This window comes from Lissotriton helveticus, chromosome 1_1 (assembly GCF_964261635.1).
Source record: "Lissotriton helveticus chromosome 1_1, aLisHel1.1, whole genome shotgun sequence".
NCBI lineage: Eukaryota > Metazoa > Chordata > Amphibia > Caudata > Salamandridae > Lissotriton > Lissotriton helveticus.
Window position 1 is genome coordinate 189,490,289 of NC_136057.1, and position 258,507 is coordinate 189,748,795.

The following is a 258,507-nucleotide window of genomic DNA, read 5'->3' on the forward strand; positions in this document are numbered from 1 at the left end:
TAATAATTGGATCTATTGAAACAGACAGAATAAAAACATATCAGGATGATGAGCTCATGTTCTTATGTAAAAGCATAACATGGAAGGCCAAAACAATGCATGATCAGCTAGAAGAGGTGGCAAGTGAATGTGGAATAGGATTTTCAAAAATAAAATCATTGCAGAAGACCTATCGAGTAGATTTTGCAGAAAGAGACATTGAGAACATGAATACTGCTGGGAGATTAGCACAAATAAAAGATTTGATTGTGCTGTTGCGAAAATGGGGAGATGTAAGTAAATGGAGGGTTAAGTGGGCAAAGAAGAAAGAAGAAACCAGTGATAAATCCACATTAGCTTTTCCAATTAGGGAAAAAGAGACAGTGGTAAATTAATTTCCCATGAGAGAGATACCTGGAGGAGGATATGAACATGTTCCTTGCAGCAGACAAGACATATTGTCATTCACAAATGATTTTCCTAGGTTGAGAGAGAAACCAGTGGAATGGTACAGACAGATAGACAGATTTGTAAAAGTGTCAAAAGTTTTATGGATTGATTTGGATGGACTATTTGACATAGTGGTGCCAGCAGACCTATGGACAGAATGCTAAACATCTGTAGATTGTCCAAGGGAAGAGTATCCCAGAGATAAAGTAACAGGAGCCCCATCACCAGATGTAATGCGAAAGTACGAACAAGTGATAGTATGGCTGAAAAATAAAATACCTCCAAAAGAAACTGATTGGGTGAAAATAGACAGGACCACACAAGAGCCGAAAGAAACTGTACATTCATTTTATGAAAGGTTGTTGTTAGTTTTCAAACAGTCTAGTGGTTATGAGGAACTGAATGAAAAGGACATGAGTCATTTCATATATAGATTTGTATACGGTTTGAGACCAGAAATTTCAGACATGATTAGACACATCATGATAGGATGGCATTCGAGCTCAGTAGATAAAGTACTGGGACAGGCAAAATATGGCAGTGAAGAAATTGATGCAAAACAGAAAAAGCTGAAAGAGAAAGCCATGTGGGCACAAGTGAAAGTAGCAGAACAGCAAGTGGCGCAAATGGAGTGTGAAAATACAGGGAATCAAGGTAGTTTTAAAGGTAAACCTAAATTAGTAGGGAATATTGATGAATTGAAAAAGAAATTTCCATGCTTCAATTGCGGCAAGTTAGGGCATTGCAAGAAAGAGTGTAAATGTACACCTAGACTAAATGGAGAAATCCGCAGGTGCAGTTTGAGGTAAATCAACAGCAACCGCAACAACAGCAGATAGCAAATCAGCAAAGTCAGGTGCCACAACCGCCACTGCCATACAGTGTAAACCAGCAGAGATACAGTGCAGAAACAGGATTCAGCGGAGGTGAACAGGTAAAAAGACCGCAAAGAGTGAATGCGTGTCCTCAGTATTGGTTACAAGAGGAGGATGGCAGTGAGCCGGATCAAAGTTTCTGACGGTGCCTGAGAGAGGAAGAAGAGTGTGTACTTGGAGCCTCTCTTGAGGTAGATCAGTCAGGTCCATTTGTGAGCGGAAAGGTGAATGATGTGGAAATAACCTTCCTAGAGGACACTGGTGCTACCCGTTTTACTGTTAGATCAGTGGAAGTTCAAAATCTTCCTCTCTCGGGAGTGACCATTTAAGTCGTAGGTGTAGCTAACAGACAGATAAAAACTCCCTTGACAAAACCAGTTGAAATAGAAATTGGAACTTTCAAAGATATACATCAATTTGTGGTGTGCGATAGTAGTCCTGTTAATTTGTTAGGTAGGGATATATTGTGCAAGATGAACTGTGCCATATACTGTTCACCGGATGGCATAGAATTGCAAACTCCAGATGAAGATATTTTGTATAAAATGACAATGCTCATGATTGAGACAGAGCAGGATAAGTTATTTCCTGTTTTTGATAAAGAAAAGATTCCTGTTGAGAGTCCATCGATTTCTAATCAGCTGCTAAAGAAATCATTAGAAAATGTGAGCATGCCTGGAGAGTCTGTGTTAGTACAATACATTGATGATCTTTTGATTGCATCAAAAACAAAGGATGCGTGTGTAATTGACACCGTAGCATTGCTGAATCATTTGGCAGAAAAGGGACATAAAGTGTCTCCATCAAAATTGCAGTTTTGTCCAATGAAGTACAATATCTAGGTCACAAGATTGCAAAAGGAATCAGACAAGTTACAATAGAAAGAATCAAAATGATACAAGCAATATGGTATAGCAGTGTCCTTGAGGTGTATAATCTGTGTAAGATAAGTAGTTTTATGAGGCAGAACCGTGACGAGAGTGCTACCTCCCTAGGGTTCTGTATCACCTCTGCTCAATCGTCGTCCTCTAGTATACCCAGCTCGGATTCCCACGTGTCCCGAAGGGGCCTCAGAGGATCAGGCATGCCGTTCAGAATTTTCTTGTTTACCAGGGAGTTGGCCTTATCAATCATAGGATCTAGTAGAATCATTGTCTTCTTCACTCTACCAATTGCTCACCTTTCGGAATGTGTCAACTAAGCGCATGTTTCAGTTGAATGTATCTAAACTGTTTTGTGGAGTCAGTCATATGGTACTCTTTCTTTAAGTCCTTAAAGTCGATCAGCTTGTGGCCCCTCCATACGTCTCCTAAGTAATCAATCCCCAACATTCCTCACTTGCAGAAACCCTTTAGGTCCACCCACTTCTTGTAGTAGGTCACTATCCCACAGAGAAGTCTTTTCCGTCAATTTCCCTTCCCAGCCCAGGAATGTTTTCGTCTCCCTCCATATACATATTGGTGTTTGTGTGTGTGTTGGCAGTACATTTCCAACCCGCCTTCGATAGAGTGCCGCTAGGTATCCCCAGTCGTCCCATAGAATAGTGATCAACCCTGTATGCTGGATCCATCCACCCCAAAAACACCTGCATGTTAATTAAGACCAGCTGTGCCCGCCAGTAGTATTTCCTGATGTCAGGGATTGCCAGTCCACAGTCATACACAACCCTCTCTCCAGTTTATGCAGGGCTATTCTAGAACTACCTCTGTCCCACAAAAGCGTCCGTATTTCATTGTCAACCTTGCACAAAAAGGCAGACAGTATTTTGCCAGGCACGTTCTGTAGGACGTATAGTAGTCTTTGGAAGCGCCATCATTTTAACCAAAGCAGCCCACCCCATCAAGGACAGTGGCAGTTGTCTCCAGTGTACCACATCCCTGCGCAGTCTATCCAATTGAGGAAATAAGTTATCCTCTAGAAGCTCGCTGTTCTTCTGTGAAATTATTATGCCCAGATACATGAATTTGTAATCACCAAGGTTTGTGCGCTGGACGGCAGAGCCGGCACATCTCCAGCCAGCACATAAAGGAGAGATTTGGCCCAATTTATCCGGTAGCCAGAGTATCCACCTTTTGCACAGTGCCCACATTATCCTGGTAATGCTGTTCCGTCCATCCACTCAATTTGTCTCTGACCTGTCTGTCTCTAAAAAGCCATCGGTCCATTTGGGCGGTAGTGTATTGTCTCTGGGGGGCCACAGCAGGTGTACATCCATAGGCAAGTGGTCCGATATCCCTCTTGCTTTATTTTTTATTTTTATTTATTTATTTATTTTTACTGGCTTGTATAGCGCTGGTCTCGACTCCCTAGGGAGCATCTCCGCGCTTTTGACATCCGCCACATTTGGAAAGGGAGCACGTATGCTGTCTATTGGCTGAAAAGAAAGGTCTTTAGCATTTTCCTGAATGGAAGATATTCTGTACACAGCCTTAGGGTGATGGGAAGGCTATTCCAAAGAGACGGTCCAGCTATAGAGAGAGCTTTGCTGCCCTGCCTTGCCTTTCTTGCTCTGGGCACTACTAGAAGGCCTTGTTCGCTAGAACGAAGTGGGCGTGGGGGTTTGTAAGGAACAAATTTGGTGGCCAGGTATGCCGGACCCATACCGTTGAGACTCTTGTGTATGGTACAGCCTACCTTGAATTTAGCCCTTTGTCTGATAGGCAGCCAATGAAGCTTTTCTAGAAGGGGTTTGGAAGGTGAACGGGGGGGTGCGTTTAAGACCAGACGGGCAGCCGTGTTCTGGACCACCTGTAGTCTTGCCATGGGTCACTCCCCTAAACCAATGAGCATCAGTATAGTGCATCATCAGGTAGTCCAAATGGGAGCAACCCCCATGTGGTGCTGATTAGAATGTATACTGCCTGGCTCCAGGGGTGTGTTCACTCCATAGATCAACCAGTCCAAGATCCTCCATGAAGGCTTGCAGAGGCTCCACACCAGGGGGCATATAATAAACAGAAGGCGATACATTATCGCCGATTTTATCGGTAGAAAACGGCCGATAAAATGGCAATAATGGGCTTGATAATATGCCCTTGAAAATTCCCATAGAAGCCCATGTTCTCGTTGTAGGAGAGTGGGGTCTGCAATCCCATGGCCACCCCAGATCTTTGCTTTTTGCTTCACTGATTTACGACTTTCCCTGGCTGTGGGCCTGCTAATCAGACCCACAGCCTAGCTGTTCTCTCTCTAAATTGACAGGCCTGTACCTTAGGTGCATTTACCAATTGGTACTGGGCCACCTTATCAGTCCCTATACAGTATACCTTAGGTATCCAGGGCATAGGTGTACCCAGGGCCTACCAGGGGCTGCAGCATGTATTATGCCACCCCTGGCTGGCCATCCAAAACTGACACAACTGGCTGCACGACAGCTGGGGCAAGGTGGTGTAATCACCCTTTGCTTTAGATATAGTATTCCTATATCTAACCCTAAAATGGACACATATATTCCTATCAGTCACTCCTATGGCAGGCCTTATCAATCCTGAAGGCAGAGTGCTTGGAATTATGTGAGATGGTGCTCTGGCATGAGCTGAGCCCGTTTGCAGCTTGCGGAACCAAGTCCTTATAGCTGTTCCATGATAACGCTATACCATATACTCTTAAGTGCATTATAATCCTCGCGGTTAAATGCTAACTTTGGCATAGCATTATCAAAACATGTCGAGTAAGGTGTCATACGAATTGGAATACTAACCCCTCGCCAATTCTGGCGACGGGGTTAGCATTCCACCCTTCTAGAGGGACACGACATGCATGTAACTGTAAACCCCAGTTAAAGTTAACTCAAGCCTCAGCATCACAAAATGGATGCTGGCACCACAGACACAAGTCTGACCTCCTGCTACTGGGAGTCCTTCCCGCGAGGGAGGCTCTGACAAAGGGTTTCCTGCCTTGGGAGGTGCTAGCACCACCCCAGACAGGATTTTGTGTATTAGGTAGGTTCAGGCTGAAAGGAATGAGACATGCCTGGGGCACACAAGGTGCCCTGTGCATACACCGGTTTCAACCAGTTGCTGGGGCACTCCAGCCCCAGCTCTGGCGGGAAACTGGACAAAGGATAGGGGATGTAACCACCCCTCTTCCTGGTCCCACCCAGGGGAGGGACCTAGTCGTAGTGCAGCCCCCTTTAGCCGAATAAAGGTAGGAGCTGGTCCCATTCCAAATTAGATTAATCTTGACAACCTTCCACGAAGAAACTCTTGACCTTCGACCTCCTGATCCATCAGAAGACTGAAGAATCTCCCCTATGGTCAGGGAGTGACCATCCTGCTTCGCAGGCACCATCAAGCTCCTGTGCGGTTTGCTGCAAAGTCCTTCCATCCTGGAATCCGACGACCCAGCTCGACAAGACCCGGACCTCCAGACCTCTCTGGCCTCTACCCACATCCACAGCACAGCTGAGACCCGTGGGTGCGACGAGTAACGTGGAGACGGCCATCTTGAAGAAACCTGCACAGCGCTTCCAGCACGACTCCTGAGAGTTCCTCAAGTGAGTGCATTGGGGACTGAGAAGCCCCACACCGACGCAGCTCCTGCACCAAAGACCAGCCCCCCAGCATCCCTGTGATATGCGTGGGGCCCTTTTGCCTGGTTGCTGCCCTTCCTGTTGTCTGGTCACTTGCCGGCTGGCTGGTGCCCTCTGAGACGACGACCCGAAGATTTCGACACTGCTAGTCTGGTCCCCCAGACTGGCCCTTGCTTCCTTGTGAAAGAGAAGCACCCCGGACCCTCCTGGTCCCCACAAGACGCCATCTTTGTTCCACCGCATGGCTTGCATTAGCCAAGGCCGGTTGCCCAGATCGACGATCCGACACCGCCGACAACAGCAGACTACGTGGGACAGCTCGTGCCTCCAGCCTGGTCGTGAAGAGCAGCTCCTGGTCCGCGCAGCAACAGAGAGAAGCAACCCTTCCATCACCTGACTGCGGCGACAGCATCTGGTTCCCTCCTGGTTCCAGCACCGTCACTGGCTAGTGACCAAGACTCTGTCCCCTTCCTTTTCAGGACTTCTGCCTGCCAGCAACTTCTTGTTTCAGGCATCACCGGGATCAACGCAGCAAACCCGACGCAACTTCAGCCCTATGAACCCGCAGCCTGTGGGTTAGGTAACTAAAGCTTCTAGGTGCTGAAGTCTGTGTCCACTATCCTAGTGTCCAGGTCCACTGTTGTTTTCCCTCCATCCAGCCGGGTTCATCCGGAATCCGTAACTTTGTAAACTGTAAGATCCATAGACGTTGGTACGCATCCAGCGTGAGAGTTCCCACTCTGCACGTGAGTCCCGTGGGCCTCCTGCTCCTTACTTACCTAGTTTGTAGCATAGTCCCAGCGATCCTCCAGCCTCTGGATCTCCTTACAGTATTTTCCTTCCTCGCATTCCATTGTTTTGAGTATATGGTTTGTCGTGCCCCTAAGGCACTTGTGTAAATATTGTGCGAACTCGTATTTCCTTTTTAGTATTGTCATGTGCTTAGTCCTCTGATCTCATAAAGAGTTCAGAGGTGTTGTTATAAATAAATAGACTGTTTATTTTTCATAACAACCTGTGTGGTGTCCTTTCATCTGGTATTCCAGGGGTTATATTGTGGTAAAACAGCTGGCTTCACATGCCAAAAGAGATTAGCCTAAAAGACTGCTTTTGTCCACGCTACTAGGATAGCTGGTCTATACAGTTGACTTTACAACCAATCACCATAAGGGTTGTATGGACTGATACAAGGTGATCACTAGAATTAGTGAGCATCATATATCAGGCCAACTTCTCACACTCGTGTGAACATGGGCTTCTATGGAAAATTCTCAAGGGCATATTATCAAGCCCATTATCGCCGACTTTTCCGTCATCTGCTATTCTGAGTTTTGTGGGAAATAGCATGGAATATTTGATACCCTTTGTGTGTAGGGCCTTCTTCACCTCCAGGAATCTCCAATGTTTCTATTGTAACCTCATGGTAAAGTTGGGGAAGAAAGTGATCAGGGCGCTCTCATATTTGAATGGTGGCGCACTCCAGACCGCCTGCAGGATTACATCCCTGTCACAATAGTTGAATATTCTCGTGATTATGGGGCGCGATTGAGCTCCTGGTCTCGGCTGAGTGTCCGGGACTCGATGGGCTTGCTCCACTGAGAAATACCTAGGTTGGAGCATCTTCTTTACAAGGTCTTCTACAAAGAGGTCCACGTCCGCCCCTTATGCTTTTTCTGGAACACCAATTTTGCATACATTATTGCAGCAGTAGCTCCCCTCCTGGACTTCCAACTTGACTGCCAATGTCCTAGTTGCCATTGTTAGCTCACTGGCCTGCTTTTTCAGAGTTTTTGTGTCTGCCACCAGGCCAGTCGTAATCCCCTCCTCCTCCTTCACAGGTGAGGGCACCAGTTATAGTTACTGTAGTGTGTTTACTGAGCCGAATACACTGTGTAGGAGGTGCACGTGTTGTAATAATTTGAAGGTGTTGTGTAAATTAAAAATTCAAGATTTAGGTTTGGTTTGTAGATAAAGAATAAATAAATGTATATTAATTTAAAGGCGGTGCATACATTATTAATTTAAGGTAAAACTATAACTTAAGACTTTGTTATGTTTGTGTAGTTTAAGTTTGATTTGTATAGAATGACTAAAGCTTTCCGAACTATAAAAAGGTCTACCCTTTGGTTTTTTCAATGAATTTCAGTGGTGTTTTATTTTTAACAAAAATATTGTTTCAAATCATACAGGTTTCCCGGAGGCGGAGCTTCCGGCTTGGGGGTGGAGCTTGCGACCCGGAGGCGGAGCTTCCGGCTCGGGGGCGGAGCTTATGGCTTGGAGGCGGAGCTTACATCTCGGAGGTGGGGATTTAGCCATGGCTGAAATCTCCACCTCTGGGCCGCAAGCTCCGCCTCTGGGCCACAAGCTCCGCCCCCAAGCCGGAAGCTCCACCTCCAGGCTGGAAACTCCGCCTCCGGGCTGGAATGCGGACGTAAAGTTAGTAGTCTTAAATCTATTCTGTGAATACCGAAAGTAGTAAGTTCATTCTGTGAATCCCGAAAGTAGTAAGTTCACTCTGTGAATCCCGAAAGTAGTAAGTGCATTCTGTGAATACCAAATAGTAGTTAGTTTAGGATTTAGTCTTCAGTTCATTCTGTGAATCGGGCCCATTGTGTGCTAGTCGGAGCCCTGAGGAAGCGCATATCACCCTCGTAAGTGGATGCTGATTGCGGAGGGTAAAGTGAGGTATGCGATACCCTGACCCAGCGTGAGACGAGGCGCGAAGGCGCGACGACGCGCCTACCTAGCAGGACGCTGTTGGTGGCGTGTGTCCCACGATCGAGGCTCGCTGGCGGGACCGGATCGGAGGTGTGGTGAGCGTGACGGGGCATCCATGCTCTGGAGTGCGCTCAGGTCCTTGGGAGCTTAGCTACGTGACCCAGACAGCATAAATCCGCCAAAGCAGCCTGAGAGTGAGGCATGAACCGCCATTGGCAGCCCCACCAATTAACCCACTGTGATGCATACTCCGCAGAGGAGCTGGACCTGCTCCCTGCTTGGCCCTACTATTTGAAGACACCTAGCTCCAAGTGTTGCTGCCTCTGCTGTGAACCCCTACTGCCACGGATGTTATGACTGCAACTTGCAGGCACGAGGTACTCCCCTGGCTTTTGGTAGTCTGGTGCCCACAATACTAGGTGGCTAGGAGCTCATATTGATCTGCTAGGGGAACGCCGACCTACGCGAGGCCCCAGGTGGAGAGATATTGGAGTGCCCACCGCAACAATGACACCCATGCTGGTGTACCGGGGGCCCTCGCAGTGTGTGTGTGTGTGTGTGCTGGGCTGCAATCCCTGTGCGAAGCTCAACAAAATGTGATTGACCACTAACCCTCCCTATTAGCATACACCAGCCACACCACGTGAAATTACTGGTTGTATCTTGTTGACCTATCCAGACAATGAATGCAACAGCACAAATAAGTTTAGCTCTGGGTGAGGCAACCAAACTTCAAGAATACCACCAACATCACCAAAATATGCTCCTCAAAAATACAAACCATAATACGCGGAAGTAGCAGAGCTAGACAGTGCGCTGATGCTCTGCTCTAGTCATTGGTTTGCATGACTAGTGATATAAAAGGTGTGAATCAGCTGGCATACTCAGATCATGAAAATTGAGATTTTCCAAGCCTCGGTGTCTGAAAGACTAGATTATATTAAAGAAACAGAGGCGAGTATTATGCTTTCTTTTCTTGCTTTAATAAACACAGCAGCCAAAAGAAAAAACTTCATTACCCAGAACACCCTGGGAAAGAGCTACTACATTACATCACAATAGTGTAGCCAATAAGACATTGAAAATAACAATAACTATCTTGGATGAGAGCAACAAGCCGCCCTCTTTTCTTGAGAGAGTCAATCAAGATGAAATTTAGAAAACAAAATTATAGCTTAACAGAAAGTTAATATCACAGTCACCAAATCCTTAGAGATGTCTATAAAGAAAAAAGATCCATGCCCTGAAATGCAGAAGTAGGTTGGGAAATCCATAAGGAGGAATCCAGAGGAGGCGATACTCCAGTCAAGCTAATTGGATGTAGCCGACCTTATTGAAGGCACAAGCACTGCAGCTAAAAGGGAGGGTTAATGAAACTGTGGTGGGATAATACTCACCTCAGTGTCTTTAATAAAATCTAACCTTTCAGACACCAAGGCTAGGAAAATCTCAATTTTATTACAAGACCGGAGGCTCATATTTTGCTTGTTCAAAGCAATGATGTAACGGAGTTAGACGGATGAGCAATTTGTTTACAATAAAAGTTTTCCGACGTATTAACGTTTTACCAATCTGCAGATCCGAGAATATCATGTAAACTTATCCATACCCGGAAAGCCCTAGAGGCCATATGCCCTCTGGCTGAATGGGCGCCAAAGGAATCAGTGGATATGCCAGCCAAGGGTATGACACGTCTAACCCAACGGGACAAAGTAGGAACAAAGACAGGCTTATGGGGTTCTTGAAAAGAAACAAGGAGATGGGAAGAGGAGAAACTTCTGAGATCTGTTACATACGTTTATAAACAATTACCAACACATAGTTTAGGTTAGGAGGGGAAAAAAGAATAATGGACTGACGATACATTAGATTTGGTACATCTGATAACTTGAAAATAATCTCCTAAGGAAGAATAATGGAGAGAGGATACATCTAGTGCTCTAACATCAGAGGCACGGTTGATAGACACCAAATACAAAAGAATAGTGAATTTTACTAATATATGTTTGAGGGATAAATCAGCCTCTGGCCATTAAATAAACAAACACAGTACCAGTAGTCTTCCATCCGCTCTGACATGTTCTGCAGAGATCGTCGATCTGTAGGTATTAATGGTGCTATAGACTTTCCCTTGTGAAGCCAAGAGGCTAGGAAATTAACTAACAAGGTTACATTGCCTGAAAGGGGATCTGAATTCGTGTCCAAACACCAGCTACACCAGACTTACCAAGCTGGCTTGTGCACTTTGGTTGCTCCCGGAGCCAAGAATTGTTGGACAAACCGGATAGGCTCCTCTGAAATCCTCCATACTATGAGGGTTAGGGAGCCCTCTAGAATGAGATTGTGATGAAGACCCCGAGGGTTGAGAAGTAAATCGAGGAATGGAAGAATCCACATCTGACACTAAGGTAAAATCTGGGACAGCAGAGGAAATCATTGTCCCGTTCCAAGCATCTAAGTAACTTAGCACCAGAGGAGTTCTTCCCTGGATTCTGAATCCAGTATTACTGGATCTGGGTAACCTAACACTTTGCACAGATGACAACGCATACTTTTAAAACGCATTTTTTACAACGCAACATCCATTACAACGCATTCCATTACAACGCATGCCATTACAACAAATTTTTAAAAACTACCTTTAAAACGCATTCCATTACATCGCATACTACCTTTACAACGCATACCATTACAACGCATAACATTACATTGCATGTAAGGTAAGTATTGGATAGTGTAGGGGTAAAAATTACTATTCTAACTCCAGGGGGTGCAACAGTAGGGTAAGTGTTGGATAGCGTAGGGGTAAAAATTACTATTCTAACTCCAGGGGGTGCAATAGAAGGGTAAGTGTTGGATAGTGTAGGGGTAACAATTACTATTCTAACTCCAGGGGGTGCAACAGTAGGGTAAGTGTTGGATAGTGTAAGGGTACTATGTGTTGTAATGCTAAGCGTTGTAATGGTATGCGTTGTAATAACTGCGTTGTAATGACATGCGTTGTAGTGGTATGCGTTGTAGTGTCATGCTTTGTAATGGTTGCTTGTAATGGCATGCATTGTAATGGATGTTGCGTTGTAAAAGTTTTGTTGTAATGGTAGTGCGTTGTAAAAGTTGTGTTGTAAAGGTTGTTTCCCCTCTGAAGGGCCCTGTAATGCAGAGGGTTAGGAAAAATGGCTTGAATGGAAGAAGCAAGAAGACCCACCAGACGAGCTAGCAATCTGAGAAAGCACAGAGGAAGAGACAAAGCGTGATGTATCTCCTTCTTTATTAGATTCACATTTTGATCAGGGAGTTGCAGAATTGACCGAGAAGTGTCTATGACAAACCCTAGAAATTCCAGGGGTTAGGATGGTACCAGAGAAGACATTTGAACATTTATTAGGAACCCTAGCCTTGATAAAAGATCTTGACAGAGATTTAGGTGACTAAGTCAGAAACAATTTCCCTTAGGATTATTTAAAGCATACTCACCACTTACATACGCTTCGACAAACACCACCAGCAATTGTAGCAGGAGCCAAAAGCTAATGTAAAAATGTTTTAATGAATGGATCCTTAATTAGGGTTCAAAAGTTAAATATACATTATAGATAATAAATCAAATGTCAACACAACTGTTAGAAATGGGGGTCTCTAGTTGGCAATGGCTAACCACTGTCCAAGTAAGGACCCGTCTTCCTAAGTCAGAGTAAGGGGGCTACACCCTTTGATAACCCCTGCTCAACCCTGTGGTAATGTAGCACGAGCAGACAGGCTTATCACAGAGGCAGTGTGTGAAGCATTTATGATCATACACAGTAACACAGTGAAGAACACTACAAAGGGATACCACACAAGTAGTTATAAAAAATAAGTATCTTTATATAGATTTATCACAAGACCAAAATCCACAAAAAGCCACAATACTGTAAAATAGAAATACTCTTAGAATGCTGCAAAAAAAGTTCAAAGTGTGCAAAAAGAGTTCAGTTGAAAGCAGTGGTCTCTGCGACCCTTCTACTCACAAAGTACCTGGATTGGCAGTGCAAATAAGCAAAATGTCGCAAGGAAACAGTAGCGTCAATTCTTTCCACGCGAGGCCGGTGATGCATCAAACCTTGCCGCGAGGAAGGAGGTGATGCGCCGATCTGCTGATGCGAGGAAAGGCGATGAGATGAACTTCTGCACGCGGGGTCGTTGATATGATGAATCCTTGCCGCCTGGGAGGAGACGATGCGACTGCCCGCTGTTGTGTGTTGCGAGCAGGTTTGGATGCAAAGAAAATTGTGCTCCGCTCGGGAGCGACGATCCTGGTGCCATGAAATAGAAATGGCGGCCGCGATGCGTCCACACTGCAGTGTCGTGATGCGCCGATCCCTGGGTTGCGACGCTCTTGATGCGGTGCGATGATCTTGGCGGCAGCAGCGCGATGATTCTCAATGGTGCTCTCAGCTGCAGCGGCCCGCAAATGTGCAGTGTGATGATTTCAGGATGCGAGCACTCAGCGGCAGCAGAGGGATTCCCAAAATGACGCTCTCTGCTGCAGCGGCTCGCAAACGTGCGTTAGCGGTGATTTCAGCCCGCGTTCTCTGCAGTAGAACTAGAGGCCTTGGAATTCTGAACAGGAGCCTTACCTGCAAATTGAAGACCTCGCTGGGAGGATTCAGAAGGCTGATGGTGAATTCTATTGTGCCTGAGACTTCGACAAGAGGCAAGCTCAATTCAAGCCCTTGGGTGTTGCTTCAGCAAGATTTGTGAAAGTTCTCTCCAAGTGTCACGCTTACCACGAGCGAGGCAGCTGCTAGGCGTGCGGTGAGCGCACAGACAGCGTTCGTCCGAGATGTAGGGAAAAACTACAGTTCTCAGGATTCCTGTTTCCGGGTAGGCGCGCGAACGTTTTGATGACGCGCCTACCCAGAATGCATGTATGCAGAGCAGTCGCGGCAATCGGTGCTGCAAATTCCATTTGATGGGACATTGGAACCAGATGAACCACGCTTAGAGAATCCTCAGAGTTACAAGACATTTGGCAGAAGGGCGGTAAGGGTGACTAAGTCACCGCTCAGGGGAGCATACTTGAATCTTCACGCAGTTGCGATTTGAAAACATTTTGCTCATATATACTTCAATCTTCACGCAGTTGCGATTTGGAAACATTTTGGCTCATATTTAAATAACTAGTCTCCTGCCCTAAACATTGCGATAGATTACCTATCTCCTAGGTATATTGATTTTGGTGCTTCACTTGGTACATACCTGATTCCTGGAAATATGTGTGTGTTCGAAGCTGTGATGAAACAGCTGAAAAGTGCTTGGCATGAAGTTAATGCCAGTATCAATTGACACATTGTGATGATGATGATGTATCGCTAACTACATTATATGCTCTTGTGATTTCTCTTCCTAGCAGGGGTTTGGTGTGAGTAATTCTACCCCCTCTGTGATGCAAGTATCTACAAGCATTGTGGTGGGTAAGGTGTGAGTGACAAGTTGTGTATTCACCTCGTGTTAGACCCTGAACATTGATTGTTGTTTCATTTATTTTGTATATGAAGACTTCATATTCGATATCCTCATCACGGAACTTGTTACCAGAATGCACGTATCTTTATTTTCCTTTACAGGTAGTTATTGCTCAGAATAGTATATATGTTTTCTGTTTGTATCTAAAGAGATATCATTGATTGTGTTTTATCTTTGTGTATTGTAGATCTCCCTCCCCGCTATCCCCATCCTTTCCTTCCCTCGCTTAATCATTCCTACCCTCTGCGCTGTTATAGCATGAGAGGGTGGAGCGATTGAGAGGTGTACCCATTTGAGCAACGCAGCAATCCTGGGAGTTTGAATAAAGACCTTGACACCAAGTCCTTTCCCCTCTTCTTCCAAGTCCACTGGTAACTATTGCAGGCCAACCCCAGAAACAGCACCCTGGCACAGGGGGCAGTCCAACTCCTGCTGATTCCTTGGTTACAGAGCCAGAGGTTCGTCTTGACATTCAGAAGTAATACCAACTGTAGGGGTTTCAGCACAGATATTTATACCCCAAAAGTCTTTGTTCAAAACAGTCACAAGTCACTGAACCCAGCCACAACCGGTACTGCTCAATCCTGGAGCACTTTGTTTACAAGGCTGCATCCTTCCTTTTAGAGGGGGTCTCCTATCAGACGCACAGCGGGAGGTGGAGCCAGCATTCACCTTGCCAGGCACAGCCCTGCGCAGATCAAAGGGTCACCCCTTCCCTCCTCCAAATGCAGATCTCTCTAATCAATCTAGGTCTGACTGAGCCTGCCCTGTCCCTCCAAAGCCAGACAGCCAATACACATAACAGCAGAGCACACTGGAAGGCTTAGGCAAGAAAATACCTACTTTCTAAAAGTGGTATTTTCAAACACAGAATGTTAAAATCAACTTCACTAAAAAATGTATTTTATCATTCTGAGTTCAGGCATACTAAACACAAATTTCTATCATGTTCCCTGAGTCAGTTAGGATTTTTAGGTGTAATAATCAAAACTGCCCATTCTGGCCTATGGAGAACAGGTAGCCTTGCAATAGTGAAAAACGAAAATGGCTGTAATTCACTATTAGGACATGCTACACATACCAAGACATGTCCTACCTTTCACATACAGTGCACCCTGCCATAGGGGTGACTCACATGATGCCAAGGGAAGGTTTAGGGACTGGGAAGTGGGTTCACTTCACAGTCAACATGGCAGCTCTGGACTGCACGCAGACCCTGCAATGGCAGGTCTGAGACACAATTTTCAAGCTGCTTCTGTGGGTGGCGCAATCAGCGCTGTAGGCCCACCAGCAGCATTTGCTCTTCCAGCCCTGGGCATGCACGGTGCACTCTACTAGGGACTAACAGGTAAATCAAATGAGCCAATTATGGGAATACCAATTCATATAGTTAATTTATCATAGGGAGCATTCGCGCTGTGGCACTGGATGGCAGTGGCATAACGCCCAGAACGTATAATACCAGCAAAAACAGAGGAGACAACAGCGAAAAATGGAAGGGAGACCCATGCCAATGGTGCCAGGTCTAACAACAACATACTACAATAATCCTCATCAAATTAAAAGAAACTGTGAGAATATAATTCATCACAAGATTCTGAACATATGAAGCACACCAAGTACATGAATCAACAAGCATTTACAATGCAACGGTTCCGCCTTTGCAAAAGTTAGAGCTATTGGCATTGTTAATGAATTTCTTTTTATTTATGTGTTGGTTTTCAAAACAGATAAATAAATGGCATTGTCATTTACATTGCCAATAGCTTAATCTCCTGCAAATGTGAGACCTATTGTACCCTACTGGACGAGCTCAGCAGACAGCAATTACTTGCAGACGAGTTCTATAACACAACAGTGACACTGCCAAATCCAGCGCTTCACAATAGAAACAGAAATGATATATGAGAAGATTAGGAGTGAACAAATTACAAAAGCAGACGTTAAGTTACGGTTGAGGCAAGTGGAGTGATGTGGCAGCCACCACGGCATCATATAGTGCAGGGGCAGTGTGATACTGGTGTTGGGGCACTGGCACCATGCAGTGCAGTGGGGGAAGCCCGTAAGCCACTAATGGTGAATGGGTTCTGGGATCACAGAGTAAAGGTGATACTGTAGTAATGGTGAAAGGACGCTGACACCATGCAGTGCGGGGGGACTTAATGTTTGCACAACAGATGCTGGCACTATACAGTGCTTAGGTAGTACAGTAACAGTGCAGGGGTTCTGCCACTACACAGTGCTGGGGAAGTCAATGCTTGTTTCAGGGTGCCGCAACGGATGGTGCACGGAGTCGGTGTAGGAGCATGCAGGGGTGTTGGAACCTACAGCCAAGGAGGAGTTAATTCTAGAGGACACTATACAAGGACGAGGGGTGGTGTGCACTATACATGCTGTGCCGAGGGAGGCGTAGTATTTGCACTATACAGTGCATGGGTGGTTGTAGTGGGTACACTGCACGCTGTGAAGAGTGGGACATTGTTTGGCAGTAGTGCGGGCACAGTGCGGAGTAGTGTAGACACAGTGCAGGGGGACGGACACCATACATAGCAGGAGAGGGCGTTAATGCCGGTGCAGAGACCGCTAGCCTCCCTGGTGAGACAGTGTCCGCGCGCAGGCGGCTCCCCTCGCGGGTCAGTGTGACGTGACGCAATCCCCTCCGGGTTAATAACTATTTACAGACTATGATGCCGTTTCATTGCCTGCATGCAATATTAAGAGCTCGCATCTCTCAGCTGAAAGGCCTCATATGCAGTCAAATCTATTCCACGGATCTCGGTGAGGTATTACAGACTACAACTGCCCTGGCGCTGCATTCCTGCGAATAAAACCAGCATATAAATCCTGCCGATTTCCAGGGCTACGAGTGAAACCCGATCCATGGAAAGGGAAGCCGAGGTGGCGGGATATAGAATTCCACGCCGGTTGGTTGCCTTACACACGCGGGGCTTTGGGAACGTGTACCCTGGGGGCATGTCGTGCATCCCAATGGGAATACGGGTGTATTCAATCTCTTCCAGATTCAATCAGGTCTTTGCAGCGACCCTCAGAAAATAAAAAGCCCTCGGCCTCTGCAGTGAGCACCGGCGCCAACTGAGCAGTGTTGTGCACCGAATACGGGGAGGGGTGTACTGCTTGGAATTGTGCACTGAATATGGAGGTGGGCTTACTGCTCAGGAGTGGGTAGACTGCTCAGGGTTGTGCAATGAACACTGGGGATTGGCTTTTAAGGAATCAGCAATGAGCGGGGTGGCGGTAGATGCCTGATCGGGACTGTGCATAGGAGCTGGGCGGGGGAAGGCAGGACAGCAAGCACGGACAAGGGGGGGGCAGGACAGCAGCAAGCACCCACGAAAAACAAGCACATGCAAAGCAAGGGGGGGGTGGGAACGGAGACACGGACAGCGGGAGGGGGGGCCCGTGAAGGCAGGACAGCAAGCACGAATAACAGGGGCAGGACAGCAGCAAGCAGTCACGAAAAACAAGCACATGCAAAGCAATGGAGGGGGGGTGGGAACGAAGACACGGACAGCGGGAGGGGGGGTGAGGGAAGGCAGGACAGCAAGCACGAATAACAAAGGGGGGGCAGGACAGCAGCAAGCACTCACCAGAGGACGACTTCTTCTGGTGGCGGTCGGGGCAAATGGTAAAATAAAAGGCTGCCCAAAAAAAAAAAAGTACCGCCCACCGCCGCAATGCCTACAAGGGGCGGAGAGGGAGAAAATCGCCAGAACGCCCACGAATCGCCTCGGACAATGACGGACAGATCTCACTTCCAATGGCTAGCCTCCATTTATGGAGCTAGCCAATGGAAGTGAGAGGCGGGACAAAGGCACATACTGTTCTCAAAAGATTTCGCCTGCGCGAACGCTGCTGCGCAGCGGATCGCCAGGCGAAACCTAAAAAAGCATAAAGGGATGCACATGCTTCTTATCCACCTATTGTGAAGGTCTGGCCTCTCCGGACCTGCTTTCTTATTGCCGGGCCTCGCATCTGCTGGTCCTCAATGAGTGGTAGTATGGCGACAGGGAGGACCAGGCGTACGCACTGGAACGCTACCTAATGGGAAATCATTCACTGTACACACTGCGGTACTCAGCGCGGCTCCGTAACATGCTCCCATCGGCCACACGGGTAGTGTTCATGGTATGGAGGCAGGCGCTGCAGTGCATGGGCTGGTGGAATGTCTTGACCCGGGAGACCCCACTATGGAACAATGAGCGACTGCCCCAACTGGTGACCCTGCCGGGGTTTTGGGGATGGGATGCCGTGGGCATCTCCACTCTGGGAGACGTATTGAGGGACACGACACTTAAGTCATTCCGCAATTTGCAGGAGGAGTTTCATATGCCCCAGACACAATTCTATCGCTACTTACAGCTGCATCATGCATTGTCCCCTAGTCTGCAGGGCCTGGAGTCGGTACCCGAATTTAGCCCCATCGAAGCAAAACTCTTTATGGGGGATCTGTCAGACAAAACGATCTCTTGCACTTATCGATCATTGGTCCAACACTGCTCCCCCACACTTCAGAAGCTCCGGGGGGACTGGGAGGCAGATGTGGGTGGGCTGGAGGAGGAGGATTGGATGGAGGCCCTGGCAGCTCCGCGGGGGGGGCGGCCATAGCAGCACGGCTCCGTCTAGTCCAGTTTAAATACCTCCACAGGGTCTACTGAACTGGGGCTCGCTTGTGGTGGGCAGGGAAGATTGCGTCCCCGGAGTGTCTCCGCTGTAGTCAGGCAGAGGGTATGTTTATCCACACGGTATGGCACTGCACATGGCTGCATCGTTTCTGGAGGGGGTGTTCGCATGTCTGTCTGAGGTCCTGGGCTGGGAGCTCACACGCACACCGCAGCTCGCGCTGCTCCATGTCATGGAAGGTGTGGGTGGCAACATCTATAAGCGGCATCTACCATGTCTGGGCCTCACGTTAGCTAAGCGGGATACCGCTAAGGCATGGAAGGCGACGAGGGCCCCCTCAGTGGCTGCCTCGAAAAATGGTCTAGATTTTTGCATGGGTCTAGAGCAACCTATATTTGTGGCCATGGGGTGCCCGCGCAAACACTACAAAATATGGCTGCGATGGGCGGAGTATGGTGGCCTCTGGCTGGAGCCCCCGGTGAAGGAGGAATCTCTGATACCAGAATGATGCGATTGAGCTGATGCAAGGGGAGAGAGGGAGGGAGCTGGGTGGGTGTGGGTGTTTGGACTTGGACATTTGGATCTTTTCCATAAGTTGAGGATGAGGCAGTGTGGGTTTAGTGCGATCGTTAGGGGGGAGTGGGATTGTGGGAGTTGGGGAACGGGTGTATTACTGGTTAATGCTCATATGAAATTTATGATTGCTCCTGTAAAAGTCAATTACTGTCATGAATCTACTTGGTTTGGTTTGGCAGATGACTCTGGGGTGCAGAGCTCTGCGTGACATATGTGAATTGACAAATAAAATATGTTTTCACAAAAAAAAAGCATAAAGGGTTCAACACTTATTGATGTTCTGTTGTTATTTTAGCAATGTGAACCCATTCGGCTTGGTGTTAAACACAAGTAGAGACGCGTTTTGGTGGTAAACTGTGGACCAACCACCTTCTTCAGGCTTAAAGATACGATACGGTGCCTCTCAACACTTTCATCAAAATTGATGATGAAGAATTATAAAAGGGGATTTATCACCTCCAAACAGTATATGTTCACTCTCATGGATTCCTCAGTCATAGATGGACTGGAAACGAGGAGGAACTCTCACTTCTATCCTTTGATAAGACCAATAGGTGTACAGCCACTGACGACTCTGGCTCAAGATAAGAATTATATTAAAAATGATCTCCGTTTTACTGTCACAAGACTTCTATTGCTAACCACTAGTCTTTGTCACAAAGCTGGTTGCAAGGACTCAACAGCCTCCTGGCGTGCTCCGGATGTTATTTGTTTGAAAAGAGATTTAGGTGAGGCAGAAGACAAGACTCGTCCTGAGCCATGATTAAGAAATCATCGAGATAGACAATGAGTCTTACACCCAGACTTCTGAAAAAGGCTACTACTGATTTGAGAATCTTGGCAAAACACGGAATGGTGAAGAGCGATCAAAAGGTAGAATGTTGAAATGGAAAAAGGACTGTCCCCACTGAAATTGAAGAAACCTCCAGTAAGATGGATGAACAGGAACTGTCAAGTAAGCGTCTTGGAGATTAGACGCATTAACCAATCGTCATGAAGATGTTGATCTCAGAGATGAAGAATGGTCTCCATCTTGAAATGATGGTATACCACGAAGTTGTTGAACACCTTTAGATTGATGACTGGATGATACTTCTTGTTCCTTTTGAGAACTAGGAAAATGGTTCTGAGGAAACCTGATGGATCGAAAGTTGTCTTTTTTTGTAGCCTGTTTTGAGAGAAGGGATTGCAATTCCTCTTGCACAAGGTGAAACAGATCCTGTGAGAAACGAAGAGGATGGGTAAGACGACACTACGTTGGAATCCGATATAGATCTGTGCAATAACCCTGAATAGTATGAATCACCCAAGGATCTGACGTTAGAGACAACCAAACATCTAGATAATACGCCAACCTGCCTCCTACGGGAGGATGGCCAAAATTGGAAGTCGTTAGAAACAAAAAAGGAGTACCACCAACGTGGAATCACCGATTCCTAATGGGGTGTGTGGTTGTACAAAAGTGAGAAATTCTACTTTTGTTAAGAAACCCCTCACTCACCACCTAGTGGTGACATGCTTCATCATCGGGGTCCACCCTAATGACCTAGCGTCATCAGGGTGTGCTACAACACCTGTTTACAGTGGAGCAGGTTGTGAGTGAAGGTGCATGAAAATAATAAGTGTGTTAAAAATTGTCCTGGTTTAACTTGGGAAAAATAAAACTTTATTTACAAGCAACTGGACAATGATAAAAACAATGGCGAGATAAGGTGAGGGTAATTATAAGCCCATGTATCTCTATGTGTGTCTGGTCTACATGTTTCAACCGTGAAGGTATAAATTAACCAGGTTTTCTTCAGGACCAAAAAACCAGGAGAGTGGATGGTCTGCGTCCCCTAAAAGACGCACCCGGTCCTACTCTCTGGGACCACAATTGGGCAAAAGTGTGCCTGTGGTGTAGGCTTGTACCATAATGGGTTAGCCTGGAAAGATCAAAATACCTGTAAAAGAAGGTGAAGACAAATGTCAGAAATTAAACTTCTACAAGCCTGTTACGTTGTGCAGTGCCTTATATTCGTGCCTGCATGCTGTCACTCCCATTAGAAAAAATGTTTGATTGCTTGGCGTCGCAAAAGTCAGAGCACAACAAGTTGCTGATTGTGCCTTTTCTCAGTGAGAGTATGTGGATGTGCCTGGCCGTAAATAGGCGGTAGATATTAACCACAACTTGCAAGCTTTACAATTATACGTGCTGCGTGGTAACTATATCTCTAAGCAACTCACGCGCAACTCATCATTTTTAAGTGGCGTGATAATATCTCGCATTCAAAATTGTGCGTGCGAGGTCATATCTTATAGATAGTGCATGTGCTGCCATACTTCACATACTCAACATAAAACAGACTCACTCACATTAATACATGTAGGACATACAAACAGTTGATAATATGAGGCTTACTCTCAATGGGGTATTTTTAGACATCATAGGGCAGGGAAAGGTTATCCTCACTATTAAACGTATTCTGAAACAAAAGATCGATAAATAGTTCCATGAATAGCGTTTTTAGGGAGACCGGCAAAGAGCTCTGAGCCGTGTCTGAAAAGCTCGTTACCGAGCTTAGTTGAAAATCGGTGCCCATTGAAGATCTGTGGGCTCGTCTGACAGGGTTTTTACTTACAGTTTGGATGCGAGGTATGTGGCAGGAAACCTACTTCCGTCCGCCGCCCTGCTACAGTGAGACCGGGAGCTCAGGAACTAAAATACGAGCGATGGGCTTCCGCGTGGGGCGGAGCTACGTGCCGGTCACGTGGGGAGTTGCTATGGGCGCCTCGGAGGCAGCTTCGAGTATGGAGGCTGCATAGGATCAAAAACTGGCTGCCTAGGACGGGGTTCGATCCTTGGTTGGGGAACCAAAATCCGGATACCCAGTTGGATGGCTGGAATACTAATGCAGTACTGTGTAATAAGGGGATATCTGCATTATACCTCGGCATGATTGGAGTTGTGAATACTAGTTCGTGAAATCACTACATTGAACTCAGATTATACATGGTCCTTCTTGACCCTATCATGCTGGGGGGTGATGATGGTGCCATTAGGTATAGTACTAGTAAATTACAGAGTAGGTTACACAGATTGGTTGTCGCTATTAGTAGGAAGTTAGAGGACACACAGTGGGGCTGGCTCAATTAAGTATTGATATTGAACGCCCGGATATGTTATTACAAACGTGTCCTGACTATCAATGACATGGTTGAAGTTAATGCCGTTCATTACCAGGATATTGAATTATTGGGTGAGTTACCCAGTTGGGTAAGCCCATAGAATGGCGCTATTAATGAAGATATGGATATGGCAGAGAGGAATACAGATTAGGTCTAGTTTATTTTAGTACTGATGCCCACAGGATATGGTCATTGAGGCCTGTTTTGTGGGTCGACAATCTGTATACCCAGCGTTGCTCTTTTTCGTATAAGAGCTGTTGTGTATTGGGTCCAGATGGGATATGTTCAATGATCGTCCATCTCATATCATTTGGTGTGTGGTGTGCTTCTAGAAAATGGTCTGTCAGTTTTGTCGCATTCTTCTTGCAGCGTATAGTGCTGCGGTGCTCACAAATGCGTTGCTTGACTTTGCGTGTAGTCATGCCCACGTAGGATTTTCCGCATGCACACTTAATCAGGTATACAACATTGGAACTGTTACAGTTCGTATGTGTCCGTTGTACCCAGACCTTTCCTTCCTCCAAATTCAGAGTCTTCGTGTTCTCTGTCAGGTGACACACACTGCAGTCCCCGCATTTGAAGTGTCCTGTTACTGGTGGGAGGTTCCACACCTCTGTGACACTTGGGTTCAGATTGGTTGGTTTCACTTTTGGTCTGGTATTGACTAGACTGTTTTTTAGACTGGGTGCCTTTTTATAGGAGAAGAGTGGTTTATCCCATTATAGCATGCCCGTATTCAATATTGACCAATGTTTATTGATACTCTTACTCACTTGGTTCGATATTGTGTTGTACGTGGTGACACAGGTGAGTGGCACTTGGTCATTGCGAACCATTCTGTCTTCTAGGAGCACGTCTCTAGGTTGATTCCTGGCTCTCTTTTGGCATTTCTCAATGATCTTAGAAGGGTACCCTCGTTGCTTGAGTTTGCTGGTTAGATCCTGTGCTTGGGCTTTATAGTCTGACAGTTTGCTGCAGTTTCTCCGTAACCTTAGATATTGCCCATAGGGCAGGTTTTCTCTGAGTGGGTGAGAATGGAAGCTTTCATATCTAAGGAGGTTGTTCTTGGCAGTCGGTTTGAAAAAGGTTTTCGATGTCAACCCATTCTCCTCCTTAGTGATTTCTATATCCAAGAAGACCATTTGTTTTTTGTCATAACAATGGGTGAATCTCAGATGTGGGTCACAGGTGTTGATCCATGTGATAAACTCATTGAGTGTTTCTTCTGGTCCTTGCCAGATGGCTAGGACGTCATCAATGTATCGTCGCCAAAACTTGATGTAATCAATGAAAGGGTTCGTCTCCGCCAGGATGAATTTCTCTTCAAATACATGGACGTATAGTCCGGCCACACTTGGGGCAAAAACACTGCCCATGGAGGTACCTCCGGTTTGGAGGAACAGTGAACCCTCGTACTCAAAATAGTTCCTTTTTAATGCAAGAGTGGCATATTGAAGGATAAATGATTTAGGTGTTTGATGCTCCCAGGTGTTCCCTTCCAGGGTTGTTTTGAGTACATTGATGGTGGCATCCTGTGGTATACTGGTGTATAAGCTTTCGATGTCAAAGCTGAGTAAGATGGTTTCATCATCAACTCTGATTTCATTGAGGAGTACCAACAGGTTTTTTGTGTCCTTCAAATATGTGGGTGTAGATTGTACAATAGATTTGAGGGAAAAGTCACAGAACCTTGAAAGTGGTTCTAACAGTGAACCAATCCCCGAAACGATTGGCCTGCCTGGAGGGGGGATTTTTCCTTTGTGCATTTTAGGCACAATATAGAAATACGGGATTTTACCTTCCGTCTTACTCAGGTAATCCGCTTCCTGTTTGGACATTTTTCCAGTTGCCTCTGCCGTCTCCACCAGTTGTAGAATTTCTGCTCTAAGGTCTTCTGTGGGATCCCTTGGTAGGGGTTGGTAATTCCTCACATCCCCTAGCAATCTCCTGCATTCTGTGTTGTAGTCAGTTTTATTCATTATAACCAGGCCACCTCCCTTGTCTGCTGGTTTGATTATGACAGTGTTGTCTGCTTTAAGTTTCAGGATGGCATCTTGTTCTGCCTTGCTATTGTTCTTGAATTGTTTAGTTACTCTCATTTGTTCGATGTCATTGAACACTGCCTGTTCAAACGTGTTGATCTCCACGGGAATGGTATGGGGTGGCGGTATGAATGTGGTCTTGATTCTCAGTCCCGTTTCATTGGGTTTCTCCTCTGTATCCTTGCTGGGATGTTTCTCAAAAAAAGCTTTTAATTTCAGTTTTCGGAAAAAAGTGGCCAGCTCGCAGTGAAGCTTGAATTTGTCTAGTCGTGTCGTTGGTACAAAGCCAAGGCCTTTGTTGAGGACTTTGGTTTCTATATCAGTGAGGGTTCTGGATGACAGGTTGGTCACTAGTTCCTCGTGTTGCTGGGGCCCGCTTTGTTCGTTCCCGCTCTGCTTCTGGTGTTGTTGCCCACTGGTTCCTCCTCCTCCCATTGGACGTTGTTCCCGGGTTTTTTTTCGACCTCTTCCGCGCCTGCCTCTGTTGGAAAAAGGAGGGCGGTATTGGTTTGGTTGGAAAAAGTGAGGTTGGAATGGTGGTTGCCATCCGTACATCGGGAATGGTTGGTCTGGTGCAAAAGGTGTAGGAAATGGAGGCTGGCTGTATTGTGGCCATTGGTAATGTCCTCTAAATCCACCTCTTTGTCTTTGTCTCGGATTGCTATTCCCAGAGCCGCCGCTGTTGTTTGAACTGTTGGAGGTGTTGCTAGAAGCATCCGAGTCAGGATCTGGTCCTGGTGTGGCTTTGTAATCCATATCCGAATAGGGGTATGCCTTCACGAATGAGAATCGTTTTAAGTCCTTTTGAAATTTCTGGACCTTCTGCTGGGTAAGGTTGTCCCTGTATTCGTTGATCTCCTTGTTTAGGTCATCAAGTTTCTTTTTGTATCCTGTTATACTGGCTTTTATTTGTGCTTCCGTAACTTGTATTTCTATCTGTATTTTTTCGGATAGACGTAGGGCAGTCTTGAGAATGAGCACTATCCAGTCATGCGTACAGTGCCATGCTATCCGGGCCCAGTCTCTTCTGAACTCCTGGTCGTCTAAAAAGATGCGTGGAGCGTTGGTGACCAGCAATCCCTTGGGTGCCATTTGGTTGGTCATGTATTCCTTGAGTATTGTGCCATGAAGTATGGTTCTGATCCGGTTTCTTTTCATCTCTGTTAATTTATCCCAGTCTGATGTTTGGGAGATTGTGTTGCTTATGTTTGCGTCTGCAAAAACCGCAAGGTTGCCCATGATAGAGTCTATTTCGTCTGTTGAATAAGTTAAGCCTTGGTTGTCTGCCATGATTAATCAGCGTGTCCTGTAGTTAAGTGGGCAGTAAGATAGGCAGTACTGCTGGGTATCAGCTCCCGCAGCTGTGCGCTGCCAGGACATGAAAAAACAGTAGGGAGAGCAAGGATTTCTGTTCACTTAGGTGTCTTCACCTTCTTTTACAGGTATTTTGATCTTTCCAGGCTAACCCATTATCGTACAAGCCTACACCACAGGCACACTTTTGCCCAATTGTGGTTCCAGAGAGTAGGACCGGGTGCGTCTTTTAGGGGACGCAGACCATCCACTCTCCTGGTTTTTTGGTCCTGAAGAAAACCTGGTTCATTTATACCTTCACGGTTGAAACATGTAGACCAGACACACATAGAGATACATGGGCTCATAATTACCCTCACCTTATCTCGCCATTGTTTTTAACATTGTCCAGTTGCTTGTAAATAAAGTTTTATTCTTCCCAAGTTAAACCAGGACAATTTTTAACACACTTATTATTTTTCATGCACCTTCACTCACAACCTGCTCCACTGTAAACAGGTGTTGTAGCACACCCTGATGACGCTAGGTCATTAGGGTGGACCCCGATGATGAAGCATGTCACCACTAGGTGGTGAGTGAGGGGTTTCTTAACAAAAGTAGAATTTCTCACTTTTGTACAATCGCACACCCCATTAGGAATCGGTGATTCCACGTTGGTGGTACTCCTTTTTTGTTTCTAACGATATACCCAGGGGTACAGGAGTACTCCCCGTTCACCTAAGTGAACAGAAATCCTGGCTCTCCCTACTTTTTTTTCAAAATTGGAAGTCCTTACCTGAGAAGTGATCTCCTTTGGCTCTGTATCCTCTTTTCCAGAATTCACAGGAACGATGGGGGGAGAAATGGGTTTTGTACTCCTGATAATATTCTTGCTGGGAGCCTTGATTATAGGAGCCTATGTGGAGGAATTGATCCCTGGAAGAATAGCATCCGGGAAAGCGACTCCAACCTCTGCCTTGCCAAAAACCAGAGAAAAGAGAAGATCTTCTTTAAAGAAAAACTAGGCTTGGTCAATGGTAGCAGAAGTGGAAACATATTTGCCCATTTCCATTATTAAGGAATCTTTAAACAAAAGGCCATTAGCCTGAGGTCCCTCTTATTTAGTGGCTAGGCTACTCAGCTTCGAATTTTTTTAGTAAAAGGGGTTTACGTCTTTCTTGTGAAATGTAAGCATTTGTATTGTCCAACATGCTTATGGCACGCTGAGCCCAATTAGACAGGGTGTCAGGGTCTATGTTATGTTATGTTATACTTTTTTTGTAAAGCGCACGTACACCAGATTGGTTTCATGGCGCTACTCTAAGGGTGCCGGTCCTGAGATGTTACTCGTATGCCTGTCTAAATAACCATGTTTTTAGAAGTCTTCGAAAACTCATGATGTCTGTGCAGGATCTGATTTCTAGAGGCAAAGAATTCCAGTCCCCACTCTCCCTCTGGAATTAAAAGTACAACCCGCTATTGGTCCTTTTAGGAAGGCATTAAAAACATGGCTTTTCGCAGAGGCCTATCTGTAAGTTGGTTTCCGGTACATATGCTTTATTTTATTTCTGTTAGGCGCCTTGAAGCCCATGGGCTAAGTCTGCGCAATACAAGATGTCCTTCCTTCCTTCCTTCCAGTATCTAGGGCCTGGTATGGCGAACCTTGTTCCACCAAAATGTTTCAGCTTGAAGGGGACCCACCAGGAGTTCTGTGGGGCAAGAGTATGGAAGCAAAACTGTTAGGGTCCCTTTGAGAACTAACAGTTTTGCTTCCATTCTCTTGCCCCACAGAACTCCTGGCGGGTCCCCTGTCTGTGCTCCATGAAGTAACTTTATCATTTGTCACAAGTAAGCAATCTTCCTCATGCCGCCGCATTTTTAAACTCACAGCTCTGCCTGAAATAAGCCTTACACTTGCTCATGCATGCTCGGTACCTGGGGCACTTTTGAAGGCTGTCAAGAATAACGATACTCTTGAGCCACTCCCTACCATGTCGGACAACTAGAGGTTGGGGGTGTTCTTTGCCTTCAATGAGAGGTGATGTACTTTAAATGTCTAACAGGTTGTAGGCATCGGCGTTTTGCATAACTAGCACGAGACAGCCGACCAGACCGCCACCTATTCTGAGTAATGTGGTTGTCCCTATGGGACATCCTGTTTTTAAACACACAATGCAGATGTTTTTGTAGCCACTCCATGAACGAGACTCTAACAAGGCAAGACTAGGATGCACCATCACTTCCTGTGTTTTCTTTCTTGCAGGTTACTACCGGTCTGAGAACTACTTGAAGACCGTTTCACGTGATAAAACCGTGAGTTTCATTAAATGCACAAGACCAGAGGTTAGGGTACGCCTTAGCGAGTGTATACCGCCATGGTCTCACTAGTTACAAGGTCCTGATGAAAGCTTAGCAGAACATGCATTAATACACAAGCAGAAACATGTCTACCAATTTTTTCACCTTTTGTTCCTAATCGGATCTCCCAGCCTCATTACCTAGCTGGCATAGATCCAAAACTTGTTTTTAGCTAGTAACCAAATCACCCAGAATAAATAATTCCTATGGTAGTATTTGGTTACTTTTTAAACTACACTACATCACCTTCACCAGCACAAAACAAAAACCTGCTCCGCTGCAATTGCAGGCGTTGTAGCACACCGGAACGGCATTCGGCCGATCCGGTGGGGACCCTATGATGAAGCATGTCATCAACCAGGTTGGTGAGTGAGGGTCCTTCTACAAACATTTGTGTGTTTCTTTTATAGCGCTTCAACTAGTCACTCTTTCGTTGGTATTGAGCATATTCTCTAGGGGGATCAGGAGTGTCTCTCTCCCTCACTCTCCTTTTGTTTTGAGTATTTTCCCGAAGAATCAGTCTTGCTGCCTGATTCTGTACCAGTTGAAGACGGTGGGTGAGATAAGCAGGAATGCTGAAGTATAGAGAATTGGTGTAATCTATATGGGATATCACCTTAGCAAGGACTGGCTGTATTTTTGCTTCCTGTGTCAGGAGCCTACTGATTTTCCTTATTTTTCTCAACTGGAAAAAGCACATTGAAAATACAGATCCTATTTGAGTTTTCATTGTGAGGTCATTATTAATTATGACCCCCAGTGTTTTGGCAGATATAGAAGGGGTAGGGGGCTGTCCCAGCTCTTTAGGCCAAAACCGGGGACTCCAAGGGTTTAAAGGACCTCCTGTTAGGCTCACTTTCGTCTTATCTGGATTTAACTTCAGATAGTTGCTGTTCATCCAGTCGCGGATGAACAGCATCATAGTCTGGAATTTATGGATGGATGTAGGAAAGTTACTAATCAAAAACACAAGTTGGAAATCATCCGCGTAATTAAAGGTGTGAACTTTCCTTTCTTTCAGGGTGTGAATCAGAGGGAGAAGGTATAAGTTGAACAAGTGGGGAGCCCTGAGGAACACCTCATGTAGTTCTCATCTTTGGGGTTGGGAACTGGCCTAGGCGGACCGCCTGAAATTGGTTCCCTAGAAAAGAGCCGATCCATTCAAGGGCTGAGCCTTGAATTCCTGCTTCCTTGACACGGTCGACCAAGATATTGTTATCAACCGTGTCAAATGCAGTGGAAAGGTCCAGTAGCACCAGGGCCTGCGGAGAGCCCCTATCAGCCTTCTATCAAAGCGTGTCCAATACTGTCAGTATAACTGACTCTGTGAAATGGGCTAGACGGACCCCTGCTGGATGTGCGTCCAGATAATCAGACCGCTCCAAAAAGGCAGATAGACTTCAGCCACATGGGCTTCAAGTAATTTGGCCAGGTAAGGTAACCATGAAATATGTCTTAAAAAAAAGAAACATAATCAGACACATGGTCAGAAGGGAACCACTCTGTGGCATTTGGGTGATGGATTAAAACAGGGTGGAACTTAGGTTTCCCTAAAGGATCTACAAGATCATTGGACACTGGGTTGGACATACCATCTGAAGGAGAAATGCTATGCCTTTTCTCCAGAGGCCCATTATCATAGTGGTCATCAATGACATTAAAAGTAGCCCTGTCATAATCCAAGTTGCCATCATCATCATCAAAAATCATTGGTTTAAGCCTGACCCGCGCTTGAGGGGCTGCGGCCTGGTGGGGCCTAGCGCCCGCCTTGCCTGCGGCCTTTGTTTGGGGCCGGGTCCCGCCTGGAGCGCTAGCCCGCGGTGGTTGGGGGGGTGGCATGGGGGCTCTCGCCGGTCCCCTCTGTTTGTGCCTCTCGTCCGTGGGGCGCGGGCTCCTGCACCCTTTGGACCGCTGTCGGGCCGGACCGGACAGCCCGCAGCCGCGTCCATCTGGCGTTGGAGGCCTCCGGTGCGGTTCCGGCTGCGGAGGCGCCGTGCCCCCCTGCTGTCAAGACGCTTCTCCCTCCTAGAGCCCCGGCCCTGTTTCGGAGAAATCCAAAGGTTTGGCGTGGCCCCACACTGGCGGTGCTGTGAAGCGCTGGACGACTTCCACCGACGTCTCTCTCCATCCTGCTGCCCGCCTCTGGGGACGATTGTTTACTGCCTGCTGCTGTTCCCGGCCTCCTGCTACTGCCTGCCCTGTGAGCGGCCGGTGCCTGCCGCTGGTGTCTGTCGCGGCCTGCCGCCTCCTGCCTTGACCCCCTGCTTTGGTGCTTCACCGGCCGTACTCTCGCCTGGAGTACTTTCATTCGTGGCTGGCCTCTTCTGCTCTGGGACCTCTCTTCTCCTTCAGGTGCCCCCTCCGTGGAGCTGGATGTGGAGCTGCCTGTAACTGCTTGCCCCTGCCGCCTTCGCCGGTTGTCACGCCTGCTGCTGCTTCCCTGCCAGGGTCCTGCCAGGTCCTTGGGGCCGGTGTCCTGGGTTCTGGGCCTCCTGTGGTCGGTGGGGTCCTTGACCTGGCCTGCTGACTCGGCCCCAAGCGGACAGTCATTGTGCCCTTACTTCTCATCTCATTCCCCGGTCCGTGGCCCCGGCAGGGGGAGCGGCTTGGTGGTGCGGCTGGCCATGCGTGGACGGCATTACTGGCCTGGCACATCTCCTACTTACCTGCTCGGTCGCACCTCATGATGAGGGTCGGCGTTCTGCTGGTGTGCTCGTCTCCCGGACGCCTGGCTCTCAGGTGGGATCCTCCTGCAATCCTCTTTCAATCCTTGGGCCTGATCATCTCCTCTTCACTAGTCGAGCTGCTCCGCCATGGGGAAGTCGGACCCCAAGCCGCCCAAGATAGCCTTTGAACTCCACAGGTCTTCCCGCCAGGATGGCGCGGGCTCGGAGGTAGTAGACTCCGCCGGGGCTACGGAAGCCCTCCCTGGCCGCGATGATGATCTTAAGGCTATAATGCTGGAGGTGAAGTCGGCCGTCACCGGGATCGCCTCTCAACTGGAGCAGCTCTCGGTCGTCTCTACGAAGGCCCGGGTGGACTCCCACGACAACAGGCTCCTTCATGTCGAAACTAGGATCTCTGATGCTGAGGATGCGGCCACTCAGGATAGACAGAAGCTGCTCCAGATGGACAAAATCCTAGCTGTCATCCGCGAGAAGAACGAAGACTTGGAGGCGCGCTCCCGTCGGAGCAACCTCCGCTTTACGGGCCTTTCGGAGTCCACCAATATCTCCAAGATGGAGGTCTTTATGGAGGACCTCCTCAGGGAACTCTTTGGGGATGTCCTTTTGTCTTTCTTCATGGTGGAGTGAGCGCACCATTCCCTGGGCCCGCGTCCCCATCCTGGTATGCCTCCACGCCCCATCGTGGCTAAAATTTTGAACTTTCGTGACCGAGATGCCATCCTCCGGGCCGCCAGGGACAGGGGCACCATCACACACCAAGGCAATACCCTCTCGTTCTATCCCGACTACACCATTTCTGTGCAGGCCGCGAGGAGAGAATTTCAGCGAGCCAAGCGACTCCTCCAGAAACATGAAGTATCTTACTACCTAGCATATCCGGCGAAGTTGAGGGTCTGCCAGGGCGCCAAGACGCTGATCTTCCCCGACCCGAGGGAGGCGCTCTCCTTTGCCAAACGCCTGGACAAAGAATCCAGAAACCCCCTCTCTGGTTCCTCACATGAAGCCACCAACCATCTGAGTGACAATGACTGACTGGCCTAGCCGGACGCAATTGTGTTTCCTTTGTAACTTGGTATCGACCACAGCCCACATGCCCGCCCAGGTTTTCTCCTTGTGTATTTTACGTTCTGCTGTCTGTGGGTGCCTCCATTATTGCGAATTGTATAATGCATATTTGTGCTTTTGTGCCGCTCTCCGGGGATGCCTTTACGTCACTTTCTCTCCTCTCCACAGTTGAACATTATTATTGCCTTTCTTTAGGTTTGCTGGGTAGGTGGGATGCACTGTTTGTATTTTATTCTTTTCAGGAGGCTGCTGTTAATTTTTAGCTTGGCCACTCTGCTTTATTGCAGGGGTGTTCGCCGAGCCCTGCCGTGCCCTACCTGGGATGATTCCCACTCCTTTGGCTTTGTTCCCCTGTCCAAGTTTTGGGTTCCCTGGGTGGGGTGGGGTGTATTCTCAGCCTGATTGGTGGGTTGGAGTGGGTGGTGGGGGGTGGGACGCAGGGGGGTCAATTGATTGTTCTGCTGTTTGCGGACCTAGGTCTGCTATCGGGGGTAGGTGGGTGGGTGGCTGTGTTCTCCACACGAAGTGGTGGTTTTGTTGTATTGAAGTTTATTGATGCTCTGTGTCATTGCACGCTCCAACGCTAATGCTGCGCCATTTCTGAGCTTCTGCATCCCTGTGCTCTGTGACAAATGGGCTGCTCTTTTGAACCTGTTTAGCGATGTATACTCCTTTACAGGCACTGTGCTATGTCTAAAACTCTGTCTTATTGACTCTGTTATGTTATGTTAAAAAATATTTATAACGCGCAACGTTCACCGGGTAGGTTTCTTGGCGCTAGGGGGGACGGGCTCCTGATGAATCAGTGGCTCAGATTAAGGTAGGCTTGTTGAAAGAGCCAGGTTTTTAGTTGCTTTCTAAACTGGAAAAAGGTGCCGGTAGTGTGTATTGAAAGGGGAATAGAGTTCCAGAGTTGGGGGCAAGTGTCGAGAAACGAAGGCCTCCGTGTTTTATGCGCCTGGATGGTCAATAGGGATTGGCCAGCAGGTCGGAGAGTGCGGAGGGGAGTGTATTTCTTGAGCCTGTTGTAAATGAACTTTGGGCGGGCATCAGACAATGCCTTATATGTAATACAGCCAAGCTTAAAGGCACCATGTTGGCTCACAGGGAGCCAATGCAATTTCTTCAAAGAAGGTTTTATGTGCTGGCGGGTAGGGAGGTGCAAAATTAGTCTGGCCGCCTGGTTTTGAATGAGTTGCAGGCGCTGTGTTTGATATGCCGGGATGCCCACATAAAGGGAGTTGGCATAATCTAAACGAGATATTATGAGCGCTAAGATAACCAGGGTTAGCGCTTCTGAGGAAAGGAATCTTTTTATTCTTTTGATTTTCCGCAGAAGATAGAAGCAGACCGACACCACAGAGCTGATCTGAGATTGCATTGACAGACTTTTTACCGTTGGGGTGGAGACGGGCGGGGAGACCAAACAGTGGGGCCAAAAATTGGAGCTCCAGGGATTAGAGGCACCGCCTGTCAAAATTAGCTCCGTTTTGTCGGGGTTCAATTTCAACTGGTTCCGGCTCATCCAGTTGCTAATGTACGTCAGGACAGACTGCAGATTGACCTCCGAGGCAGTAGTGGGTTGTATGTTAAAAATGAGTTGCAGATCATCTGCATAGTTGAAAACCAATACATCCATGTCCTGTAGTGCACGAATCAAGGGTTGCAGATATAAATTAAATAAAAGAGGCGAAAGAGAAGAGCCCTGGGGGACTTCACTAAGAAATTTTCCTTTTGGTGAACAGAAATTGCCTAAATCGGACTGATTGAGATCTGTCCTACAAAAAGGATTGGATCCAACTTAATGCCAGTCCCCCTATGCCAGCCCTGCTGACACGGTCGATCAGGATGTTATGATCGACTGTGTCAAATGCAGCGGATAAGTCAAGGAGGATCAAAGCCTGGGGGGCATTTTGGTCTGCACCAGAACGTAGTTCGTCCATGACTGTCAAAATGACAGTCTCGGTCAAGTGGGCAGGCCTAAATCCCGCCTCATGGGGGTCCAGATAGGAGGATTCCTCAACAAAGGAGCTCAGGCAAGCAGTCACATGAGCCTCCAAGATCTTGCTCAGATAGGGCAAAAGGGATATCGGGCGATAATTACTCATCACACGAGGATCGGCACCAGGTTTCTTTAAGATGGCTAGAATCTCTGCACTTTTGAAAGACTCCGGTACAGTGCCATGGTTTATAGAAGCGTTAAGGAGAGATAAAGGCGGGGCAGGGCAGGCACTGAAAGCTAAACGCAAAATGTAAGGAGGTGCACAGTCAAGAGGGGATTCAGATTTAATTTTATCCATCAGCTTGAGAAAGGATTCTGTAGTGATGGGAGGAAAAAGATTTAGTGCTGCTAGGTTTTGACAAGATGGTAATGATTTTATCAAAAAAGTATTTGTTAAGCGAATCACATAAAGGTTGAGAATGGACAGGTTGGACAGAGACTCTCTCGCTACTGATCAGTTCATCCACGATCGAGAAAATCTCACGCGTTTTATTAGTGGATTTAAGAATTTTAGAAGAGATGTATTCAGTTTTACATGATAGGAAGGATGTTTTGTATTCTCCCAGAAGGGACAGGTACGTAGTCTTAAGTTCCGGCGTGTAGTGTCTTCTCCCTTTACGCTCAGCTTGTCTGAGACATAGTTTAAGATCTTTTAGAGTAGATGAGAACCATTTTTGAGCATCATGTGCTCTTTTCAGTTTGATGTTTTTCAAGGGGGCAAACATGTCACAAGCCGACTCCAACCAAGTTGTGAGATTATTTGATTGGGTGAGGACTCTGTTGCTAGGTGCTTCACTTTGGTCCAGACGGTCGCCCTCTACTGCTGCCGCATGCCCCTCTTCCTTTGTCAGCTGCTTCACGATGGCGCGTTTTTAGTGCCACCACTTCTCTTGCTCCTTGGTGCTCGAGCTCAATTTCCTTGGGTTGGATTTGGCTCCTGTTACATCCATTTATTCTGTTTCTTTAATTATATCGAATGTTGGTACATCTATGGGACTGGACTGGAATGTGGATTGTGGCATTCCAGATGAGCTGTTACTTGTGGCAACATCTAAGGGTCTTTTCCTTACAAATAAACTACTTAAAATTCACCTTGTTTCTATGACTCCACTTTGTAAAAGTGGCGACGAGGGAGAAAGTGACCCTTTTGACCCCTGAGATGTATTTCTGAACTCTACAAACAACGTTTTTTTTCAAGAAAAGGAAAAACAAGAAAAAAAATTCGGAAACTCGTCAAGTGTGGAAGCCGATTATTTGTGAAAAGTGTACCGGAAACTCATCACGTGTGGAAGCTGATTACTTGTGAAAAGTGTACCGGTAACTCATTGTGAGTAAACTGCTTTCCAACTAATTTTGTGAGTTTTGAACTATTCTAGCGCCTATTGAAAATTGCATGGAAGTCACTCGCTGTGTTCCTTTAAAAAAAACGTGCCGGTTGGTTGGTGCAGTACAGTGGATCTGTTTTCTGATTTTCGATCGGATTTTGTGTAATTTTGTGGACATTTGCAATGTTGCATTGCTACAAAGGACTGACCTGCATTTTTTAAATTTCGAGCGTTCGAGAGCATGTTCGCATCCTTCAAACTGATGGATTCTCGACACTCGTGAATGCAGCGGCGCCTTCTCATCCGAACGGCCATTGTTTTCAACGTTGTTCATTTAGGAAGCACGTCATCTTCCCAATGCACTCTGGATAATGCGCAGTGCATTCTGGGGCGCGTTTCCTAGCAACCATCCTCAAGCAACTAAATAAAAAAAAACAACATCGCATTTTAACCGGATTTCTCGAATTGACCTTCTAAAAGCTTCCTTATTCATTCCTATATCGTATTTACAAACTGTATCTCATTTAATTAACATTATAACATTAACTTTCCTTTGAATTTCAACAAAAGACAACGGTGACTACCTTTCTTTTATTAGTTTATTAATTTCCTTCGCAATAACTCTTTTATTTTTGTTAATTCATTTTATTGTTAATATTTCTCATTTCTGTGGTTATTATGGAAACTAATACCATTTTGGCTCCTCCAAAATTTCTACAGGATCCTGGTATTCCTCCTATGGTGTGGGAGGATTGGCGAGAATCTTTTGAAACTTATTTGGAAGCCATTGGTGGGGAGGTTTTTCTATCTTCACGTAAATTAGCTTTACTAAAACACAGTCTTGGTGTTGAAGGTAAAAGTATTAAAAACCTTACCCATACATACAAGTAATACCATTTTATAAGTCAGTGAGGGTGGTGATGATGATGCTAGTGATGAGGAAGTTGTATTCGATAGTTCAAAAGTTGAATTATTTTCTTCTGATGAATATTTTGACGCATTAAAAGCATTAGAAGAACATTTCGGAAGAAAAACAAGCATTGTTGTGGAGAGACACACATTTTTTTCAAGAGCACAATTAGTTGGTGTAACAGTAGAACAATATGTTGCAGTGTTAAGAAGATTAGCTGCCACATGCAAATTTAAGGATTTACATGAAGAAATTATAAGGGATCAATTTATCAACAGAACTAGTAACGCTAAAATTCAAGAAAAATTGTTAGATCTAAAAGATCCATCTCTTCAGAAGACCATTAGTATTGCTAGAAGAGTTGAGAATAATTCTCGATATGTCAAGGAGTTAAGTAATGAACATAGTAAAGATCGCAAGTTTCCTGATAGTAAGGATTTAAGTGATGTGTGTGCTGTTGTTAATAACAAACCAATGTATTTTGATAACAAGTATAGTACCAAACGTGATGTCAAGGCTAAACCTTGAACATTTTCTAGTAATAATAAGAATACCATGTCACAAAGCAAATAATTTTCCAACAAAACACAGAATTTTAACAAACGGTTTTGTTTTAGGTGTGGGAATAGTAGACATGTTGCTGAAAATTCGTGGTGTCCTGCATCAAATGTCACGTGTTTCAAGTGCAACAAAACTGGGCATTTTGCTAAAATGTGCAGATCTGACAATCCAGGTGCATGGAAAAATTCTGTTAATTTAGTTGATCAGTCTACTTATTTAAGTAGTGATAGTGAAGTTGAAGTTATGGCAATCTGGAATAATGAGGTGAATGAAATATCCGAAGAAACTCAACCTCCTAAATGTGAAATTTTTGTCAACAATTGCAGTTTGTTCTTATGGGCAGACTCCTGTTCACCATATACTATAATTGATAAAAACATGTGGCAGTTGTGCGGCAAATCTGATCTTATATGTCCTGAAACTCCTGTGGGTTATTTAGGCATCAAATTACCTGTGATTGGATGTTTTGTTAGTGATATTGTTTTTAAAGGCAGAAATACACTGGGAACTGTTTATGTCGTAGAGAAGGGGAGAGCTTTGTTAGGGTGGAAGGAACAAAATAATTTGGGGATAATTCTTGATCCAAATCATCCTGATCAAGTTCTGTTAACTTCTAATTGGCATAAGAAAAATCCTGACCAAGTGTTGTTAACCCAGAGTGATGCAGGGTTTAAATGGCATAAAAAATGTCCTGAATTATTTAGTTCAAAATTAGAATGTCTTAAAAAGTTTGAACATCGAATTATCCTTAAACCTGATTGTATACCTGTTGTTCATAAAGTGCGCAATGTTCCTTTAGTGTTAAGATCACAGCTAAAGATAGAACTGGATAGATTATGTCAACAAAACATCATTGAGCCCATAGAGGCGTCTGATTGGCTTAGTCCAGTTGTTTTAGCGCGAAAACCTAATGGTAAATTGCGCATGTGTGTTGATTTAAGAGATTTGAACAAGAATATTTGGGTGGATCGTTACCCTTTACCCAAAATTAATGAAATGGTTGCATCGGTTAAAGATGCTGAGTATTTTTCATCGATTGATCTATCTAATGTGTACCATCAGATAAAATTACACCCAGAATCTCGTCATTTAACATCTTTTATAACTCCTGAAGGAGCTTTTCAGTTTTTAAGAATGCCTTTCGGTTTATCCTCTGCATCAGCTGTTTTTCAGAGAGTTATGTGCAGAATCCTTGATGGTATATCCAATATGTTAGTATTTCAAGACGATGTACTTGTATGGGGGAAAAGTAAAGTTGACCATGACAAAGTTTTAAATGATGTTTTGTGCAAACTTCAGTGTGCAGGTTTAACAGTTGCTGCTGAGAAATATAAGTTTGCCACTAACGAAATTGAATATCTTGGACATACCTTATCAGCAGAAGGTGTTAAACCTAAAAAAAAACCTTATTAGATGCAATTAAAAATGCTCCATCGCCATCTGACAAGGACCAACTGCGTTCCTTTTTAGGTCTGGCGGAGTATTACTCCAAATTTGTGTCCAATTTTGCTTCAAAAGTTTTTTGTTTAAGATTGTTAATGAAAAAAGGTACTACATTTTTGTGGAGTGCTGAGTGCCAATCGGTTTTTGAAGATGTTAAGAGGGACATCATAAATGCTGTTGCACTTAAACCTTTTGATCCCAACAAGAAGTCAGTCATTGTTGTGGACGCAAGTGCATATGGTTTGGGGGCTGATTTAATGCAAGGCACGGACAAGTTGGAATGGGTTGTGGCATTTGCTTCGCGTACATTGAAAGGTGCTGAACCCTCATACTCGGTCATAGAAAAAGAGGCACTAGCTTGTTTTTGGGGTGTAAATTATTTCAGGAATTATGTTTGGGGTACTAATTTTGAATTAAGAACTGATCATAAACCTCTTGTGGATATATTTTCAACTAAAGGTGCAGGCAGAGCTACCCCTAGAATTGCAAAATGGATTTACAAGTTGCAAGAGTATGATTTCTTGATGAAATATGTACCTGGCATTAAGAATGTCAATGCTGATTGTTTGTCTCGTCTTCCGGTCTGTGAAGAGGACATTGTAATGGATCTGGATGAAGATTGGTCAATAGCTACGGTGGATGAAGCTTGCAATGGTGCTATTGGTTTGGAGGAGTGGAAACAGGCCGTTCAGGAGGATGATGTATTAAAACAAGTGATTACACGGTTAGCTTCAGCGTGCAATCGTTTTTCGTGGAGTGATTGTGAATTATCTGAGTATAAGACGGTATGGTCAGAACTTTCTTATGATCCTGTAGTTGGTGTTGTTAGAAGAGCAGACAAACTTGTTGTTCCATCTGGTTTACGCAATAGATTATTAGATCTTATTCATGAGGGTCATTCAGGAATGTATGGTATGAAGAGAAGATGCAGGTGTGATTTCTGATGGCCTGGGATGGATAAAGATGTTGAAAGTTGCGTCAGGAACTGTACAGCATGTACTTGTAGTGATAAGTCTCATGTTTCTCAGGAATCAAGCATTAGTTCTGTTCCATTTCCGGACAAGCCGTGGCAAAAATTAGCTATGGATATTTGTGGTCCATTCAGCATTGGTAACATTGCTGGAAAATTTGCTATTGTTTTAATGGACTATTACAGTAAATGGCCTGACGTAGCATTTGTTAGAGAGATTAAAGCTTCTAATATAGTTAGTTTTTGAGAAGAGCTATTTCATAGAGAGGGATTTCCAGAGACAATTACTACTGATAATGGTCCACAATTTGTAGCTGGCGAGTTTCAAAGTTATTTACGTTTGTGTGGTGTAAAACATATTACCACTGCAGTTTATTGTCCAAGGGAAAACGGTATGGTAGAAAGATTCAACGGTGTATTGAAGGAATGCGTACAATTGGTGGTGGTTGAAGGTGCAGTTTGTAAAGTTGCTGTTAAAGATATGATTTGGAGCTATCGGAATACTCCACATTCTGCAACTTTAGTGTCCCCATTCAATCTTCTCAAGGGACGTTCTGCAGGTAATAAAGTAACTCCTGCATGGATGCTTAAAACTTTTTCTAGTCATATTTCCAATGAGTGTCTCAGTGATAGAATGAATGTTTATCAGCAGAAGTATGTGGACAGACACAACAATAAAATTAAGAAATGTGGGCAAAGTTTTCATGTCGGTGATTGGGTGAGATCCTCACGTTTTGGTTTGTCAAAGGATGGTTCTTCCAAATGGTCTCAGCCCAAAAAAATTCTGGAGGTAAGAGGGAATTGTGTGTTGTTAGATGATGGACGCAAATGGAATTTAGGAAATGTCGTTTTGTGCAATGATTTGGAACGTAACATCTGGTTGAACAGTCACAGTGATGTTTCTGTGCAATCGAATCCATGTACTGTTCCTTCTAAATCAACAGATGAATTTACAAGAAAGGTTTTTTCTGGTGAGGTTCAACCTAAGCCTTCTGTTTTTGTTAAAAAATGTGTTCCAAACACAAGAAGATTATCTGGACGGATTGTGGTGAAACCTGTTAAGCTCAATGACTACTTGTTATACTCTTGAATGTCCATTCTGGGCAGAGAGAGCCGAGCCCCCCGCTTCGGGGAGGGGGATCGCCCGGGGCGTACCATTGCTAATTTACTGCGCCTTCCGCGGGCTGCTTCTTACATCACCGCCCTCAGTGACGGGGGTCCAGATCGAACCATGTCCTCGGGGGAGATTAGAGCCCAGTTCGTCGCATTCTACTCCAGTCTCTACTCCACCGGTTCTCCACCCCCCCTCAGCGGAGTTTGAGCAATATTTTGAGTCTATTGCCCTGGTCTGGCTGGCGGATTATCATCGGAAATTCCTCGACGAGCCTTTTTGAGGGAAGAGATACTGGCGGCAATCAATGGCCTCCCGAGTGACAAGGCACCGGGCCTTGACGGCCTGGCCGCCTCCTTTTATAAAACATTTGCCGCCCTTCTGGTTCCGCATCTAGCCGTCATGTACAACGAATCCTTCGAAACGGGCACGCTCCCGCCGTCCCTTCGCGAGGCCTTGCTGACCCTCCTTTTCAAGCCTGATAGGCCTGCGGATTGGTGTGACTCCTACTGCCCCCTTTCCCTTATTAATATAGATAACAAGATCTTAGCTAAATTAATTGCCTCTCGCCTATTACTATTAATGCCCACCATTGCACTCCCGGATCAATCTGGCTTCATCCCTGGTAGGGCTACCTCCCACAATCTCCGAACCATTTTCTCCGTATTACATCAAATTAACCCTGAGCTCCCTACCATAGCGGCACTGCTAGACGCCACGAAGGCGTTTGACACCCTGGAGTGGTCCTTCCTATTCTATGTCCTGTCTCGAATGGACTTTAGTGCCCATTGTTTGCAGAACATTCGACTCCTATACACTGATCCTACGGCCCGGCTTCGTATAAATGGACTGGTGTCTGACCCCACTGCCATATCCCGTGGAACCAGGCAGGAGTGTCCACTATCGCCCATGCTTTTCGCTATTGCTATGGAACCCCTAGCCGCTCGGTTGCGGAGCACCACACCCATAGGGGTATTGTTTTTTCATCCCACTCCCTCTTGGTAGCTATGTATGCGGATGACGTTACTCTTTATGTTCGTCACACCCAGGACAACCTCAGCCCCCTGGTGCAGGAAGTTATCCGGTTCGGCGGGCTCTCTGGCATCCAGATTAACTGGAATAAGTGTGTTCTCTTTCCCTTGACCGATGCCGCACACCCGTTCGCTCCTGATTTTCCCTTGGAGTGGGCATTTGGTCCCACGCATTACTTGGGGATTTGGTTGAGCATGCACCTGGACGAGCTCTGGGGATCTAATCTGGGGATCTAATTTCCGCTGCGTGGTGGATTGGTTCGAGTCTAGGATCCCTCAGTGGTGCCGACTGCCGCTATCCCTGGCGGGTCGTGTTGCTATAGCCAAGATGGTGGTCCTCCCCAAATTCCTTTATCTATTTTCTAATATACCTATCCCCCTCACATCTTATTTCTTCCGTCGAGCCCCGGATTGCTTACGGCATTCTAACACTTCCTATGTCGGCGGGAGGGCTGGGCGCCCCGGATCTTAAACTCTACGCTCTCTGTGCTCAAGCAAGCTTTCTTCATTTTTGGCTGCATCCCACCCCTTACCAGCCCCACGTCGCGGTGGAATCGAATGTTACCTCCCCCTGGCCCCTGTCCACGGCCCTATTTGCTCCTGCGGTCCGGCCCCGGGCGGAGGTGAACACTGTGGAGACGCTGCGCTGGGCATGGTCACATCTGCGCCGCCTTGCAGGTCTTTCTCTTCTGTCTGCCAATGCCGTACCCATTGCTGACCCCCCGGATTTTCCACCCCTGCAGTCCTCTAGTATGTCTCGACATGCGGCGTCAAGGGGCCTTAAGACCGTAGCGGATCTGTACCCGGACGATTCCTTCTATTCCCTCCCGGAGTCTCCGTCCCTGATGGACACTCTCCTTTTCTATCAGCTGCGTGCCACCTGTCGGAAACTGCACCTGACTTTTCCACACCCTCCGCCAACCTTCCCGGCATTGGATTACATGTACACCTCAGCGTCCCCACGCAAACTTATCACCAGATTGTACGCCCTTACTTTGGTGGCTTCTCCTATCTCCTCGACACAGGTCCGCGACGCTTGGAGCGCGGATCTCGGCGTGGAGATTTCGGACGCCGATTGGCTTTATTGTTGCAACCAAACTACCAAACTTTCCCCGAACTATCGGCTTCCCTTGATTCATTTCAAGTTTTTACATAGGTTTTATCGCACTCTGGTGCCTCTTCACCGTTTGGGGCTTTGCCCAGAGGATTCCTACAGGCGTTGCTTGGCGCCAGCCGCGGACTTTGCTCATCGGTCCTGGCTCTGTCCTAAGGTGCAGGGATTCTGGGTAGAGGCCTGTTCCATTATCTCTGAAATTACAGGTGCAGCCGTACGTCCGGACCCCTCTTTGTCTTCTTGGTTTTGTGAAGCCTTGTCCCGATGCCTCCCGCCGGCTGGTCGCTATGCTCCTGGTGCTGGTGAGGTGCAGGATAGCTATGTGCTGGGGCCGTCATCCCGCTCCTGTGGTCGCGGCCTGGCTGGAGGATGCCTCCCGTTGTCAAACGCTCCTCTCTGAGTTTTGGGAGCTAATGCCTTCCAGATCACGGCCGGTTGATATTTGGGGCCCTCTGGTTGCCTATCTTTTTTCCCGCGCCCCTTCTGGCAGAGCTGCCTCCCCTGCACTCCCCACCGGCCCTGGGTCCACGGCGGCCGCTGCTGTGGACGACGCCTGATCGTCTTCTCAAATTCCGCCCTTTGGATGCGCTGCCAGCTGATCCCTCCCTGGGGTTGTCTCTCCCGCGCTCCCTGCCGGCCTCGAGTCGGCGGCGGCCGCTGCTGTGGCCGATGCCTGATCATCTTACCAAACCCCGCCCTATGTATGCGTTGCTTGTAGACCCCTCCCAGGGTTGCCTCCGACGTGCCCCCTGCCGGCCCCTGGCCCGTGGTGGCCGCTGGTGCTGGTCTCCGCCTGACCCCGACAGTCGTAGCCTTGACTGTCCCGGGGCCTTTGTCTTTGGGGTTCCTGCCCTTCTTGCTATCAGCCCGGGTGCTTTTCTTGTCAGGGAGCGCAGCACTGTCACGCCAATGTTTCAAGAATTGACTGCTGTCTATTCGCTATCTACTGTAATGGACATTGTTCTGTTAATCTGTGGTTTGCCGCCCTGCATGATGTAATGATATGGAGCTTTCTCTTGTACTGAGTTGTTGTACTGCATCTTCATTAAGAAAATGATAAAACATTTTATTTTTAAATGTGTATGTGAGCCTACCCATATGCTGTCCACACCAATACTTCCTGACTGAACTAAGATGGTCACAAAATCTAGCAGGAACCAACCAAAGGATAAGGCAACATTCCAGTGGCCTCCTGAACATGGTGTTCACTCATGTATTCAAAGGTCTGTGCAATGCTATCTTAACGGCCAGAAGGGCACCAGAGTGAAAGTCAGATGCCTTGCAATGGATATGACAGATGAGTAATAGGGAGTACAGGAATATAGGAACCCTATCTTAACTGTAACAATTGCTATCAACTGAAATTGGGAACCGGGATGTCGGATGACTTGCCTGGGATATAACAAATGGGTAAAAAGGAGTAAAAAAATATATACTTACTGTATCCATTGCTATCAACTAGAAAGGAATAGTAAGAGTACAATCATCCAGGGCATCCTCAGCCATATCTAATTTCATTTTCCCACAGGATTTCACTATTAAGACCTAAAGTACATGTTTGTAACATCAATACCCGGAACATGTCTCGCAATTTGCTTCCATTGCTTCCATCAGCTTAATCTGTGCCCCCTTGCCAACAATTTTTTCTATAATTAGCCATTTTATATTCTCTGGTGGATGTTCCTGTTCTGGGAAGTGTTTTACCATGGGGGCAGTTATAATCCTTTTTTTGAAAGTAGATCTGTATTCTGTCAAATGGATATAAAATCTCCGCTACATACTGCTTGGCCACAAGGGCATATAAGTATATAGATTACATTCTGTCTTTTGCAGTTTGTCATAGTACGCAAATTGATAGTATATCCATTATAGGTGTGGGTGTCCGTTTCTAAGACACTCTCAGAGACCAGGAATTGGCCGCATTTGAAATTGCCCTTGATGGGTGTTGGACCTGGCCCTTCTGGCAGGTTTATTAGCCAACCGATTACGTTTTGGACTCCTGTTTTTTACTTCCTTATTGCTGGTTTTAGGACTCAGGGCACTTTACTACTGCTAATCAGTGCTAATGTGAAAGTGCTCCCTGAGTAAATTGTATTAGTGATTGGTTTATTTAAGATTGGCATATTTAATTTACTAATTAGTCCCTAGTAATGTGCACCAGCTGTGCCCTCGGTCTGTAAATCAAATGTTACTAGCAGGCCTGCAGCACTGTTTGTGCCACTCACGAGTCGCTGTGCAAACATGTCTCAGACCTGCCATTGCAGTGCCTGTGTGTGCAGTTTTAAACTGCGATGGCGACTTAACAAGTGCATCCACTTGCCAGGCCCAAACCTTCCCTTAAAATAAATATAATTCACCCATAAGGTAGGCCCAAGACAGCCCCATGGGTAGGGTGTAGTGTACTGGGGTGTTTTAAATGTCCTAATATTGTTATACTGCTAATTGTATTTTTAAATATTACAAGGCCTATCTTTCCCATAGGGTAACCTGGGGATTGCTTAAAATATCTTTTAGGTGTAATTTCCAATTGGGAGCAGATAGAGATTTGGGGTCCGATTCACAAAAGTAATCAGAGACAAAATCCTAACTTTACAACTTTCGGTATTCACAAAAGGCATTTAGGAGTCTTAAAGTTAGGATTTCTAACTTCACTACTCCTAAATGCCTTTTGTGAATACCGAAAGTCGTAAAGTTAGGATTTTGTCTCAGTTTAGTAGTAGTAAAGTTAGGAATCCTAACTTCACTACTCCTAAATGCATTTTGTGAATACTAAAAGTCGTAAAGTTAGGATTTTGTCTCAGATTACTTTTAAGGATCAGGCCCTCGGAGTTTGGGATGTCTGAACTGACAATTTAAAAATCTATCTTTCGATGACTTTGATTTTTCAATTGCGTGTTTGAAAATGCTCTTTTAAAAGCAGCCATTTTCTTGTTTAACTATTCTGTGCCTCTGCCTGTCTGAACAATCCACGTCTGGGTTGACTGTTTGGCTCTTGTTCATGCACTCCAAACAGTCACACAAAGGGGGCTGAGGTGTGCCCTGCATGTCCTGATGGCCTATCACCAGGCGGATGGGCCTTCCAGAGCTAAAATGGTGGAAGGAGGTGTCACGGACACCTGAATAGGGCTGTCCCTGTCCTCACCCCCCTGTAGTGTGTCTGGAGCCAGGTCAGGGAAAGGCAGGGTCTTGTGCACTACAAAGACTTTCCTTTGAAGTTTGCCTACTTCAATGGCAGAAAGGGGTATTGGACTCCTGACACCATAACTTTGGAACACTTCTGGACTGAGGACTCTGCCAAGAAGAAGAGCTAGATTGCTGTCAGGAGGGACTGCCACTTGGTTCTGTCACTTTGTTTGTCGGCCTGCTGCTGGAGCTTCTGTCTTGGGCAGTGAAAGGATTGGACTTTGCTTTCTGTATCCTGCTATCCCTTTTCCTCAAGGGCTTGAGTAGACCTTGCCTCCTGTTAGAAGTCTCAGGGATATCAAAGACTTCATATGCATCTTGTTGCCAGCACTTGGACTCTACTGCGGTGAGCCCTGAGTTCACAGGAGGCGCCAAAACCAGTCCTGGGACTGTGGAACTGTGTGGTTGTGCTGGAACAGCAAAAAAAGCAATCCCAACACCGTTATTGATACCGCTGCCTGTACCTAAGCCGCGGTCATCGCTATTGAGGAGCACAATGCATGGACCACGACACCAGTGCTTCTGACCTCGATTTCACGGAGTTCGATCTGCAACGCGTGTGACTAGAAGTACATATCAACTTCTGCACTGACTTTCGACCCGATGCCAGCAATGCCTCACCTCCGCACTACATCGCAAGGTCCACAAGGCCTCTTCATTTCCAAAGTACTGTTTTGCGGGTCTTCCTGATGCCATATCTGGTCTGCACTCCCTTGAGGTCGGGCTGAACTGTTGGATTTGATGGTCACAACACTTTCATAGCCCCAGTTGGAGACATTGACTTCAAGGAACATTATTTGGAGTTTATTCTTGCAAAAAGCATACCTTTACTTGTGTATGTTGGATCTTTATCATTTTGGTCTTATTTTTTTCAGATAAATATTGGCTCTTTGTCTAAACTGGTGTGGACTCATTGTGTAGTATTTTCACTGTGTTACTTACTGTGTGTGTATGTACAAATGCTTTACACATTGCCTCTGACATAAGCCTGACTGCTCATGGCAGCATTAAGAGAATTGTATTTTTTTGTACATATGAATCCCTCATTACGGGCTTGAGGTTCAATGTATATTCTATGGCACTCGGCTTGTGGGGTCAGTGGTGATACTCATGTGGTGCTCCATGTTGCTCAGCATTAATTTCAGCTTCTGCACATAACGGTCGGTGTCTATGAGCACGATACCCCCTCCTTTGTCACTATTTTTTACTGAGACTTTCTTATTTTGAGACAAGGTACACAAATGTATCATTTTTGAAGATGGATTTCTAACAATATACTGTAAGGTTAGAAGGGGTATATTTCTTGTATTGTACAGTGTAGTAGTTTATTTATTCATTGATTAATTAAAACCATTACAAAAAACAAAAGTACAAATCATACACAACGACTGATTGAACATATATGGATACAGTGCATGAATAAAATTGTCAACAATTGATTAACATTTTCCAGTTAGGATTATAGTACAGCCTATATTTTCACAGTTTTGATATCAGTCTTCAAGATCAAAGTAAAGTGCCATGTGCTCACATAGCAAAAGCTAAAGTGCAATGTGCTAGCAACAAATATTCAAACAGCGGTAGAAAAAAAGAACAATTTACAGATTGTCTATAACTGTTGGCAGCCGGAATACAGCCGTATTTAAAAATCGATGCTAAAGTGACTTATGCTATCAAAAGAGAAATGAAAAGTGTGTTAGTGCAATAGGCTAGCAACTAATATTCAATTTCAGTTAGCAGCAGAGTAAGAGTACAATTTCACAGAATGTCTAAAACTCTAACCAGTAAAAATACAATAGTATTTTCAGAATCAATACTAAAGTGACTTGTGGTATCAGCAAAAAAGTGAAAGTTGCTTTGAGTTCTTCACCGGCAAAGCTAAAGTGCCTTATTCTAGCAACAAAAAATTATTATTTAATTTTTAAAATAATCTATAATGTGTGGCATCTTTCGGGGATAAAGTGCACATACTCCAATCAATCATAAGATAATAGACCTAATAAGCGGAACATTGCTATAAAAGTTCACTAAAAACATACAAATATTACACATTTTCAAGATAAATTAAAAAAGTGCCATAAAAATAGACCACAACTCCTAAAAACAGTAACATAATTATTTCACTGCCGTAACAAATTTAACATTTACTTTGGATGTCAACCTTACATAATTTCTTTTCCACTCTAAAAATGAATTGAACAAATTGATGTATGGTATAAACGTTGGGCCCGATTCACAGAATGAACTTAAGACTCAATCCTGATTCCTAAACTTACTACTATTATGGTATTCACAGGATGCACTTAGTACTTTTGGCATTCACAGAATGAACTTACTACTTTTGGTATTCACAGAAGTTAGGATTTTGTCTTAAGTCTGTCTTAAGTCTGTCTTAAGTCTGTCTTAAGTTTGTCTTAAGACAAATTTAAGACAAACTCCTAACTTCTGTGAATACCAAAAGTAGTAAGTGCATTCTGAGAATACCAAAATAGTAGTAAGTTTAGGATTGAGTCTTAAATTCATTCTGTGAATCGGGCCCGTAGACACCACTTAAGCAAAATATTAATGCCGATCTACAAGTTCTAACTCCCCTTTCTTTAAAAATAGGTTTTAAAATTGTCTTCCGTTTCCGCAACATTTTTGGGCATAGTGTTACCATGTGCATCAAAGTTTCATCATACTGCCCGCAAAGCCTACAAATATTTGATGACCATTTATACTCCCATTTAGGGGTTCCATCTTTGGTTGGGTATATTCCAAACCTTAATAACATAAATTATTTTTTAACTAAGGGTTTTTGATGAAAAAGTAAATAAGGTTGGACAACCATTTTCTCAAAAGAATTGGCAATAGAGCAAAAGTGTTTTTTTTTCTCAGCTTGTCTTTATCCAATATTTCTGACAACAGAGCAACGGTTGAATTAATTGATTTTTTATAAACCATGTTACTCCTCATTTCATCTTCCAAATTAGGACATTCAAAATTTAGGAGACACTCAGCTTAATAATACAGCCAGCTTCTAGAATATTAGCCTTTTAATATCTCGCGCCAGCACATATTTGCCAGCGTGCCCTCATCGGCTCGAGATAATGCCAATAATGTTTTTTAAAATGTAGCTTGACGAACCAAGAGCTGATTCCTTAAACCATATTCCAATCTTAAATTGCATGTGGAATCTGTCTAGGAATCCTAAAAACTGATTTATATGTCCTTGCCACTTTGCCCTCAAGCAATTTCGCATCCCTACCCTTGAAAATTATGGACCCGTAGTCCAGGGAGAGGATAAGTTTTGCTTTCATGACTTTCAGCAAATGATCATAATTGGGACATAATAACTTATCTCTCAGTTTTCGAAAAGTGAAGGCAAGTGAGGTATCTTTAGCCTCTAAGTTATTAAAATGCTGTCTAAATGTCAATCCATCATCAAATATGATTCCCAAATATTTATAAGCTTTTACACGGTCTATAGTCAAACCGTAAATATTCAAATCCTTAACCCCTAATTTACCTTTCCCTATTAACATTATTTTTGTTTTTTTACATTAATTGTTAAGCCATTATGAGTTACATATATATTAAATGAATGTATTAATCTTTTTAATCCTATCATAGTTTGGCTAAGTAAAATGGTATCATCAGCATACTGTAAGTATTTGATTTCTTTACCCATCACAGCAGGGGAGTGCGAGTTTACATCATTAAAATGGGCTGGGAGATCAGACATAAATAAATTAAAAAGGCAAGGAGCGAGCACACAACCCTGTTTTAAGCCGACATTTGTTTCAAGGCAACGGGTAATATGTCTACCATCGCCGATTTTGATCTGAACCCAAGTATTGGAGTACAATAATTTGATCATTTTTAAAAGAGTTTCTGATATACCCCAATTCATTAACTTAGTCCAAAGAATATTTCTGGGAACAGAATCAAAAGCGGCTTTTAAATCAATAAAACAGATGTACAATTTTTGTTTCCTACATTTTGCTCTTTCGCCTAGTAATGTCAATAAAATCAGATTAGTAAGAGTTGATTCTCCCTTCCTAAAACCTGTTTGAAAAATTGGAATCAATTCTTCTCTTCCCGCCCAAGACTCCAACTCCTCTAACAAACAACTTGCAAATATCTTCGCATCTACGTCTGTGAGGGTTATTAATCGATAATTTGCGGGGTTATCCTGGGGCCCACTTTTGTAGATCGGCTGTATAATACTTCCCTGCCATGATTTCGGGATACACCCTGATTTAAGAATGTCATTAAAAAGGAGCGTTAATAACTCTGGCCAATACATAATTTTAACTTTAAAAATAGCATTGGGGATTCCATTAGGGCCAGGTGCTCCATTCGACCTAATTTTAAGTAAAACTTTTTTAACTTTGTCCACCGACCATGACTCGGTATCAAGAGAGCCTAATGAATCACTAATACTGAGAGGGGCACACCCTTCTACTGGCTCCGTTATACAGTGATGATCAAGACGTTCAGACTCATCGGTCACTTGGCTTTGGGAAGTTGTTTTCACATTACTAAAAACATGTATCCAGCTTAATTCATCTATATTGGCACTATTACTTCTAAAATTTCCATTTTCTAAATTATTAATAATGCCCCAAAACAGTCGCAAGTCCTTACATTTACATGCAAAGTGAAGTTTTGCCCAAGTTTCTTCGTAATACAATTGTTTCGTATCGTAAGGGATGCTTATAGAGCGCACTGACACCATGGGTTTCCTGGCGCTGGTTGGAAGTAGAGGAGGCAGAGAAATTAACCAGATTGGGGAAAAAGCCAAGTTTTTAAAGATTTACGAAAAAGTGTCAGAGTTAGACATTTTAAGGGAGAGGGGGAAAGAGTTCCAGAGCTTGGGGGCCAGGTATGCAAATCTCCGGCCCCCGGATCTGCAGAGCTTATAAGAGGGAACAGTCAGGAAGTGAAGATGGGAAGATCTCAAATTGCGGGACGGGCAATAGGGTCGGATGAGAGATTTTACAAAGGTGGGACAGAGACCAGCCAAAGATTTGAAAGTGAGGCAGCCGATCTTGAAGGCTGCCCTAGAAGCAACAGGGAGCCAGTGGAGTTTGACGAGAAGGGGCTTGGCAGATTGCCACTTGGGGATCCCTAAGGCCAGTCTCGCCGCCTGATTTTGGACCACCTGTAGTCTGCCCACCGATGTTTTAGGCAGACCATGGTAGATCGAGTTGGAAAAATCCAGGCGGGAGAGGACGAGGGCCATGATGACCTGCAGGAGGGCATCAGGTGTCAAAAGATATGCCACTTTCCTGATCCTGCGCAGTTGGTAGATGCAGGACGAGACCACGGTCGCCACCTGCGGCCCTAGGGATAGGGCGGAGTCAATAGTGACCCCTAAGCTCTTCACCAAAGCCACAGGGGTGGGAGAAGGGCCCAATTCCACCGGCCAGAATTGGGGCCCCCAGAAAGTGGAGCTCCTACCAGGAAGGAGGAGCTCCGTCTTACCGGGGTTCAACTTTAGCTGGTTATGGCCCATCCACTGGAGAATATGGGACATAGCTGACTGAAAGTTGGAAATAGCAGAGGGGGAATTAAGAGAAAAGATAAGCTGCAGGTCGTCCGCGTAATTAAACACGGTGACGTCCCACAGCCTTAGAGAGAGAAGAAGGGGGCGAAGATAAAGATTGAAAAGAAGAGGAGACAGAGAAGAACCCTGGGGGACCCCACAGAGCAGATGCTCTCTAGGAGCCCTGAAAGCACCCAGGCTTAGGGTCTGAGACCTGCCCGTAAGGAAGGATCTGACCCAGGCCAAAGCCAGGCCCTGGATGCCAGCCTGCTCGACACGGCGGAGAAGGATGTTGTGATCCACCGTGTCGAATGCGGCTGACAGATCTAACAATACCAGGGCCTGGGGGGTGCCCCTGTCAACACCGTCCCTCAGGGCATCCAGCACGGCCAAGATCACTGTCTCCGTAGAGTGGCCGGGTCTGAAGCCAGCTTGGTTGACCTCGAGGAAGCTGGAGCTCTCGATAAACTGTGAGAGACAGGTGGTGACATGGGCTTCCAGGATTTTTGAAAAGAAAGGTAGAAGAGAGATGGGGCGGTAGTTTGCCGGAGCGGCGGGGTCAGCCCCCGGCTTCTTCAAAAGAGGCACCAACACGGCCTCCCTGAAGGAGCCCGGCACCGTCCCGGAAGAAAGGGAAGAATTTAGCAGGGGGAGGATACAGTCAGGTAGAGTATGACAGATGTCCCTCAGAATAGAGGGAGGGCAGCAGTCATCCGGGGATCCCGACTTGATGCGGGTGGCAAGGGTGGCCAAAGAGGTGGGGTCTAGGAGAGGGAATTGTGTAAAAGAAAAAGTGTTGTGGGGAGGGGGAACAGATCCAGCGCCAGGAGCCATAACAGGGATGGTGTCTTTGATCAGTGCGATTTTTTCAACGAAAAAAGTGCTGAGGGCATTACATGCTTCCTGTGTAGGGGCCTGAGTGGGAAGCGTCCTGGGGTCGGAGGTGAATTCATTAAGGATTTTAAAGATTTCCTTAGACTGGCCAGGGGCAGATGAGATTTTACCAGAGGCATAGGTTTTTTGGCAGCCAGAATAGCAAGTTTATACCCATTGCGGGCAGCCACGTAGGCGTCTCTGCTCACAGGGCTGTAGTCTCTCCTCCACTTGCGCTCAAGCTGGCGAAGTTCCAGATGGAGGGCTTTTAGGTGGGGGGTAAACCATTTGTGGGAGTTACTGTGCCGGGATTGGGGAAACTCAGTGAGGGGAGCAAAGATGTCACTGGCTGTAGTAAGCCAGTCTGCCACGAGGCTGTGGAGCTCGTCGATACCAGTGTCATTAGGTGGCAGAGGATAGGTTTGGGACAGGTGAACCAGTAATTTGGAGGGATCGACAGCCTTCCACTTGCGGGCCCTGCCATTCTCCCGTGGGGGGACCTTAATCTGGCCGACCGCTGAAAAGGTGGTATCGATCAGGCAATGGTCCGACCACACACAAGGTGTTATTAGTGGGCAAGAGGACGTGACTCCGTGGGTCCAAACATGGTCGAGGATGTGGCCACCCTTGTGGGTGGCAGACCTGACTAGTTGGTTAAAGTTCAGGTTTGAGAGACCCTCGAACAGTTCGGAAGCATGTGGGCCGGCGTCCACGTGTTGAAACCAGTAATTAAAGTCCCCAATGATGATGATACGGGGAGAGCAGGTAGCAATACTGGTTAGCTGATCGATGAAGGATGAGGAAAAGGACGGCATGGAATGGGGAGGACGGTATAGTAGCACGACAGTAACTGCGCCTACCTCGGTCCCCAGGCTAAGAACCAGGGTGTCTACATCCGGTAGAGTCATGGCCGCATAGGCAATAATCTTAAGATCCTTGCGTATTACCGCTGCCACCCCTCCCCCGGTGCGGCCCCCTGATCGGTTGTTGTTGATTAAAAAGTAATCAGGGGGTAACGCAGCCAGGATATCTGGGAGAGAGTCGTCTGTAAGCCAAGTCTCAGATAACAATAAGACGTCGGGGCTTTCAGACATAAGAAGATGCAGGATGTCGGTTTGGTGCTTGACCATCGAGCGGGTGTTCAGGTATAGGACCCGGATGGACGACTCGGGGGGAGCCGGGACGGTAAATGATGGTTTTGGAGCAAGCTTAGGGGTTGCAGTGCCTGCAATGCCAAGTGAGGTAATGCGGGCCCAGGTGTCGGAGGAGAGAGGGCAGGCCGAGGCGTGTAGGCGCCTGAGCGCGGAGGACGAGTAAAGATGGGAAGTGACAGCACTACTGGCCCCTGGGCCCGTCCGGCCGCGGACGGGCGCAGACGGGCTTAACTCAGGCGCAACTCCGGCGCGCCTTCGTCGCGCCCGCTGCGCTCGTCCGCTGCGCTGACACATGAGGGACCGTTAATGTAGGGGCGGAACTCGGGGGGTGTGGCGATGAGGTCACTCGCCTCGCCTGTGCAGCCCAGCCCAAGATGGCGCCCCCGGCCGTTGCGATCCCGCCGAGGCGCTCCGCACCCAGCCAGCCGGTGCTCTCAGGAGGAGTGAGCAGGTAAGCGTCCTGTAGTAGTGGGGATCCAGAAATGGTGTGTGGGACAGGTTGAAGGTTCGTGGTTTAAAAGCGCGCCTCTGCGCTGAATTCGGCAGAGCGCCGGTTAAAATGACAGTCGCCAAAGTCAATGGTTTGTCTGTTCTGCTGCCTTCTCAGCAACAGGCGTGGACCCCCTGCCACAGGGTCACCAGCCTGCAAGTGCCGAGAGATGGATTAGGCACTCCTATGTAGGGGCGGAACTCGGGGGGTGTGGCGATGAGGTCACTCGCCTCGCCTGTGCAGCCCAGCCCAAGATGGCGCCCCCGGCCGTTGCGATCCCGCCGAGGCGCTCCGCACCCAGCCAGCCGGTGCTCTCAGGAGGAGTGAGCAGGTAAGCGTCCTGTAGTGGTGGGGATCCAGAAATGGTGTGTGGGACAGGTTGAAGGTTCGTGGTTTAAAAGCGCGCCTCTGCGCTGAATTCGGCAGAGCGCCGGTTAAAATGACAGTCGCCAAAGTCAATGGTTTGTCTGTTCTGCTGCCTTCTCAGCAACAGGCGTGGACCCCCTGCCACAGGGTCACCAGCCTGCAAGTGCCGAGAGATGGATTAGGCACTCCTATGTAGGGGCGGAACTCGGGGGGTGTGGCGATGAGGTCACTCGCCTCGCCTGTGCAGCCCAGCCCAAGATGGCGCCCCCGGCCGTTGCGATCCCGCCGAGGCGCTCCGCACCCAGCCAGCCGGTGCTCTCAGGAGGAGTGAGCAGGTAAGCATCCTGTAGTAGTGGGGATCCAGAAATGGTGTGTGGGACAGGTTGAAGGTTCGTGGTTTAAAAGCGCGCCTCTGCGCTGAATTCGGCAGAGCGCCGGTTAAAATGACAGTCGCCAAAGTCAATGGTTTGTCTGTTCTGCTGCCTTCTCAGCAACAGGCGTGGACCCCCTGCCACAGGGTCACCAGCCTGCAAGTGCCGAGAGATGGATTAGGCACTCCTATGTAGGGGCGGAACTCGGGGGGTGTGGCGATGAGGTCACTCGCCTCGCCTGTGCAGCCCAGCCCAAGATGGCGCCCCCGGCCGTTGCGATCCCGCCGAGGCGCTCCGCACCCAGCCAGCCGGTGCTCTCAGGAGGAGTGAGCAGGTAAGCGTCCTGTAGTGGTGGGGATCCAGAAATGGTGTGTGGGACAGGTTGAAGGTTCGTGGTTTAAAAGCGCGCCTCTGCGCTGAATTCGGCAGAGCGCCGGTTAAAATGACAGTCGCCAAAGTCAATGGTTTGTCTGTTCTGCTGCCTTCTCAGCAACAGGCGTGGACCCCCTGCCACAGGGTCACCAGCCTGCAAGTGCCGAGAGATGGATTAGGCACTCCTATGTAGGGGCGGAACTCGGGGGGTGTGGCGATGAGGTCACTCGCCTCGCCTGTGCAGCCCAGCCCAAGATGGCGCCCCCGGCCGTTGCGATCCCGCCGAGGCGCTCCGCACCCAGCCAGCCGGTGCTCTCAGGAGGAGTGAGCAGGTAAGCGTCCTGTAGTAGTGGGGATCCAGAAATGGTGTGTGGGACAGGTTGAAGGTTCGTGGTTTAAAAGCGCGCCTCTGCGCTGAATTCGGCAGAGCGCCAGTTAAAATGACAGTCGCCAAAGTCAATGGTTTGTCTGTTCTGCTGCCTTCTCAGCAACAGGCGTGGACCCCCTGCCACAGGCCCTCCAAATTTCATTCTTATATCCCCTCTTTAAGTCTCTGATTTTAAGTGACATTAAAAAGTAGGATGTCCCATTTGCTTTTCTATACAATGATCTTATTGTTTTATTAAGAGATCGTTTCATGTATAATAAGCTGTAGGAAAACCAACCTGCGTCCTTTGGATTCAGAATTACACCTCCAGACGGTTTCCTATTAGGGAATTTATTCAATAGGGAATCACATAAGGAGGGCCAAAGAGCAACCATTGAGTTTCCTTCAGAGTAAGAGGCCTGGGCATCAAGAATTTAATACGAGACAAATTCAATAATGTCTTTCTCAGTTTTCTCAGTCCATATTAACCTTTTTAGATTAAAAGCGGCTGGGGCAGTTCTTAATATTCTGGCTTCTGGTAAATACTCGAAGGGAAAACTAATCGCGATAACTTGCGGATTATGGTCACTCTCAATCCTTGGAACAACCTCATAGTTTTGAACTAAATCTGAGAGTTTATCTGACAATATAGTCGATTATAGAAGGACTGTCAGTTTTATTAAATGTTGGAAAATGCTCTCTATCATGCAAAATCGATAGGTTAGATTTAATAAATTCACAATTAGACCATTGGGCTAAGAGATCTGATTGAATTTCCCACTTTTTATACGATACAAGATGAGTGTTAAAATCCCCCGAAATGATCATCTGTGAATCCCTATGATCATAATATAGCACGTTCACCATTTCCCATAACTGGATAAGTTGCGATGACCTGACCTTTTTTTTCGAACTTACATAAACATTTTAAAAAATCAACGATTGACTGGCTGATATTTTAACGCACGAATCCATTTGACTTGAAGATCAATCTCGTAATGATCAACATTAAGACTTAGAGAAACATATATAGAAAGACCCCCACTTGGTCGACCATAAGCGGCCTCCCTAGATGCCGCGATCAAGTATTCATAATAGCCGATAGTGAAGTACTGCACATATTTACATCCTCTATAAGGGAATTAAAACCATTTGTATTCCAAGAGCACATTTTAAACACAGTTGGTGTGTTATCTAGAATACCCCTACATCAATCAGTCTTTACTGAATTTTTTCTTGATAGAATAGACGGGAGCCAACTCCAATCTTCAACCGCCTCAGGAACCCCTTTTAATTCCTCACACACATGTGATCCTGGCTGACAGCTTTTAATTTTAATGCCACATAACCTGTTTAAGTCTGATGATGGGCCTAAGGCGCCTTTCAATACTCTAAATTGATTGATCTCAATTAATTTTGGAGCATCCTTCTTCACTATTGTACTGCATAACGATTTTATCGGTATTAATGGGGTCGGGTATTGCAGACCTCGAAGACTCCATACTTTAATCCCCCAGCTTTCAAAATTATTAGAATTCGCTAATATTTTTCTAACAATGTCGTCATTTAGCCAAGTTGTGATGGTTGTCTCCCTATTACCATCATCTATCTTAAACTCCACAAAATCCAGATCTTCAGATACCACATCCCGAAGATCTGGAGTTGCTTTTAGTAGTTTCAAAATATTCCCCCTATTCAAAATGTCATGGGTACCTCGAGTAGAGAATTGGGGACAAAAAACACTTTTCTTTTTCTATTGTACAGTGGAATAGCGTCCAGAAGAGTAGTGTAGAGTGGAGTACAGTAGAAAGACATACAGTGGAGTGGCATTGACTGCAGTGGTGTAGAGTTGAGTGGCATACAGTGGAACAGCATACAATGGAGTGCAGTAGCGTAGAGTGAAATGGCGTAGAGTGGAGTGATGTAGAGTCAAGTGGCGTAGAGAGGAGTGGTGTGGCGTGGAGTGGCGTAGAGTGGAGAGTGGAGTAGCGTACAATGGAATTGCATATAGTATAGAGCATTCAATAAAATAGCGTACAGTGGAGTAGCCTAGAGTGGAGGGGCGTACAGTGGGGTGCTGTACACGGGAGTGCCATAGAGTTGAGTGGAGTAAATTCGAATTGCATAGAGTGGAGTGGCGAATAGTGGAGTGGCGTAGCAATAAGTGTGTATATAGTGAAGTAGCATACAGTGGAATAGCGTACAGTGGAGTGGCATACAGTTGAGTGGGGTAGAGTGGTGTGGAATAGGGTTGAATACCGTAGAGTTCAGTCATGTAGACTGTAGTTGGGTACAGGGGAATAGCATATAGTGGAATGGCGTAGTGTGGAATAGGGTACAGTGGCGAGGTGAACAGTGGAGCGGCATAGAGTGTAGTGTGGTAGAGTGGAATAGGGTACGGTGGAGTAGCATTGAGTGCAATGGCATAGAGTGGAGTGATGAACAGCGGAGTGGCGTGGAGTGGAATAGCATATAGTGGATTTGCATACAGTGAAATATTGTAGAGTCGCATAGAGTGGAGTAGTATAGAGTCAAGTAGAGTGTTGGATAGAGTAGCAGCGTACAGCGGAGTATGGTACAGTGGCGTAGAGTGGGATAAAGTGTATTAGAGTGGCGTATAGTGGAGAGGAGTACACTGGAGTGGGATAGCATGTAGCGGAGAAAAGGGTCAGAGTGGAGTGTCGTGTTGTCGACTACAGTGGTGTGGAGTGCAGTAGAATGGAGTGGAGTGGTGTAGCATATAACTGAGTAAAGTCTCATAATTTGGTGTATCATGTTGTACAGTAAAGTGTAGTGATGTCTTATACAGGATTGGAAATTGATGTAGACAACTGCATACAGTTAAATAGTTAAATAGAGTTTTGTGGAGTGGCATACAATACCGTTTTGTAGCGTGTAGGTAGAGTGGACTGGCAGTGTTATAGAGTACAATGGCATACAGTGGCGTAGAGTAAAGTGGCATACAGTGGAGTAGAGTGGAATACTGTGTCAGAGTGGAGTAAAGTGGGATGCAGTGGCATACAACGAGATGCGTCGCATTGTGGACTAGAGGGGCATAAGCAGGAGTAGAGTGTTGTGCAGTGGCCTACTGTGGAATGTAGGGGTATAGACTGGAGTAAAGTGTCAGAGAGTGCCATACAGTGTAGTAGAATGTTGTTGCATACATTTCAGTAGTGTGTCAAACAGTGAAGTTGCATAGGAGTGGATTGTTGTACACTAGCGTAGAGTGAGGTAAAGTCTTGCACAGAGGAGTTAAGTAGGCGTGTAACGTCGTGTGGAGTAAAGTATAATAGAGTGTATGTGTGTGTTGTAGAGCAGAGTGATATGGAGTATAGTGGAATAGCGTAGGTAGAAAACTGTTATAAATTGGAGTTGGGCTTCGTATAGTAGAGTGGAATGCTGTGTCGTTAAGTATAGAAAAGGGTTGTATACTGGAATAGAGTTTTGTACAATGAGTATATAGGCATAGAGTTGAGAATAGAGTTGGACTGGGAGAGTATTGGTATAGAATGGAGTAGAGTGTCAAAGTGTAGTAGTCTTCTTTTATAGTGCTAAGTAGAGTAGAGGTGTGCCGTGCAGTGGAGTAGCATGAAGTGGAGTGGCAAAGAGTGGAGTAGCATACACTAAAATTGCGTAAAGTATCGTAGTATTCACTGAAATAGCGTAAAATGTTGTATCCTAGAGATAAGTGGCATACGCTGGGGTGCTGTAGAGTTGAGTGGCGTAAATTGGAATTGGGTACAGTGGAGTAACGTATAGTGACGTGGGATATAGTGAAGTAGCTTACAGTGGGGGCGCTAGGTGGAGCACTAGCAGATGGCCGCTCTATAGCGAGCTCCTGCCGCCTGGCGTAAATAATCCGATTAATTATCCTTCAACTGGCCCAGTTGGTGTAGTCTGGAACCCTCAATCGATGGCTGGCACTGCGCTGCACCTGTGGACCGAGTTTCGCGCACTTTGCTAGCTCGCTGACACGGGAACTGGCGAAGAAAGACGGCCCCACCGGACGGCGGTAATCCATGAGCTGCGAGGGCGGCCGCGATGGCTACTCTATGCCGGGGCTGCGGCGTGGCTTTCTGGGCCGCACTGTCCATACTCCCGGCCCGAGACTGCAGGGGCGGCGCAGGATCGCCTTTGGCGCTGCCCCGGACGGCTGCCTGACACCGAGGTGAGGCTGGTGGAGAGCTGCTTCCCTTGTGTGGTGGGAGCCGGAGGCACAGCGGGCCCTTGCTGGGGTTGCCGGACCGCATCAGCGTGACATCCGGGATCTGCGCCTTGGAGCCTACGGCACTAATATAGCGTACCTCTGTACAACACCCTGGATACCATGAGGAGGGGGTGAGTGAGTGCCTGTGCTCGCCGCAGACTTTGAGCTTCGTACTTGCCGTGGGTCACAATAAGACCACATCCCTCGCAGCGCTGCTGTTTGCCCAGCGAGTACCTGGGGGGAGCATTATGCCCCCCCCCCACCCATCTTTGAACCCGAGGGTAGCGTCGCGGAGGCGCGACTCACCGTGGCGGCCTGCTGTGAAGCTCAGTGGAAGGAGCGAGATCCTTGACGCCATTTTGGACCCTGGGTTGCGACATCCCTGTGTGGCGAGGCAGTGCTCCCTGGACGATATAGGGCACACGTGGCGCTCTCTACCCCTGACTGCGACCGTTGAGAGCCTGCAGGCATTCTTGAGTGCCCAGAGTGAGGGAGTGGCGGCAGCTTAGCGAGGAAGTCTCGACTTCTGCAGAGACTAGTGGTGTGCTCAGTTCCCTGATTCCATCCCTCCCCGATCTCTGTGAATAACCCCGCTGAACTTGAGCGCTGCTGGAGGACAAGCATAGAGATCATTGTCATAGCCGTCTGACAAAATGTGTAAGCCGGACACGCGCCAACCCAAGATTACTTTTCCGGCTGCTAAAAAAACGCCCCAGCCGAGCCAAAATGATCGGGAACACCCAGAACGGACTGTGGATGGTGCGGCGACGCCCGCCCCGACCTACGAAACACAGGACATCCTCAGAGAAGTTCGGCAAGGATTCGCCACTATTGTTGATAAAGTGGACAGGCTAACCTCTCGAATCGACGCAATTGCCCACAAGTTAGATGGGCATGATGAGAGGATTAAAGAAGCGGAAAGGCGCATCTCTGAGTCTGAGGACGTCACTACCGCTCACACGTCTCAACTGTCTCGTATGGAAAATCTGCTACGCTCCATTGCTGCGAAGAACGAGGACTTGGAAGCGCGCAGCCGGCACAATAACATTCGCCTTATTGGTATTCCGGAATCGACCAACACTGGACGTATGGAGGACCATGTAGAGAAGTTGCACCTGGAGGCCGGGGGGACTGACGACTTTTCTGCCCAATTTATTGTCGAGCGGGCTCACCACTCTCTTGCACCCCGGCCTAAACCCGGAGACACTTCACGTCCGATAATAGCGCGTCTTCTGAACTACAGAGATCGAGATGTGGCATTGCGGGCGGCGCGCAGTGGGCGGGAGCTGGTCTATAATGGAGTCACTTTTTCCATATATCCGGATTTCACTCCTATAGTGCAGGAGAAACGTCGTAAGTTCTTGGACGTCAAGGCTAAACTGCGAAAAGCACAGGTGGACTACGCGCTTCTGTACGTGGCGCGACTGCGGGTCACTCATCAGGGGAAGTAACGATTCTTTACGAAGCCACAGCAAGTGGGGGACTTTTTGAAACATCTGAAAAGATCAGCTAGATTTGAGGCGGATGCTGGTAATCCTCGAGATCCCCCACTTGCTGGAACACTAGTAAGACTCATGCATTATGTAACTTTGGGCGGGGTGTGATTTTGAGGTTGAACTATACTATGAGATGACATGCGAACTCTTCAGATTCTGAAGGACTGTAGTGCGATGTGCTTTCCACTGGATGTGTGTGATGGGAGGGCTAACTCCACGGTCCTTCTGCTATGAAGTCCTTTATTGTTAGAATATTTGCTCCCCGCCTACCCGAGATCCTTTACGGGGATGTTCTGATGATTTTGACCCTTTGTGCTTTCTATGAGGGGGTGCCTTGACGGCCCAGTGGGTGCCAAGTTATTTAACGCCTGGCGCCTCTGTCTGCCTACTTGAGGCCTCGGCTTCTGGCTGGCGAGACAGGGGTGAGGTCGTGTTGCTACCTGAGACGGCCCCCTAAGGGCATTACCCTGATCTGGTCCACTACATGAGATTAGTGAGACCCCAACCGTGGTTGTTCTACTTGTTGGGGGGATTGTGGGGGGGAGGTGTAAAGTACTGGCATGATTGGGATGCTTCAGTGGGCAGGGGGGGATTGAGAGTACGTGAATGTTGTACTGCATGGTTAGAGATGTTACTCCGTATACTTTGGGTTTTTAAGGCTGCACTTATTGAATGGTATTTTGCACTCTACATTGCACAGGGGACTTTCCCTTTGATCCTACACCCCGCACTCTCGTCTGGTTATGCTTGCTCAGATTTATCTCTAACGTACACAATGGCTCAATGGGGGACACCATTCAACGTTCTTACATGGAATGTCCTGGGGTTGGGGGATCCGCGCAAGAGGCGACAGATCCTTGCTTATTTGGACCAACACCACATACATATTGCGATGTTACAGGAAACCCATCTGAACCCGCTGCGGACCCCTACCTTTGCTTCCTGTTGGTCCACGCACAGAGTTTTTTCTTCTTATTCTACCTATGCCAGGGGTACTGCCATACTGATCAAGAATAATGTGCCTTTTGCTGTGGTAGGCTCCTTCAGTGACATACAGGGGAGGTTTTGCCTCACATGGGGACGACTAGGCCTCAACTTGGTGACGCTAGTATGCTGTTATGGCCCCAACACAGACTCCCCTGAATTTTTCTCTTCTCTGTGGGATAAAATAAGTGAAATTGGCTCTACCAATATTATTGGGGGGGGGATTTTAATGTCACCTATGACCCTGCTACTGATAGATCTAACCCTGCGCCGCACCACCGCACCAAAGCAGCCGCTGCGCTCCATGACATCATCTCTGATAACTCTCTGTTAGATGCATGGCGACACATCTATCCACACCGATGCGAGGGCACACACTTTACTGCTCATGCCGCCTCTTGGGCGCGACTAGACTTCTGGCTTTTATCTTGGGGTCTGGGCCCTCTGGTCACGGCAGCGCAACACTTAGGCAGGACATATTCCGATTACGCACCAGTCTTGCTCACTCTCTCCCCCTCGATCGTTGAGTGTCCGCGCAGCACATGGCGGCTGAATGCGTGTATGCTACTCGATGAGGTCTTCCGAGTGGAACTGGAGGATGGGATTAGAGAATTCTTTGAGGTCAACAAGGCATCCGAAAGGGGCGTGGAAACAATTTGGGAAGCATTCAAAGTTACCATTAGGGGGGTGTGCATATCTAAAGGAGCGGGAGTCTTAAAGAGTATCGCTTCCTCCCTTCGGAGACTAGAGCTAGAACTGCGTAGGCTTGACACTCTCCTAGCTAGCCGCCCAGACGGTGACACTCAGAGCAAATTTAGGGAGACACTGACGGAATACATGGCAGAGGCGGATAGGGAGGTACGTTTTTGGGGCAAGCACTGGGTGGCGCGTAGATATGGAGAAGGAGAGCGCCCTGGCAAAGCTCTTGCTGATGTGCTTAAAAAACCACGGCACTCCAACTATATAATTGACCTGGAACGATCAGATGGCACGAGATGTTGGGATACTACTACCATCCTAGATGAATTCACCAATCACTACGCCAACATGTATGCAAGTGTTGGTCAGCGGGACCTTGACCTAGATTCCTACCCAAGCGACGTAGCCTTAGGTTGGCTTAGCGATGCGGACCGAGAATTCTTAAGTGCCCCATTCGAACTTGAGGAGGTCCGGGATGCCATTATGGGCATGCAATCTGGGAAGGCCACTGGCCTGGACAGCATCCCTATTCAATTTTATAAAACCTACATTGACCTGATGGCACCTATCCTACGAGAAGTCTTCGAAGAATCCCTTGAGGTAGGGATCCTTCCGCCATCCATGAGAGAAGCGCTCATTATATCCCTCCTGAAACCTGACAAACCCTCTCACATGTGTGGCTCCTATCGCCCCCTTTCTTTGCTCAATAGCGACGCTAAGATACTGGCGAAACTTATTGCCAACAGGCTGACCTTACTACTCGGTTGCTTAACACTTCCGGATCAATCTGGGTTTGTCCCGGGACGATCCACATCTCAACCTACGTACGCTCTTTACCGTCCTGGACACTGTTTCCCTTGATCTACCTTTAGCGGCGGTCTTTCTCGATGCCACCAAGGCGTTCGATTCTGTTGAATGGGACTATCTATTCGGAGTCATGCAACGAATGGGCTTCCCCCCTCTATTTATTTCATGGATTAAGCTCCTATATTGTCAACCGGGCAACAGAGTACTGATCAATGGTCATATGTCCAAGTCTATCCCAATTGCCCGGGGTACCAGGCTGGGCTGTCCCCTGTCACCTCTCTTATTTGCGTTGGTCACTGAACCACTGGCGGCTAGACTACGGCAACGGCATAACGATATGGCTTTGCGATGCCAACTGCGGCAGATCCTTGTCTCAATGTATGCCGATGACATAACGCTCTATGTTCGCGATCCCAGCTCTAACCTCAATACGCTCCTCCGAGAGTTTGTTATCTTTGGCGGTATATCTGGAGTCCAGATTAATTGGGGAAAGTCATGCCTCTTCCCCCTTATGAGCTCAACGCTGCGATTCCCCTTGGATTACCCGCTCGAATGGTGTGATGACGAGTTCCGCTACCTGGGGATTGGTATTACTCAGAATAAAGAAGAACATATTAGGCTTAATTATAGTGTTGCACTCACTCGTATCACGGACAAGATATCCCGTTGGATAAGGCTCCCGCTGTCGCTAGCTGGCTGTGCCTCTTTGATCAAAATGGTCATACTTCCTCAACTACTCTACCTCTTCCTTAACATCCCGTACTATCCGGGACGCCACTTTTTTGCATTGTTAAAAACCAAATTGATTAGGTTGGTGTGGGGAGGGAAGCAGGCTCGACTGCAGTGGTCGATGCTCACCAGACCTTATGCTGCGGGTGGTTTTGCCATACCGGACCTGGAATTGTATTACATTAGCGCGCAGGCCCATTATCTATACTATTGGGTGCGACACCACCGATTTATGCCGCACATAGCGGCCGAACATTGGCTCGCGCACCCGATTCCAATAGAGGGGGTACTGTTTGCTGAAATTCTAGCCCGAGAGCGCACTCAGAATACTGTGAATGCAACGATCACTGCGTGGTGTCGCATTGCGACACTACTGGGAGCGGATTCTCTATATTCTCCGCTTCTGCCACTGGCCTATCACCCTACAATGCCGATCCTGCAGGAGACGATCTTTCATAAATTTAAGGAGAGAGCTGCTCTCCTCACTTGGGGGACACTGTACGAAGATGGTCAATTCCGAACCCTTGACTGCCTCTTTAGAAATCTTACCCGCACGCCGCTGGACAGCTTCTAATACCTACGTCTTCGACAGGGAATCCGAGCCTTGCATGTTGCTTTCCCAGCAGAACCCCCCACACTTGCTCCCCTCCACTTGCTCCTGCAACGCGAAACACCTAAAAAAACTAGTTTCATTATTGTACCGTGCTATTCAGGACCACCAAGTGAAACCGGCTCCACAAGCCCGGACACGATGGAGTGAGGAACTAGGAGTTGAGATCACTGATGACCAATGGGAGTTTTGTTGTCTACAGACTGAGCGCATAACAGCTTGTAGCAGACTGCGCATTATACACTATAAATACCTTCACAGGTTATATTACACACCGGCTAAAATGCACCGGTTTCGATTGCGGGACACAGACGCCTGTGATATGTGCCACGCAACCAACGCAGACATGTCGCACTTAGCTTAGAGCTGTCCGGAAGTCCGGACCTTCTGGGAGGAGGTCTTTGAAGCTCTGCATCCCATGACTCAGATACAATTAGACGTGACCCCCCTAGTAGCACTACTTGGTTATGTCCTGCCCATTCCACCGTCGTCTCGTAAATACATAGCATTAGCGTTATTAATGGCTAAAAGACGAGTGGTCTGTCGATGGGGCAGAGGGCGTGCGCCCAAATTTAAGGAATGGCTGGATGACATGACCTATTGTCAGGAACAATTATCCACTTATGCTGAACTACTGCCTACGTCATCTAGACCTCTAGACATTTGGTCACCTTTGACAGCTTATCTCTTGACCAGGGCTGTGGACACTGAAACGCCGAATTTGACTGATTGCCCCTAGTAATGATTACACACTTTCCACATGACACAACTGCGCTACTCTACATGCCTAGATGAGCCTAAGTGCCAACAAGCACGGATGCTGCTCTTGTTGAAATTGGTTCTTGGCCTCATGAGACGAGTGGGTGTCCCCCTGTCCTGGGGCCCGGTGGCTTCTTTCCCCTCCCCCACCCTCCTGTCCCCCCCCTCCCCGCAGGCTTATCCTTGGATGACTCCATTTGTATGCTTGACGGCATGACATTGTCTGAGAATGCAATACACACTGACAATCTGTTACACCCAGAGAATGTGCATGTACGCTTAGTGCTAGCTCTTATTTTACTGTTGCAAGTTACATTGCAGAGACCTTTTCACTGATTACTTGACGCGGCCGGCCCGTAGTGGTTGTAGGCGGCTTGCTGTGTATCTCGATGTCTGATTTACCTGTTTACCTTGATTTATTTTATATTGACAGCAGCCGGCCATTCAGTGGATGTAGGCTGAATCCCTGTGTTAGTTGTGTTATTAATAAATCTTTAAACTTAAAAAAAAAAGTAGCTTACAGTGGAATAGCATACAGTGGAGTGTGGTAGAGTGGAGTGGCATAGGGTGGAATAGCGTAGAGTATAGTGATGTAGAGTGAAGTTGCATTCAGGGGAATAGCGTATAGTGGAATGGCGCGGAATGGAATATGGTACAGTGGAATGGCATACAGTAGAATAGCGTACATTAGAATAGCAAAGAGTGGAGTGGCATAGAGTGTACTGTGCTAGAGTGGAATAGCATACAGTGGAGTAGCGTAGAGCACAGTCACGTAGAGTGGAGCGGTGTCCAGTGGAGTGAGGTACACTTTAGTGGCATACGGTACAGTAGCGTACATTGTAGTGGCGTAAAGTGGAATAGAATAGAGTGGATTTGTGTACAGTGGAGTGGTGCAGAGTGCAGTGGCAAGGAGTGGGTACAGTGGAGTAACACTTAGTGGAATACCGTACAGTGGAGTGTAAAAGGGTGAGTGGCATAGATCGGAGTGGTGTACAGTGGAGTGTCATAGAGTGGAGTCGGGTATAGTGAATTAGCGTACATTGAGATGGCATAGCATAGAGGTGAGAAAGCGGTTATAAATTGGAGTTACATCGCATACACTAGTGGAGTGTTGTGTTGTACAGTGTTGGAAACTGTAGTAGAGTGTTGTAGAATAGGGTGTATAAGCATAGAGTATAATAGGGTGGCATACAGTGTAGTAGAGTTTTGTAGAGTGGAGTTATATTGAGTGAAGGAAAGTATACTAGAGTGGCGTAGAGTGGAGTTCCATACAGTGGGATAGTATACACAAGAGTAGCGTATAGTGTAGTAGTGTAGAGGAGAGTGGCATATAATGGAGTAGCGTACAGTGAAGTGGCGTAAAGTGTAATAGTGCATAGTGCTGTAGAGTACTGTGGAGTGGTGTAGACTGAAGGGGCATACAGTTGAGTGGGGTAGACGGTATAGCATACAGTTGAGTGGCGTTCAATGGAATGATATCCAATGGAATAGTGTAGAATAGAGTAGTGTAGAGTGGAATGGGGTAGAGTGGAATTTCATACAGTGGAGTGGCGTGGAGTGGGGCCCGACGGACTTGCGTAGAATGCAGTGGCATATAGAGGAGTGGTGCAGAGTTGAGTAGCACATAGTGGAGTGCCATATAGTGGAATAACGTAGAGTGGCATACAGTCGAGTGGTGTAGAGTGGACAGTCAATACTGTGATCAGAGATTCCATGAAGCCCTCCATCAGTTGTCCTTTTTGGGCTGCTCCAAGGACATTTACTAGGAGATTCACGGCCCATACCTTTGGCACATACCTGTGTCTGGTCATCTGACCTTGCCAGACCCTTGCAGACCTTGCTCCTGTGCGCTGTAAGGCTCCCTGTCTGTTCTCCTGCTGCTTCTCTCCACTGTTGCTCTCTCACCTCTCTCACTCTTGCTCCACACATTCCATTTTCTGGTGCTTGTTTCTAGCCGCTGTTTCATTGCTAGTATCTTGCTTGTGTTTTTTCTTTGCTTTTTTTTTACTCTTTTATGTCTGCCTGGTTTTTAGTGTGTCTACCTCGCTGATTTGTTTATCTCGCTGCTTTGCCTTTATCTTTTGTGCTTGGTTTACAGCTGTGCACTTTTTGCTCTTCTCTCACTCATTTTACTGTTCCGTGCGCTCTTTTTCAGAATCCTTTTTCAAATCTTGCTCTTTTTGAACTCCTTATTTTCTCCATTTCCGCTCTTTCAACTCTTCTCTGTCCCTCTTTCGTCACACTTTCTCCTCTTTTTTCTTGCCCTTTAGATATCTTTTCCCGTTTGTGCCTCTCACACACTCTTTACCTTTTCCCACCTTCAGCCTGCTGTGTTATCTTTCTTGCACACTCTCCCAGCTCCACCCCCTGCTGTCCTCCCCCTCCTGGTCCTACCTAATGGCTGCCGCTGTGCCTGGACCCCTGGTCCTCCACTCTCCTCCACTTCCCCATCGCCACCCAACATGTGTTCAACAATCAAAGCTGCTTGCTGCATTGCTGCTGTGCAGCAGAACATCAAAGAGGCATTCTACCTTTGCCACCTGCTAGTTCTGTACTCTCCCCACCCACCTCACCACCCCGGCAATGAAAGCACCCTGCCCCCGACTCACTTACAAGCACACCTACCACACAGCAATCCACCCCATCATGCATATTCCTCAACACCCCCTCTCCCACCAAACGCACAACTGAAATCTGAGACTTGCTTCACGACCACCCACCAGAACTGCTCTTCCTCATGGAAACCTGCATACCCCAGACATTGCTTTGACTATTCCCCCTGGCTACAAGATTGCCAGACAGGAGAGACGACACATGCCCAGAGGCAAATTGCTAACATCTTCAATGATTCCATCCTTTGGACCTTCACCTCAGATATGACCTCTGGAAGCATGGAACACCTGACCTTCAAGCTCCAAATCACAGCCAACTTCAGCCTGAGCGACACTCTCCTCTACTCTGCACCAGAACAATGCACCAACTTTGGCAGCACAAAAGCAGACTCCATCACACCCCTCATCCTAAGTTATTGGGTACTCTCATCAAACAAGAGTCTGCAATGCATCCAAACTTTGAAACCATGGTAACAAGGTGAATAACTTTAAAACCTTACATCCGTGCGCTAAGAAACTCCATCTGCTTTCCAAGTGACCATGGTCGTCCAAGGATGTTTTCTTGCAGATTAACTAGTGCCCTCCTCAGTTGCAAAACTTACAGCCATTCGTCAATGCAAAACATCTCTGGCAAACAAATCTCTGAAGAAGGCTGGAAGCCCTGTAATCCTCTCACACATTAATAATTAACAAAACAAAAAAAAACAATGACATTTAAAAGATGACTCCTGCCTTCCCTTTTAAAATGAGTCCAAAGTACTGTCTCGCCGAGCGCTAAATCAGTGAATCGACCTTTGGAGTGATTGTCCTGTACTGAATTGTTACGCCACTGGTTTTTAGAGTTTTAGGCTACATTTTCATAGATTGTCTTTTTTTTATTTATTTACTAAAATTCCTTTTATTGTTCATCTAAATGACCACACATGTACATGACAATTTCAGCAAGGACAATTGGAGGCAAGAGGCGGTCCTGACAGGACATAAGAGTGGTGATGTAAGCATCCACAATCAGAGGTATACAATAACATAGGTATGGCTAATACATATGAATCTTATTGACCGACGACTTCTCATGGTGTGGGACACAGATTCAAAGAAAAACAGTTGTTTAGAAACGTAGGGAATAAAAACAAACATAATAAGTGCATGTCTTAATCTGTTGAAGAGCGGGTCTGGGTAGGGGTGGTTACATCTCTTAGCAGGAAAGAGTGTAGGGGTCTCGTTGACCTGACAGGTTTCCCTACATTAAGGGAGGGCATTGAAGGCAGCTTCATTCAAAGAACTGAAGTGTCTGGAGTTTTGTGGGGCTAAAACAGGTGAACTCTATATGCATAAGGTAGTGGATCAGGGCTTCCACAGATGCTGGAATTTGGTCTCTGTGCTAGATTACGGGATATCCGTCCTATTGCCAGAAGATGCCACACGCAGGTGAACCATTGGGCGATGGAGGGTGGCGCTACTTGTTTTCACATGATTGTTATGAGTTGTCACGCTGCTAAAAGTAAGTAGCTGATGAGTGTCTAGTCCGCATGGGTCATTGCGGCCAGAGTGGGGGGTCGAATGCCTAGGACAATTGTAGCATAGGAGAAGGGAGGTGGATACACTACGATGTCTTTAATATGGCCCAGCATCTCCTTCCAGTAAGTGGTAATCAATCTACAGGACCACAGGATATGGTAAAAGTCCCCCTCCACCTCCCCACAATGCCAGCAAAGAGAGGAAACATCAGAATAAATGGTGGAAAGATGGGCCAGTGTATAGTACCATTGGAACATCAATCTATATGCAGTTTCTCGAAGGGAGAGACTGTGGTAGGTTATGGGTATATCCCGCCACAGTGTCTCCCATTGTTTAGGTGTTATTTCTTCCTGAGTGGTGTTATGCCATGTGGAGTGATATGTATGAGTGTGCGCTGGTATATAGGGTTGCAGCACATATCTGTTAGATAATAATCCTTGTGAATTGTAATAGGCCCGCACTAGCTTTTCAAATAGGGTATGGGGACGGATAATCGCCGGATACAACGAGGGATGCTGTGCCCAATGTCGTAGCTGATAGTTTTGGAGTCGTGTGTTGTCTGGAAGTTGGAATTCCACCCTACATTCATCAAAAGTCTTCATGGCAGGCCCCGTAAAGACATCTTAAACCATTCTGAGAGTCTCCCTCGCTCCAACAGCAGAAGGCAATGGGCGCAAGCCCCGGGAGAAAGTCCGGGTAGCGATACATGTGTGGGGAGAAGGGAAAGTAGTTGGTCCTCTCTTAATGGCCACCTTGTCTGAGATCTCTAACACCGTCCTGGTACAGGTGGAAAAATATGCACTGCGCGGTCAAGCATGCTTGGGCAGCCAGGCAAGTTCCCACAGGGGCCTACACACCACAGGACGATCCATATGGAACCAGTGCTTCTCGCTTTCCCGACTCACCCACTCAGAAACATACTGCAGATGAGCCACCCAGTAGTACTCCAAGAGATTAGGACATGCTAAGCCGCCCCTATCTTGCAGCTACATCAGCAAGGAATGAGCTACTTGGGGTTGTAACCCATCCCATACAGAGGTTCGAATCTCACCTGCAGGATCAACGTAGGCAGCATCTGAAACAGGTAGAGGACCCTTAGGAGTACATTGAGTTTTATGACGTTTACAAGCCCCAAACCAGGAGATATGGAGGGGCTTCCACCTCTGAAAATCAGCCAAGATGAAGCAACGTAGAGGAGGCCAGTTGGCCTGAGACCAGGAAGTAAGCGTTTGGGTGATATTGAGGCCAAAGTATGTGATGGCATCAGGGGACCATTGAAAAGGAACTAAGCGCTGCAAAGGTGGTATGTCATGGGCAGGGCTGCTTAGATTAAGCACTGTTGACTTAGCCATATTGACCTTCGAGCCACAGACAGCCTCATAGGCCTGCAAAGATCAGGTTGAGAAAGTGTGAGGAGGAGATCATACTCTAACAGGTTTATCTTGGGTGTCTGCCTTTCACCATATCTGTACGCCAGATTGTGATAGCGAGGGGTTCAACAGCCAGGACAAAAGGTAATGGTGATAGCGGGCACCCCTGTTGTGTGCCCGACGGATAGATACAGGCCTCATGCTTTGTCCATTAACACTGACATTAGCCACGGGTGCCACATACGACGCCACAATTTTAGAGATTAAACCCGGCCTCAGCCCTATTTTAATCAGCACTGCTTGGAGGTAAGACCAATTCACCCTATCAAAGGCCTTCTCCGCATCGAGAGAGCGGAAGCATGCCGGAATGTCAAAAATGTCCACTAAGTGTGCTATGCTGCAGACAATGTCTGCACCGTGCCTATGGTGGATGAAGCCCACCTGATCCGGCATGATGAGGCCAGGGAGGTATGGTTCCACTCAAGTGGCTAGTATTTTGGTGAAAAAATTAGCATTCGTATTGAGTAGGGCTATACGGCAATTGGAGGAGCACAAGGCTCGGTCTTTACCCGCTTTGCGTATGAGAGATATCTCAGCAGCCGCCATCATGGGCGTAAGGCCCGTTTCCTGCGTGAAGGAATTAGAAAGTCACAATAAGTGGTCCTGACAGTGGGGAAAAAAGAGCCGATAGAAGAGAACCAGGGGCCTCATTTATGAGAAATGACGCATCACTGCGTGAAAGCAGCGATGAGTCACTTCTCAGTGCGCACTCCTTGCGACATTCCTGATGCGTCATATTTAATGTATGACGCATCATGTCGCAAGGAGTTACAGATACGTCATCTGTAAGCGCAAAAGTGACGCATTGCTGGAGTGTGTCACAAAAGTGACGCAACTCCAGCAATGCATCCTTTCACATGGGGCAAGCCCCATGTGAAAGGGCCTGCGTCAGTCTTACGCCTGCTGTGAGGCAGGCGCAAGATTTTGACGCAACAGCGTCCTAAAAGTGACGCAGTGAAATCTCATAGATTTCACTGCGTCACTTCTACGACCCTTCCTTGCGTCAATACGCCCCCCCTTGCATACATTATACCTGGCGCAGGTATAATGTGGCGCAGGGGTTTACAAAATGACACATCTACCTAGATGCGTCACTTTGTAAATATGGTGCAACAAGGTGCATTTTTTACGCCACTGGTGCCTCACAAAAAGTGAGGCACCGGCGGCGTAAAATTGACGCACAGCCTCATATATGAGGCTGTGAGTCCATCTGGCCCGGGCACCTTGACCAGAGAACGGGCCGTGACTATGGTACGCAGTTCTTCAGCGGTGATCGGCTCATCCAGAAGAGCAGCATTGCGCGGATGCAGTGGTTCCCATTCACAATCAGCTAAGTAGGAGTGAAGCAGCACGGAGGGTGGATCATCTCGGGAATACATTTGGTAGTAAGCATGAAAAGCCTCACGTTTGTCCCTTTCCGCTGTCACCCATCCCGCGTAGCCTGTCTGTATCTTAACAATGTGTGTCTTGTCACGTGCATGACGCAACCTGCGAACCAGGAGCCTGCCCACCTTGTCTACCCCCTTGTTGTATCGCTGTTGAGGAGCCAGGAGTCCCCGTTCCGTCTTACCAGTCTGGTGAGTTTGCAGTTGGCAACATAGCATGCCCAGCTGCCACTTTGTTGGGAGAGAGGAGGCGTTTTTTACCAAGTTCTATAACTGCTTAATTTCCGCCGCCGACAAGTTGGATTCCAGCAGTCTCGTCTCCCGACTCGCGCAATGGCTCTGGATGTAATTGTGCTCCTAATGGTGGTCTTAAACCCATCCCAGAGTGTGTAGAGGGGGGGTTCAGAGAGTGCGTTGAATGTAAAGTAGTCGGTAATCCCTCTATGTATTTTAGCTACATCCACTGGGTCGTGAAGGAGGTGTGGGGGCAGGCCAGTCACCCATGACAGCTCCAGATGTGAGTGGTCTGAAATAAAATTGTCAGAGAGCTCCACTGTGTTTAAGTGACAGAGGAGGGAAGGGGTGATGAAAGCATAGTATGCGGGAGTAGGAGGTATGTACACGTAAAATAATTGTCCAGTGTTTCCAGAAGTTTATAGCGGCAAACAATATTGAGGCCCCGGTCCTCTATATCCTGCTTTAAACGTGAGGTCATGGCCCCCGTATTCTGGGAAGTAGCCCCGCTTCCTTCTAGAGTGGGGTCCCATACAGATTAAAATCCCTGCACACTATAATGTCGCAGTCTACCCCCTCTAATTGTTCCCGCAGGATACATCGGCTATAAAAGTCCTCTGAAGTGTTCCGAGCATTGAGGTTGAGCGTTGTGAGTTTACGTTGCCCCCGACGAAAGTTTAACACCAAAAACTGACCCTCTTTGCTTTGGTCCTCGCTAGTAACTGAAGTGCAGAAACTCACCTTGCAAAGGATACCCACCCCAAGCGTTTTGAGATTTGTGTATGCCCAGTGATGCCAAGAGTATTTCAGATGTGCCATATGGTGGCGACCAGTCCCCATCAGGTGGGTCTCCTGTAGCAGGATGACATCTGGGTCGTGTTGTAGTACATAACTCCACGTTTACGTTTGTTTGGGGAGTTCAGACCCAGCACATTCAGAAATATCAACTTAAATTGTCCCAGAATACATATGGGGCCAGGCAGCGTGCGTAAAGTCTCCTATAGATGAGGAGGCAGAGTTACATGGGACGCATAGTGCAAACTAGGGAGGGATTCATCTCCACCCAGACTCTCCCCCAAGGAGGAGACAATAGGAGAAAGCTAGTGAGCCCCTTACGCTGATAGTCCACTAGGGGCACTGTGAAGGGAATGGCTATCAGGCAGACACCAGCACCACACCGGCCACCCCTGGAACCAGGGACAGCAGCCGTAACAACCATCCAACCAGCTGACAAAGGAATGCGACCTGTAAGAGAAAACATGTCATAACAAATGGTAATAACAGATCCAACAGGGTCCAACAGTGACTTAATCATCTTGCGAAGGGGGGCACCAAAATGCTCCAAACCTGCTAGAGGAGTCACCCTCCTGAAGAGAGAATATACAGGGGGCGGCATCAGATGAGGCAACAAGGCATAGACGTTCAGGGGACAGTGGGGCCCTCCAGAGGCCCAGCACCACTGGTATTAGGAAGAGGAAAGGACCAAGCAAAGTCAACTCACACATGCTGGTGCAGGATAGTGCAGGGCGGCATCTGAGCTCAAAGGGAACCTGTGGTCGAGTGAGCACCCCAGCCAATGCTGCAGAGATGACGGATAATATCACGCTTAGCCTCACAGAGGTCCATTTGGGCTTGATCTCCCTCCCAGGGGAATCCCAGGTTGGGGAGACATCATCCTTCTGAGAGTCTCCTACTTGCCATCAGGTCCATCACTGATTATCTGCCCTTCCGTAATGCGCTTAAAACCCACCTATTTGCCCAAGCCTTCTCCATCCAGTAATCTCCTGGCGCTCCTTCCATCTGACACTGTTAATCTCCCAGCGCCAGGAAGCCGCTTGGCCACAGTGCGCTTTACAAATATTTTCAACTTCAACTTCAGTCATCAGTGAGTCCCAGCAAATTCTTTGCCTCCGTTAGGGATCTTAGGGGCATATTACCAACCAATAGAGATAATTTTTGTCTCTAACTTGTTTAGAGACAAAAATTATCGCCGCACATCGGCTATTTTTATCGCAGATAAACCTTGCTATTAGCAAGGTTTATCGCAAACGCGATAAAAAACGGCCGCAATGCATGAATATCGCTGAAAAGTCAGTGATATTCATGCATTATCGAGCAAATGCTCTTAGCCATGTTATCCACCTCCCATTGGTTAACATGGCTAAGAACTGCTCAGGGCAGGTGTTAGCTTTTGGAGATATTCGCGCTTAGCGCGAATATCTCCAAAAGTTGGTAATAGGAGATAGCGATGTTAGCGACTGTTTCCAGTCGCTAACATCTTGGCACGCCCACTTTGCATGTCATTAGTGATAAATATCACTGACGTGCAAAGCGTGGCCCAAGATGGTCGTTATCTCCTATTAGCTGTCGCTAACTGGTGTTAGCGACAGCTTGGTAATGGGGAGATCATTTTATCTCCGCTTTCTTGGCTTTTAAAGCCAAAAAAGCGGAGATAAACCTCCTTGATAATATGCCCCTTAGTGAGCGCAGTTAACCTTCACATTAAAACAAAAGGGCAAAGGGGTGCCCCCATTGATCGGGGATCCCCAGGGCACATAGCTTGTCAGTGACAGGCTTGAAATCATGCCACTTTCTCAAGGTTATGGGGAGAGATCCTGGTAAAGTTGTACAACATATCCTCGAAACGTGAGTTCAGTTTTTTTCTCTAGATGCTCGTAATATTGCTTTTTTCTCTGTGAAGAAATGTACTTTGATCAGGATACCAGGAACTACATCTGTGTGTCCATTGGCAGCGGTCACCTATTGGGAACTATCAAGAGCAGGAGGAGAAGCATCATCGCCCCCACGGATCGCCTGCAGAAGTTCCGCTGTGAAGCCCATGATACCACGGCCCTTCACACCACTAGGCACCCAACAGATGTGGATAATGTTGCTGCAGCTTCTATTTTCTAAATCTTCCTGCTTGGTTTATAGATCGATATTCTGCTACTCCAGGGCTGTTACTTGCTGCCACAGCATCTACTGATCCTCAGATCTAGCTCAAGCTCACTTGCTCGCCAATTTCCGAGGAATCTATGATGAAATTCCGCAGCCTTTTTCCCCGCAGGGAATCACAACGCGGTTGTTACAACAACCGCGTTGTGATTACGCATACCATTACTCCACAAGTCGGAACAACGACTTGCGGAGGGGGGGCGCTGGAAGTTGGAATAGTATAATTTACTATTCCAACTCCAGTCTGTGCGGAAACTAGGGAAGGTGTTGGATTTTAAATCCAACACCTTCCCCCCACCCCTTCCGCAAGTTGTTGTTCCAACTTGCGGAGTAATGGTATGCGGAATCACAACGCGGTCGTTGTAACGACCGTGTTGTGATTTCCACGGGGAAAAAGATTCGGGATAAAAGTTGTTTACCATTTTAGTGACATCTCTCCGAATGTCACGGAGGCAGGATTTGAACTTGTCTTTGAGTGAGCTGATGTCGGTGTGGATTTCTTGCAAGAAGCGGTCCATATAGAGTAACAGGGGCTGAGGATGCAGCTTATGCCACTGGTGCCAGTGGGGGGCAGGGGAGGAGGCAGCGCTTCAGAGTCCGCCAGTGAAGCCTTACTCCAGATCACTGGATTGTCCTTTGCAGTTTTAGATCATGGCATAATGAGGCAGAGCGTCAGGTCCAGTACGAGGCTAGTGGGGCTATGAAGTTCACCTCGCTCCACTTCAGACTCTGGCTGTTTAAACCGTAACTGTCAGTGTCCCTGAGATGGGAGGTGCTGTGCGATACACAGGGCTCCTCAGGAAGAGATGGGAGGACAAGATCAATATCGGCCCTCAAAGAGGTCCTCACCACCACTAAGCCATTGGGTTACAAGTAAAAGAGCCCCATTCCAAGTTTGGGTGACTTCCTAGGGTCAGCTCGAACTGCAGCAGTTAAGGGTATGTTATCCTTCCCCCTTCAAGAGTTTGACACCGGCCACTGTACTAGTGATGTGTACTATCAATAAATTATTTTAAAAGGGCTGAGTAACCCCCAGTCATAATCACTCAACCCCCATGCTCCTCCATAACCAGGTCTGCCTGTCCTCTGTGATAGTGTAGAATAGGTTGCCTTTGTGAGAGAGTGTTCGGTGTTCACCATCAGCCGCCTAGAGGTGCTGCTGGAGAGTTTAAAATAGGTTGGGTTTGTGAGAGAGTGTTCACTCGCCAGCCATCTACAGGTGCTGCCGGAGAGAGTGTAAAATAGGGTGGATATGTGATGGGTCTACTGTTCACCACCAGTCACCTACAGGTGCTGCTAGAGAGTCTAGAATTGGTTAGGTTTGTGAGAAAGTGTTCAGTGTTCACTCGCCAGCTGTATACAGGTCCTACTGGGGAAGGAGTGAAATAGGTTTGGTTTGTGATGGGTCTATTGTTCCCTGCCACTCTTCTACAGGTCCTGCTGGATAGAGTGTAAAATAGGTTGGGTTTATTATGGGTCTACTGTTCACCACCAGTCTTCTACAGGTGCTCCGGGAGAGGGAGTAGAATAGGTTGGGTTTGTGAGAGAGTGTTTAGTGTTCACTCACCAGCCGTCTACAATTGCTGCTGGAGAAAGGGTAAAACAGGTTGGGTCTCTGAGAGTGTTCAATATTCACCCACCAGCCATCTATAGGTACTGCTGGAGATGGTGTAGAATAGGATGGGTTTGTAAGAAAGTGTTTAGTGTTCACGTGCCAGCTGTCTACAGGTGCTGCTAGAGAGAGTGTAAAATAGTTTGGGTTTAACAGGGAGAGAATCAAGGCATGGCTGACCTTTTTCACAAAGGGCCGTTGTCGGCAGATAAATGTACACACTATTGCTAGCAGTACTAACAGTGTCACACAGGGCTTGGCATCGCCCCACCTTTCCTTTGTAATGCTTTTATGTTTCCATTGCTTTTATGTTTTACATCACAAAAACTTGATTTACAAAGCTGTGTTGAATATACCCAGCTAGCAGCCCATCTGGACATGGTAGGAGGGGGCCTGATCCAGTCACGTATTGCGATCTGTGACGATGATTAAGTGTTGATAAACAAGTTTGACAGTGAAATCATCTGGCTTTGAGTCTTTGTGTCCTGCCCTGAAAGCTTTGACTAACCAATAATGTTGCATCGGGCCCCTCACACCTCCCCGATGAAGAAGACCCTAGACATACATTTCAGGCATTCTCTCCTCATAAATAAAAAAGAATCACAGAAGAGCTGACAAAAAGTGAGTGAAAGAATCAATCAAGATTTATTTCAAAATTAATGAACATTTCACAGAACTGATACAGTATTAATAGAGAAGAATAAGTCAATGACAAAAATGCATTTTAACATTAACCAATCAATTCATGAACACTGCTAGGAAACAAGGAACTGGTACATCAAAAGTATTTTATAAAAAAATACGTTATTGCAATCAATGTAGATCAAAAAAGTACTACGCAGAACAACTTACATACAAACACAAATGACACAACATAAAACTTTTGAATACTCTTTTATTGGTCCAGCAGCAGAGAAAGGAAGTGTTCATTTTAAAAGACCACAGAGATTCAACATAAATACTTTTGTTTTAAAAACAAGGTGTAAAATACAAAAAAAATATCTTCTATAAATGCAAAAAAACATAAGTCAGAGTTTGTCCAAATGGCACAATACAGTATGAAGGGACCCTTGCGAGGGTGGCAACTTAGGGACTACCAAGAGAACACTTGGCATGTCTGATCCACATTGCCATTAGGAACTTGGCCATGCAGAATACGAGATGTGTCTGTCTGCAGTATTCTGAACGCCTCCTTGTGCTTCCTGACTCCCAGGTTTCTGTAAAGTGGAACTATCCACTTAGCTCGAGACTGACTATACAGACAGCAACAAAATAATAAATGCTTAAGTGTCTCAGGTCCTCCTTGGCAACAAATACAGTTCTCATTCATCATGTACATTTATGTGTGCCACTATCTTTTAAAAGGTAGATATCCATACCTGAACTGTAAATATAGCTTCCTCGCTAGTGGAGGAAAAGTTTCACCAATAGCGCTCCCCAAAATTGGGGTCGGTTTGCAATCAATAAGCCAACAGAGAGTGATCCTTTGCAATTTTGTATATTGTCCATTAGAACACTACCCCAATAAACCGCTTTAAGACTGGACTTTGGATTTGGCACAAAGACTCCAGAAAGTCCCAATGTGTGTCAATGCTTAATCTCTATAAAAGAGCCTTAACAGTGCGGACGCTTGGGATCTTGCTTGCATATTTTGGTGACATTAGGTCACGAGGCCCACCCTATAAGACTCTAGAGCTGTAGTAGACCGTAGTCAATGCCAGAACATAAGCACTGTGAGCTCAATTTTTTGGGGGGCTTTGGGGGCTAAATCTAACTAAAGTGGAGTTAATGGGGCCCCATATCAACGCAACATATAAAACCATTCCTAGAGCTTTAACATTGTAGATCTCTAGCCTGTGAGCCACCCTTCTTGATATGGTTTTCCTATGCATTTTTGCTATGTTTACCATTTGTTGTACCAATGACAACTGTGCCCTTTACACCTGTGGAGTCCAGCAAAAGTTTCTTGCAAGTTTTATACCAAGATAGTCAAAGTCAAACTCAGCCACTACTTATAGAGGGATACATTCTACATCTAAAAATGATTATACGTTTCATCAACATTCAAAGATGCACAGACTAACTAAAAGGATTCCATACCTAACCACACCAATAGTTAAAGGAACACCAGACGCTCGTACCTGCTTTGCCACAGACACCAGTGAAGCCGTGAGGGCAACGGCGGATTAGCGGAGCTCTTACCGGGAGGCAGCCCGGACCGGACTTCACTACCCAGCAGGCGCTGGGGCAGCAGCGCGCCCGTGACGCCACACAAGCGCCCGGAGGCGCGAGTAAAAGGCTGACACCCCTCTCGCCCCGCGAGTCGCGCCCGCGGGAGAGCCCGCGGCGAAGCCTGGGCAAAGGGTGGACCCTCTGAGGCCCTCAGAGGTCAGCAGTGGTCGGGCGGGCCTCCCCTCTAACATCCCCTGTGAGAGGTGAGCATTCCAGCAAGTTCTTAAAATGGGTGATTGTAACGCCATTAGTAACATCACAGTTTTCGCCACTCAGGGCGCTGAAACCTCTGCATCTCTGATTACATCTTTCGAGACATTGATAGATACTGCATTCAATGAAATTCGCGAAACCGAGAGGAGGTTTTTTATGGGTTCACGTACTATTAACAGATCAAGATCAAGCGCAACAAGTGCAACTGGTAATCTAAGTGGTAACATGCACATAACCCCTGAAGTCATCGTGGTTAAACCACCCCATTCTGCTGCCTGTGTGCCCATTGTCCATGAAGATGAAAATACTATTGTGTATACTGCCCCAGTTGTAGCTCCTGACCCTACCTCATTACCATCAACTATTGAGGTCACTGGGATTACTAAGAACACAGGAGCTAAGCGTAAAAGGGGCCCAGCGAAACTGACATATAACAAAAGGAAGCAGCCCCCTAGGAGTGCCAATCAACCGACACCACAAAGTATGTGGAGCAGGGGTAAGAAACAGAAGCAAAAGCAATACATAGTATCCGTGCAGGACCAACCTCACCTGGATGACGTTGTAGTTATAAACAATGATGGTTCCAATCCAGTGTTTATTTCCACTCAAACCGAACTCCTCAATGTAAATGGCTACAACCCAAAATCAGAGGGGAATCTAATTGAGACCATCGCGGATACAATAAGTAAGCAACTTGAAGGTCAAATGATCAAACAATTTAATAATATTTTTAAAAGACTTGATAGACTGGAAAATTTAATCAAAAATGATGATGCCAAGAGAAAAGGTTCAGTTTGTTTGGATAAACTAAGAGGTGAACGCCTGCTAAAAGACTTGGAATCCACCACTCGTGCGTTAACTAGCGGCGATCATATTACAAATGGGGCCAGGGAACCTAAGGTTGCCACTAACTTACCCACGACTATAACATCTGTGGCGACTACAAGCGTAAGGGAAAGTAATCCCTCTGTTTCCTTGAATACATCTCCTTTGCCTCCTATTGTTGTCACTAGTGCCCTAAAAACTAATCCAAACAGTAACCCTGCTATAAGCACTACAACGCAGAAGACGCCCATAAATTCCAGCCAACGCCAACGTTACAATAAGACTCCTGACGAAGACACCAGGCCTTTTAAACATCAAGGCCCTGCCTTACATCTACCACCTGAGGCGTGTCCCTACGTCTTGGTTCTGGCTGGCATTCTACCCCTTAGGGAAGGGCAAGGACAATCGTGGGTCCAATTGCATAATAAATGTATCGACTGGCTAGCTAAGTACAAGGGGGTGGGTTATGATATTTCTAAAGAAATTATATCCACACGCCGAGTAACTTGGGTAGGTCCTCTGTTTAAAAATATTAACGGGGACTGCATTGTAGTTAACTTTAGGAACCCGGGCACTGCGAAATTTCTGTTGAACAAAAATTCTGCTCAACATGGCCCACCCACTGTGGTGACTCCTCTATCGTTAAATTACTTTTACCGTCCCCCACACAAAATGATGCAGCCACCACCTGTATTCCCTCTACATAACAGGTTCTCAATACTCTATGACCAGGGAACACTGGATTGACTGTCCCCTACTATTGTAGAACCTGTCCCTGTGAGTCCAGTTCTTGATCACACAGTGGGAACATCATCTGAGGCACCATTGCTAACATCTAAAACTTCTTTACTTGAAACATTATGTGAACAACAGGGGCTTTTTACAATCATACCCTCCCCAGGAATTGACCAGGGCCTTTGCTCGAAGCCAGATAAAAATTTGTCAATCCTTAGCTGGAACATTGCCGGCCTGAAGGCTAAAATGGAAATTACATCCTGGAAGGATTGGGTTAATTGCCACGACGTATTAATGTTCCAAGAAACTTGGTGTACCGATGATTTGTTACTTGAGGGGTACAGCTGTCATAATAGGATTGTTTTGGCCCCCCCTTTAGGGCGCCCTAGTGGGGGCTTATCTATCTGGGTCAAAATAGCTGCAGAAGTTAAAGTCGACACACTCCAAACCGATTCACCAAGCTTCATGGCATTATCATATACTCAAAAGACAAGGCTATGTCTGATCAATTTTTACAATAACGACTTTTTGTCCCAACCTAATTGTAATTTTATTGTTTTATTCGATTTTATCGACAGAATTATGGAGGGACAGAAATATGGGAAATTTGACGGCATCTGTCTAGGAGGGGATTTCAATGCCCATATACATTCTAGAAATCCCCCATGTAGGAGAGGCACAGAACTGTCAAATCTCCTTGCAACTAGAGATCTTGTAAATTGCATGGAGCACGCTGGCAGGGAAACCAGCGTTGCCCCTTTTCCAACTTTCATTGGCCATGGGAGTGGTACTACAATCGATTATGTATTTGTTTCACCTCCTGTTGCAAATGTTCTAACGAAGGCGGAAGTTGTCTGCAAAGTATATAGCGACCATTACCCTATCGTAATTCACCTATTACTTCCGAGGGGTAAGCGTACACAAAACAAAATAGGTGCAAGAAACTTGGAGGTTTCAACAGATAAATTGAGGGTAATTTGGAGGGGCGTGGATAATAGGGGAATCCTGGCAAACGTCATTAAAAAACACCCAGCTCTGATTGAAAACTGTCTTACTACTGATGTACATGGGGGTAATATAATTACATCATTTACTGAACTCTGCTCTGTTATAAAAAGTGAGATCTCCAAACCAGTTTTAAGGAAATCTGAGGAAACACCCAGATGGTTTGATGCTGCTTGTTCCAAGGCAAACAGGCAGTTGAGAGCCGCTCTAAAAGCAGAACCCAGGGATATTTCCCAAATAAGGTTACTCAGAGCAGAGTATAAATCTACCCTACGGTTCAGAACAAATGAACTGGTTAAGACCCACTGGGGTGCTTTGGCACGCTCGGCCGAATTGAAAGACACTACTGGGTTTTGGAGTGAGGTAAAGAAGCTAAGATCTTTAGGTTCAAATTTAACAGCAGTTAACTGTAACATTACTGGTCCTACGTGGGTTGAACATTTTGCTAAAATTTATGCCACACCAGACAACCCCTCTTTAACCTCCCTCCCTTTAAGCCCCCTTAACATCTCTGTGTCTGAGGTTGAGGATGCCATATCTGAAAGCGCCGGAAATAAAGCGCCTGGCCCCGATGGGCTCTCAATTGACCAGTTAAAATGTGAGCTTGACTTTTGGGCCCCATTGCTATGTAACGTTTTTAACAATCTAACGAATGAACAAATTCCAGAAACATGGTCTTGCAGTACAATAGTCCCCATTTTTAAAAAGGGTGATAGGTTGGATCCCGAGTGCTACCGCCCCATCTCGTTAATCGATAACACTTTGAAAGTTTTGGGGAGGGTTATCTTTAAAAGGATCAGAACCTGGGCGGATGAGAGTAAGATTCTACATCCCAGCCAGCTTGGTTTCCGTAGCAATGTTGGCACGGTGGAACAATGCCTGAACTTGAGTCTGATTATGGCAAAATATAACATTGCTAAAAAATCCCCTCTATATTTTGGTTTTATGGACTTAAGTTCTGCATTTGATTTTGTTAACCGTTCCCGCCTCTGGTCCACCCTTCTTAATTATGGTTTAGATGATTATTTGGTCCACTTTTTAGCTTTTTTGCACAGTGATTTAAGAGCACGAGTGCGTATTAACCAATTTGGCGAAGTCTCTGACGACATCAGGATTGGTAGGGGGGTCAGACAGGGGTGTGTGCTGGCCCCCCTCCTTTTTATTCTTTATATAAATAATCTGAGCTGCTGGTTGAGTACTTCCACACATGATGTCCCCCATGTAAATGGAGTCCCCATACCAACTCTCCTTTACGCTGACGATGCGGTCCTAATGGGCCGCACACCAAAGGCACTTCGTTCTTTAATTTCAGGCTTTGTCCATTTTATGGCAAACATTGGTCTGACCACTAATTTTAAAAAATCTTTAATCATGAGCTGTGGCCCTACAAAATATAAAATTTCTGAGATTAAATCAGGGTCAAATGTTCTGAAAAGTACTTGCACTTTTCCCTATCTGGGGCTGCTATTTTCGAATACTGGTTCGTGGCAACCACATGTATCTTACGCTAGGAATAAGTTGGGTAAAGCCATAAACTGTGTCACTTCTTTGAGACAACCCAACTATGCTGATGTGATTACACCACTAGTAAAGATTTACCAAACCCAATGCATCCCAACTGGTACTTATGGCGCCGAGGTTTGGGGTTATACAAATTGCACCCATATCCAAATCGAAGAAAATAGGTTCTGCCGGAAGGTGCTGGGTGGGGTTATTTGTTCCCCTCACTATATATGTCACAGTGAACTAAACATCTCATATATAGAAGACTTTGTAAAATCTAGACCAGCACTCTTCTGGCTAAAGATATGGATTAACCCGGCAGCCACCCTCACCCGTGACATAATCTTGGACTGTTTAAAGTGTGATAGGGCACACTGTATACCATGGCTAAAAGCTGTAAAAGATTGCCTTGATAGCGTAGGACATGGTTTTTTGTTTACATCACCCAGTTTAATAAATCGCACTCATAAAACTATTATTCATAGGGCACTATATCAGCTGTATAGAGAGGAGCGTGAGAGGAAGAACCTGTCAAAGTGTACTATCATAAAATACAAGGGTTATTTTGAACCTCACACTAAAAATCCAGGTCCCCCACATAGGTATTTATGTTTACACCTTGGCAGATGGAATAGGAGGTTATTGTTTCGCTTTCGAGATGGGAGTATAGTAAATTTACTAAACTTCCCTCTGGGCTACAACAAACATTTAGAAACCTTGTATTGCCCATGTAACCCTAATATGAAACAGAGCCTTATGCACTTTTTGTTTTTCTGTGGTTTTTATAAAAATCTCTCCGCTCATTATTTAATGCCCTATTGTAGAAAACATAATTTGTCTAGTTTTAGAACTGCACCGAGGTCTTTTTTATTACTGGGATCAGATGAAGTAATATTCAGAGTGAGTTGCTTCCTCAAAGCTGCCGTCCGTTCACGAGCCACTTTACACATTGATGTATAACATCCGCACATGTGCTCTTTATGCACTTTGTAATTTTATTATGTATATTTTTGCATTTTTGCACACTATTCATGTGGACCTATTAATGATGCTGATAACATTCATCCTTTTTAACTATGTTTTTAGAAATAATTTTTTCAATTGTGTAAAGGTTGTTGTTTTTAATAAGGAGGGATACTTTGTATGTTAATGTGAAATTGACTGACTGGCCTTTTGTCTTTTAGCCAGCTGACATATTACTGTACTGTATTGTTTTGATTGAATTTGTCGTACTTTTATGGATGTTTTTATTCCGAATAAAGATCTTTTGACTTGACTTGACTTGAATAGTTAAAGGAAAACTGCAGAAATATGCTACCAGCAGCATTCTCCAACCTATGGGTGGAATTCGTAGGCTAATTAAGTCACTTTTTGACATAAACTCTCTAGTTTCAGTTTGTTTCATACTTTTGGCTAATTACTACAGAACATCCGGATCATGTGAGGTTAGGAAGAAAGTTAGATTCTCAGACTAGGTTTCTTTAAACAAGTATTTTCATTTTACGGGCCTTAGTACATTGAAAATGTAGCTGAGCACATAACTGTTGGCAAATTGCCACCCGGTTATCCTTTAATCTGTTGCCTAGGTGTCAGCAAGTAGACGTCACAGAAATTGACGACCTCCCTATTATGTAAATTGCAGTGAAAGATAGGGACTGTTGCCTTGTTACTCAACCAAATTACTTTTAAATTAATTGGAACATCCCCAGTGCTTAGGTTGAGAAGTCAGTTCTTGGTGAATATCCACCAGGTCATATAGGGCAGGTAGCTAAGTCGCTACGAAGCTGTCTTTCTTTACTTGAATGTATTTGGTTCACAAAACCTTTCACAGCAAACGTGTAAAGGTGGACCGAGCTCTGGCTCGACAGATGTGCTACGTTCTTTCAAGCATTTAACAGCAACTAAAGGTGTAATTGGCAAGTACTGAAAGCGATCTCGTTCCAAACCAAACGTAGACATATTGCACCATCCTTTATCTCAAACCTGCTTTATAAACATTTTGACTATCCTCTGTTTTAAAGAGATCCAGGGGCATAGAAAGGTTTAACCATTCAAAAACCAAATACAATCATTATTATATCTCATTTCTTTGTGTCAAATATGTTGGTTCTCTAAAATTACCAAATGAGCTGGAACTGCCAAGCAAGGTCCTCCCTGGACTGGAAACAAGCAACCTGGGACCGGTTTCAGGGCATCACCCTTCAACAGCCAGGCTAGCTTTAATCCAGTGGTGTTATGAGCATGGGACTCACGTCTGGGTATACCCTTCCCACTTAGGGCGACATATGCCCAAAAAACAATTGATGCAAGGAATGCTGGACAAAGCAAACATTCACCCCCAGTCACAAGGATCTGGGTTAAATCCACCATTCCTTTGCTCAGCACACCACCCCAGTTTGGATTCAGCCATATGTAAATCAGTATTGACCTTGTTCGTTGTGGGAACAGACCAGCCCGAACTGCCACGCCAGGTCCTCTCTGCACCTGAAACAAGCGCTTCTTGGAGCAGAAGAGAAGTTCACGCTGCTGCCCCAGAAAAACTTGACCAAAGGCAGCGCGATCCTACCATGAATGGGTAACCCTCACTCATTTGGCCCAGGACAGATGTGTTCTGTTTACAGGGCAAAAGCCACTGTTTTTTTTTTTGTATAGAACTTTCCATGTAGGTTTTTCAGCAGGCACATTTTATTTATTTTTGCAGTTTATAAAGCGCGCAGCTACCCCCGACGGGGGTGTCCCGGTGCTGCGAACAACAAGCAACCAGAGGGGTTCAGCAAGGCCTAGATGTTGGAGAACAGCCAGGTTTTAAGTTTACTCCGGAACAACGATTCTGATGTAGTGAGCCTGAGGTCTAAAGGGAGGCCATTCCAGTACTTTGCCGGGGCCACAGCAAAAGCCCGACCCCCCATTCTAGAACGACGAAAACGAGGGGCACAAAGAAGACGGAGATGATTTGATCTGAGGGCTCGAAGAGAGTGGACAAGTTTGAGCCTACGTCTCAGGTAGGTAGGGCCAAGACCATTAAGGGCCCTGAAAGCAATAACCAAAGCTTTAAATTGTATGCGATAGGTCACCGTTAGCCAGTGCAGCTTAGCTAGATACAGTGTGATGGAATGGCGATATAGGATGTTACAGATTAGCCTGGCAGCGGCGTTCTGCACAGTCTGCAGCTGCTTATTCTGATAAGCCGGGGCTCCTACATACAAGCTGTTCGCATAGTCCAAATGGGAAGTAATTAAGGCATGAACGACGGTCCTCCGGGAATCAAGCGGGAGGAAAGGGAAGATTTTCTTGATCATACGGAGTTTACCGAACCAAGCTGCGGTGACTTTGTTAATTTGGGTTTTACAAGACAGGGCATTATTAAATTGATAACCCAGATTGCTAACGGTTTGGACTGGGACTGGTGGGGGATTTAATTCCGCAGGCCACCACAGCTTAGAGGGAAGCGGGGATTTTTGGTTAAAGAATAAGACCTCTTTCTTGTCCGTGTTGAGTTTCAAATTATTGGTGGTAATCCAGGAGGAGATGTTAACCAGGCAACGTCGAAAGTTGGACAAGTTGCCGTCAGAGTGGTCTCTAAATGAGAACACCAGCTGAGTGTCATCAGCATAAGAGATCACTCTGACACCCCAGGATTCCACCACTTCCGCCAAGGGAGCAAGATAGACATTAAAAAATAGGGGGCTGAGAGCCGAGCCCTGTGGGACCCCACATAGCAGTGGTTTCTCTAAGGATATATAGGGCCGGAGAAAAACCTGCTGAGATCTACCCCTCAAAAAGGATCTCACCCATGCCAGTGGCGTCCCCCCAATACCAATATCGCACAGACGGTCCAATAGGATGTCAAGCGACACGGTATCGAAAGCCGCGGATAGGTCGAGGAGGACCAACATGGCCTCCTCAACAACATCCACGCACTCCCGAATGGACTCCGACACCTCCAGTAATGCAGACTCAGTACTAAAACCTGGCCTAAAGCCGGATTGGGAATCATGTAGGAGTTGTATAGATTCCAAATATCCGGCGAGTTGCTCCTGCACAACTTTCACTAGGATTTTTGCTGGCTTAGGGAGGAGTGAAATAGGCCGATAATTACTGAAGAGTGACTGGTCAGCATCTGCCTTTTTAAGGATTGGAATCAGCATGGCCTGTTTCCATAAGGAGGGAAATACGCCAGAGAGTAGTGAGGAGTTCCAGATCTCAAGAAGCGGGTTGATCAACAGGAGGGCAAGACTGCCCAATATCTGTGCAGGAGCCGGGTCAAGGGGAGACCCAGATTTGGGATGTATGACATTACAACGCATGCTTTTACATCGTATGCTTTTACAACGCGGTTTTTACAACGCATACCATTACAACGCATAGTGCTTTGGGGCGCTGGATAGTGAATTGTTTAATTTACTATTCCAACTCCAGTCCCCGTGGATAGTAGGGAAGGTGTTGGATAGTACATTAAACCTATTCCCTATCCTAGAGCGCCCCCAGAGCAATGCGTTGTAATGGTTAGCGTTGTAAAAGTTGCGTCGTAAAGGCACTGCGTGATAAAAGTTGCGTTGTAAAGGTTGTTCACCCCAGATTTGCACCGGTGAAACAAAGTCAGCGCATATTCTGCAGTTAGGGTTTTAAATGAGACAAATGTTTCCTCATGAGTGGTGTTAAGGTCAGGCAGTAGGGGAGCCATATTCAGGTGAAATGAAGACAAAATACTGATGATTTTCTCATTAAAAAAATCCGAAAGACCATCTCAGAGGGTCTGACTAGGGGCAATCGGGCAGGCCAAAGCTGGGGGGTTAGAAAATTCCTTAACAATATTAAATAAGGCTTTTGACGAATTTTCAGCAGCCTTAATTTTCTCAACGAAGTGATCCTTCATCGTAGTGCGTTTAAGTTTGTGGAAGTTCTTAAGGGCAGTTCTATAAATAGTTTTGGGGGCCGGATCATATGACAGTCGCCAATAACGTTCCAATTTTTAACACCTGCTCCTTTCCTCACGTAATTCTGATGAGAACCATGGGGCAGATGGCTTAGATCTTAAAGAGGTTAATGGGAGCATAGGGGCAATTAGATCAATAGAGGTTGAACGAAACGTGTTGAAATGAGATACATCTAGGTTCAGATCATTAGAGGGCTGCCCTATAAGATTGGAAAAGATAGGTTCAAGGGCGTTACAAGTAACCTTGTGCCATTTTCTACCATGGTCCGTGACTTTAGATGGGACGCCAGGAGACCGTGGCATGGACAACTCAAAAGGGATCAAGTGGTGGTCAGACCAAGTGAGGGGTAGAGAAGGTAGAATAGTAAGGTCAGGGTGATTCGAAAATACAAGGTCAAGAGTGTGGCCTGCCGAGTGTGTAGGGCCTCGTACCAGCTGAGTAAGGTTAAGGCCGTGCATAGTATCCAGAAAATTACTAGCTCGTGAGCATGTGCCCACAACTACATGAAGATTAAAATCACCTAAAACGGTGAAATGGGGATGCTTTAGCTATAGATTCGCAATTGTGGCCAGAAACGCGGCGAGCGAGGAAGGTGAAACACCTGGGGGAATGTAGACCAGGACGCCTGAAAAGATGGCAGAGGATGCGTCCAAGATGGAGAAATACATCGCTTCCATGAGGCCATTGTTGGTAATTTTCCTGGTAGTGATTTTTAGATGGGATAATAGAATAACAGCGATCCCCCCACCCACTTTTGTACACTCTCGATTAATTCCCACAAGACGATAGCCAGGAGGAATGGCCAAATTGATATCAGGAATGGAAGAATTCTTAATCCACGCCTCTGTGAGAAGCAGGATGTCCCAAGTGTTTGTTGAAAGCAGTAGCCAGGTTTCACTGGTGTGGCGGGGAGAGAACGACAGTTCAACATACCGGCCGTGAAGGTCACCGTATGACTGGGTGACATAGAAAGAGTAACCTGTGCAATAGCACGTTTTCTGGGGGCTTCCAAGAAAAAAGCGCAGCATCTGCATTTGAAATGAGACAGTACAGGCCCCGAGAATTTGCAGCGTACAGTGGGGTTGCAGGCCCCGTAACTCATCTTCAACAGCTGAGACCTAGACCAGCAGCGCCGAGAGATGGAGGAGCAACCGGCAGCAGGGCTGGCGCTAGGCGCGGGACAGGCGCGGACGGGCGCAGACGGCCTTGCTTTAGGGGCGCCAGCGGCGCACCCGCTGCGCGTCGTGAAGGTCATGCAAATATATACACTAGCCCACTAACCCCTGACTCCACCCTCGTACCCGGAAGTGGGCAGAAACAGAGAGAACGCCCACACTACCCTCCACAGCAATCGGGCAGCGCCCGCGATGGACCGGGGTAGGGGGGAAAGAGATGGAGAAACAGGTAAGGCAATAGTAAATTTCAGAAAACGATTGCCACATTCAGGAGTATTCAACAAAGGTTAAAATCGTTTTTTAAAAACAAAGCACTGATCAAGCAGCTAGTGCGAAACCAACCTCATGGTAACGCTCGTCTGCTGCGGGTAGTGATGGTCATGCAATTATATACACTAGCCCGCTAAACCCTGACTCCACCCTCGTACCCGGAAGTGGGGAAAAACAGAGAGAATGCCCACACTACCCTCCACAACAATCGGGCAGCGCCTGCGGTGTACTGGGGTAGGGGGGAAAGAGATGGAGAACCAGGTAAGGCAATAGTAAATTTCAGAAAACAAGGGGCACATTCAGGAGTATTCAGCAAAGGTTAAAATCGTTTTTTGAAAACAAAGCACTGATCAAGCAGCTAGCGCGAAACCAACCTCATGGTAACGCGCGTCCGCTGCGCGTCGTGACGGTCATGCAATTATATACACTAGCCCGTTAACCCATGACTCCACCCTCGTACCCGGAAGTGGGGAAAACAGAGAGAACGCCCACACTACCCTCCACAACAATCGGGCAGCGCCTGCGGTGGACCGGGGTAGTGGGGAAAGAGATGGAGAACCAGGTAAGGCAATAGTAAATTTCAGAAAACGAGTGCCACATTCAGGAGTATTCAGCAAAGGTTAAAATCGTTTTTTAAAAACAAAGCACTGATCAAGCAGCTAGCGCAGAACCAACCTGTATAGCAATTGAAACATAATGCATGTCACCATGAGTAATATCTGAAGTTTCTTGTTGCGTGTTACACTAAGCAGTGTGTATTGTGCTCCTGCTCAGCCGTGCAGTCACTTATGTTACAGTTGCTGCAAGCAGCTGGATCTTCAGCAAGACAGAGTAGGCTGAACCCAGTAATTAAAGTGTGCTAAAGCACCGCATGGAAAAGGGGTGTGTTCGAGAGCCACTGAACACCAACGGTAAACAACTTAGAAAGAGCAGTGATGGCAGGCAGAATGAAGCCAGACATTGCCCCGGGTCCATGGACGCCACAGATGGGATAGAGATTGGCAACCCTGTAAACTGCGTGGTCTGTTTCTGCTGCCAGTTCCTCTGAATCGTGCTAAAAAAAGTTGAGCTCTCAGATACATGCTTTCCTTACCTCGAGCACATCAAATCTGAATGGCTGTGGTCTCACCCGGCTCTCAGCCTGGATGTTGGTTAAGTGGAGCCAGGGAATCAGCTGTTACCTATGGTTTCATCTTTAGTACCACTGACACTGCCCTTGCAACCCCTAGTTTCAGGTACTCATTAGGCAACACAGCCCTAGAATCTGTTTAATTTTGTACTTTACACTACATTCCATTCCCTTCGCCCTTTTGCTGCAAATAGGTTGTGTTGGGGTAAAGGTGTGACCATGGTTCACATGCCACGCGGACTGGAGTATGTGACGTCACCTTGGCTGCTTCTGAATTTTGTTGAATTAGTATCTTTGTGGAGTGGTTTCTAGTTGACTGGTCTGTGACAACATTCACTTTGGTTTAGTCTAACATCAACGAATCGCTATGTTATTTGACAAAACATTGACTTCCACATTAACTTCCTCAAATCTCACTCCTGTGGATTTTCCGACCGTGGTTTCTGGGTTTAATGTTACAGCCTGTTGTTTCTGAGTTTTGCTGCTGCTTTTATTGCTGTTACTGCTTCTAAGAGGTCTGATGTCTCCTTTCAATTAGATCTTTTTTTGTCCCCCTTCTGCCCGGTTGCCTCTCCCGCTCTTGCCTTCTTCCCATCTGTTTCATACCCCGGCCCCCTCCCCATGTCACCTACCTTTCTGCCCCCTCTTCGTCCTTCTGCTCAGTCTTGCCATCTCCCTTGGCCTACCTCTGTCTGCTACTGATCCCTTTCAAACGTTATATTTTCTCTCGCTCCTTCCAAACCTTGAGCCCTTCCGCATCCTAATCTTCCACATAGCCCTGATGTTTCCCCTCTTGAATCAGCTCTTTCCACAGCCTCCTTCCTACCTCGCCCCCTTCCCTGTCCCAACCACTTTTATTTTTCACTGTTTCTTGTTTTCTTCATTCCCCTTATGTCTACTCCTGCTCTTCCCTCTCTTTTGCTTTCCTATTTGCTTCTCTTTTCCTTCTTTCAGTCACTTTACCTCTCACCTCGACGGCTGCGATTCATGCTCCCAGTTCCATCTGTCCCTGCTACGTCACCACTTTCCTCGATGCAGCAGGCGATGCCACCCCTTACGCTCACAGATGGCTAAACAACATTAACATTGATGAAGCGCATCGCTCTCGTACATTACCAGCGAGGGCCGTGCGATGAGGGCAAGGGTATGTCCAACCTCTATCTTTACTATCTCTCTACACATCAGGTCTTCATCCATGACTTATTCACTAGGGTGTGGTCAGACCCTGCATACAGAGTGGAGCTCACACAGCTGGATTTCTCCCAGATTCAGAGCATGCTCTATGCAACTCCGAACCCCCTCTCATTGCCTACAGTGACCCGGGTGGTATTTCTGGCATGGAGATCGGCCATGCGTCACATGCAATGGGGTAATATACTTACACAGCATACTCCACTGTGGCTTGGCACCTGGTAAAGGGAAACAGCGTCCCTTAGTGGCTTTCGCCCCTGGGACTGTATTGGCATCACAAGGTTGGGGGATGTCTAGTCAGGGACTCATACACAGTCCTTTGATGAACTTCAGCAGACATACAACCTCATAAACTCCCAGTTTTACAAATATCTCTAGCTCAGACACACACTTGCCGCCCAATCTCTGCCACTGGACCCCCTGTCACAGACGGATGGCCTGGCTTCATCAGCGGTACTGCAGAGCTTCCCCCTAGTGTCCCCTCTCTGTACCTCTTTCAACTCACTATTCACGCACTTTGCCCTGGCTGAGAAGTCTGACATCCTTGCTATTCTCAAATCCCTCAAGTCAGGCTCTCCCTCTGACCCGTGCCCGGCCAGAGTACTGGCAGGGGTTGCAGATATTGTGTGCACTGAAGCTACGACCATTGTCAACTGGACACTTCAGTCGGCGACTGTACATGGGCAATGGAAGCAAGCTAAGCTTCTCCCTCTTCTCAAGAAACCGTTCGGCGGACCCCTCTGTACCAGCCAAATATCGCCAGATATTGTTACTCCCAGCACTGGCCAAAGTTTGCGAAAAGGTGGCTTTCCGCCAACTGGAAACCTTTGTGGAAACATCTGGGGCTCTGCATCCGGCCCAGTCAGGATTCAGAACATCTTACAGCACAGAGACAGCGCTGGTGGAGATGGCGGAGGCAATTAGGGAGTGCCTAGACGGGGGCGGCAAAGCGGCTCTGATTTTATTGGACCTCTCTGCCGCCTTTGACACGGTACCTCACCAGCTGCTCCTTGCCCGCCTCTCTGCCATTGGCATCTCTGGGGCAGCGTGGGCCTGGCTGAAATCTTTTTTTGATGCCCGCACTCAGCAGGTCTGGATGCCTCCTTTTTCATCCTCAGCCAGGGAGGTCTCGACTGGAGTCCCCCTGGGCTCGACTCTGAGCCCCTTGTTCTTTAATATCTATTTGACTCCATTGATCTCCCTGGCTGAAGAGCTGGGTGCTAAAATCATGGCTTATGCTGACGACACCCAGCATCTATTCACTTGGAATGGCTCCGACCTGTGCACGGGGGCCGCGCAGAGTTGCCTTGCCGCCGCTTTTACATGGCCGGCACAGGCCAAACTCAAGTGCAACGAGAGGAAATCTAAGATACTGTTGTATGGGCAATTTCCATTGCTTTTCACAGAAGCCTTGTGGCCCCCTGATTTCCCCCGCCCACTTTCTGAGGGTGGTCCGGCTAAGAACTTGGGAGTTTGGTTCGGGGAGGATCTCAGGTTCTCTGAACACATCAAGAGACTAACGGGTGTCTGTTTTCGTACACTCAAGTCGCTGAGTAGATTCTTCCCTATGCTCCCTCAGCCGGCGAAGGAAATGGTGGCACGGGCACTCATCCTGTCCCGTTTGGATTACGCCAATGCACTTTTTATTGGCATCCCGGGATACTTGGTGAATAAACTTCAACTGATCCAGAACGCGGTGGCTCTTGTTCAACATCTCTAAGAGATCCAGTATAAGGTCACACTTGCGTGACCTTCACTGGCTGCCCGTGGTCCAGCGGATGCAGTTTAAGGCCCTCACTTTAGCTCATAGAGCTCTGCATGACTCAGGACCCTCCTATATTAGGAAACGGGTGGCCTTTTACAACCCGCATCGATCCCTACGATCTGCTTCCCACCGTCTGATGGCCACTCCCCGCTTCCGCCGTTCTAGGATGGGTGGGCAGTCACTTTCGGTCAAGGAAGCTACTCTCTGGAACAGTCTTCCTGTTTCTCTGCGCCACACCCAGGACTTCTGTCGATTTAAGAAACTTCTCAAAACCCATCTTTTTAATCAGGTTATCTAATCTTTCTCCTTCCACCAGTCTGCAGTTCATATCGCGCCAGGACACTCATGAGTAATTGAGCGCGTTACAAGTCTCATATACCATAACATAACAGTTCAGTCCGCTGGAAGCCAAATTCCTGATGGGACATATGGGTAGAGGGGGATCTCACACATCTACCACACACTCATTTATTAATTCACCCGGGAAACTGGACCACCTTAGGAACCGGTGGGAGGAATGGGTGGGACCTGTGGAGGACAGAGACTGGAGGATGCATTAATAGACGCACAGGAACTTACAACCTTGGCCAGGCTGCACCTCATTCAAACTATCTCTGCTCTGTTTATCTCTCTCTGCACTGCCCGCATAGGGCTGGCCTACGACCCACCCCTCCCCAACCTCCCTACAATGTGACAAAGAACTGGCAGATGTTTACAACTTGATCTGGGCATGTGATGTCATACTTACCTACTGGACAGAGGCGCTCAGGGAGCTGTCTGGGGTTCTGGGCTGGGGGATTCCCATGGCACCCACACTGATTTTACTTGGGGTATTTGAGGGGACTGGGGGAACAAGGGCTGAGAGGTCCTTCTTGGTGGCTAATGCCTCATAATGGTTGGCTTGTAGACCATCTACTCTGGCCAAATGGAGGGCTGTTGTGAACTGGTGCGTACAGCAGTAGCGGGCAGTCTACGAAGCCTGTAGGTGTCCCCGGAAACATGCCAAGGTATGTGGGAAATGGCTTGGGTAGACTGTCTAAGCTGATGCACCATCACATTAGTATGATCCACATCATTCGTGTAATGTTCACTGTGCCAAATAAATTGCCCTACACTGACTTTTTATATTTTACATCACTCTATTGTACGTGACTTATTCAACTGTTTTAACACTGTTGTTGGTGTTCCAAACTGAATTTTTAAAAAAAAACGTATTCATCAAAGAACATTGACAAAGACTATAGCTCTCAAGTTGCAGAGAAATACTGGCTATGCCAATGCTTGCTTTTAGATATGTAGCCCTGCCTGTAGACATATTGGAATTAATATGCACTCAAACTGAGGGTATTTTAACACAATTACATACACCTATTTGAGCAGAATAAAGTGAGAGATCACAATCCTTGTGCCAATCATTTACACTCAATGACAACAAACATTCTCAAAATAATTCAGTGAACATTATACTCAGAATCTCAGCAGAGTTTGTCATGTAACAAACACCTACATCAGCACAGGTTACTTAATTACTCATATCCTGACCTAGTACAGGACTGCGTTAAGTTCCATTACAGTCAATTATACATTTAAAGTTAAGCTCCCATAGCACTATAGAATTATTATTCCCCAAAAGAACTCAGAATTCTCTTTTATAGCGCAATATTGTCCTACTCCGTACACCAGTGGAGTGGCTCCATAGACTGCATTTGCTTGAATTTTAGCACTGTATGTTCTTACAGGGGCTTTTTAGGAAAAGCCTTCGATACTATGAAATTCTGGAAATGATCTTTACATAAACACTTCGACAAAAATCCAGCCCTTAAATAACCTTAGCTTTATAACTGCTCACACTTACATGCTACTCGTAGTTTTCTGAGAAACTCATTGTACTCCTCTCCTTCATTCCACATCCATCAGAGACACCCTTGTTCTAGATGAAACACGATCTAACACCCAGTAAATAAAGTAGCAATAAATATGAACCTTAAGCAAGAATTGGGAAACCCAGAATGCCTCACCTGTACAGGAGCTATTGGTTTTGCCAAAATGTTGTGGTGGAGTGTCATAAAGTGGCGTATAGTGGAGTGTAATGGAGAGGTGTGTAGTGGGGTACAGTAGAGTACCTTTGCTCTTTAATGTTTATGTTTCAGAGTTGTCCTCTTTGATCAGATCTTTTGGCTTTTCCTCTACTTCTTATGAAGACGACACCCAAATAGTGGTGTCGGCCGCTAACAACACTGAAGTAACCATCTCTCAATTTCACAACTGCATGAGAGCAGTTAGTGGCTGGATGGGAAAGTATTGTCTCAAATTAAATGCAGAAAAAACTGAGGTGATACTCTTTGGTAATAATCCTTTATTCTGGAGCCGGGCATGCTGGCCAGCAGAGATGGAAATCCTCCCTATCCCTGCTCAAAAAGTAAAAAACTTAGGTATAATGATAGATGACAAACTGAGCTTTAATAAACACATTATCTCAGTTGTCTCGGCCAGTTTTAACACTCTGAGAATCATTAGAAATATCCTTCCTTTTAGCCCGTTGACCACCAGAAAAACTGTTGTTTCTTTATTAATCTTAGCAAATCTGGATTACTGTATTGGTCTTTTAGCCAAGCTTCAAAAACAACATATGAAGAAACCTCAGAGTGTACAGAATGCGGCAGCCAGGCTCATCTTCGACCTGCCTAAATTCCATTCAGTTTCATCCAACATTAAGGAACTACATTGGCTGACGGTAAATAACCACATTACATTCAAGGCATTATGCCTTACCTAAAAAGCCTTGCATGATCTAGGTCTCAGCTACCTTAAAAAATTCCTCATGGTAAATACCAAATAGAGATCTTTGATCTAAAAACACCCTAACAGTGTCCTGTCCCAGGTTTAAGAGACCTAAATGGGGAGACAGTTGTTTTACCACTGCAGCCCTGGCCTTAAGGAATAGTCTACCAATGAGCATTAAAGCAGCTCCCACACTGCTGAGCTTCAGGAAGCTAACAAAAACTTGGCTTTTTAACCTCTAGGTACCAAGTACCCTCACCTTACTGTCAATCAACCAGCGCCAAGACAACCATGGGTATTCGAGCGCTTCATAATCTTCTTAGCATAACATGACCTAACATAGAGTCGAGTGGCATGGAGAGAATTGAAGAGGAGTGTCATGGAGTAGTGTACAGTAGTGTGGGTGGAGTAGGCTGTCAGAGTGGAAGGGTGTAGAGTTGAGCGGCGTAGAGTGGAGCACAGTGAGAGAGTAGAATAAAGTGTCGTAGAGTAGAGAGGTATAGAGTATCGTGGAGTGGTGCAGAGTGGAGGGAGATAGAAGGCATTGCGTAGAGTGGAGAAGAGTGTTGTAGAGTAGAGTGGTGTACAGCAGTGTTACCAATAACATGGTTGGCTCAAGGTCTCTTATGAAGTACAAATGCCCAATTTGCAATTCGGTCATTCATAACCGAATAGCAAATTGGGTTTGCGAATCGGTATTAGAAAGCGGCGTGTTTAAGGCATCTCTTTTTAATAGCAACTTGCAGTGGTATGTGTGAATGTTTGTGACCGAAATAAGGTTGCAAAACACTCGCATTTTACTGCCAAATCCAGGATGGTGGTTACCCATTTACATGATTGGAACGGAGCCCCAAAGGACCCTTACCCCTTTGTGAATGTTGGGGAAAATATATTTTATGAACAGGCACTGGTCTGTGGGACTCCTAAAAAATGAAAAGAAAACTCTTCATTTTACATTTTGAAGCATATCCCGTTTTCCCTTAAGGAAAATGCGATGCATTTAAAAAAAAATTACTTTATTTAAAAGCAATCACAGACATGGTGGTCTGTTGCCTCCAGCAGACCACTCTTCCTGTGATTTTTGCTATTCACAATGGGTCGTAACCCAAAACTTACCTCATTAATTTTTATTGAGGTTCATCTATTCGCGGCCCACTGGGAATTGTTAAATGTGTTGAACTCACATTTGTACATCGCTGTCTGCAATTACCAATAGCGAATCGCTTGATTTCGCCATTAGGTAATTGCAAATCCTAGAATACATACATATTGCGCTAGATGCTTCAACTCCTGTGTCTCCTAGGATTTGAATGAATGATGATGGCAATGAGCATCATTTCTTCCACATCAAGGCTCCAGAGGTAAATGTCATGCACACACTGCAAGGATTAACCCACAGTACTATAGCCCGCATTTTTCTACTTTCACTTCTCTAGCTTTTCTACATTTACTTCTGGCTGCTGTCACAGAATCATCAAGCTTGCATAAAATGACCAAACACCACAACCGGCTATGAATATCTCCAGTGAGAGCTTTTAAAATCGGTTTGCATCTGTTGCTTTATCACTAATCTAAAAAATTAGCTGAAAATTCCTGTGTAAGTCCAAGCATTGTCAATAGTTTTGCTTTTCCAGGTAGCATGAGCAGGTGTCCTTTGATTTTCTTCATTAGAACTCTCTCACTGAATAAACACCACTGTGCTAGTTTCCCACATGTTTCCTGGTATTTCATACTTTTTCCTAGATGTAGGGAAACGGTCAACAGCAGGGAATAGACACTTTTATAATTCCCTTCTATTAGTGCAACCTTTTACCATCTGCTTTCTAACAGCTGGTATTTGAATGCCCCACATAATTTCAATGTTATCATTCTTTAGAATTCCTTCATCCAACAATAACTGCACTTTTTTGCTTGGGTGTATGTCCACAGATGAGTCAGTATTATTGTTGATGTACTTAAATTCTTAACAAATTTACTGCATGTGTATGTTTATTTCTATGTGTGTTCAGTGATGATGTGTGTTTGCTGATGGCTTTGTAGGGTTAAAAATTGACAAAAGATCTTCATACATTGACTGCAATGATATGGCTTTTCCCATGTGCGTTCGTTGATGTCTTTGTAGGTTTGATAATTGACTAAAGCTCTTCACACATTCAATGCAGTGATATGGCTTTTCCCCTATATGTGTTTTTTGATGGTCTTTTAGGTGTACTAATTGTCTAAACCTCTTCACACATTCACTGCAATGATAAGGCTTTTCCCCTGTGTGTGTTCGCTGATGTCTTTATAGGTCTGATGATTGACTAAAGCTCTTCACACATTCACTGCAATGATAAGGCTTTTCCCCTGTGTGTGTTCGCTGATGTTTTTGTAGGTCTGATGATCGACTAAAGCTCTTCACACATTCACTGCAATGATATGGCCTTTCCCCTGTGTGTGTTTACTGATGCCTTTGTAGGTATGATGATCGACTAAAGCTTTTCACACATTGACTGCAATGATATAGGTTTTCTCCTGTGTGTTCAGTGATATTTTTGTAGGTCTGATGATTGACTAAAGCTCTTCACACATTCACCGAAATTGTATGGTCTTTCCCCGGTATACGTTCTCTGATGGTGTTTTAGGCTTGATAAATGTATAAAGATCTTCTCACATTCACTGCACTTGAATGGTTTTTCACCTGTGTGTGTTCTCCTACGTAGTTTTTGGTCTGATAATCGACTAAACCTGTTCACACATATTTATATAGTTTTCCCCTGTGTGTTCGCTGATGTCTTTGTTGGTTTGAAAATTCACTAAATCTCTTCCTACAGTCACTGCAGTGATAGACTTTCCCCCTGTGTGTGTTCGCTGATGTCTTTGTAGGTCTGATGATCGACTAAAGCTCTTCACACATTCACTGCAATGATATAGGTTTTCCCCTGTGTGTGTTCGCTGATGTCTTTGTAGGTCTGATGATCGACTAAAGCTCTTCACACATTCACTGCAATGATATGGCCTTTCCCCTGTGTGTGTTCGCTGATGTTTTTGTAGGTCTGATGATCGACTAAAGCTTTTCACACATTCACAGCAGTGATATGGCTTTTCCTCTGTATGTGTACTTTGATGGTTTTTTAGGTGTGATAAATACCTAAACCTCTTCACACATTCACTGCAATGATATGGCCTTTCACCTGTGTGTGTTCGCTGATGCTGTTTTAGGCCAGATGATTGACTGAAGCTCTTCACACATTCACTGCAGTGATATGGCTTTTCCCCTGTGTGTGTTCGCTGATGCAGTTTTAGGTTAGATAATCGGCGAAAGCTCTTCACACATTCACTGCAGTGATATGGCTTTTCCCCTGTATGTGTACTTTGATGGTTTTTTAGGTGTGATAAATAACTAAACCTCTTCATACATTCACTGCACTGATGTGGCCTTTCCCCTGTGTGTGTTCGCTGTTGTCTTTGAAGGTCTAATGATTGACTGAAACTATTCACACTTTTAGTATAATTATATAGTTTTCCCCTGTGTGTTTGTTGATGTGTTCGTAGGTTTGATAAGTGACTAAAGCTCTTAACACATTCACTGCAGTGATATGGCTTTTCCCCTGTGTGTGTTTTCTCATGACTTCGTAGATCTGATAATCGACTAAAGCTCTTCACACATTCACTGCAATGATATAGGTCTTCTCCTGTGTGTGTTCGCTGATGTAATAGTAGGTCTGATGATCGACTAAAGCTCTTCACACATTCACTGCAGTGATGTCGCTTTTCTCCTGTGTGTGTTCGCTGATGGTCTTTTAGGTGTGATAAATAACTAAACCTCTTCACACATTCACTGCAATGATATGGCCTTTCCCCTGTGTGCGTTCGCTGATGTCTTTGTAGGTCTGATGATCGACTAAAGCTCTTCACACATTCACTGCAATGAAATAGGTCTTCTCCTGTGTGTGTTCGCTGATGTAATAGTAGGTCTGATGATTGACTAAAGCTCTTCACACATTCACTACAATAAAATCGTTTTTCCTCAGTAAGTGTTCTCTGATGGTGTTTTATGTCTGATAACTGACTAAAGCTCTTCACAGCTTCACTGCATTTGAATGGCTTTTCCCCTGTGTGTGTTCGCTGATGCTCTTTAAGGAGTGCAGATTTACCAAAGCTCTTTTCACATTCAGTGCATTTGAACAGTTTTTCTCCTCTGTGTATCTGCTGATGGTGTTTTAATATTGACGACAAAATAAAGGTCTTGCTGCACGTCGATACTTCTTTCTTGATTAGTGTCTCTGAGTCGGGTATGTATTTGTCTACATCCCATGACTGTGTTTCTTGATGAGCCAAAATCACCGATGAAGCACTTGTATTATTCTCACATTCCATGTCTGTGTGTGGCATTTTGCATATTTGCTTTCCGATTTAACAATAAATTGAAAAATTCACTAAATACTTGCCATACTCATAATGTGTGTAAGACTTCTTTGTGGATGAATATGTCTTTAAAATGGGTAAAGATATGGCACGCTTGCGGGTACAGATCCATCCTCCTTCTGGTTGGTGCAAAGTGGGACAGTACTCTGTATTTTAGATAGCAGAATGCCCCTTTCCTTTACCCTTCAGTTGTTTGGCTTCACTACATTGTGCTTTTCTCTGGTTGCTGTAGAATGGCCTGAAATAGTTTACAATACACATCTAGCACTGAATGGTGGTCTGATATCACTTTTGAAAGGAAAGCAGTGATGTAATCACATCATACCAATCGCGTGATTAAAGCTGATATTGCACATGTTTACCCAGGAAGTGGATTATCAGTGTTGTTATCATTTTTTAAAGGTCATTTCTTAGTTTTGTGGCGTGGAGGTGCAGAGCTCAGACTCGTGGAATCATTGAATTGCCCTTGATGCTTCTTACAGGATCTGTCAGTTTATGTTCTGGTTTGTCTGTCTCCGACTGCGCTTATGTTTTCCTGAATACTGGAGCTCAATATTTCGCACTGTGTTTTTGCAGAATTATCTTCATTATTCTTAAACATTTTATACATTCAAGGATTGTTTTCTGTCGGATGTAAAGAGATTTAAAATTACTTACATGGAAACATTATGGAATGTGCATACATAATTTTTATAAAATTAAAAATAATTTGTATTTAATTTTTAATACAAATCAAAAGCAGAATCAAACTGAGTAGACGGAGGAAATAAATGGGTGGAAAGGAACTAATAAGGTATAAGGATCATGGCTAATTCACAACGTCATTTAATGTAAACATCACAGCTATCATTGATTTTTTTTTTATAATCAATTTTATTGAAATTTTAAGAACAAGCAAATTCATTGGTAGCAAATCAGACATCACAGTTAAAATACATCTCCTCATAGACATCGACAAAGGTAAAGGAGGCCCCCCCTGAGTGGGTGCAGTAATCCTCAAACAACGCAATTGTATAATATGATTTGGGCCTTCACAGCGATATTAAACCAAACCATTTGCCCCACACTTTACCGAATAGTTCCGGACAACCCTGGGCCTCGAAGAGAGACTCCTCCTGTACCCCACACCAATCCACCCCCCTCATCCATTTCCACACCATTGGTGCCGCCGCCTGGGACCAGAGCGCTGCTATGTCCCTTTTCGCCACCGCCACAGCTGTCCCCAGGAAACGCTTGCCGGCCCTGGAGCCATCCAAACCATCGAACATCCCCAACAGCAAGCGACTTGGGCATGGGGAGCCTTCCACCCCAGGGCCTGCGTGAGCTCGAGTTCCACCCCCCTCCAGAACGGCGCCAGGGCCGGGCATTGCCACACCATGTGGTAGAAATCTGCTGGAGTGAAAGCACAACGCGCACACGCCGGGGAGGCTCTCATGCCGGCTCGGAAGAGACGTGCCGGAGTGAGGTATGCCGCGTTAAGGTAGTAAAGTTGGACCAGGCGTAACTTAGAGGATTTAGTCAGGGTTTTAGGTGCCATAAAGGCGTCTCACCAATACGCCTCTTCTAGAGGACCCATCCACCCCTCCTATCGCTCCCGAAACCGGTCCAGGGATGCAGGGCTGTTCTTCACCAGAGCCCGGTATATGCGGGACACCCCCCTTGCCCAGGTTCCCCATCATCACCTGAGCCTCCAGGGGGCTGAATTCCGGGAGAGAGGTGGGTATTGGGATGTGTGTGTGGAGAGCGTGTCGGAGTTGTAGGTATTTATAGAATTGGGAAGGAAGGAGGGCGTGCCGTTGTTGTAGGTCAGCAAAGAATCGAATGTGATCTCCCTCCCACACATCCCCAAGCAGCGAGACCCCCACAAGGTCCCAGCGGCAGATTGGTCCTGAGCTCCACCCGGTAAACTGGGTCGGACCAGCCGCCCGCAAACCAGTCGTGGATCACGATGAGCCTCGTGGCCAAGTAGTAGAGGTGGAGATTAGTAACTCCCATACGTCTGTTAAAGGGGGGAATACAACAGTGTGTCAGGGACAGTCGCGACCGCCAGACCCCCCCCCCCCACTGAAAACCGGGTGAGTGTGCCATCCAGTTCCCGGAACCAGTTACCTGGGAGGTGGATCGTGATATTCTGAAAAATGTAGAGATCTGGGAAGAATCATCATTTTAAAAAGAGCGCTCCTGCCCAGTGGGTTAAGGGGGAGGGACTGACAGTTCTTGAGGTCTGCCTTCAAGGGAGCAACGTTAAGGGCCCACTCAAGCTCGGGCAGGAGGGTGACCCACACGCCCAGGTATTTGAATGATTGCCTCTGGAGGGGACTCACTGCCTGCCAATCAAAACACGCCCAAGAGGGGTGTAGAGGGACCAGGGTTGATTTCGCTGGGTTAAGTCGGATCCCTGAGACCCGCTCAAACGCAGAGAGGGCCTCAAGGCATCTAGGGCCGGAATGGTCCAGATCCGCTGGGTAGAGCAGAACGTCATCTGCATATAGAGCAATCTCATCGACCTGTCTCAGATCCCAGGCCCCACCCCGGATGAGAGGGTCCTGACGGACCAGCGCCGCCAGGGGCTCCATAACCAGCTCAAATAACAGCGATGAGAGCGGGCAACCCTGACGGGTGCCTCTCCGGATCTGGAATGGTTCGGAAAGCTCACCATTAATGAGGACACGGGCCCTAGGGTTACTATAAAGAACCTTGATCAGGCGGCAGACAGGAAGACCAAAGCCCATCCTCTCCAGTACATCCTCCAGGTACCTCCAGTCCACCGTGTCAAAGGCTTTCTCGAAGTCGACGAGAAGCAATGCCAGATACGGGGACAGCCGATGACAGTGGGCCATGGCCAGGTGGAGGCGGTGAATACAGTGACGGGTGCCCCTGGGGGGCATAGACTCACATTGATCAGGATGGACCAATTCTTGCAGGAGGGGGCAGAGTCGCTGAGCTAACACAGTAGCGAAGATCTTGATCTCAGTGTTGATCAGCGAGATTGGGCGGTAGTCCGAGCAGTCGAGGGAGGGCGGCTGCGTCTTCGGAATGATCACAATGGTAGCCACATCGTATTCAGACGGTAAGGACCCCTCCTCAGCCACGTGGTGGAAGAGCTCCACCAAGTGGGGGACCAGGTCATCTTGGAAGGCGGCATAGTACTCCTGGGGGAACCCGTCAGGACCAGGCGTCCTGCCTGTGTTCAACAGGGAGATTGCCCCGTCAATTTCTCCCGGGGTGAAAGGGCTGTCCAAGTTATCAGCGGTTTCCCGGGGGAGACACGGCAGCTGGGTATCCGTCTCCTCCAACAGTCCAGCCAGGGAGGCACCGGGAGGGCGAGCGGAGTATTAGGCAGCATAATAGCTCGCAAAAGTTTGCGCAATGTCCGACGACGTCACCTGACGGGACCCTTGTTAGAAAGGCGATCCCGGGGGAGGCAGAAGATGTCTGACTGACCACCCCTAGGTCCACCACTCCGTTGAGAAGCAGCCGAGCGATATCGAGGGATCTGTAGAGTCTCGTAAAAGGGACGTGGTAGCGGGACAGTCTCAATATGGGTGCAGTAAGGGATACCCTGCGCACAGCTCTCAATCCTCGAGCCGGGGGGTTCCGAGAGGCCGAGCCGCGGCAGCAGGACTCGACAGGTGGTCGGTAACGGAGAGGAGGCCGCGGCTGCGCCAGAAGGCCTCGAGGTGGTTTCGGTGAGGATGGGCCGCGGCAGCGCCAGCAGGCTCTCAAGATGGTTCAGCAAAGGTGGGCCGCGGCAGCGCCAGCAGGCTCTCAAGATGGTTCAGCAAAGGTGGGCCGCGGCAGCTCCAGCAGGCTCCCAAGATGGTTCAGCAAAGGTGGGCCGCGGCAGCGCCAGCAGGCTCTCAGGGTATCTTCAGGTTACAGGAAAATGAGTTCTTCTGGTGTCGGCCGTGACAGCGTCAGCAGGGCTTTCCAGTCCAGGATACAACTGGCGTCCTACTCCGGGGCTGGCCCAGATATAGGACTGGGGTCCTTGGATGTCCGGACCCTCGCGCCTGGGGGCCAGAGGGGCCGGGATGATGTGTCCAGACACCCAGCAGGGGGGTGGAGCCAGCGCCCAGGGTGGCCGGAGGGCGATTGATACCAGGCGTCCGGGGGCGGCTGGAGGGCCATCGAAACTCCCCTTCCTCCGGGATCTGTCGAGTGGCCACTCGACCACCTGGGTGGATCTTGGTGCCTCGATGTCGGGGCTTCGCTGGGGCCTGGGCCGGGGCCGAGGCCACGTGTTCGTGACGTGGTGGGCCCAAGATGGAGTCGGGCGAGGCCTCGTGTTCAGGACATGATGGGCCCAAGATGGAGCCAGGCCGGTGGTGGTGGTCCGGGATGGTAACCGGACCGGCAGTGTTGGGGCGTGCAGGGTCGGGCAGAAGGGGCTGCCCAAGGCTCAGTGGAGGGCCGATGTCGTTCTGGGCCCGCCATGCGGGAGGGGTAGGACCACGCCATGAGGCCGGGTCCAACAACCCTGTGGCCGTCCGGATCTCCGGGAGGATACAGTTAGCTCTGGGGTAGGACACTAGGTTGTGAAGAAGTTTGCCATTTTTGTCCCCCTATCCATAAATACGTGCCATAGAGGAGCGCCAGAGCATTTTAGTGGACTCCAGGGAGATCCGCCGAATCTCTTCACGGACTAGTGCTAATTGTCTAGAGGAGTCATCACCACCGTTGGTCAGTTGGACATGTTTCAGCTGTACAGCCCGGGACTCCAGTTGCACCAGCTGGGCGGCCTGTTCCACGCGTTTCGCGTGGACCAGTCCTCTGGCCACACCCTGAACAACAGCCATGCCGGCCTCCCATAACGTCCCCTGTGAAGGAACCGATCTCATATTAATGGGAGGGACTTGCAGAAATCAGGCTTTCAGTCGCCAGGTCGCCCTTGGGCCCGCAACGGTGGACCCAAAACGGAGAGAGATAGGGGAGTGCTATGAGGTCCCTCTGGGCATAATATCCGCCCCAGACACCAGTTGGCAGTCCATGGCGGGCATTAGGACATCGTCTATAAGGGAGTGGGTATGGTCAGCGGCCGATGTATGGGTGTATTGCTCCCTACGGGGTTTCCACACCCTCCAGACGTCGCAGAGGCCAACAGCCGAAGAGCAGCCGGAGAGGCTCTTCGCAGAGGTCAACCGATGCGCCGATGGGGTTCCCGTTGCATCTCGAGAGGGCTGCAAGACGGCGTTAAAGTCACCCCCGACTACATTAAGGCCCTGAGGAAAGTGTGAGGGGTGGATGCCAGGAGCGCCGGGGAAACGCAAGTGCACAGGAGGTTCATGGGGTATCCATCAATCGTCACCGACAGAGCCACGTACGTCCCCTGCCCATCAGAGTAGGCTTTAGCCAAGGAAAATGGAACCCCGGGCAAAACTGAAGTGCCAGACCCGGTCAAACCCGTATCGGGCTAGGAAGTTGCATTATGAGCACAGAAGGTGCATCTCCTGGAGAAGCAGAACGTCAGGCATGTGGCGGTGGTACAGCTGTGCGCTTAATTCGGTCGAGAAGACCATTTACATTCCAGGAGAGGATGTGGAGAGGTCTGTTGAAAGTGTAGGACATGTAGAGAGGTGAGACATGAAAGGTGCGGATGCATGCGGGAGGCTGTGTTCGGTCTAAGGGGAGTCCCCACCCAGACCCGGGTCCTACAGACAAAGTTAGAGGAAGTAAAGATGTGTATGTCGACTGTGGAAGCATGAAATAACGTGCAGCTACCAATGTGAACGAATCGCAGCGGCCCATAGGCGGCTAAAAATAAACTGTTGGGAGACAACGGTCTCCTCCCCCTCCCTCGCCCCCCAACTCCCCCCACCCTACACTTCGAAAAGGGAAGCATCTGTCGCCCTAAATAATGCAAAACCCCCAGCACCCCACAAGGAGGCTAACAGCTAAACTAAAACGGTTAGCAGCAACAAGCGCAGGACATGGCTGAGTCGGACCTCCTTCCATGTATTCGGATGAAATGCTAACATCTAAAGCAAAGAATGACAGTCATGTGACGAATAGAATGCATTAATCCCGGCCTGCACTAAAGGTCAAGACCCCACCAGATCAGACACTAGAGCCCGGTAGAAACATGTTCTTGAGGTCAGGAGCAGTCACAATGATAGAAAGCACGAAGGTGGAACCTCGGGCGTTGCAAATGGTGTCGATCATGTCCCATCCTCCACACCAGATCCACGGATCACGGGGCTCCCAGACAGGTCAGAGTCTGACATGGCTCGTCTCAGAGTTTCACGGGGCCCTGGGACGCTGCCAGGTTGATCAAGGAGGAAAGCAGGTGGGGGAGGCGGATCCCCGCCTCTGGGTCTGCGCCTCCGGCGACCGGGAACCCCTGCTGGCAGCCGCTTCGCCTCCGGGACCCGGTCCGGCGCCGCTGGGGTTTCGGCACGACCAGGCTCGGCTGCTTCGGGGCCCTTCGGGTAGGAGAAAGGGCCGCCCCCGGCAGGAGCTGGCACTCCTCCGTGAGCCAGCTCCAGGCGGCCTGGGGGGAGTCAAAGAAGAATGTCTTACCCTGGAAGATCACTTTGAGCCGGGCTGGGAAGAGGAGCCCGTAGCCAAGGCCCATCGCCCTGAATTTTTGTTTGACTTCATCGTAGGATCGGCGTTGTGTTTGCACCTCCCGGGAGTAGTCCGGAAAGACCATGATTTTGGAGTTCTGGAAGTGTAGCGGCCCCAGCTCTCTGGCGGCCCAAGTATAGCGTCCCTGTCGCGGAAGTTGAAGATTCTAAGGATGATGGGACGAGCAGGGGCACCAGGCGGAGGTTTGGGAGCAAGAGAGCGATGGGCTTGCTCCACCGCGAACCAGGGGGAAAGTTTCTCTTTGGGCATCCAATGCAGATCCAGGTCTCAATAAAGGTGGCAGTACGGTCCTTCCCCACTCCCTCCGGAAAGCCCAGGAGGCGAAGGTTGTTTCGGCGCGCCCTATTTTCGGCATCTTTGACCTTACGGTGCAACTCCGAGGTCTGCGTCTGAAGACGGGTAACCTGGGACTTGAGGGTCCCCACGTCGTCCTCCACCGTGGAGATATGGGACTTTGCCTCCGAGATTCATGCCGTGGCCTTACGGAGGTCTTGGCAAATTAAGGCCATGTCCACCCGCACCTCACCTATCCTACTTTCTACAGAGGCCTGCGACGTGCTGATCGCCTGTAGTATGGTCGAGAGGTCACCCCCGGCGAGGCCCGGGACGGTCGACGGTCAGACACTTGGGCCCGGATCCGACGTCGTAAACTGCTCCATTGTAGTTTGGGTTGTGGGGGCGGGAGGTTGACAGCGCGAGACCTACCCATGACCACCAGGCAGGCCGAAAAGCATGATCAAGGGGGGGGAAAGGGGGGCCCCCAGCCGGTGACCCTGCCACCCGATATAGTGGCCGAACCCTCTTACCACACACCCGGACCCGGCCCGTCGGCACCACAGACACCCCAATCCACGGGACACGCTCAGCAGCTGCCAACGGCAATTACAGGCATTCTGGGGGAGGGAGGGGAGAAAAGGGGGAGGCGCCATCTGATGAGATGGCCGACTTACCTCCGCACCGGACCGCAGCGTGCTGCTCCGCTGTGAAGACGATGGAGAGTGCTGGGCAACCACCGTGGATCACCCGGGCCGTCCACCAGACTCTCAGGCCCCAGGGGAAGGGCGCACCGCGATCCAGTCGACCATGCCAAGATACGTAGCATACCGTCCCAGCCTCAGGATTCACCAGACATCCAGAGTCCACGTTAGTTACCCTCTTGAGATCTGCCAGTCTGCACACTCCTGATCCGCACTGCCAAGAGGGCTTCCACAGCCCAAGAGGGAAGGAAATCCTCGGGTGCTGCTCCCCTCAAACCAGCGCGGGACCACTGCTAACCAGCCGCCTCCCGCTCGATGGCCCACCCAGAGGGCGGCTCGCTCACCAGGGCAACACCGACGCTGAAGAGCTGGTAGGTCCCCCCGGGGGGGCGCACCGGCACGACTCAGGCAGCCCGGAACAGGCCCAGGGCAAACGGCCTGGCGCGGACCCTCAGTCGCAACTCACTCCATCATGGGCCCCACACCGCAGTCTTACCGCGACCAGGCGGGTCCACTCGTCTGGCCGGTGTCCGGCACTCCTGTGCCCACTCAGTCTAGCCCCAGCAACACCAGCTTTACGCTGCTCCCCGCAGCGCCTACAGCGGGTCTCCCACAGCGCCGGGCCGCCCGCAGGCCAGGCCTCCACCGTCCGCCGCGGCAGAGCTGGAGGTCGTCTCTGCATCGCCCTCAGCCCCGGGACCGGCCCGACAGCCTCACGCGACCGCCGCGACTCCAGGAGGCCGGCGTGCCACTCAGCAAATCCGGGCACCTCCGCAGCTCACAGGGTCCGCCCCCGTAGGTCCCCGGCTCCGCCAGTTCAGTCCAAACACCAACACGGCTCCGGCTTCTGGGTGGGAAGGGCGATCATCAGGATGTTCCGCCCGGCCCGCAGGACTCACAGGCCGCGCGAAGGAGAGCACCGGACCTCTAGGACGTGCTTCTCAGGTCCCGGGGCGACCATCGTGGGGGCCGCCATTTTGGGTGGCCAAGGCCGCGGGCGGAAAAGGACTCCACAGAGGCAGCAGAAACCCCGGGCGGCTCCTCAAAGACACCGGGGGACAGCAGGTAGTACGGGGAGCCACAGCAGGTAGGTGGGGGAGTCAGATGCAGGCTGGTAGCGGCAGATGCGAGGCGGATGACGGAGGGAGTCCGGAGCACTCTCAGAGTGCGACTGCCATCTTGAAGCCTCAAGCCACGCCCCCCAACAGCTATTATTGATAATGTCAACATTATACACTTACATCTTACATGTTGATAATGTCATATACTTAAATGCATAATGTATCACATTTAAGTGTTACAAATAACATATGACAACAGCAATATAGAGTCATTGATACACAACATCAGCCTACATCTGTCAGACTCCACTCTGCAGGATCCGGTTGTTGTACATATAACTCCACATCGTTCTGGGGTGGCTAAAGGAATAGGGGGAGGAACAGTAACCTGAATCTGGGAAGGGCCAGTAGAAAAAGGATTCTTTGATAACTGCTCAACCCTATCCTTAAGAGCAACCGCCTCAGCTTTGGACGAGGCCAATTCTTGTTGGACCAAAACCAGAGCCCTTAACACATCCTCCAAGGTGGCCATATGTACTCCAACCGGACCAGGCAGAATGCAATTCGTGGGTTCGTGATTCTGTCAGACTCCACTCTGCAGGATCCGGTTGTTGTACATATAACTCCACCTCCCGACCTCACCAACACGCTGGCACTAACAACACAGCGTGTTCGAGGGATAGGGCGAGGGAAAAAAGAAACAGAACAAGGAGGGGACGGAAGGGGACAGCAGGGAAGGGATGGCTGAAAGACAAGAAAACAAGTATACAGGTTATAAATGGTCACAGGGAAATCCTACTCTCGTTTCATTCTCTCTAAGTATATTAAGTGATTCACCTTTCCTGAAGAAGTGCACTCCACCTCCTCCCTGTATATGGAATATGAATAACCGCACCGCTAGTCCCTATGGAACATAAACACCAGTTACTCTCATATAACCCAGAGAACAGATGTTCAATTCTCTCTATTGGATTTGTACGTACCCCGCCTTGTGATAGTTCAATGCTCAAAAATAAACGTGTATATTTTCACCAACCAAAGTGTATCCAAATCAAAAGTCGGTCTCTTGAAAGACAAGTTCTTCCTTCATGAATGTACAAGTATAATCCTTAATGGATACGGCAAGACGTAGCTTCCTACTACAGTCTTCCGCTCTCAAACTAACAATCACCGTGTCCTCAATAAAGAATGCTCCAAACACGGCAGGGTGTAGGATTCCCCCACTACCTTCCGCTTTGGCAATTGACCCTGTAGACACTAGTGCCTTTCTTCGTAGCGGCAGTGAGCAGAAGGCTTGCCCCACTACACTCCGCTCTCCCTTTTTTAACACAACAAGAAATCCGCTGCAGGACACAGCCGCGCCTGTCGTACACTCAGTATTTCACTTGCAATCTAGGAAGAACTATTCAATACAATCCTAGCAACGCGTTAACTGTCACGCGTTGCTTAATTAACTCACAGTACTTGTGCCGAGCAGTCAAGGTCCGCTCTTCCTCCGTTAGGATTCCTCTCCTTCCAGCCACGATATTTGGCAGACAACAGGAACGCCAGGGGGAAACGAACAGGATGCACAACCCACGCGCTACTCGGTAGGACCCGAGTCAATCCAAAGTACTAAGCGCGTTTCCTCTTTCACTCGCGCTGGAAACGTTATGAAAGGGACAAAACCTCTCTCTGCAGAAAACAGGGAGAAGACGAGCAACAGCACACAACTAAAGGAAACCAAAAGCACTGCCGTTAACAAAATCACGAACAGAGTAGAAAGGACCCACCCAGCCTTTATAGGACCACGCCCCCCTCTCAGGACTTCTGGGAGTTGTAGTTCCTATATTTTAGGTAGGCGCCTTGGCAGATCCTGACAGTATGTCCCCGTCCCTAGCGCCTTCTAGGGCCAGGCTTAGCAGGGAATCTCCTGTGGAAAGAACGCACCGCAGCAGGAGCATGCACATCAGAACCGAGCTCCCAGGAATCATCTTCTGCGGTATACCCCTTCCATGACACCAGGTATTTAAGAACACCCCTGCACCACTTGGAGTCCCTAATGCTCCTCACCTCGTATTCCATACCCCCATCACATAACACCGGCGGAGGGGCCGCTCTGCGAGATGTTAGCGCAGGCTTCAGCAACTGTACATGAAACACTGGGTGTATGCGCAATGATCCTGGCAGTTTCAGTTTGTACGTCACGGGATTCACCTGTTTCACAATGGGATAAGGGCCGATGTACCTTGGGTGGAACACACTGCGCAACTTAAACTTGATGTTCTTTGTAGACAGCCAGACCTTATCGCCCACCACATACTGACGACTCTCTATCCTGCGGCGATCCTCCCACTTCTTGTATACCTCCTTTGCCTTGTTCAAATGCACCTGCACCCCCTTGTGTACCTTCCTCAACAGCAAGACCCTTTCTTTCACAGAAGGCTGGTCTTGGAGATCAGCGGTATGTCAACCGGCAAGGTCTTAGCATCAAAACCAAAATTAGCTTTGAAGGGTGACATCCCCGTAGAACTATGCCAAGCGTTATTGTAGGCCAGTTCCGCCATCCACAAAAGATCTACCCAGGATTCGTGTGCTTCTTTAGAGAAGCATCTCAAGTATTTCTTTAATGTCTGGTTCAGACGTTCTGTTTGCCCGTCTGTTTGGGGGTGGAAGCTGGTAGACAGATTGGACTCAATATTCAGGGCGCGACACCACATGCGCCAGAACCGTGCAATAAACTGCGGCCCCCTATCTGACACAATCACCCTGGGAATACCGTGCAAACGGACAACATTGCTGGCTAACAGTTGTGCCGTTTGACTGGCATTTGGAAGAGTTTTACAAGGGATAAAGTGTCCCATTTTGGTGAGGCTATCTACAACTACCAAAACGGCTGAAAAACCCTTATCCAACGGAAGACCAGACACGAAATCCAGACTAATATGCTGCCAAGGTTGACTGGGTGTAGGCATGGGAATAAGTTTCCCCGCTTTCTTAGTGGTTATTCCCTTGGCTCTAGCACAAATATCACAACGAGCCACCCACATAGTAACATCCTTAATCAGGGTAGCCCACCAGAAATGCCTTTGGATGGTATCGAGGGTTTTACGTATACCAGGATGTCCCGCCAGCTCTCCCTCATGACACCAGCCAAAAGCCTTCTTCTGAAAAGGTATCGAGGGCAAGAACAACTTATCCTGAAAGAAGGGCAACCCATCTCTCACCTTCCTCTCCACAAGGCCATGAGCCCATGACCTCCAGCCTCCAGGATACTGATGACTTCTCACGTCATCCAAAAAGGTCTCTGCTCTCACCACACATAAAACTTTCCCTGTAGGAATGATGGCCTGTTTCTCTTCCACACTTTCCTCTGGCATAGTTTGTCTGGATAAGGCATCAGCCTTTCTATTTTCAGACCCCGGGCGGAAAGTGACCACAAAGTTGTACTCTGCAAAAAAGAGCATCCATCTCATTTGCCTTTGTGTTAAATGTCTGGCAGATGACATAAATTGCAAGTTTCTATGGTCAGTGTATACTGTGATGGTATGAAGAGCCCCCCATAGATATTGCCTCCATTCTTGAAAAGCCCGCTTTATAGACAGCAATTCTTTTTCCGCTATCGTATAATTGAGTTCAGCCGAACTCAATTTCTTTGACAGAAAGGCCACTGGGTGCAACTGCCCTGTACCTACATCCCTCTGAGACAACACCGCCCCGATAGCTTCATCCGAAGCATCAGCCTCTACCACAAAGGGATGTTCTAGATTGGGATGGGACAGCACAGGGGCAGTAGTGAAAGAAGTCTTAAGGGTTTGGAAAGCTTCCCCTGCTGCAGAGTTCCACTCAAAAGGCACTCCCTTCCTTAAAAGCCTTGTAATGGGCACCGCCAGTAATGAGAAATGCAAGATAAAGCGACGATAGTAATTCGCGAAGCCCAGAAAACTCTGGACCTCTCTCACATTCTTCGGAACTGGCCAGTTTCGCACTGCCTCCACCTTGCGCTCAGACATTTGCAACCCCAAAGGACTGATCATCACCCCCAGGAATTCTACACTGTACACTCCAAACTCACATTTACTGAGTTTCACGAAGAGACTATGTTCTCTCAACTTAGCCAGTACCTTGCATACCTGCTCCACATGACTGCCTTCCTCCATAGAGTACACCAAGATGTCATCGATGTAAACAACTACGAACAAGTCGATGTATTCCTTCAGAACATCATTGATCAGGAATTGAAAAGCCGCAGGGGCATTGCACAGCCCAAACGGCATGACCAGATATTCGTATAGGCCATACCGCGTCTTGAATGCCGTCTTCCACTCATCCCCCTCACGAACCCTGACCAAGTGATAGGCACCTCGCAAGTCCAAGCGAGTATAGATCACAGCCTCCCTCACTTGATCAATCAAAACAGAGATGAGTGGGAGAGGGTACCGGTTACGGATGGTGTTTTTATTCAAGACGCGGTAGTCTACACATGCCCTCAAATCACCATTGGCTTTTGCTATAAAAAAAAGGGGAGAGGCTGCAGGGGAACGTGAAGGTCTTATAAATCCTATGCTCTCATAATGATCGATGTACTCCTTTAAATGGGCGGTTTCAGGGACAGACAAAGCATATACTCGACATGTAGGAATCACTGCCCCATCAACCAAATCAATCCGACAGTCATATGCCCTATGTGGCGGTAACTTCTCAGCTCTGCTTTCACTAAAGACATCCTGAAAGGCTTCGTAGTGTTTCGGAAGCACCACCTCCTTCTCGGCGGCGGTAGCCACCATAAACTGTAAGGCTAGCACTGCTACCGGGGAAGACACATAAGGCACCAGATGTTCCTTGCAAAACCCTGAAGAGAAATGCACTGTGCGTGATTTCCAGTCGATGGAAGGGTTATGGAAGGTGAACCAAGGCATCCCCAAAATAATTTCGTATTGTGGAGCATCGATTATATTCAACTCCACCTTTTCCACGTGTCTTCCTTCGGACACCTCAATAGACAATTCCACTTCTGCGGTTTTCTCAGTTATGAGACCTGATTTAATGGGCTGCCCATCGACTGCCAAAACCTCCTCTGGATTGCCTCTGGGTACCCTAGGTATCAACAAACGAGCCACCAACCCATTGTCTATAAAATTACCTGTGGCCCCTGAGTCCAGCATAACCATTACTTGATGGGATTTTTGCTCACACTCCAAGGTCATAGCTAGCACCAAGTGGGACTCAGTTTCCCCTATCCCAGATGAAGACAAGGATGTGAGTTTCCAGTCGGGGGTCTCTTCCGCCCTAGGCGAAGATCCCAACACTTCGTCAATCTCTCTAGCTGTATTGGAAACAGCCACCCGTTGGTTTTTGTTCCAAGTATTCGGAGTCTTGGGCTTAGAAGGGCACTCTCGTACATAGTGTCCTTTCTTCCCGCAATACATACAAAGGCCTTGTACTCTTCTACTTTCTCTTTCTGTTTTGGACAAAGGGGGTCTAATAGCTCCTATTTCCATAGGTTCTACCCCAGCTTCCGCGGTACCCATAGCCCTAGGAGGAAAATTCACATTACGGGCATATCCCCTGTCCCATTTTCTCCGATCCCCACTCCGCTCAGTCAGCCTACCATCCAACCTCAGTACCAAGTTCACCATGTCTACACAAGTAGTGGGCTGAGGGTCTATGTGTGCCACTGCGTCCTTCAATTCATCCCTCAAACCCTGATAAAACAAGGACATTCTTTTGCCCTCTGGCCATTCCGTTTCAGCTATTAAACGATTGAACGTGGTTAAATAAGTTATCAGATCACTCCTCCCCTGACGCAGGGATAGCAACTCTTTGTCAGCGCTAAAATTAGTGGCCCTTCTGTCAAAGACTTTTTCAAATTCTTCCCTGAACGCAGTCCAATTGGACAACATGGCATCATCTCTTTTTACCAGAGGGACTGCCCAATTGGCTGCGTCCCCCACCAAATAAGAGATAGCAAACGCAACCCTGGAGTGGTTCGTAGGAAATGAGGCTGGTTTACATGAGAAGTGGAGCATGATCTGAGTCATGAATGCTTGTGTTTTGCGTGGATCCCCCCCATATCGTTCTGGGGTGGCTAAAGGAATAGGGGGAGGAACAGTAACCTGAATCTGGGAAGGGCCAGTAGAAAAAGGATTCTTTGATAACTGCTCAACCCTATCCTTAAGAGCAACCGCCTCAGCTTTGGACGAGGCCAATTCTTGTTGGACCAAAACCAGAGCCCTTAACACATCCTCCAAGGTGGCCATATGTACTCCAACCGGACCAGGCAGAATGCAATTCGTGGGTTCGTGATTCTGTCAGACTCCACTCTGCAGGATCCGGTTGTTGTACATATAACTCCACCTCCCGACCTCACCAACACGCTGGCACTAACAACACAGCGTGTTCGAGGGATAGGGCGAGGGAAAAAAGAAACAGAACAAGGAGGGGACGGAAGGGGACAGCAGGGAAGGGATGGCTGAAAGACAAGAAAACAAGTATACAGGTTATAAATGGTCACAGGGAAATCCTACTCTCGTTTCATTCTCTCTAAGTATATTAAGTGATTCACCTTTCCTGAAGAAGTGCACTCCACCTCCTCCCTGTATATGGAATATGAATAACCGCACCGCTAGTCCCTATGGAACATAAACACCAGTTACTCTCATATAACCCAGAGAACAGATGTTCAATTCTCTCTATTGGATTTGTACGTACCCCGCCTTGTGATAGTTCAATGCTCAAAAATAAACGTGTATATTTTCACCAACCAAAGTGTATCCAAATCAAAAGTCGGTCTCTTGAAAGACAAGTTCTTCCTTCATGAATGTACAAGTATAATCCTTAATGGATACGGCAAGACGTAGCTTCCTACTACAGTCTTCCGCTCTCAAACTAACAATCACCGTGTCCTCAATAAAGAATGCTCCAAACACGGCAGGGTGTAGGATTCCCCCACTACCTTCCGCTTTGGCAATTGACCCTGTAGACACTAGTGCCTTTCTTCGTAGCGGCAGTGAGCAGAAGGCTTGCCCCACTACACTCCGCTCTCCCTTTTTTAACACAACAAGAAATCCGCTGCAGGACACAGCCGCGCCTGTCGTACACTCCGCAGTATTTCACTTGCAATCTAGGAAGAACTATTCAATACAATCCTAGCAACGCGTTAACTGTCACACGTTGCTTAATTAACTCACAGTACTTGTGCCGAGCAGTCAAGGTCCGCTCTTCCTCCGTTAGGATTCCTCTCCTTCCAGCCACGATATTTGGCAGACAACAGGAACGCCAGGGGGAAACGAACAGGATGCACAACCCACGCGCTACTCGGTAGGACCCGAGTCAATCCAAAGTACTAAGCGCGTTTCCTCTTTCACTCGCGCTGGAAACGTTATGAAAGGGACAAAACCTCTCTCTGCAGAAAACAGGGAGAAGACGAGCAACAGCACACAACTAAAGGAAACCAAAAGCACTGCCGTTAACAAAATCACGAACAGAGTAGAAAGGGCCCACCCAGCCTTTATAGGACCACGCCCCCCTCTCAGGACTTCTGGGAGTTGTAGTTCCTATATTTTAGGTAGGCGCCTTGGCAGATCCTGACAACATCAATTGTCTAGATTGATGGGTATAGATTGTAGTAACAAATGAAAAGGTATAGAAATAGGGCCTTCAGTTTATGGGGGTTTGTTGGTGGTGAAGTAGTTAAAAAAGGATTCCCATATAGCTCTGTGTTGTGATTTCCACGGGGAGTGTCGCAAAGCAATGCTATCAGCTACCAAGATATGTGATACCCAACTAAGACTGGCTTGAAAGGAAGCCTTCTGTGTAGTCTTCCAGTTAGAGGTGATCGTCTTAACTGCCGATGTCAGTAGAAGATCAAGTAGAAGGCAGTCGGCAGGACATCTGATGTTCGGGTCGAGGAAACCTTTAATGAGATATGAATTTTTTTTCTTAGGAGCTATATTAAATAGGTTTGAGATGAAGGAGAACCTTATCCCAAAAGGGACCTACTGATTTGCAGCTAAAAATGAGGTGAGCAAGATCTCTGTTTTCTTCATTGCAGTTCCAACAGACAGGGTTCTCAAAAGGTTTAGTGTGTGCAGGGGAGAAGGTGTCCCTAAAACTTTGTGAATTAGCCAGAATTTCGTTTGAGATAGGTCTGACGAGATCCTATGTGAGGTGACAGATTTCCATACGTTGACTAGTCGGTCTCAGATGAGGGTGTAGAAAAATGAGTATCCCAGTATTCTGTTTTTCTCGTATTCATTCTCAACTCCTTGGGTTGCATTAAGTGATATAATTTGGACACCTGATGGCCTAGTATGTTAAATTCATGAAGGAGTGTTGGCAGGTACGGTTCTCTATAATGATGTGTAGATTTGGTATTAGCCGTCTTTAGTTTCACAAAATTATAGAATTCTTGATCTATCTGATATTGGGTTTGTTAGTTCGAGAAAGTTAGAGACGAGTTTCTGGATCCTAGTTGTTGAGGAAAGAAGATGCCTCTGGTGATCCATGATTCCAAGTGTAAAGTCCGGCCATCATATGTGATGTTCAGCTTGTGCCAGAGAGAGGCTAAAGAGGAGAATTTACTATGGGAAGGTAGTTTTTTATCAAAGGTTAATAGGGCATTACTAGTATTTTTTAGAATATATTTAGAAGTGGTGATATGCTTGCAGTTGGTTGTAAGTAGAGTAACAGGGTCTTGTTTATGCAATAGGTTTCTTTCAACCTCTAGCCACATGGGGTTGTAGTTACCAGGTACTTGGAACCAGGAGGTACCTAGTTTAGCAGCTGTCTGCCAATCTCTAAAATTGGTTAAGTTGACACCACCCAGAATTTTGGGCAGGCACAGTTTTTTCAGGGATATTCTAGCTTTTTTACCTTACCAAATAAATTGTGTAATTAATTTCTCTTATTTATGATGGAAATCATCTGAGAGTAGTAAAGCAAGCATGTTGATTAAATAATTAATTATTTGTGTGATCATCATTTTTATTGTTTTTATATTCGGGTTGCCTTGTACGTCAAAAAGGAGAAGTTCAAGTGCCAACAGGAATAATGAAGGTAAAATTGGACTGCCTTGTCTGGTACCTATTTCTAATTTAAGTGGGTGTGACAGGGAACTGTTAGCGCAGATACGGGCACTTGGGTTGCTATATAAAGCCATAATCATTGTTATAAATCACTCTCCTAATTTGAAGGCTTAGAGGTATTTCCTCAGGAAAGATTCAGGATACTCTATCAAATGATTTTTCAGCATCAACTGCAATGTCAATAGAGGGCGATGTGGATGATTTTGCCTTGTCTAGAACATAGCATAGGAGGGTGGTGTTACCGTTGGACATATACATTTTTTTTTAAATCCGACTTTGTATATTACTTATTAACTGTAGTAGATAAAGGTTTAGGCGTCTGGAGACTATTTTTGCATATATTTTGCATTCTGGGTTTAAAAGGGAAATGGGTCTGCAATGTTAGGGAAGTGTAAGGGCCTTAACTTCTTTGGGTGTCATTATTATGTTGGCTTCCCCCGTGGTACCCGACACAGTTTCAGAGTTTGCAGAGTTTGGTTAAATAGATGTAACATAGTTGTTTGAAGTGACTGGGTGAATATTTTGTCAAATGTGGCTGTAAAGTCGTCCAGGCCAGGAGCCTGGTTTTCGTTGAGTACACCAATTTCTTTAGCGACTTCAGTCAGAGAGATTGGTTTTGATAAGGTCACTTTATTTTATACAGATAAAAGTGGTATATGTCGCTTGTTTAGGAATTTCCTACATTACTCCTGGTAGTTACTTGTTCTGTAGAATATAACTTCTCATTAAGTTTCCAAAAGGTGTCTAGGATTTTCTTCAGATCTCATTTTTGCTATCTTTGATTACCATTGTCTTTCTATGGTTCTGTTTGTGTTTAATGTATGAGGCCAACATTTTGCCTGCTTTATTGGCTTCACAAAGTTTGAGGTCTTTAAATTTATTAATCCACAGCAAGACCTTTGTTATAATCGTATTTTTCCTGTGTGAGTAGGGAGAGAGTAGTTTTATTTAGATTTTTAATGTTTGGTAATTCAAGCTGCTTGATTTCTTGTGCGGGGTTCTTTGTTTTATTATTTTTGCTTTCCTATCAATCGATGAGGCAGGTTCTTAGTGTAGCTTTGAGAGCATGCCATAAAGTTTGTATGTTTATACATGTTGAGGTGTTATCAACAATGAAATTTGATACAGTTTCTTCAAATGTCTTAATGTTGTCTGGATTTGCTATATTATCGTTATTAAAATGCCATATCCTAGTTGGGGTTTTAGGGTTTGTTCCGGCTAAAAGTGAATTAATGCAAGAATGGTCAGAGATTAGTCTTAACAATATATTTGTTTGGTTTATTAGATGGATATGCGACCCGGAAATGCGAATGTATTTAATTCTAGTTTAAGAGTTGTGCGGAGCAGAAAAGAAAGTGTAATATCTGGAGTCAGGATGTTGTAACCTCCAGGTATCTTTCAAGATCATATTTAGAGCACATTTCTTTTAGGATTTTGTGGGATTTAGGTGGATGGCAATTACAGGTGGATTGGTGGTCAAGGGTCGTGTCTAGTAGGAGACTGAAGTCACCACCCACAATTTCTTTGGAGGGTACATGACTAATCTTGTCTGTTATTTTATTCCTGAAGGAGGTATCATAGTTGTGCAGGATATATGTATGTTTGTGTGTGTGTGTGTGTGTGTATATATATATATATATATATATATATATATATATATATATATACACACACACAACATTCTATTTGGAATAACTTTTCTCCAAGAAAATGGCCTGCTCCGCTCCTTCCCTGAAAGTTTGGGGGTGATTCCTCAGGCGGGGGCCGAGAAAAAAAGGGGGGGGTCCCAAAAGGTGTTTTCCCCATGCAATTTTCCATAAGGACCTTTAGCCAGGGCTACAGCCCGAACGGCTGAACGGAATTACACCAAATTTGGCAGAAAGGTAGAGTTCGGTTCGCAGATTGTGCTTTTTGTTAAATGGTGTAAATCCGTTCAGTAGTTCCTGAGAAAAGCATAGCTATCTAGAGATGAAGTACAGCACGCGTACGGAAATCCGTACAATTACGAGCATGAGCTGCATGCTGATTGGATGTCAACTGTCTGTCAACACTCCAAACCAGGAAGTGTTGGCAGCCATCTTGTGCCTCGGTAGCACCGAGTCACAAGAAAACAGTAAAACAAATTTGAAAAATAAGGAAGTAGGGTAGAATCATGTTGACCATCTAGGCCTGCTCAGGGGGTCTCACATGGATGTTTAGGCGCAATTTCTTTTTTTTTTTTAAATTAAAAACCGCACTGTACGCGTATTGTACACGTACGCGGTGGAAAAGGAAAAAAAAACGAAGTTCGTTTTATTCCTAATTAGCTCCCCGGGGGGGGGGAGAGGGGTGCAGCAGTTGATGTGCTTGGTGCAGTAGCAGGTGGGTTGTCCTTCAACCTCTGTGTTGCAGCTCGAGCAACGTTGTTAGGGTGTAAGTTCTTTAAGTGTCGCTCCATATTTGCTGTGCTACAGGAGTATTTTTGAGAGGGATCACCCCTTGAAAGAGTTTGGAAAATTTTACAGGTTACTTTTGGAGCATTAACCTTTTTTGCCCTTCTGGAAAAGTAAAAAACTGCCAAATTAGATTTTCTTTCCTCTTTTTTGGAGTTTCTTTAGGAATGAAATATTCTTCTGAAGAATGGCTGGAAGATGAGTCCATTGCTGTTAATATGGTAAACTTTGTTCTATTTGACAAGATTCTCAGAATAGATGTTTCTTTTTAGAAAATCAAAGTAGAATTTTTAAAATGGGACGGAAGTTTCAACAGTTGTAATAGGAAGTGTTATGAACCAATGAAATTTCTTCTTTTAAAGTCACATGGCTTTGCGTACGGTTACGCTGTTATTAGGGTGTTCTTAGGATGCGAGTACGCATGACTTTTCACCGCGATTGGTGTAAATGCATTTAAAAGTAATGTAGGATTATTAAAACGTAAAAAAATGTTTTTCATAATTATCCTAGATAATGTGTTCTGTTAGTATGTTCAATAAATCCATAAATATATGTTTTTAAACAATTAAAAAATTTTGCGTCTTTGCGTACGGGGCGCCGTACATGACGTCACATTGAAGCTTTGATGCGACGCGTAATGTGAAAGCGTATTCGTAGCGTGTGGTAAGAATGATTAGCAGTACAAACTATGGTGCGATCACTCTTTCACTGTCAAATCAGAGCACAAGGCGCGCTATGAGAATGGTTAGAAGTGGTCACTCATTGGAAATCCGATTCAGCTGTGTGGCTTATCCACGGTATCATTACGAGACTTTTTAACCTGTTTAAGTGTGAGGTTTGCATGTAATACTATGGTATAGGCAGATATGGATGTTTAGGCAGCGCTTATCTCCATTAACCTTGGTTATTATCATTTACATATAGGTGTCTGAGGGAGGGAAAAGAAGTCTATGTGAATGTCGAGGATTGCAGTATAGCACCACATCACTCCTTAATTTGTTGACACATACAATTGCATGGCTCTTGTAATCAAGATGCGCCTAATTTGGTGTGAGTTTTGAAAGGCACTGCGACACCTGCTATCATACCAGATTGTTGTGCAATGTTACCAGGCATCGGTTACATGATTACGGTAACTGAGCGTGTTGTGGTTACTCCTCTGCATGGGAAGCTGGATGTTTCCATTTGGCCGTCGATTCCGACCTTGAAAGCAGAGTCAACCAAGTGAGCCGTATAAGAGCGCTATTGTCTCAAAAAGAGGTCGCTCTTACATCTCCTAGAGAAACATTTGTCCTTCATGTAGTAAACACTCGCACAGAAGTGTATGATTTATTAAATACAGACGAGCCTTTGTATTTTGGGGAGTTAATTCAGAGTATCTTTAATGCGTCCTTGACTACGGGGTTCTTACTTTTTTAAAGTTAGAAGCAGTGGTCTTGTGAGTTCTTTTTAAACTATAATTGGTGTCTTTTCGGCATTTTTTCATTCGATGTTTTCCAGCATCTTTGGTGGATTCCCCTTAATAGTCGCATTAGTTGCCGGTGTGCTTCTATTAATTTGTTTACATAAATATGGATGCACATCCTGCAGCACACGACAATATTTCTCAGCTGTTGCTGGTCCGCAACCGAATGCTTAGTTATTACGGAGCGCTGCCTCTGGCTACATTGAGTGCAGCTTATGGATTATTGTTTCCGTTCAGCCTGTGTTCCATTGCCTGAGCTGCGATTTCGACTGAGCCCTGGATTTGTGTCTCTGCAGTATGGTGTCTCCCAACGCGGATTATGACCAGCTGATGAGCCCCATAGAGGTTCATGACTTGCTCTGTTCTGGCGGCGGGATTATGGCCTTAGCAGCGATACATGGAATAATGGGACGTTGGAATGTTTTTGCAGCGGCGCATGACTTTTTGGCACGCAGTTACATTGAAGATGACCTGAGTTTTCCTCAGATGGTGATAGAGGCTCCGGTCGTTGAGGAACATGTATGTTCATTCTCACTATTGAATTGGATGGCTGAAATGTTTTCAGATGAGAACAATGACTTCCTCTTAGAGGATGTTGCTGCATACTGTGCTTATACGCTGTTGGATTAAGACTTTTGATTTTTCTACCTATTCTTTATTATTTAGTTACTGTTTTCTATCAAACAGCGAATAATTTTTTATGAAAAATTTGAACTTGAATCTGCTTTTCAGGCTTGGACTCTGCGTTCCTAGTTCGCCCACATGTATATCACGTGGGTCTATCGAGGGAGGGTGTTGTGGGTTGAGTCTTGCACTCACACCGTGTTAAGTTAGCATGGGTTCATTAGAAGCTTAAACGCGATTTTTGCTTTCCTGCTCTGCTTTGCACACTACACGCATTTTTGATATTGTTTAGAGAAGGCTGAGTATTTTGTTTCACATGAGAATAATTTGTCATGCTACATTTCTAGACTGCCTCGCTAGTTTAGTGCGTATAGTGAGAGCATGGAACATCAAGGTTATCTTGGATACTGTGTCTGTTATTTGGAATGATCGTCACACGTTCGACCTAAAACACATATGCAGGTGTGGCCACGTTTGATACTGGCGTGTTTAATAATGAATTGTGGAGGCATAATTAGACACAGTTGGAGAACATTGGTATCCTGACAGTTTGTGCAGAACTCAATGTGATCCACTACTGCTGAGTACCAGAGGTATGGGACCGTCCATGTAATCCTATGAGACCTTCTGTAGTTATAAACTAACCTGGTAGGTAGGGAGGGGGAAATGTAGGTATATTTTAAACCTGTTTCCCGTTAGTAATATAAGATGCTTTCTCACTTTGTATTTTATGGAATAGTTACAATGCTGACAACCTTGTTTCTGATAATATGTTTGGTTGTACCATCTAAGGTACTGTGCATGAGATTATGGCGTTAGAAATAAACATTTCAAACTTGCACGTGTCTTTATTTACTCCTTGTTTTGGAATGGTGTAAGATTATTACGAAAGAGTGGTCTTTTTATCTACCTTACTTGAGGTAATCTAAGTCGCATGTTCTGGGTTGACTAGTCATTGGTGTTTTTGCTATAGGACGAAGAACCAATGGGTCACTGATTGCTAGTCTGGTAGGGGGTTTGGGTACTAAGGTCGGTTTTGGTACACTGTAATTCACTGAGGTCCTAAGTCTTTATGCACAGTTCTGTGTAGGAGCAGAATTCCTGCAACAGTAGTTACAACAAAAAGGCTCGATAAAGGGCCTTGAGTTTGAATCAGAATATGATGCGTTTCGGCAATGTCATTGACGAAGGTGAATGCCGAAACGCGTCTGGACACCGTGAGCTACAATAAATCTTAAAGCTCGCTACCGTGAGTGCTGGTCTTTTGTGGTTGACACTACGAAAACTTGGAGCAGATATATATATATATATATATATATATATATATATATATTACCTACTGGCGGTCGCCAGTAGGTATATATAGTTAGGATTTTTTCTCTATGGGATTTTTGAAAATTCTATGTCTAATAACTTTGGCGTTTGTGGACGGAATTGGCTGAAATTTTCAGGAAAATGGAACATTTTGTTTCTGAGCAGCCCCTGAAAATTTGGGGGGGGGGGGTCGTCAAGGGGGGGCCGAGAAAAAAGGGGGTCCCAAAACGTGTTTTTGCCATGCAATTTTCCATAGGGCGGTTGGCCTCACTTTTAGCTCGAACGGCTGAATGGATTTCCACGAAACTTGGCAAAATTGTAGATATTGTTTGCCCGATGTGCCTTTGCTAGGTCTCAAGATATGTGGTCCTGTGAATTTTGAGTAAATTAGGTTTAAAAAAAGATATATATCTAGAGCCGCGCCCGGTACGCGTACCGGGGAGCGCTTCGGGCGCGCCACGCGACTTGCGCACGGCAAGCTGATTGGTTCTCGGGTGTCTGTAAACATTCGAAACAGTCCGCAGCGGCCGCCATCTTGTGTCTCGGTAGGATTGAGACACAAGATCATCAGTGATGTCATTTGAGATGTCATCAGTGATGTCATCAGTGATGTCACTGACCATGTCATGAATGATGTAATATGTGACATCATCAGCAGTGGATTGCGGGTGCGCGATATATAGTTAGTGCAACTAACTATATATGGAATATCAATGGTTTTGTGTGAGTAAAATAAGGTTTTGTAAATGCTAATTCCTAACTATATATGGTCTATAACCTATGGTTTTTTCAGTGAATTTTCAAGGTTTTGTAAATGCTAATTCCTAACTATATATGGTCTATAACCTATGGTTTTTTCAGTGAATATATATATATATATATATATATATATATATGACTCCTTCCAGGAAAGAAGCAGAGGCCACAAAGGGGATGACAGGAACCACTTTATTCGAAGCTGTGACTCATACATGGCGGATGCATTTCGGCATTGTAGCCTTCTTCAGCGCCTAGAGTCTGTAAGCAGGGTGTGGGCGAAAGATGGTGGTTAAACAATGTCCTGCCGCACACCGATAGGATTGCATCCGACCCCGCCTCCGAAGTGACCAATCTACTGCACCTGAAGATCTGAGGCTACAGCGGAAACTGCAGGTCCCAGAATGCAGTTCTTCGTAAAGGTGAGTGATGCGGGGGGGGGGAATCAGATGCCTGTTGCGGCTGGGGTATGTCATCTATAAATCCACATGTGTCCCACATGAAGCTTCTTTCAAGGTGCCCCCTCAAGTCCCCTATACCGCAAAACCTCCGAAGTGTAGGAAGGAAAATGACGGGGGCTCGCCCGAGTTTTCCAGCTCGCCCAACGTGGTGCACGAATGCCTCCAGCACCGCTAAACTCCGTCCGTCCAACTTCGAGGGTGGACCTGGAAAATTTCAGTAGCCTGAAGAGAAAAGATGCCGAAGCAGTTGCCAGTAAGTTCCAGGTCAGCTTGAGATGCGGGGGCCCCTGATGCGTGAAACTGGCAATCACGCTGAAAATGCAAAGGACTCCTTCCAGGAAAGAAGCAGAGGCAACAAAGGGGATGACAGGAACCACTTTATTCGAAGCTGTGACTCATACATGGCGGATGCATTTCGGCATTGTAGCCTTCTTCAGCGCCTAGAGTCTGTAAGCAGGGTGTGGGCGAAAGATGGTGGTTAAACAATGTCCTGCCGCACACCGATAGGATTGCATCCGACCCCGCCTCCGAAGTGACCAATCTACTGCACCTGAAGATCTGAGGCTACAGCGGAAACTGCAGGTCCCAGAATGCAGTTCTTCGTAAAGGTGAGTGATGCGGGGGGGGGGGGAATCAGATGCCTGTTGCGGCTGGGGTATGTCATCTATACATCCACATGTGTCCCGCATGAAGCTTCTTTCAAAGTGCCCCCTCAAGTCCCCTATACCGCAAAACCTCCGAAGTGTAGGAAGGAAAATGACGGGGGCTCGCCCGAGTTTTCCAGCTCGCCCAACGTGGTGCACGAATGCCTCCAGCACCGCTAAACTCCGTCTGTCCAACTTCGAGGGTGGACCTGGAAAATTTCAGTAGCCTGAAGAGAAAAGATGCCGAAGCAGTTGCCAGCAAGTTCCAGGTCAGCTTGAGATGCGGGGGCCCCTGATGCGTGAAACTGGCAATCACGCTGAAAATGCAAAGGACTCCTTCCAGGAAAGAAACAGAGGCCACAAAGGGGATGACAGGAACCACTTTATTCGAAGCTGTGACTCATACATGGCGGATGCATTTTGGCATTGTAGCCTTCTTCAGCGCCTAGAGTCTGTAAGCAGGGTGTGGGCGAAAGATGGTGGTTAAACAATGTCCTGCCGCACACCGATAGGATTGCATCCGACCCCGCCTCCGAATATATATATATACACATATTAATGATTCCCATCTTCGTAAGGTTGCTATGATCCATGTACCTTCTTCATCTATAGAGTATGATTCAACTGAGGTGTTGGAGTGTTTAGAGATTAAAATAATTACTCTTTTGTATTGCGACGGACCAATAGAATTCAGAAATACAATTATTTTTAAGAGTGATGGCTTCTTTGTCATTGATTTTCGTCTCCTGAGGGAGAATAATATCTCCTTTGGTTTTATACAGATAGCTTATTATTTTGCATCTTTTAACAGGATGGTTTAGTCCCTAGTCGTATTAATAAGTCGTAATATAAAATGAGAAGTAATTCTTAAACATTGCTGTTGAAACAGTTGTCTATGGAAATCCTGGAAGAGCTAGTGTCGATAAGAATAGTGTCTGTGATGTAAAATAGCTAAGGGTAGGAGACAAGCTAAAGGGCTATGGTCCTCCCATGTGAGTGGGTAGGAATAAATGGAGTTATTTACTAATGTTGTGAATGTGACGTATGTTGTGTAAATCAGGTGTTATAGTGTTAGAAATACAGTGAAATTAAAAAGAATAATGTGTGGATGTAAGTAATATGAAGAAAATAAAATATCAAAGCCCCCCGCTCCAAGCACTTGTTCCTTCCTCCCATCATCCTCCCCAGAACCATTGAACGCAGAGGAGGCGACAAAGTAGAGTGCTTATCCTCCAGCGCAGTCCAAACTATATATTGTAGATAGCAACTTGTTCAACGTTAAATTCGATAGAAAGACAATATGAGAAACATTTGATTTGCTTGACAGAATAAGGCTAACTGTGGATTAAGGCTAGCTATAGACATATATAGCTCTAAAGTTTTAACTAGATATGTAGTTACAAAACTCACAGAATAGGGTAGTGACGGGGAACTGGTCGCACCTCTTTTGTCCTGTGCAATTAAGTAAATGATAGGATTCCTTAAGTATTTCTCAGGGTGCTGTTTGGTAAATTTGCATCGCTCTACCCAAAATGCAATACCCACTCGAGCAATGGCTCTCATGTTACACACAAAACACTAGAGACCAACACACTCCTGCAAATTGTCTATAAGCAAATTTGTGATGTAGTCGTTATGAACTGAAGAAATGTTCCATACTGCAGACTCCAATGTTATTTGGATGATGTTTATATATTTTTTCAGATGATATAAACAACAGCTGACACATGTTTCATCACGAAAGTGACTTTTTCAAGACTGCAATGTATATATCTAAACATATCAGAGAAGAATTCATGATATTAAAGATAAGTGATTAAAACCGAATAATACAAAAATATCATCTTATTGTTCCATTTTTGTGAACAGTGCGCAGAACTGCAAGGAAAACCTGCACTAGGTGTAAAAATTAACAACCCGTTTTAAGAAGGGCTGGATTCAATATAATGCCCCTTGTGTACATAGAGATCAAGTCCAAAGATGAAGCAAATGTCATGCAATGTGTTACCATCCAAAGGTATGTGCAAACCATTAGCCAGGTGATGCAAGAGTGTGAACAAATAAAACAGAAACAGGAAGAAGGAGAGCCTACGTCCCTCATTTGACTAACCATAAAGTGCACTGGAAAGAGGAAAGTAAAGGCACCACACCTTCCATGTCTGCAAGGTTGTGGATAGAGAGACATAGAAAGATGAAAAAGTCATGTGCCACTGACCTAGAGCGTCAAAGTAAAGGTCGCTGGTCTAAAGGCAATCCAGTGGATAACTCCCAAAACAAACAGGAGCTGCTGATATGTAATACAAAGTAATAACGAAAATAATTAGAGGGCCCATCTACAAATAAGAGATTTCGTGAGAACAGTAACCACAAATACAAAGGAAAACTAACATGTAACATTAGCAATTGCGAAGTTCCATCGGTGGACCTTGTAAGGTTCTAGAAATCAAGACAAGTTATTAATTAGACATCTCCCCATCGATTAAATGTGGAACGAAACACCAATAAAAATCCATAAAAATATGGTGACTCACCAAAGGTTAACATAAGAAAGACCATATGTATTCTCCTCTTCTGGTGGAGCAAAGAAATGGTTTCTACATGCGAGTAGTATCCTCCTGTTGTCCACCTATTGACATGAACTGAGAAACAAGCTGTGATAGGCCCCCTAAACAGTAGATAACACATTAAGCAGTAAAATATTATAAATGAAGTATATAAATGGTTGATACAACCATAAGGCACCAACAAGAGTAGAAAGTGACCAATACAGGTTACCGGTATCATAAATTGTAGGCACAATTTCTATGCCAGGATAATGAATAGGAAAAACAATCAATTCAATGTTACATCATGTTACCAATAAAACAAATGCTATTGTACTCGTCAGATTGCTGCCAAGGTCGCAAGTTCATTTGTAGTCATGCACATAGAGAATCTCTGTGGCTGTTATCATCATAATCACATCCAGGGGGCCTAAATGTTACTTGATAACCCCCTAGGTCACTCAAGATTCATGCCTCAATAAATAACATGAATCAAAAATATGCTCATCAGATTGCAGTCAGGGTGCAAATAAATCATTCGCTATACATAAATAGAATATCATACCGTTTTCTCATCACATAGGGGTTGTCCGATTGTAACTAGATAAAAACCCTATGTTATTCGGGATACATAGCTCAATTAGCAACACAAATGGAAAAGGAGAGTAAAACAGTCCTTTAGGCAGCCGATGTACAAGAAGCCGGATAATATCCATAAGTGGCATTATAACGGCAAAGCTCGTCATATCCAAATGCTCAGAAAAAGCATACATTAAGGGTCAAAACCTTTACCTGTTAGTAGTAAAGGTGTCCTTCACGCGTCCAACACGTCAAAAGAGTCGATCCCCGGTGGCCATAGGGATCGCGTTTTGAATTCTTGTGTGATGTCAAAAAATCTAAATAGAAAAAGGACTCATGGAAATTCCAGGGCCACCCCGATTGTAGTGTCAGCAAGTGAGTCAGACATCTCAAGCAAAACAAGTGAAACCAGTGAACATGTCAAATTTTAGACCCGCTGGTTATGTGGCATCTTCCTCAACTTTTTTAGCAGAATTGGAGAGACTAAATTTCACGAAACAAATGGGTACAAAAAATAAGAAGAGGGGGGCGCAGCAAACTTAAGAGCAAGGATAACAGCAAGGTCTGTGTCCCGCAACCAAAAGAACTGACACCATTACAAAATTCCCCACTTGCTCTGTCACAACAAATAACAGGTGATAACAGTGTATCAGTTAATAACTTATCAATCAATTAATTATGGGTTTGTTAAGTGCGACTAATCACCCGTGAGGGTCTCAAGGCGCTGGGGAGGGTTGCAGGTTCCAGTCAATCAAGGAGGGGTCTGTCGAAAAGCCAGATTTTGAGGTTTCTTGTGAAGACGGGGAGTGATGTTGTCTGCCGGAGGTGGAGCGGTAGGGCGTTCCATGCACTGGCCGCGAAGAAGGAGCGGCCTCCTAATCTGGTCTTTCTGGAATGGGGAACCACAGTGTAGGAGAGCTGTACTGATCGTAGGGTTCTTTGGGGTGCTTGGAAGTTGATTCGGCTTTGTGTGTGTGGGTGAGGATCTTGAAGGTGATTCTTGCCTCGATGGGGAGCCAGTGGTGTGTGCGCAGGTTTTGGGAGATGTGGCAGTGTCGTGGTAAGTTGAGGACCAGTCTTGCTGCGGCATTCTGACTGTTTTTGTAGCTTGCGGGTGAGGTTTTTGTTTATTCCAGCATAGAGTGCGTTGCCGTAGTAGAGTCTGCTGGGGACAACTGCGTGGGTGACGTTTTTTCTGTGCTTGAGGATCTATTTGAAGGTCTTACGTAGGAGGCGGAGGATGTGGAAGCCGGAGGATGTGACTGAGTTGATTTGGTGGTCCATTTTGAGCTTGGAGTCTAGGATGATTCCAAGGTTGCGTGCATGGTCTGTGGGGGAGGGTGGGCTGCCGAGTGCAGTAGGCCACCAGGTGTCATTCCAGGTGTCGGGGTGTGGGCCCATTATGAGTACTTCTGTTTTGTAGGTGTTGAGTTGTAAGCAGCTGCTTTTTATTCATTTGGCGACGGCTTCCATGCCTTCTTGGAAGTTGTGTTTGGCTGCATTGGCTTTGTTGGACAGGGAGAGGATGAGTTGTGTGTCGTCTGCGTATGAAACAATGTTGAGTCCATAGGTTCTAACGATGGGGACGAGGGGAGCCATGGAGACATTGAAGAGCGTAGGGCTGAAAGAGGACCCCTGGGGGACTCCGCAGGTGGTTGGTGGGTCCGAGAGGAAAGGGGGGAGTCTGACAAGCTGCGTTCTGCCGGAGTGGAAGGAGTAGATCCAGTCGAGGGCCTTGTCCTGGACACTTGCACCATGAAGACCGCTTGTTAGGGTGCGGTGGGATACCGTGTTGAAGGCCGCTGAGAGGTCGAGGAGGATGAGGGCTACTGTTTCTCCTTTGTCCAGTAGGGAGAGGATGTCGTCTGGTGTGGGGAGGAGGCCGGTTTCTGTGCTGTGGTTTTTTCAGAAGCCAGATTCTGATGGGTGGAGGATGCTGTGTTCTTCGAAGAAGGTGGCGAGTTGGCTGTTGATGGCTTTCTCAATTACTTTTGCTGGGAACGGGTGCAGGGAGATGGGTCTGTAGTTTTTGAGGTCGGTGAAGTCCGCCGAGGGCTTCTTTAGGAGGGGGTTGGTCTCTGCGTGTTTCCAGTCGTCTGGGAAGGAGGCGTTCGCAAGGGAGCGGTTGATGGTGTGGCGAAGCATGGGTGCAATGGTGTCGGCGGCTCTATTGAAGATGTGGTGAGGCAGTGGTCCGTGGGGGCCCCAGAGTGGATTGAATTCATCGTCTTCAGCGTGTCTTCGGTGGTGAGGGTTGTCCAGCTGTCAATCGTTGGGTGGCGGTTCCGTGTGTTGGTTGTCTTCGTCGAAGATGTCGTAGATGTTCTTGATTTTGCGGTGGAAGAAGGTGCTGAGTTTGTTGCATAGGTCTTTTGACGGGGGATATGTCAGTGGACTCGCTGGCGGGTTGGGCGAATTCCTTGATGATGTTGAAGAGTTCTTTGCTGTTGAGTGTGTGTGTGGAGATTCTGTCTTCAATTGCAGCTTTCCTCGTGTTTCTGATGAGCTGGTGGTGAGCGGTGGTGGCGGCTTTGAAGTTGCTGTGGGCTTCTGTGGATTTGGAGTTCCTCCATGTCTTCCCGAGGCGGCGGCAGGTGTGCCTGGACTCTTGGAGTTCAGGGGTGAACCATCTGGCCTTCTTGGCGTGTGCGTTGTTGTTCTTCTTGAGAGGGGCTATGGTGCTGAGGCTATCGATGAGCCATCTGTGTAGAGTTCGGACGGCGGTGTTGGGGGCGTCGTCTTCCGCGGTGGTTGAGGTGGAGTTGCTGAGTGAGGAGGTGAGCTGGGCATCAGTTATTTTGGTCCAGTTTCTTCGTGGGAGCCGGTGCTGGTGTCTGTGGAGGGTGGGTGTTCTGAAAGTGAAGTGGATGCATCAATGGTCTGTCCATGGGAGTTCAGTAGTGTGGCTGAAAGTGATGGAGTTTCCTGTTGTGAAGAGAGGGTTGAGGGTGTGTCCCGCTGAGTGCGTGGGTTCGGTCACGATCTGGTGAAGTCCAATATTGTGGAGGTTGTCTAGGAGGGATGCTGTTTTGGGATTTAGTTGGTTGTCGAGGTGGAAGTTGAGGTCTCCTAGGAGGGTGTAGTTGGTGGATGCAATGGCATGGGGGGAGATGATGTCCGTGATGGAGTCGGTGAAAGGTCCGCGGGGTCCAGGGGGTCGGTAGATGAGGGTTCCCCGGAGGGTGGTGGCAGGGCTGGCCTGTATCTTGAAGTGCAGGTGTTCCATCAGGTCTGTGGGCTTGTCGGGGAGAGTGCTCAGGTGGAGGGTGGATTTGTGGACGATGGCGATAACTCCTCCCGGGCGGTTGGGGTGGTCTTTCCTGGAGATCTTGTATCCTTGGGGAATGGCGATGGCGATGTCCGGTCTCGAGGTTGTGTTGGTCCAGGTTTCTGTGAGGAATACTACGTCTGGGGTGGTGCTGTCGAGGAGGTCCCAGATTTTGGTGGCGTGTTTGTGGAGTGATCTGATGTTGAGGAGGATGCACTGCAGGGTTTTCGGTTTGGGTGTGTTCTTGCGGTCGGGTTGTGCTGGGTCCGTGTTCTTGGAGGTGCTGTAGGTCCATGGGTGTTGGCTGGTGATGTTAGCTTGCAGTTGTTGTTGTGGCCTGGGTTGAGTGCGTAGAGTGCTGCTGGGTCGTAGCGTTGGCGGGGAGGAGGTCCAGGGTTCCTGGCACTGGTCACGGTTAGGCGCAGATGGGCTTGCCTTCGGCGCACCAGCAGAGACCAGGAGTGCCGGACATCTGGGAGACGGGACCGGGGAGGGGAGCTGGATTGGGCCGGTCGCGCTGGTTGAGCTGGGGGCGGGGTCGTAGGGGCTGAAGCGACTGGGAAAACAGGAGGGAAAGAGAAATAAAGGAGGAATAAGGAGGAATAAAAGGAAATAGAAGTGGAATAAAGCAGAAAGGCATAGAAGCGCAGAAAAGCAGAGGAGTGCAGAAAATAGATCAAAGTGAGGGTAAAAACGAGTGAAAACGGAGAGGAAAGCAGAGAGAGAGAAAGGAGACAGAGGTCCACTGGACCACCAGGGATGAGGCGCAAGAAAACCTGCGGGTGGAGGAGGTACTCGAACCCCAACACTCGAGAGTGCAGGGGCTCGTGGGAGGCCTCACTTAATGATGGAGCTGCGAGTGTGGGCGAGCATTTACACTGAAAACACACTAGAACAAAGGGGTGAGAGGATCTAAACCCCCTTCGACCTTCCGCTCAGACTTTTATCACAAAAAGAAGGGGGGATTAAAAAATAAAACAAGAAAAGTAACTAAGAGTGAGTCAAGGAAAAAGCACCTTGCTTTTAAAACTGCCCTCACACACAGCAAGCTGTGTCATGCTTCATCATAGGGCTGCTAACACACTCCCCGTGTTTACCCAACACCGGAGGTGGAGCAATAGGGAGGGGGGCGAGAATACAACATACAGTGAAGAGTTAGTGAAAACTCAAAGGTGAGAAAATAGCCATTATCAGTGGAACTAAGAGCTGGTCCCAGGGGACCCTTATTACAATTTTAATATTAGGTCCACTGTCCAGGATTTAAAAGAAAAAATGTGGATGCTAAGTGGAGGAACTTATTATGAGACTCCACCTGCCCCACACTGCATAAGTGTCAACATGTTTCAGTCGGCAATCGACAGTGCCCTGGCATTCTTCAGGACTCTCACCTCTGTGAACCTGGGTGACACCCCTTACCCTTCTACCAATTCAGAAGTGAGTAAAGGGGAAAATCACCTTTCAAAAGAGCCGTTCGCTTTGTGTAGAGGAACCAAGATTATATTAGTGAAAAACTCGAAATGGGGGGGGGGGGAGGGAAACAGTTTCCTATTAGCACTCTTGCTTGCGAGGTAAACTGTTGGCAGACTCAATCGTCTCTCCAGATTATGAACTGTCACAGGAACAAACAAACATACTGTGTAAAGTTCAGAATGATTGCCCCACATCACATATCAATTTTGAAGGAGTACATGTGTATCTGTATACATTTGTGAGACATTTGAAATTAAAGAAGCATTTTGAAGAGCAGTTAGACTATGTTCCTCCAATGATTACTAGTTTATCGGAATGTAACATGACTATTAGGGATATTCAGATGTCCATCCAATCATCTCACTGGATGAAACTGATCATAGTCCTACCACAAAGTTGGATATTCCGTCTGATCTGGAGATATCCTCTAATCTCAATGTGGACAGTGGGCTCAAACCAAATTCGACCCTTCTACCGACACGATCTCAAGATAATCTGATAGATACATTTCATAAGGCAGTTATCCATGACCTGCATAAATTAGAGGCCAGGATACACACTAATTTCAGGCCGGTTAAGGGAATCTGGACAGACGAGAACGTCACACACTTAAAAGGGTCAAGAACACATCCACAAATGTGGTAAGGGAGGCGGATAAAGGGGGCAATGTGGTTGTTATGAATAACAGCGATTACTGGGCAAAAATAGACAGGCAGCTCTCTGACACCACGACCTACATAAAATTGACTAGTAATCCAAGAAAGGACACGAAGGGAAAGATTGAGCTAAAACTGAACTATTGGCGAGACCTGTGCCTAATCAACGATCTTGAGTATAAATACATGCACAATTTACATCCATGTGCGCCTTTTTGTATTTAAACTTTACCCAAAATCCACAAATACGATAAAGAACCCCCCAGGTAGGCCTATAATTTTTGGGATTGGCTAACAGGTGATTTACTGAGCCAATTGGAGGTTATCGAATGGTCAGAAACCTTTCATTTTGCAACGCTTGATGTAAACTCTTTATATACTAGCATCCCACTAGATAAAGGTTTATTGACGTTAACGGACACTCTCTTAACAAGAGACACTACACTCTTTGAACATACCATGATGATCCTGGACCTGACAAGTCTGGGTCTGGAAAAAAAAAATTCCTACATGGTAATGACTGGTACAAACAAGCACAAGGAGTGGCCATGGGATCAAAATTTTAGCCTTCATATGCAAATCTGTACAAGGTACACTTCGAAAAGGAACATCTTTGGTCCCAGCTGCTCCTCCCTCCCACCTCCCCTTCTTATGGCAGCCGTGTACAGCGGGTGCGCCACAGGCGCGCCTAAGGTAAGCCCGTCTGGGCCCGTACCGCGCCCAGCAACTGAACCCCTGGCCCTCGCGAACGCCACAATGACCACCTCCGCTACGATGCCAACGCCCTCCACACACTCAACACCAGACGAAGGCACACCTGCTTTCCGGCCGCCCCGATGCGACCCAAGGACCCTTCACCTGCCGAAACTACAGCTTCACCAGCAGCCGACCCACAAACCCACCCACAGTGAAAGATCTCAACCACCTCAGCTGCATTCTTCTTAACACCCGCTCTGCCTGCAAACACGCCGTTGAAATCTGGGACCTACTCGGCTCAACCTCGCTGGACGGAGACCTGGCTGAACCCCACCTCGGCATCCGACATCGCCATAGCCATCCCGGACGGCTACAAAATCACCCGCAGGGACCGCACCACTGGAGTAGGAGGAGGAATCACCATTGTTCACAGGAACACTCTCAGAGTCTCGACCAACACCGACGACACCCTCAGCACCGTCAAACATCTGCACTTCCAGATCCACACAGATCCCAACACCACCCCTAGAGGAACCCTTGTCTACAGACCCCCCGGACCCAGACCACAGTTCAGCGACTCCATCACAACTACGTCAGCACATATGCCCTCGCCTCCATAGACTACATCCTTCTCGGAAACCTGAACTTCCACCTCGAGAACAACAACGACATCAACTCCACCACCCTGATCACCAACCTTGCCAACCATGGACTCAGCGAACTCGTCACAACACCCACCCACACGCTTGACCCCATCTTCTCCGCATGCTCCCACGTCTCCTTCACCCACACCACCTTACTCCACTGGACCGACCATCGCTGCATCCACTTCACCTTCCGGAAACCCACCACGCACCACCGCACCCAACAGATCCTCCGCTGCTGCTGGAGCAAAGTCACCGAAGACCAGCTAACCACCACTCTCGCCCGGAGCCCATCCGCCAATCCCATCGACCTCGACACCGAAACCTCAGACAGTGGACAGACGACTGCGCCAAAGCCCTCGCCCTGATCAAGAAACCCTCCAACAGTCACACCAACAAGAAAGCCAGCTGGTTCATTGAAGACCTCCAGGCCTCCAAGCAAACCTGCCGAAAGTTAGAGAAGAAATGGCACCGTGAACGGACACCAGACAGCTACACAGCCCACAAGAATGCCACCAGCAGACACCATCACCTCATCAGAGCCGCCAAAAGGGCCTCCTTCAAAGACCGCCTAGACAACAACGCTCACAACAGCAAAGAGCTCTTCAACATCTTGAAGGAACTCTCCAACCTCAGGTGCAACACCAACAACATCCCACCCGCGCAAGACCTGTGAAACGCCCTCGCCACCTTTTTCCATCGCAAGATCGCAGACATCCACGACAGCTTCAACGTCACGACAGTCCCGACAACCACTGAGACCACCGCCCCATGGCCACCAACCGCACCAACACCCTGCTCTCCTGGACCAACATAGACAACACCATCAAAATCATGAACACCATCCACTCCGGTTCTCCGTCAGATCCATGCCCACACCACATCTTCAACAAAGCCAGCGCCACCAACGCACCCCATCTCCGGAAAGCCATCAACATCTCCTTCAAGACAGCAACCTTCCCGGAGAGCTGGAAGCATGCCGAAATCAACACCTTACTCAAAAATAACCAAGGCTGACCCCAAGGATCTCAAGAACTTCCGGCCAATCTCCCTGCTCCCGTTCCCAGGGCGAAGGTCATCGAGAAGACCGTCAACAGACAACTGACCTGTTACCTCGAGGAAAACAGCGTCCTGGACCCATCCCAGTCCGGGTTCCGAAACAACCACAGCACCGAAACTGCCCTCATCGCAGCCAAGGATGACATCTGGGCCCTGCTAGACAATGGATAAACCACGGCCCTAATTCTCCTGGACCTGTCAGTCACCTTCGACACGTTCTGCCACCGCACCCTGCGGACAAGCCTCCACGAAACTGGGATTCAAGAGAAGGCCCTGGACTGGACCACATCCTTCCTCTCCGGCAGAACCCAGAGCCTCCGCCTCCCCTCTTTCCGCTCCAAAGCCACTGAGATCCTCTGAGGAGTACCCCAGGGCTCGTCCCTCAGCCCAACACTGTTTAACATCTACATGGCACCGCTCGCCCATGTCGTCCGACTGTATGACCTCAACATCATCTCCTACGCCGCCGACACCCCGCTGATCCTTTCCCTCACCAAGGACCTCCACATCGCCAAAACCAACCTCCACAAAGTAATAAAAGCTGTCGCCAAGTGGATGAAGAACAGCCGATGAAAGATAAACTTGGACAAGACGGAAGTCCTCATACTCGGATCCACCCCCTCAGCCTGGGATGACTCCTGGTGGCTAACCGCACTGGGAATAGCTCCAACAGAAGCTGAAGACCTGGCTGTTCGAGCAGTAGCGGCACCCCCCCCCCCCCCAGCGCCTTGAGACCCTACGGGTAGGTAGCGCGCTATATAAGTGTCACTGATTGATTGATTGATTGAACACCCACCGACCACGCACGCAACCTAGGGTTCATCCTCAACTCTACCCTCTCCATGACTAAGCAGGTCAACGCCATCTCGTCCTCCTGCTTCAACACTCTCTGCATGCTCCGCAAGATCGACAGGTGGATCCCCACTGAAACAAGAAGAACAGTCACCCAGGCCCTTGTCAGCAGCAGGTTGGACTAGGGAAACGCCCTCTATGCAGGAGCCTCGGCCAAACTCCTGAAACTACTTCAACGCATCCAGAACGCCTCTGCACGCCCGATCCTCGACATTCCTCGCACAGCCACATCACACCCCACCTAAGAGACCTGCACTTGCTCCCCGTCAACAAGAGGATCACCTTCAAGCAACTCACCCACGCACACAAGGCACTCCACAACATCGGACCAGGGTACCTCAACAGACGACTCACCTTCCACACCCACAACCGCCAGCTCCGCTCTGCCAACCTGGCACTCGCCACAGTCCCCCGCATCCGAAGAGCAACCTCCGGAGGGAGATCGTTCTCCCGCCTTGCCGCTAAGACCTGGAACACCCTCCCTATCCCCCTACGTCAAGCCCAGGACCTGCTGACCTTCAGAAGACTCCTCAAGACCTGGCTATTTGAGCAGTAGCAGCAGTCGTTCCCCCTCCTCCAGCGCTTTGAGACCCTCATGGGTAGGTAGCGCGCTTTACAAATGTTCTGATTGATTGATTGATTAAGGGCCTGCCATCTATTACGGAGAACATCGTGTATTGGGGAATCTATATAGATGACATATTAGTCATCTGGACAGGTGATTTCGAACACTTGGAAACACTGTTCAAACATCTGAATGGCAATACATATAACCTATCCTTCGCATATAATGTCAATCCGAAACAGATAGAGTTTCTTGTTGTCACATTGTACACAGAAGGGACCAAAATAGCTAGTAAACTTTACAGGAAGCCAACGGCCTCTAACTCCGTTTTACACGCTGAAAGTGCGCACCCATCCTCCCAGATTAATGCCATCTCGAAGGGAGAAATTACACTCAGAAACTGCAGTGATGATAGAGTCTTCATGTCGGCGGTGGACAAGTTGGAGGATAGGTTAAAAAATAGTGGCTACTCTGACAGGACTCTGATCAGGGCCTGCAAGTGGATCCTCAACACCAAAACGGAGACACTGCTTAAGATGCACTCTAAAAAACAAAGAACTAAGCAACAACTAGCATTTGTAAATAGATACTGTGATCAGAGCCAGACCATATATAATATCCTAAAGAGACATTGGCACATGCTGGCCCTGGATAGCTCGTTGAGTAAACACATTCCAAAAAGACCACTAATAACGTACAGCAAGGCTAATACACTTAGGAATACTTTATGCCCCAGCCATGTTACATCTCAGACCAGCACCTCTGAGAACTCTTGGCTTCCGAGACCACCTAAGGGCTTTTGTCGTTTCACCAGATGCAATGTATGTCAATTTGCACTTGACAAGACTAAAGGCTTTCAGTATAACACAAAAAGATCCTATGCCATACAGAGTTTCATTAACTGCAACACCAAGTTTGTTATATACTGCATAAAATGGAAGTGCAAACCAATCTATATAGGTAGCACTATCAGACCGTTAAAGGAGGGCATACAGGAACACGTCAGGGCTATTAGGAATAATGTTCCAAACAAAGAAGAGAGTAAGGGAGTTCGTTCACCCAAAAGTGAACTAGAGACTTCTCCTATTCCCCTGGGAGGAGATATGGCAAAAACAAAGAGAGGAGTATCCACTATGATTTTGAAGAACAGACGTATCTGGAGGACCGGTTCTTGGCAAAAAGAAGGAAATTCATCCTTTTGATAGAAACCCCTCACTCACCACCTAGTGGTGACATGCTTCATCATCGGGGTCCACCTTGGCGTCCTAGCGACACCAAGGTGTGCTGCAACACCTGGACTACAGTGGAGCGGGTTGTGGCTGTAGGTGCAAAAAAATGTTAAAAATTGTCCTGGTTGTACTCAGAAAAAGTAGTTTTATTTTTAGAGCAACTGAACAATGTTTTAAAATTAATACTGGCGAGATCCTGGTAGGGAGGGTTACGACCAAGGGATCTCTATATGTGTTGAGTGGTCAACATGTTTCTACCATAAGGGCTATTGCCCGGTATTCGTCAGGACCAGAAAAAACAGGTGGACAGGGGGTGCGTGCTCCCTAAAAAGCACACCCGTCCTTGATCCCCTGTGTGCCTACTGGCAAAAATTGCCAGTGGTGAGTGCCGCTCAATAAAATAAGTGAGCTGGCGGGTAAAAAAGAGACTCAAATATGAGTGCTCTGCGCTTCAACGGGCAGGGCATAGGGTCAATGCCTGTATAATAACAAATTAGTTTCAGGCAGGTAAGATCAGAGTCGACCTACTCCTCGCGGCCACTAGCCGAGCAGTGGACGCGAGGAGTAGGTCGACTCTGATCTTACCTGCCTGAAACTAATTTGTTATTATACAGGCATTGACCCTACGCCCTGCCCGTTGAAGCGCAGAGCACTCATATTTGAGTCTCTTTTTTACCCGCCAGCTCACTTATTTTATTGAGCGGCACTCACCACTGGCAATTTTTGCCAGTAGGCACACAGGGGATCAAGGACGGGTGTGCTTTTTAGGGAGCACGCACCCCCTGTCCACCTGTTTTTTCTGGTCCTGACGAATACCGGGCAATAGCCCTTATGGTAGAAACATGTTGACCACTCAACACATATAGAGATCCCTTGGTCGTAACCCTCCCTACCAGGATCTCGCCAGTATTAATTTTAAAACATTGTTCAGTTGCTCTAAAAATAAAACTACTTTTTCTGAGTACAACCAGGACAATTTTTAACATTTTTTTGCACCTACAGCCACAACCCGCTCCACTGTAGTCCAGGTGTTGCAGCACACCTTGGTGTCGCTAGGACGCCAAGGTGGACCCCGATGATGAAGCATGTCACCACTAGGTGGTGAGTGAGGGGTTTCTATCAAAAGGATGAATTTCCTTCTTTTTGCCAAGAACCGGTCCTCCAGATACGTCTGTTCTTCAAAATCATAGTGGATACTCCTCTCTTTGTTTTTGCTATTAGGAATAATAACTTCAATTATCCACTGGTCACACATTATAACACAGCATATACAGGATCTGAAATAATTGACATCAAATTTCACGGACTAGCATGATGCCGACAATCCGAGGGGGGCAATAGGGTTCTAGCCCTCAGCAAAGTAGAAACAAAGTGGATTATCAGGTTACGGGCAGTGGGTCTGGGGCTCAACACGGATAATGAGCTACAGGTATTTCTCAGAGACTAACCATCTGCTACTTTCCACTGTTAACATGTAATGTGTCTCTATATGAACAGAACTACAGTATGTTTATCAGCTGCAACTATGCGCATTATGATCATTTTTGCCCTTTTTTAAATGTGTTTTGCATTGATTTCAGATGTTTGTAACTATGGGTAACCCATCGTGGAAACTTTACTACAGAGGTTTTAAATACAAGGTATGGGGAATATTGTTCTGGCACTATTCAGTGGAGAAGTTGTAAAACCCAATATGGATCCAGGGGAGTTAAACAACTATTGACCAATCTCAATATTACCAGCACCAGCAAAAATGCTGGAAAAAATGGTTCAATATTATTGAGAATGGTACAGCAAACAAATAATGGACGGAATGCTGACAATGCACACATTCTCCCCCAGTCAAAGGATCTGGGTTAAATCCATTGTTCTTTTGCCCACTACGCCACCCCAGTTTGGACCCAGACATATGCAAATCAGCCTTGACCCTGTGCCCCATGGGAACAGTCCAGACCGAACTGCCAGGCCAGGTCTTCCTTGGACAGTAAACAAGCATCCTGGGACTGGTTTCAGGGTATGTCACCCTTCTTCAGACAGGCTAGCTTGAATCCACTGGTACAGTGAGCAAGTGACCCACGTCTGTGCATACCCATCCCACTTAGGGCGAAAAGAGTTACAGCAAACAAATGATGGACAGGATGCTGACAATGCAAACATTCTCCCCCAGTCAAAAGATCGGAGTTAAATCCATTGTTCTTTTGCCCACTACGCCACCCCAGTTTGGACCCAGCCATATGCAAATCAGTCTTGACCTTTTGCCCCATGGGAACAGTCCAGACCGAACTGCCAGGCCATGTCCTCCCAGGACTGGAAACAAGCATCCTGGGACTGGTTTCAGGGTATGTCACCCTTCTTCAGCCAGGCTAGCTTCAATCCAGTGGCACAGTGAGCTAGGGACCCACGTCTGGGCATACCCATCCCACATGCTTCACAAGGTGGGGAGGGCATGTTATGCTCCTCACTTGTTTTTTGCACCTCACTGACCAGAGCGAACTGGATATTATCTATGGAATGTACAAACTCCGCCTTGAAGTTAAATTACATTGGCTTGGCCAGCCACTGTCTTGACCTTGACGCAGGCTGGTACGAGGCAGCCTGGTTTTCCAATGAGAAGGGGGCGAGGATTTCTAGAAGCTTTGTTTCATGTTAGAAATGGTATTAAAGCGAGGGGCCTCCGTGGGCTAGATGGAAGTTCACCACAGCATAGACATATTGCTGTGGACGGCAAAGGAGTTTGTGTCCTGACTGAACCCCTGTCGAGGCTGCAGTACCAGATTCCCCTCAGCTTTGGCTGGCAGGATAGTGCTGAAACAGTCAATGAAGTGTTCCTAAGCCAAACCTTTTCTTATTTCTTTCTATTCTTGCCACTCTTTTCTTATTCCTTTTCCATTCATCGCTGCATATATATATATATATATATATATATATATATATATATATATATATATATATATATATATATTGCATCCTATTTTTGATCGTTTTTTCCAATTATCCATTTGTTACTTGGGAGTCTGCCATGACTAATGCGTTCGGCCTGCCGTTGTTGAAGTAGTGTATTAATAAATGTATATGTGTTATATTCCATACATTTGGATTGGTATAATTATCTCGCCTTGGGGAAGTGCTGTGTTTTGCCTTGGTCCAGGGGAGGTTTTTGTTAGGATCTGTCCTTTTTGTGAAAAGCAGAGTCACAACATTTTGGCATGAGCGCTCACAGGATTCGAAAGGTTTGATTTAAGGGGAAGAAATATATATTTTCTAGAAAATCAAAGGTGGACTCCCAGATACCAATTGATATTCCCGGATGGGAAATGGCCCCATATGGGGTGCTTGCCCACGAGAGGGCTAATTGTGCTGGATTGAGTGAGAATTGGAGTGCCTGTTTGGCTGATGCTGAAGCAGCCCAAGTGGTCGACTGTTTGCAAAAAGTGCCTGTGAAAAAAGGAGAAGAACTCTCTACATTAGGAAGGAGGGGTTGGATTCTCCTAAATGCTTATAGAATTATGCATGAGAAGTATGTGCAGCCTCAAAGTGAGTGCGAGAAATTAGAGAAACAGTGTGTTGAAGCCAAGAATTCCCCTACATTGTAAACTTTAGCATAATAAATTATTGTTAGACAAAATGGAAACCTATCAGACAGTAGCTGAAAAACTGTAGTTCGTATTGCAAAGTATAAGTATAGGAACAGCAGAGGAAGGGTTAATAAGAAGAAAGTGCGCTTAGCAATTGCAAAGGTTGGAATTGACTGGGACTCTGAAACGTGGGATGGAAATATTTGGGATTCCTTGGAGTTCTCGGACTCCAGCGGAGAATGTGATAAAGTTGAAGAGTGTAACCATCCTGAGAAGCAGGGTGAATCAGTGGGACGCAAAGTGGTTTAAGCGCAATCCTTTTATCAGCGGAAAATACAGGGCAGCCCAAATTTCCCACAGGATGTTTTGATAAACAGTATGGAGGATTTTACTCAGCAGAAGATTAATAATATTTCAAACAGATTTCGGCAGACACCTGGAGAATCTCTACTTATGTGGATGGTTTGATTGTTTGATCTGGGTGCTGCTGGTGTGATGTTAGACCATGGAGAAGCAGTGAAATTCTGTACATTTATTTCAGATTCTACAGTGCAGGAGCAGTTTAGGAATTACAGTTACAATAATCAAATTAGCTTGTTGCAGTTGGCTGTGGTTGGATATAGTCATAAATACCCAAAAGAGTCAGATTGGCCAGCGAATGATAAACCTTGAGAGATTCTATATAGAGGCTTAAGGAGGAAGTGATGAAAACTTCTATCTTTCTGGATCACGCACAAAGGGTGATGAATTGGGTGTTAAATGCATCTGTGCGAAACAGGATAATTCTTACTGCCCCTCCTGCATACAAACAGGTGATGATGACTTTGCTAATCAATCAGACTGGTAATACCTTGGCGCAAGTGGTTAAGGCAGTTCATGAGTTAGGAGAATTGGGAGAATGTATGAAAACAGACCCCATGCTCTGTTTTTTTGCTCCTGGGACAACTACTCTGCTTACCAGTGCTCCTTCCTGGTCCTGACCTCTTTGCCCTGCTTCGCGAGTGCTCCCGCTGCCGCGTCCTCTACACCTACGGCTGCAGAGCGGAGGACTCGCTCCCCCAGCATCCTAGGCGGCGCAGCCCGATATCGTCATTTCAGCGCCCGGAGGCGCTTTAACCCCTTCGGGGCTGATGACGAGCTCAGCTCGTCATGGGCGTAACCTTCCCTACGCTGATGACGAGCTGAGCCCGTCACATAACGCGGGTTTTTTAAAAACGCAGCGCGCAGCGGGAAAACCGCTAGAACGCATGCGGTTAAAGAACGTGCAGCCCCGGTGGAAGCGGGCTCTGCTTTTTTGCTCCTGGGACAACTACTCTGCTTACCAGTGCTCCTTCCTGGTCCTGAACTCGCTGCCCTGCTTCGCGAATCCTCCCGCTGCCGCGTCCTCTATACCTGCGGCTGCCGAGCAGAGGACTCACTCCTCCAGCATCCTAGGCGGCGCAGCCCGATATCGTCATTTCAGCGCCCAGAGGCGCTTTAAAGAACGTGCAGCCCCGGTGGAAGCGGCCTCTGCTTTTTTGCTCCTGGGACAACTACTCTGCTTACCAGGGCTCCTTCCTGGTCCTGACCTCGCTGCCCTGCTTCGCGAGTCCTCCCGCTGCCGCGTCCTCTACACCTGCGGCTGCCGAGCGGAGGACTCGCTCCCCCAGCATCCTAGGCGGCGCAGCCCGATATCGTCATTTCAGCGCCCGGAGGCGCTTTAAAGAACGTGCAGCCCCCGCGTCGCCGGTACGCGCGCAGGACTCGCCGGGCGAAGCCCGGGCAAAGGGCGGGCAGTCTGCAGCAGTCCGAAGCATGCCGAGGCTGGGCTGGGCCACCCCCTTTGGCAGGACATATTACATTTTATAGAGTCATCCGCCTACCAGGTCAGTGATATTATCTGGACTTGTACCTATATCCATGTGGTAATTTGCGATCTGTTGCCTGCAGGGAGCCATTTACTATATACCTTCCCTGTGGGTGTATCTGAACAGGATGTATGACGTTACAACGCATGCTTTTACCACGCATGCTGTTACAACGCGGTTTTTACATCGCATACCATTACAACGCATAGCGCTTTTGGGTGCTGGATAGTGAATAGTTTAATTTACTATTCCAACTCCTGTCCCCGTGGACACTAGGGAAGGTTATTGGATAGTAAATTAACCTATTCCCTATCCTAGAGCGCCCCCCAGCGCAATGCGTTGTAATGGTTTGCGTTGTAATGACCGCGTTGTAATGGTAGTGCGTTGTAAAAGTTTCGTAGTAAGTGATGTTTCCCATCTGAACAACATCGACTATGGGGAAAAGCATACCGGTTGCACCCTGGCCAAATAACAAGCACAAAACATCTACAATCACTACCACCACCCCATTACCAAGCCTTACGGCAATAGACAAAATGTTACAGAAGACCATCGGTGTTGTGGCAACAGCCATAGAGAACACTGAAAGACGCTTTTCGCTCCCACCTATGCATTTAGATACTTCATCTGATTCTCTGCTTGCCGCATCATATACAGGGCTTCCTAGAGTAGAACCAAAGGAGAACTGTTTAATTCAGGATATGGTGCAATCAGAACATCTTCACACAGGAAGCAGGCTCTCAGCACACCCTACCATGCCGATGTCAAACATGAACTCGAGCCAAGACTCTCTTCAATTTTTAGTAGATGACTCGGTACAATTAGAGGGCATAGAAGCGTGCCCGAGCATTGACATGGCAAACTCGGATAAGGAAAGCAGTGTCAGAATACCAGTACGAACCAGGGGGCAAAAGGCTAAGAGTAAATTGAAACATAGAGTTATTGAACCAGTGACAAAAAAACAAAGGGGCAAAGGTGGGCGTAAGCTACAGAGCGGGGTCCTTGGCCCTGCAGGGCATAGAGGGGACAAGGGGGAGGGACAGTCTAATGATATAGATACCCAAACTTTAGAGGCCAGTGTAGTGTTGGGGAATGAAGGCTTTTGGGGAGGATGGAGACCCTGTTTTCTACTCTACTAGCAGCCCGTCCCGACGTTGTCTGGGAATGAATTGCTGCCGGCCAGTAGTATATTGTTTCGTAGGATTTCGTTTTGATAGCATTTCTTATCTGTGACAGGCTTGTGAAACGCTCCGATTTACAGTGCACTGCTGATGCACTTAAGAGTGCATGTTCAGTAGTGTGTGAACTCGAGTTTCCCTACTTTATTTTCCTTGCAATATTATATAGCGCGAACTCGACAACATGGCATGAGCACAATTTACATTACAGAAGAACACATTCATTTGTGGTAGGCACGGGGAGACAAAGCGATTTGCCTGGAATCACAGGATGTTGAGCTGATGCCGAGATTCGAAAGTAGCTCCCCATCTCTAAAGTTCGCAATTCTAGAACTTGTGGTGGGAGGTGTGTCTAAAAGTGTATGTTGGTGCTGGGCATCAATGAGAGAGACCTGTGCATTTTTCCAATCGGTGGTGAAAAAATATGAGTATGTTGCTGGAGATGTGGTCCGCCGTGCCACCAATGTACTTACGGGGGAGGGTAAACACCCATTATTCCGCAACTTTCTTTCCGCATACCATCACTCCGCATACTTTCATTACGAAAGTACCATGACTCCGCAATGCCATTATAACGCATGGTATTACATTTTATATGCTTTTACCACGCATACATTTACAACGAAATTCGTTGTAAATGCATGAATGGTAAAAGCATGTTTTTTTTTAAAATGTTTGGATAAGGCAAGTATGGGTATAGGGGTATACGTTTTGGGGTACTGAGGTATATGTTTTGGGGTGTTTGGGTATTTTAAGGGTTCAGATATAGTTTTGGGTTATGGGGTACAGGGGTATTTTTAGGGTTCAGGGCTAGGTGTGGGTTTTGGGGTATAGGGGTATTTTTAGGGTTCAGGGGTAGGTTTGTGTTTTGGGGTACAGGGGTATTTTTAGCGTGCAGTGCTAGGTTTGGGTTTGGGGATACAGGGGTATTTTAGGGTTCTGGGCTACGTTTGGGTTTTAGGGTACAGGGGTATTTTAGGTTATGGGGTGGTTTGGGTTTTGGGGTACAGGGGTATTTTTAGGGTTATGGGGTAGGTTTGGGTTTTGGGGTACAAGGGTATTTTAAGGGTTATGGGCTAGGTTTGGGTTTTGGGTACAGGGGTATTTTAGGTTATGGGGTGGTTTGGGTTTTGGGGTACAGGGGTATTTTTAGGGTTATGGGGTAGGTTTGCGTTTTGAGGTACAGGGGTATTTATAGTGTTCAGGGCTAGGTTTAGGTTTTGGGGTACAGGGGTATTTTTAGGGTTTAGGGATAGGTTTGGGTTTTGGGGTACAGGGTATATTTATAGGGTTAAGATGGGTTAGTGTTTAAGGGTGTTGGGGTATTTTATAGAGTAAGGGTGGGTTATGATTATGGGGTGCAGGGGTATTTAAAGTAGGGGTGGGCGGAATTGGCGCAAACTTAGTACAATAAATCCGCAATATTTCATTCCGTCAGATTTCCAATTATTAAAACAGAAACCTCATATATTCAAGGTAAAATAACAAGTATTTCTACATACTAAAATGCATATAGGCATTTCACAAAAGTAAAATTAGCTTCCAGCAAGCAGTGAGAGAGGTGATGATTTTGAGATCAAGCCCCTGCAAAGCATTATGGGACGAGATTAGCAGTGGGAAGTGAATATTATAGTATCCAAATAATTCTACAAAGAGCTGCAGTTCACCTCTTCGTCCCCAGTTGTCCCCATGAGGCAAATGCAATAGCATTTAAAATATTATACATCAAGCTACAGTTCACCTTGTGGTCCCTAGATGTCCCTGATGAGGCAAATGCAATAGCATTTAAAATATTACACATCAAGCTGCAGTTCACCTCGTCGTCCCTAGATGTCCCTGATGAGGCAAATGCAATAGCATTTAAAATATTACACATCAAGCTGCAGTTCACCTCGTCGTCCCTAGATGTCCCTGATGAGGCAAATGCCATAGCATTTAAAATATTATACATCAAGCTGCAGTTCACCTCGTCGCCCCAAGATGTCCCTGATGAGCAAAATTCAAAAACATTGAAACCCTTTCATGAATGCTAAAAATGATGCTAATCTTACCCCATAATGCTTTGCAGGGCCTTTTAGTTGTATTTTTGCCCATAACTGTGCTTGGGGTGGTTTTAAGTGAATGGGACCTCCACTGAATTCCTATTTAAAGGGAGCAGGAATGTATAGAACCTGGGAAGAAAAAACAACACTCGTGACGGAATGCCCCCAGCGATTGTCACACCCCCAGCACACACCCACAGCACAATGCAGACACGCCCACAAGGGACTACTTTGCTAGCACGGTTCTTTTACCTTTTAAATGTATATGGTGGGCGTCTGCATAGCCTATGTCCTTCTGCTGCAACTGCCCTTTCCAACGCTGTATTGGGTGTTGTGATTGGTGCTGTGGTTCCTGAGATTACCCGCCTCAAAGGTTTGGGCTCTCTCTTTATTATATTAGTATAGATTAGGGCCTATTAGTTTACAAATCTCTACCATTTAAAAGAGGCTGAGAGCGATAGAAGAACATGTAGCAAAACTGGGTACAAGGCTTAGTCCAATAAGTAAAACTAATACAGGTACAACTACTGGAACTAAGGCCAAAAACAATGTAGCCAACACAAAGACAAGTGCCCGTAATAATAAAGTTCCTGCCCCAATCCCTAGTACAAGTCAAAATTTAGTAAGTACTCAACCCCCAGCGAAACTAGAACCCAAATCCAATGCGACAAAGGTAATTAGTTCAGAAGGCACAAATCCAGCCACTGACAAAAGCAAAAGGGTACCTGCTGGACAAGCTAATAAGGAAGCCCAGAACCGTCCAGCAGACAAGGAGGACCAACCCCCAGTAACTAACGTGAGACAGGTCCCGGCCCGCATTAGCCTACCCCCAGAATGCAGGGCCTATGTTCCCAAATTGAGGAAGTACCAAGAGGAAAACCCCGCATGCCTTAAAAACAGAACCCTTCACTGGCTATCTGTAAATTGTAACTTTCCAATGGAAGAATCGGATCAAATCATTTTAACACAAAGAGTGGGATGGGTGGGCCTGTTAGGAAAAAAGTTTGATGGGGACTGTATAATCATAAACTTTAGATCCCCCCAATGGGCCCAGACTACGCTTGCCAATGCCCCATTGCCCTCATCCTGGGAGTTTAACACAACTCTGCTCTCCCTAGGTTACTTTTATAGGCACCTAATGGATCCAAATTTCAATTGCAGGAATAACCTTTCAATGCGTTATCAGGCCACATCTCCAACGTATCCATTGCTTCACTCATGTTTTCCTATCCCCCCCCAGCACAACCTAAGAGATAGGCCCAATTTAAGGTTTAACCAAAATATGCCCCGGAATGAGATGAGGTATATGTATAATATCCCAACGTACAATTGGTTTGAACAAGCTTTTTCAAACCTGGAAGATCAAGATTGACTGGGAAATAATAGGGGTAATACTAAATTACAGGTGGCAAGCGGAAAAGGGGAATACCCAGCATCTACTAAAGTTAAATCAGCTAAGGTAATAGAAGTGCATGACCATACTCCCTCATTTACAGTAACACAAGAGAATGTAAACCCAATAACGACAAAAGTGGAGTTAGTTATAGACAAAGGCGCTAGGAGTAAGCCAGTTAGTTCTCCTACCAGTAAGTCTGATCTGACAATCCTTAGCTGGAATGTTGCTGGGTTAGAACCAAGATTGTCAGATCCGCAATGGGTAGAGTTTTTGGATGGCAAAAGACATTATCTGGTTTCAGGAGACATGGGCTACAGGTAACCTATATATAGAGGGCTACCACTGCTTTAGTGTGACAGCACTCAAGCCTGACTTTGGTCGCGCAGTGGGTGGACTATTCATTGGGATTAAACTATCGGCTGGTGGCACTATTAAAGATTTATCAACTGAGAACCCAAATGTACAGGTTCTTGAATTCAAAAGACATACCCGGATTTATTTAATACATTTTTATAATAACGATTTTAACTCTGTCCCAAATAAGAATATCATAGGGCTCTCTAAGATTTTATTCAATTTGGAACAAAATTTAGACATAAATGAGGAGATAGGGATGCTCATTGGGGGGATTTCAATGCGAAAATTATAAAGAATCATCAGTCTGAGGGAAAAACTCAATTCGACCAAGCGGAGCGAAGGGGTTTAGAACTGGATAATGTGTTAACTGAGCATATCCTTAGTAATGCCCTGGAAGCAGGTCACATTTCTAGCACTCAGCATGCCCCTACATTTAGAGGCAGAGATTGTTTTTCAACCATGGATTTTATTTTTATGTCCCCTCACTTAATAGATCGTATAACAAAGTCAACAGTGTTGGAAACATCATTTGGAGACCATAATCCTCTTATTGTTACCCTACACTTAGGGCCAAGCCCTGTATATGCTAAATTAAATGGTGCAAGAGATATTACCCCTACGGGAGATGGCCTGCGACTGAAATGGAGGGGAGTAGACAGCGGGGCCATACTAGAAACCGTGAAAAAGGGACATTCCCATCTGATTAACTCTGGCTTATCTCCTGTTGGGAATTGTTTTAGGATAATTGCGGACTTTGGCAAATTGTGTTCTGTTATAAAAACCTGCCTATCAGTACCGTTGCCAAAGAAAGACAAAGACCCAAGGTGGTTCGATTCCGCATGTTCAGTAGCAAATAGGGCATTGCGTAGGGTATTATCCAATAAACCTAGATGTAGAGTAGAGGTAAATGCAGCTAGGAAAAATGACAAATCTAAAATTGCTGAGCGGAAAGCTGCATTACTGACGGAGCAGTGGGAGTCGCTGGTCGGAAGTGCAAACCAAAAGAGCAGTGGCCCCTTCTGGTCGGCCGTCAAGAAAATGCGAGATATGGGCAAACAATTAATATTAACCAGTTGCACCATAACCAGCAGTGCCTGTGAGGCCCACTTCTCTAAAATATATGCCACACCAATTGAGGAAACAATAAGTTTCGTTCCTGGGCAACTGTGTTGTTTGCAGATTGGTCTCCACGAGGTTGAAGTAGCCATCAGAGAGAGCCTTGGTAATAAGGCTCCTGGTCCTGATGGACTCCCAATAGATGTTATCAAGTTCAGCCCGGACCTATGGGCACCGATCTTACTTAATGTTTTTAATAGCTTGCCCTCAGTGCCTATGCCCAATACCTGGTCCACTAGTACAATAGTCCCAATTTTTAAAAAGGGCGATAGGTCAGACCCGGTCAATTATAGACCAATTTTGCTCCTAGACAATACCTTGAAAATCCTGGGGCGAGTCCTTTATAACAGGGTGTTGGAGTGGACAGAAGATTGCGAATTATTGGACCCCTGTCAGATGGGGTTTAGGAGCAGGGTGGGTACGGTGGAGCAATGTTTAAATTTGAAGCTGGTAATTGATAAGTATAACATTGCTCGATCGTCCCCTATTTATCTTGCATTTATGGAACTTTCATCTGATTTCGATCTAGTCAATAGATCTAAACTCTGGTCCATTCTTTTGGACCATGGACTAGATAAGGCTCTTGTTAATTTTTTGCCCTATCTCCATACTGACCTTAAAGCGCAGGTTAGGATTGGGATGGGTGGGGAAGTTTCTGGGGCTATTAAAGTAGGAAGAGGGGTTAGACAGGGGTGTGTTTTAGCACCCCTGCTTTTTATTATTTATATCAATGGGTTAGCTAAATCTTTAAAACAGGTGACCCCAGACGTGCCAATAATTCAGGGGCAACCATTACCGGTTCTTTTATACGCAGATGATGCGGTCCTAATGGGCCGCACACCTAATGCCCTCCGTTTACTTGTTAAAACTTTTGTTCAATATATGGAGGCTTTAGATCTGCGCGTGAATTTAAAAAAATCTTTTATTATGCAATGTGGCCCGGGGAAACGGAAGCTTAACACCATACATGTGGGGACAGATACATTAGAATCTGTGAGCACATTCCCGTATCTGGGGGTGGTTTTTGCTGCGAACGGCTCATGGAGTGGGCATTTGGCCCACGCCACGGGCAAGTTCTCAAACGCCATCAATTCCATCTTGAGCTTGCCACGCCCAAAGAAAATAGGTGCCACTAAAGCTATTTAAAAATGTTTAAGTTACAGTGCATACCAGTAGTTACATACGGGGCAGAGGTTTGGGGTTTGGGAAATAATCCTAGCATTCAACGAGAAGAAAACCGATTCTGCAGAAAAACCTTGGGTGCCCCAATCTCATCCTCCGAGTTTATTTGCCACAAGGAACTAAATATCCCGTATACATGTGATTTTATTAGGACTAGACCGGCTTTATTCTGGTTTAGGATCTGGAGGAATAACTCGGCTGCCCTAACACAGGATATTATAAAGGACTGTCTCAAATGTGAAAAGGGCTTAGCAATCCCTTGGCTTGCGAGAGTTTTAAAGACTCTGCGGGCTGTGGGCAGGGGAGATCTTTTTTCGGACCCATCCAGAATAGAGCCTAAAGATAAAAATGAGGTAAAATATGCATTATATGCACTATATAATTCGGAAAGAATGGGAAAGGAATCAGTATAATCATCAGTTGTGACCTATATGGGGAATGAATTGAATAGGCAACCACTTCCATCCTATCTCATTCTCCCCATGACTAACTGGGAAAGATCATTATTATTCCACCTAAGGGCGGGTTCTGTGAAATTTTTATTGGGCTTCCCTCTGGGTTATCTTCAGACATCACACTACAAGCCATGCCCGTGTGATGGGATAAGCACACAGAATGATTTGCATTTCCTATTCTTCTGTAAATTTTATTTAAAGTATATTAGATGGTTTTTATCACCATATTTTAGAAAACGAAGACCCCTCTCTTTGGGGGAGTCTTATTTAATGTTGCTTTCTTTGGATACAGACGAATTGATTTTTCGCACTAGCACTTTCCTGAGACTGATAACCTGTGTACGTAAAATGATGGAAAACCCCTGAAAATTTGATTTATGAGAGTTGTAACTAATTTTAAAAAATCACGATGACTGTAAATAGATTTGTATGGAGATTGGGACTGTTTTTATTGTATGTGCTTTTATGAATTTTATGAAATTCGAATAAAGGTCTTTTGAATTGAATTGAATTGACCCCAGACTCGTGCAGATAACAACAAGCTGTATAGGAGATATATATTTATGGCTCTGTTGAAAGATGGTGTGGAGAAAGAACAGATAGATGGAATAACTACCACAAGTATGTGGCAGATGTACCGAAAAAGAGGTCTAGATAAAAGCCATCGGAGGCAAAATACATCCGGCGTCTCAGCAGCTCGCGTCTGGCATTCTGCCTCCGATGGTGCCATATTGCCGTGTTTCGTGATACTAGGACTGAACCAGGACCCAAACAGTTGAAGTCTAACTTCGGACTCTCTGTCCTATGTGCCCGGATTTGATTCCACCTTAAACGCCTGTCCTGAGCGATTCGAAGTTACCACCATCAGATGTATCCCACTCTGTCTACTATCAATTGGAAGACGAGCAACAATTGATTTGGTTGCCTGCTCCCCCCCCCCCCACCCCGTCCTGATGAAGACCCCGAAGCAAGGGTACAACTAACTCCTGCGACAACTAGAGGGTCGAAACGTCGACAACTGCCTTTTGTTTATCAGCTTCACCCCATAAATTACAACATTAATGTATTATGTGGAGTATGATTTCGATCAAATGATGTATTGAACCTATGGTCTTTTGTTGGTTTATATTTCAATTGATATACAAGTGCGGTTTCGCCATTTGGTTGTTTTTACTGTCACTATTCCTTATTCACATCATCCCCACCTTATCACTCCCCCTTTCCCCTGGGGCACTGTACAGCCTTTGAATGTTCATTGAAAGATATGATATTTAACATATATCTACATTGTGAATAAATACAGTGTAGACCTATTTAATGTTTCCCCATCTTTATTAATTTGTGTAAAGTGATTGTTATTTGCTGGGACCCCTTTCTCTCAGTACTAGTCATTTTAGACATGTCAAGTTACCTGTAGGGTGGTTGTTTTCCTGTGGAAATGTAACCTACACTTACATCCCAGCAAATATCACAGGTGGACCATTTGCTTTTACTAGATTGAGTTTGGTGATGTTCCCGTTAGATCCATCATCTCATGCTCGGACTGTGAGAGAAGCTGTTCAGCTTACTGAACATTGTAACTCTGAATTGCATTTATTATTGTAATCTGAATACATTAGTTTAGCTGCTTCAAAGGTAGGAATTCCAGGATTAGCGATTTATAATGCTAGAGCTGTTAGTGAATTAGTGTGACTTATGGTTAAAAATATCACTTATACACCGATTGCTTTAACTGAGTTCTTGTTAGACGTGCAAAGGACACGAGAAGCAATTTTGCAAAATAGAGCTGCCATCGATTCCCTACTTTTGAAACATGATCATGGATGTTCTGATTTTGAGGGAATGTGTTGCTTTAACCTTTCTGATCATTCAAAATCAATTCAGTCCAACATTGATGCTTTGCATAAGTTAGCTAAAGAAGTCATGCAGAATGTCGAAAAGGGGTGGTTGAATTGGTTGTTTGGATGGTTACCAGATTTTGGTTTTCTTCGCTCTATTCTAGGTGGTATAGTTTTATTCTAGTTTCTTTATGTTGTTGTATTCAGTATGTGCCTAATCTGTTATCTATGCTCCGTCCCAGAGTAGTTTTTTTCAGACCAATATGTTATAGTAGCCATTGGTCAAGGGATGGACCATTATAAATCCTTGCTGTGTTATTTTTCAGATGGTGTTGGTCGATGGAATGTTATGAATGAGCTACTCTTGAGGTCAGGTACTTGAGGAAGACCACCACCATCACCATCTTAAACTGACTTTAGTGTGTTATTGTATTCTAGCCTTAATGTAGACTGATATATATATACACACCTGCCTAGTGAGAACAATTATGTAGAATAGTATCTTTTGATATAATCTCTTACCATTGACTTTGACATGGCCTCATGTCAATCTTGTTCTTTAACTTTGTCTTGCTTCACTGCAGTGCTTGCTATTGACTCTAACATAATCTTATGTCTTACTAATTTTGCTCTGCTTTAAGCTTCTATATGTGCATGACTGACTCCATTTTCTCGACTGTCGCCATTTTCTGTGCTTCACAAGGTGGAAAGGGCATGTTTTGGTCCTCACTTGTTTTTCGCACCTCACGGACCAGAGCGAACTGGATATTATCTATGGAATGTACAAACTCCGCCTCGAAGCCAAAATACAGAGGCTTGGCCAGCCACTGTCTTGACCTTGAAGCGGACTGGTATGAGCCAGCCTGGTTTTCCGATGAGAAGGGGCGAGGCTTTCTAGAAGCTTCGTTTCACGTTCGAAATGGTATTAAAGCTAGGGGCCTCCATGGGCTAGACGGAAGTTCACCACAGAATAGACGTATTGCTATGGACGGCGAAGGAATTTGTGTCCTGACTGAACCCCTGTTGAGGCTGCAGAACCGGACTTATCTCAGCTTGGGCTGGCAGGATGGTGCTGAAACAGTTGGTGAGGTGTTCCTAAGACAAACCTTTTCTTATTTTTTTTATTCTTGCCATTCTTTTCTTATTCCTTTTCCATTCATTGCTACATATATATATTACATCCTATTTTTGATAGTTTATTCCAATTATCCATTTGTTACTTGGGAATCCGCCATGACTAATGCGTTCGGTCTGCCGTTGTTGAAGTAGTGTATTAATAAATGTATAAGTGTTATATTCCATACGTTTGGATTGGTATTATTACCTTGGGGAGGTGCTGTGTTTTGCCTTGGTCCAGGGGAAGGTTATGGTTAGGATCTGTCCTTTTAGTGAAAAGCAGATTCACAACACACAGTGAGCAAGGGACCCGACTGGGCATACCCATCCCACTTACAGCCAAAAGTGTTACAGCAAACAAATGATGGACGGAATGCTGACAATGCAAACATTCTCCCCCAGTCAAAAGATCTGGGTTAAATCCATCGTTCTTTTGCCCACTACACCACCCCAGTTTGGACCCAGCCATATGCAAATCAGTCTTGACCCTGTGCCCTATGGGAACAGTCCAGACTGAACTGCCAGGCCAGGTCCTCCCTGGACCGGAAACAAGCATCCTGGGACCGGTTTCAGGGTATGTCACTCTTCTTCAGCCAGGCTAGCTTGAATCCAGTGGCACAGTGAGCAAGGGACCCATGTCTGGGCATACCCATACCACTTAGGGAGAAAAGTGTTACAGAAAATAAATGATGATCGGAATGCTGACAATACAAACATTCTCCCCAGTCAAAAGATCTGGGTTAAATCCATCGTTATTGAGAGCCATGATATTGTGCATGATACTCGGTCTGGTTTTAGGACGGGTTTCAGTACAGAGACTGCATTGCTGGGGGTCGTAGAGTCGACTAGAATGGCTGTAGACATCGGTTCTTCAGCTATGCTGGTGCTCCTGGACCTATCCGCAGCGTTCAACACGGTGGACCATCACATTTTGGTTCACCGGCTTCACGCAATTGGTATTGGAAGAGAGGTTCTCACCTGGCTGAAGTCTTTTCTTAAAACTCTTACGCAGAAGGTCGTTCTGCAACCCAACCAGTCGGAACCCAAAGATCTGTGGTGTGGGGTACCACAGGGGTCGGCTCTGAGCCCGCTTCTTTTTAATATATATCTGGCCCCTCTGTTCTTACTCATAGCTAAGTGGGAAGTGAAGGCGATATCATACGCCGACGACACCCAGCTCGTGTTTTCCTTTATAGACCAGTCAGTGGACTCCTTTAAGAGATTTAAGGGATGCCTGAGAGACATCGCCCAGTGGATGAACAACAAAAAACTGAAACTTAATGCAGAGAAAACTGAAGTGTTGTTCTTCAGCAAGGCTCTGTCATCTGCAGCGGGTCTTTGGTGGCCGGCTGAAATGGGCCTGTCACCTACTCTAGCAACTACGGCAAAAAACCTGGTAGTGAAAGGGGATTTAGATCTCTCTTTCACAGCCCAAATTCGGCAGGTGACTACCTTATGCTTCAATAAATTAAGAAACCTTAGATAATGTTTACAACTGCTGCCGGAGGACTGCTTTAGAGTCATTGTCCATGCCACAGTGACATCTAGGCTGGACTATGCCAATTTCCGCCACCTGTGTCTGCCCGCATACCTAATCAGAAGACTGCAGATGGTTCAGAATGTGGCTGTGAGATTGATTAGAAGTGTTCCGTTTCGTCAGCATATCTCTCCGCATATCAAACAGCTCCACTGCCTGCCGGTAGCAAGAAGAATTGAGTTTAAGACTTTAACTCTGGCATTTCAGACAATACATGGTAAATGCCCCAGCTACATTAAACACTGGTTCTGTCGCTACAAACAAAACCGCTCACTGAGGTCCAATTCTCAACATCTGCTATGCACCCTCGCTTTGTTAAAGCTTGCTTATCTTTCACAGTGGAGGCTTCGAAGCTTTGGAATTTCCTACCGAACTGCAATCGCCAAATCGATTCAGAGCCGCTGTTCAGGAAGTCCTTAAAAACCTTGCTTTTTGCCTAGGGTAGAGCTCTTTTGGCTTGCCCTTTTTCATCTAGTGTTCCGCCTACTGCTGTAGCGCCTGTACACCTCTGTTTGAGGTAGCTGTTCACGCTTTATAAATGGCTGTATTATTATAGGTTGAGGTAGGGAAGGGTCTATGTATTTGCACCATGGCTGTTCAATGCTGGAATGGTCACTTTCACTGAGAACTTACCTACCCTTTTGAAATCCCATTATTTCCCTGCTCCTCTCTTTTATTCACTAAACTGTTATACATCTCCCCTTGTTGTTTGCACTATTTTTGAGGGCGTTCCGTATTTTTTGGTACTTTAGCTTACCTTTACTTAATGGCTACCTGTGCTCTTAGACACTTTCCCACCCACTCTTTCTTCCATCTTGCACTGACATACAGCATCTCTCCTATGATTGGTATACGTTGTCTCCGTTATTACAGGATCTTTTTATGAACCTTTATTTAACTGAGTTGAATTACTTTTGGCTGTAAACCATGTTCGACAGGTTTGAATTTACCATCTCCTTTATCTATTTTTGAATGTTTTTTCACACAACATAACGTATTACTGTTTGTTGGTGAATACTGTGTGCTACAACATGCATGTTTCCTCCTTGAAGGATTCTTGTATTTATACACTTATATTGCGATTCCCTTTTCCACAAGTCTTTTCTATTTTGATTTTTTGACATCACACTAGTATTCAAAACGTGATCCCCATGGCTACCGGGGATCGACTCTTTTGACTTGCTGGACGCATGCCGGATGCCTTTACTACTTACAGAGGTAAAGGGTTTGACCCTTCAGGTATGGTTTCTCTGAGCATTTGGATTTGGCAGGCTTTGCCATTATCATGCCGCTTATGGATATTATCCGGCTTCTTGTACATCAGCGACCGGAAGGACTGTTTTTCTCTTCTTTTCCATTGGTGTTTTTGATTGAGATACGTATCGCGAGTAACGTAGGGTTTTTATCTGGTTACAATCAGACCCCCTAAGTGATAATAGCTACTGTATGCTATTCTATTTATGAGCAGCAATTGATTTTGTTGGACCCTGACTGCAATCTGACAAGCACATTTTTGATTTATGTTGTGTATTGAGGCACAAATCTTGAGTGACCTAGGGGGTTATAAGTAACATTTAGACCCCGTGATGTAATTATGAGGATAACAGCCACTGTTTTAGATTCTCTATATGCATGGCTACTAATGAACTTGCAACCTTTGCAGCATTTGTTTCATTGATAACTTGACGTAACATTGAATTGGTTGTTTTTCACATTACATTATCCTGGCATAGATATTGTGCCTACAGTTTATGATTCCGGTAACCTGCGTTGGGCACTTTCTACTATTGTTATTGCATTAGGGTTTTACCAATCGTTTATATACTTCAATCAGTATAATTCACTACTTAATGTGTTATCTACTGTTTAGGGGGCTTATCCAGGCTTGTTTCTCAATTCAGGTCCCTGGGTGGAGAGAAGGAGGACACTACTCACGTGTAGAAACCATTTATTTGCTCCACCACAAGAGGAGAATACCTATGTTCTTTCTTATTTTCCCTTTGGTGAGTCACAATATTTGTATGGATTTTTATGGGTGTTTCGTTCCACATTTAATCGATGGGGAAATGGCTAATTAATGGCTAATTATTAACAGACTGTGTTTGAATATTCCAACATTACATGTTAGTTTTCCTTTGTATTTGTGGTTACCGTTATCATGAAATCTCCTTTTTGTAGATGGGCCCTGTAATTATTATCGTTATTACTTTGTATTACATATCAGCAGCTCCTGTTTGTTTTGCGAGTTATCCTCTGGATCGCATTTAGATCAGCGACCTTTACTTTGACGCTCTAGGTCAGCGGGCACATGACTTTTTCATCCATTCTATGTCTCACTATTCACAACCTTGCAGACATGGAAGGTGTGGTGCCTTTACTTTCCTTTTTCTAGTGCACTTTATGGTAAGTCAAATGAGGGACCAAGGCTCTTCTTTCCATTTTATTTGTTCACAGTCTTGGATCACCTGGCTAATGGTTTGCACATACCTTTGGGGTGGCAACACATAGCATGACACTTGCTTCATATTTGGACTTGATCACTATATACACAAGGGGCATTATGTTAAATCTAGCCCTTCTTAAATCGGTTTGTTAATTATTACACCTAGCCCGGGTTTTTTCCTTGCCATTCTGCGTACTGTTCACAACAAGCAGGCCTGTTGACGCCGATTCCGGATCCAACACCGCCGACAGCGAGAGCCTGCGTGGGACAGCTCATGCCTCCATCCTGGTCGTCGAAGATACCTCCTGATCCACGTGGCTGCAGAGTCAAGCGTCCACTCTTCACCTGATCGCGACAACGACATCCGGTTCCTTCCTGGTTCCACTCCAGTCACTGGCTAGTGACTGTGAACATTGTCCCCTCTGCTTTCAGGTCTCCTTCTTCAACAATCCACCCTTGGATTGCACCGGACATCTTCCTCCTGGTCGCCTGCAGCATCTTTTCTTTCAGGCTCCATTGACTTCAACGCGAGAATCCGACGCACTTTGAACCCTATGCAACCGCGGCCCGTGGGTGAGGTAACAAGAGCATTTCGGTGCTCAAGGGTAGTTTAACTGTCCTAGTGTCCAGTTCCACAGTCGTTTTAGTCCTATCTAGTCAGGATTGTCCGTACTCACCTTTAACTTGAACTGTACTGTCCATAGACGTTGTTACGCATCTCGCGTGTGAGTTCACACTCTGCACACGCGTTCCGTGGGCCTCCTATTACTTACCTGGCGTTAGTGTAGCGTGGTCCCAACGATCCTACAGCCTCTGGACAGCTCCATTCCTTCTATTGACTTTCACATTCCACTTACTTAGTATATGGTTTGTCGTGCCCCTAGGGCACCATTGTGATTTCGTGCAACTTAACGTATATTTCCTAAGAGATTGTCATGTGCTTAGCCCTCTGACCTCATAAAGAGTTCAGAGGTGTTGTTATTAATAAATATACTGTTTATTTTCATAACAACCTGTGTGGTGTCCTTTCATCTGGTATTCAAGGGGTTATATTGTGGTAAAACAGCTGGCTTCACATGCCAAAAGAGTTTAGCCTAAAGACTGCTTTGTCCACGCTACCATTAGGATAGCTGGTCTATAAGGTTGACTTACAACCAATCACCATAAGGGTTGTTGTGACTGATGCAAGGTGATCACTAGAACTAGTGAGCATCATACATCAGGCCAACTTCTCACAAAGGCTATACAAGCAAGGAAGAAAGGGCAAGAAAGGACAAGCGGGCAATGTGCAGAATGTGATGGTCTGGCATAACGAGAGGCTCTGAAACAACCGTGTATTTTGCATTTCCAGCACAATATTTGCGGGTGCCACTGCACTGGGGAACACCAGAGTTTTAACAAAATGTCTAAAACATGGAAATTACTTATAATTTTATGTATCTTTTTTTCTAAACGTACGTAACTGCTAAAATTGTGTATTTTTAATGTTTGTATAACATTTCAAAGTCTCGTCATGGATAGTAAGAGCTATATAAATGCAATTTAAAGATAAGGATAACCATTAAAGAAATGGGGTAACCCAAACGGTACTGGACCTGGGTGTTACAACGATACTAAACAACAATGGTCCAAGTCCTCTATATTTCAATTGATTAATGAATCAAAATTCACAAGTACAGAGCATATACCTATTAATCAGCTCCACTCAATTAATGATAAACAAAAAAGTAGTAGGCAACAGCAATTATTTCCAAAAGCAGTATACAATACTTTTAATCTATTGTATTATATTCAAAGTTTACAAATCCATACACAATTATATGCATTATACTTTATACCTTGCCCCGTATAGAGCGTGCAGTAGAAAAAGGGTGTCAAAGAAAGTGAGCGTGATAAGAAAGGAAAGAAAATTCACACAAAGTTATAAAAAGGCATTTCAATATTTTCAAAAAACACACAGGATCCAGGCAACAATTCCCGGACCTGATGTAACCTAGCCACTTAACTTTAATCAGATCTCTCTCTATTATTGTCCCCAGACAAAGATGTAATTAATATCTGCACTAAAGCATGGAGAGGAAAAACATAGTGGTCTAGGTAAAAATTAAATGTCGACGTTTCGACTCGTCTTGTGGCTATGCGGTTAATGAAGCCTGGGCCATGCGAGTCTTCTTCAGGACTGTAACGGGGCAAACAGGGATCTAATTGGTAACCCCTTCTCGGGGATAAGTGGTCACGTTTCCCACTCCGATTGGATCAGTCAATGTATCTTAAAATGTTCCTGTTGTACGTACTGGTAAGAAACCAGAGTTCTCTTCAGTGGTCTAGAATTCTCCTATCACTGTAAGGTGTTCAATTCGTTATTCCAATTCTTGTCACCGTTATGCGTTTAATAATTCTAGGACCCCATCCTGAGTTATTGCGTGGACTAGAAGAACTTATGTATGGGAGTCCTCACGCCTATAGGATTTATAATTCTTCCTCTTCTTAGGGATGCATATCCTCCCACAGCGGGCGTAGCTGCCCAACACAAACAATTTCGAGCTGTCCGGTGGCGTTTAAGTCTAGAACCCAGAAGTTGCGACGACCAAAGTTGCTTGCAGTCAACCGGCGTTTAACCCGACATGCAGACCCTAAGATAAGGATAGGCATCTTTCCATTTTAATGTGGTGTGATTATACTGTTCTATGGTTCCATTAATTTATTGTGTTTTGCATTGATGTATTTACCTATCGTTTTTAGAGAGGCTTGCTAAGTAGTTAATCCTTCGGATAAAGTTAAAAGTGTTATATAGGGCAACGTCTTGGGTTTTCAGTGTGCACTCAGGTCTGTGAAGTTTTTTTTTTTAGTTTAAGTGTTTTTATTCGGGGACCTAAACAGACTGACAAGGAGAGGGAGAAAACACAACCATTTTGCCAATAGAGGGCCACAAACAGTTACCATAGCAATATCTCTATTTGGATAGCGTTAGGAAAGAGGGAATGGAACACAGGAGGCAAAAGGGAAACAGGAAAGAATAGGATAAAGAGTTGAAAGGGCAGGGACAGAGAAGGGGTAGGGAGTGATCAAAGAGAAGCAACCAGCCCCACGAAAAGTAATCTCAGTGAGTGTTGTTTGATGTAACGCCAGTCTTTTGCTTAATGCTTGATTTGAGCCGGTGGATGCAGGTGGGCCCACAGGCACCTATTTTTACGGACTGGCTCTTTTTTTCCTTCAACAAACTTTAATCCAAAGCAAGAGGGAGAAAAACACAAAAGGGCAAAATAAAGAGGAACAGAAATACGGGGAAAAAGGGACAAAGGGAGAAAGCAGGAATAAAATGAAAATGAACCTGTAAGAATGGGATAAAAAGGCAGCCAGTGTCTGGCAGTGGATTAAAGAGGCATGAGGTAGAAGCAAGACTACACACACAGCGCATGTTTTCGGCACCCTGGCCTTCCATAAAGGGAGAACTGGCTTCTCAACTGTACCTTAAGCCACTGGCCTTTTTTTCATTTATTTTTTATTTTATTAAATTAAACACTGCCCCAGTCTCTACATCATAACTTGAGTGACAAGGACCTGTTGCAGCGAGATCGCCTGCCAGAGAGACGAACACACAGTTACATAATGATCGGGGAGGGTCGTGTCCCATGACCTCACTCTAATGCTCAGCAAGTTTATGAGCTGCCTCCCCTGCAGTAACACAGAACAATGACACTGGAAATAAGCTACGAGGTACGGTACTTTTCAGGGGACATTGCTGCGGGCTCATTCCCCACGTGCTCAGCACGTCATCGCGATCGTGGTGAAAACAAAAGTGATAGCGATCGCGATGACGTGCTGAGCACGCGAGGGGTGCGTACAGCAATAATTGGAGAGGAGGCGCGAGTGTTTGTGCACGTAACCGCAACTGGTAGCCGGTGGGTAGCACTTTGAAAAGCCCCTTACTAAAGTCGAGCTAGCAGCGCATGCCCTACTCTAGGCTCGACCTAAAAACGGAATAAGATGATGAATTTTTTGTATTATTCGGTTTTAATCACTTATCTGATAATATCATGAATTGTTCTCTGATAAGTTGACATATATACATTGCAGCCCTGAAAAAGTCACTTTTGTGCCAGGACAAGTGTCGGCTGTTGCTTGTATCATCTGAAAAAATATATAAACATCATCTGAACAACATTGGAGTCTGCAGTGTGGAACATTTCTTCGGTTCATAACGACTACATAAAAAAATGGTGGATCTTACTGTTCATAGATTATTTGCAGGAGTGCGCTGGTCTCTAGTGTTTTTAGATATGTAGTTAGATGGGTTGTATTATAATAGTATTCATATATCCAAAGACATTATTAAATGCCACCCTCTAGCCAGATTCAATGGGGTGTAAGATTGAGCGTGGATAACTGCGTTTCCCAGTACACTAGAAGATACTTGTGTAGGAGAATAGGATCTGCTTACTATGGTTACCCCCACTTTTTGCTGGTGTTTCACTGTTTTCCTACTTTAGTCTGGCTGGGGCCCTGCTAACCAGGACCCCAGCCTAGCTGCTTCCTCCCTAAATTGATTGCATGTACATTAGGTACACTCCAGATTGGTTACTGGGCTACCCTTGTGAGTCCCTAGTATATGGTCCCTTAGGTACTAAGGGCATGTGTACCCCAGAGGCCTACCAGGGGTTGCGGTATGTATTATGCCACCCCTGGGAAGCCTTGCAAAATGGGTAAGGTGGTGCATGCACCTCTTACTAAGATATAGGTTACCTATATCTACCTTTAATCACTGACACATATAAACCTGTAAGTCACTCCCGTGGCAGGCCTTATCAATCCTAAAGGCAGAGTGCTTAGCTTTGTGTGAGAGGGTGCCCATGCATGAGCAGGACCCCTCTGCAGCTTTCGGAATCTATTCTCTGTAGCTGTTCTGTGATGCAGCCAGACCATATACTCTTAAGTCCATTTTAACCTCGCGGTTAACGATAAGTTAAGGAATGGCCACAAGGAAACATGTTGTGTTTGGTATCAAACACTTAGTAATCCTACCCCCCAGCCAGTACTGGCGGCGGGGGAAGAATTCCAGCCTTCTAGAGGGAGAGCTCTGCTCGGGGCACGCTTGGTGTCACTATGCATATCCAGGTTCAAACCAGTTGCAGGGGCACTGAGCCCCTGCTCTGGCGCGAAACTGGACAAAAGGAAAGGGGTGTAGCCACCCCCTCCCTGGATCCTCTCATAGGTGGGTCACCAGAGTAGGTCCAACCCTATATCTTAGTATAAGTATATTAACCCAATCCTTAGGACTTCAGATTACACCTGGACGAAACTCTGCAACATATAGCCTGGAACTTCGACATTCTACATCAACTAGAAGACGGAAGAATCTCCCTTGGTGTCAAGGAGTGACTCCCCTGTTCAAACAGGCACCAAAGAAGCTTCTTGCCTGTCTGCATTTCCAAGGCTCCTGCCGGATCCCGATGGATTTGCGACTCAGGACACGGACTTCCAGACTTCTCAGAGGCCGACACGAGATCCCAGCAAAGCTGAGACCCGCTGCCCTCACGAGTGACGTTGGACCGGAACTCCTGGACACTGTGCACATTTGCAAGTGCATCAAGCTTTCCCAAAGTTGTGCATTGGGCTATTTGTAGTCCAAGCCCTGAGCACCATTTGCACCAAAGATTGTGGGCCTACACTCCACGAGTGTTCCGTGGGCCCGCTTCTAGCATTTCCGCTCGAGGTCCCTTCCTGATCCCTGGTCCGCCGACTGGTGGGTCCCCACAAAGATAACTCTTCTGCTTCTTGGGCTTTCCTGGTTGCTCCAGAAGTGCCCTGACTCCCCTCCAAAGGGTGAGTCCCTCAGACCTTACTAGTCTGCACCGAATCCAATCTTTGCTTTCTGCCTGGGTTGCTGTTGCCAAGGCATGTTGGGTCCAATTCGGAAACCAAAACCGCAGCACTCGACATCCTTCGTGGGACAGCTCGAATCAAGCTCCTGGTCGTCCTCGGCGCCTCTAGGTCCTCATGGCTGAAGAGTCAAGCTTCACCTTCACCCAAGGGCCTTGGCCTAAACTGGTCCCTGTGCCCCAGGCACCCGCTGCCACTAATGGCCGATCTCAGTGACTTGAGCCAATTAGTTTTGTCCCCCACCAGTCTTGTGCTGTGTCCTTCGCAGCATTGGGATTGCTCAGGGCACAGTGTGGGCCACCCAACTGTGCTAGGCCTGGACCCGACACGACCCCAAGCCTCCTACGCTTCCCGTCACATCTTCTCCTCACCTGGACACCGACACCAGTGCTCAATCTGCTGCGCTCTCTTTATATCTGTGACTCCATCAGCAGGAGCCTCAGCCAGGTGAAATTTCACAAGCCTGGTTACAGCAGTCACCGCCAAGTCCGCTTGGGAACCTCCCAATGCAGGTAATGCAACACTGCCCCCTTAGGCGTGAGGTTGCAGCGCTCCTGCCACACAAGTTTGGCGCAGCTCAGGGGCCTCACCCTCCAAAGCGTCCGGGCAGCACCACATCCTCTGGTCTGTGGTGCAGAGAGGCACACCCCACCATTGGCAATCTCCTGCACCCCGGTGTAGTGGTGGCACGTGTTCTGCGATGCAGACCTCCCTACGTTAGTGCGCAGGAGAGCCTTTACAGATTACAGCTCCAAGGGGCACTACAAGATCTTCTCACACAGGTCTGCAACGTGTCTCCATGCGACCTGCCGGACTTCACCATCAGGTATGGGGCAATCGCTGATGCCTCAATGTCTACCCCCACGACCCAAAGGCATGGTCCTGACGTGGCCCGCCTCCACCTTCAGGCCGCAGCACCTCCGCCTCCCACTCAGGTTCTCAGGCGCAGGCCCAGCGAGTCCCCCAGGCCTCGGTTACTGTCCACGCTTCTAGCCTTCGTCAGCTTTGCATGTAATATTATAATAATGTTTGTTTGGATGGTGTTAATACTAATTATGCTTTATTTTATGTTTCCTAACAGTCCTACTAATGATTATGTGAAAACACTATCAGAAACATCAAGAGTCCTCAAACAGGATGCAGAAATAAAAATTAAAGAACTAAAAGGGAATGACGTCCACCAAGATAAATCTATTAATGACTTTTCGTTAAATGTTTTCACTAAATTTCTTTATGAGTACGTGGATACTGTGTATGCAAGAGATTATGTGTGCATGCAATTACCCATGTATGTGTCAGAAGGGGTGACTAATCACCACATTCCTTTAACATATGGAATTACATGTATGTAATGTACTAACACGTTTGTTCTATGGCAGGGAGCAGTTTCACTATATCTACTCCAATTATGATTTAGTCTTTTCAGAAGCTCCTATTAAGAAGAATATGAAAAGAGAGAGCAGTACAATGAATGTAGAGTATATGGGAGAATTCTTTCAGACTACTAAGTCTATGGATTCTGTACATAGAAATAACTGAACCTGTTGTCTACATAGTGTAGAAATAGAGTTTACAAATATTGGAGAAGATAGAAGACAAGAATTTAGGAGAAAGGCACTAGAGCAGAAAACGAATATACCTCTATGGGCTCATCGGGAGGGTAACGATAAGAAAGATGAGACATATGCTACAATGTTGGCATCACAAAGGAAAGCTTTGCTTATAAAACTAAAGACTGATTATAATAATAAGTTCATTGGTTCCAGTGAATGGGGGGGGGTTGGGAATTAAGAGATGGTACCTATCCAATTTATCCCGGAGTATATTATGTGTGTGGTAAAAATGCTTATTATAAATTGCCTCAACATTGGTATGATTGTTGTTATGTGGGTATTGTCTTTCCAAAAATATACGTGAATGAAAAACAAGGAACATGATTATGAACGTGATCAAAGTTAAATTATTTTTTCTTGTAGTATATGCAGTAAGAAAAGTTAAATGAAAAATTGGTGCATTTATTTTGTGAAAACATATCTACACTAGGCTTATGAAACCAATGAAAATAATGTTTTCTTTACATCGTTTCTTATGTACTTTCTGTTTATTCTTTAGAAGAAATGACACTATGGTTTCTTCATGTAGGCCCAAAACCTGTTAGTGAATTTTCCTATTGTAGGCCTAAAAGAATGTATTTTGTCCATCATTATTTCCAAAATGCTGATCTATTTGCTTTATGTTATCGCTAGAATTTCCCCTTCTACGCCTAACGTGTTTCTTTCAATTAAAGTTTGTACTGACTTTGTTGCAAACTAACTTGGAAGTGAGTGCGTGGATGTATAAAGAAACAGAAGGATTTCCTATTTATGAGGCAAATGATATAATGTATTCATCAAGAGAATTTTAGACGGAGAACAAAAGTTTTCCGGACGGTTTTTGGACTATAGAATGATCATACAACAATCACATCATGGACTCTAACCAACGAAAGAGTGTACATTTTGAAGAAATTACTTTTGGGGGTTGCAGTCATGAACATTTTGAGATATTACTACCTCGTGGGAAAAGGACAGAGCGCACGCTGATGTGGTTCTGTACGAGTTCTGAAGAGAGTGTGTGTGCATGCTGAAAAGCAGGCGACTGGCTATTTCCTTTGGGTGTGCATGCTGTCCGTCCAAAATTGTGACTTTCCAGGAAACAACTTTCCTGATTTACCTTTGCATTTCAACGGCTGGTGAAGTTGCATATGCTAATACCCTACAACTGGGGGGGTAGCTAAGCACCCGACTATTGCACGCTGTGCTTTAGTTCATTGAAATCTAGGTTTGTATGAAAATGTGATTTACATTTTGATATTTCAATGTGTAACTTTCTTTCTCTCTCACTTTCCCCTCACACCAGTTATTGATTACGATGTAATACTGCCTTGATTTGTGTCTTGCATTGTGATTTACCTGTACTAGAAGAAATAAGTTTGAAAGTTCTAATGTATTTTATTTTTGTGCATTGATCATTCATATGAAGTTTAGATTAACGTGCCTATATAAATATACTGAGTTTGTTTTTCTTTATATGAAGGAATTATTGACATGACATTTGCTTGACATTTGCTGTTAGACAGACATTTCTTTCATTATAGGTCCACATGGGGGAAATGTTTTCCGTCCCTATTAGCTCAACATAAAGCTCCATCGGAAGACCTCATGGAAATCTGAGAGGTTAGAGATTTTAATATGAGCCCAAACTCTTGGTTTTGGAAAATGCGCCTCTTTACATATATGGAGCCCTGATTCTGCATTTTGTCTTCCCCTCGGACACTGGCTGGTCACCCTGGGTGTTGGGGGAGGGCTTGGGGGGTTTGTTTACGGGTACCATTTTGCCCTGGCTGCTCCATTATGCATTCCATGTTTTTATATTCTTTTTATCATTGGTGGTGAAATTATAGGCTATTTTTGCCTCTAGAGGCAAAAAAGTGACGAGCAGACTAATGTGAGTTTTTTTTGCTTCTAAATTGTCCTTTTATCACTTTTCTTTAATTAGTGGCAACATTTTTATCGCCTTGACACTAGTGTTAGCGTCAGTTTTCACCGTCACAAGCAGATCTTATCGCCATGTGGCGACGTACTGTAAATACATCGGAACCATGGTGACAGTTCTCGGTGACAGGCGAGAGCAAGAAAATTGCAGCTAACTAACGCTAGTAAGCAGCAATTCTTGTAAATATACTCTTAAGTGTCTTAGAGGATCGAATGACTGCCTGAATGAGGTGCATCATTTAAATGTGTCTTTTCGGGTAGTACAAAGAGCGTTATATTTGCAGGGGGTGCTAATTGAAGTCAGTTTCTAAAGGTAAAAGTTCTCCAATTTTTATTCGATGTAGTAAAAGGAAGTAAGTCAAGGTGTCTCAATGAGACTGTTATGGTGATAATAGAGCAGTGAGTACAGTGGTAGTAAAGTAATGAGTAAACCACGTACATGGACATTGGTATCGAACTTAATGGGGTGTTGGTAACCACCTTCAATGGAATATCTGCTATGAATGGTGGATTTCAATCAGGATATAAACAACGATTGTAGGGCACACTTATCTATATTGTATGCGAAGTAGAGACTACAAACAACAATCAAGGTTGGTTGTACAGCGTAGAGATTATGAGGTGTATCATGTTTTTCTCTTGCTAGAGGTGGGTCTGGAGAAATACATTTCTTGTTCATAAATCCATACACAGATATTTAAATAACAGTTCTGTTGAACATGTCATATCTTATTTATTTCAGCGAAGGTGGTAATTTACTAGTGTTCAAACAGCAACTTAGTAAAAAAAATGGGCGCTCTTATACTAGTTACAGCTTTAGGTAGAAGCATATGGTCAAGATTTTAACAAAACAACAATTAGTCTTGGAGAAAGAGATGAATCATGATGACTTAAGACAACAGGGTGCACATTAGAATGTTGTGCCATACATTAAATATTATTGTTCACCGAGATGCCTGGCTTCATGGACTACTCCCACAATATTCTGCAGAGCAGAAGTTTATTGATTATACCTTCTTTGTCGTATTACTTTTCTCAAATATGTTTTAGCTATTTTTCGTTTGCCAGTATTATACACCGGGATGAAAGCTTCCCGGCTAGACCAAGAGTCTGAGTTGGGTTACAGACTGTTTAGGTCCCACCTCTAGCTTTAGTGCTTGTTGAGATAGCACGCTAGCCTTGTGGCCTAATAGTTGAAAGCTGTGGTGCATCTGATTAGCGAATGCACCAATGGTGTACCAAAGCCAAGCCTGTTAGCACCCTTTCACTCCTGAACCATTCTCAGCACCGGAAAAACTCTCTTAAAAACATCTCTTAAGTCAAATGGCACTGTCCATATTTCCTACACCTTTATGGCTCTCCAAGCTTTCAACCATCAAGGTAGGACCGGTTCTTATATTACTTCATTTGCACCTCACTTGCAATGTCCTGCAGTCAACATCCTTTTTCCAGGCCCAGCCTGTGAACAAGATTTCCCAAACACGTAATTCCCATGACTTTCATAGGACTCTCCTTCTAACGCTTTGCAATATCACCTGTCCAAACCAATGTGGCTACATTTAATGGAAAGATACAAAGGTGTGCTCATTCTTTCCACAAGATGGAAAATGCACCAGAACAGTGCACCCTGCACATACCACAAAGAAAGTGCTTTCTGCGACTCTAACATGTTAGGCAAGTACACAGTCCCTACACAGCATTTGAATAAACAAATGCCCACATGCTTAGCACTGCTTTTATAATACACAAAAAGCCTCAATAGGCACACTCTACAATGTCAAATAAAATTAATTCACAGTGTGAAAAGCACCGGAAAATGATCCAAAGCTTGATGCAGGCCACCACGTTTCTCTACTATCTCTACTGCTTCATACAGCAACACATTTTGCTGCCACTAAAGTGTTCTTCTTTTAAAAAGGTGCTATGCATGTGGTATTTGAACAGCACAAACCTAGCCAGAAAAACAGCGCTGCTCCCTATCAGGTCAAAGGCAGGCACAGAGTCAACGAGAGATAGGTGAGGCAGCAGGATAACGGTTTGTTACTGCATTGTGACTGAAGATCCTGTAACTAACACAATGTGTGTTAATTTCTGAGCAGCTTCTCTTCTATGACGAGGCGGAGATGGTGCAAACCAAGATCAGGCAGGAATAATACATTTACAGCCCAGCAGTATTGTGAGGTACAGAACTGGGTAATATGAAGCGGACTTACAATAACACACACTGAGCACCCCATTTCAGCCAATCTTTACTGTTTGTCTGAAGAATAGTGGAACAGGATAGAGTGTTAAATGCCAACCATAAAACGCCTTAACAGCTGGGGGTTTTCTGCCGCGGTGCGGGCCTTCTAAAGGGTGGGCGGGACTGCGTCGGCCGTTGGTCATGCGAAGCACTGGGGAGGGAGTGCTCGCGACGGCCAACGGCAGCAGGGAAGGGGTTAACATTTCGCCTGCTGCAATTAAATATTAATGAGATGCACATATACCTCTATCCAGCACTTGACTGTTTGAAAGAGATCAATGGAAAATTAGACCGGTGAGCAAAACATTGAAACGTTACCTAAAAGAGCAAATCCAAAAAGAGCGTTAGGAGAAGATAAATGGATATAAAAAATGGCAATAGGCTGAAACAAGGACAAAAACTCAACATTCTTTGGATAAGGACAAGCCTCATGAATGTTTACATAGAAAGAACAAGTCAAAAATGTCTTAACATTTTGTAAAACACTGAAAGAAAAAAACCACAATTTAGAAACCATAGAAACTGAATACCGAAAAGCTTACGTATTTTATTTTCAATGGGCATTCTTTGAGAAGAGGACTAACTGCATGCATGGGAGGATTAACCACTTCGATGCTAGTCCTTTTCCCCCCCTCTGCTAAGCCTTTTTTGGGCTATTTGGCGAACTTAGCGCTTTGGCCCCCATACCTTTTTGTCCACATAAAGCATCCACGCCAAATTTGTGTCCTTTTTTTCCAACAGCCTGGACATTGTAATGGTCCCCGGAGTTTGTGGATTACCCGAGAAATTAGCCAAAACACAGCTACATTTTGTTTTTTGAGGAAAAAAGTGCAGCAGAAGAAAGCATCTGTTTTTTCCCTGTAAATGATATCAATGAAGAGCCTGTGGTGCTAAAATCACCATCTTTCCAGCTTTCAGGAACAGGCAGACCTTTGTCTGAAAACCAACATTTGCTACACTGTTTTGGCATTTTAGTGGGACATGGCCTATTTTTCCTTTTTATTGAGGTACTGGGTTTTTAAGAACCGGCACAGAACCGGTAACCCAACGGTGCCAGGGGATCAACACCCAGAGACCTCGGGTTCTCCTGAGTCAGACCGACAGAAACTCAGAGTTTTCTAGGTGAAGTCAAAGATTAGTTTATTGGCTGCAACCAAGGTGACAGGGTCCTAGAAGTACAATACGAGTATATTCAGGAGACTGCACACTTTCACGAAGTTAGGCTTCTCTTCTTATACATAATATTCAGCCTTGGGCAAAACATTCCTTGGATTCGTGGTATTTCATTTATGGTTACTGATTACAAAAGAAAAGCAGAGTCATGATGACATGTACATATTTCACGTCGTGCTGCCCATAACAAATCATCCGGCAAGGCCCAACATTTCATCAGATATCGCTGGACCCCTAATAAAAATGGTCACCTCCCCATCATAAAGCAAATGAAGAAAAGGAGTGGAGAAAGATGTGAGCGAGATATGGCAGGTGTGCGCGCTGAAATGGTTTTATGGCTGGTTGAGCCTAGATGCTATCTTGCTCGGCCACTGGGAGGGAACTGACCTAACGAGTTCGGCCTGGGGCAATGGTTCTAACTTGTACTGGGGTCAGGGAGAAGTCGATTAAGGAGTATGTGTCCTTGTGGAATCAAATTCAACTGGATTAAGGCCTATGTAAAGGGCAACGTGCAGCTAAGGGTTTAGAAGGGTAATGACGATTTCGAGGTGAAATCGTCACTCGAATATGCCGAAAATACATGTACTTGATGTACTCGTCATTCTCGGTCTTTTGATACCAAATTCGTCCTATTACGACAAAGTTTTTATTCTCGGGTCCAGAACTTAATATGGATCCAGATTTTTCAGAACCACAGACCCTCCTTTTGCCCTTACATAGGCAATTAATCTATCCTCATGTTAATCTGAGTCCAGATCTATATTCCTAAAGTCATTGAGATGTTGCTGCAACATCATTCTAGTGCTGAGCTCATGTCTTGACACAGGCTTCCTTACACATGATGTAACACAGAGGCCACATATTGCAGGAGCACACTGTATGCATAGACAGAACAGGAAAAGAATGGCTAAGACCATCCCAATGACCATCAGAATTTTCCATCCCCAGGCAGATATCAGTCCCCAGAACCATCCCATTAACGACCAATCTCCTTTATCCACATGAATAGATTCGGAAATCTTATGTAGTTTGGAAATGGCCCCGTACACTGTCGGAGCATTATCTGGAATAAAAATGCAACAACTGGACTGGATCAATTTGCATACTCCACCTCGGTCCGCAAGTATTACATCCAAAGCGACCCGATTCTGAAGGGTCATCAGTCGATCCGACTGGAGCTCAGCAGTCAGGTTACTAAGGGCACCAGCAGTTTCAATCACGGTGGATTCAACTACCCTTGTCAATTGCCTTATGTTTCTGCTGTTAGCCATGGCTCCCCAGAACGGCAGAACACCCATTGCAAAGTCACCAAATTCTTGACCTGCAGTGTCTTCTTTACTCAAAACACCTCTAACTACCCTTGTCCGATGGTAATCCGCCGCTGCTGTGTAGGTGGGAGGTAACAGGAATGAAACAAAACATGAGCCCGAGAAGTCAGGGGGCAACCATGTATAGGCTCTATCATGGCAGATGAAATAAGTACCCTTAGCGGCTAAAAAGGCAGGGGAAGTCTGAGATCCAAAAACGTACGTTTCTGTACAGACACTCTTCCCTAGCTGAGCTCTGGGATTCCTACCAATACCTTGCAGACACAGGTGACCTTGATGGGGTACGATCCAGATAGGGGACGATCTCTTGGCTTGCTGTTTCTCACTTAATGTAGTGCCATATCCGGTCACATTCCAACCTACATATGCAAGTATCTCATCATCCGGGGTATCTTCGTAAGAAGTTACTTCCTTGATCATGTCAACTATACCCTTGACTAGGGCGCTAGTCTTGAGGTTCTCTTTTACAGAACGTAGGGGTTGGATTTCTCGTGCATATATGAACATTGTCCTATATGCCCATACTGACCCATTGCGACTAAATGGCAGGACCAAATAGGGGATACCTCTATCCGTGGTGTGGGGCATGAGACCACACACCCAACAGTTGGTTGTGTTCATTACAAGTTGGTGTTGGTGTAATAACTGAACGAAGGAGTTATTAATGAACTCTAATCTCCTATTTGATTCGTGGTCAGGCAAAGGGTGGAAAGAATGAGAGGAAACAGTAGGAGGAGGTATGGGTGATGTAGTGGGCGCAAATGTCACATGAAAAGAGAATAAAACATAGCTTATCAAAAAGACCATTACGCTAAATAGCATAAAAATACACATTATTATAAAAATTTTCTTCGTCATTGTTTTCAAAAGTCTCTGCTTAAAGTTCATTTGTTTGGCAGGCCTCTCCACATCAGGAAACTCCATCCTCTCTAAGGTGCTGCCCGCGGTGGTAGGTTGTTTCTGCTAAAGGATGCTTCCGTCAGTCTAGGGCAGCTCCCTTGGACCAACTGGAACCAGCGACCTATCGTCGTCAGCTGCACCCAAAAGTCTTTAATCAACCGCGACCCTAGCAGCGGAACCCGGATGGCGGTTCGAAAAAAAACAAAAATAAGCAAGTTACCTAGATGGGAGAATCTGCACTTTCAAAAATAGGATTTGGGGAAAAACACACATTTTTTATTAGTCCACAGGTTTCTCTCTCGGATCGTAAAATAAATCACTTTTACTTTAGTCTGTTTTTCTTGGTCGCAACTTGTAGCGTCTTTTCCCGGGTACTGTCTGGTCCAGAAATAGTAGCTCAGGTTCCACAAAGTTCAATTGTTCTGGTGGTGGCGCAGTGTCTTGAAAAATGTTCCCACTTTCACAATCAGGATTGGCTTCTCTTACACGTTCATCAGTTGTGCGTTTTGAGTCAGTGCCTCCTTTCCGGACCCATTGGTCATGTGGCAGAGGGAAGGGTATTTTTTTACAATGGATCCCGTGGACCCAATTGGTCTTCCCCTCCACCCTAACAGTCGACCTTGTAGACAGGAGGACGAGATGAGGCCCGGTCCATCTGGGCTGGTCGTTTCTTGTTCTTTGGAAGTTTCTGACAAGCACCCAGGAACCGGGGTCAATGGAGTGACCCGGTGTCTCAGAGACCGGAGGCAAGGTGTTGTGGACCTGTTGATATAAAACACGCAATTTAGCCGTCAATTCATACAAATAGTCAAGCAAAATGGGGTGTTGCAGCTCGCTAAACTTCGTGGGCCTAGGCACTCCCCATATGTTGGCTGGCCGACCAAAGATTATTTCATAGGGGCTGAGTTTCATTCGCGAATGCACAGTCATTCTGGTGGATAGGAGTGCTAGGGGTAGAGCGTCAGGCCATTTAAGACCTGTGCTCGCTTGGATTTTGGCCAATTTAAGTTTAAGCGTGCCATTGTAACATTCCACTAATCCAGCTGATTGGGGGTGATTTGCAGCGTGGAACTTCTGCCTAATGCCTCGCCCTTCACACACTCTTTTCATCACACAACCCACAAATTCACTTCCGTTGTCAGACCAGACCATTCTAGGCATTCCGAACCTGGGGAAGAACTCTTTCACAAGGGCTTTCGCTGTGGACAAGGCAGTATTGTCCCTTAGGGGATAGGCTTCTACCCATCTTGAGAAGGCACAAACAACCACAAGCACGTATTTTAAGTTGTTGCACCTCTCCATGTGTATGAAATCTAGCTGCAAAACCTCGAACGGATACGTAGGAGGTGCAAAATTACCAGCTGGAGTTGGGGTTCCCCTACCAGGATTGTGCTTCAGACATACCATGCAATTCTTGACAACATTCTCTGCACACTTGGGAATCCCTGAATTCTTCCACACTGGGGCCAACAACTCGCAAATCCCTTCCGCGCTGATATGGGCCATCCCATGAGCCATTGTAACCACTGCAGGCACATATGCATCGGGTAACAACCATCTCTGTTGCTCTGTCGATTCAATCCAACAACCATTTGCATCCATTCTCCCTGTACTTTCTCTCCACATGCTTAACTCTTTCTCCGTGGCCTCAGCTTGGATGGACTTCACACTTTCTATCGTGTTTTCACATATTCCAACATCACCAGTCCATCTTTCTGGGCTCGCAACATACATTCGGCTCATCATATTCTTTGCAGTTTCCTTAGCAGTTTCATCAGCAAATGCATTTCCACGACCAACATCATCAATCACTTTCTTGTGAGCACTACATTTCACGATCGCTACTTTCAGGGGCAACGTCAGTGATTCAAGAAGCTCATTCACCAACTGACCATGCTGAATCTTAGCTCCATGCGAAGTCAGGAACCCACGTTCTCTCCACAATCGTCCAAAACTGTGAGCCACTCCAAAAGCATACTGACTGTCGGTATAGACAGTCACTTTCATTCCTTTGGATAACACACATGCTCTCGTCAGTGCCACGAGTTCAGCGGCTTGAGCTGAACCATGTGGTATTCGCGCAGTTTCAATGATTGTGTGCAAAGTTGTGACAGCATATGCTGTAGTCACATTACCATTTGGGAGTTTAAAGCATGAACCATCCACCCATAATGTACCATCACATTCAGCAAGAGGAGTGTCGAATAAATCAACTCTCCCTTTCGTCTCTTCCTCTGTTCTGAGGAAACAATCGTGCTGTTCTGAAGCATCCGATTCCTCTGTAATTGGTAACAATGTGGCTATGTTCAAGGTACTGCACCTTTTTATGTGCACATGGCTCGCTAGTAGCGTCAATTCATAACTGGACAGTCGAGCACTAGTTAAGTGCTGTGTCTTGGTCCTATTTAACAACGTGTCTACTGCATGCGGGACCATCACGATTAGTGTATTATTCATAACTAGACCTGCAGACTGTCGAATAGAAACAGCTGCTGCTGCTGTGGCCCTTAAACAACTTGGCAATGCTCGTGCTACCGGATCCAAAGTTGACGAAAAATAGGCGCATGGCCGCTGTCTATCTCCGTATAACTGAGTCAGCACAGACAATGCACAGCCCTCCTTCTCGTGGACATATAATGTGAAAGGCTTACTGTAGTTGGGGTTACCTAACACAGGGGCCGAACATAATGCTGTGCGTAATTCGAGAAAACTTTTCTGACACTCATCAGACCAAGGAATGGGATTGGGTGTATTTGTACACGTTAGTGCCAATAAGGGTTTGGCTAATAACAAAAAATTTGGAATCCACTGTCTACAGTACGATGTAATGCCCAAGAAAGCGCGTACTTCTCTCTGCGTTCTTGGCACATTCAATTTAGCTATTGCCTGAATTCTTTCTGGGGTCAGTTTCCTTCCCTCCTTCGATAAGAGATGACCTAAGTAGGTCACTTCTTGTCGGCAATATTGAAGCTTGGAAAGTGACACCTTGTGATGCAGATCACATAGATGACGCAGTAATTCCAACGTGGCCATTTTACATATTTTCTCAGTATCCGCAGCTATTAGCAAATCGTCCACGTACTGTACGAGAGTGGCACCTTTGGGCAAAACCATTGTGTCAAGCTGACATTTCAGAGCTTGACTGTATATTTATTGAGGGGCTTTCACAGTAGCCTTGAGGAGCGCGTTTAAAGCGGAAGCTGCGACCACCTAAACTAAAGGAAAAAATATCCCTGCTTTCCTCGGCAATCGGGATACTGAAGAAAGCATTCTTCAGGTCAATCACCGAAAACCAGGAGGCAGAGGCTGGAATCATAGTCAATAATGTTGTAATGTCGGGGACAACTGGGAATTGTGGCACCACTATCTTATTTACTTCCCTAAGATCAATCACGAATCTATACACAGGAGGCTGAGAAGGGTCAGTCCGTTTTAAAACAGGCAGAACAGGACTATTGCAAACATTGCCTCGTGTTTCTTCAATTACGTCTTTTTCAATCAACTCGTAAATAATCGCTAGCAAAGCTTTTTCGCCCTCATTGGATATCCTGTATTGGGGAATTCGTGGCATTCTGACATTCGGCTTCAATGTTACAACATACGGTGGAATTTCTAAAAGACCTACATCGTTCGGACCAGTAGCCCAAAGAATATCTGGAAGAAGTGCCAATTCTGCTGGAAGTGCATTTCTCGACAAATACATGGGAGAAACCACTTTCTTACCTAAAGTAAGTTGTACTCCTGAGGGAGAACAGTACAAAGTCGCATACAATCTTTTTAGCAAATCTAATCCTAGCAAATTTTCACCACAACCTGTTGTCAAAATAAGGGGTGCTTCGAATTCACAAGGACCAACAGAAAGGGATAAAGGGTCAGAAATCGGATTTCTAACCGGGGCGCCAGAAAAACCTACGGAAACGTTCATTTCGCCAGACAAAGGTGCGCCAGGGATTCTGGAGTGCATGATAGAACTCTTTGTAGCACCAGTATCCAACAGAAAAGGTTCTGACACACCCGATGTAATCACCTCAACGTAAGGTCCACTCTGATCTACTGGAACTGAAACAACTCCCTCTCCTTGTCTAAGGCTGTCCTAGCAATCATTACTCTCCCACTGCTCATTTTCTGTGTAATACTCGTCAACGTAGTATTGAGCTGTCCTGTCAGATACGTTATTTTGCTGGTCAAACCTGTTCATAGAGTTTTGTGGTGGAAGGGGACGTGCGTCCTGAGGGGCGTTTCCACGCCCTCTACCTCTAGGCGCTTGCTGACTACCAGGACCTCTTACGCCAGAAATTCCATTTGCACGTTGTGGTAGGGCAGGACAGTCATATTTGTAATGACCCTCTTGTTTGCAGTATAAACACTGGTTGGGACCTACGCGGTTTTGATTGTAATCGAATCTTTGCAAGTTTCTCTGAGGCTGCTGAAAAGTGTTCTGGTGGTTATTCTGACCATTATTATTTTTATTACCACCACCACGTGGCGGATAGGCTTGCTGTAGTAAAACCTTAGTTTTGAGTTCTCTAGTTTTCTTTTCTACTTTATCTTTCTCATCTTTGTCTCTATTCTCGTAGTACTGTGCGGTAGCTAATATTTGGGCTGAAGATGAGACTGCCCAAGAACTTTCCGAATCTTTTAATTTCCTACACAAATCTGGAAGTAGATTGTGCACAAATTTATCGACAAACAATCTCTGACCACCTTCTGTGGTCATATCTTCACCGCTGTGGTCAATGAATGTTTCTTCAAATCTGGTGAAGAAATCTGACACAGTTTCTTCTTTCTTTTGCTTGCATGCAGATAACTTATCCCAATTTACGCGTATTGCAGGCATTATCGTTTTCATGTAATCTACTATTCTACCAGGTAGTTCCGCTATCAGAGGCTCAGGCTTGGCACCACCAACTTGTCGTGCATCTGCAGCAGTAATATTAACCCACGTGTCACCTAATTCCTGGTCATGATCTACATGGCGAATTTTTCCCCATAAAGGCTGTGGAACAACGTTCCCGAATAACATATCGATGTCGGCCAAATTCATTATACATGACCCAGCAGTTTGCGACAATTCTTTATAGTACCCTGCAGGATTTTTACGCGGATCTGGTAGTGTTTGTTTGAGTGCTAAAACTTCTGCTCGCTTCCATGGGACATGTACCCATACACGGTGAAAGTGGGGCAGGACAGGTGGGACAGCTGTCGCGTCACCCTCTCTCCATTGTGGGGGAACTTCTCTCATAGGGTATTGTCGTGCCTTTTTCCTACTAGATGCACTAGATTCCGATGGTGACCCAGAACTGCTTCCCTTACTTCGATATGATAATAGCATTTCAACTGCCTTATCCACATCGGGACCTACAATCATACCCTCTCCAAACTTAAATCGTACACGACACATCTCTCGCGGGATGCATTCTTGATCATTGTCTTCTAAATCCTCGCCAAGAAAAACACACATCTGTTCGAACACATATCTCTGTGTCGCTGCTTCCCATTGATGGAAGACTTCCATGACAGACTGTAAATCATATTTTGCAGTGTCCATGACCCATTTCCGAGCTAAACTATTCAGGGAATCTCTCTCTTGATAATCAGGCAGTTGACTTCGCAACTGTCTTCTACCTATGTTAGGGGTCGTAGCAGGCGACCCAAAAAGAGGTAAAAGAAGATTAGTAACAGTGCTGGCCATTTTCTGCCAAAGGGAAGGTGAAACTGAAGGACAAACAGATGAAAAAACGGGGTGAGATAAGGCGGGGGTAGAGATGGCAGAAGAGGTATCAGGAATAATAGATGTGGTACTAGGCAAAATCATAGAGGGGGCATTAGGAGATGTAGAAAATACAGTAGGTAAAATCGTAGAAAACACAGGTGAAACAGAAGTGGTCGGTGGGCCTGGAGGAGGCTGCACCGGAAAAGTAGGAGCCAGCTGAAGAACAGCTGGTGGGTGCTGTGGAAGAGCCGGAGGCGCAGCTTGTGCAACTAAAGTTTGCGGGGGTGCTGTAGCATTCTGCGCATAGGGGGGTGGTGAAGTTAATAATTGCGACATTAATTGGTCTTTTTCACGCTCTTTTGCTGTCCCTTGCTGAAGAGACGGCAAAACTGGATAACACTTATCTATTGCCATTTTACGTTGCCTGTGCAACTGCTCATTTATCTGCTCTTCCTCATTATCTTTAAACTGCACGGCAGCTTGCATTACTGAAAGTCCCCCTTCTCTCTTATTTTTCTTAGCTAATTTAATTTCTTTTTGTTTGGCTTCTTTGCGCCATAAGCGGAAAGAGTCAAACATCGCCGGCCGGGCTTTCTTTTTGAAGAGTTTAACTTCAAGGTTGTCTAAGATTTCAGAATCAAAGCTACCATATTGGGGCCATTTTAAAACACCATCTTTCCTAGTGTATTTAATCCATACCTCGTTGTAAACGATGGGGCCTACCCCATGTTTAACGTATAGCTCGTAAGTCGGAGTTCCAACTGGAGGAACCGGACATGAGTCCTCCAATCGGGAGTCCCTATTATTACTACCAAGACAAAACCAATTCCCGAGCCTAAGACTAGGCATCCTCGCTCTCTAGTCTAGTTCCAAAACTTCAAAGGATTTATCGATTACGATATTTCTCGTGAATACACGAGTCCTTCGGTTATGGTGCTTGCAAGAACCAATAAAAACCTTTTGTATCTCCAAGATACCACAAAGTAAGTCCAACTAAGGACTGGGAGACGCTCCACTTATACTTAACTGAAAATATCGATGGCTTCACCAGAAGACTCGTCTCAGTGTTTCGCTCTACCGAAAACTTCAAGGGTCCAACATCAGGGCGATAGCCAGGGCAGCAGTCCTTGTAGCCGTCGGGAAGCGGGGAACCTCGCAGTAAAGACCTTCGGACCACGTCGACATGCAGGGGTCGATGAGGTGGTGGGCCCTCCTCCGGAATTTTCACACGAAGCTCCTCACGATCTTCAGGCTGATTGGTACCACTGGAATCGCCCCAAACGCTGGGCGCCAACTGAGGTACTGGGTTTTTAAGAACCGGCACAGAACCGGTAACCCAGCGGTGCCAGGGGATCAACACCCAGAGACCTCGGGTTCTCCTGAGTCAGACCGACAGAAACTCAGAGTTTTCTAGGTGAAGTCAAAGATTAGTTTATTGGCTGCAACCAAGGTGACAGGGTCCTAGAAGTACAATACGAGTATATTCAGGAGACTGCACACTTTCACGAAGTTAGGCTTCTCTTCTTATACATAATATTCAGCCTTGGGCAAAACATTCCTTGGATTCGTGGTATTTCATTTATGGTTACTGATTACAAAAGAAAAGCAGAGTCATGATGACATGTACATATTTCACGTCGTGCTGCCCATAACAAATCATCCGGCAAGGCCCAACATTTCATCAGATATCGCTGGACCCCTAATAAAAATGGTCACCTCCCCATCATAAAGCAAATGAAGAAAAGGAGTGGAGAAAGATGTGAGCGAGATATGGCAGGTGTGCGCGCTGAAATGGTTTTATGGCTGGTTGAGCCTAGATGCTATCTTGCTCGGCCACTGGGAGGGAACTGACCTAACGAGTTCGGCCTGGGGCAATGGTTCTAACTTGTACTGGGGTCAGGGAGAAGTCGATTAAGGAGTATGTGTCCTTGTGGAATCAAATTCAACTGGATTAAGGCCTATGTAAAGGGCAACGTGCAGCTAAGGGTTTAGAAGGGTAATGACGATTTCGAGGTGAAATCGTCACTCGAATATGCCGAAAATACATGTACTTGATGTACTCGTCATTCTCGGTCTTTTGATACCAAATTCGTCCTATTACGACAAAGTTTTTATTCTCGGGTCCAGAACTTAATATGGATCCAGATTTTTCAGAACCACATTATGGACTATCAACCTCCTTTCAGTTAGTGGTAGAAATGGGTGTGAAACCAATAATGGATCCCAGAAAGCTAAACATGTCTGAAAAGTAGACAAAATGAATTCAACAGAACTGAATTCAGCAAGAGGTCATTTGTGTAGATCCTTCAAGGTTTTCCTATAGCAATTAACAGTTGAAATGAACTATTACTGAAATTGAGTTGAGAAAAACAGCCATTTGTGCATACATTTTCACCTGTAACTTCTTCTAAGTATGGAAGAATTTTAAAAGCAATATACCATTACATACACTGCACCCTTCTGGTTGTGGGAATATATACAACTTGTAGGTTCACCAAGAACCCGAGGTACTCAGAGCCAATAACTGAGCTGCACCATGCAACGGTTTTTCACTGTATACCAGGTATACAGCATTTAATTTGGTAAAATATCAAGAGTGAAAAATGGGTACCTAGGGAAAACTAGCAAACCTGAACATAAAAACTAAACACTCAGGGGAATCCAAGATGGGGTGACTTGTATGGCTCTCACTAGTTTCTGTTATCCAGAATCGTTTGCAAACGTCAAACTTTGTAAAAAAAAAAAAAAACGATTTTCCTCACATTTCTTTGATGGAAAGTTCTGAAATCCGAAGGGAGACTTACACTTTCCCTAGATGACAGCTGAGCCCGGGACCAAAACGCAGGAGCCCAGTTGGCAAAAAAGAGGTTTTTTTGTGATAGATAGGGGGGTTGCCTGAGTTTATGTTTCTAGGCTTGGTGGCCATCTAGGTAAACCTACAAAACCCATACATATCTGAAAACTAGACACCCCGGGGGTGTGGATTGCGTGGATTCTGAAATGTTTTCTTACCCAGAATCCCCTCCAAACCTGAAATTCAGCACACAAAAAAATAATCACATTTCTGTGTGGAATCAGCATGCCTACACACATATCCTACCACCCAGTGTTCCCCTCTGTCTCTTGATAAAAATGATACTTCACTTGTCTGGGTGCCAAAATAGCGGAGTCAGCCTAAAAACATATAAAATTCAAAACTGAAGGGAAACCAATGTGTGTCCATGGCGCCAAGTGAGCTATTGCCCCCATATGCACTCAAGGGGGGCCGGGGAGTAGAAATACTGCACCCATTTTTTGGGGGTTGGGGGGAATTGGCAATCTGGGAAGCCCCCGCCCCTCTTTTTATTAAAAAGAAAACAATATTCTCTGGTGCCTAGTGGGCTTTCTGTCACCCGTGTGGTGAACAAGAGGGGTAATAACCCCCATCTACTCCACGGGAGAGAAGAAAGACTTCCCTTTTATTTTTTGGATGAGTGGGGGCATGGGCATGCCCATTTTGGATATTCTCACACCTATGTTTTAAAAACAAAATAATCCCTGGTGCCAAGTGTGCTCTCTGCCCCCCAGAAGAAAGACTAAATACGCCCACAGAAATATGGGGGGAGCAAAGGCCCTTGCTCAAGGGGCAGCTCCCCGTTCCCTGGGATCCTGTGGTGGATCCCTGCTGAAAGGTGTTGGACCTGGCCTCGTGGCGTGGTTCCCCCCGTTCCTCAGCACCCCGTTAGCGTAGCCCTGCACACCGAATCCCCTGGTTGTCCTGTACCTGTACGCCCAAACTCCCTGCACGACCCCACAACCGACGACCAGCCCCGCATGCCCCCATCCTACTTCCCGGCTCCGAGCGCCCACACCTGCATTACCCCACAGGGCCCATCAGCCATTTTCCCTTCCCGAGGTCCCTGACTCCCTGGGCCTAGCGTGACCCCGGCCCCAGCAAAACGTAGGCTCCAGACGCGCCAGTCCTGGCTGGGGGTAAAGGGCTCCCCGAGTGAGATAAGACAGGGAGTTTCGATGGCACCTCCGGCCTCCCCCGAGAGACTGGTTTTCCTCACACCTCTGGCCTTCCCCTGGGGGACGGTTTCGATCACATCTCTGGTCTCCCCGAGTGCTGGCTCCAGCCCTGCTGGGCGTCTGGGAATTCCCGGACGCATCTTCAAAAGGATCAAAGGGCCAACCGACGGATCTCTCCAACGACCAGCCCCAAGGCATGAGACCTCCGCCTGCGAGAGTCCGGACATCAAAGGGCCACTGGACTATATCAAGGCTCGCCCAACAACTAGCGGGCAGTTGTATCCTGGACAAGAAAGCCCTGCGGATCTGATTGCGGCTGACCCTTGGAGAAAACTGAACCTTCGAACTCTTCGAGCCCTGCTGACGCTGTCGCGGCTCTTCCTCGTAACGACGGACTGAAACACCAGAGCCCTGCTGACGCGGTTGCGGCTCATCCTCACAAGAACAGAACTATAACCTCGGAGCCCAGCTGACATCGTCGCGGCTCGAGCTTGAACTCTAAAGAGATCTTCGTGAAACCTCCTGAGCCCTGCTGACGCTGTCGCGGCTCCTCAAGAGCACCTCCGGATCGAGCCCTGCTGACTTCGTCGCGGCTCGAGGAGTACTCTGGTCCGGCTGGACCATCGACGCTACCAACACGACCTGAGTCGACGCGAAGTGAGTGAAGCAGCCAGTACGACCACCATCTTCCGTATCCCCCGGCTCGAGGATTCAGAGCTGTGCGCAGGGTATGCTTCGTACTGGCCTAAAAGACTGAGACTGTCTCGCTTCCCTCTTCCCGAATTCCTGAGACTTTACGATCCTGCGATCGCTTGTAAATAAGAGTGCCAATTCCTTTTTACTGTTCATAAAGAACTTGTTACTGAAAACCTACGGTGTGGTGTCCGTTCGTAAGTGTGATGTGAGCTCAGTGTGTACGATCCTAGACTCGAAGTCCTCCCCGGTGAGGACCTCACGTTAAGACTCGGCATTACTTGTGGGAGAGGTGGGTCACGGGGTGGTCGGGTGAGCATAACCTGGCCCTCTGGGATCGCCCCTTTTAACATTGGTGGCAGCGGTGGGATAAGAGCCTACGTCTAGGGATCGTACAGTAAAACGACTGACACACTACCTGAACGAAGAACAACCATGAGTCTCACGGTAACAAGCGAAAAGACCACTGGAAGAGTATACCCACTGAGAACTGAAGCAATTCTGCAAATCTTTCATATCGCTACCACTGGTTTAAGTACTAAAGAAGACTTCCAAAAAGCCCTGACGGCATGGGTAGAGGCCGGAGCCCATCTTCCCCCGCCAGAAGAAGATGGTGGAGAGGGAGGGCCACAGACCGAAACCCACGCTCAAGAGGGTGAGGGAACCGATCCCCTGACACGGAGCCCCAGCATGGAGGGAGGTCTGTCAGCAGAAGAGATGACAGACCGAGAACAAAAATCGAAGCCACGAGCTAGAGCTGGCACGCCTTAAAATAGAAGGAGAGCTCAAGTTGGACGAAAAGAAACTGGCCATCGAGCAGTTACGGCTGCAAGGAGAACAGGAGGAGAAGAAGCTCCAGAGGGAACATGAAGGCAAGAGACTCCAGCTGGAGCACGAGCGTGGCCTGAAAGAGATCGAACTCAAGGCCCGGAGCGAAGACAACCGAACCTCGGAGAACCGAGAAGCCGTTCCCCCGGCGGAACCAAAAGTCCACATCCCCAAGGATGTGGTCAAAGAGTACTACAAGAACGACGATATCCAGCAATGGTTCAAGGCCTACGAAGTCGCCATGACCTCCCACCGCGTTCCGCAGAAGGATTGGAGAGCCGGGTTGTGGGGTCGATTCCTGAGCGAGAGGAGAGACATCCTACTCGATCTACCGTCCGCAGTGCAGACCTCCTACAACCACATGAAAGAGGCCCTCCTCACGAGATACGGACTCACCCCCGAAATGTATCGCCAGCGGTTCCGAGACTGCAAGTAGATCCCTGGCACCACGTGGGTGGAATATGTGAACTTTTACAGTCGAGCCTTGGAAGGGTGGATCAAGGGCAGCAATGTGACCTCTTTTGAAGGACTCATTGATCTCACCGCCTATGAACATTTATCCACCAACTGCTTTGTGGAGCTGAGACAGCACCTTCTGGACAGCAAGTTGGCCGATCCCCGGAAGCTGGCGGTCGAGGCAGATCGCTGGGTGAGCAACAGAGTCCCCCGGGGGCCCGTGGGAGACTATGGCCGAAACGAGCAAGTACATTCCCGCCAGAGGGGAGGGGGGGGGGGGTCAGGGTAGACTGAGGGGGTCCCAGGCAGGGCCCCAACGAAGCCCCTCCAGAAATCAGTCCGGAACCTCTCCTCCCGCAGCGAGAGCAGGGTTCCCCCCAGCTAGACAAGGACCCAGAATCAGCACAGCCTGCTACAGGTGTCAGCAACCCGGTCATTATGCCGGTGACCCCCAGTGCCCCCTGTTCAAGAAAACAGCCGCTGCGAGCCCCCCTGTGCGCCAGCTAGCCACAGTAGCCCTGGAAAAGGAAGAGGTAGAGGACCCAGAGGGGTGGGAACAAGCAGCCATGACATTAGTCTCCCTGGGGGATAGAGAAATGGTCCCCGGAGCCCCCCTGCCAGACAATACTGAGAAGTACTGACAGCAGGTGACTGTCAACGGGCACCGCATAGGGGCCCTCCGAGACACAGGGGCCAGCATTACTGCAGTCAGGTGTCACCTAGTTACAGAAGACCAAATTATACGCCACGCCTCCTGCAGGGTGATCTCAGCTGACAATTCCGTCCGCACCTGCCGAATAGCTCAGGTTCCATTCGAGTGGGAGGGCGTCTCCGGGGAGTTACGAGTAGCGGTCCGCACCGACATGCCCGTGGACTGCCTACTGGGTAACGACCTAGAGAGCTCCCCGTGGAAGCAGGTAGAGCGAAGAACTCACCTGGAAATGGTGGGCCTGCCCGAGTGGGCCTGCGTGAGCACCCGATCCATGACCGCCCGAGTGTCCACCCCCGGAGGGGTGGAACCCGAGAACCCTCGCCCGGTCTCTGACGACCCGGAGGACAGCGGGCAATCCGAAGTCCCCGAGTTTCCCCCCAGTGAGAGCATTGACCCCGACGCAGATCCCCTAGGCCCTGTTGTCGAACAGACCACGATCTTGGACGACCTTCCTAAGTTAGCCCAGTGGCGCCAGGAAGGCGGACCTTCCCGAGAAGAATTCTGCCTGGAACAGACCTCCTGTCCTTCCCTGGTCGAGCCGCGGCAGCAGGCCACCGCCCAGGCCGCCGGTGACCCATCCGGCTCCCACCTTGTCTATTGGGAAAACGGCTTGTTGTATAGGAACAGAAGTCCGCCGAGCTAGGCTCAGCCCGGGTGCTGGTGGTACCCCTACGCTTCCGCGGCTTCCTCCTGAACCTGGCCCATGATGTGCCCCTGGCGGGACACCTGGGACAAGACAAAACCTACCACCACCTGGTCACTCACTTTTACTGGCCCGGCATGCGCTCTGATGTGGAGGCCCACTGCAAGTCCTGCCCCACGTGTCAGGCCAGCGGGAAGAGCGGAGGGAAGCGCAAGGTTCCTCTCCAACCCTTCCCCGTGGTCAGTACCCCCTTTGAACGGGTGGGAATAGATATCGTGGGACCTCTGGACCCCCGGACCTCCTTAGGCCACCGGTTTATCCTAGTCCTGGTGGACCACGCCACCCGGTACCCCAAGGCCATTCCCCTCCGAACGGTGACGGCTCCTGTAGTGGGGCGGGCCCTCCAGGGGATCTTCTCCCAGGTGGGATTCCCGCGAGAAGTGGTGAGCGACCGAGGGACAAACTTCATCTCCAAGTACATGAAGTCCCTCTGGCAACAGTGTGGGGTGACGTACAAGTTCACCACCCCATACCACCCCCAAGGTAGCGGCCTGGTTGAGCGATTCAACCGGACCCTCAAGGGAATGATCATGGGTCTCGAGGAGCCCCTGAGGCGTAAGTGGGACGTTCTCCTTCCGTGTCTCCTGTTCGCGTATCGCGAAGTCCCCAAGAAATCCTTGGGGTTTAGCCCCTTCGAGCTGCTCTACGGGCACCCCGTCCGGGGGCACCTCAGCCTGGTCAAGGAAGGTTGGGAAACGGCGGACCCGGCTCCCCCTCCAGATGTGTTTCATTACATCCCGACCCTCCGAAACCAGACTTGGAAGTTCCGAGAGCTGGCCGAGGCAAACCTCGAGACCAGTCAAGAAGAGATGAAACGTTGGTATCATCAGAATACCACTCTGGTCGAGTTTCAACCCAGACAGCAGGTTTGGGTGAGGGCCCCAGTGGAACCTTTTGCCCTTCAGGACAAGTGGACCGGGCCCTTCAAGGTGGTGGAACGCAAGAGCCAGGTGACCTATCTCATCGATGTGCAGTCCCCCCGGAACCCTTTACGGGTCCTCCATGTGAACCGCCTCAAACCCCACTTCGTGCGGTCCGAGTTGAGTTTGCTCCTCGCCACCAACGACGGAGCGGAAGAGGACACGGAACCTCTCCCCGATCTCCTGCGTGCGAAGGAAAAATATGGCTCCGTAGAGGGAGTGAGTCTCTCCTCCTCCCTCACCCCCGAGCAGCGCGAGGACTGTCACCAGTTACTGGGACAGTTTCCTGACCTTTTCTCCCTCGTCCCCGGCGTCGCCAGTTGGTGCGTCCACGATGTGGACACCGGGGACAGCCCTCCGGTACGGCACAGAGCCTACCGCGTCCCTGACCGAGTCCGGGCCTGCATCAAGGCCGAAGTCTCCAAGATGCTAGCCCTGGGAGTGGTCGAAGCCTCTGACAGCCCATGGGCCAGCCCCGTGGTCCTGGTTCCGAAGGCGGCCGCCCCCGGCGCTGTTCCCGAGCTGAAGTTCTGCGTAGACTACCGCGGGCTCAACGCAGTCACCAGAACCAACGCCCACCCCATTCCCCGAGCAGACGAGCTCATTGACCGCCTAGGGTCTGCTCGCTATCTCAGCACGTTCGACTTGACCAGTGGATACTGGCAGATCGCCCTCACAGAGGGGGCCAGAGAGAGATCCGCTTTCTCCACCCCGGATGGTCACTACCATTTCCGGGTGATGCCCTTCGGAATGAAAAATGCCCCCGCCACCTTCCAGCGGCTGGTTAACCAGGTACTGGCTGGGTTGGAGGAATTCAGCGCCGCGTATCTAGATGATATCGCGGTGTTCAGCTCCCACTGGACCGAGCACCTCCAGCACCTCTGGGAGGTGTTGAGGGCCCTGCAGAGGGCGGATCTCACCATTAAGGCCAGCAAATGTCAAATCGGACAAGGGTCCATGGTCTACCTAGGTAACCAGGTCGGGAGCGGCCTAGTGGCACCCCTTCAACCCAAGATCGATGCGACCGTGGCCTGGGAAGCCCCCACAACCCAGACGGAAGTGCGGGCGTGCCTAGGGCTCACGGGGTACTACCGAAGATTCATAAAAGGGTATGGCAGCATCGTAGTCCCCCTCACGGAATTGACCTCCAAAAACTAGCCCAAGAAAGTTAGCTGGACCCCCGCCTGCCAAGAGGCATTCGAAGCTTTGAAAGACGCCATGTGCACTGCCCCTGTACTACATTCCCCCGACTACTCCCGAGAGTGCGTGGTCCAAACGGACGCGTCCGAGCATGGCATCGGAGCGGTCCTGTCTCAGATGAATGAAAAGGGCCTGGACCAGCCAGTGGCCTTCATTAGCCGGAGGTTACTCCCTCGAGAGCAAAGGTGGAGCACCATCGAGCGGGAGGCCTTCGCGGTGGTTTGGGCCCTGAAGAAGCTGAGGCCCTACCTGTTCGGTACTCACTTCCGGCTCCAAACCGAGCACCGACCCCTCCGGTGGCTAATGCAAATGAGAGGGGAGAACCCCAAACTGTTGCGATGGTCCATCTCCCTCCAGGGGATGGATTTCACTGTTGAGCACCGGCCTGGTGTTGACCACGCCAACGCAGACGGCCTGTCCCAATTCTTCCGCCTCAGTGAAGAGAACCCCCAAGGGGATGGGTAGTTCTCTCCGCCTTTCAGCTGGGGGGGACGCATGTTGGACCTGGCCTCGTGGCGAGGTTCCCCCCCGTTCCTCAGCACCCCGTTAGCGTAGCCCTGCACCCCGAATCCCCTGGTTGTCCTGTTCGTGTATGCCCAAACCCCCTGCACGACCCCGCAACCGACGACAAGCCCCGCATGCCCCCGTCCTACTTCCCGCCTCCGAGCGCCCAGCACCTGAATTACCCCACAGGGCCCAGCAGCCATTTTCCGTTCCCGAGGTCCCTGACTCCCTGGGCCTAGCGTGACCCCGGCCCCAGCGAAACTTAGGCTCCAGATGCGCCAGTCCCGGCTGGGGGGTAAAGGGCTCCCCGAGTGAGATAAGACAGGGAGTTTCGATGGCACCTCCGGCCTCCCCCGAGAGACTGGTTTTCCTCACACCTCTGCCCTTCCCCTGGGGGCCGGTTTCGATCACACCTCTGGTCTCCCCGAGTGCTGGCTCCAGACCCTGCTGGGCCCAGACGCTTCTTCAAAAGGATCAAAGGGCCAACCGACGGACCTCTCCAACGACCAGCCCCCAAGGCATGAGACCTCCGCCTGCGAGAGTCCGGACATCAGTGGAGTGGTTTGGCTCACTGGTTAGAGGCGGCAGACCCGGGAGCAGAGGACTGCCTGGGACCAGGGTTCAATTCCCGACGTGGCAGGGTCTTGGACCAGGGTCAACGGGCTCGATAATTCTCGCCTCGGTGCCTACTCTAACTAGGGATCACACTCGGCAACTCTGGGCATTAGCTTGCCTCATCTCCACAACGGCCCCCCACATACGCAGGGGATGCCTGGTTTCACCTTGGAGATACCCAGTAGGGACCATCTCACAGGGAACGCCAGGACGGGTTCCCCAGCGGTCTACAGCGCAGAGATACTCCTTCGGGAGTCGATTCTAGCGCTTTAGAAACCCACAATCAATCAATCAATCAATCAAAGGGCCACTGGACTATATCAAGGCTTTACGATCCTGCGATCGCTTGTAAATAAGAGTGCCTATTCCTTTTTACTGTTCATAAAGAACTTGTTACTGAAAACCTACGGTGTGGTGTCCGTTCGTAAGTGTGGTGTGAGCTCAGTATGTACGATCCTAGACTCGAAGTCCTCCCCGGTGAGGACCTCACGTTAAGACTCGGCATTACTTGTGGGAGAGGTGGGTCACGGGGTGGTCGGGTGAGCATAACCTGGCCCTCTGGGATCGCCCCTTCTAACAAAAGGGTACCATTGGAAAGAGGGGATTCTCCCCTTTCCAACAATACCTCTCCAGTGTGTTTGGGTGCTCAGGGGTCCGAGAAAGCCCTGCGAGCACTGAAGCAATATAACTGAAATGAGCCGATCGGCTCATTTCAATTTCACTTTCAATGTAATGATTTCAGCACCCCATCATTATAAAATTGAAATAAAAAAAATGCTTTGGGATGCTGGGGGAGCTCTTCCCCAGCTACCAAGGCGCAAAAACAAACAATCTTTTGCAATGCAATGGGTCTCGCATTAGTGAAAGTTAGAGCTATTGGCAATGTAAGTGATAATGTTTTTTACTTATGTTTTCTTGTTTGCAATGGAGTGATTTAATTGGCATCTTTTTGTTGCATAGATGTTATACTAGATACAAGGTGGCAGAGTGACTAGAGCATAATTTAATTTATTTACTGCATTATAAGAGTGCTAGCATAGGCCCAGTGAAGGATGCAAAAGTATCTGAGAGCGGCTCAACCTCATTAGGTCTCGCCTGAGCCAGCGCAGTAGTGGACTTTCAAAAATGCTACCACATGCTTTTGCTGGCCTAGCGCTTGCGGTTACGCACGCGTGCACGTGTGCAGCTGCCAGCTTTCAGCACCCGAGGCACCATCTGATGCGCAATGACTTTCACTTTTGCCGCTGCTGCGCGCGCACCACTCACGTGCTTTTTAAAAATTTCCTTTTGCTGCTTAGCACGCGCGTGGGCACTCCCCCATCCCTCCCACTAGTTTACTTCTTTAAGCCTCACGCCCGCCCTGCTAAATGAGTGTTGTCTCCTTAGTGTTTGCACGTGTACTCCCCACTCCCCCTTTGATACAGTGGCCTTTTGTAACTTGATATTACTCGCACGACCCTGTCACAAGGACAATGCTATTACTAAAATCAATCCACAGGTGGCCCACACTCCAGCCGCTTGTGGGTCTGTCTAGATGTTTGAGGCGCCTCTCCGTGCTTGCAGTTGCAGACCCGGTTTGTTGTCGGGGGAAGAGGGCCTTGTTCCTTGACTTAATTGAAGAAGTTAACGCGTTTCCACGTAATCCTCGCATGCGCTTTGACTCCAGCCAGAATCCTCTGATAAAATGGTGTAAGCAGTTGTACTTTTGGCTTGTAGATTTCCAGAGGGAATGTATCTTTCCTACTACAGGTTCCCTATCAGAGACGTTCTGCTCTGTTTATCTCAACCACACTAAACAAGCTGATAATATTCTGCAGTCGCTGGTGAGCCCCTACTCAAAACTAGGGGCACCGCCCCCTGCACAGTGTCTCCGCGACCTTGCCTACAAGTTGTTGAGCTCATGGAGAAGCTGTATTTGTGAACAGATGAGATCCACAGGGCTGTTGTCCAACCCACCCCTTCTGGATGATAGCAGTGAGGGGCAGTCCTCCCCTGGCCCCATCTCGGCATGCAGAGGAAAACACCTCTGCGCCAGCGCTTCTTCATTGCTCCTTGGTGGCATGGGCCGGGGGCATGTTGTGGGCAGGACCTGCCTTTGCAGCAGCATCCTCGTGCCTAAAGCCTCGTGCTTCTAAGAGCCTTACCCCTCTTTGCTTAGCAAGTCTCACTCACTTGTAGAAACAAGACTCAGTCGCCCTGTGTTTTGCAAAGTCATAAGGACAGTGCTCAAGTGTACGAGTGATACCCTGACTATTCTATAATTTAAAGGTCGGTTGCCAGTTGTCTTCATTGGGTCCTCATTGTAAGTATGTGAAATACTACGTAGCAAATAGAAAGTGCATGTTAAAAAAGCTTATTTTCTCACGAATTCTGAAGGCCGGATTCCGTACTTTTACTGCTTACCCAAAACCCATAAAAATCGTCTTCCTCCTTCCGGTAGACCGATAGTTTCGGGCATTGGTTCCTTATTGGAACCACTTTCAAAGTACTGCGAAGTTTTCTTCAAACCTTTGATACAGTCCACAAGTACCTACATTAAGGACACCAAATGTCTCCTAGCCTTGCTTTTAACAGTCAAGATGCCTGAAGACCCGTGCTTTCTAGTCTCCCTAGACATAGAAAGTTTATATACTTGCATTACGCAGGATGCAACACTAAGAGTTTTGGCTGATGTCCTAGATCAGGCTACCTGGGACTACACCACTTCTCGCACTTTTGTCATCGAATGTGCCACTCTGGCCCTCAAAAGGAATTTTTTCCAATATCTGGATAAGATCTATTTACAAAAGACAGGGACTTCAATGGGCAGTACTTTTAACCCAAGTATTGCGGGGCTGTATGTTCACAACTTTGAACAGACCCATATACTGGCAGCAACAAATCCCTACACTCTCAATGTTATCCTGTGGCAGAGGTACATTGATGATGTGCTTTTAATCTGGCACGGCTCTGAGGATAGCCTTTTGGCTTTCTTTGACTGGGGGAATACCTGTGATCCTCATCTCAAATTCACCCATCAATACCATCCAGAGTCCATTGTGTTCTTGGATGTTACAATAACCAGAGTCGGGGATCATCTGAATACAAAGACCTATTATAAGCCTACCAGTTAAAATAACTTGCTCCATTTTTCGAGCTTCCACCCGCGTCCTCTGCGGGCAAACCTGCCTTTTGGCCAGTACCTACATATTCATAGGTACTGCAGTGATGTCAAAGATTTAAAAAAAACAAGCACAAGACCTAACGAATAAGATGTTAACTAGAGGTTATCCAAGTAAGATCCTAAAACAAAGTTGCAAAAGGGCTAGAAATCAAAACAGGGAGGCCTTGTTGGAGGATTATGAAAAGGACAACAAAACAGACATGCCATTAACTTGTGTGACGACATACAGTAACATCTCCAATGCTGTCAGTCGCTCCATTGGAAAACATTGGAAGATTCTAACCAGTAATGGGCGGGATTGGCAGAAACCCTTATTCTCCTACAAAAGAGAAAGGAGTTTGCAGGATGCATTGGGACACACTCGCCCCAAAACCAATGACACAGTACAGGACCCAAGTATTTTGGCCACCTGGGGTTTGCCCCCTGTCCTTGGCCACTTTCCCTGTGGTGGATGTAATGTCTGCCATTTAACAACTGCGACTAAGACACTGAATTTGGAAGCAGGCAAGTTGTGGCATCTATGGGGTCATAAATTGCAATTCTGCCAATGTTATTTATTTAATCACGTGTCCCGGTCACCTAAAATACGTGGGCATGACCACGCGAAAAATTTAATTACGCATCTGCGAACATCGCAGTAACGTGAGATGCCGAAAAGGGACAACAAAATTGACTACACACTTTTTGGAACATGGACATTGCCCCAATGACACCAGATGGACGATAATAGAACAACTGAAACAAAGCAGCGACAGTACCATCTTTGAAAAGGAACAAAGATGGATTTATCGTCTTTCTACACATGTACAGGGATTAAATGATGATCTACCCTGGGGTTCTGTGATGCGACGATATACTTGCCTATATACCTTACTGTAACTGTTGACCAAGTGAGGTTTGTTGGTTAGACTCTACCCATATTTTTATTACCTGGAGGGTAGTTATATATTGATCCTTTAACACCTATACATTCACATTCACCAGCTAATTTATGATTTTTATAAGCACAAGTGTGGAGATAGCCTCTCATTCATTTATATAGTACTATTTATAGACTCTCATTCATTTATATAGTACTATTTATGACCTATCAGTTTTCAATCCATACGAGAACAATAAAGTTAGATTGAAAACTTGAAAGACCAAGAAAGATGCTTCCATTTCCAAATAGAGGCTTCCCCTTTAAGAGAACTGAGGAAGATCCAGATTGGCGATCACGTGACTGCGTGTAACGTCATGGACGCACAGACAAAAAACAGACGTCCCCACGGGCCCAGTGTATACGGGCCGTGGATGTGATCCGAATAGGTTATCTGGCAGGTAGTCGCTTGGACGGAAGTAAGTTTTTCTTGTTTTTTATAACGACCTGTTGAGTTCGCATAGCGTTTTAACTTATACCTTACATGCCATGATTTGAGAAGCTCTCGACAAAGAGACGTATACTGAAAAACGTGTTTGTTTTGTTTTGTTTTGTGTCCTCTTAGTATATCCGGGCGTGAAGGTTTCCCCTGCTACGAGCCCAGGGGGTACTTCTCCCGATTTTGACAAGTGAGTGGACACGTTTTTAACGGCGTTTTCCTGTCTTAACTTGACTGAAGGTGTAATTTGTTTATTTGCTACTCAATACGGGCACTCTCTTACTAAAGAAAAGCGTCTTGGAGCCAGGACCATGTCAGGCCCACTAAGACGAATAAAAATAGGCGAAGTTCGCCTTTTGGGACGTTATGAATTTTGATATTACGTTTCTTTTGGTTGTTGCTGCAAATGGCATAGCACTTTTATATAAAACTTTTGGAATTATATTATACCCAAAAAGGCTTGATAATATCCATGTTCTGATAAATTATTGCGTAAATAATCTAACTACGAGGTGGGTTTCACTCCACTCACAATGATATTTTGATATATGTATATAATCTTTCACAAAGGGGTTCAGATGTATATGTTCATCCTCTCTCATGTTAATGGATTGATTTTCAGATTTCACAGCCTTTACGAGTTGGAAGAATAGCACGTGGAAGTTCCTGTGCATCGACTAGCATACAAGTTTGCAAAGTTTTTTACTTTCCCCGCCCCTCATGGATTTGGCGCCTTAGTGAGCGCTTCTCCCGAGGCGAGGGTATGTATGGTCCTGAGGAATGCTGAGCTGGCGATTGGCTCATTAGCAGAAACATGTCGACCTCTATTTAGGACATTTGGTTCAAATTAAATCAACCACTTACATGTCAGTTTTTTCACTACGGTTTTTAATAGAGTTAGAACTACCCCCACATTAAAATAATCTTCTGATATGGGGAGTAGTCGATACTCTTTTTAACATGCACCTTCTATTTGCTACGTAGTATTTCACGTACTTACAACGAGGACCCAATGAAGACAACTGGCAACCGACCTTTCAGTTAGTGCCTGAGGGTTCCTTTTTTTCTTACTAATATCTCCTAACTCACTTTGTCTTTTGGATTATTTCTTCTAAACTTATGGTGGTGGTAAATTAATTTGTCACTCCCATTTATGGTTTGCTTCTAATTTCAGGTACTCTTCTGTTGTTTTGATATATTATTTATAAGGGGTACAAGAGTGGCCTACTGACCCTTTCTCTCTTGTTGTTTACCTATTCTATAATTTAACAATGTCGTTTTCTTTTAAACCATTTTTTGTTTTCTTCCAATTAACCAGGTAGTTGTCAAAATTGATATTTTTTTAACATTCATAAGAATTTGCCAAAACGTATTTCATGATTCAATGTTGTCACTTCATCGGGGCAAAAAAAAAAAATCATGCAAAAGGGTCTGGTACAAGCCTCATCTGCAGGTGAAACTGCTTGACTAGTGTGAGGCGGACGAGAGGGCTGTAGACCGTTCCTCATATGGAGTTGGATTTTTATCTTTTCTCTGCACCTTTCCCAAACTGGCTTGAATTGTAATGATCTCATCAGAACATTATGAATTCATTAGGGTATCTTTGTCCTGATGAAGCACTACTCAAAACACTGAGACTCAATAAAAAGTGTGTTCGCTACCTCAGAGGCAGCTTCCTCCTCAGAAACTCCTCCTCCTCACAGAGAATGTTACTTGTATCCACCCCATGTTCTTGGGGGGTGTGGGGAGGTGGGCAGAAGGAAGAGGGTAAGGACGATTTAGGAGAGGGATTGGCAGAAGTGGTCATCATGATAGTCAAAGTAGTCCTCTGGGGAGACTGGGTCTGAAAGTGTCAGTTACTTTGTGTCTTGGCGCTGCCCACTCGACCAGTCCTCAACACCATTATGGTTTAGAAGAGCAATAGGTGGACAGCCTGGGTGCTGACAGCCTTGCTTGCTGCTACCTTCTCATCGCGCATTGAACTTTTGCATTTGTGTAAATTGCGATATGGTGCTCCACACCTGCAGTTGAGAAACCATTAGTACACACCACTAGAGCCATTTTGATATCCGAATATTTATTATAATGCCCTGTATAGGTTTGCTGACACCCTATAAACATTTTTTTGTTGGGGGGTCTTTCGCAAAGCTTATTTTGGCATGAAAAGCAGGAGGAGAACAACAGATAAGAATGAGATGAGAAACTAATGAAAAGAAATTACAAGAAAATTCATACTAAATCCATGACTGGGCCGGTAGTCCAGGGTCAGTAAAATTAGCGCATACTAGGTTTTTAAAGCATGTTTTTTGCCACAGGGAAACCTAGGCTGACTATCTATTACTCATTGGACCTGCAGACAGGTTCTCTAACCACAATGAGAGACGCTGAGCTCATTCTAATACATAAACTCAGGAAGGGGCAAGAGGAGTGTTTGATCTACGGACCACTTTAGTAAATGTTGTGCAATTATTTACTCGAAAGTTTTGGCTAACAGAATGGCACGTCTTTCTTGATGGAAGCCACCAAGTGAACTTAATTTTAGTAACCTGCTTCTATTTACAGTCCATGATTATGATAGTACTTTTAATACAGCTTTAAAGCGTCCCAAAGGTGCCTTCAGCACAGCTACTTTACAGAGTAGAACATTCTGCATGTGAATGTGCACCAGTTGTGTCCTTATGTGATGCTGAAGCCTCATTCTGAGCCAGTACAGCATCACTCAGCACCACCACAGCATCATTCAGCACACAACAATATCGCTCAGGGTCACAACAGCATCACTCAGCGGCACCACAGTATCGCTCTACGCAACCACAACAACACTCACCACCACCACCACCACAGCATCACTCAGCAACACCACATCATCACCCAGGGACACAACAATATCAGTCAGCACCACCACAGCATCAGTCAGCACCACCACAGCATCAGTCAGCACCACCACAGCATCAGTCAGCACCACCACAGCATCAGTCAGCACCACCACAGCATCAGTCAGCACCCCCACAGCATCAGTCAAGGCCAGCACAACATCACTCAGCACCATCACATCATCAGTCAGCAGCACCACATCATCAGTCAGCACCACCACATCATCAGTCAGCACCACCACATCATCAGTCAGCAATACCCCATCATCAGTCAGCACCACCACATCATCAGTCAGCACCACCACATTATCAGTCAGCACCACCACATCATCTGTCAGCTCCACCACATCATCAGTCAGCACCACCACAGCATCACTCAGGAGCTTCTACACAACATGACGTCCCTTAAATCTTCCAACCATTTCAGCGATCCTCTACCTGCTAGGTTTTTTAAAGATCTCAATCCAGCTATTATCCCTCTGTGGTCCCAGATCATTCAAGAATCTCTCGTAAAGGGAAGGATCCCTTATTGCCTCAAGGCAGGGCAAGTTACTCCAATTCCTAAGAAGCCCAAATCGGATTTATCTGATCCTAACAACTTCCGACCTATCACCAGCATCATGACTCTAGCTAAATTGCTTGAAAAATGTGTCCACTCGCAGCTATGCAACCACATAGAGAAATATCAACTCCTTGACTACCGGACAGTGAAGATGATTCCTTGAGATTCCTTTATCTAAATGTCCCTTGTCTCCTGATCCTTCTTGACCTGTCCTCAGCATTTGATATCATCAAACATGAAAACCTGATTGCCCTTCTTCAACATATATGGGGTCTCACGGGTCCAGTCCTAAATTGGTTTGCCTCTTTCTTACATAACTGCATACAAAGAATCAAAGTTAACCACTCCTTTGCAACCAGTACCCTGGTTACGATCAAAGTTCCACAAGGATCCGCACTCTCGCCCACTCTTTCAAACCTCTTTAGGGAACCTCTTACTGTCATTGTGAACCATTCTAACATTCAGTACCACATGTATGCTGACACGCAACTGTACTTGAAGATCTCCTCTCAAGAGGATATAAAAACACTAAATGTTGCACTTTCACAAACTCAAAATGTTTATCCCAGAACCATCTTTTGTTAAATACTCTCAGAACTGAATAAAGCCAAACATTACAACACCCCGGTTTACTTGGCAAATAAGCTTGAACTTTCGGGCTCAGGCCGGAACCTAAGAAGTACGTCCACCCTACTTCTGAAACCTCCCAAATTCAACAAGCATTGGCATAGCTAATAGGTCTTGCCTTTGGGACCTTATAGGTGTTTAGTTATCCAGCACAATATCCTTGGTGCAACAACATCAACTGTTGCATGGCTAAACACTTATAAGGTTCCAAAGGCGAGACCTATTGGCTATGCCAATGCTTCTTATAACTACCGGTGCAGAGGACCGGCAAGACCGCCCCACTTAAAGCTCTGCCCATCCCTCTTTCAGACACTCCATCCTCTTTTCCCTGGAATCTCTGAAACTCGCAACTTCGGACAGAAAGCTTAAAATTCGCTCCAGTCCATCTATAAACATGGGTGACTTTATCACTAACAGAGCCTCCAAAAATGCTTTCAATTCCAGAGTAGTCATAAGATTTGCTGACCTACGCTATTTAATGCCGCTAAAATACTCATTAGTATTCAACAGACTAGACTACTGAAATAATGTACTAGCATATACCACTAAAAATGGTTCTAATCCTTGCTATCCAACTTCTATAGAACTTACCTAGCTATGCCAGCAGCAGGATTGATGGTTCAACGTCACAAATAGGGTCAATGGTGACTTGTCAGTGCAGGAGTCAGGCACTCTACTCTCTTTTCCAAAGCATGGTGCTTGTCTGTCAAGCTGAGCGAAGGTCATCCTGACAGAACTTCTGTCAGGGTCAGGCAGCAAGGAGCATTACATGAACTAATGCTCAGGTGGCTGGCAGCCTGAGTCAAGGTTTCTCCTGCCGAAGGTTTTACAGCCCTGAAGGAAGTGATATCAGCAGCCCCGGAAAGCCCTTTGAGCACTGTAGAAGAAAACTCACCCTGATGACAAAAAGGAGCAACAGCTGTAAGCGCTATAGGTTAAACCCATGAAGAGCCTAGGACTGACTGTTTATCAAAGACGTCTCACACCACCCGAACCCAATTCGCCATTGATTGTCGTGGGATGAGCAATGTATGAATATGTGTGCATTTGAGGACGAGCCTGTGAATGGGCGTTTGTATGTGTGCACACATGCTTGTGAATGAATAGGTGCAAGTGTGTACATGTACGTGATTCTGAATGGGTAGCTGTATGTGCACATGTTAAAGCTTGTGAATGATTGGTTGGTTGTATGTGCACGCTTGTGAAGAAATGGGTTTATTTGCACAGGTATACTTGTGAATGATAGGTGTGAGTGTGTGCACTTATGTTTCCTTATGGATGGTTGGAAGTGAGCTTGTGCATTTGTGCCTGTCCTACTACTAGTTTAATTAACCAGCCGCCACGAAACAGGGCCATATAAAAACAAGTGCTGCCCTTGCTACAAGAGCAGCCCCGCAGAGGCCGCCAGTGCCTGCATCTCATGACCTACACGCCAGTCCAAACATCTGAATAATGCATGGTCTAGCGAACAAGCGCAAGAGACGTTTGAAAAAACCCGGGGAATGCGGAAGGGAGCTGTTATCCGATGCATCGGATGAAGTAGTCCCCTCAGGCTGGGTTGTTCCGGTCTCCATGAAGAGGAGTTAAGCATTACCACAACACACTCGGTGCACACAGCCTCTGTAGTAGGCAAAGTCACGTCTCAATGCACAGATGCAAACATCACAATGTTTCAACTGCACTGCCCACTTGCTACTTCGTGCAGCAAATATTGCGTTGTTTGGGAGAGAAAAAGCAGAAACATAGGGTAGAAACAATAGTTGGGCTCACGCTTTGCGTGAGGCGGTAGGTGCAATTTGGAAGAAGGGGGCGCTACGGGTATTGAACATTACTAAGAAAACAGCTGGGAGACAGTGCACCCCCGGCCTTTAGGAAGGTTTCTGTAAAGACCTTTTGTCTAGTACCCCAGGCATGCACCACTTTGTTCGCAAGTTGTTTACCTATGTGTAGACCTCGGCCAGCGCCACAGGGTGGGCCGTCCAGGGGAGGCAGATCCCAGTTCTCACCGTGGCACAGGTGAGAAGCGGACACTCCGGCTACTCCTTCCTGCTGCATCTGCCCCCTGCCTGTTGCTACGCTGTCCACCGAGGGCTCCCTGGTCCTTCCCTGGCCGACGGTGAGTGCCTGACTTCCAGACCTCACATCAACTGCCCAGACTGCCCCACCCATCGGTTTCACGCTCGTTCACTCCTCTCTCGTGCGCTCACAGGCCACCCGAGTCTCGCGGCGCTTGCTTCCGTGAACTGGCGCGCACCCTGGGGTGGCCGAGGGGTGTGTGAAGTAACGCCTGTGCCTGCCCGTGGGCACCGCGTGGCCAAGGTGCGGAAACCTTACATTGCCTTAACAATTGAAATAAGAAAAGTGTAAGAAACAAATTAACAAACAGAAACCACGCCCATTCCCAAAACACTTTGCTCTAAATATTGTATAACAGGTGCATGTAACTTATACGTTCACAACTCAGACACGTTACACGGACCCATAGTCTCTTGGTTTAGGCAGCTTGTGTGCTCTTCAGGGAGTCCCAGAGTTGGATTGGGATAAAAAAATCGGCCCGGGCACACCAAAAACAAGCATTTGCAATGTAATCGGTCCAATTGCATTGCAAATGCTGAAGTTTAAACTGAGCGCGGCGCCGCTTCATGGACACCGCGCTCGGTTTCTTTATATATTTCTTAACTTTGACACTGAGCGCAGTGTCCTTGAAGTGGGCGCTGCGCTCAGTGCTAAAGTTAAGAAATATATCAATAAACCGAGCGCGGTGTCCATATAGCGGCACCCCGCTCAGTTTCAAAGTAAAAAAAAAAGTTTGAAAAAAAGATTTGTAGAGCATTTCCCTTGCAGGTGCCTGCAGGGGCACCATATGTTTGCAAGTTAATTACAAACATATGGTGTAAAAGCTCGCTCCGGCAAGGGAATTGCCAAAGGTGTACGTGTTGCCATTGAAAGGGGGGGTCACAGATCAGGACCAGATTCACGGAGCAGGAGGGACTCACCGGGCACACTCCGTTGCTGCTGCTGGGGCCCACACGCTGTGAGTGCTGCACGCCGCCGTTGCTCTCCACCTGCACGGCCGCCGGCGGACTACAGCTCCCAGCAGCCTAAGCGGGTCATTCCCGGTTGCTGCGCGCCCGGAGGCGCTGATAACGGACGAGGCTCCCACTGAGGAGCGGGGGGTCACAGATCAGGACCAGATTCACGGAGCAGGAGGGACTCACCGGGCACACTCCGTTGCTGCTGCTGGGGCCCACACGCTGTGAGTGCTGCACGCCGCCGTTGCTCTCCACCTGCACGGCCGCCGGTGGACTAAAGCTCCCAGCAGCCTAAGCGGGTCATTCCCGGTTGCTGCGCGCCCGGAGGCGCTGATAACGGACGAAGCTCCCTCCGCATCGCGGGACGCGCGCGGGACTGCGCCGGGCTAAGCCCGGGCAAAGGGCGGGCCCTCTATGGCCCTCGGAGGGCATAGGAGGACGGGACGGGCCACCCCCCTTGGTCTTCACAAAGGAGGTAAAGCCACGGATTGCCTATTCCATTGACTATCACATCCGCCTAGAAACTGTTATATAGACCCCTAAGGGAGTGGTTACTAACATACCCTTTTGGGCTGGACTCATGCCTTAGGTCATAAGACGGGCCCGCAACTGAATTTGCCATTGAAAGCAATGCAACACGTGCATGTTTTTAGGGCGGAAAGGGAATCCATTCCAAAACGTCTTTTTTCTATGCGGCGCATGCGCGCTGCGTAGGAGAGACCTAAAAAGAAAAGATCTTACAATCGTGCTTTCACCGGTCTTGCTCCAAGAATTTGGAACGCCCTGCCTCCCGAGTTCAGATCCAATGCTTCCACTGCATCTTTCAAGAAACATGTCAAACGGCTATTCATGAGTGAACATTAACAGCATCAACTTGTTCTCATGCTTTGTCTACAAATTTGATTTTTATTGTACACCGGTGTTGTGATTTATTGTATGCTTGTCTGTTAAATTGTTATCTCACTATAGGGAACTTCTGATACAGTTCGGGTTAGGCCTACTCCTCAACCTATGACCGGGTTTGTTCCCCCCTTTGTTTGACAGTGTATGACTTAGCTACACCTTTTGTACCATTGTGTTTTGGTTTTATTCATGGTTTCGCCACATCTGTACAGCGCTTTGATACCAATAAGAGTCTTGTTCGCACTTTATAAAACATTTCAAATAAATAAACAAATGAACCCAAAGTAGGAAATCTAACCAACCAGAGCTAAGAAACATTGTTGTGATTTTAGTCTTTTTATAACAATGCTAAAAGCAATCCTACAAGTCCCAGATCGCAGCATATTGTTTTAAAAAGCCAGCACTGTCTGATCATGTTGCATATAGCATGGACTTGCATGTCATTTAAAGATGGATGACCCTGGCTGGAGGAGAAACAATGTGTTGAGTACACATATAGTACTGACTGCTGCGAGAAATATAAAAGAATGTGAAGCAGATTCAACGCACATCATGCTTAACCTCAGGCCAGACATGCATAACAACAGAGGGTTCGGAGGTGAAGGGGGCTCAGGTTGATTATCCGACTTACCAGCATAACTGCAGAATCCTTGCTTCAACTTGGAAGCCCCAGTTATCAGCGGGCTTAAGCGGCGGCTCCTCCAACCACTGACACACACACCTTACTCCGGTGCACCTAGAACACATCCAAATAACAGAGAATCGCAGCCATGCAGGCGAATACAGAACTTGTCAGTCATATATTAGCAGTGTTTCAGGGTGGGACTTTCACCGGAAGTTACTTGATGGAGTTCAGGAAACTGAAACAAAAATAAAAAACAATATCATGAGGAGTCCACTGAGGGAGGCGTGGCCAGAACAATGCTAGTACCATGCTACAAGCTTGACAGTAGTGTTTATAAAATGCACTGTGATAAACGCTCTGCCAGACAGGAACTCGCCCCCATGTACATTCACCTTAATTACATATTCGATCTACACATTATTTTACAAACTGACGAAAAAAGTCCCAAACGTAGGTGAGCTGTGTGAATGTTATCACTGCAGATAGTAATACGGAAAACAGCAAGGGACTGGCGGCATTATACACAGGAGAAGAAACGTCCAAAGGCAGCCATGATTGTGTTTGTGGCCAGCACAGGCAAAGAAATAGAAATAGGACTATGGGGCGCTTACGGACCATAATGAGGGCTGCGGTCCAGTGCCAGGCTGACCTTTAGATATGGTACAGACATAGTTGTTGGTTTAATGTTTATATCAGCTGCTAAACACACGAAGAAGTATTGTAAGATACTGAGGGGGTGGGTGGGGCAGAACAGGGAGAGTAACTGAATGGTGCGAAGTACAGCAGGCAAAGAAAAAAGAAAGTAGTCCCCAGAGCAACAGCTAAAGAACCATAAAGGAATGAGACAGTACTAAGTCTCTGCTCTGTGGGAAGAACAGAAGAGAGAAAGGAGGGATAAAGAGGCAGGACTGACTACTAGCAAGCAAGGATTTTTAAAGGACACTGAGAGAGATAAATGAAAAGCAATGGCACGAAAGGGGATGGACTTCAAGCGCATAGACTGATTACAGCAGGTCTCGAAGAGACAGCTGCACTGTCTAGCTCGGCCTACAAAGGAAATACCTCTGCTGTTTGCACACGACCACCAAATCCCTCTGCTGTAGAGGACAGAACCGTTCCGTCCTCTACACCGAACGGGTTAACTATGAGACCTAGTGCTGGCTATATCTAGATTACGCCCTGGGAAGACCCTGGGCCCCAACGGCCTCCCTGCAGAATTGTATAAGAAATATGCAGATCTTTTAGGCCCCCATTTGCTGATGCTCTTCCAAGAAGCGTCCCGGGAAGGAATTCTGACCCTAGACTTGCGCATGCCCACAATTATTCCCATCCATAAACAGGGGAAACCCCCCACTGACTGCGCTTCATACCACCCTATATCCCTCTTAAATATAGAGGTGAAAATACTGGTAACCATCCTTGCCTTGAGGCTCTGCCAGGTAATCACTGCTCTGGTGCATCAGGACCAGACCGGTTTTCTGCCTGGACGGGCGACCAGACTAAATCTGCGAAGGACACATAACAAAAAGAAAAATATATTTAAAAAAAAAGAAAAAACTATGAGACCTAGTGTGCATCCGGTTCAGATTTCTGTAGTCATGCATTCCAATCGGTTCTGGGAAGCGCAGTCTTTTTGTAACTATGTTTAACTTGGTTGCTGATAAAGCTAGGGATATAAGGTATAACACTCAAGAATCTGACTCTACACTTAGGAAAATCAAAATTCTGAACATTCATACAACAGATAATGAGAACAAACAGATGCCAGAAAAGAAGCAGAAAGGGAGGGAAAGAAACCCATTGGACATGGCATGAGGCAGGGATGTCCTCTTTCACCCATACTCTTCCCGATGCCCTAGAGTCCCTCACATTTACCATATTCTCCTCAGAAGACATTTGGGGTACTGAAACCATAGCTGGAAACCTGAAAATGATGCTGTATGCGGACTACTACCTCCTTAGTTTAGTCTCTCCAGATTTTTCGATGCCAGCACTGATGTTCTACATATCAGTTTTTACAGTGTTTTCCAGGTACAAAACCACGAGGGAAACCCTCCAAGAACATCTGTTTCAGTAAATCCCCGCCAAGTTGAAATATCACAGATGATGGATTACTACCGACTATCGAATATGACTGTACTGACTAATCAAATGCACAGGGAGTTCACTAAATGGAGCATGTCACAATTGTCACTATGAAGACAAGTCCAAACTAAGAACATGGGGGTAGAGTCACTGGTTAACTCCATTTTTTGGCATGCTGCCTGTACTGGTCCCGACCGACCAGCATCAGAACTATGCCTAATAGAGACAGCCATTTAAACATACTTTTGGCAAGGTGAGACATAAGGACTGGCCATGTCCAAACTTCAAGCCCCTACTTCTGGCAGACTCAGACTCCCAAAGATGGAACTATGTCATGGCACTTCCAGCAAGCATATCGTTTTGCCACAGATCTGGAACGCACCAAATGGGTACTCCTGGAACAACAACTATGGGTGGGCCACGAGAACCACAAATGATATATCTGTATCATCCTTCATAGATACCTTAAATAGAACTGCTTTGTGAGACTCACTTAACAAAAGAAGAGGGTCTAGCACTGCAGAAGCAATGCAGGGTGAAAATCTACGCCAACACGTACTCAGCATTTGCTATGGGCAGGGGGTGCTGGTTTGGATTCTTCGTGAGACCCCGTTTCTCTAGCTGATAGAGATCATAGAACAAGAAGGTCACTGTGATATTAGTAGGCAAATTGGATGGCAAGGATATAGCCTTTGTTAACATTTATGTCCCCAATGTGGACCAATCGATCATTCCTTCCTCCCAAACGTCTCTCCTCACCGGAATACATCGTTACACTGAGTTACTTGGTGGAGATTTTAACTGCGTGGCTGATGTGACTTTGGTTGATCTAACTAAAATCACATCAGCCACGCAGTTAAACAACCCCGCGCACATCACCACTACATAAAACTGCCCACGCGTTTTGATATTGGATCAACAATTGATGATTTGTCGATACCTGGAGAACCATAATTCCGGATGCGGCTTCTTTTTGTATTACTCAGGTATGCACAAGCTATCAGTTTACTTACATACTTTCTGATGCTCGGCTAGCGTACATGCAAGAGCTGGCAAAAAATAATACTGTGACCACAAGCTGTTTTTACTGATTCCCGGACTGGCCATTGTCCAGACCCTGCATTCTGAAATGGAAGTTCAATACTGCGATGCTGGTGGAGGCAGCCTTAAGATCTACCCTCAGGAACACGATCAGTAAATACTTTATGGAGAATACGGGTATGACTTCCTCCCAATAAGTGGAGTGGAAGGCTTTCAAACTAGTGGTATGCGGTCATAGCATCTCAGCAGTAGTAGGGGCCCGGGCCCGATTCATCCTGCGATCAAACACTAAGAGTACCACCTAATGAAACAGGAACTACCAACTGAGAGTGAACAGGGCCTCATGACAGACAGAGTAGAAAGGAAAAACCTCCTCAAACTAGTGGAGCGACTCCAGGATTACGATTATTGAGCATATATTATTAGGGCACACACAGATTGTGATAAAATCAGCAGATTACTAGGGGAGCTGGATAATCTTGACAAGCAGGGTTTCCAAATACTGCAGATGTGAACAAAGGGAAGGTGACAAGGTTTACAGGTAGGCAGAAATTAATATGGTCTATGCTGTCTATTAGTCTAACATCTATGGGCGCTCTCGTGCCAGGATTATGTTCTTCCAGCATAAAGCAAGTATGAAGCAAATGCCATTGGCAGTGTCTGCATCCCTAGGAGGTGATATCACAGTACAGGAAGTGAGGGGTAGATTAAAGCACTGGGCAACGTACCAGGCTCAGAAGGCTTGCTCCTGGAATTTTATGCATGTTATGTAGACACACTTATTCCAATCCTGACTACATTGTATAAGGCAGCAAGAACATTGGGAGAACTCCCTTCAATGATGGAAAGTACCTGTCTGTCCCCCTCCACAAATAGGGAAGAGTTATATGTTAACATCCTACAGGCCCCTCTCCATTTTAAATGTGGATTCTAAAATACTTAGTAAAAGTTCGATTACTGGGCGCCCCATCTAGGTGATCTTATTCACACTGATCATCCAGGTTTTTTACCTAAACGTAGTAGGATCCCTAACTTTCACCAAATAATCCATACCCCATTAGTGGACTATCATAAAGCAGTAGCGATCGGCACTGACAGAAAAAGCTTTTGACTCCCTACGCTGGGACTTACTTTACATTACACTGGCCAGCATGGAACTAGGGAATAGCTTCTTCACCTGGACACTTTTGCTATATTCGTCCCCGTCCCTGATGTCTCAGGGTCTGAACCAGGGTGTCTTATTAGCACACTGTAAGATCGAGACCGGACCCAACAGGATTATCCGCTGTCACCAGTGCTCTTTGCCAAGGTTGTTGAATCACTAATCAAATGCATTCCCAATACATGCTCCGACAATTGGTGAAATTCTGCCAGAAATAGGACAGAACCTCTGCTGGAATCCAGTTACATTTTGCTACCTGGGTGTTCGTATTTACCACAACTTAGCCAATTTCCTTGAGAGCAATTTCCAACTAGCGTGGAGTTCACTGAGACGTCCATACATTTCAGGCTAACACTTCCTCTATAAGTCGCGGGCAGGGTCATGCCTACAAAGATGGTTTTCCTTCCCAATCTCTCGTATTACTTTGCAGCATGCCCAATCTGACTCTCAAAATCCATCTTTCAGGCGGTGAAAAGCCTATTGATATACCTCATATAAAGCATGGGAGGTCGTAGACTGACATTAAGCAAACTGCAGCTCCCCACTAATGGAGGTGGGTTGGTGGTGCCTGACCTGGAGCTTTATTACCTGGAACAAAAACTGAAATGGGTAGCTTACTGGAGACCCTGTGAGGGGGTGAGGTGAGGGGGGGGCAGCGACTGGTGTCTGCTTTCTCTCCACCCGTACCATGATATTGGCCACACTGATTAGCCGGAATGCTCGTACAGGAGCTGAATATTCTGGTCTCCTGTTGAATACCCTTGGGATTGGTATGGGCCTATGCCTTGCAGAGAACACACATGAGGGTTCCGTATGCGAAGGACCTTCCCCTGTCGGCATCATTACTAGTCCAGCATGAGGGATATTGGTCTGGGTTGTGAGAGAGAAAGGGTATGAAAGTGCTGGGGAACTGGTATGCAGGTGGAAAAATAAGGGACTTTGTGGATCTCATTAACGAAGATGCTCTACTCTCAAACACGTTTTTACTGTATGGGGCAGTGGCAGCAAACATGAGGAGGAGAGCCTGTGGGAGGACAGGCAAGAAGCCCTGGAACACAGAGGCCTAGAAACCATGAGGAAATAACGTCAATCCACACGGTGGGGTAGACTTTTGAGAAGTTTAATTGCTGTGCCAGTAACATGAGTGTAGAAGAGCCCGACACATCCTTGCAACTGTAATACTATTCAAACCATCACATAAGAAATTCCATAACAGAAGGCTAACCTAACCAATGTCTTATTACATCATATAACAATAAACAGTAAAGACATCCTATCTTAAGATGCGGAATATCTTCCCCCCTTTTTCTCTTTTTTAACACCACACACACATACAGAACCACAGAGACACTACCACACACAAACGCATACAAAACAGGACAAGAGATCAACACATAAACAATACCTAAAGTAAATATGAAAAACTAACTGGATGCCACCCAATATGTAAGAGGAGTGTATCTTTTAGGTTCTTTGATAACACAAGTACTCCTTAAACCAGAACTCGAACCATTCCCTGAAACAGGCACTTGCTTATCACTTAGGCATTTTTTTCCCTTTCATTATCACCTTTTACCAATTCTAGCAACTCTTGCCATATTCCACCATTGCCCATTCAAAACATGAACAGCATTGCCTCTAACTTTGATGGCTCTAACAGGATCTCTAAATTTCGAAGATCTCATTCTTAACAAAATAGCGTTTTTCACATATAACATTTCACCCACCTTGAATTTGATCCCTGAACATATTTTTTCTTGCACCTCATGACCCATCACCTCCATCTTCCAAAAAGGACACAACGAAGACACCACTTTTCACTCTCTCATGAGTTCAAGAGGTGCTTTACCTGTGACCGAATGAGGCGTCGATTTTTGAGCCTACACCAAATCTCAGATAGCTACTTTACAGTCTACTCTGGATTTCACCACGTTCTGGTTACATTCCACTAGAAGCCTGTTGAATGTCTCCACTTTTCCGTTGGTCTGAGGGTGATACAATGGCCTGTCTAAATGCTTCACCCCACACATGTCTAAAAACTCTGTCATGATGGAAGAAGTGAATTGAATGAAACTCATCAGAAGTCCCTTCTCTAGCAAAACACAAAAAAAGTATTACTGAGTTTGTGTTGGGTTCTGCTGTACCACATACTTCTACCCACCTGGAAAGATGATCCATCAGAACATCAAACTGTCTCGTATTGGAAGGCAATACATAAAAGGTCCCAAAAAAAGAAACACATCAACCACAAGTCTCTGCCACACGTTACTAGGACATAAAGCAGGCACTTCATTAGGCACAGTGGTCATCAAATATTTATCACTCAAACAGCATTGTGCACAATTTCTCACTAATCCTTCTACTTGCACATCCACTCCAGGCCTCCAGAAATAATTTCGTGTCAGACGCTTAGTGCCTCTCATACCCAGATGGCCTACATGACCTGTCCCCAAAATTCTTTGGCAGAAACATCCTTGTGGAATCAACTAACGCCTCTTACCAACAATCCTCCTTCGAAAGATAACTCATCTACCACCTTGCCATAAGATTAGAAGGATGTATCCAAAGTTTTTTCCATTGGCCACCCAAATTTCTCAAAATTCACGACCTTGTTCAATACGGCATCTTCCCTCAACTGATCACACGATACCATCATATCGGAACAAATGACCAAATCTTCATCATTGGCAATGATACATTCCTTGATTTCTTCCTGCACATCCATCTGAGCCTGACCGGATTGCAGCGTTACCAGCCGGATACGAATTAGCAAGCGTAGATAGGGAAGGGAAAAAGGGAGGCGGTATAGCAATTACCTACCACATCAATTTTAAGGCCACATTTGACCCTACGGTGTACTTATGAGTATAAGTGCTGATGTTCAACTTCAAATTGAGTAATACCACGTCCTTCCCTAGATTACTACTGTACTGGCCACTGGGGCCTTGGGCCCCTTTTACAGCATCCCTGCAAACTTTTATGGAATCATGTCTTGATTTCCCAACTTTTATGCAACTAGATTTGAATTTTCATCTCGAATGCATAAACACTGCAGACACCTCCCCTCTGGTAGATAGCATGGCCTGTTTTGGAGTGACTCAGATCATTACAGAGCCCAACCAGTAGGCCTTTCACACATTAGATGGGCTTTTCACTAATAACTCTAACATCGTTATGGAAAAAGTACTGCTGTTAACCTGGACCGATCACAGGGCTATCTTCTTCAAACTCCTTCTTCAGGAGAAAATAATGTCCTCTCACAACAAGCTGTCTGCTACTAAGATCAGATTGTAACAGAAACTTAATAAAACAGACTTCGAAGAGGCTTTGTTTAGATACCCTCCCCCGCTAGACCCAGACAACAACAAGGCTGCTGATAATTTCTACTGCTGGGTCAGGTCGGCAATCAATCTCTTGGCCCCAGAGAAATCGATTAAACACCACAGGTACCAACCTTCAGTCCGATGGTACACAGTAGTGCTTAAAAATATAAAATCAACGTGCAGACATTTAAAACGTACCTAATGGCTACATTATAGTGAGCAGGGCAAATTAAACTACAGCCAAAATTAATTACTTTTCTTCAAAAATAGAGGCAGCATAAAATGTGACTAAAAAGATTTTCTAAACTTTCATTTCTCTGTCTAAACTTAAGGGGGAGAATCAATTCTCTCATGATCAAACCTTTTGCAATACACTGGCGAACTTTTTTCAGACCAAAGTGCAAACAGTCTACAAGGAGCTCTAAGGGCAGTCTACAGGCACCGTCAATGAGATGCTAATAGAGGACAATGCCTCTGGAATTACAACTACCTGTCAACTGCAAAACTTCTCCTCTCTAACCAAGAAGAGAGTAAGTGATTTATTGTTATCCATTAAGTCTGGATCCCTGTCGGATCCCTTTCCTCCCTCGATACTTCACATGGTTTTGGATAGGGTTAGTACACATTTGGCCCCACTCAACAACATTCTTGTGTCAGGAATTTTCTCTGTCTCTTGGAAGAAAGCTTGCATATGGCCTATTCTAAAAAAAACCCTCACTAGATCCCTCCGAAGTGAAAAATTACCGGCCCATATCATGCATTACCCCCCTCCCCCTTTCACCCCCCGGGCAGAAATTTTGGAAAAATTCATTAATCAAGAGCTGGTGGGTTACTTAGACTCTAACAATCACCTTGATACCACCCAACATGGCTTCAGACCAATCCACTCAACAGAATCAGATTTAGTCATGGCCACTGAGGGGATAAGTGTGGCTCAATGGTTAGAGCGGCAGACCCTGATGCAGAGTTCTAGCCCGGGACCAGGGTTCAATTCCCCACCTCGGCGGGTCTTGGGCTCAAAAAATTCCAGGGACCTGATCATTCTCGCCTCGGTGCCTATTCCAATCATATAGTCCCACTCTGCAACTCTGGGCAATAGCTTGCTTAATCTCCACAACGGCCCCCACAACGCTAAGGATGCCTGGCCTCCACCTTGGGGGTGCCCAGGAGTGGACACCTCACAGGGAAAGCCAGGATGGGTTCCACAGCGGTATTCGTACAAGCGCCTTGAGACCCTTGCGGGTGAGTAGTGCGCTATACAAGTATCAATTTACATTTTTACTGAGGACATACGGATACTCCTACGTCACCCCTCTGGCTAAGTTGATTCAAGTACATGGGTTTTCGTTGGTTTCGTACGCTGACGACACACAGATAAATATATCCATGTCCTCTGGTGAGGATAAAGTGGCTGATAGGTTCCAAAACTGTCTGTAGCACATTATTGGGTGGATGCATCAGAATGATCTTAAACTAAATACAGACACAACGGAGGTGATCAAGATCGAAAAGGGAACGTCACTCTGGAATCATCTGTGGTGGCTAGCAGAGGCTGGACGTTGTCCTGATCCCATTGATAAAGTCAGAAACTTAGGAGTTTTGCTTGACGACCAGCTTAATTTCTCAGACTAGATCAATTTTCTAACCTCCTCATGTTTCTTTCCTCTAAAAATCCCTGTGTAAGATTCTCCCTTTCATTCCACAAGAACTGAAACAAATCGTAATAGTTGCCCTAATTATTTCTAGAATTGACTATTGCAATGCTCTTTTCCTTGGCATTGATAAACGCCTAATATCAAAACTTCAGTTTGTGCAGAATGCTTTAGCGCGAGTGCTGCTGGACATCCCTAAATGTCATCCCATCTCCAACAGCATTAGGGATCTCCACTGGGGACCGGTCCAGCAAAGAATTGAATTTAAGGCTCTTTGTCTGGTACATAAAACACTACAGGGCCTCGGGACCTACAGAAACTTTTTTCCTTGCATGTCCTGCGGCGCGACTTAAGATCAGCCAGCCGGGGGCTGGTTCAGGTCCCTAGTATCGGAAGGGCAAGATGGAGCAGAAGAAGTCTCTCCCATAGGGCAGCTTAGCTTTGGAATACGCTCCTGATTCGTTACTTACTTTACTTGATTTTTTTCCTGTACATCCAACTCACACATATCTCCATCAACTGGTAACCGAGGCAGAAAGATAGTTTTAACATTCTTTCCTTCCGCAATGTGAATCATTCTAAAATTAAACTTCAATACTTTGATAGATAATCTGGCCGTGGCTTTTTAAATTTTGTTTCTAGAAAAAATATCAACGAGTGGTCTGTGATCTGTCTTTAAACAAGATATTCTTCCCCAGAGATATGGCTTATACTTGTCAACACCCAAAACACATACCAACATTTCTTTTTCCATTACAGAATATCTTGTTTCTAATGTGTGCATCCTTCTGCAAGAAGACCCCACAGTGACTTCCTTGCCATCCTTCACTTGTGGCAAAACTGCCGCAATGCCGTAGGTAATAGTATCTACATTCTCAAAACGTTTCCGTCCTTCCATATATGACTGTGGTGCGGAAGTAGAGAAAATACTTTGTTTGATGCAATCAAAACTTCGTTGACATATTGCAGACCATTCAAATTCTATATATTTTTTTAAACTATTGCCTAAATCATTCAGTCAGGTCTGTACATTATTTATAATGTTGCATAGAATTCACAAAGACCTACAAAAAAAAGACCAGAGATGCCCTTATCCATTGGATGTGGTGCATTTACAATACCATCAATAATGCCCGGTTTGGGTTTAACCCCACCTGATGTCAACAGATGGCCTAGGTGTTAAACTTAATATACTCCAAAGATACATTTGTCTTCCCTGATAGTAACACCACTGGATTCCAAGGTGGACAGCACTCTTACAACATATTTGTCATGCACTTCTTTCGTATCAGCAAATATCAAGATGCCATCCTGAAATATTACTACATTTGTGATGCTCTCAAACATTTTCGTCATGACATTTTGAAACACAGATACAGCTGCAGCCAGCCCAAACTGGAATTACAAGGGCACCTAATGACACGCCGGTTCTAAGGCCACTTTGGACTGACCTACAGCACATACTTCCACTTTTGCAAGCTACAAGTAGAAAGTGAGTAAAAAGCAGTGCACCGTGTACAGATTACCTTTTCTGTAACCATCTTTCATTGTGCAGTAACGTATTGTAGAGCAGCATGCACACATTTCTTCTTCTGAAAGTCCCCCTTTACTGGGTTATAAAAAGCAGCGCCCTGTAAATTCCCTCATGCAGCAGTAAGTGTGTATAAAGACATTGGCAAGGGGGCATTTGAGGATCTGAGTCTGACCCTGACGGATCTGAGCCTGACGCCGACGGACCACGGATTACCAGATTATCAACTCCTTTGGTCCACGCAGTGGTGGATAGCGAGAGCCTTGCCGCGCTTTCCAGCAGCAGTACAAAAGGGGGTGGTGATGGACGGAGCATCTGAATCAATCAAACACTCACACCCAGTCAAAAGATCTGGGTTTAATCCATCACCGTTCTTTAGCCCACTCTGCCACCCCAGTTCAGACATGGCTATATGCAAATCAGGCTGACCCTGTGCCTCATGGGAACAGTCCAGCCCGAACCGCCAAGCCATGTCTTCCCTGGACCGGAAACAAGCTTCCGAGGACCGGTTTCTGGCATTCCAGCCGTCTTCAGCCCGGCTTGCCTGAATCCAGTGGCAAAGTGAGCAAGGTACCCACGTCTGAGCATACCCTGCCACACTTATGGCGGCCAAAAGCGTTACAAAAGGGGGTGGTGATGGACGGAGCATCTGAATCAATCAAACACTCACACCCAGTCAAAAGATCTGGGTTTAATCCATCACCGTTCTTTAGCCCACTCTGCCACTCCAGTTCAGACATGGCTATATGCAAATCAGTCTGACCCTGTGCCTCAAGGGAACAGTCCGGTACAAAAGGGGGTGGTGATGGACGGAGCATCTGAATCAATCAAACACTCACACCCAGTCAAAAGATCTGGGTTTAATCCATCACCGTTCTTTAGCCCACTCTGCCACCCCAGTTCAGACATGGCTGACACATCTGAGCATACCCTGCCACACTTATGGCGGCCAAAAGCGGTACAAAAGGGGGTGGTGATGGACGGAGCATCTGAATCAATCAAACACTCACACCCAGTCCAGCAGCAGCCTGCTCCACCTGATTCAGCTGGTAATTAGCTGGAAACCTACACCGCAACAGTAAATGTGTTTTCGCACCGTCTGCACCGTTTGACTGAGCCCACAACGAGGAAGATGCGAGGAAGACGCCAAACTGCTGCTCCCTTCTTCGAGCCGGCTCCCAGCTCACGCTTCGCTGCTCCTGCCCCATGCACTAATCAGCAAAGCTGTTCGAACCTTCCAAGGTCCTCTAGCACTCTTGCCTCACAGACCTACAGCGTGAGAGAGGCTCCAGAGCGTGGTGATCGAGCTCTCAGCAAGCGGAGAGACGCTGAGCGAGGTGAGGTGCCGAGATTTACACCTACTTCCCCTAGCTCTCGATCCCCGCCTCAGCCCTTAACTTCTGCTCCCTACAGTTTTCAACAGCCGCGGAGGCAAAAATCGCATACCCAAGCTTTTTTTTTTGTATAAGAAAGTTGCTAGGGGCTAGTGTAAAGTTAGCATAAGTATAAGTATAAGTGGCAAGGGGTTAGTGTAGGTGCAAGTACGACCCTTGGTGGCCGAGAAAGGAGGCAAGGAGGTAAAGAAGTAGCAAGGAGGATAGAAAGGGGGTTCTGGCCCGCACCCACAGCTCCCGCTTGCCTCACGGCTTGTTCTACGGCCTCGCGCACCACATGACATCATTCAATGTTTACTGCACCCACCACCCCACACTGACAGCCCTCTAGTGGGTCCCTGCAAAGGAAACTGCGTGATACAACACACAACTGCAAATAGCCACAGCATAAAAAAATAATTCACCTCTTGTGCCTGTGAACGCAAAGTTACGTAAAGAGAGGCACTTCATTTCACGGAGGAAGGCGATTGGCTCAGTGACTACCAAGTGACGGCCCAGAACAAGTAGAATAAATTAATCACATCAATCACATTGGCAACAAGGGGGCAGCCCAAGTCAAATTCCCCTCAGAATAATGAGGTCCGGCAGGACACGAAAGAACCCGCCACAATCCACGAAGTGGAAAACCAAACTCAAATCAGACGATAATACCTCCCAGGGTAGTGTAACTAACTTATTAACAGCTCCGCTAATTCCACCAATGTACCCGATATTTGGCTCACTGAAACCAACTGGCAAATTCACGTTTTTGAAAGATCCAGTCGTGGCTATCTACTCAATGCCAGCTATGCCAAACGGCCTTCAAAGACCATTGACACCGTGCAAAGTAATCGCACAGACGGTCACCGATAAATCAAAAACATCGCCTCACTCTACGTCAAGCACAGTGCATATCATTGGAAAAGAAGGACCAAGTATGACCAAGCTAACAGCAAAAGAGGCTATCTGGCCAACGAACCAGGTGAATAACAAGATCATAATTCAAACGCAAGCACAAGTACATATAAATGTGAGCGCCCATGACCAGGAGCAAGAGCTAGTAAAGCACAATAACTCATATGACTGTACGAAGAGAATCACGGATAGTATCCTGGAATATGCACTGGAAAACCACACAATGCACACAAGTCAAACCAGTGCAATGTCGACAACCGCACCACCGTCACAATTAACCAGTGACACCAATAAAGACCGATCGGAGGCGGCATATCACTCCCATACCCAGAGCCCCCTGGGTACAGGGCAAGCTCGTGGACGTGAATCAGACGGCAATGGCATATGGCCGGATACAAAGAAAAACCCAATAATCACTCAACACCTAGACAAAAGTCTCGATCAAATCAAGAAAAGGTCGAAGTGGCCTACGACACGTGGATGGAGTCACAAGCCAAGCCCTTCAGGATAACAACGGAATACTCCATGCATCAAGTACAATGTCCAATTATGATAAACAAAGCCTGGCTACAAGAGAAACTGACCTCAAGCAAATTAAAACAACTGGAAAACTTACAACCTCATCGAGTGCCTTGCAAGAAAAAAAGCAAGCAGGCGGCCAACTCTGCAAACAACCAACTTCAGAATTAGAAATGGATAATGCAATTGAAATATCAAGCGGGTTTGAACAGGTAGAACAAGCATCCACTGAAGCATCAATTAAAATATGTCCAGAGGAAAGACAGGAAAGAATAATTGAGATATCTAGCATGGAACAGGCTGATCATGCCCCCTCAAAAGCACTTCACAAGACGCAACAAACACCAGACCCAAACTTGGAATTACGGGCCGACATGGCAAGGGAACGCACGGTAAAAAATACAAAGCGTGCAGGGTACGTATCCAACCACAATATAAACTGTTGTCAGCAGGCAGATAAACCTCTTAAGGGAGAACATGACTCTAATTACAACTTGGAATCCCTAATAAAACTACATGGCGCGCTGGGGAAAATACTAGAAACATCTATTAAAACACTGGACATGCAGTCCGACAAACTAGATATTCAAATACATTTAATGAGTCTTATTGCCGAGCATATTTCAGACATAAACAAAAAACTGGACATTATGACAAATACACTTACAAAAGTTCAGACTCAAAGTAATCCTTGGGCTTTGCCCCCAAATTGTCTGTGTAGCCTCATACTAGAAAAGCTAAGGGATTTACCAATAATACTCACAAATATTTTACAGGAATGCAAACGTGCAAATTGTGAGTTGGTAAACACGGAGCAATACGTCATATGTCATACATTAGATTCAAGAGACATCAATACTATAGCCCACCAAAAAGAAACACGCCATAATGAGATAGACAAACCAGAAAAGAGGGGGGGGGAAATCACCCAATAAAAGGTCTCAAACAAAAGAATTAAATACTCTACAAAAAACTGGAAAAAAGATAAAAACTGGAGAGTTGATTGAGGGTCAAATATCGCCAAATGATTAATCTCTAGGGCAGACCAAATATAGTGACCTGCTGATCACCGAAATAGACCAACAAATGCATGAGCAAACTAAAACCATAGATAGTCAACAGCCGGTCTTAACCAAAAGACATACAAAACGTGCTAGAAAGGCCAGAAATCAACTACTAAATAGCAGACCTACTAATGAGCAGGTCCTGGACATTTACCCAATCTTTAATCTCTCAAAGAACGCAAGTAATCCTCAAAAACAAAATGCTAAAAAAGTCGAAATCAAGACCACCCATATGGAAGTACAATCCCATGGGATAGCAGTTGTGCCAAGCTTAAATACAACAGCATGTACGGAGGAGAGTAATGACGATGAACTAGCGACATTCCCGCCCGGCAGGAGTAGTATAAACAGGAGTCCTGAGAGTGGCGACCCCGAAACATCAAGAACATATAGCCCAGTGGGGAGCCCAATAGGACAATCCAAAACCATCGGAACCAAAATAAAACCGACTGTCCAGTCCATACAGCCTCAAAATGGTCACATCACAGCTGATTTAGAGATTGATCTGACAACAGATAGAAAAATTACCAAATACCAAAATCCCGGGAGTGGTAAAAAAGGACCAAAAAGAGAGGCATCAAACAATGTCCAAAACCAAAAACAAAAAGCAAGCCTCATCCAGTATAAAATGGTCAGCCCTAGCCCAAATGCTTCAAATTTCGCCATCAAAAACCCTAGGCAAGTTACAGTGGAAGTTGACAAGAGCCAGCGAAACCGGCTATTAGTTAACATTAATTCGGAATATGATGGCCCAAAAAACACCGGAGGCATGGAAAAAGAAATTGACTTTCAGAAAACCAAGCAAGGACATGCCCTACCCATCAGGTTTAATGGCCCGAAGATAGATACCCCGAATGTTACAGCAAAGGTAAATGAGTCTCGAGCAAAGACTGCGATGGACAATAACAGGTACAACAGCAAAAAGTCCACCCAATGATTCAAACAACAAAGCTAACAAAGTTGCTATAAGACTCCGGACAAATGAACAGGAATTAACTTTCCCCATGCCAAAAGATGATAATATATCGAATATAAAAGGAAGGATATTATTCATCCCAAACTATCAATCAAAAGGTCGACAAGATTACTTGAACAGAGGAAACATCTTACGCCTAATGGCAGAAATCCCAAGTTTACAATACATAACCACGGCTGATCTACTAGCTATCGAATTTGTAATTTCAGGAAACAACCCAGTAAAGGAAGGCACCATAGCAACTTGGAGGAATGCCAAAATAGTTAAGGACATACTACAAGAAATCACTAAATTTGAAGAGTGGGGAAATCTCACTCGGGGAAGAGGTTACACCAGGCTACCCATTCCCTTTCCTAATGACAGGCGCCCCAACAGAAAACATTTCAGTAGAAAAAGATATCATATATTCAGTGTTGCATGGTGCCAAGGGCGCGGAAAATCTAAAATCTGATCACCAGTACAGAACACACAGCGGTTCCAGAGAGGAATGAAACCAGATCCTGGGCGACAAAACTGATCAAGCCTCCATAAAAATCTTATCCTGGAACATCGCTGGAGCAAAAGATATTTTAAGTGACATAGGCAAGACCGAGTCCTGGGACTTGAATAAAATAATTGTATTACAAGAAACATGGCTAACTACACCTGTTGAAGTGCCAGGTAGAATAGGTCATCACGTCGTGCCACTCGAACCCAGCAATATGGACGAGCCAAGGGGGAGTCTGACAGTTTATATTTCTACAGCGTTAAAAATCAGGTCAACCCAACCAACCTCGACCACCGCAGAAATGCAAATAATACAATTGGAAATGGGCCCATCCGCTGATATAGATTCAATTATACTTATTAACATATATGCACACCCGAAAAGAACAACAAAACAAGAGCTTTTCAACAAAGTCAGCATTGCTATAGCAGAACTTCGCTTGGAACATCCAACCTGGGAAATAATTCTCACAGAAGACTTCAATTCTAACTTATTACATGCCCCTGAAGAGGAAGAAAACGTTATTACTGCTACTGAAACATGTGCAGTAGAAACGCAGAAGATACCGTTGGCTAAACGAACGGATAGAATGGGTCGGCAACTAATGTGGGACCTTGAGCAGTTAGGCACGCGCGTGTTAAATGGGAGAATAAATCCGGATAGACCTGTCAACTGCACTTACATTGGCCCCAGTTCAAGCTCCATCTTGGACTATACTATCGTCACTCTTCCCCTCCTTGGGCTAATTACGAAGTTTGAAATCATATGTACACCTAATAGCGATCATTCGGCCCAGCAAATCGAACTCAAAATAGCTCATCAGAAACATCTGGAGGTCACCATAATAGCAGGGGAAACCTCGACGATAAATCTGAAACGTTTAAGGTGGACGTCTGCCACACTACCAAAAATAGCTTCAGATGCAAAAAATCTAATGCGAATGCTTTCCCCAGAAAATCAACCGACCGTTCAAACTTGGACCACCTTTCTGAATAATTTACCAAAAGTAGGAGTTAACACCAAAAGGAAGCAGAAAGGCAACAACAATATCCATCTCAGTCAGGCATCATGTGCCTTGAGAAGGCGCTTGAGACAGTTCCTGAGGAGAGCTCAAGGTCATAACTCTCAATCCAAAGTATGGCAGGATGTACGTTCTCTAAAGAAATTATACAAGAAACAAATCTGGATTGAAAAAAAAATGCGGACATTAATTTCTGGACGAAAATAGTAGATAATGCAAACAAATCTGACACTAGAGCATTCTGGTCACAGATAAACTCAATGAATAGAACCTCAAATATCATAAGCGTGACTTGCGTCTCGGAGAAGGCATGGGTCCAACATCTAATTGATACATTCTCAATAAACCCCATGACTCAACGATCACCTGCTGTAATTGCCTCAGACTTGAGTCATTTACTGGATAAGAAACATGAAGACCGGGGCCAAACCACTCAAGACAAAACAGGAATGGAATATTGCGAATTATAAAGAAAAGTAGGCAAGACAGTGCCCCAGGACAGAACGGTGTTTCTCAGGCAATTTACAAGCAAGATCCACATTTTTGGGCCAGTAATCTTAACAACTTGTTCCGGATGATCAATGTTGCCAGTAGTATTCCGGAAAGCTGGAGAGGTGCGATCATTAACCCGATATACAAGGGCGGGGATTGTAAGGACCCGGCAAACTATCTCCTGATTGCGCTGATAGACGCAGAGGCCAAATATTATGCCTCATTTGTTCTAGCCGATCTCGTAAAATGGTCCGAAGAAAATAACAAAATCCCCGTAAACCAGTCAGGGTTTCGACGGGCATAGGCACAATGGCAAATGTCATGGCAATAAGTCTGATTGCCGAAAAAAGCCCACAAAACCATCAAGCTTTACATCTATGCTTTGTGGACTTTAAGGCGGCCTTTGACCGTGTAAATCGTCAAACATTAAGGGCCAGAATAAAGCAACAGGGCCTGCCAGACACGATCTTAAACCCAATTATGGACCTTTATACCAACACCTGGATGCAGGTCAAGATCGACAATGGCCAAAGGTTAACAAGGAAGATCGTAACCAGTGAAGGATTGAAACAAGGCTGCGTTTTGGCCCCTCACCTGTTTAATTTATTTATGGCAGATCTGACTCCAAGGTTAGACGGGGTCAACGCACATCCTCCACGGCTAGGAACTTTGGCCCTCACTCATTTATCCTACGCAGACGATATTGTCCTTCTCAGTCAAACGAAAATAGGGCTGCAACGCCTCATGCATGAGATGGCCGGATACACCAAGACTAATCTGATGGAAATAAACAGCACAAAAACAAAGGTCATGATTATAACGCATCGTCGTCCTAAACAGCTGAATTTTACAATTAACAACATGAACCTGGAAGGAGTGGATAGTTATAAATATCTGGGGATACATCTGGACAAAAGGCTCACATTCTCGACTCACTTCGAGGCTATCAAAAAGAGGGAAGCAGCCCTATTGCATGCATTCTGCAGCCTTTCAAAACAGCTAAAAGGCCCTTTGTTTACTCCCCTTCTTAGAGTCATTAAAGCTAAGTTACTACCAACAATAGCATACGGCAGTGTGGTGCATAATGGAAGAAGTGCTCCGTTACTAGATAAAATCCAAACGAGAGTGTACAAACGTGTATTCACTTTACCATGTGACGCCTCACCCGCACAGGTACGCCTCGAATTTGGACTCCAGTCTCAGACATTACACAAAAAATATGAGTCAATCAAATTTTGGTATAACTTCTGGCTCAATTGCGACATAGAAATTAATTCTGCCATTTGGGAAGCCCTGCAAAGCAACCCAAATTCTCACTATGCTGGCCTGAAGGATTGCAACCTATGTGGTGCTGCAGTGCAAGACATGACCCACCTGATTTGCATTTGCTCAATGCTAGAGCATGATCGTCAGAGTTTACTAAGGAAAAGTTAAACGCAAAAGGGATGTATGACATTACTGTCGTGTATTTCTATAGGTTCTGATTCGATCCCCCTATTCCTGACCCTATTCTGGTTAAACTTACTAGCTAGTTAACTAACAGTCAGCCCATGAGGCAAGAAATCCCCCATGATGCAGATACCGTTATCTGACGCAGTCACACTACGGCACAGGAACGTGTTATCTGATTAGGTCATAACGCTTGAGATCTAATTAGACAAGCGATATTCCTCCAGCCCCTGATAAGGCATACGACGTTCTCATAACAAATCAAACCTATGACAACCTGGATAATCCGTGCGGCCATTGTTTTGATTTCACAGAGAACTTTAGTAAAGAATGTGCTAACGAGCAAGTCGTATGACATCTTTATTGACGTACCTATGTCCATCCTTACGTCAATCTCGGCACCTTTAAGGTATAAATATTGCCGACCTTGCCCTATGCAAACACACGCGTGGTGACAAGACGGAGCAGCCATACTTGCCGAAGCCGAGAGCAGAAGCAGACCCCGCAGGCAGCAGCCCCGCCTTCCTGACGCGCTGAGAGACGCGCTGCTATCTCAAGCCGAGAGACCCAGCACCGGCGCTTCTGGGCAGCCCTCGCAGGCAGCCTGGAATATCGAGAGCAGAGAAAGAGATACCATTCCTCATTCATCCTAAATTCCAGGTACAGAACTGAATAACCCCTCCTAGAGAATTCTTTAGTTATTCACTTGGCAAAAACAAACTTAAACTAAACTGTAACTTTCTATTCCCGCCCACGCATTAGACTTAGGTCAGGTACACGGGGTAGGCGTATTTAGAAACACCAGTTGAGTACGTTTAGTCAAATGTATATGTGTATGTAAATATATTTTAATCATTTTAAACATCATATGGCTCAGAAACCATATCAATGTTTTTACAGTATTATTTTATACTATTGCTTCTAATGTATGCACTTTACTTAACTATAAGTATTGCAATAATATCGATCCATTTCTCTTGTACGAGAAAAGAGACTGATCAATAAATAACATCTTTTATTGAACACGCCCGTCTCTTCCTTTTCTCTACATTCTGATGAGACTAAGAATGCACGTACTGACTGAGTAAAATAATTGCCTTGTGCTCACACGACTCTCGAGATTGACTCTTGATTAGGGGAGAGCAAAGTTGTCATGTTCTATGGTTGTCAGAAACTAAATCCCTTCTTGTCTAATCAGGGGAGTTCATCCTTCCTTGAACATTCGAGAAAGTTTCTAGCGAACTCTGAGCTTAGCTGGCAAACCCAAAAATTAAGTCTAGTTTCGACAGTAGTAGACCTAGTTAACGTCTGGCCTAGGCCTTTACTGCTGTAGGTACTATTCCAATGCGCAGAGCCTATTGGGAAAATAGGAGCTACACTACATGGCGCCCAACGTGTTTGGAAAGGGCGATAAAACTAACGTAAGACATTTAGAGTAACTCAGTCGTGCTTTCTCACTCAGACCCCTTCTCCCAAATACTCCAAAGACGTCTGGAGTGGGTGAAAGGTTATTATATCCTCCAAAACCTCGCAGGAGGGAACTCCTATGTATGGTTCTTGGTCTAGTCAACGTTGAAGGATAAAACAGTTCCAAAATATTGTGCACCTAATCTCTGTTTCCATAAAGAAACCTGATCTGCAAATAAAAATAATACCATCCTGTCAGTAAAATGGGAGACAGTGATGGAGAAAGAGAGGCAATTAGATTAGCTACTGAAATAGCAGATGCTGATGCTACCATGCAAACAGCAGACCCGGATATAATACTCATCCAGGTCGCCAAAAGGAGATCTATAACCTTAAAACTTATAGAAAATGGACTGACACCTAGAGGTGGCACAGTCATATTCGTAATTGAGGCACACGAATATCGGCAGACAGAGGTATACTATACATGGATACATTTTCCAGCAGCAAATGCTGTAACAAAGTACTTCCACTATTACAAAGTAGAGGAACCTCCTGAAACGTACACTCCTTTCGAGGAGGTGGAAGTACCACTCAAATTCCAAGAGCATTTGCTCTTATTTGATGGCGCCCTAAAACATAATAATCACATTACAAGGCTCGGTCCTTTAGGAAGACCAGGAGCAACGTGGCCGGTCTTAGCCGGATACACACCACATCCAAACATCGACGAGATGACTGCACCAGAGCTATTAATACAGCTAAAACAACTACTAAAAATTCACAGACAATTAGTTCAGTATGTAATGCGGACTTCAACAATTCAGCCAGCGATTAAAATTCCACAGCTGACCCCTCACCAGGGGAACACAAATAAAATCACACCACAGAACATCCAATCCTGCCTAGGTAAAGTTCCAGCTAAACGGGAACAGATACCATTCTGGTTGGCACAGAAAATCACCCAAATAGAGGCGGTGTTTCCTGACACCACCCCATTAGAAAAGCACAGGATTCTGACTATATGTCTCCCAATGGGAATCGCACCACACATTGAGGACTGTGACACTTGGGGTACGGTCTTTGCTTCAATCTACACAAAAACGCACGGTGTTCCATCCATTTCGGTAATACCAGATGTGCTAAAACAAATTCAAGATGAATACGGTCCAGAACCTGCTTTAACTCTTGGTATGAAATTACTGAAAGACTTCAAGCAGGTCTCGGCTATATTACTAGCCAACATAAAGGGTGAAGCAGCAAACGTGGCGATCCGCCAGAGGTTAAAAGAGACAGATATAGCAGACCAACCAGCTGAAATTGCCAGAATCATAGAAAAATCCTATGAAGAACTAGGCAGAGATAGTCTAGGTGGAATACCAGTAAAACCGCAACTGACTACAAGTCCAGAAAAAATATTTTTTAATAATAATTCACCAAAAAAGAACTGGGATGGAAATAAACAATCCAATCCTAAAGAAAAGAAATTCCAGTCCAGAGGAAGGTCTCCTAGGCGAAGAGAGAAATCTCCAAACCCGAGACAAAGGTCACCTCAGAGTGAACCCTCTGGGAATAGATATAACCTTAGAAATAGGGATAATATTAAAAAACCTGATAGATATCAAGACATTGATACACGTCCGTCTCAATCTTTTCAGAATTCCTCGCAGAAATCGGAAAGAAGAGGACGATCAGAAGAGCACGCCAAGTCCAAAGACAAGGAACCTGCTCAACTGAAAAAGAAATCACAATTTCCAAAAAAGAAGGTAGCCAGTATCAAGGTAGTTAACAATGCCGAGAATACTGAGGACACAACTGAAAAACGGAGAATGGGCTCAGACAATGCTAGACAGCGCAGCAGAGGTGAGCATAGCTCGCAAAGTCCTTATGAATCATCTGGAGACAGTGGACACGAATGAATACCTTCAAGTGGAAACTGCAGATACCAGAGTTAGCAAGCCCCACAAAATATACGAGATAACATTACGTATAGAGGGAGATAAGACTAGGAAAATAAGGGGACTATTTTGGGATAACCTATCCAAGGGCTATGACATCCTTCTAGCTGAAAAAGACTGGCCACCGGAGTTTGTCAGGGAGTGCCCTCATGGCGAAGAAGTAATTATGCCTGCCTTCTCGAATCAAATACCGAATTATAAAAAATACACACTTGCTAGAAAGTGGGCAGTGGCCTTAGCACCTGCTTTATATAAAAATCACGTAGGATGGGATGAGGATTCTCCTCCTCACAAAGTCCAGTTAAAATCACAACCTACTGCACAAAGGCAGTACCCAATTAAGCAAGAAGCTAAAAAACAAGTAAATGAAATACTAGATCAGCTAGAATACCAGGGGGTGATTGAAACTTGCACCTCACAAATAAACAATCCTTTGTTTCCGGTCTCCAAACCAGACAATTCGTACCGTCTAGTTTTGGATTACCGACACCTTAACACATGTTGCAAAACTTTTGCAGTGCAAAACTCACACAGTGCTGCACTAATGAATAACATAGTGCGCAAAAAATACAAAACAACCTTGGACATCTCCAACGGATTCTTTTGTCAAAACATAGCACCAGAGAGCAGATATTTAACTGCATTTTCAGTAAATGGCACTCAAAAACAATTCTGTCGGTTAGCCCAGGGGTACAAGAACAGCCCGGGGGTATTCTCAGCGAGAGTAACAGAATTACTACAACTATATGATGATGAAGCATTATCTTATGTCGATGACATTTACTTAACAGATGATGACTTGGAGACTCACTTGAAAAGAGTGAACACCATAATACTTGGTTTCGCTGCGGAGGGTTACAAATTCAACTTCAAAAAGTCCAGAATTGCCCATCTGACGGTCCTATTCTTAGGATATGAGTTATCAAGTGAAGGCAAAAGCCTGGCAGACAATTTCCTAGAGAAATGTGCCGTAATCCAAGCTCCTAAAACACTAAAAAACCTACAGTTAATTCTAGGCTTCCTAAATTTCGGAAGAACTTACATTGCAAATTACGCAGAAAGGGTCAAACCCCTTTACGATCTAATTAAACCAGACTTTAAAAGATCCAGTTGGACTCAAGCACACACAGAAATTTTGAGATCCTTACAAACAGACATGCTAATTAAAACAAAATTAGAAACCCGTGATAATACACGCAACCTTGTGATCCGAGTCATCCCAGGGAGATACGGATTCACATACCTAACCTCTAATGAGGGAGATAAGGTACCAATTGCATTCAAATCACATTTGTACACAAAAGCTGAACAGAGATTCAACAACAAAGGAAAAATTGTTCAAGCAGTTCAAACCGCAATAGCTAGAGAAAAAGACATAGCTGACGGTAGACATATCACAGTCAGAACAGCAGAATCAGCCTTTGAGGCATTAACAACACCGTGTACTTTACCAACAACAACATTGGATCCAGAATGGTTACAATGGGTAAATTCAATCACAACGGACAAAGTATATTACTTCTTTGATCCAGAACTAGAAGAATTAAAAAATCTAAAATATGAAAAAACGTATCCTCTGCCAATCGACATTCTGCCTCTACGACATTACGCCTGTGTAATCTATACAGACGGACATGCTCAACCCTCCGTTTGGGGAGAACATGCATACAATCCCACATGTGAGATTACAAAAGAAGTGTGGCACGGAGGTAAACTAAGACCTCTATTAACAAAATCACACTCAGTAGAAACTAATTCAGAACTACAAACTGAAATATTAGCTTTGAAAATGGCGCTAGATAATGCGGATCGCGAATTCCCGACACTTATAGTGTCAGATTCATATTTCTGCGTCAAAGCATATAACAAGGATTTGCAGACCTGGATTCAGAACGATTACAAAGATGACACGGATGCACCAATAAAGCAGAGACTGCTCTGGGAACAGGTAGCTCTTTTGAAAAAAGAACTACCAAAGACTCACGTGACACACTCACTGAGTCACCAGCGTGATGGCGTTCACGTTGTAGGGAATTCATTGGCTGAAACAGCCGCAGCGGCAGCCAGTAAACCGGCTCCCGTAGATCGAAAAAAGCGTACATTAAAATACATTGACGGCGAAACAGTGCTGGCAGTAAAAACGTCATCAAAAGGCGACTGCTCGGCGTTACCGATCAACTATCCACTCAATTACACATACATCATAGATGCAAACTCCATTCCTTTTGCTCGAATCCCTGGAGTGGGGGATAGAGTGATTCCAAACATGGACAGGAGAAACTTGTTAATCGCAGACGCACACATGGGCGAGGGTCTCAGACACCTTAAATTAAAAGATTCTCTGGAAGAATTACAATCACGGTACTGGTGGCCAGGCATGAGCCTGCACTACACCATGTTTGTAAAAAACTGCCCAAACTGCAACAGAGATCGCAGTGGGGAGAGAAGCAGTTTAATACCTCGTCGTATCAAGGCAGATAACATCACCACTAAAAAGAATGGCTTGCGATTAACATATACAGGCTAGTTCCCACTTATAATGTAGATCCACAGCACTCGGCTGACGTCCGGACTGTTATACAAGATTTGCGAGTCTAAATGGCATATACGCTAAGAGCATGCTACGTTCGACCATTTTTTTTCTTCTTTTTTCTCAGGCAATCCAGCCTGGGGGGGGGAAAGAATGGCCAAATGAGCACAGCCCAGCGGGAATCTTCTCACTTCCTTCCTGAGGGTATGGGATGGTGTAAAGAAAAAACCAAGACAGAAAGCAATCTATAATAGAAAGGATATTAGGTTCGGGAGCTGGGTGGGTCAAACATCTAATAAGTGTCCAACGTAGTCTAAATAACTTGCCAAGAAATTCTCTGAAGGGATTCAGTCCGTACGAATTATTATTCGGAACTAGGATGTTGATCTCTGACCTTGATAGTCAGACTTCAGTGGTAACAGAAAAAAGCTTTGATGTCAAAGACCGTTTGGCTATTTTGCAGGACTTAAACAAAACAAGAAAAGACCTGAGCAACATACAGTTGAAAGAACAGCCAACGACCACTGAAGAATCACCACCTGTCCCAGCAAGACCTGTCTGGATTCCAAAAGTCGGGGATCTAGTCAGGGAGAAGATCGCGGTAAAGAAGGAATTTGGGCCTTCTTACAGAAAAGCAGTTCCTGTATTGTCTGTCAACGGGACAAGATCAGTTGTACTACCGCCACTTGCTGGAAAAAAGGAGAACCGAGTTGTATCCATCGACCTGGTAAAACCACAACATGTGGCCGATAACCAACAGTAGGCCAAGTGGACTCCCAATAAGTAGCAGAACACCAAGGTTTGCTACCAGTACAGAGGTCCTATCAAAGAGGCTCATCACATTCGAAACGCCTACAGAAGAACAACAAGGACTATGCAACAATGCAATAGAACTTAGACCTCTGAAAACCCAAATAAAGACATTTAGCAGAGACACACCAATCTATACAGAAGTACCAAGTGAAAATGCAAGAAACAAAAATCCTGAACCAATTGGAACAATTGACAGAACTGCATCCGGTTACTTCATCAACTTCGATGATTCCTCTGAAGGCTTCAGCGAACAAAAGACACAGCCATCATCAAAATCCTTTAAAGACAAAGCGAAGGAACTTTTGAAACAACTGAAAGAAACATATCTAGTTTCTCCATAGATTGAATTTTGGGTGGGTTTTGGTGCATTTATCCTCATACTTTGGCTCATCATGGTATTTACCTTGGGACGCTTCATTGAGGGAAAATATGCTAAAATGGACACAGCAAGTCAGAACATCAACTTGGTCCTCAAACCACACACATCTTCACACGTCGAGAAAAGAGAACTTTCTTCAGAACTTTCTTCAGCCAACTTCACAGCAATTCCAATATCTGGTGGGGTAGCCTGGGACAACACTGACTATGAAATTTATGGTCCGGTCGAGATCCTGAAATATCCACACCAAATCAAGATCTCCTTGAGTGACTTTGCAAAACCAAACTCATTTGCTGATGATTGGGACTTTGAAAGTATAAACAATATGATGTCTGACTTAGTAATGTCTGCTAAATTTACAAAACATGATTATTTGCAGGGTTCTACAAATTATGACAGCATGTACTGCTATAACCATTATGGTAACCATTTCTTGCATAAATCTGCACAACCTAGAAATGTTTTAAATTTTAATCAATGGGAACATTGTGCTACACCTCCAAAAGGGAGCTCTAGAACCGTGTATGGCAAATATTCATATTTTTCAGGTTTTAACATAACTAATGCTGAAACATTTTATTACAAATTGTCAAGCAAGACAGGGATGAAAACCATGATAACCAACACAAAATTGATATATTCAGATTCTTTCTTTGAAAAAATGAATACTTTTGGATTTGATTATTGGGACAAACATGTTGATTTGAAAAGTGTTTGGGGTACAAAAGAATGGCAAGTACAGGGTATAGAAGCTTTGTTTAGAGCCTGCATGATCCCAGAACAAATGATATTTTTAAATGACACCGTTCAACAAACCACCTGTCTTGGCTTAGCCAAAATCAAAGATTTAAATAACCTGTCTATTCCAAAGCCAACAATGTTTAGCAATAATTCTGAAACAGATGAAGAAATAGACATAAACCATATACTTAACCAAAACAGAACACATCCTGATTGGAAACAATGGTTGATCTGGCCCACAGATACAAATAACTGTCAAGATAGATTCCTGAATAAAACACAGGGTTTCAAAATGAACAGGCCAGACCCTAGATATCCCCAAAGACATCACCCAGGGATAATAACAACCTACAGTGTGGGCAAATTATGCCTTCAATGGCTACAAACTTCCACACTGCCTGAAATTAAGCAACACCTAACTTTACTTACTGATGGTGCTGACTTGCGTGATTTCATAATGGGACCACGCAAACAGCGTCAAAAGCGTTTCATAGCAGCCTCTGTATATGCAGCATACAATGAGGCCTGGAAGGTTACTCAAATTGAGACAGCAGAAAGAATACGGGAAATTGACCGTATTAATTTGGAAAAATCACTTTCTGTAGTGGACAATGGGTTAATGACTCTGTCCTCCAGAATTTTTTCATTGGACAGCATTGTGTCTTCAGCAATCGATATATTATCGCAAGACTTACTGTTATTACAACATGGTCAGTCACAATTGCGTTCTATTGTACAGCTTGGCTGGACGTTACAAAATCTGCGTTCAGGCTATGTGCCTTGGCGTTTAATCAACACAACGTCACTATTTCAAATCTTTAACCTTACTGATAGACAAATCGGTATGGCGCAGAAGGGTGCTGATTATACAATCTTGAGCATTGAAAAACTAGAAAGATTACCGTTGACAATGTCAGAACGACCTGTCAGTGAATGGATAATCCACGGAATCATAAATATTCCAATCTCAACCTTCAGGTTTCAATACTGCCAAAAATATATACAGGCTGGCATGTACGAGAAATTGGGAAAGGGGTACCTTAAAACAACATGGAACCTGCCCTATTCACATGCATGTATCAGTAACATAGGACAGAAAGTGTTTCTTAGTGGCATCAATTGTGCTATGTCACTAAGCGGCACGCTTCTGTGTAACGGTATTAGTTTGCACGGAGCCTGTGAAGGGAATTCATACAACCTTTCATGTCACCAGCAAGGCGCACCTGCAACTGAAATAGAACCATTCTTTCAAAGACTCTATAATGGGAGTTACATTCTTATTGTAGACCGCAGATGCTGTAGTCTTATGCCCGGGACTCCTTATCTCGTCACTACGACGGCGAAGGTCAAGTGCTGTGGACGTTCTTTGTTCCCCAGCTCCTTTCCAGACAGGGAGGCGAGGGCATGGCCCAGTTTGAAAATTACTTCTATTCGAATAGACACTTTAAGCAGAATGAAAACAGTGCTTCTTCAGACGCCTACAAGGCTCACGTCATCTAAAGAAACGTATGATCTACAAGTCGCAAGGACGACTGCAGAGATACATACATTATTATCAACTAATTCCCCCGTACATTTCGCGGAAATCCTGAGCGAAATCTTAAATATTTCTGATACCACAGGGGTCTCAAAGGTATTTAAGACAGTATTTTCGATGGCATTAACACCATTCAAAGCCATACTGGGTATTTTTCCAGACTTCGTCCATTCGATTTTTGGCAGACTTCCCCTGATCCTAGGACTAATTGCAGGAATCCTATTCCTAGTCCTTATTTTTCGTTATGGCAACCCATGTCACAGATCAAACTCTCGCGACAATGGAAGATACGATCCTAGCCATTGGATACCGGGACCGGATATCAAAAATCCTGGGACTATCCCGGCTTAGAGACCTAAACATGACTTGGTTTCTATCATTTCGACCAATGTGGCAAAGGTGTGTTTTACCTGTACTAAGGTGTCTGCTATGCGGAGAAGAATGCGTGTTAGACACCTGTCTGACGCTACAATCGGATGCGCCGGTGGATGCAGATACACTGTTGGTTCCTACCAAGGTTCACGCACTGTGCTGCCCTCAAAGGCTGCCAATTCTGATGACGGCATTCCTGGAATCTTCACCACTGCGATTGAAGAGTAGTGAAGTTCAAGATGAAAGCAGCATCGAACAGGTACGACCTTCTGTCAGCAATGCAAATCAGAATGTCAATGGAGACAATCATGCGCATGAATGCATGGTTACCCCTATTTCCGACTTAGAGGAACTTTCCCATGAAGCTGTTGACAGTTTTTTCGAAAGCCTGAATGATATGATGTTCTCTCCGGAACAGAAATAGAGACTTTTGAGTAAACTCGCACACGGCGTTCCCTGAATTCGGCCTTCAACTTTAAAAATAAAGTCACATGAACAATTACAATCCAGTTCACGGACAGCAACTTTTTTCAGCAAGCCCCTAAAATATTTTTCTATATATTTTTTCCCGGGACACTGATTTTCTGCTTAAAGTAAGAGACTATTCCTAGAGAACTAAGATTTCTATTTTAGATACTTTATAGACTTTATAGACTTTAGCTGCCCGCTGGTATGTTCGCAATAGATTTTATGTGATGAAATGGTTTCGACTTTTTTTCTGTATAGCCATATTAAGAGCCATTTCATGTGTATTTCTCATATACCAACAATCAATAATGCATAACAATGCGTGTTCACTTTTGCATTTAATTCATAGCTTAAGTGCATACAATATATATGACTGCAATTTTTCAGTATATTTGAAAATTTCGAAATGCATTTATGTATTTTGGGGTGGTAAGGTATACACTATACTCTATAGTATGTTGTACTATGTTATACTATGCATAGATTAGTAGATATGACCATAGTTAGCGTGGAGTGGGTGTCGTGTATTTCTATAGGTTCTGATTCGATCCCCCTATTCCTGACCCTATTCTGGTTAAACTTACTAGCTAGTTAACTAACAGTCAGCCCATGAGGCAAGAAATCCCCCATGATGCAGATACCGTTATCTGACGCAGTCACACTACGGCACAGGAACGTGTTATCTGATTAGGTCATAACGCTTGAGATCTAATTAGACAAGCGATATTCCTCCAGCCCCTGATAAGGCATACGACGTTCTCATAACAAATCAAACCTATGACAACCTGGATAATCCGTGCGGCCATTGTTTTGATTTCACAGAGAACTTTAGTAAAGAATGTGCTAACGAGCAAGTCGTATGACATCTTTATTGACGTACCTATGTCCATCCTTACGTCAATCTCGGCACCTTTAAGGTATAAATATTGCCGACCTTGCCCTATGCAAACACACGCGTGGTGACAAGACGGAGCAGCCATACTTGCCGAAGCCGAGAGCAGAAGCAGACCCCGCAGGCAGCAGCCCCGCCTTCCTGACGCGCTGAGAGACGCGCTGCTATCTCAAGCCGAGAGACCCAGCACCGGCGCTTCTGGGCAGCCCTCGCAGGCAGCCTGGAATATCGAGAGCAGAGAAAGAGATACCATTCCTCATTCATCCTAAATTCCAGGTACAGAACTGAATAACCCCTCCTAGAGAATTCTTTAGTTATTCACTTGGCAAAAACAAACTTAAACTAAACTGTAACTTTCTATTCCCGCCCACGCATTAGACTTAGGTCAGGTACACGGGGTAGGCGTATTTAGAAACACCAGTTGAGTACGTTTAGTCAAATGTATATGTGTATGTAAATATATTTTAATCATTTTAAACATCATATGGCTCAGAAACCATATCAATGTTTTTACAGTATTATTTTATACTATTGCTTCTAATGTATGCACTTTACTTAACTATAAGTATTGCAATAATATCGATCCATTTCTCTTGTACGAGAAAAGAGACTGATCAATAAATAACATCTTTTATTGAACACGCCCGTCTCTTCCTTTTCTCTACATTCTGATGAGACTAAGAATGCACGTACTGACTGAGTAAAATAATTGCCTTGTGCTCACACGACTCTCGAGATTGACTCTTGATTAGGGGAGAGCAAAGTTGTCATGTTCTATGGTTGTCAGAAACTAAATCCCTTCTTGTCTAATCAGGGGAGTTCATCCTTCCTTGAACATTCGAGAAAGTTTCTAGCGAACTCTGAGCTTAGCTGGCAAACCCAAAAATTAAGTCTAGTTTCGACAGTAGTAGACCTAGTTAACGTCTGGCCTAGGCCTTTACTGCTGTAGGTACTATTCCAATGCGCAGAGCCTATTGGGAAAATAGGAGCTACACTACTCCTGCAACCTATGTGGTGCTGCAGTGCAAGACATGACCCACCTGATTTGCATTTGCTCAATGCTAGAGCATGATCTTCAGAGTTTACTAAGGAAAAGTTAAACGCAAAAGGGATGTATGACATTACAACGCATGCTTTTACCACGCATGCCTTTACAACGCGGTTTTTACAACGCATGCCTTTACAACGCATAGTGCTTTGGGGCGCTGGATAGTGAATAGTTTAATTTACTATTCCAACTCCAGTCCCTGTGGATAGTAGGGAAGGTGTTGGATAGTAAATTAAACCTATTCCCTATCCTAGAGCGCCCCCCAGCGCAATGCGTTGTAATGGTTTGCGTTGTAAAAGTTGCGTCGTAAAGGCACTGCGTGGTAAAAGTTGCGTTGTAAAGGATGTTTCCCACGCAAAAGGTATTCGCACATGCCGTTCAGCGATACTAAATGTGCTGGACTCAGAAGATCCTCAATTCATCTGTAGAATTATTAAATTTGTTATCAACTTTGAAAATGTATCTAAAAAGTCAATATGAACCCGAACTTTTGAACTCTGATATCGCGATCTGCTTTGACTGATTTATCATCTGTAATCCAAACTACTGTGCACAAGTTATTAATTCAAATATGAAATCTCCTGTAGCTGTGTTCTTATCTTTTCTACTTAGGGTTGTTTTATAATCTGTATTTTATGTATATAGTGCGTAAAGGAATGTGGTTTTATTACATGGTATATTGTAACGGTTTTAATTAACTATACAATAAAGAATATTCAGTTAGTGTGCACAGATTTCTCACAGTGCACTATAAAGCAGTGCAGTGTGCATATATTTCTCATATTATAGTAAAATGCAGTGCAGTGTGACAGATTTCTCATAATATGGTAAAAAGCAGTGCAGTCTACAAGTATACTTTAAGTATGTCCCTTGTAGTGTAATAAAAAGCAGTACAGAGTGCACAGATGTCTTAGTATGGTAAAAAGCAGTGCAGTGTGCACATATTTCTTAGTGTAGTGAAAAGCAGTGCAGTGTGCACAGATTTACTGTTTAAGTTGTAAATACCTCTCAGTGCAGGAAGAAGCAGTAGAGTGGACATATTTCTCATGTTATAGTGAAAAGAAGTACAGTGTGTGCAGATTTCTCATAGTACAGTATAAAGGAGTGAGGTGCTAATAGTGTTCTAACAGTGTAGCAGAAAAACAATGGGATATGCACACATTTCTTATAGTGCAGAAACAATTCTCAGTAGTGTTAAAAGATTTCTCAAAGTACATTAAGCAGGAGTTCAGAATGCACAATCCATAGTGCACATACTTCTCATACTTAAACAGCATTGGAGTGTGTATAGATTTCTCAGAGTGCATTAAACAGCACTGGAGTGTACATTGATTTCTCCTAGCGCAGCAACAAGATGTGCAGCGTTCCCTTATTTCTCAATGTGTTGTAAACAGTAGAACAGTATGCACACACTTCTCATAGTGCAACAAACAGCAACATGCAATGCTTTATCATAGTCTAGTAAATGTAATGCAGTCTATACACTAAGCGCAGAAAACAACAGTGCAGAGTGAACAGATTCAGCAGTGCATGAAAGAGTAGTGCAGCCCATATGTTGCAATCACACAGAAAAAAGCGCGTTGTGTACAGATTATTCAGTGTAATTAGATGGAAGGTGTCCAGAGTTTTCATAGTGTAGTATAAAGCAGTGCAGAATGTACACATTTCTCAGTGTAAATTCAGTGCAGTGTGCACAGATCCCTCATATTGTAGTATGATGCAGTGCAGCGAGCACAGATTTCTTACAGTATAGTAAACAGCAGTGCAGTGTGCACAGGTTCCTCATAGTACAGTAAAAAGCAGTGCAAAGACTCATATTGCAGTAAGAAGCAGTGATGTGTGAACAGATCCCCTCAATAACACAAATGATAAACACAAACACCCCTGGGCAGTTTGGAATGCCCCCCTCCCCCCAGAGGTCTCTAGTTAGAAGAGCCTAGCACAGCCCGGTTACTGGTAGGGATTTCCTCCAGGATGATTCAGTCTATTTCTGCAAACACAGCACAAGGTGCTGTCAATCTCCTACCTGTGCAGATATTCCCAAGCTCTCTCCTCCTCCGGGGGCTGGAGCGGGGAAGGTGAAAGTTTGGAGCCACCGGGGGCGCCCGTGAGGGTCTGAAAGTGATGTCAGGATCCGTCACTAGTGCTGTCTCTGACCCGGAAGAGGAAGCTCTCCCTATGCTATAATGTGTTGAGTTGATTCATCAGCAGAAGAGGAGCGCCCTCTGCTGTCCACTGACAGAAACTGCCTCCAGTCGAAAATTCATTTCACACGAATAAGCATTTCGTTTGCAGGAAAGGCCTGAGTTTTAAAATGTGACAGATAGGGTTGCCATCTAAAACCAGCTGAGATGGCAACACTAGTCGCAGACTTGGATTGTTTTAAGACACACAAAACAAAAATGACTTGTCCAATCCAGAACCCCTCACAAATGCGGTATTACTAGGGGGCTGGTTGTTTTAATTTACAGACTTATTAATTTTAAGGAATCTCGGTTGTTTTAATGTATTTTTATAATTGGGTTTGTTTGTCCTGTTTTAGACCGGATTTAAGAGGTAACTTGACACATTCAGAAGCTAATATTTAAACACGGGGTTACATAATAATTGTTTTGTGTGACTGTCCCAGATGGTATTATGGGCCTCATTTATGGAAAGTGTTGCATCGCTAGGAGAACCAGCCATGACTCACTTTTCATAGCGCCATCCTTGCGACACCTTGGATGTGCCGTATTTACTGTCGGCTTTCCATGTCGCAAGGATTTACAGATATGGCAGTATTCCTGGCGTATCGGTAGGTGCAAAATTGGCGCATTGCTGGAGTGTGTCAGAAAACAGACGTAACTCCAGCAATGTGTCCTTTCACATAGGGCAAGCCCCATGTGCAAGGGACGGCGTCAGTCTTACGCCTGCTGCTAGGCAGGCGCAAGGAATTGATGCAGTGGCGTCCTAGAAGTGCGTAGTGAAATCTGATAGATTTCACTGCGCCACTTCTACGACCGTTGTTTGTGGGGGAACGCCCACCCTGCATACATTATACCGGATGCAGGTATAATGTAGCGCAGGGGTTTACAATGTGACACATCTATTTGTAAATATGTTGTGATGTGGGGCATATTTTACGCTGCCAGTGCATCCCAAAAAGTGACGAACCGGAGGCGCAAAGGGCTCATAAATAAGTCCCTATGAATATATAGAGTGAATATAGAGTAAAATATTTGTTTTATAAGTTTGAAAATGTATGAATGGTATACAGATTTGTAGGATGGATTTTTAATAGAATTGATTAGGATTGAGCCACATGAATGTTTTGTAGGGGAGTAGTTTTGCACACGTATGCTGGATATCTTGTGGTGTTCTTCATGCCCATGGGCTCTAGGTGTTATACACTTTTTGGGGAGTCTTTTTTGTTCTTGATACAACAGACTTCTTGACGAGAAAGAAACTGTTTGCTGTGACATATTTCAGGTCTTTTTTATTTTCTAAATATGTTTCTGTTACTTGACCAGTGAATACATAGGTACATCTAGTAGATGCTTTTGAATTTAATAACTAAATACACCTGGGGATGATCTTTTGGCATGGATGTTCCGGTGACTGTTTTTGATTATGGTTACTCTATTATTTTTTGGCAGATTTTAATGTTAACTTTTGTACATGTAGCATGCTTTTTTAGCCTTGATGAAGTCGTATAAAAAAAAGAAACGTGTTTGCTAGACTGGCGGTGCAATAAAGAAGATTTTGAACAACAACAGATACCGGAGTATTGTACATCGAACTCCTGTAAACTTGGAGTGCTCAAATGATCACTGTGCAAAAACCAAAGGTTTCAGTTATGGGTGGATGATAATGTCAGTTATAATGTTACATTTTAGACGTAAAAAACACTGAAATTCACCAGGTATAGTTTGCTGAGCTAACTACAACCTGCCCCCGCCAATCACAGGGTAAGACCTCATACATTACATCACTCATGACATGTTAAAATGACATCAAAATGACATCTCAAATGACGGCCCAATTTTTTTTTATTGACCCCTCCACTGCCTCTTTATGCACTATTGTTTGTGAAATGCAGGACAGAGGGACTAAGTATCCATGTCCTGTAAGGGCAGCCACAATATGTTTCTTGATGTTGCAGCCACCCAGTCACATCGCTCGCTGCCGCTGAACTAGTCTTAATTTGAATAATATATATATATTTTTAATTTCCCAGTACTTCCACCAGATCAACCGTCCACATAGAACTACCTTTTACATTTTACATTTCTCAAAAACTACCTAACAAATTTACATCAATTCAAAACAATCTATGGCAAAGTCAATAGATCACGCTTGCATTTTAAGTCCTGGCTAACACATTATAGTAAAGCCTGCTGGTGGAAAAAAACAAAAAAAACAATGATTGATTTTTGTACAGAATGCATCTATGAGATGAAAAAAATAACGTGATAATTCAGTATACTTTCAGATGTGAAATAGACTGCTATGCATTTGAAAGCAAATATTCCATAGGAGGAGGAATAACAACACCAAAGAGTCAATAGCATGAGGCGAGAGGGTAATTCTCCTCTGAGTGGAGTCAAAGCTCAATCTATGCACAACTTGAGAACAGGTAAACAAACAGCAGCACCCTCAAGCTAGACCTAAAAAGCATGAGACACCATGGTTAATTGTTCATGGGATTTATGACTGAGAAAAATGAACCCCTGCTGCAGAACGTTATATATAAACAACATTTATAACAATAAGTATATATATTGTTTTTATTAAACAAAAGCTTGACAGCACAATCACAGAGCCATTTTTTTAAATGCATTCTCCAAAAGGGTGCTTAGGTCTTCTATGCACAGTACTATTTCCCAATGCAATGCAACAATGAAAACAACCGTTAATGACCGTCCCATGTATTTGGAGACTCTGGGCCTCATTCCTCCCATCAAACCGTTGCTATTTACACTGACTTCGGAAGCCTCTGTATTCCTCCTAATTGAACCAGATCTTGCCTGAGATCTTCGGGCACCCCCTACTTTGGAACACCACTTTTTCTGCTGCAAAACACCAATCTAGATCCTTACTCCATTCTCTAACACTGGGAGGTTGGTGGGCCCCCCAAGCGTTTGCTACATTTCCTTTTCCCACTATGGGCCAGATGTAGGAAGGCCATTACCAGTCGGTAACGGTCGAAATCGGCCGTTACTTACCGGTAATAGGCTTTTCCTATGTAGGGGGCAAATATACCGATTCGGTAAATACCAAATCTGTATTTACCGAATCATCATTTACCGATTCGGTATTTACCGAATCGGTAAATGAAATGTAGGAAGCACTTTGAAGTGTGCTTCTGTGCTTACAGGATTCGTTATTTACCACCAACACTTAGTTGGTGGTAAATAACGAATACCTCTGTAAATGCAAATATGTGCATTTACACCTGTGCCATGTGACTAACATACATGCCCTTAGGGCATGTATGTGTGCCACATGTGCACACAAGTACTATTCAGGGGTGCAACAGGGTGTCAAAGTGACACTCTGCCACCCTTGAAGCTTTCCCTATTTTACTGAATCGGTAATTACCGATTTGGCAATTGACATTCATTCCTATAGGCCTCAAGGCCCATAGGAATGAATGGCAATTACCGAATCGGTAATTACCAATTCGGTAATTACCGAATCTTAACGATTTGGTAATTTTTACAGATTTTTTACCTACATAGGATTTACCGATGTTAAGATACCGAATCGGTAAAATTCGGTATTTTAGAATCGGTAAATCCAATTTACCTACATCTAGCACTACATCTGCTATTAAAGCCAAATTGTGGAATACTTGGGCCATCGGACCTCTCCCGTCACACACAGTAGGTACCATCTAGCATCCAGTGTGACCTCCTGATCCACTACATCGGTCATTATCTGTGTAACCTCCCGCCAATACTGCTGAATTCGAGGGCATGTCAACAATGTGTGGATAAAGGTTCCATGCTCCCCACAACGCAGTGTGCAAAGTTCAGTATCACTGCGGCCAATGCGGTATAGCAGTGTCCTTGAGGTGTATGATCTGAGTAAGATAAGTTGTTTTATAAGGCAGACCGTGACCAGACCGCTACCTCCCTAGGGCTCTGTTTCACCTCTGCCCAATTGTCGTCCTCTAGTATTCCCAGCTCGGATTCCCACGAAGGGGTCTAAGGGGATCAGGCATGTTGTTCAGAATTTTCTTGTATACCAGGGAGTAGGCCTTATCAATCATAGGATCTAGTAGAATCCTGTCTTCTTCACTCTACCAATTGTTCACCTTTCGGAATGTGGCAACTAAGTGCATGTTTCAGTTAAATGTATCTAAACTGTTTGGAGTCAGTCATCTGGTACTCTTTCTTTGAGTCCTTAAAGTTTATAAGCTTGTGGCCCCTCCATACGTCTCCTAAGTAATCAATCCCCAACACTCCTCACTTGCAGAAACCCTTTAGTCCACCCACTTCTTGTAGTAGGTCACTATCCCACAGAGAAGTCCTTTCCGTCAATTTCCCTTCCCAGCCCAGGAATGTTGTCATCTCTCTCCATATACATATTGGTGTGTGTGTGAGTGTTGGCAGGTGGTTTGCAACCCGCCTTCGATAGAATGCCGCTAGGTATCCCCATCCGTCCCATAGACTAGTGATCAACCCTGTATGCTGGCTCCTCCCGCCCCATAAACACCCACACGTTAATTCTGACCAGCTGTGCCGGCCAGCAGTATTTCCTGATGTCAGGGACTGTCAGTCCGCCATCATACACCCCGCCTCCAGTTTATGCAGGGCTATTCTAGAACTACCTCTGTCCCACAAAAGCAGTCTTATTTCATTGTTGACCTTGCTCAAAAAGGCAGACAGTATTTTACCGGGCACGCTCTGTAGGACGTATAGTAGTCTTGGTGGCTCCTTCATTTTAAACAAAGCAGCCCACCCCATCAAGGACAGAGGCAACTGTCCCCAGTGTAGCACATACCTGCGCAGTCTATCCAACTGAGGAAATAAGTTATCTTCAAGGAACTTGCTGCTTTTCTGCGAAATTATTATACCCAGATACATGAATTTGTACTTAATTAGGAAGGTGTGTGTGCTGGACGGCAGAGCCGGCACACCTCCAGCCAACACATAAAGGAGAGATTTGTCCCAATTTATCTTGTAGCCAGAGTATCCACCGAACAATTGAAATATATGTAGTACCAGAGCTATGCAAGACCACATATTTGTGGTATATAACAGTATGTCATCGGCACACATCGGTATTTTCTCATCTCATCTATTGCCTCCCGCTATGCCCTGTATTAATGGGTCACTTCTGACCCACGCTGCTTATCGCTCCAGTGCCAAAGCAAATAAGATAAGGGAGAGTGGGCATCCCTGCCTCGTACCTTTATGTAGCATCACAGGCCTTGACACTGCCCCATTCACTCTTACTCTGGCTAGCTGGTTCGTATACGGGAGTTGTACCTAGGCGCAAAACTTGGGGCCAAACCCAAACCTCACAAGCACAGCGAACAAATACGGCCATTCAATATTATCAAACGCCGTACAGTCATCAAGAGACAATAGCACTGCATCTTCTTCCGGCCTTATCTTTGTGATATGCATCACTCCATATAGGCGCCTTAAGCCTGGTGCTCCTGTGAGACATGAAGCCCGACTGGTTGGGGTGTACTATGGACGTTATGACACCACTGAGTTTGGTCGCCAGTACCTTCGCCGGCACTTTTTGCTCTATGATTGACAGTGAAATGGGGCGATATGACCCACAGTCATCAGGGGACTTACTCTGTTTTTGAATAGGCACTATAGTGGCAAACCATTGGTCTTCCGGGGGGCTAGCCTGTTCCAATGCCTCCTGACACATATTAAGCATTTGTGGGGCCACCACCAATGCACTCCCTTGTATAGCTCAGCTGGTATGCCGCTGGGTCTGGCCGCCTTGCCTGACTGTAGTTCCCTAATGGCCTGCCCTATATCCTCAACAGTGAAATCCTTATCTAACTCCTCTCTCTCCTCCTGGGATAACTTAGTGAGGTGGGCATCTCTAAGAAGCTCAGCACAGTCTGACCCTATTCTTCTTGAGGTGGACATGTACAGTTTTTTGTAGTCATCCTGCTAATCTCCCCATGCGGAGTCCGGACCTCTAGCACTAAATTGTTCTCTGTGTATCTCTCTTATCCAACCATGCCATACGTTTATTGGCCTTGTCCCTTCCATCATAAAGTCTCCTGTGATTTTCCGTGGTGGGCCAGGCCTCCTCCTCCTCCTCTATATCTCTCATGTAACCCGTATGTGCTGTCGAGCAAGGGCATCCTGATCTCCAGTCTCCGCATACCACACCTCGAGCCTCTTGATTTCGTTCTCTAGGGTGTCACATCGCAGTCGCTGTTCCTTCCTCTTCCCCCAGCTATGCCTGGAAATGCCCTCGCATGACTGTCTTGTATGCTTCCCACAATATGCAGGCCGATTCCACAGTGCCGATATTATCCTGGTAATGCTGTTTCGTCCATTCACTCAGTTTGTCTCTGACCTGTCTGTCTCTAAAAAGCCATCGGTCCAGTCGGGCGGTAGTGTATTGTCTCTGGTAGGCCCCAGCAGGTGTACTTCCACTGGCGAGTGGTCTGTGTAGTGTTGCTGCCAGTGGGGTGTACCACTGCAGCACACGCCCCCTCCCCACTGTTGTTCCATGTTCTACCCCCAGAGCGTAAGGGGGCTGTTGGTTTGATCCAAGCGTAAGCGTGGACACGCAAGGTCTTGAATAAAAGGCCCAGGGAGCTGGGCGTGGCTAAGTTAGTTACTGCCACCAACCATACCACACGTGTCCTGTGTCCCCTATGTGCAGGCCCTGACCAGGACACTACACTGGCGATGAGGTGGTCTGCAATCCACCCTGTAGCGTGCACCGCTACTCCATCGCAACCCAGGCGTGCCCCGCTGCTGTGCGCCGTGCAAACCTGCACGTGGCGCCCCGCCCGACACCCCGGCGCTCCACTCACCGAGGCCGGCCTACGCATCGGATCCGCATCCGGGGCTGCCCCGCATTACCGCTGCTCCGCGGACCAGGCCGCCATCCTCAGGTACCCCGAGTGCCCCGCTGCCACACGCTGTCTCCGGCCCCCCTGGCTGCACCGCTCTGCGCTGCCCTCCGGCCCCCGGTCGGCTCTTCAACCTTCCCGCGCATGCGCGGTGAGCGCCCACATCGTGCTTTCTGTCGGCCCGCGCGACAGCTCTGCCTTTCCTCACGCTTCCCGCGTGAGCACGGACCCTGCCAACCCTCACGCATCTCGCGGAACGGAGCCCCCACATCGCTCCGTTTTGGTAATTTCCATTTCCGAGTTGCTGCAGCGATCTACAGTGCTTCCTGAAGCCCCCCCTGTCAACCTACCGACAGTGATTCTGCCATCATGGCCACCGTGCCACATCTAGAGCCTTTCGCAGTCACAGGAAGCCCCCCCTCTCAGGCTGCCCGATGGAAGAAGTGGGTTGAGCGGCTTGAGAATTACTTTGTCGCTGCGAATATCGCAGTGGGGCGCCAACGTGCCATGCTGCTACACCTAGGGGGTGAAGCCATCCACGACATCTCCAAAGACATTACAGAGGGTGCCCCACCCCACACGTACGCAACGCTGCGTGACGCCATCACGAGGTATTTTGAGCCATTTACTAGTGCAGACTACGAACGCTTCCTACTACGCCAAGCGCGCCAACTCCCAGAGGAGTCCGTAGATGTATTCTACGCTCGGCTCAAGAAATTGGCCAGCACGTGCACGCTCCCGGATACAGCAGATGAAATTCGTGCCCAATTTATACAAGGGTGCTCATCCCTAAAGCTACGAGAGAGGGTGCTAGAAACGGACGCGATGCCCATGCGCGACATCCTGGCCCTAGGGCGATCCAAAGAGCTCTCCAAAGCGCGTGCCGCCCACATGGAACCATCTCCAACAGTGACAATCAAGACGGAACCCGTGTGTGCCGTCAGGTCGCAACCCACAGACGGCAGGGTGAGAACCCCCAGGAAAGGGCGACCTAAACCAAGCCAATCCACCCACGACCAAGGCTGCATGTGGTGCGGAGGTGTCACCCCCCACAAAGGCGCCTGCCCGGCCCAGGGCAAGATCTGCAGCGCGTGCGGAAAAGCGAATCACTTTGCGAGTGTCTGTTTGTCGTCCCAACGGAAGAAGCAGAGTGGCCCGCCCAGGAGAGTGCGACAAGTGGCGCCATTGCCGAACACGTCGGACAGCAGCGACATGGACGACGACGAAGAAGACGCCAAGACAGTCCACGTAGTGCGCATGCTCAACGCCTTAGCTGCCACGTCGTCAACCGATCCGATGTGCACTGTCCAGGTGCATGACCAATCAGTCAGAGCCCTCATCGACACCGGCGCCACGATAAATCTCATGGCTGCCAGCGTATACCAATGCCTCGAAAACGCCCCCACGCTTCACCCCACAAGAGTGCAAGTGTTTGCTTACGGGACCCGGCGCCCGTTACGCCTGTGCGGAGTATTCCAGTCAACTGTGGCCCACGACTCGACGCAGCTACAGACTAAGATCTATGTATCCCAGGAAGGGTCAGGATTTCTTCTTGGCTGCAAGACAGCACGAGAGCTCGGCCTCATACACTTCGCCTTAACAGTGCAAGCCCAAGGTGTAGACCAGCTGGTTACAGAGCATTCCTCGCTGTTTGAGGGCACCGGATGCCTACGAGGCCCCCCCGTCCGGCTTCACATTGACCAGTCGGTAGCTCAGGTAGCCCTCCGCCACAGACGGATCGCTTTTCACCTCCGGCCGAAAGTCGAAGCTGAGCTGAGTATGCTTGAACACGCCGGCATCATCGAACGGGTAACTGGACCCACGCCGTGGGTGTCCTCCATCGTTGTAGCCAAGAAGCCGAAGCAACCCGAGGCAGTGAGGATATGCGTGGACATGCGCCTCCCCAACCTAGCAATCAAGAGGGAACGTCACCTGACACCGACCATTGACGACATCATCGGGGAACTTGCAGGGTCGAAATGGTTCTCCAAGATGAACCTGCGGTCGGGGTACCATCAGATCCCTCTTCACCCGGACTCATGCCCAATAACAACTTTCTCCACCCACGCAGGCCTGTGGAGATATACGAGGCTGAACTTTGGCATCTCGAGTGCGGCCGAGGTGTTTCAGAACATCATTCACAATGTGCTCCAAGGCCTAGACGGTGTGCTCAATGTGAGCGACGACATCCTGGTGCATGCCCCAACATTGGAGGAGCACGTCGCACGTCTCCAAGCAGTGTTCGACCGGCTAAAAGAGAGAGGACTAACCCTCCACAAGGACAAATGCGAGTTCCTACGCAAAGACATCAGCTTCTTTGGATATAGGTTCTCCGACCAAGGAGTTGGGCCCGACCCGGACAAGGTCAAAGACATCCACGACGCACCAGCCCCCACCTCTGTGACAGCCGTCCGCAGCTTCCTAGGCATGGTGACATACTGCGGGCGTTTCATCAAGGATCTGTCAGATCTAACAGGACCACTCCGCGATCTTACAAAGTCAAATGCCACATGGAAGTGGGGCCCGGACCAGCAAGAGTCATTCACAAACACCAAAGCAGCCCTGTCGGCTGACACGACCCTGGCCTACTTCAACCCGCAACACGAATCACAACTACTGGTGGACGCCGGCCCCACTGGCCTGGGAGCAGTCCTGTCGCAGCGCCAAGCATGCGGAGAGTGGGCACCCGTAGCGTACGCCAGCCGCACGCTGACCCCGACCGAACAACGGTATTCGCAAATCGAACGTGAAGCGATTGCCATACTATGGGGATGCCGCCATTTCCACATCTACCTCTACGGACATCCTTTCTCAGTGATCACTGATCATAAGCCCCTCATACCGCTTTTCCAAGGCTCATCTTCTCGCCCGCCTCCGAGAATTGAAAAATGGGTGCTGCAATTGCAAGAGTTCCACTTCACAATGGAATACCGACCCGGCACGCGGAACCCCGCAGACTATCTGTCAAGACATGCCCGGCCAGTCACAGACGCTGAAGCAGCTGAAGCAGCAGCCACGGAAGAGTACGTCCGGCTAATCGTCGAACGGTCGAAGCCACGTCCAATGTCCCTAGAGGATGTAACGAGAGCCACGAAGGACGATGACTGCCTCCAGATTGCAATCCAAGCCATAGAATCCGGCAACTGGAATGCGCTACAAAGCCCAGCATCGTTTCGCACTCAGGATGCCCAAGCCGTTCTAAAAGCCCTGTATCAGGTAAAACATGAACTATCCGTCTCAGGCGAAGGATGTCTACTGAGAGGCCCGCGCCTAGTACTACCCAGCAGCCTCGCCCAGCAAGCGGCCTTGCTAGCTCACGGATCACACCAAGGTATCGTCAAGTCTAAAAGCAGGCTCCGTAGCAAGTTGTGGTTCCCTGGACTCGACAGAGCCGTCGAGGACGTAGTTCACAGCTGTCCAGTGTGCCTAGCGACGAGCCTACCAAACCCTCCAGCACCGATCATTACCGAAGAAGGGCCAACATCCCCGTGGATTCGAGTGAGCGCCGACTTCGGCAGCCTTCCAGGAGGCAAGCACATGCTTGTCGTGGTGGATGACTTCTCCCGCTACCCCAAGGTAGAAATTGTGGCCTCCACGTCAGCGTCAGAAGTGATACCAAAATTCGAAAAAATCATCGCCACCCACGGGATCATGAAAGAAGTCCGCACAGACAATGGACCCCCGTTCAACGGCAGCGAGTTCACAGAGTACCTGCAGAGCCATGGCGTCAAACATAAACGAATAACACCAAGATGGCCGCAAGCCAACGGAGAGGTTGAACGGCTGATGAGAACTCTGAATAAAACAATCCAAATTGCAGTCGTGGACGGTCACTGTCTGGAGCTGGCCATCTATCAGTTCCTCCGAGAGTATCGCCAGACCCTGCACTGCACTACCGGAATCGCCCCGAACAGACTCTCCTTCAACCGGGCTATTGCTGACACCATCCCACACCATCCCAGGTGGGAGTTAGCCCCAAACCCCAGCAACCGATCCATGGAACAACGCGCCAAGAACAACCAGGAGGCGTCCCGAAGGCGGAGGGCCGCAGACAGCCCCATTCAAGCCGGAGACGCAGTTCTTGTGAGAGACCGCCATCCTGGCGGAAAATTCCGCCTGCCATTTGAACTGGACCCCTGGAAAGTCACCGAGGTGAACGGAACTATGGTCACTGCTGTCAGAAATGGGGAAGTAGTCACAAGAAACATTTCATTTTTCAAGCAAGTGCCAGAGGGAGGAGAAGATCCGGAACCGGATGACAGACACCTGTGTCCGCAGCGCAGACCATCAGGGTCAACCGACACAAGCACCACGACACCCTCAACTAGTGATCTCGACCTGGACAACAATAGGCCAGAGAGACTCACTGAAGTCCCCAGCGTCACTGAGGCTGGAGAAGCAGAAGAAACCCCAACAGCCATGGCAGGAGATCGCAGCCAAGCGAGGTACAGTCTACGCCCATGCCCCAAGCCTTCCCAGAGGTACCGAGACTTTGTGGCCCAGTGCTGGCGATGAAATGATCCAGATGGCTGACCCCGCCGAGAATACAAGTAAGACTGTTCCAAGTTGTACCTGATATGTTATGTTTGTTAAAGCAATTCAGAGACTGCACCAGAGACTGTTCGGTGGACTTTATTGAACACAGCAGAGTTAACGGTCACAGCGCCTCCGCTGACTACCAGAGACTTTTATGTACCACTGTATTCCTCCAGTTTGTTTTATCCCTAGGTAAAGGAGGAATGTAGTGTTGCTGCCAGTGGGGTGTACCACTGCAGCACACGCCCCCTCCCCACTGTTGTTCCATGTTCTACCCCCAGAGCGTAAGGGGGCTGTTGGTTTGATCCAAGCGTAAGCGTGGACACGCAAGGTCTTGAATAAAAGGCCCAGGGAGCTGGGCGTGGCTAAGTTAGTTACTGCCACCAACCATACCACACATGTCCTGTGTCCCCTATGTGCAGGCCCTGACCAGGACACTACAGTCTGATACCCCTCTCGATTTATGGATCTCTCCCCTAAACCTATGAGCATCAGTATAGTACGTCATCAGGTAGTCTAAACGGGAGCAACCCCCATGTGGTGCTGAATAGAATGTATACTGCCTGGCCCTGGTGTGTGCTCTCTCCATAGATCCGCCAGTCCAAGAGCCTACGTGAAGGCTTGCAGAGGCTCCACACCAGGTCCTTTATCTGAGTTCGACATCCGGTCCCTTTCGCGGTCCATTGTAGCGTTTATGTCGCCCCCCCCCTGCCTCCATAATCAATGTACCCATCGGGAGGTCAAGTAACAGAGCACTTAGCAGAGGCAGAATGACTGCCTGTTGCCTAGATGGCATATACACAGAGCATATGTTTGGACTCTATCCTCCCATCTACCCATTAAGGCCACATATTTTCCCATTCGGTCATGCCAAACCTGCCCAGGCACAAAGGGGAGTGCAGTCCGGACTAACATACCTACTCCTCTGGACCCTGACATGAACCCTGCATGTGCAAGGAGTTTAGATCCATATCTATCTAATGCTTTGCAGGTGTTGCCCTTGGGGTGTGTCTCCTGTAGTAGAGCTATGTCTGGGGCATGCCTGCGTAGATATTGAAAGGAGAAGCCACAGGAGAATAACCCATAAACCTAGTTGAGATCTGGGTAGTTATCGCAAAAATACACAACAATATCTCAAACGGATTCAATAGAAATAAATACACTTGTATGTACAGGACATTACAGGAAGAGAACAAAAGCAGAGAGACTACGAATTATTCATTGAATGTGCTCAAGGCATCACATATTTAGAAGACTAGGTTATACACAACAGTTCTAACAGCACTGTTAAGCATCAATGCTGAGGCAACCCTAGAGGACTGAGTGCACATTGTGCTTGTGACAAGACGTGACGGTGCAAGCGACAAAGTGAAAAAACACAGCGATAGGCGCAAGGTGAAACGTGATATACAATAAATGCAGAATGGTTGGTTCGACACAATGATTAGCTATAATTCAATAGCGATTTCATGAACCAGAGAAGGATGTGCGCCACAAATTGCAATGGTGGGTCGACGGCGTTTCGATCCTTTCAGATCAGGATTATCATCAGGACCGGGTGGCCAAGTTGGTAGGTGCTGTGAGGTTAAAGGGTAGGTATCAGAGCGGCTGGGGGAGGGTGGCAAAGAGGGATGAGGAGTAGGAGCAGTGGCAGAAGTGGGCGGTATCGGAAGGGCACGGCGTGCCCCTACATTTAAAAATTATTTCAGTCCTTTCCCCTACTTCTTTCTTTCAAAAAATCGTCCCGGGACGGCAAACGATAACTTTTCCATTCAGCTTCCAGGGGCTGCTCGCACTTCTCTGTTGAACTCCAAAGGATGCAGCAGCCCCTTCCTGAGCTCATACAGACCGAGGGTAGGCCCATGTCATTCCGATTGAGGCCGATTATCCCCTTTGGAATGACAATGCGCCGCCCTCTGCCTTTAGCATGTCATGCTGAGTTAGTGATTACAGAGGAGCTTTCCCCAAACAGAGTACTGTGGGGAATTTGCCCTCTTGTATAATTTGTCAATGTTGTACACAGAGTGAACTGGGCAGGAAAGGAGAGGTAATGGGGCAGAAGAGGTCACCGTGCAGAAGAAGTAACGGGCAGGAGGAGTGACAGCAGAGGAGAGGTGCCGGGGCAGGATAAGTGACGGGGCAGGAGCAGTGACGGGGCAGGAGCAGTGACGGGGCAGGAGCAGTGACGGGGCAGGAGCAGTGACGGGACAGGAGCAGTGACGGGACAGGAGCAGTGACGGGACAGGAGCAGTGAACGGGGAAGGAGCAGTGAATGGGGCAGGAGCAGTGAACGGGGCAGGAGTAGTGAACGGGGCAGGAGCAGTGAATGGGGCAGGAGCAGTGAACGGGGCAAGAGCAGTGTATGGGGCAAGAGCAGTGTACGGGGCAGGAGCAGTGTACGGGGCAGGAGCAGTGACAGGACAGGAGAGGTGACGGGGCAGGAGAGGTGACGGGGCAGGAGAAGGGAGGGGGAAGGGGAATTAACGAGGCAGGAGCATTGATCGTGCATGAGCAGGAGTACAGACTGGACGGGAGCAGTGAAAGGGCAGGAGCAGTGACGGGGCAGGAGACGTGACGGGGCAGGAGATGTGACGGGGCAGGAGACGTGACAGGGCAGGAGACGTGACGGGGCAGGAGACATGACGGGGCAGGAGAAAGTGACAGGGCAGGAGAAAGTGACAGGGCAGGAGAAAGTGACAGGGCAGGAGAAGTGACTTGTACTTATGTTCCTTGCCTATTTATTTATATACTATTACATGACATCCACTGATGTGTCTACAAAGCATACCTGTTGCCCTGAACTTTTGTCCTGAATTTTGACCTCCTGTCCTGAATTTTCGTTGTGAATTTTGACCCCTTGTCCTGATTTTTTACACTCACCATCCTGAATTTGCACCCATGCCAGTTGGCCACCCTACTCTGCAGTGCCCACAACCTCCTCCCCTTCCCTTCTATCTAGGGGCCTGCAAAGCAACACTGAAAGGGCCATCAGACAACTGTGAATTAACTGGTGACACAACAAAGCAGAGCAGATTGTTGACAATGCAATATCGGCCCTTGATTAGCAGTGGATTCCAGAACAAGGAGTGTAAAATCCTCTGTGTAGAGGAAGCTGTGGTGCAGGGAGGCACACAAACTAGTTTATTTTAACAAACTGACTACACTGAACGGGGTACCTGTGCACCCTAAACTGGAAAGACAGTGATCCATGATGTTTATATCTAATAAGCATACATATCTGCAGTATTGCATTGAAAAAGGTAACTATGCCGGACTGGCCGTTCCAGGCATCAGGCGTTTTCCAGGGCGGTTTTGTACAAGTGCAGGAGTTTTAAAAACACTGCAAAGTTCTGTGTATATTCAGCAGGTTTCGGTCAACAATACAAGTGCCAAGATAACAAATAATGATCTGCTAGAGAGAGATGGGAGCATGTTTTGTCTAGTGGCTGTTTTATTCACCTAAGGTAGCGCAGAGGGGTAATATGCCTGCTGTAAAGAACGTGTACCATGCATATAAAAGAGCAATATTGTATGTGCATAGTACAGTGGGTCCTGCTTTGTGTTCACTTCCCGAATGAAAGGACACTTGAATACATATGACCTGGCAGTACGGGCTGGACTGTTCCCATTGGGCGCAGGATCAAGACTGATTTGCATATGGATGAGTCCAGATCGCTGTACTGGGGTGAATGTATGACATAGTTCTGCCTTCTGTCCACCAGTTGTTCTTTTTCCTATATTACGATTGAGCAGCTAGCTGGCTGATGTGAATATGAAGGAGCCTTTGTCAGTTTCCGTGAGTCTAGATTCTCCTGAAGAGTCCATTTCTCTTCTGAGCCCTGCTTAACACATGTGTACAGGAGTAGCCCTGTATTCATGTCCTCAATGTTTGAGACAAAAAATACTCATGGATTTCTGAACAATGAGAGTAAAAGCATTAAGGTAACATGTTGTTACTGCTTATATTTCAAACGCTTTACAGAAATCTGTATTCCCTATGAGTGTTTGCTTTTCCCTGAATTAAACCTCAAATAAACATGTTTATCCATTGTTTTAATTGAATAACGTTATAAGCTGTACCTGGTCAGTGAAATGCTAAACGTACTAAAAACTTTTTGTTTTGCTATTTCTAGCCACACCCCTGACTCCGCACACTGATCCAATCTTTGGTTATTCCCGCCCCCTGATTCTCCACCCACAGTTCCCCTACTTTTTTCCCCCCACTTCGACCACTGAGTAGGAGTATGAGTTGCCTACCTGTAGCAAGAAATAGTGCAGGCCCAGGGGCAGAAGGGTTGAACCTGGGATGCGGTGGCAGCGTCAGGGGACGTCTGCAGATGATGGCGGACCTTGGGAAATGAATCTGGGGAGAGAGGCAGGGGGAGTGTGAGAAACACCGCAGGCAAGTGTGAGCGCAGCGGGAATGAGAACAGCGGTGATGGGGGAAACTCACCGTCAGGTGAAAGTTCGGGCCCCCGATCCACTGCAAGGGAGACCGGTAGATTCCTGCTAGAAAGGGGAATAATGAGGGGTTAAGGATCTGTGCGTATGCAGTTGCAGAAGCAAAGTACTCGGGTTTACAAAGATGCCACTGCTTACCTTAATTGAGCGTGTGTGGCAGGGAACCGATTCCTCGATGGGCAGGGGGGTGGGTAGAATCCTGGTAGAAAGGGGAGTATAGAGGGGTTAAGGGTCTGTGCGTGCGCAGTTGCTGAAGCACAGGAATCGGTATTGCCAAGCAGGGTAAATGGTCAAAATATCGATTCCAAAATATAGACAAACCAAAATATCGAGTCCAAAATATAGAATGGACAAAATATCGAATGGACAGAATATAGACTTCAAAAATATCGTTTTGAAGGTAAGTAATGTAATATCGATTTTAAAAATATAGACAGTCAAAATATCGAATTACATAATATAGTTTATTAAAAATATAGAATTTTTAAAAATATCGATTTTTTAAAGTGTTTTTTATGTTAGTATATGTGTGAAAAGTGTATATATTTTTGTAATTTATTTTAAGTAATTAATTTTATGTTATTTAATTATTGTGTAATTTAATTCTGTAGCGGGTTGTGGGTTTATAGGGGAATAGGGTGGGAAGTAATTTAATTATAATTAATTAAATATGTCAATTAATTAATTGGTATTTATTTAGAATAAATTGTTGTGTAATTTAATTCTGTAGCGGGTTGTGGGTTTATAGGGGAATAGGGTGGGAAGTAATTTAATTATAAATAATTAAATATGTTAATTAATTAATTGGTATTTATTTAGAATAAATTGTTAATTAATTTTAATTATTAATTAATTCTTAATTGATAATTATTTTTTATTAATTGATTAATTGATAATTATGTCAAATAAATTAATGTATTTTCTGTAGCGGGTTGTGGGTTTATAGGGGAATAGGGTGGGAAGTAATTTAATTATAATTAATTAAATATGTTAATTAATTAATTGGTATTTATTTTGATTAAATTGTTAATTAATTGTCTGGAGTGGGAATAGTAATTTTTACCCCTACGCTATCCAACGCTTTCCCTACTGTTGCACTCTCTGGAGTGGGAATAGTAATTTTTACCACTACGCTATCCAACGCTTTCCCTACTGTTGCACTCTCTGGAGTGGGAATAGTAATTTTTACCCCTACGCTATCCAACGCTTTCCCTACTGTTGCACTCTCTGGAGTGGGAATAGTAATTTTTACCCCTACGCTATCCAATGCTTTCCCTACTGTTGCACTCTCTGGAGTGGGAATAGTAATTTTTACCACTACGCTATCCAACGCTTTCCCTACTGTTGCACTCTCTGGAGTGGGAATAGTAATTTTTACCCCTACGCTATCCAACGCTTTCCCTACTGTTGCACTCTTTGGAGTGGGAATAGTAATTTTTACCCCTACACTATCCAACGCTTTCCCTACTGTTGCACTCTCTGGAGTGGGAATAGTAATTTTTACCACTACGCTATCCAACGCTTTCCCTACTGTTGCACTCTCTGGAGTGGGAATAGTAATTTTTACCCCTACGCTATCCAACGCTTTCCCTACTGTTGCACTCTCTGGAGTGGGAATAGTAATTTTTACCCCTACGCTATCCAATGCTTTCCCTACTGTTGCACTCTCTGGAGTGGGAATAGTAATTTTTACCACTACGCTATCCAACGCTTTCCCTACTGTTGCACTCTCTGGAGTGGGAATAGTAATTTTTACCCCTACGCTATCCAACGCTTTCCCTACTGTTGCACTCTTTGGAGTGGGAATAGTAATTTTTACCCCTACACTATCCAACGCTTTCCCTACTGTTGCACTTCCAGGAGTGGGAGTAGTAATTTTTACACCTCCGCTATCCTACGGTAATAATATTGTGTATTTATTATTAATATTATGTTAATATATATATATGTTTTAACAGATATGATTGTATTATTTTGATAAGTTAAATTAGTTATTTAATAATTGTAAGGTAATTTAAGCATTTTTTCTTTTTTTTTTTATAAACCTTTATTTGTACAGAAAGGATATACAAATCTGGGCCTACAACCAGTCCGGCCGGCCACGACACGATAGAGCAGTCAAGAAATCCAGAAGGAAAATATACAGAATCAATCATAATGGAGCGCAATCAATACAGCCCAAAAAAGGGGAGGGGGGGGAGGGAGGATCTGGACGGCCCGCAAACAGGAACAAAGAAGGTTAATTTTTATAATATTACGATAAGGAGTATAACAGGCTCGGTTACAGCATAAATGAATCCGGGTTCCCAAAGCAAACCAGTGGCTACAAGAAAGCTAAAGGGCAGCAATGCGGAGGAGTGTCACTACAGTATACATCAGTATGAAAACAGATGCGGTTAACACAAATCAATATTCAAGTAGACTCATCTTATGCACATCCACCACCCAGTAGTACATTGGAAACAGAACAAAGGAACCGGAACATTGACATCACTAGAACTAACCTGTCATACTAACCTTTGGGAGAGAAAAAAGGAGGAGGGGAAGGAAGAGGGGAAAAAGAAAAATACAGACTGAAAGAGAAGAACGCCGCGCCGATACAAGCACCCCGTAGCAAGGACACATAAAAGAGCAGGAATATTAGCAACGAGGAGGGGATGGGAGTCGCAATTGAAATGCAGCATAGCCACAAGAAGGAGAGCAGCGACGATACAGACCCCACCCCAATCATACCATGGGAGGCAGGGACAGACGCGGTGCTCCTATAAAGAGACACAAAAGGGCCATAGAACTAAGGAAAATAAAACAGCAGATAAGACCCATCCCACCCATCCCACCCAGCACCCCTGCAGAAGGCTACGGCCTACCCCCCCAGCAGCGTGCCTGTCGCCCTAAATCAGAACCCGAAATGTAGTAGAGACAAGAGAAAGAAGAGGAATGAAGAGACAAAAAGAAGGACATGAAGACAGAAAGAAGTAGGAGGGAGGAGTAAAGGAGCAGAGACAAAACGGTCGGCCTCAGCCCTCCGCCCAACCATACAATCGTAATACGTTTAAACGAAAACGACACAATCTCGAGCGTCATAAAACGTACAAGGGGGTCACCCACAGCACTATGTATACGGGCAACTTCGCCACGGATCTGTACACCAGCAATCCACCGGGAGCAATGTATCTCACCCCAGGCCTTTCTTAACCACAATTACCACCCACCACATGACAGCGGGAAGTGAGCAACTCGGTGCGGGGCAATCACACGAATGAAAAAAATTCCGATAAAAACGTAGGCCAGGGAGGTCAATCCATAGGCAAGAGAACAAAAGTCCGGGTATGCAGTTCAAGTGTCCCAACAATGTTAACAAGGGCAGTAAAAGACAGGAGTTCAGTTTCGCCGTTCGGGAAAGCGGGGGTTCCCCTGCAGTACAGAAACACGACCTCATCAAGGCAAAGATAGGCAGCAGTCCACCATGCTTCTCGGGCACTCGGGTAGGATCGGGCCCCAGCACGATATCCAAGTCCCCAAACTCCAAACATTGAAGCGCAGGAGGTTCCAAAGCCACTTGCTTGCAGACCTGTTGACGGACAGCGGTAGTAACCCTCGTCGCGACCGAGGGGGGCGAGGCAGTGGCAACACTGAGACGAGAGGAGACCATGAAGAACCGTCCATCTAAGATGGCGGCGGACCGCACCGATCCCCCAGGGGCACCGGGGGCCAAGGCCGCATGCAAGGATCGTAATGCGTCAAGAACGTCGCCAATTGTAGGCTCACGCACACATGTCCAGGCCCCCGTGCAGTCCAGCAACCCAAGTCCACCGTCTTGAGGATATCCACGGCCCAGTTCGTCGGCCGCCATTTTGTAGATTCAGCCTCGTCACCACCCTCCGCGACTCTCGGAGTAGTCCCACAGATGCGGACCCCCTCAGGTACTAAGGGGGTCCCACTAATGGCAGCCTTGGTGCAGAAAGGAGAGCCGCCAAAGTCGGGGGTCCGCCTGTACTATCGCTTGCGTGGCTGACGAACAGAGCCTGGGCGCGAGGCTCCAGGGTGGATGGACGGAGCAGCGGCGGGGGGACCCCTTCACACGATCAGTCCTCGGAGCACCGCGCCCCGCACCAGCCTCACGGCCGCCAAGGCAAGCCCGGATCAGGACCACCGGGATGCTCGCACAATGGCCTCTCGCTATTGGCTCACTCTCTCGGCCGGGGCCGATGTTTACATCAACGCCAGGCTCGGTCCAATAGGCGAGGCCCCGGTCTCATCACCGCGGAGGCCCCGGTCCCTCCGGGGGCACAACTTCGGAACCGCAGCACGCTGGAGCCTCCAGGTCAGACGGTGAGTAAGAGCAACACGTTACGTTTCTGTTTCTTCTCGAGTGTGTC

The 258,507-nt window shown here is 46.2% G+C and overlaps 1 protein-coding gene across 1 annotated transcript; it reads right to left on the reverse strand.

The window, feature by feature from the left end:
- Positions 1-96,419: 96,419 nt before the first annotated feature.
- On the reverse strand, positions 96,420-238,234 carry LOC144760124 (uncharacterized). Its single transcript, XM_078646517.1, is given in 4 exon segments — positions 96,420-99,299; positions 99,599-101,890; positions 204,857-205,085; positions 238,112-238,234. Coding segments are annotated over 2 exon segments (2,070 nt in total). The 5' UTR covers positions 101,234-101,890; positions 204,857-205,085; positions 238,112-238,234; the 3' UTR covers positions 96,420-98,864.
- Positions 238,235-258,507: the final 20,273 nt, after the last annotated feature.